Source organism: Urocitellus parryii, chromosome 2, assembly GCF_045843805.1.
Source record: "Urocitellus parryii isolate mUroPar1 chromosome 2, mUroPar1.hap1, whole genome shotgun sequence".
Lineage (NCBI taxonomy): Eukaryota > Metazoa > Chordata > Mammalia > Rodentia > Sciuridae > Urocitellus > Urocitellus parryii.
In genome coordinates, this window is record NC_135532.1 from 128,114,792 (window position 1) to 128,403,149 (window position 288,358).

The 288,358-nt window shown below is 35.5% G+C and overlaps 3 protein-coding genes across 4 annotated transcripts in view; 1 reads left to right on the forward strand and 2 right to left on the reverse strand.

Moving 5' to 3' along the window:
• Wdr49 (WD repeat domain 49) overlaps positions 1 to 82,709 on the reverse strand; it is a 142,019-nt gene extending 59,310 nt beyond the window's left edge. The window contains exons 1-9 of the mRNA XM_026403648.2: positions 82,545 to 82,709; positions 58,039 to 58,479; positions 50,174 to 50,347; positions 49,143 to 49,317; positions 35,955 to 36,122; positions 34,122 to 34,270; positions 17,742 to 17,975; positions 7,434 to 7,598; positions 3,799 to 3,914 (exon numbers count right to left, since the gene is read on the reverse strand). Coding sequence (XP_026259433.2) covers positions 3,799 to 3,914; positions 7,434 to 7,598; positions 17,742 to 17,975; positions 34,122 to 34,270; positions 35,955 to 36,122; positions 49,143 to 49,317; positions 50,174 to 50,347; positions 58,039 to 58,479; positions 82,545 to 82,709 — 1,787 coding nt within the window. The remainder of the gene's footprint in view (positions 1 to 3,798; positions 3,915 to 7,433; positions 7,599 to 17,741; positions 17,976 to 34,121; positions 34,271 to 35,954; positions 36,123 to 49,142; positions 49,318 to 50,173; positions 50,348 to 58,038; positions 58,480 to 82,544) is intronic.
• A 23,969-nt stretch (positions 82,710 to 106,678) lies between these two features.
• Pdcd10 (programmed cell death 10) lies at positions 106,679 to 150,400 on the reverse strand. Its single transcript, XM_026403650.2, has 8 exons — positions 150,284 to 150,400; positions 130,864 to 131,076; positions 122,529 to 122,582; positions 119,914 to 120,031; positions 118,450 to 118,576; positions 112,300 to 112,378; positions 111,959 to 112,041; positions 106,679 to 108,935 (listed from the first exon to the last, which is right to left on the reverse strand). Exons 2-8 carry the CDS (start codon positions 130,957 to 130,959, stop codon positions 108,854 to 108,856), a joined length of 639 nt encoding a protein of 212 aa, XP_026259435.1. The 5' UTR covers positions 130,960 to 131,076; positions 150,284 to 150,400; the 3' UTR covers positions 106,679 to 108,853.
• Positions 150,401 to 151,018: 618 nt separating this feature from the next.
• On the forward strand, positions 151,019 to 232,587 carry Serpini1 (serpin family I member 1). Of its 2 annotated transcripts, none has more exons than XM_026403653.2 (9): positions 151,019 to 151,296; positions 198,660 to 198,927; positions 200,102 to 200,332; positions 202,000 to 202,194; positions 203,897 to 204,101; positions 214,063 to 214,160; positions 228,879 to 228,965; positions 230,250 to 230,339; positions 230,592 to 232,587. In XM_026403653.2, the coding sequence occupies exons 2-9, from the start codon at positions 198,678 to 198,680 to the stop codon at positions 230,666 to 230,668; spliced, it is 1,233 nt and encodes a 410-aa protein (XP_026259438.1). In that variant the 5' UTR covers positions 151,019 to 151,296; positions 198,660 to 198,677; the 3' UTR covers positions 230,669 to 232,587. The 2 variants fall into 2 exon arrangements, with proteins under 2 accessions (XP_026259438.1, XP_026259437.1); XM_026403652.2 differs by having other exon boundaries at positions 151,021 to 151,307.
• Positions 232,588 to 288,358: the final 55,771 nt, after the last annotated feature.

Below are 288,358 nucleotides of genomic sequence, written 5' to 3' on the forward strand. Positions count from 1 at the left end.
TTTTCATTTAATGTTAACAACATAAATGTGGCCAAGGATTCAAGGAGATATCTTTAATTGACACTATATTGATTTACAACTTTTTCTCTAAGTATTTTTGCTTTAAAAATAGAAAATATATTTTTGGAAGTTCTGAATTTTGAGATTTTTTTTTGGACATATAAATTCTGATGACTATATTTCTAAATAAACAACATGGGCTCTAATTCATTTTTTCTTAGTACTATTTTACAATGACATTTAACATATCCTGCCTTGTACATGTTGATTCTCCAGAAAGTGATGCTCTTGACATCAGGAATCATGATTTTTCATATTCTGTATACTATAGTTCCTAACTCAGTGTCTTCCACCAGGATAAAGTTTTTTAAATATCTATTGGGGAAAAAATATACTAAGTGAAACATCTGAGATCTTGCTAAGCTGATAAACAACATTTTTTGTGTTTTTTCATATGCACAAATTGAATTGATAACCTTTGCTTGAAAAAAACGAACCTACTCAATCATTTGGGGTTTTTTTTTAATCATGTATAATTTATAATTTACCAATAAAAAACAAATAAAATTGTGTATCTAATAATATTTTTCCCTAAGTTAAATAGACACATAGAGGATATATTTTTATCTTGGACGTTAAAGGGAATATCCTGGTGGTGAAGGTATCTTAACACGCCTTGAAATAGGAATAAATGTCAGCCATATGAAAAAAAAAATGGAAGAGGAATTTCTTGATAAGGAGAAGAGATAAAGGCAGAGGGATGTGAAATGCGATACTTTGTATGGGAACAACCTGACCCGCAGGTTTTTATCTGATGAAGTTTAGAATAGACACAAGGATGTGTAAAAATGGAATTAGAGAATAAAGAATAAGTCCAGGCCAGACAGAGGTTAGATTTATTTTGTAGACATTCTGAAAAGTTTTAAACAAGGGAGTAGCATAGATAGAATTCATTGTAAAAGAAATCATTGTTGCCTAAATGTACCGAATCTCCTTAAGGAGTGAGAAGTGGATGTCACTGGAGGAAAGGACAAATTTTATAAAGCTGTACAAGCCATCCAAGTAGGAATGATGCTTTGAGTGGTACAGCTGTGGTACTCATGGGAGCAGTTAAAGAAACATTTAGTATGTAAGATAGGTAAGACTTGGGGTTGCAGCTGTGGCCCGGAGGTAGTGCACTTGCTTGGCATGTGTGAGGCACTGGGTTGGATTCTCAGCACCGCATACAAATAAATAAAATAAACATCTATCAACAACTAAAAAAAAATATTTAAAAAAATAGGCAAGACTTAGTGACTACTGTTTATGAGGTTAAGTTGAAAGGGAGAATAAGGCACAAGTCCAGATCCCTTTTCATTAACTGAAGCTCCAAATCTAAGACAAAAAAAGACACTTTAGATCATGTTGGATTTGAAGCCACAGTCAGACACATCCAGCAAGCAAATAAAAAAGGGAGCTTAGAGAAATAAGAGCTGAAGACAGATATTCAAGGTATCTATAGAATATCACCTACCTTCTAAAATAAAGATGAGGATTAAATTAGATAATGTGTATAAAGTGCTTACTGCTTCATGGCACTAAAAATAAATTAAATGGTATCTTTAGGTTCCTCACTCAATGAATGTAATTTCTTTTCCATCCTGGGCAAAATTATCAAACCAATCTCTGTATTTAGATAGAGTCTGAAGTTAAAGCTACAGCTTAACCTAAGGGGCTCTCCCTGGGCTTTACAGAAAGCTTAATAAGCTGACTGTCAATCTTCTAGTCATTTCTTTGCTAATCACTGTTAAGGAGCTGGATTAATAGTCCATATTTCCCCAACTATAACCAAACAGTGTTTGCCCTCTTGCTTCTTTTGTTAAGAGCCTCCTAGTAAAAAGGATCCTGTCATAGATCCTACAAAATCCATTCTAACATAACACCTCTGACTCAGGAAATATAAATTTTTAAGTCTACCAATATAAAAGTGAAATAATAAGAGTGATAATGTATTGATTCAATTTTTAATTCCAACAAAGGGTTCCAAAAGCTGACAACCTTAAGGAGGATGGAAAAGTTGGAAGACCATGGAGGAGTGACAAGTCTTTTTTATTCTCCTCCCCCTTCTTCCCAAATCTCCTCCCTAAGACCATAGTGATGACCCATTAACATGGATCAGAATACCAGATTTTTCTTTAAACCACCCTGGATAACCTCATATAATCTTTTAAATCTTCCCTTGTAATGAATTTTTTAAAGCTATTTGGTGCTAATTTCTAACTATGGCTAGCAACAAAAATAAAGAAAATGGTCTCTCAATGTATCAAAAAAAAATCATTGTAACAAGGAAATTGCATGGTATAAAAATAAATAAAATAAAATAAAAACACTTTAAAAGAACAAAAAAAATTAAATAGCATCTCTTAGTTTTGATTTACACTGATTAGGGTTTTAAATGTCCTTTTGTTATGTTCAAAATTTAAATTGGGTCAGCTTGATACCACCAAATATCCTGCTGTGGTGTTAGAGAATTAAACTTATTCATTGCCTCGGCCTAATTACAGAGGTCTTTAGGCCATAGACTGTTGGAGTGGTTGATAATGGATCATGGTTGCTCCCAGGGATGTGTAGAAGCCTGTCCTTCAAAGGTAAGGATTATTAAACTAGTTCTTAATATCAAGTAGAATAATCTGTACTATACTTTCTTTTCTTATTATCCAAATACCCTGAAAATGAAGCCATGTGTGAGACTATGTTTGCTACTCAAGTGTTTGCTCATTTGCCCTAGAAAAAAATATACACTGCTGGTTTTCTAGGTATAAAATCTGACTTACTCCTAGATTCAGACCATTAACAACATAATTCTACAATGAATAACATTGGGCAAATTGCCTGTTAGAGCAATATTTTGTGAACTATTGAATTTATGGACAATATCTTTTCAAAACATATCACACTTTAATTTTCCTAGTGCTTATACAATGGCATAGAAAAAGGCCTGTTTATGATCTTTTTGTTCTCTCAGGGGAAAAAAAAAGGAAATAAAAGTAATTTTCCTTGTAATGAAATGGAAGAAATATTCCACAAGAAGAGTAAGTGGGCCATGCAAGGCCCTGTTCTGCAGTGATATGAACCAGGCCAACACAGAAGTCTCTGGGCTAAGTCTGTCCTGCCCTGCAACTCAACACAGGTAACTAGAGAAGGAAGAAGGAGTGCCCTTTACAGTTAGAATAATGTAACGCATACATTATTTATTGACTTTAGCAATGTATGACTATGTGACAACAAATCTCACCATTATGTATAATTTTTTTTTAATTTTTTTAGTTGTAGATGGACACAATACCTTTATTTTATTTATTACTTTTTTATATGGTGCTGAGGATTGAATCCAGTGCCTCACACACGATAGGCGAGCGCTCTACCACTGAGCTACCACCCTAGCCCCATTATGTGTAATTATAATGCAACAATAAAAACTATGGGAAAAAATAATTTATTAACTTTAAAATTTGGAAAACTTTTGGAGCTCATGAAGCACTAGTACATTCATATCTGGAATTTTTAAAGAAAACGTCAAAATCCTGAAGCCAGAAGAAAGCCCTGTAACACTTATCATTACTACTCAACCTATATGAACTTAGTATATTTTATTTACCAAATGCTCAGTCAATTCCAATGAATTTCAGTCACCTGGGTCACCATCACATCAATGACTTAAAATTAGTCAAGATTTCTATGTTGTTCTCCTTTTAGATTTGATTAAAATATAAACATTCCCATCTACCTTCCTACAGAGCTGCACGAAGCATACCATACCTTTCCCAGCCTGTTATCAGTATTGTCTTCTTAAGAACCAGGATCTGTGAAATATCCACAGCTCCATCTTTCCCAACATTTAGAGTGTGGTGACAATAGCCATTGAAGTCCCATACCTTCAAAGAAAAATCAAAACCACCTTTTAGGCAGGAAATGAAATTATCTTCAATAACTAAAACAACACAGTATAATAGAATTATTTTAAATCTTCATATTCACATTCTGAACTAGAGTTGTAAGGCTATGTAATAATTAAAGAAAATCCTCTAATTTTATTTAACCATTCTATTTATCACTTTTATGACCTTGGGAAATATATGTGTGTGTATACATATTTATTTGTGAAATCTAATGTCTATGTAATATATACTATCTCATATATGCTATATCATATTATATATTCACTCATTCTGGCCTTCCCAGATCTTCCTCCCTAAGACTATATAAAGTGATGACCTACCAACACAGATCACAATATAAGATATATAGTCTTCTATACCTTCTTTGGTTAAAAAAATAATAAAATAAAATAAAAACTTTGAGATCTCAGAGTGACAGGAGTGTCTGTAGCATGCTAACAAAATGACCAGAGATTGGGTTCCCTGCATAGCATTTGGAAGCTGGTCATAGGAAAGACAAAAACATTAGAGGGTCTGGACTCAAAGCCCCAAATACTTCTTAGGGAGAGGGACTGAAAACTCAGTAGATTGTAATGTAACTGATCATGCCCACATAATAAAAAGTCCAAGGGCAAGGATCAGGGAGTTTCTATGGCAGATAGCTGAGCATGCAGATGTGCCCAGAGCACCACACACTCAGAGGTGGGTATCATGGATCCTCCATACCCCTTCTTGTATCCCTAGCCTTTTGCATCTTTTTTAACCAGCTTTTCTTCTATATTAGGTTAATAAAATAAAGTGTTTCCCTGGGTTCTGTACTAGCAATTAAGCAAGAGATCAAGTTGACAGTATGTCTCAAAATTAAAATGCATATATGCTTTAATTAAAAATTTTAACTTCTAAGAAATCATCCCACAGATACAGTAATTGGTGTGGGATGACATATTTTCAAACCTGTCTTGCAGCATTGTTTACAAAATCTAAAAATTTGAATCAACCTAATTGCTCATTAGTGACTAAATGATCAGAATATGGAATATCTATGTACTGGCATACATTGTAACCATTAAGAAGGATGATTGAGGTTGGGGGTATAGCTCAGTGGTAGAGCTCATGTGCAAGGCCCATCCCCAGCATCAAAAAAGGAAGGAAGGAAGAAAAGAAGGATAAAAAGGAATTGTTTCCTTGCTTCTAGACTCTTCCAAAACTCAGTCAGTTATGGTGCCTTGAGTAAGTTGCTTTATATCTTGGAGCTCTAGTTTCTTCATCTGTAAAATTTGGATAATAACAATGATTTCTAATATATCAGTGATTACATTACTAAATTCACATTAACCTCTAAGATGTCAATAACAATAACAATTAAGTTGTGTGTGTGTGCTTATGAAATGCTTGCAACCATGCCTCATTCATAGTAAGCATACAGTGAAAATCAGTTAACATTATTATTCTACACATTTATATTATCAAGTGTCCAAGACAGAAAAATGCAAAAATGCAGAACAGTGTGCATTGTAGGTTATCATTAAGAAACAAACAGTGCTCATAGGCTAGAAAAATGCACAAGAAACCAATAACAGTGGTAGCCTCAGGAAAGGAGCTGGGAATAGGAAGGAGAAAAAAGACTTTCTTTCCACTACACATCTCTTCTATATTTCAAAAAAAATATTGTACATACATTTAATTAATGACTTAACATATTAATTAACTTAAAAAACAGTTCCTTCAAAACTATGATATATAGGACATTAATTTTATATCTTTGATTACATAGGTATGAGTTTATATTCTAAATTAAAAATAGGATTGGAAAATGTCATTGACTCTTGTTTCTTCATAGAATTCGGCCAGACCAGCTTAACCCTGATTTTTATGACCCATGCAGAGATAGCCAGATTTAAGAACTCTGTTTTGCTATGGTGATAAAGATAAATGCACCTTCAAAAGCAGTGATTATATTACTAAATTCACATTAATCTCTAAGATGTCAAGGCTTCTGCAGAGAATTGAGAGGCATACCTACTCTTTACCCATGTTATTCTCTTTTTCTCTAAACATGACTAAAATAATTCACACAAGTAAATATTGCAAAGATCTGTATGTCCCAAGTCCTACTAATTATCTGGGATAATTTTATCTGCATCTACAAGTTCTGCCTTACCCTAGACAATAGTCAGTTACTTTCCAAGATAAAGTTATATGGGACCTATTCTACTTGCATCCTTATTGAGTTCAATCTCATACCACAGGACTGGAAAATGAGAAATTGCTGAGTCCATTTTGCCTACACCACAACCTAACACTCCAGTTCCATTTATTTCTGTTTTATTTCACCTAAGTTATTGGGATTGGGATTGTTTGGTACCATTGTACATCTTACCATCTCCTGCAATCTTGTTGTCTTTCCTTAAACCCAAGTTCCTAGTTCATGCTTATTCCTTTATCCTTTCCAGAACCAAGTTCTGCTGATTTTCTAGAGATTCTCCCCCTGAAGCCACCATAGCAACTCCCTCATAGTAACGGTTGCCAGCCTGGAATCCCCATGAGTACTCATCCCCTATTCCCGGGATATTCTAGCTACATATCCAACAAGCTCTAGTGACCCTGCCCAACAGCTTATCTGGATGTGCCACACACCTATCACAGCATCCCTTTCATAGACTGCCATGGGAGGTGGTCTACAATCTTTCTGACCCCAATTATTCTGGTTTGAGGACCATTCAGTATTTATTCAAGAAACTGCCTTCTGTTTCCTCTAAGTATGACAAGCCATTTCCACTCACACCAGCATGATTCTCTGTGCTGAAGGAAGCAGAGAAGAGTCACTGATGGGCATGATTTCACATAGCAAGCATCTAGCTTTGCACAAAAATAAGATCATTTTGCAAAGTAATATATCACCTTCCTCCCAAAATAAATGAATAGCAGTTACAAATAAGAAAATTGTAAGCAATAAGATAGTGTCAGTTTAGGATGGATACTAAATGAGATGACGATTTTTTTTCTACTATCCTTTTCTACTCTCCTTTTTTTTTATAAAACAAAAATGTAAATTATTAAGTAGAATCACTTTATATATTTATTTTCTGAAAAAAATCTGCATCTGTGCCATTTTTAAAAGTTTACTTAAGTTGCCCTAATTTCTTATTTTATAAACTTAGGAAAAAGAAGCCTAGAGACATTAGCTGAAGCATGTGAAAATTATTCAGGTCTCTTATTCCCCAAAGTAGTCCCTTATCCAGTACACTGAAAAAGGCTTTCTGAAATAAGCAAGCCAAGTTGTGTCTTTATTCTAAATAATTTATTCAGAAAAGTCATTTATTCATTTTTCCACAGAGGTTTATTTTCCTAGCAGCTTTTCTGTGAGATAGTTTAAGTTATTTAGCTCTCATCTTGTCCCATGGTTCTCCTTGCAGGGCCAAAAAGGCAAAAACGAGTGAATCTGTAGCTGCATCTCCTCTCACAGAATTTTAGCCTTCTCATATCTGGATAGAAAAAGCATCCTTGGGTTCGCACCTTTACAGTACCATCTGTGCTGCCAGTCAAAAGCCGTGTCTCATTTGCATCGAGGGCCATAGTGCTGATTTCTGCATTGCCATGGCAACCAGTAAACTGTTTGATTTTCTGCCCAGTGTCTATCATCCAGAAGGAAACAGTAGATCCCGCATCAGAGCTGATTACCTAAGAGAAAATAACATTGTATGGGCATTAAATATAGACCCAGGGCCAACCATATTTTATCTCAATAAAAAATATCTAGCCAATGCATTTCCACTACCAAGATCCCCCAACAGTTAGAGACATTTTTGTAATGCATTTTCTTTCTTTATGTTAAGCTGATAACATTTCAATTTCTAAGCCACTACTGAGGTAATGAAGTCATGATCCTTTTTATCGGAGAAGATAGGAATCTGCTTCCTTTACCCACGACTCAGCGTAGTGTCTAGAGGCCATCCAGAAATCAAACCCTACCACAAATAAACTTATAAATCTTTTACATTTAGATAAGAAAGCTGATTTTACCAGTTATGGTGCACTGACACTATTTACTACGTGAAAGGAAACATTTTATTAAGTATCAGCTTCCATTTAGCATTCTGAATAGTACTTCCAGCTATTCTGGGAAAAAGTTAATTTCAACAAATTACAAGAGCTATTGCTTTTTATGCCATGAGTCCCTTGATTTTTTTTTCTCAAGGCAGTATAATATACATATATTTATGGCTAAACACAATTATTGTTGTTTACTAAAAATAAACATCACAAGTTAAATATAAATCTGCATATATATTTCAAAAGGAGTGCAAAACAGGATTATATACAGTAGTCCAAAATAAGACATTTTATAGTAGCAAGCAGATGGCTAATTTCAGGTCTAAGTATTTAGGCACCTTTTTAAGTAGATTTATTAGTTAAAACCACCTAGCTAATATAGCTTTTGAAACCCAAATAATAAAAAGAAAAAATAACAAACACATAAATGAGTAGGTAGGAAGTTGTCTAAAGCAATAGCTAGACTTAGAGAAAACAAAAAAAATTTTTTTCTGCTTAAGTCTTGATTAACATTGCAACCATTTATTTTTTAGCACTCCCTGGGTTATTTCAATGTGCAGGCTGAGATCATAACTACTGATCTAGATGGAGACACAAGCAAGAAACATGTCAATTCCAAGCAATGCTGCAAGTGTAAAGGTATCCACCCTTGGGTGCTGCAGGTACACAGAAAAGAAAACCCAAAAGTACATTTACTGTAGTGGGAGATGGGGATGTAGGAAGTGGAGGTGAGAGGGGTATGTCAGGATTCACACAGAAGGTTATAATTGATGTGGAATTGAGTAAGACATATATATTTATTGAGTAACATCCCTTTACATTGGTCATTTTTAAATTTTACAAAAAAAATTTTCACCAAAAACTCTGCAAAATAATATTATGATTGTCATTTTACCAATGTTGACGTTGAGATTGCAGTCAGCTAAGTAGTGCTTCTGAGCTTCAATAACCAGGTTTGACAGCCTGAGCAAGTACCATGTCATAAAATCTATCTTTATTCCAGCTTAGAATCTATCCCAGGTTATTAAGAGACTGTTTGAAAGAGAAGGGGGCTTAAAAAATATTCCAAGCATGAGAAACAATGAAAAGTTCAATGAAGCACAAGCACAAAACATTTGGAGTAATAAATACAGTGGGATAGCAGAGAAGGAGGCAAGCTGGAGATCAGATTTTAGAAATCCCTAATAAGAAGTTCCAGGAAATAGAGAGTAATGTATAAAGTTGACTTTATTTGGCAAGGGTCTGTACCTTTCCTTGATTATCAGTGAGGTCTATAATTAACCTAAAAGATTAAAAGCAATTTTAGTGAAGTATGGTACAGAATATTTTTTGTTGGTTTCTTTGTGAAGATAAACAGTAGTTTGGAGAAATCGGATTTTCAGAAAGACCATTTGGAGTCTCTGTCATAATTCAGGTAAAAGATTCTCACCTAACCCACTAGTTCCAGAGGTAGAAAAGAGAGGAGAGATTGAAAAATGGGGTCACCATTTATCAATGTTTATGCCAAAAAAAAGAAATGATCATCAGTGTATGATCTCTACTGGACCTTTTTTTTCTGAAATTACAACTCTGATGAGACAATTTCTTAAATTATTTAAAATTATATTGTTGCTACACATTATCTCTCAGAAAAATCAAAAGTACATGAAATACTTAATTGCCATTACTATGGTATAATTTCTAGGATGGACAACCTGGATCTTTCCAAAAAAAAAAAAAAAAAGTGTCCTAACACCTTAATTATCATTCCCAATAGCTAATTGTGTTCCGGTTTGACTTGGTCTGTGCAATACGTTCAGTAGGTAAGAGTACAGGGATGTTCTTCCAGGATGTCTAGGTCTGACAGTTAGTGGTCTCACCAACTACTGGTCAACCTTGAGATTAAGGTCAAGCACAAGGTCTCAGTGTCCTCATCTGTAAGCCAGTGATAATCATGGCAACCAGTTCAAAACATTATTTTGAAGTTTAAATAAACTAAGACCTATAAATCACTGAACATAATGTATGGCACGTCTGTCAATCAGCCATAAAATTTGGCTAGTATTACTATTCTATCTAAGTTTTATTTGTCTGACCTCTTATTTAGGTTCATATCACTTTGCATATCCAAATCAATTGAAGAAAAAATATCTTGCCTTTTCTAACCATGACAGTGAATGTGGACAATTAAAACTTTGGAAACCAGATTTTAGATATACATTGAAATTTCAAATTATATTGTACTTATGAATTTATCACATAATTGATTAGGAATTTAGATTATATATATTAAAGACAAATCCATGAAAACATAATTTTCTAAGCATAAGAGAAAATTTTTAATAAGTGTCTTTAAAAAAAACATTTAAAGTTTGCAAAGAACCTTATTTCTATCCAAAAAGCATTGTTTTTTAATAAGGTAGACATTTCAGCACTAAAAGATGGAGATCTCCTAAAAGAAACAAAGAGACCAAAATAACATTTTTTTAAAAAGCCATTTTCTGAGGAAAGACTTGCTTACTTGTTGACAGTCTGACCTCATCCACATTACAAACCATCAAATCATACGCCGCACCACTCTTCCCTAATGTAGACATTTGATCAGAAATTAGTAATGTTCACTTTTGCTCCTTTGCACTCTCTCTCCTGCCCACCTGGCTGAGCCCCAGCACACCATTCATCATTTTCCATCACCTTTCCCTGCTCATTTAACAATTTCTCATGAAATCAGAATCAACAGTGACAACACCGCACAGCTAGTCTGATTTCATTTTATGGCAATCTGCCTTCCAGTGCTGTCTGCAGGAAAACAGTATGTCGAAAATGACTGTGTCACAAACATACGACTAGCATTAACCAGAATCTACTCTAACTATGACAATACTGGAATATAAGAATAACAATGATGGTGAAAAAGCTTTCAAAGTTTATCGAGAGAGGAGTACATCAATTGTCACTTGGCAGATGAAGAATGTGGTTTGACTCTAGAATGGTAAGGATTTTTTTTTTTTTAGCAAACCGTTTTTATTAAGGAACTAATATTGGCAACACACTTACATACCACCTTTTGATAATACCAGATCTCTGTGGGTGTACAGTTCGTTCTTGGATGTCTCTTATCAGACTAAACCTCAGACAGTGAGGATGGGACCCTGACAATCAACAGAGCAGAAGTGGCAGTGCAAATGAGTGTCATGAGCAGATCGTTGCTCTGATGGGAATACACCTGACTGAATAGCTGTTTAGGAATTCCAGAGTCCTTTCTGTCTCTCTCACTGAAGCTGTCACAGCTAATCAGACAATTTCAAGCGATATGAAGCTGTATCTGTGTCACCTAATTGTCTTCTTATAAATCCAAAAACAATGGGCATGTTAGTTGTCTTTTACATGCATCTCAAGTCCTAGGTCTAAGAAAGAGCAGGAATCAAAAATTTCAGCAGCTGAAGCTATTGACTATCAGGTGATAGGGATGTTTGATTTAATTTTTGTTTATAATCTTATTATTTTACTCAGTGCTATTTACAGTCTCATCACATAAAGCAGGCGACTTCTTGTATTTCCATTTCATATCAAATCCAGAAGTTCAATCTCAGTGAGTAAGGAGAAGAGAACAAGAATAATATCTCAGAGTATTGACACAAAGAATTCAAATATATTAAGGCAGTCATTCTCCATTTATGAATCTTGTTATTAGACTTTACATCTTCCTCAATTAACTTGTAATTTTCTCTTTCAAATTCATTCCTTGGATTTATTGAACAGTTGTAATGTTCAAGGTTCTGATCCACTGGGGATCCAGCCATGAACTATTCTGCCCTTTTATTTTGTGGAGAGAGAGAGAAGAGATGCAGCCAGATAAGAAAAAAATGGAAAGAAAAAGAAAAAAAAATAGCACATATTAAAATATGAAGTTCGGTGGTGAAAAATGTTACAGAGAAAAATACAGCACAAGAGAAAGAAGAGAGCATTGTGGGTAAGTGCAAAATTAGGGGCTCGGTGAAGGCCTCCCTGAGGAATCATTGGAGGAAAGATAACTAAGATGAAGGAATGAGCCATGAAGATAGATACCACAGTAAAAGAGCTCCAGGTGAAGGGAACAGCAATGCAAAGCCCTGTGTGGGTGTCCTTAGCATGTCCACAGAGCAGAGCAGCAAGGAGGTCCAAAGGCCTAGGCAGAGAAGGGGATTGAGGAGCCACTGACTGTAACCACCTATGGTCAAAGTACAGGAATTCAAAACACAAAGCACTAGGATACATTTGTGTAAAAAGGCTTTAAATGATATATATTAAATATTAAGAATTGTTGAGTATTATATAGACATTCAAAATAATATGTATAAAAGAATATATATGTTCACTTTTATAGGAATGGAATCGCCCTTGAAAGTCGTTCATGGAACTCATAAAACTGGATGCTTGCAGGGAAAGAAATGAGTAGGTAGATACAGGGGGATAAAGAGACATCTTCACCATAAATCTTTTGTCCTTTTGAATATTCTAACATGTAAATGCCTGATACTTCCAAATTAATTACATTAAATAAATGAACAAACAAATGTGTGTGTGTGTATGTGTGTGTACATACATGTGTGTGTATTTTAGTGTAATCAACAAAATTAGTGTATTTCTTATGCTTCCATCAAGTGATCAGAGCACATAGCCTCAGGATTGATAGGGAACCAGTTAGAGCTTTAATCTGGCCAATGGCAAAAAAGCTATATTAACTGCAGTAATGTCACTCCAGCCCAGCAATAAGTCAGGAAAGGAGGAAATTTTCCTTAGTGTTCATCCAGTTCTGTGCAAAAGAGAAATTTATTGACTTTGCCTTAAATACAAGTACTAAGCAGATATACTTCGTTATAAGTAGAGGTAAATTTCTCTCAAGGATAGCCTCATCCCTTTCCTAAGATTTTATGATTCCCAAGGGAACTAGCAATTGAATTATCTGGATCATCAAATACCTCAATTTCCCATAAAGAACAAAGGACATGGGTCCCCTCTTTAAAGAATGATTCAGCCTCAGGTTTCCTGTGACAGGGAGAGAGTCAATCCTCAAAACAACAGCACTACTCTGGACAAAATGAAGAGGTTCTAGTTTTCAAATCTGCAAACATTCCATGCTAGATTATGGGAACCCCATCAAGGATCTCAGGAATTCTGCTGAAAGAAGCCACCTGGCCACAATCTGACAAGTCTCTTTAAAAGGTAACCATATGGGGCTGGGGCTATAGATCAGTGGAGTACTGGCCTTGCATTGCAAGACACTGGGTTCGATCCTCAGCACCACAGAAAAATAAATAAATAAAAATATAACAACAACAGCAACAAAAAAGATGACTACATATACTCTTAGGAGTTGGATAACATGGTAAAATTCTGGAAGGCAGTTTGTATATCAAACTATCTAATAGGCACATCCTTTAATCTAGAAGTATATTCTAGGAATGTATGCTACAGAGATAAAGTCATGAGTGTGAATGTATGTATACAAAAACTTTCATAAGAAAAAAGTATTCATCAAAGGAAATGGGTCAGTAAATTATGACACAAAGAGATACTGTACTGCCTTTCAAAAATTATGAATTAGATCTATGTTTAAGCACAAGGAACTATAATATTCCAATATATTATTGAATAAAAAGTTACAGAACCATACTTATGTAAAAAAACGCCTATGCACAGAGATTTTAGAACTTGCTGATGAAACTTCAGCAATATTTAGTTCCTTATTTGAGCTTTGCTACATTGTTTTAATTTCTTACATGTATGTGTATATATAAATATATATATATACATAATATTATATATATATATAAAATGTTTAACATATAATGTGAAGCTTATTTATTTTTCACAGAAATAGTAAATACAATTTCTGCTAAGATTTGGTAACACTTAAATATCTAGCTTGACTACGTATGTGCCCAAGATGCAAAACAAACTGAAACATTACCTGTTTTATAAACGCATGTAAATCTACATCATTAGAATGAAGAACTTAGTCATAACACAGAAAGTTTACCTATTCCACTTTAGGTGATATATAGAATTACATTTCATGAATTTTCTTAATATTTATGGATTTTAATAAAACCTTCATTTAAGAAATCACTGTTAAGATGGTTCATTAGAATGGCCTCCAAGATTAATTCCTTCAAAAAAGTCCATTCCAGGGACTCCTTATCTAGTCCCAATTTGTTCTGCTGGTAGCTGAGAGGGCTACAAGCCACAAGCAGTTCCATTTAAAAGGGTTTGTGTGGCTTAACACACTTGCTTAGGTTAGGAGGTGAGGAAACCAAAAGGCAAGAAGATAAAGAGAAGTCACAGGAATGTGCCAAGCCGCTTTCACAGAAGGATTACTTGAGCTCCCCCACTGAAGTCCAAATGTAATGAAATGATAATGAAATGTGGGCAACATGTTGAAATGACAGCAGAAGAGAAGGTTTTCATTAAATTCAGACAAAAGGGAAAGCTTTCAATAATGATGCCAAACCAGATATCCAAAGAGCAGGAGCCAGGACTGAAAAACCACAAGTGCCTGGTAAACGTGCAATGTGAAATTGCAATAATCAACCAAATCTAGCCATTGAGCATCTATTTTGTACTCAGAACAGTGTTAGGAGATGTAAGAAAATAAGTGGAAGTGGAAAAAGTGGAAGACAAGTTCTTTTCCTTATGCCACAAACATGGGAAGAGACAAAAATAAAAGATTAAGTGAGGAAACAACTAGATAGATACATGACTAATGCTCAAAAAGCAAGGAGGCAAGAATGACTGGGGATGTCTCTGGAGAAGACCAAAGCTCATCTTTGCAACTGCATGTCCACAAGAAGCAACTGCAATGGCCAAGAAGAGAAGGTCTCACCTCAAGGAACATTCCTGAGAGAAGCAGAGCTAGGACCCACACAACACATGATTAAAACAAATATTAAAAAATCCCAACAAGTTAAGAAGAAAAAAAGATGTGTGGTGAAACAGCAAAATTCACCCTACTATGATCAAAGGAGCTGGTATAACCAGGGCCAGGACAGTTTCCAAATGACCAGTGGCCAGCCCTAGCAAGGCGATGCCGGAAAGGCACATTGCCATTATTATTCCCACACTCATAGAAGAAGATATTTTTAAAAGCCAGTACAATGAAGATCAGTCAGATTAAGGGGTCTGCCCAGAACTCCAACTCCCACCTCTCTAGCTTAGCAATGCTCTAAACTTTTAGTCTTAGGTTCACTTTGCATTCTCAAAAATTACTAAAGAATTCAAAATTGAATATATGTATATATGTGTATATATGTAAATATAGTCTATAGGTGTACATATATAATAGACAATGCATATGCACATATGGATATATTCATCACATTACAAATTTGAACTGATTGTGAAAACACAAGAATACAAAAACACATATTCCCTAAGCCGTCAGAGGAATGATGTGATCATGTATCATGCAGCCTCTAGAAAGCTCCACTGTATACTCCTACGAAAACAAGAGAATCCCTATTATGATGAAAATGTTTTGACCTCTCAGATTCTCCCAGAGGATCTGAGTGTCCCAAGGGTCCACAGTCATAGGGTGAGAATTGTTATCTAAATCTCAAGTCTATGCTTAATTTTCGGAGACCAGATGGTGGTTTGTCCAGTGAAGGACCTTCACAACCTGGCCCTGATCTCCCTTGACTGCCTCAACTCCAACAACCTTTGCTGTAAACTCCCCCGATAGCCAAGACAACCTCAGTAAAGGCACTGTGAGGACTCATATCTCTTTGCAGGCACTCCTGTTGTGCCTTCTGCCTGGGATGACTTTCTTCTCCTCCTAGAGACTCCCACTCCAGCTCTCAGGACTGAAATGTCATCCACCGCCCGGCAGCTCAAGGAGAAGTGATCATTTTTTGCCAACAGCACTTTGCTTTTACCTGTGCTTCATTTCACCACCTTCAGTTGTTTCCTGGTCAGTCCATAGTATGTCTGTCTCTCTTTCTTAATGAGCACCTGCCCAGCAGTGAGCCCGGGGGGGGGGGGGGGGGGGGGATCTGGACCTGCCCTTAAAAAGCTGAGTCTCCCTGAGGTACTGGGGCAAAGAAATGAGGTTTATTAATATTTAATTCTTCATGCCTAGCACCTGAGAGTGGTTCAAAACTACTTATTTGCTTTGTCTTATGCCTTTAAAATGGGTTATTATTGGTGATAGGACTGTGGGTGGTACTCTATTCTGCATTACATTCTTTTAAATATAATAATGTTAAAGCATTGATAGCTTAGCCACATGTAGAAAACACTGGTATGTGTGGTATACAGCTGTATGTGTTCTATATACACATCAAGGCTTTCAGTTATTTAAGCCATTAACAGCAACAAGTAGAGCTATCCTCAAATGTACAGTGATACTTTCTACATCATCTGCCATATGCACATTTTTTTTTTTTTTGGTCACCTGTAACTCACATATATTTGTATTACTTTGGTTCTATCTTCCTTCGCTTCCCTGGTGAAAGATTTCAGATCTTCTTTGTGTCCCATTTCCTGACTTCCTCATGGAACATTTCTCATTTTATGGCCATGCAACTTAGGGTGTTAACATTATAAGCAAGCCTAGCTTTTTAACTTTGAAGATCTCAATTAACAGAATATTCTCTTGGAAACAAACACATCTCTCGCTCTCTCTCTCGCTCTCTCTCAGCGGCCACCAGGGAGCCAAATTAGCTGGTTGCCTTCATAAAGTTCAGCAAAACATTTGCAGGGGAATGTTTCCCTGCAGATGGAATTCAAAATGGATAGTTCTGTAAAGGATTTTTATCTCCTAGAAGAACCAGAAAAACAGAACATTTGAAGTAGTGACATGACACAGTAGTCATTACAAACAAAGGGCTTTCCACCCCTTGTGCAAAATCTGAACTACTCATTTCTGTGTGAACACAGAAGCTTCCACAGAAGGGAAAAGAAAGAATGGGTTGAACTTATTGTTTAATTGGCCGCAAGCTGGAGACTTGCTTTTCTGCTTGGCTCATGCTGTGCTATTACCATCAGCCCGAGGTAATCATTTCAGCAGACTAACCTCCACCGGTTGCTGCCCCCTCCACAAGACCCACAGGCTGTCCCCTACCCATCTCTGCAGGCTTCCCAGCTGGACCTCCCCTGTCCTCTAAGAAGGGCTATGGTCTGAGTGGCATCTCTGCTCCGGGGGAGCCAGGCTTCTTCATTGAGATGCAGGTAGCGCTCCCCATAAGCAAGGGCTGCAGAGCATCATTAAAGTGGTGGGGAGACAAACAACACTCGTGCTGCATACCAAGTGCCATCCCATTTAACTGAATCATTTTATTATGAATACATTCTGGGCTGCCACTGTGAGCCACTGGTGTAAAATACGCTGGCAAAATGGATCTTTGCTAATTACGTTTCATGCATATTTCAGAACTTTGCACTGGGATACAGGAGGATGGTACTCATAAAAGGGAATTTTACAAGCAGGTTCACTTGCATTTGGCTCAAGATTCAAACTAACTGGTAACAAAGATAAGTTCAATTACTTTACACATTGTGTTTGTTTTAGCTGGAATGTTATCATTCCTTGTAACTCTGTCAGTGCTGCTGTAGTCACTGGCGGAAAATGAAATCCCTCTTCTAATTCACCTGGGCACACATTATAACAGAAGAGTACATGATCGCTAAATCATTTCCTCTCCACATTTGTTTTTGCTAGATTTGTCTTCAGTGTGAGGTTAGGATGAATTAAGGAAATGAGTGGCTGGTCTTGGAGAGGTGCTAGGAGAGAGACAGAGCAGGAAGCATGGTTACCTGCTTCAGGAGCGAATTATAAAGAATGCAAGTGACTGGTTTCTGGTGGCTTCTCACTCTGTTGTTGGCTTCACTCTCCATGGCCAGCAATGCTAGCTGGTTATTAAATGAGATGAAAAGTCGTCCATGGGCTTCATCAAAGTGGAAGAGGCATCTGAAGTCCTGACTTTTGGGGAAAGAACAGGCTATTCTCTGGATGGACAGTTGGTGCTGAGTATCCCAGAGTCTCAAAACCTGGATGAAAAGGGATAAGATCCTATGAATAGGCCAAAGATAATTCTAATTTTTTTAACCAATTTCTTTTTAGCTCACTCTAGACCCGAGGCATACAGTTATTTCCTCCACAGTACCATAATTGGTTCCTACTTCTGTCACAGCACATATTATTCTGTGCTTCAGTTGCCTGTTGAAATATCTACTAAACAGTAAACTCCTCTAAGGAAGGGATTGTTTTATCCCAGTCCCTGAAACATGGCTTGGCCTGGAGCATTGCTTATAGGAGGTAAAATAGTGCTCTCCTAAAGAGGTCTGTGTCCTAACTTCCAGAATATATGAATATGTTATTTTATAAAGCAAAAATAATATTACAGATGTGATTAGATCAATAACTTTGAGGTGAGGAGATTATCCTGGATTATTTGGGTGAATCCAATGTAATCAAAGGTCTTTAAATGTGTAAGAGAGAGGCAGAAAAAGAGATCAGCATGATACAGCACAAGGACTCTGCCTAGATTTGTTGGCTATGAAGATGGAGAATGGGAGCCATGATCCAAGAAAGCTATTAAAGCATGAAAGTAGATTCTCCCTGCAGCCTCCAGAAAAGATCACAGTTCTGCTGACACCTTGATTTTAGCCCAGCAAGAGCCATGTCAGAAATCTAACCTAAATAATACAAAAATACTATAAATTAATGTTGTTTCAAGACAATGAATTTATAGTCAATTGTATTCATGGAAAATGAATATAATTATTTCTCTCTCTGTGTATTTAGATATCCATGCATTTTTTTGGTGAAATATAATAAATGGCATTAAATGAAATCAAATTCAAATAAACCAGATATTAGAGTCTTATACAAACATGATCAATGGATCAATGGATAGTAGAGGACAGACACTGAATGCCTGCTCAGGAGAAAGGCTGCTTTAAATTCAACAGATGCTAAATAACCATTTTTCCTATATTTTGAGTCTCTTAAAGTTCCCTTTATTCCCTGAAGGTAAGTTACACTAAGTTTATCACAGAAGAAAACTAAAGGAGCAGGTTTGGGGCACTAGTATGAGGTTATAAGTAATGGTGCCAAATTAGCATAGGCTAAAGAAGGGGAAAGAGTCAAAATAAATAGTAAAAAAATCCCTCCAAAAGGGGTTAGCAGGCAAGTTTTAGGGTCAGACTTGTGGTTTTAACCTTACTACTGGTCCCTTACTTTAGGGTGACCTCTAGCAAGGTTTTTTTTTTTTGTTTTTACTCTCTGAGTTTTTAGTGCAGTGCTATAAGAATTGAATGGGAGCCCATGTTCATGTTTTAGCATGAAAACTATACTGTAATAACTGTTTAATGGTGCTTTTTATTGTTATACTTATTTTATTATTATTTTTTCATCATACAAATATTTGAACCAAAGAGCAGAAAAGATTTATTCAAATAAACTATACTACCCAATGTGAGAATTATTTTTGAACAGAAAGATAGCTTCTGTTTAAATGAATATTATTTCATAAAACAGGCAACTAACAAGAGTTTTTAATCTATTTCAAATCATACACTACTTTGGAAAAAAAATCTGTTGAAAATGATAGCTCTATCCCCCTGACTGAATACTGATACCCAGGTTAACGTTATTTTCTATACAACTTCTTTGAGTACACAACCACACCCCTCACCTACATATCGGTAGGTCCTGGGATTCAAGATAGCAGCTCCCACAGTAATTGTTTTAGCCTGTTTTGCATTGCTGTGACCAAGAAACCTGAGTAGAACAACTTAGAAGAAGAAAATTTATTGGGGGCTCACAAATTCAGAGGTCTCAATTCATAGAAGGTCAACTCCATTGATCTGAGCCCAAGATGAGGCAGAACATCATGGGGGGAAAGGACACAGTAGAGGAGAGCTGTTTAGATCATGGCTGGAGCTCAAGATCATAGTGAGGTCAGGGAGCAGAGGATGTGGGGAAGGGTCCTGTGGAGAAAATACAGGGAATGCCAACTCTGATCCACCTCCTCCAGCCACACCACACCTGCCTGGAGTAGTTACTACCCAGACATTTAGTTTCAATATTTCAAATAGTTTCAGTATTTCCCAAAAGTTCAGTCCAAGTTTCATCTGAGACTCAGAGCAAACTCTTTGCTGTGAGTTCCTATAAAATCAAAAGCAAGTTACAAATATTCAACATACAGTGGCACCAAGTAAACATTCCCATTCCGAAAAGGAAGGAAAAGGGAGGGCACAGAAAGAAAGGATGGGACCTACCAAAACCAAGCTAGTCAAAGATGTCCCAGAACTCTTTCTGTAACTCCACATACAGTGTCTAAGACAAATGGCTATGAGAAGTTATTTCCAAAGGGTTTAGACAGACCCACTCCACTTTAATGTTTATAACACACGTGTGCTTTCTTTTAGCTTGGCTATCTTCACAGCCAGCAGCTTGTCTTAGCAGACAGTCCAAATTGCCAGTATCTTTTAATTCCTGGGGTCTCCATTTCAACTTGGGCTTCACCCTCACAATGTCACACAGGGCCCTCTCAGAAGCAACCTGGATTTTGACCCCTGCTCTCCCAAGCTTTCCTTTGAAATTCAGGTGGAAGCCTTCATGATCCCTTAAATTTGGTATCCTGTATTCCTGCAGAATCAGCACCATGTGGATTATGCCATTAAGGTCTGCTGCCAGCTCACATGATACCTGGGCTCCCTGGAATCATGGCTGCAGGGGCCCCTGAGTGACTGCATGGATCAATGTGGTGAAACAACTTCCTAGACCGCTCCCCACCATGTGAGTAAGGCATCCCCAATATGTCTTCTCAAAAGGAATTTTCCTTCTACATCCTTGAGTTCTCATAAGTGTGGTCTTACAAATTCCTAAGATACCCTCAAGGCATCTTTCCTTTTATCTCTGTGTAAAGTACTTAGCATTTCTTTAGGGACTGTAATCTCTTCAATAAGCACAGCTTTATTGGCCCCAACTTTACATGCACTATTCCAGTCAAACTGAAAATTTTGAAAATCCTTTAGCTCTGCTTTCTTCTCCCAATTCTCACAAGAAACTAGCTTAAAGCTGCCAAAAATCTGCAGGCCACTGACTAAACACTATGATGCCTTGAAATTCTCTCCACCTGATCAATGACTCCATCACTTTTAAATTCAGTCTCACATAGTCTCAGGACATGGGCAAAATGTAACCAGCTTCTTTGTCAGAATACAGCATGAGTGGCCTCTAGATCAATTCCCAAGAGAGTCCTCATTTCTCTCTGAAACAAGAGCACAGCCCCCAGTCCAACCAGCATTCTAGTTTTCTGAGCTCCCCCTAGAATCACCCATTAAACTCTGCTTTACAACAGTCTGAAATCTGCATTTCCAGAGTTTCCCAAATACTCCCACAAACCATTTCCAAAGGATTCTGAAACACATGGTCAGGTGAGTCACAGCAACTACCCCACTTCTACAGAACCAATTTCTGTTTTAGTGAGTTTCCGCATCACTGACCAAAATACCCACAAGAACAATTTTGAGGAGAAAAAGTTAATATGGGGATCAGTTTTTCAGAGGTCTTAGTCCAATAAGACTGAAATGGATGGCCAACTCCATTGCTCTAGACCCAAGGTAAGGCAGCACAACATAGAAGAAGAGCCCAGCCCAGTTGCTCAGCTCATGGTGGTGTCAGGAAGCAGAGAGAGAGAGAAAGAGAGGGAGGGACCACAGGAAAGATGCACCCTTTCAGGGCATGCCCCCAGTGACCCCTCTCCTCCAGTCATAACTCCCTGCCTATAGTTACCACCAAATAGGATGGACAGATTAAGTTACAGCTTTCATAAATCTAATTCCTTAACCTCTAAATATTCCTGCATGAACAGGAACTTTTGAGAGACATCTCATATCCAAACCATAATAGTAATTTGTAAATATAGTCATCCAAGGAATCTCTCCTACCTTTTGATTTTATTCTATCTTTTTTTCACCTCAACTTAACTCTCCTCTTAAACCTCTTCTCCAGAATAAATGACCCCAGTCTCTTCAGCCATCTTAATATCAGTTTACAGATTTCACATCTTCCATCATGGTAGCCTCTAGATTCTCTCTGGCTTCATTTTTGTTCCCACTTTCTCCGCAGGGAAGAGTAGTGATGCAGACTTGTTTACTTTTAAAATCCATGGTAAGGATGTGTTCTTTGTATAAAATCAAATAGCACCAGAGGGCTTTTAACCCAACCTTATCTCTACCCTAAGTCTCACTTCTTGGAGACAGTCTTCTTTAACTCTTCCAAGGTTATGATTTTCTCCATAATAACACTAACAAATATCATCGTGTATGTATGTATAGGAGGTGTGTGTGTGTGTGTGTGTGTGTGTGTGTGTGTTGTCCTTAGAGAAACAGTTATACTCTTTTTCTGCTTTTCATATCCCTCCTTTCCCAAGCTGAATATTTTAAGATTATAATTGGTTATTATAATTTTAAATAAAGTACTTAAAATTGTTGCACCACTAATTTAAGACATTATCTCTGAGTACCTTAGGGATCTCAAGGATCTTTTTTTTTTTTTTTTAAGAAAATTGCCCAGAACTGAGCCAATATTTCAAGTGAGTTTTTTGTTTGTTTGTGAGTAGGGGTATACCAGGGATGGGACTCAGAGGCACTTGACCACTGAGACACATCCCCAGCCCTATTTTGTATTTTATTTAGAGACATAGTCTCATTGAGTTGCTTAGCACCTCACTGTTGCTGAAGCTGGCTTTGACCTCACTATCCTCCTGTCTCAGCCTCCTGAGCTGCTGGGATTACAGTTATGCACCAAAACCCTCTGTTCAAGGGAGGTTTAACCATTACAGAGCCTATGACTTTTTCAAAGCACCATAATTTTGCATTGGCTAATAAGCTACTTCATCCTGCTTTCCAATTGCCATGAGATTCTGATTGGCCAAAGCTCTAGATTTTATTCTCATGAACAAATAAGCTAGCCAGATATCTAACTTCCTGCCTTTAAAATCAGTATGAAGGTTTCTGAAAGACTAGGAATGAAACAATTATATGACCCAGTTATACTACTCCTTGGTGTTTCTCAAGTGTTAAAGTCAGCATGCCCATAGGGTCATACACATACCCATGTTTTTAGCAGTGAAATTTATAATACTGAAGTTAAGAAACCATCCTAGCTGTCCATGCATGAATGAATTCATAAAGAAAATATGGTATGTATATGTGTATATATATATATATATATATATATATATATATATATATATATATATATATATAATGGAATTGTATTTACTCATAAAGAAAAACAAAAGTATGTCCTTTGCAGGAAAATGGGTGGAAGTAGAGAACATCATGTTAAGTGAAAAAAGCCAGATTCAGAAAGTCAAAAGTTATGTGTTTTCTTTCACATGTGGAAGCTAGAGACAAAAGGAATGAGCCAGGTTGGGGAGGTGAGAGAGGGGTTGCTCCTTTCTATAAAGGAAACCAAAGAATAGAGAAAGGGCACCAGAGGGAGAAAAGAAAGGAGGGAAAAGGGAGAAACTGGGGAATAAAGTTGACCAAATTATGTTATGTACATGTACAAATATATCACAATGAATTTCATTATTAGGTAAACTTATAATGTGCCACTAACTCTTATTTTTTGAAATAAGATTAAGAATTTTCCTAGTTTTAATCCAGGATTGCAATATGAACAAAATCATTTTGAATCAAATTCAATTATATTGACAATTCTTGCTTGGTTTTTCCAAATATACCACAGGACACAGCAAATGCTGAATAATTACTTTTTAATTTGTTAAAATTATGGCTTACCAAGTCACTATTTTTTTTTACTCAGTTTATTGATGTAAAGGTTAGTTAGGATAGATCCAAGAATGTAGCACTAAAAACAAAACAAAAAAAATTGGCCTTATTTCACATAGTTTTTCAACCAGTTCAAGATCTCATATAATCCACAATGAAATTTTATGGGGTGTTATGGTTTGGATGTGAGGTGTCCCCCAAAAGTCCACATGAGATCATGCAAGAAGATTTGGAGGAGAAATGATTGGGTTATTACCTTAACCAAAGCAGTGAATTGATCCCTGATGGGATTAACTGAGTGGTAACTGGAGGCAGATGGGGTGTGGCTAGAGGAAGTGGTTCGTTGGGGGCATGGCTTTGGGGCATATATTTGTATCTGGCAAGTGGAGACCTCTCTCTTTCCTTCCTTCTCTTTCATCATCATGTGAGCCACGTTCCTCTGCCATGATGTTCAGCCTCACCTTGAGAGACCTGAGGAATGGACTCTGCTATCTACCAATTGAGCCCTCTAAAACCATGAGCCCTTAAATAAACTTTTCCTCCTCTACAGTTGTTTGCTCAGGTCCTTTTAGTCATAGTGACAAAAATGCTGACTATAACATGGGGCTTCTTCAAATATCTTACAGAAATATTGTGCTTCCTATATAGAATAATCCCTTTCTCTACCAGCCCTTATCCAATGAGGTTTGGCCTGATTCCTGTACGACAAACAGGATTACCAGTGCCTCTAATGCCAAAAATATATATTTATAAAGAAAAATTGGCTTCCTTGGCACAAATATTTTATTAAAGAACTTGTCCTGTTTTTTTTTTCATTGCTTAAAAAAATTGTTTTAATTTAAATTGTTCTGGCAGCACCCCAAGAAATCTTTATCTCAAAAATATAAATTCTATAAGAACAAAGACTTATAAATAAATATACTTCAAGGTACTCTAAATATAAGTAGAATTACTAAACTGTTCTTCTGAATGCTATATCCATAAGATTAGAAGATTCTATATCAGTCTCAATTACTTATGTTCTTAACAATATTATTCAAAATTCTGTCTTGTTTGGTATGGGACCCCTCCTAAGAAATAGAAACTAACTTCATGTCAGCATAATAATCTGGGGTATAGATGAGTATAGTTTAAGAGTAGCTCAACAGTATCAGTAGACTATAATTTTACCAGAATCAACTTCCATTTTATTTTCAAGTAATTGAGTATTTAAAGTATTGGCTTTAACATTTCATTGACATTTAGTCACGTAAATTAAACTAAAAATTAAGAATATATGAACTGTGACCTCTCTGTTCTACAACAGGTAACTTCTTGCTATTAGCAATTAAAACTAGAACTATTTTCATTGGAATGTGTAAATTAATTAATTTTCCTTAAAATTAATTCATATCATTCTTCTGTGACATCCTAAAGTCTCTCCATTACTAATCCCATTAAGTCAACCTTCCATCATTAATTCAAAAGTTTTGTCTCTTCTGAGAGTCAAACAACAAGTTTGATATGATGGCATCAATGCTTAAAACAATATTCCAAGGCTGAGAATGTAGCTCTGTGGTAGAGTGCTTGCCTAAGGTCAGTCCCCATTACTGAAAAAAAAAAAAATAGCATACTTTTAGCAATTATGTGATCATGTGTGATCTACTATACATTTTTCGGTTTTCCAAATACTACCATATTCTATACCAGTGGTTCTTAAACTTGATATTAGAAATAATCTACAATGCTTTAGAAAACACCTATGCTTGGGCCCCCATCCCAGACCAATTAAATTAGAGTCTCTGAGGATGGGGCTCAGACATTAGTATTTTTAAAATACTTTCCCCTGGTCTTTCCTTTGTATTAAACATTTAACTGCTCTACTTGGTTTTAAGGTCAATGCTAATCTCCTTGTGTAAGAAATCTTTCTCTCAGCTTAATTTGTAAAATCACATGCCTTGGCTTTAAACCAGATAACTCTACTCCTCTTTCCTAATCAGTCTATATCCTTTTAATCACACAAAAGAACTCATATTACTTCAGTTTTATTAATCAAGCCCTTTGACAAAATGTCACTTAGACATCTAGTTATTATTTGAGAATCATGGGTTCTACCCAACTTTCACAAGTTCGGAAAGGACCATATTTAATATCAATTTTCATTCTAAATCTTCTAGATGTGTTTTTTTTTAATTCTTAGTAGGAAAAAGAGATTGACAAACTCCTAAGGTTAAAAACTACAATTGAATAATGGTGTTTTTTTTTTAATTTTTATTTTCCACAAATCTTCTCTAAACTGTGGTGCATCTACTTACATCAGGATCTTGCGATGTCTATTAAAACTCAGACTTACCAAGTCAGGTCCTTGAAAGGACATATTTAGGGGTTCTCCATTTTAGGCCCTCTTTTACATTATCAGAATAGATTCCTATGCTCATGGTTTTATATTAAGGCAAAATTTAGATTTTTCAACTAATAATGACATTTTTCTGCATAATCTTTATCCTATTTCAATATTAACCTTTTAATGATGAAGAATTATAAGCAAATACTATATTATTTACACAACAAGAACTAGAAACTAATGTCCTGAGGCTGCATGTACCTGGATGCCATTTTAATCCTGCTGAGGTTTGTAAGCTTAGGTATGTGATTTTGCCGTCCATTTCTTTACCTTTCTGATAAAGAGACCCTGCCAGCTCTGAGATTCTGTCAATTCTGTCTGGAATGTAGTGAAATTGCTCAATCCATTATCTAAATATTTCAAAATAACAACAATTCAAACAAATTCAGAAGGGTGTGTTGTGAAGATTGAATTTTAGAGATGTAGGACAGCAGCATGTTTGCAGTGTAGCTCTGCTGCAGAATCCTCTGCTCCCTCCAGAGACAGAATCTCCATTATTCACCCAGGCATCATAAAATTATAAGAAATAAATAAAATAACATTAATTTGGGGTTACAAATATTACATTTATAAAAGGGTAACTTAATAGATAAGTAGGGGCATGAATAGATGTAAGTACAGATAGAGAATCTGTTTTCAGTGCACTTTTAAAAACAAAATCCTGTCTGGAGATGCGGCTCAGTGATAAAGGACTTGCCTAGCATGCATGATGCCCTAGGTTCCATCCCCAGGACCTCACACATAAATCAACATTATTTACAGACTGACAACATATCAAGTTTAATCAAAAGTAGTTAGAATACAAAAAAAAAAGATTCATAGTTTCTTAATAATAATGACATAAACGTGAAGGAGAAGCAGGAAATAGATTCACTGGCTCTATTGACAGGAGACTTGCTTGGTTTCATCAAACATTTACTAACTCCTGCCATTCTGTAAGAGACAAATATAAAATGATGATAAGAAAAAAGAGAAAGAGACAGAAGGGTGTGCGTGAATTGCAAGAGGATTTTGAGAACAGCAGTTCAGCAACCCAGCTCTCCAGGAGTAATCCACAGAACTGGATCACCCACTTGCAGATAATAGGATAACTGGAACTGAAGGCACTGGCTGTCCTCAATACACTGTTATGTATTAACAAATCTATTTATTCAGAATTTAAGCCTTTCGGTAATCCACAAAAACATAATCAGTAAATACTTAAAGGCAATTTTGTTTGACTTGATCTATATTAGCAGAATTCTTCTACTACATAGCTCAACTAATATTTTTACCTCAAGTCACAGAACAGTTCTTCCTTTAAATTATGTCCCAAGTTTTCAATTTTGTAAATATTTCAATAAAATTAACAAAGGCATATTAAAATGGGTGAGAAATCATAATCTAGAGTTGAGATATCTTTTATTATTATTAAGAATGAAAATTCAGATTGCCCTATAAATAGGATACAAGGACAATATCTTTTATGTTTATAAAAGTATCTTTTATATATAAAGTCATCCTATAAATAGGATATTGGGCAAGTACAATATCTGGGAAAATGGGATAAAAAGGATTGAGAAAAATTTTTATGACTCCCCCACCCCAAGGAATGTCATCAAATTTAGAGTACTAGTCTGAAATTAAAATCTTCTCCTCTGCTATTTATATTTAAACATTACCATGATATTATGTTTTCTTTATTTTCTTTGGACTTCTTTTCTCACTCAGATCAAGAAATGAGAGCTGTATATCTCTAAGACTCAATTTATATTATGTCTGTTGTGTATTCTACCACTGAACTGGAAGAAGTCAAAATATTTCCTAAAGCTATGAATTGTTCAACAGAAATCACATTGATTTCTCAGTTCCAATTTGACAATAAATTTAATAATGCCAACATTTCATTTCAGGGTATTTTGTTTCTCATAAATTAAATTGATTCTTTGCCATTATAATTATTCATATGACATCTAAAATTGTAGCAGAAATGATCCCATTTTTTAAGATTCTTCAACTTTTTCTTTTCAAAATCACAGTTCCATTTTTAAATTTTAAGTTCTTTCTTTTTACTCCCTTAATATCTATTCTAACAACCTTGAAAGAAAAAAAGTCAATAGTTTGAACTAGGAACTTTTATTCAATTATCATTGAAAACTAGATATTTGTAAAGTGCCTTTCCACCTCAAAGAAACACAGCTCTGAATAAAACATAATATCTGCTTCCTTGTTAGGCCTTCAGGGAGAGGAGACCATCTCCATGAGTCCAAAAGAAGAAAGAAAAAAGCAACAAACTTAAAATGGGAACAGTGAAGAGTAGGCTTAAAGGAAGGACCTTTAACCAGTAGCCAAGCCTGCATGGGATTGGCAGGATGTGGGCCCGCAAGTAGGGATAACTGGGCAGGAGATAATGAAGCCAGGAGTAGCGGTTTCCCATGTTTACACTGAGTAGAAACAAACATACATCTATCTGTGAAACAGGCATATAATTTGGTTTTCAAAATGCCTACCCATCAACAATAATAAAAAGTAAGGTAACAATAAAAGATAACCAAGTCTCCAAGAGGGAGAATTGCCAGAACAGCAGACATCAAATTTAGATATCAAGGACTCCAGGTATAAGAATTATTAGTAAAAAAGTATAATTAAGTTTAAAGGTAAAGAGCTAAAAGTCAGAGTCCTCAAAATGAATGAACAGCAAAAGACTATCCAAATTTATCATATAGCTCTAAATAAACCTAGTAGAGGAAAAATTTAGTAAAAATTAAGAATGAGGGACTGGGGTTATGGTTCAGCAGTAGAGAGCTTGCCTAACACATGGGAGGTCTTGGGTTTGATCCTCAGCACCACACAAAAATAAATAAATAAATAAATAAAATAAAGGTATTCTGTCCCTCAATAACTATAAAATATACATTTTTTAAAAAATTAAGAATGAGAGGTATGAGTTATGTGCAGTGTGGACACACCGCCTTTAGAAACACCTCACTCAGGTCAAGAATATAAGAACACCTCCTAAAATATAAACAAAAATCTGAACAAAGAAATGGGTGGGAAAACACAATGTTTTCAGAGAGATAGCAAATAAATAAATAAATGGGAAAATACTGGATGTGCTTTCTCACTATTTTAAAGCTGTCAAATATCACCAAACTCAATGAAATTTCAGTCTGAATACTAATAGTATTTTTCATGGAACATAAATATTGATCCTAAAATTTACTTGAAAGAATAAAATGCTAGAGGATAAAGTTGAAAAAGAAGAACACTAAGTAGAAATTGACCTACCAGGTATCAGAATATTGAGTTAAATTATAGTAGTTAAACTGTAGGATGTGTATTGTGTGTGAAAAAAATAAGTTGGTAAATGTAAAGAATAAAGTATATAAAACAAATTCATGTACATAGAGTAATTCAGATGATAACAATGCCAATTTAAAACAGTAGAAAAGACAGACTGTTCATAAATTATCTTGGATAGCCATTTACAGAAGAAAAAAAAATCTTTACACAAAAATAAATTGCCAAGTTAAATTTTTAAAACATTACTGGTATAAAGTGTTAACAGAAAATAAAGAAGGACACTCTTACAAATGGAAGCATTATGGAAGACATTCCAAAGATAGACACAAAATCCAGATCCACAAAGAAAACCATTTCTGACTCAATTTCACAAAAATTAAAAACTTTTGAATGAACAAAGTCACATAAAGTTTTAAAATGTATGCTTGAAAGAGGTAAAATATTCTAATAAAAGCTGATCAAAAATTTTTCAAGCTACTACAAATCAGTAGGAAGATAGTCAAATTTATTAAAATAAGATAAAGTTCACGATCAATTAATGCATTAAAATCAGGAAATATAAATTAATATTTGAAAAACAAATTCATGCTAATATTTTGCCCTTCAGATTTATAATAAATAAATAAATCAACACTGATGGTTTCCGTTCTTGAAAAGAACATGGGGAAACAGGCACTTTTAAACACCTCTGACAAGTATGTCAGTTGGTCAACACTTCTACACTGAATAGGCAATATATAAGAAAATCCTATAAAAGAAGTCACATGCCTATTGATCCAATCGCATCACTTCTAGAAATTTATCACAAAGAAATTAATTTATGAGGTCTTAAAATGTGTAAATGTCTGTGTGTGAATGTGTGTGTGTGTGTGTGTGTGTGTGTGTGTGTATGAGAGAGAATCACTAAAGACTTAGGAACTATATATTTTAATCCATAGATGATTGAATAATTGAACCATGGCCATCCATATTATAAAATACTATGTAGTTTAAAAAAAAGGTTTATGTATATTCACACAGAATGTTATCCAAGAGATGTTACTTAGGAGAAAGTAATTGAAGAAAAGTATATTTCATGTGATTCCATTTACATAAAAAACTAATAAATACTTTTCTTTTGTACGCACACAAAGGACAATGTATATAACAATGCATTAAGTATTCAGTAACAATGTGAGAAGATGTACATCAACTATCAATTATTTCTTGAGAGAGAAATTGACTTGAAGGGGAAATGAAAAAGAAAAATATTCACTTTTTGCACTATATGCGTCCTCATCATTATAATCTTTAGAGGTGGGCTGGGGATATAGCTTAGTCAGTGGTATAGCATCTGCCTAGCATGTGTGAGTCACTGGGTTTAATCCTAGTACTGCAAAAATAAAATAAAATAAAAAGAATGTAACATTTATGGGGGAGAATCAATCCCTTTATTCATGCAATTTAAACAAGATGAAAATACTTAGCTTCTGGATGGGTGATAGAAATTGGGGTAGAGGGCTGTGTGGAGGGAAGAAGACAAATAGGTACAATGCAATCACCAACACCAAAGTCTGGCTTTGTATTTTCTTTGCCAACCACAGTTCTACAATATAGACACCAGGCTTTGGAAAAAATCAGAACCTCAAACAAAGGATTATGTTACAAACTGATCTGATTCTGGTGGCCAAATCAGGATTAGTAGCCCAGGAGTTAGGAGTAATAGAAAAGCTGACTTCAGCTCATTGATTGGAATGTTAGACTCCAGCAGAGCGATTCCTCTTGGGCCTTGAAAATGCTTTCAGTCCCCTGATGGTTCCTCCTTCAATTGGCCACATTACTGACTCCCAGCAGGGCCTTGCCACCAGTGACTGCCATTAAGAGAATCTGCTTAGGATTCCAAAATATAGTGCAACTGGGCTGTTATTCATGACACCAAGTTCTTTAGAAATAAACATTATTTAATCATCACTGGGAAGTGGCGATAGAACAATCTTCCAAAAAAAGATCTAAAGTCTCAGATCATTTTTGGAAGAAATTATTTTAGATCCAAATTTCTTTGGTCTACAAATCCTCTAATTGAGCAACTTTTCAACCAAAACCTGATTCAATCAAAGGCTGTTTGAAAAAGAATGCTTTTTCATTTTCCCTGTTCTCTCACTTACCTCTAGTCCTATTAAAAAAAATTAATTTATAGCAATAAAGCAGAGGTTTAACCGGGCAGCAGAAAGCTCTGTGCTTCGTTGTAAAGACATAAGAACTGAGATTATCATGCATTTATCAAAGTGTAATGGATTCAGACTAATGTGAATGACAGCATGACAAGCTTTATTATGATGTAATGGTTCATAAGTCAAACCAAAAACAGAAGGACAGAACTACTTTCAAAAGAGGCTAGGTGGTCTTAAAATTGATGTCAGCTGTTCACAATCAATTTTGACTCTAAGGACATTGTTTTCACTTGCTTTTAAAGTTATAAAACCTTTCTTCGGGGAACTCTTAATGGTAAAATATCTGGTATTTGTTTCATTTTTATGTTTGATAATGATTCATCCACTTAATTATGATTTATTGAGGACCTTGTATGCATATGACGCAATCCAAGTAAAACAGAGTTCCTAATTTCATGAATCCTATCATTTTGTTAACAGTACATTAGTTCATATATTATATTCAACATGTGTTTAACACACTAATACTCGCTAGATCCTGGGAAACACAAAAATAAATTCAACAAATGATCCTTGCCTTCAAGCAATCAAAATCTAATGAAAGGTACAATGTACATACACAATGCTCCAGTATACAAGTTAGATGGCAAATTCAATAATGAAAGTTAAGACAATTGTGCTGACAGGTTTTAAATTAAAAGGCACAAGTAGATTTAACTAGGATATCATAAAAAGTTTTCACTTTGAGTTTCTTCACTACTATTGTTCACTGTAATGTGCCTTCACTTCAAGTGGTCAACAAATAATCACCGAATAAACACTACAGGTGTTCAGCACAGTGAGACACCAAGAATACAAGCCAAAAAGATCCTGACCCTGGTTAAGGAAGCACTCTACCACTTTAAGCACAGCATCACAAACGCTCCAAGGACACATGCAGCAGAGTGCATGGAGAGAAAGTCTCCAGGAGAGACTCCAAAATGCCCGAAGCCTGGAGGATAGATGGCACATGTCAGTTAATGGAAGAGAGGGGACTAAAGACAGAAGAGCATGTTGCTAAGCCAAGAAAGTGCATGGCAGGAACAGCTGTTTGATGGAGTTCTACAGCACTAAATAAATGAAAGAGAAAAGCAGGAAGTGAAATAGGACTGGAAAACAGGAGGAGAGCTTTTTATGAAAGTTTAAGAATTTTAGAGTTGATACATGGAGGATAGATATAAGAGCATGAAAACTTTTGTCTTGCAAACTACTATTAGAACTGAGGACAGACTGGAGTCAACCCAGTCTTAAAGTCAGCAGACATTTTAGTAATACTGCAGTGTTTTGCAGGAAACAAGTCAAGATTTATAATAAGAGCAATGGCAGCTGAGATGGAGATGGGAGACTGACAAATGTGTCTTGTTGGTAGAATCAGCAGGAATTGAAGATTTATTGGTAAAATGGAAGGGAAAGGGAAAAGGTTTATATGATAAGTAACAGAGTGAAACAGTAAGTTTAGTAGGACTTTTGGCTTAGGTGTGGCTAAGGAGTTGAAGGTGAATTTCCATATAAATATGTATATATAATTTACACATATTTGTATATTTAAACATTAATTTACACGTATTAAATTTATACTATATATGTGTATGCACATGTATATGTTCATATATGTGTGTGTTTATATGCTTGTGTGTGTACCCTTTAGCATAGAACAAAAATCCAGAGTCTCAGGGACTTTCCCCACTAAACTTATCACCCCCTTTTCTTACCATAAACAAGTATCTTGAAATCTATCACATTTTTAACTGGATCCTTAAGTCAAGAATTATACAAAATGGAAATTTTATAGAAGCATTAAAGATAATATTTTTAGAGATTAAAAAATTGACTTAAGTGGATACATACAGCAAAATAGTGTGCCCAGAATTCAACTTGGACTATACAGCTCTGGTGCCATACTTTTTCCACAATATTTAAAATATCCTTTCAAGGGCTTAGGGTACAGTTTAGTGGTACAGCATGTGCTTAGGATGGGCAAGGCCATGGGCTTAATTCCCAGCACCCAGAAATACAAATAAAAACATCCCATCAAAACCATCAAATAGAAAAGAATTGTTGAGTATAATTGAAATGTGTTTCATATTCTCCAGATTAGCATTAATTTCTATTTTATTAAATCACTTCTGTATCAAAGCAACAATAGCCACTGGCTATACCTATTTAACTGTACTATCTAACAACATTTCAATAAGACAAAAATTGTCCCCATTTTTTTTTCTTTGAATTAGTGAGAAATTTGAAAACTCTTAAAATGTGACATATTGAGAGTCCAACAAAAGGGATTAAATCCATGAGTCAGTTCTTGGTTTGAACAAGATTTTAATGAAATACTTGTGTAGTTACCAAAGAACTATTTTTAAATAACCATCAATCAACACTTTTTTAAAATATAGATTTCCAAAGACATAGTAGTTAGTCAATGTATTTTAAAAATTAACATCAGCTCTCAGAGAAATTCAGGCCCCTTGAGAGTTTTCAGTAGGCATTGGGAAGGCAGAACTAAATTAATTGTACAATATTACTTACTTTATCTCTGGAGAAGCTGAAAAGTTGTTTTCTTTCAGCAAAGAACTGGACAGCTATTACACTGGCTGAGTGACCCCAAAGGACACCAACTGGTTTAGAAACAACATAGGGATTCCAAAGGCAAACTTTATTGTTAATGCCAGCAGTTGCTAATCAGAATTAAAAAGAAAAAAAAAAGTAAAAAAAAAAATAGCATGAATAACCTTTCTTTTTTTGAATGAGTTTACACATATCTATGTTAGTAACTGCCTTCTAATGAACACCAAAGCACCCTTCCTTGTCTTGAAGGAAGGAAAGTCTTGCCATTGCCTAACTAAAATAGGCAACTAGACCAAGCTATGAGCCCTGGCAATAAAAATGGTTGAAATGGAGGAGCAGGAGAAAAAGGGTTTGCCTAGCAGAAAGGGATGTGCATGAGCCGAAAGGGAAAATATGGTACAACTTAGGAGCCAACCAGCAGCCTTCCCCAGCAGCGGACAGAATCCTTCCTAATCCTGAAGTTCCCTCTCTTCAAACTGGGCTGCCTAGGAGTGTAGACAGTGTTGGAGCTATCCAGGAGCAAGAACAGACTAGGGCAACATTGGAAGTTCACAAATTAATAAAATAGAAGGAAGAAATTATTTTCACAACTAATGAAATAATCAAGAATATATAAGAAAACTAGCATCACAAATGTATGTTTGTCCTATTTTCTTGGTAAAATAAAGTATTTGTGAATATGAGTTGGTTATATTCGGGGAGCAGTTCAAGATCAAGAGGTATAATACTTATTCAGGTGGGTGGAAACAATGTAACACTCTCTTTTGTTTCCCACTTTAGGATCAGCTGTGGAGCTGAGCTTATTCACCTTTATTTTTCCAGCACTGTGGCAAGTGAAAATAGTGATCAAATATACAGGAAAATGAATAACTAATCAGCTAATAAGTTAAATGGTTGATATTTGAATCCTTGCAAATCGATTCATCAACCACCCCCCTCAGCCCTCTATAATATATCTATAATACTCCTTTTAGATTTTGTGTTGACATTCATGGTACTTTTTATCATGATTGTCAGCTAGTATTGTTGGGAATTTTAGGAATCCAATAGCTAATGTCAATGTTTTTTTTGATGAATGATACCTAATGAATGAGGACTAATATAACCTCTAGGCCATGAACATTCTTAATAACTAATTTGTCAATTTTTAAACAATACATATTCACCTCACATTTTTATAATGTTTGAACATTAACATATATCAAATATCAACTTCAGAATGTCTAGGTATTTTATTTAAATAGTTAATATCTGAAAGCCTTCATATTTCCTAAAATATACTATTTATGTCAAAAGAACTCTTCCTTAGTAAACTAAAGCTAAGCTCAATTTTTCAAAAATTGTATTCCCAAACGGCAAGCGAAAAACATTCTGCATTTTGCAGTTCTCTATTTAGCAGTGTGTGTGTGTGTGTGTGTGTGTGTGTGTGTGTGTTGTGCAATGAAACTGATGTATTTGGGTGCAACATTTGGTGGTGTTAGAAGGATAGCAGAATGGCAGATGTTGCACAAATTGTCTTCTTTGTCTATATCATTATGCACCCCCCACCAATTCTAATAAAAAACACTCATTAAAGCGTTGGGGTACTTTTTCATATTTTCACCCCAATGTAGTTTATATACACCACACATAATAATGCATCATTATCAGACATTCTCAGGCAATAAAATATGAGCTGTTCAAGTTGGTCTCTCTGGCAATAAAAGCAACAAGGTAGAGAGGCTCCGTGCATACAAATATGCATTCTAGACTATTTATGAGGCCCTCATAGTTATCATGATTTATTTTACATACCAATTAAATTGAGCCGAGAGTGGTAATCAAAAGCATGAACGCCCTGGGCAATGTCGAAGGATGTAATTTTAAGATGCTTTTTTGATTTCTCTCTCCAAGCCAGCACCACAGTATTTGTATTGCTGGTTGTACTGGAAATGATAGCATCCAAAGATGCATTATAAGTCACTGAAAAAAAAATTAAAAAGAGGAAAGCAATCTTTAGCTGATTTTTTTATAAGATATTAGGAAAATAGAACAGTTTAGGTTAAAAATTAAACTCACACTATAATGATGCAGCTCAACACTTAGAAAACATCTCTTTAACCTTTTCCCCACCTCCCATCAAAGAATTCACAGTGAGAAGTTGCAGCAAATTCTGCATTCAGAATTTCTTCCCTCTCTAGGGACAACTTAAAATATTTTATGGAATACATGGAAGGAAACAATATTAATCACAGTAATCATATGGGATGCTGGAGATGTAAATGAGTATTGACCAAATTCCCATGTTCTTCCTTCTGGGCCTGGAACAGGCAAATAAGAGATTACCAACCATCTGCTGCTCCCCAAAGGTCCAGCTCATGCTCAAACAATGGTTTATTTAGATTTTACTGGTCTAGCATATCTGAGTGTCAATGGCCAGGACTCAACTCCCTGTCCAGATTCACAAACACAACAAGAGGCTCAGGACAAAACGGCTGTCCCTATGTTCCCAATGAATCCGTGCCAGGTGTTACAAAGCAAAGTCTTACCCTCCAAACAAGGATAATGGCCCTGATGACTGTTGCCACCAGGACCTTTCCATTCCTGTCAGACGCACAAGCTCCAGGAAGCAAATAGTCACACAGCTGCTCAAACCACTGTGCCCTTCCCAGTTAGGTGGAAGTTCTTTTTTCTTTTTCTTTCTTTCTTTCTTTTCTTTTTTTATTTTGTTCAATCATTGTGCCCAATGTTGAAAAATTTCTGATTTGACCTTAGGATCAAATTCCTGCCTCACATAGAGAAGGATTTTGTCACTTTGCGTCACTTAAGGAAAGCCACTTTAATAGAATGATTCGGAAATTATTTCTAAACTACTTCTTATTTAGAATCATACATGAGTTTTGTGGAAGATAACTGTCCATGATGGCTTGCATTTCAGTTCTTCTTATGAAACTAAGCACTCACTGCCCTTTATTTTAGATCATGTTTTCAAAGATGCTTGTATTGCAAACAGTCTTGGAATGTAGAGATAGTTGTGTTCCTTTGGAGCAAGGGTCAGGCATACTTATTACCCAACATAATAAAGACAGTGTCTTTCTCTGGAGTAGGAGGAAGCATATATCCCATAAACTGTAAAAGACTCAGATGCCCTAAATTTGGGGGTTCTTCTCCTGTAATGCATGTGTTGCCTGTGGAGACCCTCTTAATTTCCATTATGGACATGTGGCCAGAAGAACAGAACCAGGTATGCTAATGCTTATGCTACTTGCTCTCCTGAGAATAAAAAAGAACTTTTTCTCAGACATAGGAGTCTCATGTCCATTGTCACTGTAAGATCTTTTTTCTTTTTAATTACTCACTCAAAGTGAGAACTTTATTTGTAGCTGACTCTACTGGAAATGGCAAGCTGAACTGCAAACAGCTAGCTTGAACACAGCATAAAAACTTAGACCCCTCACAGTTCTTAGCCGGCAGTGCTATGATCCAATTTTGTTCCTCCCAATTTTCTAGGTAGAAATCTTGATCTTCAAGTTGATGGAATTAGGAGGTGAGGCCTTTATGAGATGATGAGGTCGTGAGGGCAGAGCCTCATGACTGGACAAGTCCTGGTAAAAGAGGTCTGAGAGAGCTCTTTTGTTCCTTTCTGCACATGAAGCAATGGCTGAAAGGCACCATGCATGAATCAGGAAGTAGCCCTCACTAGACACCAAATATGCTACTGCCTTAACCTTGGACTTTCCAGCCTCCAAGACTGTGAAAATAGATTTCTGTTGTTTATCAGCCACCTAGTTTGAAGTATTTTATTAGAGCAGCTGAACAGAATGAAACAGAAATTTTTGTACAAAAAAAAATATGTGCAATTTTATATCAGGAATAGCATCCCTCATTAAAGAGTTAAAGAGACCATCAAGTTTTACTATTTTGGTGAAAGAATTTAATTTGTTTTATATGAATGGTGCATGTATATATTTATACATATGTACATGTGCTTATATGCACATATATCAATATTGTATATATGAGTTTCCAAATAATTACCAAAGGCAAGGAAATTCTGAAATGCATAAGGTAGCTCAATACATTCATTTTCCTTTGACCTATTCAACTGGATTAATTGCTTCTAAAAGCAACTAGAATTTATTCATTCTGGAGCTGTTATTGATATGTGAATAGCTTAAGTTAACATATTTCATACCTATCTCCCCAGGAAATAAATGGCTTAACATGAACAATTCGTAACTAAGTTAATGAGATTGATCCTATTCAGTGTGTCTTCTGTAGATAACCTTTCTCAAAACATGGCATCCAATCTTCAATGATTTATTGGGCATCTACTATACACTTTGTGTGATGACAAGGATAATAAGAGAAGAAATAGATAAAGCCTGAACCTTTATCATATGTCTCCAAGCTTGGAAATAAAGATATGTATATCAAACAGTTAGAATTATAGCCCATAGTAAAGTGATAAATTGAACAGTCCAAAACTATAATAGGAGCTGAATAAAGAAATAAAACAGTGTGGGTTTCTGGGTTTGGGGAACATTTAATAAACCTTGACAAAAAGATAGCATATCAGTAGATGAGAGGTCATGGCAAAAACATCTGTGTGGGAAACAAATGGTAAACTCCAGAATTCAGAGCATAAAGAAAACCTTTTTTATCTTACAGATGAAGAAACTGACTTGCCCACATAAGTTTAGTGATCTGGCCAAAGTCATTATTGTCTGATTATTGTCTAACTCAGGCCTGCAGTCCTGAGATAAATTCTAAAGGTTTTGCAGTTGAATGTTACATACATGCAAGGTTATATATCCAAGCTCAGTACATTAGAATTTGACAGAACCAGAGGACAAATTCAGAAGATAGAGCCTGATCCCTTCATAGCTGCAGTAGTACTTTTCTCAAATTTTAACATGTACGTGAATCACCCGAAAATCAGTGTTCAAAGCCAGCTTCTCTTTCAGTAAACCTGAGATTGTGCATTTCTCACACATTCCTGGAATTGCTGCTGATACTCCCTGAGGACTATGCTTAAAGTAACAAGGCTCTCAAGTATGCTCTTGAAAGTGCTGACATCATTTTATACTCTAGAGAAGCAATCCATACTTCTGAAAATTTGTGAGGCCAAACACTACTTTGGCAATCTAACAAAAGTCATAGACCCTCTCCACCAGAAAGATGTGTGCACACACACACAAAAGTTTGTGTAAAATATCAGGAATTTAAGAATCTTCCCATCGATGTTCATAAATCCCAACAGTGAACCATCTGAGAAATGTAGGGCATGAGCCTCTGGTTGCAAGGCAATTTTGGATGAGTAATTCTCCACCTGCTTCTCAGGTAATTCTTAAAATTTGTTACTAATAATATATGCCATCTGTGTTTGTGCACATCCACTTTAGTTTTCTATGTTTAGCTTCAACTTCTTTAATGTATATGAGTTTAAATGACTTTTGATGGTGGGGTTCTCTTAATGTCAGAACACAATTTCAGGAGGAAGAAAAGAGACTGGAAAGTAAAGGAGAGTTTCAGAAAAGGCACCAGAGCAGAGCTACCTCACAGAGCACAGAATCATTCACTGTGAAGTGTGTCGTGAAACAGAAGGGGAGTTGGGGGGTGGTAAGAGTGTCTATTTCTCCAATCTGCCTAGAATTCACATGGATGGTGTGTTTTTTGCTCATCCCCCCCTTATGTAATTTCCCTTTGACCAATGGATTACTTTTTATAATTATGATAATTTATTGAATCTCTCACATGTACCAGGCAGCATGTCTGGTGCTCTTACCCTGTTAAAATCTTCAGTGGGTAAATTATCCCAAGTTTACTAATGAGGGATAGAAATTCTGAAAGTAAGTTTGCCCATGGGCATGACACTAATTACAGGTGGAGATGAGATTGAACCCATCTATCTGGCTGTGAACTTTTCTTTTCTGTACTATTGCAGCCTCCTTCTTCTAGTAAACCATACTGCCATGCTCATGCCAGGACTAGATCCGGAATTCTTTCTTTTCTTCCTACCCTCCTTCCTTCCTTTCTTCTTCTTTCTTTGTTCCTTCCTTCCTTTCTTCCCTCCCCACCTGCCCCTTTCTCTTTCCTTCCATACATGGTACTTAGGATTGAACATGGGCTTTGCTAAGCAGCTTAGGCTAGCTTCCAATTTGAAATCATTCTTGCCTCTGTCTCCCAAATAGCTGGGATTTCAGGAGTACTGTCTTTCAAGGAAGGAAAGAAGGGAGAAAGGGAGGGAGAGATGAAGGATGGGAAGGAAGGAAGGAAAGAAGGAGAAAGGAACTCTACAAATTAATAACATGTTTCTTATAAAGAGGGGTGTCTTCAGCTTCATTAAGGAGCAATTAATTCCAGAGGCATAAGGACCCCTAATTGCTTGCTTCATTACTAAGTCTTTATTGGAGGGACCAACAGTGTAAAACCTGATGTATTGGTATATATTATCAATTAGGAAGCAGCCTCACTGACAATATCCCTTTTGTTTACTGAAAAATGTTAAGGATTATTATAACTTGACACTCAGTAAATCAATATTATAAGATCTAAAGTACACAATATTACACTAATATTACCTTCTAATCCATGGAAATTCCACAATATAATTATAGTACATCAAAATAAAATATTTCAGCTGGGTGCCGTGGTACACTCATGTAATACCAGCGGCTCAAGAGGCTGAGGCAGGAGGATCACAATTCAAAGTCAGCCTCAGCAAAAGAGAGGCACTAAGCAACTTAGTGAGATCCTGTCTCTAAATAAAAATACAAAATAGGTCTGGGGATGTGACTCAGTGGTCAAGTGCCTCTGAGTTCAATCCCTGGTACCAAAAAATAAAATAAAATATTTCTATTCAGAAGATTACTTTTGTCATATGTTCCCACATTATATCCAAGAATCATCCTTAGTTTTGAAGCCATCAAGAAAGATATAAAGAAGTGCATTCTGTTCTGGTGTTCACAGTACTGCTTTAAGATTTGAATCTGTGAGTTGCCATGTGACATTTATGGGACTGCACTGTTACATACTGGAAGCTCAACAATTCATACTTTACTTCTAAAGCAAGATACAACTTGTTTCTGATTAAATTGTAGAACTGAAGAACTCCTGAGAATGCTTGAGTAAAAGGTGAGAGAAAAGCCATTTCCTTAAAATCAAATTATCTGATAAATAAAAATGTTTTCCTCACTTCTTTAGTTGAGGTAAGAAAATGATAGGTCATGATAGACACGTTTTTTAAAATATCAAGCTAGGCAATGGGATGAGCTGGTTAAAAAAATTACTTGTTTTTAAAATTCTCAGCAAGTTTAGGGATTAAAAGAGGAAAATACTTTAAAATTACTTTTATATATCACTTTGAGAGGAAAAAAAACAATAGCTTGAATATATTTGTCCATTAAGATGCTAACTTTTGGGGCTGGGGTTGTGGCTCAGCGGTAGAGTGCTCACCTAGCACGTGCAAGGGGCTGGGTTCAATCCTCAGCACCACATATAAATAAATAAATAGATAGATAGATAGATAGATAAATAAATAAATATTGTGTCCAACTACAACTAAAAAAAAAATTTAAAAGATTTTTTTAAAAAAGATGCTAACTTTCAACTCTTCTGCTCTCTCTCCACACAGTCACACACACACACACACACACACACACAAAAAGGCATTAAGGGAACCTACTATTGATCCTTATCCCCATATGTGCTGTCAAAATGACCCTGAGTAATAGTAATTAGTTAATGTGGGAAAATGATTTGAAAATGAAAAGTGATACCTAACGTCTAAGTAAGTAATGCTATTAAGTGCACTTAGAATAAGATAGCATAAGTCCCTCTAAAGCATTTGCCAACAGATAGAGGCTGTATCAGGGTAGAAAACTGGGCCATTTATAACAAGGAATTCTTATTATCAATGTTCAGGCTTTTATAAGTCATGTGAGTTAGGATGACAGCTTATTTTGAACATTCTTTGATACTGTTTTGTTTGAAGAAAGGTTATTTTCAGTTTTATTTCTTATCTTACTTTTAAATTAGAGTCCCATTCCCTGAGAACACCATGGATCTCTGTAAATACTAAGCAACCGCCATTTGTTTCAAAGAGGAAAGACAAGAAAGAATAACTGTATCTATATTCTCTTTAAAAATCCAATGCATTTTTTAAAAACCCAAATGAAGCACTGCTAAGAATATTTATAAACAGTAATAAAATTAATTTCACGACTTTTCAAAACAGAAAGTTGATACCCATTTGGGATACAAACCGATCTTCCACTTCCACCATGCCCTTGAACAATCTGCAGGAAGACAGCCTTTTCTCCAAGCTCAGGCCACCAACTTGCAGCTGATTTCAACTACATTAAACACAGTGAGGGAACTGGGAGGATAGACAAGGTGCTTTCGCCACTGAGTGGTTCATGCCTGTCGAGAGCCATTCATAGACTACAGAGGCACCACAGCCTAGTGAATAGGAGAATCTGGTGTCAGGGAAATTCCAGTGGAAATTTCCTCTAAGACTGCCCAGACATATTGTGAGCCCTTTGCAAGCTATGACCCAGGTCCCACACAGCTTCGGAGATGGAGATGGGGAGACCTAGTGCAGCCACATAGCCTCTCAGAGATGGGTATGACCTGCCAAGATGCCAATCAACCTGCTGACTGCAAGACATCAGGAAGCAAGACTCCACCCCTGAAACCTTATCCCTGCCTTTGATGTACCCCCTTAAATAAACCACGAAAGCCATTTTCTAGTTATTCAGCTCCAACTCCTGTGAAGGTTGAACCTATCAGCTGCTCCATCCTTTGAAACTAATTCTGACCCTGTGTCTTTGTTCTTCACTAATTATTCTACACTTTAATTTCTTAGGTGTCTTACATCCCCCTAAGCAGGAAGAAGAATCCCCTTACGAGGTGCTGGATGCCCCCCCACACACACACAGAACCATTTTTATGAAGACTGATTCAGATTCAGGGAATTAGAGCAACATCCAAGCAAGGCACTAAATCTGGCTTCTCTTCCAAACTTATGTCTGCTCTCTGAGTAGACACTGGTGTCTATATTTTAAATCCTTTGACACTTGCTCCATTAAATAGTGCAGCAATTAATGATTTTGTTATTAATTCCAAAAGTTTTGTATCTCCTTCTAGACCTGATGGGAAAACACCTATCAACATGATTTTTTTTTTTTAAATCAATGGCTTTTCTTTGGGCAATGATCATTCTTTCAGTAGCTATACTCCCAGTCTATTGTGTCTGAGATTCCCAATGGTACTGCCTATATGAGAAGACAATCACTAAAAAGGAAAATTTTCTGAATTTGAAGATATTTATGTCTCACCGTGTTCCCCCAAATCTCTACATTTACTTTACAAGCATTTCAGAATGTAATTACTATTTTTATTAAAATATGGCACAGAACCATTCCATACAATGAAAACATTTTCTCCCTCAAAGTTTTAAGTAAGAAGTCTGAACGTTCTCTTAAAGCAGTGTGCTAATAATACTCTTGTGTCTGAAACGGAGCTTTTCCTTTCACATTTCAGCCATGCAGACATTTTATCCTTAGCTCTGGTAAAAGCTTACTCCTGTACTTGCTCAAGTATTTCTTTCTATCCTCAATTGTATATTCCCTCCTCACACTGAGAAGAAAATCACCAAAAATATTTCTTAGGAGTTCTAAGAATATCAATTTATGTTGCTGGAGTTAAAAATCATATCAAATTAGAGCAGACCTAGGTTACTTGTTGCTGACAGAATAGGTCTTGCAGGCCAAAGGAGCATAATCCATGATCACTATGAATCCCACTGTGCTATATTTGACTCTAACCTCTCTTCTCTTTCTACGTCCTTCTTCATTCCAGTATTTCTCCTTCTCTTGATTTTGAATTAACTGAGCTTCAAATAACAACAAACAGGCATATTTAAACTTCTTATCTCTATTGCTATATCTAAGAATAGTTCCTCATTTGCTGGTCAAGACTGAAGTAGGTTCCCCTTTCAGAAGCATTTGAGCTTCAAAAGTAAAACTTGATTGATTATTTATTTATTGGTACTGGGGATTGAACTCAGGGGTGCTTAAGCACTGCACCACATCCCCAGTCTTTCTATTAACTTAGAGACAGGGTTTCGCTGAGTTGCTTAGGGCCTTGTGCTAAGTTGCTGAAGCTGACTTTGAACTCACGATCCTCCTGCCTCAGCCTCCCAAGCCACTGGATTACAGATGACCATTATTGAGCCTAATCCACAACTTGAAAGAAGATTAAAAAAACCTTACATAGATAACTCATTTCCTTTACTCTTTTACTTTCTTCTTTTTGAATAATCTTCTCTTCTGCCTTTTTCTCAACATATAATCATATAGTATGTAACTATGATTTTTAATTGTTTTTCTTATATCAATCATTTTCTTTACTATAAATAAGTCCTTATTTTATAATAAAAAAAATTCTACAAATATCAAGCATAATTTCTTTTGATATCTCTCTCTACTTGTTATAATATTTTTCAATAATATTCATTCAATAATTTATCCAAGACCTTTGACAACCAAATTGCAAAATGACTTTTTTTTACATAATCAAATAAGCTTTCACAAAGTAAATTAATGTGATTATGAATTAGTCACATAAATAAAATATTTTAAAAAGAGAAAGAAAAAGAAACATTAATGAAATTCTTTCTTATGAGTTCAGGTAGTTTGGCATTTCCCTATGTCAAATCACAGTCTAGTTTCTCCTCCATGAAATTGATAAACTGCCAATTGTTTTCCACCCTGAACCAAGCTCAGAGGGACATTCATTCACCTAGCATCCTTTGGCAAGTAAGTTGCCCATTGTTCTCTACCGCAATTATCACAGAGAACACGGTATACAATGCTCTGTGCATATGGACACTCAGTAGGTGTTACTGAGAGGCTGCTGGGTTTTGAACACTTCCAAATGATCATAATAATAAATAAATCTTGAAATAATTATCTTAAAATTCTCCTTAGTGAGCATATTGGAAGGTCAGTTGCTTAGGACTGAGCCAGACATTACAGTCCATTGAACTTATCAGTGCTTTGCACTGTGCCCGTTACACAGTAGCTACTTAACAAGTGTTGTAGGGCAAAGTGCACTTAAAGGCTCCCATATGCAGGGTAGGTAAAGGGCTGTTAAAGGGACTGAAAGATTTCAGGGAAGAAACTAAATTATCGACAAATATTTGTTGCATACTCAGTATTAAAAAAACATCCTGTTTAATTTTCTCTTCTAACCATGATGGAGTAATAAGAACTAAATTTAATTCCCCCTATAAACAACTAGAAAACTGCACAAACAGTGTTTTTTCAGGCATTTGACAACAGGTAACAAAGAAGTATAAAGCTTAAGAGAAGGGAAACAAATGAGGTGAGCCCTGCAATCATCCCCAGCTTCCTTGGAAGAAGTTTCAAACATGGGTACACAAAGAGGGACACCGTACAGAGTTCAGAAACCTCCTGAGATGAAGAGCTGAAGACTGGAGTTTGAAGAGGGTGAAGCAGCCAGAAGTTGGAAAATTTAAGGAAAGGTAGATAACTAGGAGCCTAGGAAAAAATGGGCCGGAGAGAGAAAACTTTGAAAACAATAACAGAAAAAATTTCAAGTTAAACTAGACATAGATTCATATATCCAAGAGTCTCAATGAATTCTAAGCAACACACACATACACCAAGAAAAACAAAGGCATATGATAATTAAATTAAAAATAAATATTATAAAATATTTCATTATCAATATTTCTTTTACTCTCCACAGACACAAAGGAGAATAAAAGAAATACTGCCTTCATACTTAAGGATATTTTTTATTTTCTATTTTTATATAAGTGTAACTGGCATGTGAGGCATTGGATTTTTTTTTCCTAGAGTAGAGAGGGTAATGAATGTAAGGACTCAAATTCTACCATGGGTACCAAAGTCCATATGATTGGTTCACAGTTTGAACAGCATCAAAGAGAATTGTTTTAAAGAAGAATCCAGGAGCAAAGCAGAAATTGATGTTCTTGCATATCACTCAGTGAAAAGTCTGTTTCCATAGATGGGTCATGAACAAAAGTAGCAAAGGTAAAGAAAGTTTCAAGAATTATTCTGGTAAAAATTTTAAAAAGCTTTTCTTTGACAACAGGATCTGGACTATCTCAGAATGAAGAAATCTGCAGAAGTGATCAAAGTTGAGAAGATAATCTGGGAAAAGTCTGAGTATTTGGCTCAGGTGAGGATCTATGACCTGCAAATAGATAATTCTCTACCAGGTGAAATTTCTTAACAGTCTAAAGTGGCTCATCATTCTGCAGTTTCAGACTTGAAATCCAGAAGATTCTTGGTTCAGAAGATAGCTTGCTTCTGTCTTTGCTCTATAATTTCCATTTTCTCAGGATCAAAAACCTTCTAACGAGCCAGTCTGATTGTGGTTTTTGTTTTTTGTGAGTTCTTTTTTCCTCCAACCTGTGCTGCATAGAACTACAAAAGACACCTTCCCTAAATGCTGTCTGCATCAGATCTGTCTAAATTTCCTCAAAAACCTTCAATGCCTTGCTATTTCATTCTGTACCAAATAGGAACTCGGCCTGATTGCTAAGATCTTACCACATATGTCCCCGTTTGATCTATCTATTCACTTTTATTTCCTCAGTACTCAGTCTGTTCTATTCATGTCCAATCCTCTCTCTGCCAAGTATGTCTCCTTGTCTTCCTTTACTCAAGTTCATCATGTTCTCTATTTTTTCCACCATCTCCCCATCCTTTAAGTTCTTGTCTAAGTTGTATCTCTGAAGCTTTTCCTCATAGCTGTTCCTTCTTTTTTAATTTTTATTTTTGTTGTTGTGTTTTGTTTTCTTTATAAATCTCTGCTCATCTTGTTGCTCTAGAAAGCTTTTCAAGAAGAATCCAGGAGCAAAGCCAAAATTGATGTTCTTAACAAGTGTTGTCTGGGCAAAGTGCACTTAAAGGCTCCCTTAAGTGCAGTAGTTTTTTTCTTAAGAACTACTGTAAATCAAAATTTTGTTTAAATTTTTTAGTAAATATTTATTTCCCTATACAATGACTTAATGAATGAAATATTTTATATTAGTGTTAATTTTATGTCAGATATTAATCTTATTGAGAATTAATCCCATAATTAGTCTTTCTTCTACATTCTCAAATGCCTAAGATAGTTTTTTAAGAGCACATAGAATATCAATAGATAATTTCTGATTGATTGGTATTTCAATTCCATAATTCAAATAAACTGGCTAAAATAAGTATGCACACATGTTTATTCTTACAAATATATATTGTTACATAAATATATTTCAGCTATTTTCCCAGAAGATTATTTACTTGATTAAAATGCAATTTGATTCAAAGAGGTAGTAAATATGCAATCCAGGTAAGACAGCAAAGATTTTAATAATGTATATTTAATTGCACATGTATGTATAGTAGACATCTGTAGCTATTTCCTAATATGCAATGATTTAGGGACCAGACTCACATTGGATTCCTTAGATTATAAATATAATCTCTGCTTCAACTAAGCTATATTCCTGCATTCTTTATCAACAGATAAAGAAACCAAAGATCAGAACAAGATGATGGAAACCTAGTAAGTAGCAAATTCACATTGACCTAGAGAACAATTATTGTTCTGCATCTTAAAAGACAAATGTTCACTGACGATTTCAAAGCTTAATCCTCAACCTTCTCAAAAGCATCAAATGGGCTACTTCTCTTTATTTATCCACATTAATTTAAGATCATGGAACTCAAATAATACACTCAACTTCAAAGAATCCACTATAAGAACCCCTGCTTTACTATTATAGTCTCGTTTGGGGTTTATGTGTCAAATGTAATGTTTTTTGGAAGCAGCTGCAATACCTCTATTTAGTTATTTCTAGTACTAATTCTTATTTCAGAAGATTCAACACATCATTTGTGCCTGTCACACTTAGCAAGTGACCAAAACACATCATCTTTTGTATTTCCCCCAAGTACTATCATGTCAAAGTTAAAGGATAGATGGATGGAAGTTATAAAAAAAAAAAAAACGTGATGTAAGTTTTGTGGAAGAAAAATGCAAAAAAGTCTAATTCCTCACGTAGGATATGATCTTTGTGGGCATACATTAGAGAATTAGTTCCAAGTTCCTAAAACCCAAAGAAGGTAAAACTAACAAAAACCAACAGCTGCATTCACTTGAACTGCCTCTTCTTCAAACTACGTCAGGAACAGACCAATAACATTAATCTCATTAAAGTTCTTTTTAGTGAGTATTTCTTACTGTAGCAAATTAGAAGTGAAAAAATTAACATAATCCTTATATCTGTACCAATCCTTAGTATCTGTACCAAGATATCAGTACATATAGTGCACATGTGATTCTTAGAACATCAGATACAAATTTTTTGAAATTAAAATATATTATGAAACTAATTCACTCATTGGTGACTCAGCTCTAAAGAAGTTGTGGTATGCTACAGATGCTAATTTATAAAATAATCTTATTCCATGACAGAATTACTGCTAAAGTACTCTAGATGAAAGAAATTCATGTCACTATATATCAAAAAATGGAAAAAAAAAGAAAATTAAGGCAATTTCATTATGAAAGCAGTGAAGCTAATATACTTCCCATAAGAACATAAAGAAAACCAAAGTGTGACTGTAAGGGGCCGTGTTAAATTCTTTTATTTAGCAGCCCTGAATGATCAGAGTCAGGTTGAAGCTAAATGGATTCTATGACAATTTCCTTTCTTCTCTTGGGGTTTCTTTAGTTCACAGTTCACCTGAATTAATTGTATGAAGCATAAATTTTAGAAGGAAAGAAGTGATTTCTGCTAGTGTTCAGAGAATAGCAGAGAGTCCAGACCAAATCCTCCAGAGAACCAATTATTGGGCTTCTAAACTTAAACATTCTGTGTGAAACATTTTCATCAAAGAATATAAATGTAGAAGTCAAAGGTGACTGTTTTCTTTCATTACTGTTCAAACTTAGTACCTTGTCTAACCCAATCTCCACGGTGAAGTTTATGTCCTAGAATATGGCAACATCTGTGACATCCAGAAAGCAGCTCTGCCCAGTTAATGGTCATGGTGGCCTCTTTGTCATCACATGCACTAGCAGGCCGTTCAAACAGGGAGATCAAGGCTGCCGTGAAAACAATTGCTTGGACCTTAAGTCATTGAAAGAAAAACAAACATAGGCAGGGTGATTGCTGCAAGAAGATTCTGCGTTCTTTATGATTAATAAGGAACAGATAATGAATTAATAAGAAGGTCTTCAATAATATTAAAAGAATACAGGCAAGTGTAGTAAAAGACCGAACAATTATGAGACTGGCAAAGCAATTTCCAAGAATAGTTTATTATTGCTTTTAAGTACTCTTGTCTTTTAAAACAGCAAGAATGAAAAGCTTTCAAAATTAGGAAAGGAAATTGTTCAAATTAAGCTACTTGAGAGGTCCCTGGCATATTCTAGTGTCATTCAGTAAATAAGAATTTCTCACTTGTTACATGGAATTTGATAAGAAGCAAGACATCATTGAATCCAGTGTCTTGATTTCAGTGTTACCCCTCTATGCATCTCTCCCTTAATTGCATGATATAAAAAATGAGCAATCCCTAGTTGACTGGCCCTGAGAATCTCAAAATCTTATGAATGAAAATCAGAACAGTTCATTTGAAAGACTTATGATAGATAAGTTTAGAGATTTCATATTAAACATTCATTAAAATTGGGATCTGTTAGATTAAGTATTCTATGGTATATACTTAGTGAGATTTTTTTTTAAAGAATGAGTGAAATGCAGTGATACACAGACTAAAAAAAAAACACAGTAAAGATTTGATTGTATAGGCAAGAAGATAAATTATAATCTAATACATCTCTTTATGTCCAAATGTGTGACTTTATAATTGATAATGTAGTTCAATCAGGAGATCACACTGATGCCATTTTAATTGATAGCATGAGCTACAGTTTGGTGATTACATTCCCATACTGTTCAGTCTCATCCCTCCCTCTCTTACCTTTCCAGTTATGTCCCCAAAAGAAAGAATTGATTCATTGGCATCAAGAGGATCGCACCAATAATCCATGCAAATTGGTGTTCCTTTCAGGCCTTGGAGTTTATATTGACAAGGAAATTCTTTGGACAGTAGATCATAGAAACAAATCTCTTTACTTGTAAAAGCCACTGCAATCTAAAGTAGCAGAATAAAAAATTAGCAAGTCTTTCTGATGGATTTAGTGAAATCAATATGCAAAGCAGATATACAAATCTGATCTCCAAATCAGACATCGTTCCTGAAAGTCTTTAACAGCATTATGAAAATGTAGCACAGTGGCACACATGAACTTTATTCCAACTTTGGACTGTAGCCCAAAAAGAATTTTTTTTTCCATTAAAGACATTTGAACAAACTTTCTTTCCTATTTCTACTCCACACAACCACTGACATCTCTGTCCATGGGAGGCTAGATAGCCCTTCACATGGGAAAGACAATACAGAGAGCTATAGCATCCCACAATCGTACCCAAAACTTTACTAACCATGTTTTATGAAGTAAACAGAGATGCTCACAGAAATCAATTAATAAAACTGCAAGAAGTTTTATTCTTAGTCATATAAAATCCTGAAGACCATTTTTAAAAGGCAAATTATTAACTTAAAAATCAGTCAATAGAAATGATCCCTATAGAAGGCCACATGTTGGATTTATTAGGCAAATATTTTAACTCAAATATTATAAATATTTTAAAGCAATAAAGAAACCAGGCTTGGTGGCAAATATGTATAATCCCAGCTACTCAGGAGGCTAAGGCAAGTTGAAGCCTAACCTTGGCAACTTAATGAGACGTTGTCTAAAATTTGGGCTGGGATGTAGCTCAGTGACAAAGCACCTGCCTTGCATACAGGAAGCCCTGAGTTGGATCCCCAGTTCCGGGATAAAAAAAAAAAAAAAATTAAAAGACAATAAATTAAATTTAATACAAATTTTTAAAAGAGCCAAAACAACTAAAGGAAACAATATCTAAAGAACTAAATTTATGAGACAGATATCTCATCAAAGAGAGAATATCAATAAACATGTATAAATTATTAAAGTAAAGAATCATATCATTTGATTGATTTAGACTTAATATAATTACTGACAAGGTAGAATTTACATTTGCATTTTTCTAACAACAGAGTCCCAAAATTCATGGAGCAAAAACTAAAAGAGCTGGAAAGAGAAATCAGCATTTCAACAATTTCCCCACTTTCAATAATGAAGAGAACAAATGGACTGAGATCAACAAGAAAATAGGAAACAAAAAATGAAAGAAAACAAAAACACAATTGTAATTACTTCTGAAATCCAGTAACAACTGTGCCTAGATTGAAATTTGTAGTTGTAAACACCAGAATAAATAAAGATATCAAATCAGTAATCTAACTTCTCAGATAAGAAATGATAAAAGAGGTAAAAACTAAACAAAAAGTTCAATGTTTTCTCTGGTATGCAGCTGCTAACTCATAAAAAGGGTGGGGAAGTGGATAGAGAAGAATAAAAGTACTTTGGTTTAGAAAAACCAGAATGAAGGGAAGGGTATGGGAATTGGAAGGACAGCAGAATGAATTACTATCCTATGTGCATATATGCTTATACAACCAATGTACAACCAAATGAACAAGAAGTTATACTCCATATATATATATATATATATATATATATATATTATGTAAAATACATTCTATCATGTATACCTAATAATAACAAATAACAAATATATATGTATACATATATATTTATCAAGAGGCAGAATGAGGCATCCCTTTAATTAGCTCCATCAACTGATAGAACATGTAGCAATCAAGAGTATATATGAACTACATTTCCAAAAGGTAGAAGGAAGCTGACCCAAAACCCTAGAGTCATCCTTGGAAGACAGATGGCAGATGTATTCAGGTGACATAGAAAAGGACATTTTAACCACATCAAAAGATAAACAAAGGTCATAGTGTTTTAACTATGTATAAGGTTCAAAATTGTTCTTGTGTGTATATTCTATGTGTGTTGTTTTCATGTATTCTTTAATGGAACTATTAATTCTACTATTTAAAGATAGTATGTTAAATATCATAATATTATTTGTGAAAGGATAATTGGATAGAAAAATGTGATTATATTCTGCTCTTCACTGTACCAAAACCATCACATAAGCCACATGAAAACCAATAGGGTATTGTTGCTCACATAATGCTGGTCTGTCCCAAGATCAGGCAAAAAAGAGGACAGTACCAGCTGCTGACAAATGCATGTTAAACATGTATCTTCAATCAACAGTGTCAGTGTGGTTTGATTTTGCACTATTAATGCAGTTTGTGAACTGAAAATGATTTTCGTTTCCTGCTTCACCATATGCCCAAATAATCAATAGCTTGAGAGAACAAAATAAAGCCAATGATTGCTGGCATTTATTAAATTAAAAATAAAACCTAAACATAAATTAAGAAAAAGGAAAAAATAATAAAAATTAGTTTAAAATATTTTTAAAATAGAGAATAGGAAGGCAATAGAGAAAATCAACAAAACCAGACTTGGTTCTTGAACAGATCAAAAATATTTTCCAACTTTTAGTTAGACCAACCAAAACACAGAGAAAAAGAGAAAGAACTATAACAAACAAGATTGAATCAGAATATACAAAGTTCCCACAAAGAATATTGCAGTGAAGATTACTCCACTGATAAATTCTTCCAAATGTTTAAAGAATGATTAATGCCAATTCTTCTCAGATTCTTCCTATGAAATCGCCTTGTCAGGTCAGTATTATCCTATTACTAAAACCAAAGACACCAAAAGAGAAAACTAAAGACCAATATCCCTTGTGAATGTAGATGTAAAAATACCCAACTAAATACTAGCGAAGAGAATATAGCAAAACACACCAAGACATTACATAGTATGAGCAAGAGATATTTATCCTAATAATGTAAGGTTTTTCAACATACAAAATTCAATCTAGGGGGGTAGAGGAAGATGGCAGAATAGAGATGGTCCATTCCTAGATATTCTGTGGCCTGAAACCAAGAAAGCAGTTTCGCAGTTTCTCAACAAGGTGGGTGAAAGGAAAAAAGGGGGGGGGACTTTACTGGGAATTAATACTGGACAGTCAAAGCAGAATGGGGACTCAGGAGTTTGGATAAAGTAAAATAAGGAAGAAATCCTCCTTGCCACCACCACTGTTGCTGCTGCCTATATCAGCCAGAGTGGTTCCCCGGAAACTAAGTGGAGGGATGAGGGAATTAAAGGAACCTGCATTTTTAGCAGGCCTGTGGCATATCTGGGTATGAAGAGATCAAAGATTGAAGACACTTCTGGACTAAACTGAATGATGTGATGCAAACTATGCTTGTGCGAGAAAGAAGCTCATCTTTCTCAGTTGCCTGCAGAGCACAGAGGAAGGAGCCACTTTGCAGCCACACTGTGGGGGCAAAAGAACTAAACAGATACTTTTCAAAAGAAAAAATATGAACAGTCAACAAATGTTGGCCAGGATGTGGGGGAAATGGTATGCTCATATTGCTGGTGGGACTTCAAATTAGTACAACCACTCTGGAAAGCAGTATGGAGATTCCTCAAACCATCAAGAATGGAACCACCATCTGACCTAGTTGTCCCAGTCCTCGTTCTATATTTAAGGGAGTTAAAATCAGCATACCATAGTGACACCACATCAATGTTTATAGCAGCTCAATTCACACTAGCTAAGCTATCACACCAACCTAGGTGTCCTTGAACAGATGAATGGACAAAGAAAATGTGGTGTATATACACAATGGAATATTACTCAGCCATAAAATAGAATGACTTTATGACTTTTTCCAGAAAATGGATGGATCTGGACACTATCATGCAAAATGAAGTAAGCCAATCCCCAAAAACAAAAGCTTGAATAGTTCCTCTGATATGTGGATGCTAACACACAACAGAGGAACAGGAGGAATAGAAGTTCAGTGGATTAGACAAAGGGAAATGAAGAGGGTGAATGGGAGATAGGAATAGAAAAGACAGAGGAGTGAATTATACATAACTTTCCTATGTTCACATATGAATACACCATAGTGAAATGCCACATTACAGCGTGCAACGCAAGAATGGAATCCTAATTAGAATAAGTTATACTCCATGTGTATATAATATGTCAAAATATATTTGCTGTCATGTATATCTAAAAAGAACAAATAAAAAATCAATCTAAGAAACCATTTTAATAGACTAAAGTATGAAAACTATATTATCACAGAAATAGCAAAAGTTGAATTTAACAAAATTCAACATATTTTCATAAGAAAAAAAAAAGCCAATAAGCCAGGAATCAAAGGGAACTTACTTCTGGTAAAGACCATGTACAATTTAAAAAAAAAAAATTCCAGCTGTTATCATACTTAATGGTGGAAAACTGGATGCATTACCCCTAAATTCAGGAACAAGACTAGAATGTGTACTCTCATCACCTCTATTCAGCATGGTTCCAGAGGTTCTGCCCACAGACATTGGACAAGGAAAAGAAAATATATCTAGTTTGGAAAGAAAAGATTTAAATTATTTCATTTATGGATGACATAATCTTACAGAAAAACCACAAAAATCTAAAGACCAAAGAAATAAGTTCAGCAAGATTGCAGGATATATATTTGGTTTGTGTTTGTTTTTGTTTTTGTTTTTTAAAATCTGTTGTATTTCATTCAATGAACAACCTGAAAAAGAAATAACCAAAGGCAGTATTAGGAGAATAAAAAGACAAAACACAGATTGGATGAGATATTGTAAAGTCTACATCTGATGAATCTATACACCCAAAATATATGAATAACACCAAACACTCAACAATAAGAAAATAAATCTGGGCTGAGGCTGTAGTTCAGTGGCAGAGCACCACTTGCCTTGCATATTTGAGGCACTGGGTTCGATCCTCAGCAGCACATAAAAATAAATAAGTGAAATAAAGGCATGCTGTCCATCTACAACTACTATATATATATATATATATATATATATATATATAGAGAGAGAGAGAGAGAGAGAGAGAGAGAGAGAGAGAGAGAGCGCACTGGATTTATTTTAAGGCAAGAAAAGAAATCCAATAAAAATGGGCAAAAATATTTAAACAGAAACTTAACCAAAGTAGATATATAGGTAGCAATAAGCATATGAAAATTACATGGTTCGTAATTATAAAAGTTTATTAAAACCACAATATTCCAATATAAACATTTTTTAAATGGCTAAAATTAAGAAAGAACAATATCTGATCTTATCTAGTGTTGATAAGGAGTTGCTATATATCTACATGACAGAAAGATGAAGAGTAATTAAAAAAATAAATTATGGTTTCACCTAACAACACAAAAAATCTCAGAATAATTATGTCAAATTTAAAAATCCAGGCCAAAAAAAATTAAAAAGGAGTACATCCAGTAAGACAATTATATAATACTCTAGAAGATGCAAACTGATCTATAATGACAGAATACAGATCAGTGCTTGCCTGACAAGTAGAGATGGGGTGGGAGGCTTACCAAAGGGTGCCAGGAAACTTTTGAAAGTGATGGATATGCTCATTATCTTTGTCATGCTGTTAGTTTTTCTTGGGTACATACATATATTAACAACTATCAACTTGGGGCACTTTTAATATTGGTAGCATCGTTTGTTACTTATGCCTCAATGAAACTGTTCAACAGAAAGGCAATATGAAGATTCTATGTAGAGTGACTACAAAGGACAGGCTAAGATTTAGTTATCAGTCCTAAGAAGAAGAAACCCTGCAAGACGAATATCATATGATGATAACAGAATGCTGCACACAAATGTAATCTAGACTAGAACTGCGTTTTAATCTTTTAAACTGTCTTTTAATCCCTTTAAGTTTTAGCACTAAATCCTTAGCAAAGAAATGGATACAATACCAGCAGCCACTGTGCAGGCAGTGAAGACACTAAGGCACAGGCTCTGAACACCAGTTGTCTCGGTGTACAAGTTGTGGCAACACTATTTGCATCCCATGGTCCCAAAAAAGATTAACAACTTCTTGCTCACTCTCTCATCCTTAAAGTGGGACTATTAGGAACTTGGTGGTGATCTTGAAAGGAGTAGAAAATCAGGGCATGTTCCATAGGAAGCTAGTGACACTGATTTTTTATGGTTCCAGGCAGTGGTGCATACACTTCCTACTAAAAAGAACCTGACTTTTCAGAGAAATGGCTGATTCTAGGTCTGGCACAGGAAATATACAAGACAATCCTGGAACATCTTGTCGTACCAGGAAGCAATGAAACTTTCAAAGACTGTTATAGTTATAAAAAGACTCAGAAGATAACTTGTGTTAGTTCCTACTGTGTAAAGATGGTACGGTTTTTGCAGGAGATAATAATTCAGTGGATTTTAAAATCAACTTTTTAAACCTATGAATTTTCAAATTTATCAGTAACAATAATGATATTAGCACTCTTTGTTCATCTTTTAGATGCACAGATCCTTCGGATCCTTTTAGAGGATATCAAAACAGCTTATTATTTTGAAAACTGGTAAATAAAAGTAAAGAACGGGGCATTTGTCCTGTCTTGTTCGATTTGTCCTGCATGATAACTAAGTCATTCATGAGAGAAGTTTCTTTCTATACAGAAATTCCATATTATAAAGGGAGAAGAAATGATGATGTTAGAATATCATCATCTGGCAACCTCTAATATGTGGATGAGTCTAGAAAGAATTGGCTTTAAATGTTAACATTCCCAAACAACAACAAAAAAAAGCAGGCATTTGTACCTCCTGAATGAAATGAAGCAAACAAATCTGAAACTGGTTGACTACTGATTTGCTGGATATAGGAAACTCTCAAAGACAAATATCAAGTTTCTTTAACACAAGTGCAGTTGAAATAGCAAAAAAATCCAAGAAAGAAAAAGAGATGAAGGAAAATGCATAGATCAAAAGAGACATATCCCGGTAAGGATGTATGTAGCTCAGTGCCTGCTTAGCATGCCCAAGGCCCCGGTTCATCCCCAATACTGCAAATAAATAAATAAAGTAACAGAGAGAGAAGGAGAAAGGGGTGATGGGAGGGTGGGGAAAGATAGATGAACGATTCACAATATGTAGACCTTAGATCTTGATTCAAACAAAATATTTAAAAATCATAAGACAATTAGGGGAATATAATATTTATAGATGAAGTGATTTGGTACTTTGGATCTTAACCAGGAAGGCATATATGAAACAAGATTAGCCATGACTTTAAGATGGTTATAAGGGTGGATCCAGAATACATCAATAGATCCTTAATGCTATTCTCTCTGCTTGTGTGTGCATTTAAAATTGTTCATAGTAAAATTTACTATTTGCTGTTTAATACATTAAGAATGCAGAGATATTTGGACTGAGTAGGCCCTACCTATTAGAATTAAGAAACTGACTAGTACAGTGGTCAAACTCAGATAACCATTTCCCCTTAATTGCATTAAACTGTGCCACATATTATAATTGCCTGCATGTGGATCCATGATTCTGCTGCAAACTGGGAAAGGAGTGGTAGTCTTTAAGCTAATAACAGCATGGCCACATGTGGGAGAGATCCAGAGCCTGAGTCCTTATCAGTGGTGTCATTTTAAGGTATCCAAGAGAACAGTCTAGGAACTGGAGCAGCTTACTTCGCTTTACTTGTATTTCCTCCAAGTCAGATGAAAGGCACCAAGAGTAATGCAGCTCTCTGTCACTGCTGCGGTTACACTTGATATTGATCAGAAGCCCTGTTCCCTCATTTTCCCCCTCCGTCCATCCTCAGCACTGCAAATAAATAAATGATATAAAACAACAGAGAGATTTACTTGTAAAGACTTTGTACCTTGTTTACATTTTCCAGAGAAACCAGACACGTCACCCACAGGTGTTTCAGTTTGGTGGCATCTGAAGTGATAGGAAGTGTTTCTTGTAGCTTTAAATTTTCTCCCCAGATTCCTAATAAGCCTTCTTTACTGATAGTCAGATAATGACCTGAACTTTTTAAGAAAATTATCTTTTGAATGGTGTCCTTGTGTTTTCCTGGGAGGAATTCAAGGTCCTTCCACTGGGGAACCACAGTTGCCTTTGTCCGTGCATCTTTCTCATAAAGTGATAACAGGATAAATGAAGTCAGCTTGTTCCAGTTAATGAAGCCCTCCCGGGCCACATCCACTTTGTCAAAGAGCTCTCCATATTCTTCTGCTGGGCCCCAACCAACAGTCTCGGTCATCTTATGCATGAATTCTTCTCTGGACATACAAATGGTTTCCCTTGGGTCTGGAGACTAAAAATGGAAAAAAAAAAAAAAAAGACCATAGTGAAAGCATCCACAGGTACAAGAGCATCATGCTACCCCCAGAACTGGCTTTAATTAACAGTTCTTCCAAGATGCAAAGAAAAATGTCTTTTACTTTATAGTGATATCATATTTAAGTGAATTTGGGTGACAGGAAAAATTATTTCCAGGGCTAGAAGCTGATATCTTCAATTATAAACATCTTTATAACTGGAAGAGGAGAGCAGGAGAGTCAGAGAAGGTGTGCCAGTGGAAGAAGAGGAGGGGATACTAGCTAAGGACTGCAGACAGCCTTTAGAACCTAGAAAATGAGAGGAAAGGATTCCCTGCTGGAGCCCTCCTGCAACCCAGACACTATCTGGATTTTAGCCTTGTGAAACCCATTTTGGACTTCTGACTTCCAGCAAATTAAGAAATTTTCATTTTGAAGCTACCAAATTTGTGATAATTTGTTAGAGCAGCATTAACAACTTAATATAGTGCTTCACAGAAAATGAGTGAATCTCCCAAGAGGCTTTAGCTCAGTCAGTGAAATTATACTGTGGTGAAACTTTAATCCAAGTGCAATAAGTCCACTTCTGTAAACAAACCATTACAGAAACAATGAAACCACAGACCGCTGAGAATTGCTGTTCATGCTAATGTTCTATAGAGTATAAGTTAGCAGATACTGAAGTACTGTTTTTCAGGGGGGAACACAGGATCAGGTTTCTGCAGCTCTCTGGTCACCCCATTTTCATAAGCAGCTGAATGCATAATTTTTTTATGTGTATTTTAATTTAAAGATTCTTTCTTTAATATTATGGTAAATTCATCACAATTGAACTCATAGGCAACACCATTGTAACTCTTGCCTGAATGAAGCTAACTCACTGATTTTCTCAGTAAGGCACTTCACAGCCTTCTTGCGCTTTGAAATGCTAAAAAGCACTTTGCCACTACACCTGGGGGTCCTTTAAAATAGCAAAATCATCAACAAAAAGCACAGAAATGAAAAAAGATGGCACTAGGTAGATGGAGAAAGGATGCTTATTCACAGTGTGAAAGCTGGAACAAAGAGGCAGAGGGTCGCCTTACTTGACCTCAGATTGAAACGTGTGCATTCGGATACTCAAATTTTTCCCTAGTCTTCACATGATGGCAAAGGACCATGAAAATACTATGTGTACTGATTTTGGGTTATAAACATATTTTTAGAAGTAGATAAATTCACAAAGAGGAATCCATGAATAATGATGATTATATTTTGAATAAATATATTGCTTAATATTGATAAGCTTTTCGCTGCAATTTGCAATGAGTCAATCAACTTTTCCTACTACCCTGGAGCAAAGGGTCAAGATTGACAGCCCAGGAGGCAGCACATTACCCAGCTGGTGAAACAGATGTAGGTTTTATCCTGATTCTTCCAGTATTTTAAAATCTACCAGCAAGCTACTTCATTTCTGAGCCTTAATCCCTACATCTGTACAATGGGTATCACAGTATCAGTCATGATAAAATTGTTGTAAGGATTAATTGAGGTATCATGTGTGCAAGAACTGGGTAATCAGATGTTTAATAAAGCTTAGTCCAGGCTTTTAATTAACTAAATTAATTTTCTAAGAAATAATTAGCATCAGGCCATTTGAACTAATCAGAAATGTAGCAATCTTGCCCAGTTCAATGGTGCATGCCTATGATCCCAGTGGCTTGGGAGGCTGAGGCAGGAGGACTGTTAGTTCAAACCCAGCCTCAGCAATTTAGCAGGCACTAAGCAACTCAGTGAGACCCTGTCTCTTAATAAAAGGGCTTGGGATCCTGCTCAGTAGTTGAACCTCTGAGTTCAATTCTTTGTACCCCCAAAAAAAAAAAAAAGGAACAGTAGTCTATCATTCTTATCCTTATTAAATTATCTTTTAGTCTAGAAAGTTTAGATTGATGATAATTTTTCAGTGACCCAGATTTTAGTGCAGAGAAAGATTTAGCACAGAGAAAGAAATCTGGGCCTAAAATCACTCCATCTGAACCCAAACTGCAAACTGTTTTTGAAAACTAAGTCAATGTTGATCATTATTTTAAACTATTACATAATGGCATCAATCAATCTCACATATATTATGATCTCATTAATAAAACAACATTTTAAAGCAGAATCTCAGTGCATTTTCTTCCTATGGGCTAGTAACTTCTTTTTATTTCTAAGAATATTCTGACAGACATTGAAACAATTTTTTTTATATTCAAGAATATGGTATTGTGAATATACATCAGCAACAGATTTTCTTCCCCCCAATACCATAAGTAATTAAGGACATAGTTTTCTGCACATTAATAATGCCAGTATACACTGGTAAAGAGAGAAAAATATTCTCAATTTATGAAATTGATTAAAAACTAAAGTCCAATTGTTTCTTTGCTCTCCATGACAATTTCATTACTATTGTTCACCCATTACTTTTTTTTTAAATTTGGAAATAAAACCATATTTTTACCATATTTTTGGTTAAAACTTTCACAGTTTGTTATTACTAAAAAATTCTATCTTATTTCAAGAGGCATTATGTCTCAACGAATATGTGGCTTGTGTTTATTCTATTACATGCTAGCTTGAATAAATTACTTACATGTACTGTTAAAATTCTTGTTATGGTTTGGATATGAAGTTTCCCCCAAAGACTCGTATATTAAAGGGCTGGTCTCGGATGCAGCAATGTTTAGAAATGGAAATTTTGTGAAGTGATTGGATCCTGAGGACTGCAACCTCATGGGTGGATAAATCCATTGAGAGATTGGATGAACTATTGAGAGGTGATGGAAAATGTAGGAGGTGGAACTAGTTGGAAGGAGTAGATCTTCAGGGGTATGCCCTTGGCAATCATATCACTTGTGGCTTCCTTTCTTCTGAGTTTCCCAGCTGCAATAGGTGAGCAGCTCTGCTCCGCCATACCCTGTCTGCCCGGCTGCTCTTGTCTCACCACAGGCCCATAGCAATGGAACCAGCCAGTTATGAACTAAAACCTCTAAAATCAGGAGCCAAAATAAATCTTTCTTGCTCTAAGTTGTTTTGTTTCTCTCAGGTATTTTGTCACAGTGACAAAATACTAACTAACACAGTATTTGAATTTTTATATAAGCTGAAAAGCACAAAGGATTTGCATTAACTGCACAATTTATATTGATTTTATCACTGGTTCCCACTTTGCCCTCTGGGACTAGACTTAATTCACTTATTCCATCTTACCATACATATTCACTCTGTTGTAGAGAGATTGTGTGGTAGTATAACTGAACTATAAGCCCCAGCCATAGTTAATGCACCTCTAAATATAAATAATGATAACTAACTTAGTGCTATTCTTAGGATTAATGGATAATTTCAGGTATATATACCACATGAAATAATTGAATGTGTTGATAGTACACTTATACTCCATAAATGTTAATTCCTTGCTAAAGGGTCTAAAGAATATTAAGAACTATAAATCAAGTCATCAATAACTACTGGCTGAGAATTTACCTCAACTCATCTGTGTAAAACTGAGGTGTCAATCTTTAATTTTACTATACTATCTTCTCTATCAAGAATGGCTTGTTGCAAATTGAGTGATTCTGAGATTTCTTGTTGGGATGAAAAATATGTAGAGGAGACTCCACCAACAGGATAATCTGAGGCTGTCTGTTCTATGACCATGGCTCTCATGGCTGTAGAGATTGGTTTTGAGATTAAAATGAGATAACTGTACACACTCTTCCAGATGCTCTTCAAAAGCAAAAACTGTCCTAAGTGAGCCTTGTGAAAGCAAAATTCACCTTTTCCCAGAAACCTCAGTTATTTCACGTCCTCATGATCAACATTCCATCTTGCCATGTGCCATTGGAGTCCACTGTGATGTGAGGTGAGCTGAGGTCCCACATTGGAATTCTTGGAAAGAGGCAACCCCGTGGAAAAGAACCTAAGAGACCCTTCAATCTAAAAATGAACTTGCATATACCATGATTTAATTGTCAAAAACTCTGAGTTTATATTAATTTCATATTAGTTTGATTTTATATTATTTTGTTCCTTATAATAATTTATTTTTTGTATCACTGATATACGAACAAAAACATACGCACATTTGTTAAAATTAATATTAATTTAGTTAGCATCTGGATTTTATGCCTGAATTTGCACACAATATTTGTGTAACCTTGAGGCAGTCATAACCTCTCTCAGGGTTTATATGAGGCTCCAATAAGAAAATTCATATAAAGGACCATCTTTACATTAAACAGCTATATTCAAATATATTGTGGTTGAAGACCTTTCCATATCCAGCTAAATTCACAAGCATATATTTAGTATAGACAAGGAACTATTAGGAACTTACAAAATTTGATTTCATTACAAAACATAGTGCATCAAATAATTAATTCTCATTCCTTTCAATTGAAAGTTTAATTACTGTGGCATTAATAAAACCTTCTTCCCAACAGAAAAATGCATTTCAAAATGAATGTCAGCCTTTCAGATAAAAACTACCTGAGAGTATTTTCAAAGAAATATCTTTTCACTCCTGTTAATCAATATTCTGGCTGACCTTTATGAATTAGAAATTGGTATTCTTGCCCCTCTTAAAATAATACTTCCGGGGCTTCAGTTGTAGCTCAGTGGTAGCACACTTGCCTGGCATGTGCGAGGCACTGGGTTTGATCCTCACCACCACATAAAAATAAAAAAATAAAAGAAAGACATAAAAAAATACAATAACATAAAAATATAAATAAAAAAAACAACAATTCCAATGAAAGTGAAAAGTATCTGAGCAATTAGAAAACATATTCTTATTCAGCACTTCCCAAGATAGCATTGTAAATTTATTTTGCTGTATCTATTTAACTATTGAAAAAGAAAATAACCAGATATTGTCTCTAACAGTTCTTATAAGAACCAGAAGACTAATATACTCAAAAAGGTCTGGCTGATTGTCCCACTAGGCACAACTTTATACCTTTAGGAAATCTTTCTGTCTTCCTGAATCTCTTTCAAAGAACATTATAAAAATCATTTCCTTTTGAAAGCATTTTCTGCAACTATAGTCCGTGCTAGCAAGCTGTGTGTGAATGTGTGTGAGTGTGTGTGTTCTAAAGCATGAATTCTGTAAAATTCTCTTCAGCTTCTGAGCATTGTTAGATTTAGATTTCATTGTAACTTACATGAAAACTGAGCTTTAAATCTAAGTGTAAAACTCCTAAAATACATCTTATGTAAGAAACTTGACAGCTGTTTTTTTGTCATTAAGAAGAGATGCTGTGTTTTGAATTGGTAACATGTGAGGGTACCAATATGCTTCAAATATTGTTGATTTTTTGCACAAATAACCCATGCTTACTACAAAAAAATACAGATTAAGCTAAATATTAAAATTCACCATACTGTTAAGCCTTCCAGACAGTTTTTCTAGGAAGAAATAGAAATGACGGCTTTTACAGAATAATGCAATGATATATATGCTGTTTTTCTTCCATCATACCACAAAACTGTGCCTCTTGCAATATATATTGGTCTTTATCATCATGAGATCTATGGCAGGGACATTCAATTATTTATGGCCTCTATTATTAAACATTTCAACTATTCCTAATGTATTGCAATGTAAACAACACTGCAACAAATATCCCTGCACATATATCTTTACTCAGTTGTGCAATTAATTTCTGAGAAAAATTCCCTTGAAGCAGAAATGCTGAGACAAAACATTTGCACATTCTTAAAATTTTTGATGTCTTGCCAAGTCTTTCTCAAAATGCTTGAAAAAATTTACATTCCCATCAACAAAGTATAAGGTTGCTTATACCAAAGAGCCTCACCAAGCTTGGGTATTTGTAAGGCTTGTCAACTCTTTTTTTTTCTAATTTTTTTTTTGTAGTTGTAGATGGACAGAATACCTTTATTTTTTGTTTATTTTTATGTGGTGTTGAGGATTGAACCCAGTGCCTCACGTATGCTAGGAAAGCACTCTACCACTGAGCCCCAGCCCCAGCCCCAAGACTTGCCAACTATTGCTACAAAATAATTTTGCTAAGCCTAAACTTTTACACACTTTCTGGCACAAAAGAGCAATACGTTCCCAAAGCAGACACTTAACTCTGTCTTTCAAAATCTGCCAAGTCTTGAAAATGTCATTTATGTATTTTTTTCCTATTCCTTTCTTATAATGATATTTACTGATTAAATGAAGAAAGAAAAGATTCTTTATTTTCTCCTACTTTATAAGTAAGGACTTGCACAAGACAATAATACAAGTCCAAGATTACAACTATGGAAAGAGCATAATTCAACTCCATAAGAAATCTGAATATTCTCTCCTCTGTCACAGCCTGGCAGTGGGTTAGCATGTCACAGACCTAAGGACCACTGACCTCATTCATTGTATTTGCTTCCAGGTCATGGAAATTAAAGTGAAATGGTGAACTTCATTATTTTCATCCATGCATCTATCTATCCATCTACTGATCTATTCATTAGTAAATGCATGGTAAGTATGTATATAATAAAAGGCAGCATGAAGTAGGTTTACCTTTGTACTTATTCATGCAATGATTAGTTATTGAGTGCCTGACCCATGTCAAATGCTATTCTAAACACTGAGCATTAACTCTGTACAAGACAGACAAGGTCAACGCTTCAAATACTTGAACTTCAGTGGAGATACTAGGTGTGTCAGTACCACTGACTGGCACGTGGTTCTAGGTTATCAAAAAGAATAAGGTCACAAGCATTACCATAACTATTATTTCTCCTAATTTTAAACTGAATGCCTCTCCTAAACATGATGAAACATTCTATAAACAGAAATCTTATAGGGATTAGAAACTTTTCCTTAGTTGGTAAGTTTTTTGCTTTTATTTCAGAACACTGGAATTCATCAATGCTTCTTTTTCCTCTACATGAAAAATAGCTTAGAATATGATCTCAGAATCTTGTTTTCTCCAGTACCTGCTAGTTTTAGCAACCACTTTACCCAAATTAATATTTCTTTTGTCATTCAGCATGATTTTTGGGTAATGTTCCATGACAGCTGAACGAGTATACACTATCAAAATACATTCTTTTCTCCTCTCTTTGTAATTAAATTTAAAATTAACATGCTGCTTTCTCATGCTTCATTCTGTTGCACTTGCCTCAATTTCCCTTGGTTACAAAGCATATTGGTTATGAATATGTATTAGGATTCGCTGTCAAACCCCGTGAACATCTTCTGGAGCCGAAGATTAGATGTTATTTCAAACCAGATGCAGCAGTTTAAATCATCCCCTGCAATTTTCACCTACAATGAACATTCGTGAGAGACTGAGCAAAAGAACAGGAGAGGCTATCTGCTAGCTAAGGTTCATAGCACTGTTTCTTCCTGCTTCCATGAACTTAGTAGGTTTTAATTATCATTTATGCTGTGATATTAATGACTCAAGAGCTCACCAATTCGAATGAAATTAGAGTACTCTGAGTAACAAAGACACAGGCTTTGAAATCCAGGTATTGAATTTAAGGTTTACAATCAAACTCTCCCAAACCAAAAATCTAACAATTAGGTTTCTTACCCAGCTGGCGAATTAGAAGTGATTTGGAGCTATAGGGGAAAGCAAAATCAATAAATCCATCTTCCTCTTTTAAATAAAGATGATCATGATCCCTGAGAAATCTAATTGTTTTATTTTTCTCTAAGTCTATGGAAGTTTTCAATTCTCTGTTCTATGTATAAGTTGGTGCTCATCATTAACATCTGGGTTTTTTTTGCCTAAACTAGAAACTTAGGTGGGGGTAGAAATCTGACCAATGGACTGGCATAACCAACAGATAATTCACCTCCATGGATATTCACTTGGAAATCTAATAATCTCAGCCTAAATATAAATTTTTAAAACGATTTTTCTTTATTGTCAAAAAATGTGGCAAAGAATTTCACACATCCATAAGATTATGAATTGATAGCATATTGCAGCTGAAGGAAGTTTAGAGAATCTATACCAAACCCTTCATTTAAAAAGAAGAAACTGAGGCCCAGGAAACTAAAAAGACCAACATAGATGAGATCACATAGTTCACTAGTGACAGAAACAGGCCTAAAACTAAGGATTTCCAATTTCTTACCACTTTAACCACACTGTAAATACACTGATTTCAATAAAACCTGATTCTCTCCAGAATAACACAGAAAAATATGAAGTTAGAATGTATATACCACAATTAACTCATACATTTTGTTAAGTTATATATTAGAAGTCTAAAGTTTTATATAGTGATACACTTAAATTTTACTTACAAAGTTTCAAATCAGTTAAGAGTGAAATGATGGGCTGGGGATTTGGGTCAGTGGTATAGCACTTACTTAGCAGGTGCAAGGCCCTAGGTCAATCCCCAGCACTGCAAAAAAAATTATATATATATATATATATATATATATATATATATATATATATATATAGAGAGAGAGAGAGAGAGAGAGAGAGAGAGAGAGAGAGAATGAAATGATGAAAAGTCTGAACTAGGGTCTAAGACTCTAAGAGAAACTTTTCTATGAAATTTTAACTCTTTCCTTTTATTGCAACCTTCTTAAACCAAAGATTCAACATTTCCACCATTCTCTAGTCATTATTCCCATTCTTTTGATCTGCTATCTGTCAATTATTAAGCAACATATCAGTCCTAGAAAAGCATCTTCTCCAGGCCTATACCCAGGATACTGAAAAACTGATGGATAAAGATCACACAAATGGTCGACCAATGGTACAAAATAGAGGACACATAGACTAACCCACAAAATTACAATTATCTTATATTAGACAAAGGTGCCAAAAACATGCATCTTTAACAAATGGTACTGGGAAAGCTGGAAATCCATATGCAACCAAATGAAATTAAACCCCTATCTCTCACCATGCACAAAACTTAACTCAAAATGGATAAAGGACTTAGGAATTAAACCAGAGACTCTGTGTCTAATAGAAGAAAAAGTAGGCCCTAATATTCATCATGTGGGATTAGGCCCCAACTTCCTTAATAAGACTCCTATAGCACAAGAATTAAAATCAAGAATCAATAAATGGGATGGAATCAAACTCAAAAGTTTCTTCTCAGCAAAAGAAACAATCTGTGAGGTGAACAGGAAGTTTACATCCTGAGAGCAAATTTTTACCCCTCACACATCAGACAGAGCACTAATCTCTAAGGTATACAAAGAACTCAAAGAGCTAAACATCCAAAAAAAAAAAAAAAACCCAAATAACCCAATCAACGAATGGGCCAAGGACCTGAATAGATACTGCTCAGATGAGGATATACAATCAATCAACAAATATATGAAAAAATACTCATCATCTCTAGCAATCAGAGAAATGCAAATCAAAACTACTTTAAGATATCATCTCGCTCCAGTCAGAATGGCAGCTATTATGAAGACAAACAACTATGAGTATTGGGGAGGATGTGGGGAAAAAGGTACACCCATACATTGCGGGTGGGACAGCAAATTGGTGCAGCCAATATGGAAAGCAATATGGAGATTCCTTGGAAATCTGGGAATGGAACCACCATTTGACCCAGCTATTCCTCTTCTCCAGACTATACCCAAAAGACTTAAAAACAGCATACTACAGGGACACAGCCACATCAATGTTTATAGCAGCACAATTCACAATAGCTAAACTGTGGAGCCAACCTAGATGTCCTTCAGTGGATGAATGGATTAAAAAATTTTGCATATATACACATTGGAATTTTACTCAGCATTAAAAAAGAACAAAATTATGGCATTTGCAGTTAATCTAATAATCATGAACAACTTGGTGGTGTTTAATTGGAATTCACCAGCTATATTAAATATCCATGCTGATAAATTGTGACACAATAAAACACAATTACTTTAAATATATATATATATAAAAGATCACACAAATGGGCAAAAGTTGTCACTAAACAAAACATATGATCTCCAACTAAAATGGTCTCTCTGTATTATTAGGGTTCTTTCCAAGTTTCTTTGTTGAACTTTTAGATTCATTCCACACTTTCTTCAAATTCCTAGTTTATATCACTTCCTTGTTCATTCTTAATAGAGAAATTTGATTCCTAATTCTTACAGGAATAAAGGAGCAGGATAAAGAGAATGAAAAGAAGCAGGAATCAGGGGCTGGGGTTGTGGCTCAACAGTAGAACTTTCACCTAGCACATGTGAAGCCCTGGGTTCAATCCTCAGCACTACATATAAATAAATAAAACAAAGGTATTGTGTCCAACTACAACTAAAAATAAATATTTAAAAAAAAGAAGCAGCAGGAATCATCAATCAGATGGAAACTTCTGTTTTTAAACCCTGAATACAGATTTTCCTGTGTATGCAGCCCTCTTCTTCCTGTGACGACAGAACCTCTCCTATGTTCTGGACGTGTACTTCTCCCCCACCTCAGAGAATCCCTTCTTCCATCATCCTTATGTTCCCTATTGACTCCTTTTCACCAGCACTTTAACATGGTCAAGTTACTGAGTCACTGAACAGTGAACATATTCTCGTGACACCACCATCTGTTTTTAACTAGTTTCACACCCTTCATCTCCTTTCCTACTCTGTACTTGAAGGAATGATGCTCACCTCCAACTTACTAAACCTATTACAATCCAGTTTCTTTTCCTTGCCCCTTTGAAGCTGCTTTTACTAAGAAGACTAAAAATCTTGTGACAAAATCTTTCAATGGGCTTTTTTCAGTTCTTATATAATAAAAGGAAATTGTACCAAGGTGATGTTAAGTGCCAGAATATCTTTGTTTGAGAAAAAAACCTTGAGATTCCCACTTAATGGGAAAATGAAAGCTGCAAGACACCAATCAATAAAAAAGGGTCAAGCTACTCTAAAACAGAAAGAACTTGGTACTTTTATTTTATTGATAATTTTATTATTTGATCAGACAGGGATAGAAGAAAACAGTGACATAAAGAAGAAGCAGAGAGAATGGGAGACAATAAGATGACAGAGGTGGCCTGTCAATCAGCAACCATCAAGAAAGCCCCATAGCCAACACGTTTAAGATGACCCTTAATAATGGAAGTGCCTGTGTTCTGTGACACTGTGAATCTTTCTCAATTTTAGTATCAGAAAGAATAATGATGGTAATAGCTAATAACACATTGAATAGAATAAATGAATCCATGAATCTGTAGCAACACTCAAAACAGAGAGAAAGGGAAAGTGAGAGGGACAAAGAAAAGAAGATAAGAAAGAAGTCTTTCATACAAAAAAAGCCACATTGACAATAAATAAGGATCAATAAAATATAAAAATCACCATTTTCTATTAACCTAAACACACTCTTTTCAACAAAGAATATCAGTTGATGCTCAAGTCAATGGATAAAAATATGCTGAAGACTATTCATAATATCTAAGTATGACTCCACAGGTACTTTTATAGTGGATAACTGTAGGGGACCCATTTCAATAAAAGGATCAAACTACAGAATCACCAATACTTGGACAAGTTACCATGATGTAATTTCTGATACCATGCAAGAGGTAGACATAACATCTTCTATGCTATTCCCTTGCCAAAATGTAGTGAGCCTGAATCTGACAGTGAAGAAGCAATAAGAAAATCCAGATTGTAGGATATTCTAAACAAATGGCAGGAATTCCTCAAAATGTCCACATCAGGAAATAAGAGAAAAAGTGGCCAAAATTGAAGACAATTAAAGAAAAACATCACCGAAAGTAAAGGTATAATCCCGATTAGGCCTGTGATTTTTTAATGCCGAATATTTTCTCTGATATAAGTATGCTTATTCATAATAGAGTTGGGGTGGGGAGCTTGGGAGGATTAGATGAACTCTAGAAAGGGCAAAGGGGAAAGGATGGTAAATGGGGGTAGGAAAGACGATGGAATGAGATGGACATCATTACCCTAAGTATATGCATGAAGATATAAATGGTGTGACTCTACTTTGTGTACAACCAGAGACATAACAAAATGTTCTCTATATGTATAATATATATGTAACAAAATTAGAATACATAAATTAAAAATTAGAATAAAAATGAGAATAAATAAATTTTTAAAAAATTTTTTAAAGCAGAGCATAAGACATGTGTAATAAGTATGACAATAATGTGCATATGTATTGTCTCTTCCCATAATTCTGAAGGTCATAAGTGAATTTTTGAAGGTTATATGTGAATTCACAGAACTTAGACAACAATTCTCATTAGATGTAACTTCTTAAAAATAATTCAGTTTCCATTTATGTAAGAAATACCTACATGCCTCCAGCATACACAAACACTTTCTTGTTTTAGCCAGATTACCAAAATGACTTTAAATAAGTCTCCATGGATTACAATTCAATTGTGTTTTACAAAGTGAATGAATAAAGGTAAACAGAAATTGGAAAAAACAGAAAGCCTATAAAAAACATTGTTGAAGGGCTGGGGTTGTGGTTCAGCGGTAGAGCGCTTGCCTCACACGTGCGAGACCCTGGGTTCGATCTTTGGCACCACATACAAAAATAAACAAGTGAAGGCTGGGGATGTGGCTCAAGTAGTGCGCTCGCCTGGCATGTGTGCGGCCCGGGTTGGATCCTCATCACCACATACAAACAAAGATGCTGTGTCCACTGAAAACTAAAAAATAAACAAATAAATATTAAAAATTCTCTCTCTCTCTCTTTAAAAAAAATTAATTTATTAAAAAAATAAATAAATAAACAAGTGAAATAAAGGTGTTGTGTTCAACTACAACTAAAAAATAAATAATAATAAAAAAAATTTACTGGGACAACTGAAGATGTTTTGATATGAAATTTTTTCGTAAGTAATGTATGAAGTTAAACTTTTTGAATGTAATAGTGACATTATAGTTGGTTATCAAGGAGAATGTGCTTCTTCCTGGTGAGGATGCCTGAAACTCACTTTTAAATAAATAATAGATATAAAATTTTGTATTTCTGTAGCCATCTATACATCTATCTATCTATCTGGATGTAGAAATATAAATATAGCAAAATTTGACAACTGCTGAATCCAGATGAAAGATGAGTCATTGTACTCGTATTTCCCCTTTTCTGTAGGTTTGAGATTTACAAAAACAATTTGGGGGCAGTAAACAAATTCCTCTTTCTGTGTTTTCAACTTTATATATGTTGGTACCTTACTCAACATACCCCATCAATCAACAAGTTCTGCTCTTTATAGCTCCTGAATAGCATTTGACTTTCACATCAGACTCTTCTGCACTGGCAGATCATTGCACCAGCCTTCCAATTGTATTCTATTCCTGTTTCCAACCTCACCCACCTCTACTTCCAAACCATCCTCAAAAAGTACAAACATAGGGGCTGGGATTGTGGCTCAGCGGTAGAGCACTCACCTAACTAGTGTGAGGCGCTGGGTTCTGTCCTTAGCACTACATAAAAATAAATAAAATAAAGGTATTGTGCCCCACTACAACTAAATAAATAAGTAAATAAAAAGTACAAACATAAAGGTCATTTTCAAAATACCAATCGTATCATGTCATGTCTGTGATTGAAACATGCAATGACTCTCTCCAGCCCTCAAAACAAATGTCAAGACTATAACCTGACTTCCTAATCCCCTCCTGATATGGTTCAGGCTTTAGTGATCCAGAGTCACCTTTTATTATTCCTTTTCCCCTTTGCAGAAGAAGTCTCTGTCTTACTATAAATTAATATCTTAGTGCACCATACATACTATTTTTGTACAAACTTTGCATTTTGTATTCTCTTTCAAGAAATTTACTTTCCTAGCCCCCATTCCACCTACCAGAGTGATGCCCTTCCCTCAGATAGTAACCTAGATGTTATTTCCTACAAAAAACCCTCCAGGAGACCAGTCCCAAGCATGAGATATGTGCTCCCTCCACACTCTTCTCTTCCTCTCAAAGCACTGAGCAATTACAAAGTAATGAAGTTTACTTTGAGTATGCACCTCTGGTAGGGAAAGCCTGAATATAAGTGGTTTTCAATTTCCACAGGATGGACATCCGATAAATTTTTGTTGTAAGAAAGAGCAAATTAATAAATGTATTGAAAGTATTATTTTCAATATAAATGCAAATTTTCTTTTAACTATTTATTTTTTAGTTGTAGTTGGACACAATACCTTTATTTTATTTATTTTTATGTGGTGCTGAAGATCGAACCCAGGGCCTCGCACATGCTAGACAAGTGTTCCACTTCTGAGCCACAACCCCAGCCCCATGAGTGTAAATTTTCTACATTGCAGAAGAGATGTTTATCGATTTTTCTGATAATAGCAAGTTTGTGAGGATCTGAGTACAGAATGATGACCAAGGGCATAAAATAATAGTGTGTAAAATAACTTCGGAAAATTAGAGAGAAAAGTTTGAATAGAGATTGGCTTAGAGTTGTTTACTAAGAGAAAAGAGAGAAAAACTGGCTATCATACTATGTTGGGCAATGTTCCAGCTCTGCCAATAGTTCAAAGGGAGAATGACAAATCCTTTATTCTGGATGTTTGTTTCATCATATGTAAAATGAAGACACTGCAATAGTCCACTGCAGTCTCTCTCTTAATGTGAAAACTCCAAGGACTCCAATGAAGAAACACTACTTAGTAGAAGGACAAAGTATCTACAACCCAGTACTATTTGAATTCAGCATTGTGAGGCATACATTTAGAAGTAGTACCACAGATGCTTTGTTATTATGGTACATTGACATTTTAGTAACATTTATCTTTGCATTGAATTATGGCATAAAGTGTCCACAAAGCCATTTGCTGTGACTTCCCCCGCTACAAACACAGTTCAATTTTTCCATTCTTGAGACCTATACACACACCCACACAAATATACACATTTTTTATTTCAGCATGTATTATGCAATATTCTATAATTTTCTTATTTTTGCTGAGCAGTAAATCTTGGCAATCTTGTAAAAGTCTTCCTTTTTCTTTTTAACAGATGAGTTGTACAAGTACACCATAATTTATTTATCCATTTACTGCTCATGAATATTTTTTTTTAATTTTTAATATTTATTTTTTAGTTCTCAGCAGACACAACATCTTTGTTGGTATGTGGTGCTGAGGATCAAACCTGGGCCGCACGCATGCCAGGCGAGCGCGCTACTGCTTGAGCCACATCCCCAGCCCTCATGAATATTTTTTTAATATTCCAGTTTATAGACAAAGGTATAATAATATCCTTGTGCGTGGATCTTTCTCTGAACACATCAGAATTTATTCAGTGTAATTTGTAGAAATCGAATTGCTAGCTCAAAAAACAAACTTGATATTTATGTTTGAAATATAATAGCTAATTGCCTTCCCCAATAAGTTTTGCCAACTGACAGTCTTAGCAGTTGTGCCTATTTTCCTGATTACTTGCCAACAGTGAATATTATTGATCTTTTTAATCTTTGACATTTTGACAATTGAAATAAGGAAGTTTTGTTTTTTAATTAGAGTTTTAAATCAAATTCCTAAGGAAGTTAAGTAACTTTTCACATGATTCAAAGCTATTTGTTTGGCACTTTCCCTAGAAGGCATAGACTATAGTGTAGTTAAGTAGATTCTATGCAAAATAAAGCTACATATGATACATATAGGTATGTACATATATATATAAGTGCATAAAATGCACTGAAAAGATACAGCATTAAAAATAATTATTGGGAAGAATGTCATGGATATAGGTAAGCCATGGCAAGAGGGGAATTTCAGGCTTAATTTGGACTTCTTACATTGGGAATAAAATATTCTAATTTTTCAATGATGAAGGTATTATTAAATAGGAATCATAAAAATAAATGTAATTATATATGACCTACTCCTTTTTTATTTGTTTGTTGGCTCTCCTTTTACTTCCAGGAAATAATCCTATTTGGTATTTTTTTCTTGTACCAATTAGAGTTGTTTCTCACTGCCTTGAAGGATTTCCCTGGGGTCCAGTGTTAGACACCCTGCTCTCTCCTCCAGAAAGCTCATCTCACTTGCACCTGTGTTCTTCCCTTCAGTATCTAAGTTGAGATCCTCTCACACTGACTTCTGTCTCATAGCTTCTCTGGCTCTTCTAATCATTTTTAAACAATGCCATTGTACTTAACAGATCCTTTGTGATAAGAATAAAAAAAAGGAATGTATAGGAAACTATGCTAAAAGAGGATCTTATTAAAGTGCTGAACCAGCAGACTGAGGCAGTGATATTTAATCACGGATATGAGTGAAGTTAGCTGGGAAGTTGTTGGAGAATGGGAGAGAAATACTCCAATGAGAATATGTTCAAGTAAATAGAATACTGTTGGTATGACAGTAATGCTCCAGTGTCAGATGATTTTTGTGACTGACTTGCCATAAATCCAAACCAAACACCTGTGTGTGTTGGGAGTTGGGGAGCAGGGGTGTAGATTGGAAGAAGGAGTCCCCAAAAAGAGAATTTCCATTTTTCGCAGTCTTAGAAAAGAAACACAGAAAATCAGTTCTTAGTCTAGAGTAAAGGAAAATATTTTAGCTATCTCTGGGGCCAAAAATCAATTTGACCTATAGACTCTAAGGAATGGGTAATCTGATGCATTTCCAGGATATTGAAGAGCTAAGAGCTGCTCCATGGCCACATAAATGTGGCCCAAAGTGAGGAAATAGAACAAGTTAGCAGAAAATTTGAAGAAGGGTCTGAAGTAGCACTGTCTAATAGAACTTTCTATAATATTCTGTCATCTCTGCAGTCTAGTGTCAGAGTGACCAGCCTAATGTGGACATAGAGTACTTGAAATACAGCTCGTACTTATGAGGAACTGATTTTTTAAATTATTTTATTAAGTTCCCATTTTATTTAATTTTTAAAACCACATGTAGCTTGGGGCCAGTGGGCAATACAGTTCTGCAGCAAAACTAGTATGACAACCAGCCTCAGGTGGATTTAGAGAAGTAGAGAAAGATACAAACACACACGAGAGGTAGAGAAGTAGGGAAAACCAGCAGCCCCTGTCGTCCTCAGCAAAGAATGTCAGCACCCAGAAAATTCAGATTCCATCCAAGTATATCCAAAAATGGTGGTGAGATGTGATGGGGGGAGAAGAGACTCTAGGATCTAATCCTAAACACATATGAGCTACAGCCTTGGGAAAAGGTCAGAAATCATCATCGAAGTTGGTGGTGACTTGATTGGATATTGGTACAATATGACAAATGTGAGATCCAAATGGCTCAAATCACAGTTCTTACATTGTCCATTTTCTTGTCTAATCTTCAAGAAATTTGAAAAAGCAGCTGTACCATGGTCCACAGGTCCGGCTAAATTGCACTACTGGTGATTAGCAATGGACATCTCTGCCTTCCTTTCTCCTTCCTTTATAGCAAGCTTCTTAGTTGCCTTTTCTGTTCTAGTCCTGGCCAAAGCTCAAAGTTAAAACATTTGCTCCCCCAAATCTCTCTTTATCACCTCCTCTGATCCAGATTCATTTTTATTTATAAGCATCCATTACAAAAGTACACAGAGAAATTGGAAAAGGCGTGAAGCTATTAGAACTTGCCACAAAGTTCAGCATAAAGGCTGCAGCATTTGGGAAGACACGTTTTTTTATCTGTACTGACACGGTTTCACTTCCTTGATTTTTGGTTATGATGCCGTTTGCAGTCCATCACCCATGAATTTTAACAAGAGAAGCAAAATCACCAAAGAATTCCTCTGCCATCTTCTATTGTGCCAGCTTTAGTGAAATTGGATTTGTCCTCATGCTATCACCTTAATGCTAAGGAAGGAGACCTGCAGAGCTTCACTGATTTTCTGCTGCCACCAAAAATAGGTGTTTTGATTCCACTAAGGGAGCTGGGTGAGGAGCACTCTGACCTGCTGCCTTTGTTCAGCAGGTGATGAATTGACTGAGGCTACTGAATGCACTCTTCACTGTATAATAGAGTTATTGATTAAGCTTTACCTGTTTACTTTCTCACAAGTCTCCATCGAGATGCCTTTAGAAAGAAACCAGAATTAAAAAAGCAATGGGATATTCTTATTTTTGCCTTTCATTCTTCAACCCTTCTTTGCATTGATTTTTCTGTAGGCATTGTTGATTATCTGCTGATTATGCATCAACTCCAAGTTAGCAGAGCCTCGACCTGTACACTATTGACTTAACATGCTTGTTTTGTTAATGAAGTCTTTATCCTATTTGATTCTTGTTCCTTAAAGGAGTATCATCCCAAAGGAAGTCTGCGGTCAGTAGAAGTCACACAAGAGCATGCACTGAAAATGGACAATCTGCCTCTGAGTCCTGGCTCTGACCCATGGGGGAATTCAATTAAATATTTTTGAGTCTCTATTTCCTTATGTACAACCGGGAAATAAAAATGTCTGCCTTGATTAGGTTTCAGACTGGTGAGAGGATCAAATAACATCATGCTCACAGAAGTGCTTTATAATAATCTTTCCCCAGATGAAAGGTAATACGTTTTTATTCATCACTTTCACCTTCACTGATTTCCAGAATTTTAGTTCAGTTACAACAAAAGTTACAGGTGATAAAAAAAAACATTATGGCAAAGATAAAAGAACAAGAGTCATATAATAGAAATAATGAATAATTGTTTCAGAAGATCTAAGACTAGTTGTATGGATTGAACAATAAGCTTAGTTTTAAACTAAGTCAAAACACAGAATATAATCAGGCACACGGCTCTCCTAACATTACAAATGAAGTATGCTGATTTGTTAGGAGAGATGGGAGGTATTACCCCTAAACTCTAAGAGGATCATTGGTGAGATTTTTTTTCTGAGAATACACCTTTCTATACTTCCCTTGCAATTAGGTGTGGCATCTGACTGAGCTCTAGCCAATGAGATGATCTCTACAAGCTCCCCTTTGCTTTCCCATATTTTCTAGCTTGGAGCATGACAATCTGGGAAAGCAGAAGAGGGAAGAAGCTTAGGTAGGACCTGAATCCCTAGTTAGAGCTGTTTACAAATTAGAAATATCTGCTTTCTACTTTACATGAGAAAGAAAGAAATCTCTATCATGTTAGACTGTTATTTATAGCATTGGTTTATTGTGACAAAATACCTGAGGCATCTTATTTAAGAAGTATATAGAGTTTTATTTTTTATTCTCAGGTCTGAAGGTTCTAGTCCATGATTGGATGGCCCCATTGGTTTGGGCCTCTGGTGATGGTAGCATATTATGATGAAAGTGTGCAGCCAAGCAAACTACTCAGGCACAGAGACAGGAAAAAGTGAGACTGAAAGATGGGGGTCCCACAGTCCCCTTTGAATGCACCCTCAATGACCTAAGGACCTCCTACCAGGCACTACTTCTTAAAGGTTAATAGTATCTCCTCTTATCACCCGTCTGGGTTCCAAGTCTTTAACACACAGACATTTGGGAGAACATATCCATATTGAAACTATGGTGACATCTGTGTACAACATAATGACATTTTGGTCAAGAATGGACCACATATATGAAGGTGGTCTCATGAACTTCTACCGCTCAATGATGTTGTCGCCATCTTGGTCTGTGTAAGTATACACCAGGATGTTCACACAATAATTAATTGCCTAACAGCGCATTTCTCAGAATAAGTGCTGGAACTAGGTGATGCATGATAGTATTTAGTACAATTTGCAAACCCAAAAAGACCAAAGATTTTCTAATTTGAAACCTTATTGAATAATACTGTCTTAATTTTATATTTTAACTATCCGTCTTATCTAAGAAAAATTTTTAAATGGTCTTCATGGACTATCCCACTTTTTATCAGAGACAACAAAAGCTAAATGTTTTGAGAGAAGGGACTAAAACCAATTGAGTAATTTTATTTACATGTTTGAGATTGTGGTGTCTGGGGTGGCAAGAAAAGAAGCAAATGATGAGAATAGTCCACAACATGAGGCACACCCCATAGGTCCTGTTCTTTTGGATACCTTACTAGTGAACATACAGAAACATACAAAGAGAAGCCCTAGAGATTTCTGGGCCCTTTATAAATTGAAAGGAAGCTTGACAGTTTAGAAAGAAGGACAAATCGTGGGAAGGTAAAAAAAGAGGCAAATCTGACTTTCCATATTCCCTTCAAACTTAGCTTGCCTGGCAGGGTACCAGAATCCTCATCTTTTCTTGTTAAAGCAAAGAATACAGTTCACAGGCCCTGCTATAGGATCTGTCTACAGGAATGGTGGGAATTTTATAAAGATAATCAAGAATGAAGGTACCATAAAATCTATAAATGTAATTATTTTATTACTTTTCAAACACTTGCCAATTTTGTCTCCTGAACTTTTCTGGTCTTTAGAGATTAAAGTATCACCAGAACATTATGTTTAGATTCCATCTACTCCAAAGACATGTTTGTTCCAAGAATTCTCACTGGATGGTCTCTAGGGACTTCCTGCTAGGATTGTAGCCATGTTGTTCTCACACTGAACTATTCTGAGCCTTTCTACTTTGAGCATGAATACCTCCTGTGTTCCATGAGGCTTAGGAGTTTTTGTTTCTACAGAAAGTGGGCTTGGGGAAGTGGTAGCATACAGTAGATAATGCGGGGCCAGTCCCTGCCTCTGTACCTATAGCCTGGCCAGAACAGATATGCCAAGAAGAACCCAGTAGTGAAAAGCAAACTATGCTCCCAGATCAAACAGGCAACAGAGAATCCAGGATCACAGACAGAACATCCTGGCACTGAAGTCAACAACAGAAAATAAAAGTAAGGAAACTTTGGATGACTACATAACCAAATGCCCAGAAGAAACTTAATACATATATACATATATATACATAGCCCCAGTGCGGCCTTCCAAAAATCTCATTTCCCTTACGCCATAATTTTTACTTCTCACCATTCCTATAAAATCATCAACCACACTCAGTCTGTCTCATACAATAGCTGGCGTTTGAAGTTTCTAAGAAAATGTGAAATACGGTTGACATCAAAAATAATATGAACATCCAGAGACCATGTCATTTCTCTAAGCCTTGCAAGTTCTACAAGAAAGTTTGGGTAACAACCATTTTATAATTCTATGAATAATACAAGTTTCACTCCCTTCAGGATGATATATGGCCTTTTGACACCACCACTTGAAAGAAAATTAAGTTCACAAGCTACTGTTCTCATCCTTCTCTCCATGTAACTTCTTTTTTCCAAAGAACAGAACCAAGACATTAATTAGAATCTTTTGCCCACTAATAAAATATGAAATGGGAAATGGAAAATTATGTGGGGTTTTTTTTCCATGTCTATGTAACTATTTGCCTTTTCAACACTTATTGCTAACCATTTCCTACCACACACACACACACAAAAAAAAAATAACAACAACAACAAAAAAAAAAAAAACAGTAGCAAGTATCATTGGAAGCTTAATTTTCTTTAGGAAATAAATAAATTTGAATCAAGATAATGTTAGTGGGCTGGGATTGTAGCTCAGTGGCAGAGCACTTGCCTCCCAAGTATGAGACACTGGGTTCAATCCTCAGCACCACATGAAAATAAATAAAATAAAGATATTGTGTCCATCTATAACTAAAAATTATATATTTTTTAAAAAAGATAATGTTAGAGGTCACGGAGTTCAACTTCTACTGGCTGAATATACAACATCTAATGTTAATTGAGAACTTACCCTGTGTGGCAAGCACTCTTTCAAGAGCTTTCCAAATATTACCTCACTTAATCCTCACACACACACACACACACACAAAAAAAAAAAAAAAAAAAAAAAAAACCTGTTATTCCCAGTTAGAAATAAAGGAAACAGATCCAGAGATGTTGATGTGCACAAGGTCACATTGTAAGTGGCAAAGCTGTGATTCTGACTCATTTGTACCATTATACAGTGAACATAATAATTTGTTTTATTCCTAAATGTTAATACTAGGATTAATTTGGTTTGGGACATTTTATTTAGAGATATATGGAAAACATTCACTGTACAATTCAAAGACCAAACTTCCTGTCTTTCATTAAGCCTTGCCCCTGCTATTTAAGGAGATGGACTTCAGCTAACATCTGACAACACTTCAGTCCCAAATAAGCAAGTTGTGTAAAAGCAAAACAAACAAAACAAAATAAGAGATAAAGGAATCTGGTGCCAGAATCATGGGATTTCTAAGAGTGTGTCTTTAACTCTTGGAGCACAAACCAGTGTCTCTGGAGCTTCAGCTGCTGAGGACATGCTTTCCTTCGGCCGCAGTTTTCCCCTGTGGCCTGTGGACCTCACACTTGTGACAGATGGCTGCATTTCACAGGAATCATCCAGCATATCATCTTCCCGAGGTGTCCATGCTGTGTTTGGAATTCACATTTACTCAAGGGTCTCACTCTTAGTATTGGCTATACACTTGTCACTAGATTGTTCCTGTCTATCTCTGTTGAATGGTTTAAAAATGGATGAGCTTCATCGTTTTTTGAAAGTGCACCTGCAAAGCTCGGTTGGGAAAAAAAAAAAATTGTCATAGACTCTTTGTTCACAGAAGCTCTGAATTGCAGTTTTTTCTTCCTTTGTGTCCATCAGCATCTGCTTTTCCAACTGGTAATTTCAAAATTAGTGGTCCAACTTTGATAGGTTGAATCTGTAGCTTGAAAAGACACCCACTCCCAACCCTCTGCTGTAGTTCCAATAACACATCAATGTTATGATGTTAACTCTCCTAAAAGATTCTAACATTCAAATTCTTTGTGTTCTTAACAGAAGAACAAAACTGCCATATATCTTTCTGAAGTTAAAGTCATCCTAATCCATTGTTACATTTTTCTGATTGTTTTCAAGCTGTCAAAATGCTGGCTATGTCTATCAAAACATGCCAAATTCATTTGAGGGCATTGGGTATGGAGCAGCACTGAAATCTTTCAGACAAAATGCAGTTAGAAAAATAGCAAATACATAAAGGTTAAAATGAGAAAAAGTATAAGACGGAGGATATCTTTGCTCCTAAATATGATAGATTCTATTATAAAGAAGTGATCTATATTATTGGGACATCAATTTATTAATGAAGAATCTAAGTTGTTATATACAAAAATGGGGTATAGCAGAATTTTAATGGTTAGCAACTCTTTTTGGTTTTTGTTATTTCTTCTTTCTTTCTTTCTTTTTCTTTTTTTTTTTTTTTGATAGCTTAAAGACTAAACTGCCAGTTACAGGTTAATATAATTATTAACATTTCATGTTTTATAAATTTCAAGGTTGTATCGCAAAATATTATATGTCTATTTCAAACTAATATGGATATTCCAAGCACCCCTTTGGGGACTTTATGAAGCCCTGAGATCATATTTTAGTGAACATAATGAAACAGAAAGGATGGAGGCTCAGGTCTACCTAAATTGCACAGTACAGAGGGCATTTCTTCCTATCCACATTTGAAACTAAAACCACTTTGATACATGCTGTTCATTATGCATAGCTGCAGAATTTCAAATTAATTAACTAAGATAGGGAAAAGGAAATTATTCATTTGTAGTTAAGTTCCGATGGTTTATTTTCTATGTGGAATTAAAATGAAAACTTCTAATTTTATTTTATGGGCATTGCTCCAGGATTTACAAGAAGCATGAAAGGCAGGTCCCTCGTATGGGATCTTGGGGACAACAAAATGCCAAAATCAGCTTTGAAAAAGAGTTGTGCCACTCCAGGTGAGGCAGGAGAGAGTTTCTGTAAACCAGATGTTCAAATTTGTATTTATTTAGTTTTATGTACATACCAAATACAAGAATAGTTACTGGGGGTTACCTCAGTAATCTGGCTTTTCTCATTTATAACCAAAATTTTTGGTTTCCCCAAAATATGTTGATTTCAAAAACAAATGTTGCCCAAGAATAAATTGTCCTTCCTTGACAGTAATAAAATTCATGTGCAGCAATTTCAAACTAAGTATTATTATTCATCCCAGAGAACTGAGGGATAAAGTTAACAAGTACATGATGTTAAAGCTGGGTCTCATTATTTTCAATTCCCTGCTGTAATCATTAAATATATTAAAAATACTTTTTAAAAGAAGCCTCTTTCTGATTCATCCTAGTGTCCTTAGTGAACCACTCAAACTCTCTGGTCTACAAGCATGACGCTTACCTCGAAGGCCCTCTGTATCTTCACAAAGTCATCCACGCTGAGCTGGTTTTCAAGCAGGCCTGTGCCATAGTCTCTCTCTACAGTCACACTTTCTGTCCTCTCTGGGCTCTTTGGCTCAGGCTGGGAGCCAGTGCTTAAATCAAGTGCAGCATTTTGGTAACTCATCATAGCTTCATCTCTTTGGGGGCCTTCAATTCTTTCTGAGGCTTTTTTCTCCCCCATTTCAACAGGTGCCTTTGAAAAGAAACTCAATTTAGCAATAGCATCCCACAAAAAGGGCTGGGGATATAGCTCAGTTGGTAGAGTGCTTGTCCCCAGCACCAAAACAAACAAACAAACAAGCAAAAATTCCAAAAGAGCTGGGCATGGTGGCACACACCTGTGATCCCAGCGGTTTGGGAGGCTGAGGCAAAAGGATCGTGAGTTCAAAGCCAGCCTCAGCAAAAGTGAGGCACTAAGTGAGACCCTGTCTCTAAATAAAATATAAAATAGGGCTGGGGATGTGACTCAGTGGTCGAATGGCCCTGAGTTCAATCCCTGGTCACCACCACCACCCCATAAAAAAGCACCACCCTTTCAAGGCATATCATTAGAAGGCAAAATGTCTAAGCCAAGGTAGGAAATGAAAATCCTCGATCCCCTCCCACTTTGAGTTCCATAGTTTAAAACCCATAGTCCCCTTTTTTTACTGTTTGATTAAAAATGTGTAAAGCTTCCCATAATTACAGCCACTGACACTGAAACACCTTCAGATCCTCATTTAAATGCATTAGAAAAGTAACTACTCAAGATCTCTGTGGCTAACCTTGCTTACATTAATAAGTTGTGGTTTTCGACTCCATTTTCTTGTCTGGGGACATTAGAGGACGAAGCTGCAAAGTTCCCCCACTGGTGAAGTGCCTGCCCCCGAAGGCCACCTTCCCAGCAATGTGGAGTTGTTTTGTTTCATCTGTTTCTGAGGCCTTTGTATGTTTCCTGGCAACCAGCATCAAACCAGCCCCAACTTTTCCTCCCCAACTAATGAGTGAACTGAAGGTTTGAATGCACAATCTGCATGCTGAGTTATTTTTTTAAAGGAACAGGTCAGCAAACTCATATTTGTATAAAACTGCATCCTGTATGATTGGAAGACAATTTTTACAAACCTATTTTCTAGGAAGCATATCAGGAAACAATGTGATTAGCCCAGGAAGGAAGCATGGCATGAGATTCTGGAATTTTATGTTTTTTGCACAGAAAGTGTTTTCTTCTCATCTATTACAAATTTATTCCTTATATCCTCTTTGTCTTTTCGATTTATATATAACAAGGATGGCTCAAAAAAGCTTTCAACTCATTGAAAAATGAGTTGGAAAAAAATGAAGTATAATGTAACATGATAAACCTGACAATAAAACTACTTGTAATAAATCACTGGTTCAGCTAATACAAATAAAAAGGAACTGGGCACAGCGATGCACCCTGCAATCCCAGTTACTCGACTCAAAAGGCTGAGGCAGGAGGATTGTAAATTCAAGGTCAGCCTCAGCAACTTAGTGAGACCCTGTCTCAAAATAAAAAATGAAAAGGGCTGGGGATGTAACTCAGTGGCAGAGCACCACTAGATTCAATACCAAGAACTGCAGAAATAAAAAAGAAAGAAAAAAGGAGATGAAAAAAAGGAGAAAAACTAACTTTTTTTGAATACTTACCATGTTCCAGCCACTATACTATTCACTTTGTACCCCTTATCTCTTATCTCGTTTAAAATTTACAAAACTATACAAGGCAGATATAATCATTCTCCCCCATTTTATGGATGAAATTGCAAAGAAAATGACGGAGGCCACACAGGGACATTAGTCAGATGTGGAATGCAGCAGAATGCCTCCCACGCCTGAGAGCCTGCATTATAGCTGAATGTCCTTTTTGCACCCTCTTTTCATTTTTGTAAATTGAAAAGTTGGCCATGGATACTCTCTTGGGTTACTTCCAGCTAAAGGTCTATGAGCTGGTGTCCACTAGGTATGTGGACATACACAGTGCATTTCCTAGGAAGGAGATGGAGGAATCCTGCAAGCATTCCTGTAGAATGAAAAAAAAAAATAGAAAAAGTAAAATTCACTCTGCATCCATTAACACATTCATATATGTTCCCATTGTTTGTTCAATCATTCATTAAGAACTATCCAGTCAGGTGCTATGGCACATGCCTATAATCCCAGAGGATCAGGGGGAGGTTGAGACAGGAGGATTACAAATTCAAAGCCAGCTTCAGCAAAACTGAGGAACTAAGCAACTCAGTGAGACTCTGTCTCTAAATATAATACAAATTAGGGCTCAGGATGTGGTTTAGTGGTCGAGTGCCCCTGAGTTCAAATCCTGGTTCACTACCCCCAACCCTGAAAAAACAAACAAACAAACAAACAAAAAAACAAGCCATTGAGTTAGTTTCTTCTCTTAAAGAGATTATAGTCTGGTAGGAACAATTACCTGCTTAATTCATCCTCCAGGCCAGTTCCAACCTCTTACTGTTTATAATGCTGTGTTGAGAAGGATTGTGAAGTCATAGATAGTCTAAGAGCAAAGGACAGTATTACAGATTATAGACATGTATCATGGACAAAGAAAGATGGTGGGGGAGCATATTTACCCAAATTTGCCTTTCCTGGCTTAACATCCCATGTAAGTTAGGAAAACATTTTTAAGACCTAATAATATAAATTCCCCCTAAGTTATCTCATATGGTAACAAAATTTTTCTTTCTACCAACCTAATGAGTAAATGAATAAGAGTTTGATTCAGCTGGATCATCCTCATAAATGTTTATAATATATTTTTATAGTGAGATTGTGCAGAGTTGGGCTTAGTTCAGTAACAGACACTAATGAGGGAAAGAAGAGGAAATAGAAAGAAAAAAAAATTCTATGAAGCTTCACCAGGAGAGGCAGGCATCCCACTGGCTGATAATGCAAAATTTTCTAATTATTCTAAGACCGGCAAGCTGCCTGTCCTAGTTAGCTTCCATAAAGATGCAGCTCTAAACGTTTTCATTAGTCAAGATAGGAAACTATAATGAGCAGCTAACAAATTACAGTAGAAGTTAATCAATTGACACAGTTTTCTTTCTGTAAAATTATGGCATTAGAAATAATTCTTGATGGTAAACTCTTCAATGATCTAACCTTTGTCTGTATCTGTGTGGCTAATTTTCAGGTTAAATTTCTGCAACTCTGTAAAATTCATAACATGACTGCAGAAATTCACGTCCTTGCTCACTGGGAATCAATTAGGACTTGGTGAAAGGCTGCCCCATGACCAGTCCACTACTAGGCTCTACAGGGAATGTCACAGGGCTGAAGCAGTCTGGGCTGTCAAATGTTGATAGTTTAGTCTCAGGAGAGAGGGAACAAGTTGACACTGGCTCCCTTCTCCTGTAGGGACAGGCTAATGCTTGTTAGATCTGTGAGCACCAAGCACCCAAGTGTGCCAAGTTAGCTGGTTCATCCACTGGCCTTTGTTTTCTTTGAAACCAAGGAACTGAATAATTCTCCCACTGAGCTCACACCAGGTCTGGGTCCTTCTGCTAACTCCCCACTCCATCCCCAAATCCCTGCCTTCTGCTCACATAATTGATCCCTGCTAACATCAATACAGGTCTCCCCTTTCCTCTAATGGGGGGGATGCCCATCCATGTCGTAGCTTCTTCTTACTAAAATTCCTTACCTTTGCCTAGAATTCTCTATCTCCTTCTTTGAACTGACACCTGTTTCCTCTTACTAACCCCATTTCCCATCATGGTAAGTTGAGTTTCTTGCCTTATTTTCTCTCTCTCTCTCTGGGCTGGAAGAAGGCTATCTTCCCACAGTCTTCTTGCCTCTTGAACCCAGGCCTTCCCCCACAGGGTCCCAGTGACCAAAATCTGCAATTGAAAGGCAACCTCCTCCCAGAGCCCAGCATGAAGCGCCAGCCCACCTGGGGCACCTCCTGAACCCTTAATAAATATTAGTTTCTTTGCTTCCTTGTTCCTAATCTTCCCAGTGAGAATTAATTACTCCTTCCTCTCTGCAACCACAGCATTTTTTTTTTAATCCTTTAACCACAGCACTTTTTCTTTCTGCCTTGTAATACAATTAGTTGTCTGTGTATCCCTCTCTCCCACCAGATTAACTCCCTAGGAACAGCAATGATAGCCCACTAATGCCTGTAGCCTCATGCTGCCCAACACAGAGCTTTGCCAAAACTGTACAGCAGTACGGTGATGTAATGCTCATTTGTATGAAAGCATAGGCAGAAGCAGCCTTCACTGCAACCCCAAGTTACCCAACAGTGAGGGGTCCTGAAAGTAGGTGGCACCAAGGCATGATTCTTTGAAAACAGAAAAACATGAAGAGAAACTAAGATGGGGTTTTTCTTTTTTATGATAGTACTCCCCTAAGATTTTATTTTTAATTAATTAATTTATTTTTTTAGTTACATACAACCACAGGATACAACCTGACATAATCACAAAGGTGTGGGACTCAACCTGCTCCACTTCAATCCCCAGCACTTCCCTCCAGCCTCCCTCCCATCTCCTACCCCCACACCCCTCCCTCCACTACACCCATCCACAGTAAACTCATAAAAAAAAAAAAGTAAACTGCAAATGGATTGAAGAGATTGGGTTTTTAAGCCATTTCAAGTATTCAAGCACTTTTGAAGTCTTTATTTTTATACATACAGATCTGGTATAAAATGCAAATAAGGGTTGAGGCTCTGCTCTGTTTCTGACCCTGCCCTAAGCACCAGAAAAGCAAAGGTAAGTGACATCCATCTCTGGGCCCACCATTGTTCATGTAACAGTAAATGTTGGGTTTAGATTAATCCTGTCTTTTGAGCAACCTTAGAAAGCGGGTTCCTTGTTAACCATAGGCACATACACGTTAGCCTTTTTGACCTACTGAGAAATTTTTAGAGTAACAAGATTATATTTTTATAGCAGCAATCCTCAGACTTTTCGAGGATTTGAAGACAGAATTCATGAAATATTTATATCCCCAAATAACTGTATACATAATTTCACAATAAATTATATACCATCATATGTAAAACTCTAGTCCAAGCAAATAGTAGTAGTTAAACACATATTTACATATTCATATAGCCATATAGGGAAGCAAAATGTAAAATAAGAGAAAATCTTAATTATTGACTTCACTATTTTTACTTATTTGAAAAAAGGTCCCTGTGACTATTATGGTTTGGATATGAGGTGTCCCCCCAAAACTCCTGTGTTAATGCAGAAATGTCCACAGATGAAATAATTGCATGGAGTAACTGGGCTGTAACCTACGCTGGTGGAGTGTGCCTGGAAGATGCTGGCCACTGGCAGCATGCCTTGGAGGACTTAACCTTTCCTGCAGCCCCTTCCCCTTCTCTCTCTTTGCTTCCAGGCCACCAGAAGATCAGCGGCTCTCCTTTGGCACAGTCTTTTGCTATGACGTGATGTTCTGCCTTACCTAAGGACCAGAGCAATGGACTTGGCCCACCACAGACTGAATCTCTGAATCCATGATCCAAAATAAACTTTTCCTCCTCTAGGTTGTTCTTATCAGGTATTTTTTTTTTTTCATAGCAACACAAAGCTGACTAACAGTGATTTTATCAGTAGGCACCTAGGATCCACTGAATTTAATATTGAGAACTAGTGCTTAGAAATATTCTTAGGTTCAGTCTGTTTGTGAGAGTTCTCATGGGCATCCCCAATCACAAATCACTTTGAGATGCTCTTTAACACGCGCTTCTCTTTGAAATCAATGTCTTTGTTCCCAGTGCTGTGTGGTTCTTTGGGTCAACAGCAGGGTTTTCACTAGGGGGCCACTTACTGGGCAATTACTGTGAACTAGGTTACCAATTTTTTCTTACGTTCCCTTGCTGAGAGAACACTGCATTCTATTCTACTTGGAGCTTTCGAACAGTTTGTCAAAATCACTTTGATATTGAACACTTGCATCCATGTATAGAACCACTAAAAAATAGTCATAAAATCATTGCCTGAAAGGAGTCAATGAGAATCCAGTGAGCGTGTATGGATTGCCTTGTTGAAACGACCGAAATATGTAGATTGGTAATGAACAATTATTGAGTTTCTTGTATATGTCAAACACTGTGGTAAGGACTTTCACAAATGTTATTTTATTTAAATCTCATGATATCCCTAAAAGATACTATTTTCTTTCTTTTTTTAAATTGACGAGAGAACTAAAGAAAATTAAGTATCTCATCCAATTTTCATACAACTTGCAAATTGTGTAATGCAATAATACCAGTGGAATGATGCTAGTTCTTCTGCAAATAATTTTTACATGTATTATTTCAATCAATTCTCCTGAAGACTCCATGCTAAGGGCACTTTTTTTTTTTTTTTTTAAATAAAGAAACTGAAGCCTAGCCAGGTTGCATAACTTGTCCAGGATCACCCAGCAAAGTAAAACAAAACAAAGCTGGAATTCAAACTCCAGATATGTCCATGCACTTCATAATATTAAGCTCTGTGTAGCATAATCTGTGCTGAATACCAAGAAGTGCCAAAAGTAATCAAGTCAAAGTGTTTCAGAATTTGGAATCAGAATTCCAAATTCAAGTTTGGGTTCTCTCCTTTTCATTCCTATAATCTTGCATCAGATCGAGTCAATTCCCAAAGTGAAGATTGAAATATTGTTTCTCTCCTAGAATGGTTTTGAGGGCAAAATTACCTAAGAAAGATAAATTTCTTGCAACCTCAGGGAGCTCAGGTGGGGCTTCTCAGAGGGATTGGAATACGGCAATCATGAAACAGAATAAAGCCAGGTTAACCCACATTATGGCATTTCCCACTGAAGCTAAGATTCTGTAATCATTTTCATTGTTTCTAGGAAGGTCTTATGTCTGAATGCATCCCAGAGAGCAATGCTATATCAATATTTCAAGATTATGCAAAGATTGTGTGTGTGTGGTGGAGGTGGGGAAGGGGTGGTTATTACTTTGCAAAAACATTTTCTGCCTAAGGGTTAGTCGTCAGAGTTAATGAAAATACAGAAGTCTTCCCTAAGAAGACCTGTTTTGCTTGGCACTGTATCAATCTATTTTTAATAACAGCAGAAATGATACCAAATATAGTGTAACTACTCTCTGTTATAATATGTGTCTGAATCCCTTGAATCAGATATTTTGTTTATATAGTATTAAAAACTCTATTCTAGGAGAGAAGTGAACTTTAATTCGATATGGACTTACTTTTAACTTAGTCCCAAAGGAAGATCTATAGACATTTGCATGTCTTATGGATGCACACATACAAGCACAGAAAGACAGGGAGAATGAGAGGTGGAGGGAGAGAGAGAAAAAAACTTGCAAGAGCGTAAAACTGGGAATTTCTCAGGCAGGTGGCCTCACAAAGGGGGATTATGGGAAGTTACAGAGCTTCAAGTGAGTACTGGCCACTGACTAGAGTGGTAGAAGGATAAAATGGAGATTCAAATATTTCTGAAATGGACAAAAGATAATAGGACAATAGTTTTCACTTTAGAGTCAGGAGACCCGATTTTGGTATGACTCTGGAGGCCTACCATCTTTGGCTTCAGTTTCCAAGGTTATAAATGGAAATAATTATTCATTCATTCATATTTCAAGTAATCACTTTGAAGCTCAAATGTGATCAGTCTGTGCAAATATATGCTAACCAGAAAGGGCTATGTAAATATTTATATAGTGGTTGATTGTTTCATTCATTTAATAATAGTTTTTATGTTACTTAACATGTGGGGCATCACTCTGGTAACACCAATAGCTATCAGCAATGAGTCCTAACATTAGGGAGAATAAAGTCTACAGAACACCTTAAATGATACAGTTGAAATACTACATGATTTTATTTAAGATAAACATTACTTAACTACAGTTGAGAGGCTTGGTGGATGGAGCCAAGGTGGTTTTGGAAGAGATCACTTTGGAGTTTGTGTTGTGGCCAAAATTTTGAATTCTCAAAATGCATAAGTTGATGTCCTGAGCCCCAGTATCTCAGAACATGACCTTTTTTTGGAGAGTGATTGCAGATATAATTATATTAAGGAGGTCCCTCTGGACTAGGGTCTCTGACACAATATGAGCAATGTCCATATAGAAAGGGGACATTCATATGTAAATACATACACTGTAGTTCCATTGCTCTAAATCAAGGAACTAACAGAAGCTGAGAGCAGCCAGAAGCAGATCCTTTCCTAGTGCCTTGAAGGGCATGTGGTCCTGCTGATAATGCCAGTTATCTGTGTCCTGCTTCCCCACCTGTTGAAGTCTGAACACTAGAGAAGCATGAAGAGGAAAGCATAAAAGCAGGGTTTATTTAAAAAGGGGTAATATAGACTTCTCCCTCGAGGGAGAAGGGGGCCATAGCTGGTATCCTGGTATCCCAAGAAGGGAGGTGTTCTGCCCTTTTTATATGTCCTAGGCTTTCTTTGTTCTCCTGCCCTCTTCCCCTTATCTTTCGAGTAGTTGACTGGGCCCAGGAATGCTGATGGGAGGGCCAAAAGGTGGGAAACAGGTGGGCTGAAGAGGGAAGGGCAGGATGGAGCAGACAAAGCCACAAACATCCTTATAGCTCCCTGTAGGGAGGGGCAATTCCTGGGACAGGTTACCTTGGCAACAGGTTGGAGCTGGGGCAGGTTCTTGATAAGGGTGGAGGAAAGGCTCTGAAGGAATTAACATTTCAATCCCTCAGGGGACAGTCTCCTACTTGCCAGACTCACTCAAAATTGGCCTCCTTGATCCCACCTGACTTGAGTATACTGACTGCCTGTCTAATTCTGGCTTCACTGCTAAGGCCTGATGATGAACTTCTACCTCCACAACCAAGACACAATGAATTTTTGTTGTTCAAGCCATTGACTTTGTGGTACATGATTGTGACAGCCCTTGTAAATGAATTTTGTTGGTTATATGGAAATACAAGAAAAACAGTTGATGGGTAGAAATGTGTGGTGCTATCAGTATTATTAAACTTACATCAAATATTAATATACACAATTATTTTAATACAATGATATAATATTAAGGACCTAGAACAGTGTATGGCACATAGTAGGCACCAAATACATATTTATTGAATGAATGCTTTAAAAAACAAAAAGGAGTTCACAGAATAAGGAATGAATTGGCATCAAATATAGTTTTAAAATCTATTTCTTACTTGTTTCATACTCTTAATTTTTCTTTTTTCTGGGTCAATCCGCTACTTCCTAAAAACAGGGAGGGAAAAAAATCAGAAAAGTCCACACTTCTGTGAAAAATGCTGCCACTTCACCTTTGTTTACTCTAAGAAATTCCGTGTAGGAAAGCAGAGAAATAAAGGGGAAAAGGTAATAAAAAGGAATTCAAAACTTGTAAAACTCAAAGTTCTGAACAAACGGCACTTTAAAAGATTGAAAACCGTGGTCCCAAGAGAGAACACACCACGATAAATATTTCTCACAGAACATAGTGCTCCTAACATGGCGCTTCTGATTAAATGCCCTGAAACTAAGGGCCTCCATTTCTCCACAGCAGGAGGAGCGATTGTCAAATTAATATCGGAATACATTCCTAAATCAAGTTGCTGTGCGTGTTCTCCCAGAGAAAGCATCTTACAAAATGCAGATGGAGCTTTTGCAATCATTGCCTAGGCCCAAATGCTGTCAGAGAAAATGAATCTCAATTTGCTTAACACGTTTTGGTTTTGTAATTTTCAAAATTAACTCTCGCCACTGTCGGAAGAAATAAGAGATTCTTTAAGGGCAAGCTTTAAAAAGGCACTCTTGAATTAGTTAGAGAGTTATGCATGTTCCAAGCAGATGATAGGAGCACTAATTATTGTGTTCATGTCCACTACAGATGCAGGAGGCGGGCAGTTAGCTCAGGAGAAGGGCTCATCTACATCCTGGGAAAATACAGTAGTGGCAATAGTAGGGCTTACAGCTTTACCAAGTGGGATACTAAATTTAGGGAAGTGAGTCAAATTTTCAATTAAGGGGAAAATGATACAGATCTATGACAATAACCAGCTGTTTGACTCTGGCGAATGCGTTAGTCAGCTTTGCATCACTGGGACCAAAATACCAGTTAAAAACAACTTATAGCAGGAAATGTTTATTTTGGGCTCAGAGTTTCAGAGGTAAAGTACATGGTTGGCCCACTCCGTTGCTCAGGTTTGAGGTGAGGTAGAACATCATGGTGGAAGAGGGAGGCAGAGGGGGGCTGCTCAGCTCATGGCAGCCAGGAATCACAGAAAGAGAAAGGAAGGGGCCAGGGACACGTATAGACCCAGACATGCCCTCAGTGACCTACTTCCTTCAGCTATGCTCCACCTGCCTATAGTTACTACCCAGTCGTCCTTTCAAATTATTGACCCTTCAAATAGATTAATTTATTGATGAGATTATACGTTTCATAATCTAATATCTTTACCCTGACATTGCTATATTGCTTAATACATGGACTTTGGGGGACATTAAATATTCACATCATAATAGTAAAGTTCCTTAACTTCTCTAGTATCAGAATTTTCATCTGTGAGATTAAAGGATTAAAGCACAGGTCTTCAAATGTCCTTAGGGGAAAAAAAATGAAAGTAGTAAAGTTCCTTAACTTCTCTAGTATCAGAATTTTCATCTGTGAGATTAAAGGATTAAAGCACAGGTCTTCAAATGTCCTTAGGGGGAAAAAAATGAGGGAAGAGAATTGGGGAAATGGGCAAGGTTTGAATGTGGAATGGTATTAGAATACTAGTATTGAACCAATATGAAATAGTCTGAATTTAATTATTGCTCTGTGGTTACGTAAAAGAATGTATTTATTCATAAGGCATAAATGGTAAAATACTTAGGATAAGGGTCATTATGCCTGCAACATTTGCAACCGGTTCAGCAATAATGATAAGATATACTGTATAACGATGATAAATATACATGCACACTCATATGTGTATTACACTATTTTTTGAAGCTCTCCTGTAACTCCAGTTATCCTTTTCTTTATACAATGTTAGGAATTGTTCTTTTATAAATTAGAAAGAAAACTTTGCCTCCTGTACTCCTTGAAATTCTGATTAGCCAGGAAAGTTCTGTAGTTGATAAATGTGAAGATTAGCAGAAAAGCAGCGCATGATGGTACTGGCAACCTTTCCTTTCTCCCTCCTCCAGCATTTTAGTGGTAAATCTGAAAACAAAACAAAACAAAACAAAACAGGTGAGTGGGGTAAATGAGGAAATTAAGAGGATACCTGAGGTATTTTGGCATCAGGAAAACAAATAGGGGTACCTAAATATTGATACTTTCAGAGACCTACCCATACACAATCATTAGGCAACATAGGTCAGGCTATTTCAGTGTTAAAAAAAACAGGTTCACTCAAGTAGCCAAGTAATGGGGACTTTTTGTATACTGGCCAAGTGTCATTAAAAAAAGAGAGTGGGAGTGAAAGAAAGAGAGGTGGAAACAGAAAGTGAAAGTTCAGAGACAAAAAGTATTATAGCACAGCTGAGTTTGAAACCTTTTGGAACTGGGAGGTCATTCTGCAACCAAACCAGAGCTGGGGATTATTTTATGTCAGCAGCAGTCAGCTGAATTTTCATCTAAATGAAATTTGAGCAGTTCTTCAGCTGCTTCTTTTTGATTACTTACCCTCTGATCAATTTCTTCACCTCATCCTTACTGGTGGTTTCTGCTTCTTCCTCTTGTGTGCCCACTTTTGCTTTGAGCCTGGTGGTATTCTTTTGGTTTCCTCTCCCATGGTGAACCTATTCTTTGAATTGCCCAATTTAGGGTTTGGACCAAGAATTTGAAAAGACACAGCTCATCATGGTTAATAGAGCTGTACTATAGACACACTATCTTAAAGTCCATGGTCAGCAACATTTGCCCTTGAATAAGGTTTCTGTCCTTGATCTAATCATTGTAGATGGAAGAAATCACATAGGAAGAGGCCAGATATCTTTTCTTCAGCAATGGATGGGGTAGCAAGCAGGAGTGAGGCAGTTTCATTTAGAAGTGGGGTTTGGAGGAAACGAAGGTGATTCCTCTGGCATTTGTGAGTACTGTTGAAAAAAGAAAGTTAAGAAAGACACTAGTGAGTATACTACACAGAATAACTTCCCATCCATACTTGAAAAGCCAGACACATAGGATAACAATAGAAGAAAATGTAATATTCAACAAGTTTGTGAATTGTTGATTTGATTTAGAAAGATGACTGCTCTTTCCCTGTGGTGGTATCAAATGACTGTGTTTATTTTCTCCAAGACCTTAGTAACACATGCTTGAAAGAACTTAACACTTTTGCTTGGACTATAAATGTCAAACTGTCAAAATCATAAAAAACTCTCTAAAACAATTTTTGGAAAAAAGCTTAATAGAAAAGAGGAATGCATAAACATGATAAAGAGGTCAAATACAAATGCCAATCAAATGGCATAGATCAATGGTGAAACAGATCTGCATTCAGCCACTTTTTTCCCCCAAGTTATCTTGATTCTATTTTTGAGTTTAATCTATGCAATTTTTGCTTTCTAAATTGCATTTAGAGCAAGGTTCTATTGACAATCTGCAGCTTTTAAAGCAAAGTACCTAGATGAAAAGCCATCTTTTCTGAATGACTGTTTGCTCTTTAATTTGTCATGGTTACAAAAATTTCTCCCAAGCATCTTAATTTTGTTTTATCATCAGTGAAACATCTCAGTACATTTATAAGGTGATCTTATTTAAAATAGTTCCAGGACATTTTCCTTATTCCCTCAATTTCTTCTTTTTATGAATCTTATAACTGAAAGGCACAGTATACACATTTATTTTTGTGTTCTTGTGTGTATTTCTCGTGGGATTCTTTGCCCTTTTCATTGCTATTAACTTTAGCAAGTGAAACCATCTATCTCAGGTATTCTTTAAAATATGTGAAAGCTCATCAATTTTTTCCCCCTAGCATTCTCTTCCCTGATTATTCTTTTCTCTGTTGTTCTTCAAGGGGAAAAACAAACAAACAAAAATCTTCATTTAACACCTTCAATTATCTCTTAATCTCTACAGACTTTCTGAACATAATATACATTTAATAGTAATGATTCTAGAGAAGCCTGATGGATCATTCCCTCAATATTTATGAAGTGCCTACTAACTTAAGCATGGTGCTGGATGCCTGGCTACATAATAAGCTGCCTTTTATCTTCTAGACTCTCAATGTTTTGTCTAGGTTTTAGGAAGAGGATAGAACTCTGTAACATTGTAATATCAATAGAATAATTTAGCAAATTATATTTACTAGTTTATCTTTCTTTAAGCCTATTTGTTGGTAAGCCTAATTTGGCTTCCATGGAGATATATGGAGGCTGAGGGAGAGTCCGAATATACCAATGATATGCCAAATTTAAAAATAAAGGTCATTTTATATCAGAACCAAAATCACTGTAATGACTAACCTTATTGATGACATTACAGTCACATTTTTCAAAGACAATGAAATATTTCACGATTTAAAGTCTAAATTCAGAAACATTTATTCGTCAGTTCTAGATTGTTCTGCTTATTTCCTCTATAGCTATTCTCACAAACAGATCAAGATTCCCTCTTTGCAGTCTGTGATGGTTGTTTTTATTTTATTTTTTCACACCAGGGATTCAACCCAGGGGTGCTTAACCACTGAGCCACATCTCCAGCCCTTTTTATTTTGTATTTAGAGACAGGGTCTCACTGAGTTGCTTAGCACCTCACTTTTGCTGAGGCTGACTTTGAACCTGTGATCCCCCTGTCTCAGATTCCCAAGATGCTGGGATTACAGGCAGTATGATGATAAATTTTATGTGTTAACTTGACAAGGAAGCAGGGTGCCCAGATAATTGGTCAAACATGATTCTGAGTGTTTCTCTGAGAGTGTTTACATGAGATCAATATTTCAATCAGTAGATTGAGGAAAGCGGGTTGCATCCATAATGAGGGAGGACCTCATTAATCAGTTGAAGGTTTGAGTAGAACAAAAAGCTGACCCTCCCATGAGGAAGAGTGAATTCTTCCTTCCTGAAAGCTTTTGAACTGGAACACTGACTTTCTTCATGCCTTCAGACTAGAACTGAAACATTGGGTTTTCCTGGCTCTTACGGCCAATTGTCTTTGGATAAAAATTACATCACTGGGTCTCCTGATTCTTTGGCCTTTGTTCTTGGACTGAACTAATTCTGCATCTCCAGCTTGCCAGCTCACCCTGCAGACCTTCAGGCTTGTCAAATTCCATAACATGAACCAATTCCTTACAATAAATCTTATTTATATATAGGACATCCATATCCTATTAGTTCTGTTTCTCAGAATCCCCTGTCCATCTTCCCTCCCACTTCTACTGGAGACAGAATATAGTGGATTAGTCCTTTGGTGAATTAAATGGACTAACTGGACAGCTGTAGGCTTGTGGGATGTGACTACAGAAAGTAGTTAATTGGGGCATGGCTTTGAAGTTTATATCTTAACTTGGCTCCTCCTGCTCTCTCTCTGCTTCCCAGATGCCATGAATTGAGCAGCTTTCCTCCACCATGGCCTTCCACCAACATATTCTGCCTCACCTTGGGCCCAGAGCAATGTATTCTGCTTCTTATTGACTGAAACCAGGAGCTAACATGATTTTTCCTTGTCTAAATTGCTGTCAGGTATTTTGGTCAAGCGGTGAAGACCCAATTAACAGAATGAACTTTAATATGGACTTATTCACCACGAATCTGGCTGGTACCTCCTGTGCTCTTTAAATCTTTCTCAATTCTTTGAGGACTAGTCTCCATTTGATCACCTGATAATAATCTAACATTATCTATAATACACTTACTTTTGTTGTTTTCAAGAATACCACCTTTTCCCTATAATAATCCTTAATTCTTTAGTCCAGGCAGGCAGTATTAGAATGGTGATATTTATAGACTAAACTATATCCTAAATTGTGTCAAATTTGTACATGGAAGACCTAATCCTCAATATGACGGGTGGAGGTGGGGTTCTGAGGAGATAATTAGATTTAGAAGTCATGAGGATGGGGCCTTCATAATGCCATTAGTGCCCTTATTAGAAGGAGGATCAGAAAATGCTTTTTCACTTTGTATCCCAAATGCCTATGTATTAGTTTGGTTCTCAGGCTGGCACTATTTGGAGATGATAGAAACTAAGAGATGGGACCTAGTGGAAGGTCTTCCAGTTATTACAGATGTGCCCTTAAAGAGAATAGTGGGATTGAATCTTTTCCTCTCTCTCTCTCTCTCTCTCTTGCTTCCTGACATGAGGAGACCAGCTTTGCTCTGCTATGTACTCCTTTCATGATGAAGCACTACAGATCCAGAGCAATAGGGTCAATTGGTCATAGATTAAACTCTAAAACCATGAGTCAAAATAAACATTTTATATTTATAATTGATTTTCTCAGTTATTTGTTACAGTACAGAAAAGCTTACTAATACTCTTTCTCTTGTTTCCATCATATTAAGACCCAGTAAGAAGGTGGCTGCTGGCATGTCAGAGAGCCATCACCAGAACCCAGCCATGTTAGCATTCTAATCTCAGACTCCCAGCTGTCAGAACTGTGAGAAAATAAGTTTGGTTGTTTAAGCCACTCAGACCATTATAATTTGTTATTTCATTCCAGTCTAATAGTAAGTTTAGCCACCATTAAAAACACTGAGTTTCGGTAGAATGAGACAGACATTATTATCCTATATATGTGTGTGATTATACTACTGGTTTGACTCTGCACCATGTATAGCCAGAGGAAAGAAAAGTTATGCTCCATTTGTGTACAATGTATCAAAATGTACTCTACTGTTATGTATAATTAATTAGAAAAAATTTAAAAATTAAAAAACAAAACACCAAGTTTTACTCAAAAGCATACTTTTATCCAATTTATCACAGTTGGTTTGCAAATTCATTAGATGACTGGAAATAATCATTGGACTTAATAGTCATATTTTTTTCTTTTTATTGAAAGCCCACAATTCCGCATTCTAGTCAACATGAAATGCTATTCAGAATTTCCTCAAGCTAACCTTTATATTAACATCAAATACATCATGACTAGGGAAAAGAGTAATGCAACTCACAATGTTGTCCTTGGGAGAAAGGGACAGGAAGAAGTAAGAAGGCCAACAGCTTTCTACTAAAACTTTCCTTCCAACAGCAAAGGGTTATAATTTATCTCTAAATTTCAGTTTCCTAGTACAGTTTTCAGGAATTTGGGATTTCTTTTTTATTAAATTATTTATTTATTCTAATTTGTTATATATGACAGCAGAATGCAATTCATTTCATATTACACATAGAGCACAATTTTTCAAGTCACTGGTTGTACACAAAGTATTTTCACACCATTTATGTCTTCATACGTGTACTTAGGGTAATGATGTCTAACTCATTCCACCATTTTTTCTACCCTCATGTTCTCTCCTTTCCCCTCCCTCCACTTTGCCCTATCTAAAGTTCCTCCATTCCTTCCATACCCCCCTCCCCAACCCATCACCATTATGAGTTACCATCCTCATATCAAAGAAAACATTTGGCCTTTGGTTTCTTGGGATTGTTTTACTTCACTTAGCATTATATTCTCCAATTCGGTCCATTTAACTGCAAACGCCATGATTTTATTGTCTTTTAATGATGAGTAATATTCCATTGTGTATATATACCAAAATTTCCTTTTTGTCTACTGAAGGGCATCTGGGTTGATTCCACAATTTAGCTATTGCAAATTGTGCTGCTATAAACATTGATGTGGCTGTGTCCCTGTAGTATGCTGGTTTTAAGTCTTTTGGGTATAGACCGAGGAGAGGGATAGCTGTTTCAAATGGTGGTTCCATTCCAAGTTTTCCAAGGAATTTCCATACTGCTTTCCAGATTGGTTGCACCAATTTGCAGTCCCACCAGAAATGTGTGAGTGTGCCTTTCCCCCCACATCCTCGCCAATACTTATTGTTGTTTGTATTCTTAATAGCTGCCATTCTAACTGGAGTGAGATTTGTTGATTGATTGTATATCCTCTTCTGAGAAGTGTCTGTTCAGTTCCTAAGCCCATTTACAGACAAAAGAAATTAAAGGAATACGAATTGGAAAAGAACTAAAATAATCACTATTTGCTGATGATATGATTCTACACCCAGAAGACCCGAAAAATTCCACCAGAAATATTCTAGAATAAATGAATTCAGCAAAGTAGCAGGATATAAAATAAACACCCATAAATCAAAGTCATTTCTGTACATCAATGACAAATCCTCAGAAAGAGAAACTAGGAAAACCACCCCATTACAATAGCCTCAAGAAAAATAAAAATAAAATACTTGGGAATCAATTTAATGAAAGAGTTCATGAAAGACCTCTACAATGAAAACTACAGAATGCTAAAGAAAGAAATTAAAGAAGACAGAAGATGGAAAGATCTACCTTGTTCTTGGATAGGCAGAATTAATATTGTCAAAATGACCATACTATCAAAAGCACTATACAGATTCAATGCAATCCCAATCAAAATCCCAATGACATTCTTCATAAAAATAGAAAAAGCAATCATAAAATTTCATCTGGAAAAATAAGAGACTCAGAATATCCAAAGCAATTCTTAGCAAGAAGAGTGAAGCTGGTGGCATTACTGTTCCAGAACTTTTAAACTATACTACAGAGCAATAATAACAAAAACAGCATGGTATTGGCATCAAAAAATGGACCTGTAGACCAATGGTACAGAATAGGGAACAGAGACAAATCCACATAATTACAGTAATCTCATATTAGACAAGGTTTCCAAAAACATATATTGGAGAAAAGATAGCCTCTTCAACAAATGGTGATGGGAAAACTGGAAATGTACATGTAACAAAATGAAATTAAACTTCTCTCACTATGAACAAAACTCAACTCAAAGTGGATCAAGGACCCTAGGAATTAAACCTGAGACCTTGTGCCTAAGAAAAAGTAGACCCAAATCTCCATCATGTTGGATTAGGCCTTAACTTCATTAATAAGACTCCTATAGCACAAGAATTAAAACCAAGAGTCAATAAATGGGATGAATTCAAACTAAAAAGCTTCTTCTCAGCAAAAGAAACAATCAGTGAAGCGAATAGACAGCCTACAGAATGGGAGCAAATCTAATCTTTACCCCTCATACATCAGGTAGAGCACTAATTTCTAGGATATATAAAGCACTCAAAAACCTTAACACACACACAAAAATAAATAAATAAATGATCTAATCAATAAATGGGCCAAAGAATTTGGGATTTCATAGCACCATAAAATTATTTTAAAAATTGAAAAAGTAAGTTCCAGGTTTGGAAAACTATGGTGGCTGATTCTGAATTCCCCTCACTTCCTCCTAAGAAAATTGGTAAATCAACATTCAGAGTAAATTAAACTTCAGATGACATATGCCTTCAGTATTAATAGGAGGCAGAGAGCATTGCCTATATATTTACCTACAATAAAGAAAACAATTCCAAGGGAGCTTCCACTGCTCCCTGGCTGTACAAACTTGTGAGTGCAAATGTATGTCAGGGGACATTTAAAAGTCTGTGGAAAGGAGTGCAAGGGAACAGAGGACATAGACAAAGCAAAAGCGAAGTTTTGTCCTAGAAAGAAGAAAGTGCAACATCAAAGACCAAATGAACATAGGTGTGTACTTGACAGATCATATTACTAATATAGAGAGGCAATTTTGGTGAAGCATTGCTTCTAGGGAAGAATGAAGCAGTCAAAGAAAAATGAAAATATAAAGGGGAAACTCAGCACATGGGGTTTTAAAAAACAAACAAACAACAACAAAAACCCAAAGGTGATGTTGACCCTCATCTCTCCCCAACATCATCAACACAATTCACTTCTGCTGATGATACCTCCTTCATCCAAAACAAAAACAAGGAGCTAAAGAAAACTGCACCAGCACATTCCAACTAAATTAAATAGCTTCAAACAAGCAAATGGTGTATGAAAAACTAGACTGAATCAGAAGTACAAGTATTGAGAAGAGAAAGGCTCAAGAATAGAAAGAAATAAAATGGGAGTTGATTGACTGCAGGAGAGAAATTAAAAGGTAAAATAATACTAGAAATATAGATATTTAACTTGTAAATTATAATTGTATAAGATACCCAAAGGTAAGCAGATTTGGATCAAAATTTAATATGGAGTCCTGACAAATGGCAAGAAAACAATCAAGAGAATAAAAGTAAAAGCAAGAAGTAACAAAGTTCAGAGAAAAAGTAAGCGGGTCTAACATACGTTTACATGATGCCCCAGAAGGGCAAAAAACAATGGAATAAAAAGTTAAGACCACTTTTCCAAAAATAAAATATCTCCATAAACACACAGAACGTGTCTGCATTTTCTAAAAATAAGGAAAATTGAATGTTTCCTGAAATAGTCCATTATGACATTATATGCTTAAAGAAAAAGCCTTGAGGGATTCCAAGCAAAGGGATGAAATAATTTAAAGGCAAGAAAATTAGATAAGAGACCTCAAAAACAACACACAAAGTGGGGCAACAGTGAAACTTCATTTCAAGAAATTTTTTTAGGAGAGTGAAATGTGAACTAAGGATATTATAACCAACCAGGGTATCAAATATCAAGACTCTAGGAAAATAATGTTGAATAGGCAAGAACTTGGAGAATACTGTTTTAGATGTGCTCTTCCTGAAGAATCTTCTAAAGGACCAACTTCATCCAACTGATAAATGATTGGGAAAATTTGACAAAGGTAATAATAGTAAGTATTCTGTGTATTTTATTGTAGAGATTAGACCAAAATAAAAATGGAAATACTAGTAAAAAATTATGTATAAACAATCATGGAAGAATTTTATGTTTTGATAAGGCAGAAAAAATGTAATTACAAGTGAGAGAAGAGAGAAAAGAAAAAAGAAAAAAGGAACAGTGACTGTCATAAATAATAGGTGAGAGCTAAAGGATATGTTTAAAACTGACATATAGTAGTAAAATTTTAATAACAAAAAGGGATTCAAATACCATAAAATACTAATACAAAGAAAACACAAGGAAAAAATTTTAACCTACCTCAATAACAAAAGAAATATTTCTAAAAGCAAAATAGAAACACCGAATAGAGAAAGATGTATAGTAACTAAACATGATAGGCACAGCAATTATAGCAAATAACATAATAGAATTAAAGCTCAAACATAATGGTCACACCAATAAATATGAATATGGTTAACTCAAAGTCAAAAGACAAATTTCAAGAGTCATTAAACAAGGCAGAGAAAGATAATTTATAATACTAAAATCCACATTTCACTTTTGATGTAGAAAGAATTTCTATAACAAATAGCATCAACGACCTATATAAAACAAGAAGTAGAAACACACCACTAAAAGAACACCTTAACATTTAGATGTCCCAAATGAACAATAACCAAAAAAAAAAAAAAAAAAAAAACACCCAAAACAAGGACATCTACTAAACAATATAATAAGGTAGACTTTATTGAAGTCTATATGTTGAATATTACACTCCACTAACAGTGAATGTACCATTTTCTCAAGTATTCATGAGACAGTCACATGTGTATTAAAAAAAAATGACCATATGTTAGGGAACAAAGAAAACATCACCAGGTAACAAGAAGCAAAATTAATACAAGCAAGAAAAACAGAAATTAAGAAGGTCATACTGGATGGAAATTAAAGTTATTAAACCTAACTCTCCTACAAAATAGAAAATGCAAACAAAAATTATAGAATTTCTGAAAAATAATGGTAACAAATATATCACTGGGATACGTTCTAAAGCAGTAATCAGGAAAAATTTCACAGTACTAAATAACTGTACAATTTAAAAAATGAATTCCCACTGAAAGAGTCGGAACAATAATCAAATAAAGTTCACAGAAGAAAATAATAAACAGAATAGAAATGAAGAAGTACAGAATAGAAAAACAGCAGGCCAAATTAATAAGTAAAATCCTGGAAAACCCAAAAGACTGTAACAATTTACTCTGCTAGTTTATTATAGAAAAAAAGAAAGTGCAAATATACAGAATAATAAATAATAAGGGGAAAAGCTGTTGATAGAGAAAAAATTTTAAGAAATGAAATTACTTTGGTGGAAATACATTTAAAAATGGAAAGGGGTAATTTTTTAAAACACACACATACAGACTCAGTGTAACCAACCTATAGAAACAACTTAAACCAATTTTCATAAAAGAAATAAAGTCATCAAGCAACTACTTCCCAAGAAAGCACCAAGCCCAGATGCTTTCATAAGATGGTTGATAAAAAAAAATAGCATGGGGAGAAAGACTCCCCATCATAAACCACCAAAATCACAAATATAAAAATATTCCTTCCTTAAAAGATGTTAACTTTACTTGTAGTAAGCAGAATGCAAATTAAAGCCATGAGATAACATTTCTTATTCATCAGATTGGTAAAATTTCAAAAGCTTGATGATCTATTAGTGATTCTATGGGGAATGACCTTATATATTGCTGGTAAATGTGAAATGCCATCTTTATGGAAAGGAAATCGGTAGTAACAAAATTTTATGTATATACACCTTTTGTTTCAGTAGCATTATTTGTATTTTTGCAAAGCACTTAAAACTACCTAAATGTCCATGTGTCAATGTGTATCAATCAGATAAACTATTGTACACCATGGAATTCTATAAGAGAATGAGAAAGGTCTATGTGAACTAGTTAATAAACCCATGAGAAGCTCAATATTATTGTCATTAGAAAAATTAAAAAAACAATTTCACATTTAGTAGAATGTTGATAAGAAACACCCTTTAACAAATGTAGAAAAATGAGGAAACTCCAATACATTGCTAGTGAGGATTTAAAATGGTACAGCCATTTGGAAAACAATGGTAGCTTCTTTAAAAGTTTAATATAAAGATACCCAGCAATTCCACTCCTAGATCTCTACCCCCAAATAAAAATCCATGTTCACAAAGACTTCCATGTGAAGTTCATAGTGACTTGAATGTGTATTATAGAAAAAAAATTAAAATGTTCACCAACTCTTAAATTAATAAATATATGGCATATAATTATATTCAGCAATAAAAGAATCGAGAGGACTGCTAATATATGCTATGATATGGATAAACCTCAACAACAGACTAGAAAGACAATTATTTCATTATTTATGATATCCCCAGAAAAGGAAGATCTATGGAAACAGAAAGTAGCTAGTAGTGCCCAGAACTGGGAATATGAAGGAGTAATTATAATTGGGCACGAGGGAGTCTTACAGGTATGATGAGACTTATTCCAAAACTGAATCATGGCTAGGTTGTACAACTCTGTCAATATTTTTAAAAAAATCTCTGAATGGTACAATTAAAATGGGTGAATTTTGTAGCACTAAATTGTACTTCAGTGTAATTTTTTTTTTTTTGAAGATCAGGTATGTGAATAACATGGTTACAATATGCATCAATACAACATTTTTTGAAAGACATTAGGATAACTGGTATGGTTTGAATATGATTTTTCTCCAAATTTCACAGTGGAGTTTAATTTTCATTGTAAGATATTGAGAGACTGCACACTTAATAACCATGTTTCGAGGTGGCGCCTTTGGGAGGTGATAAGTGTAAGATGAGATCATCAGGATGAAGCCTCAGGATTGAATGCAAGTGGCTTTTTAAGAGGAAGATACCAGAAGCTCTGCACGTGGGTCCATCTCTTGCATATGATGCCCTGCACAGCCTCAGGACAGCCAGCAGGGCCATCAACCAGATACAGGCCCCCCAACCTTGGACCAGACCTGTGAACTAAAATAAATCTTTCTTCTAACTTATGCAATCTGCCATTTTATAAGTACCAGGAAATGGACTAATACAGTAGTACATCATCCATCCAGGTTTGCCCGATTTTTCCAGTTTTAGCTCTAATGGTATTGTGTTCCAAGAAGTCCTTCACTCCTAGGCAAACTGGGATGCTTGTCTTTCTACGTGTATGCCAGGGAAGGGGTTGGAAAGGGGAAAAGGAAAACAGGTTTATTGTTCTTCAAAAAAGAAAACTACAGGGGAAAACAAAAAAGTAAAGGTGGGTACCTCTGAGGGATATGAAAAGAAACTACACTTTTTACATGCTTTGGAATAGTTCTGACTTCTACAAGCATGTTAAGTGCTATATATTTAAAAAATAAGAACAAATCAACAAGGATGGGTAGGGGTTGCAGAGAGGACCTTAAACCTTCAAGTAAACTGAAAAAATAATTGGATTATATTTCAACGAATAACAATTACAGTGGAGGGATAAAAGAACCAAAATTTATGAACAAACAGCATTATAACTATCCTTAATCTTGGATAGGATACACAAATGGAGGGAACTGCAAACATACATTTTTTATAATGATATTGACAGAAGCAATTCTGTAACTATTTTAGATGTTACAGGGGTGAGCAAGTGAATGTTACTGGAACCAGGGTTTTGAGGAAAAAGATAGAAACACAGAATGGGGAAGGCAAGGATGCACCCTGAGAGGATGCCTGGGATTTGGAAGTGTTGGTGTGAACTCACGATTTCTGAAATCATGTTTATGGTACATAAGCACATCAAAATGTGTCCATGAATATTTGTACATACATCATTTCCTAGTTCCGTCTGTTGTATGGTCTAGAGCATATACTCATTAGCAATGAATACACCTCAGGTCTGGATCCAAGTATCTAATAACTTGCCCTAGGGTTCTATGGAGAAACTGCTGATATAGATCCCCAATATCTTATGTAAGTAGAGAAGGACTCTTGCCAAATCTAAGGCAATTTCAGCACCAAAGTAAGTGCATTAATGACTTATACACCACTGGGGGGGGGGAGGGTTAGTGAAAAAATACTAGAAAACTGAATCTATAGCTGTAACAGAGTTTAGGTAGATATAGATGGATGGATAGAAGCATGGATTGGGGACAGTGCTGCTTTCAGTAGAATGTTGAGTGCTAACTGCAACATGTGGAAGGAATGCTGGAGTTGCAAAATCATCACAGAAACTCCCAAAATATAATCTGAAGGATCATCAATGGATTTTAAATGCTGGGAGAAAATGTTAATGTAGACTTCTTGTTTCACAGAGACTGTTTATTAATTTCAGGGTAAAAACTAGTAACTATACATCGAAGAAACAGAACTGCACCATGACCAGGTGATCAAAATTCATATCACCAACGAGGAGATAAGATATTGTATGTTCCTAGATGTCATGTCCTGATGACACAGTCACCAAGAAAGTATTCTGACCAAAAATGCACAACTTGGATTTAATCACATGGAAACCCCAAATAAGAAACATTATATTAAAAGAGAAGAACAAGGGGAAAGATAATTTTCTCTTCAAACACCTGTCAATGCCTTTTAAGTCAAAGGCAGCCCAAATGAGGGATAATTAAGGCAGGACAACAACAACAACAACAAAACACACAAATGATTAAAAAAAAAAAAAAAGGAGGTAAAATTCTAACAGGCTAATCTGGGTTAAAGGTATATGGATGTTCTTTGTAATATTCTTCTTTTTGGAAGTTTTCTGTAAATTGGAAATTATTTCCATAAATAGTTAAAAAAATTATAAAGGGCTTACATTAGTTTGCCAGCCACATGTCCTGATTATTATTAATATATAATCTTAAAAAACTAAACAAAAAAACAAACTCATGTTCTTAAGTATTGGGAAGGAGTATTTTAAACATCCCAAACAGCAAAATCTCCAAATAAAGACGTTCTGAAAATTAGCCCCCTTTCTGGGGGCATAGTTCATGAAAACAGAAGGCCAGAGATGGTCGGCAATAAAAGAGAAAGAGTGCTTATAAAACAAGTGATTTGGGACATGCCTGGTAACTGCCAAGTTCTGTTAAGAAAATAAAACAGGAGGAATGACAGTATTTGGTTTATGTAAGAAAAGCATGTTCCAAATAAAACTCTTCTTTCTTCATATATTCACAAGTCTGTTCTGCAAATAATCATTTATTTTTTTTCTAAGAGTGAATGATACTTTATGCCCAAAATAAATAGTAAAGTCACCAATTCTATTTGTCTTACTGGCGATGTATCCTTGAAGAAAAATCAAGTAAAATGTTCATAAATTATGATATCTCATCCAATATCTATCGAGGTTTTTGCTTCTTCCCACATATTTCTTGTTTCTATTTAACAAGATGATTTACTTTTATGTGGTCAATGATAATAAGTCTTTAAAAATCCATTTTGAAAAAATGGAGCAAAAAATAACAACTGCATTATAGCAAAAAATTATATTGTCAACAGGAATTTAGTTTAATATCTTTATAAAAGATAAACAAATTCTGATTTTTTCCTTTATTTTATAATTGAAAAATGAAATCACGTAACATGAATACTTAATACATAATTTCCTTAAAACTTCTCTATGGTGAAACAAAATTGTACATATTTAAAGAGTGTATATAATAGTAACACTCAAGACAATTTCAAACCAACTATTGGTATAACTTTAAATTACTATTAATTGTGGCTATTTTTGAAAAAGAGATGTGCAAAGCTTACTAGGGCCCAGCATACCAGAAATACTTAATTTCTCAGAGTAAAATCTACAATGTTACATGGTTCCAAAAGTGGCATTATAGTGTGAAGACACTATAAACTGCTCTCTCTTTCTCAGAAGTCTCTTAAAACAGACTGGAAATAATGGAAAAATATTCAGTACCCCCTATGTAATAACAAAAATATTTCTGTTGACTACTTTTTGCCCAAAGTGATTAAGGACAAAAAATAGGAATTCTTGTTGCTTTACTATTTGATAAACTGCTAGTAAGTTCCCATTAGAAGTTCTTTAGATATTATACCAAGTTGTCTTGGTCTTCTGATCATATATATACACACACATATATATATGCATCTTTTTTCAAGTAAAGAAATGTTTAACAGATGTAAACTATTTATTGAATATTTGCCACCAAATATTGTTAAATACATTATCTTGCAGCATATCGCTTTCAAGTTAAAATGTCAGAAACAAACACCAATATTTACAATTCTTTTAAGGAATGTTATATAATGACACATTAAGGCGTAAATTCTTTTGGCTTATAATTCTTAAAAGAATGATAATAGCAAAAGTGATGCAAAATCTTCAGTGTGAGATTATGATTAAGCTACATTTTACAAAAATATGGTGTAAGATGGCAATAATCCCATTCAACATCCTGGATTAGATCCCTTCAGGAGGGACTGATAATTTATACAGTCAAACTTTAAAATTTACAGATAAAGGCAGTTTAATACTGCCACTGAGAAATACATCTCTTAACATATACAACTTTCAGGCCACAGTTTTGAAGGTCTGAAGTATCAAGTTGGTTTGATGAATTAGTCGGTTGGCACTTATGAACACATTTATTGCCCTGTTTAAAAAGAAAAAGAACATGCATTAATTTCACCCCCCAAATTCACCCTTTCAAAATAGTTATCCTTAATGACATGTATCAGTAGCAACAAAATCATTTGGGAAAATAAAAACATTAGTAGTGAGTATTAAAAACTTTCATTCTAGTTTGGGATTTAATGGTGTTGTAGCATTTCAAACTATAGGGTCTAGGAATTACTGCCCCCTGGTGGTTCTGGCTGGCAAGAAGGTGTTGGAGGGTTGTTAATGATAAGAGTCAGTCCCTCAATAATCAAGAAAAGTTCATTCACAGGTCAAATAACAAGTCAAATAACTAGCCAAAGGAGGATTCAGATGTGATCTCTTGCTGTGGTTTCAGAGAAGTCAACAAAATCTGGACAAGTATTATACTCACTCTCAAGGTCTGAAATTCAAAAGAGCCTGATAAATATTTAAGAAAAATTACTTCTAATCTGATTTATACCAACTTTCTCTTCTTTCAAATTACAATTAATACACTTATTTGAAATAAAATAAGCATGTGGTTTCAACATCTAGGACCTGACAATGTACAATAATATACTCCTTAAAAATGTTTTATGCTCCACGATATTCTTTTTTAAATATTTTTCAGTTGTAGTTGGACAAAATACATTTTATTTATATATTTATTTAATGTGGTGCTAAGGATCGAACCCAGGACCTTGCAAGTGCTAGGTGAGCGCTCTACCACTGAGCCACAACCCCAGCCCCCCCACCATATTGTCTTAATGGTCCATCATTATGTAAACTGGAACACAAAACTGATGCCCTAGTCCTACAGTGCAGCTTTACTGATTTCTTAGCAAAGTCAAGATTTGTATTTTTATCCCAGACATTTCTCAAAAAAGAAGCAGAAATTGATTAGATCAATCAAAGCAAATTCACCCCTACTATTAAAAAATGACTTAAGAATAGTTTTCCATTTTCAGAAAACAGGTACAAAACTTATAGCATGTTATCCATACATAAAAAACTGAAATTTAAAGAAGCTGCTCAATTGAAAAAAAAGTATCAGCAAGAAGCTGAATAATACATGACACAGTAAATAAATTCAGATTATTGAAATGTAGGTTCTAGGGGGCTGGGGATGTGGCTCAAGCAGTAGTGTGCTCGCCTGGCATGTGTGCGGCCCAAGTTCGATCCTCAGCACCACATACAAACAAAGATGTTGTGTCCGCCGAGAACTAAAAAATAAAATACTAAAAATTCTCTCTCTTAAAAAAAAAAAAAAAAGTAGGTTCTAAATTTCTACCTTTCAATGTGCTTATTCCGTAATTCTTATTAACTAATTAGAATAAGAAATAATGATGCCATTGTGAAAATTAATCTTTTAATGTTTTTGGTTATTTGAACTTTGCACAGGAGATGAAAGAAAAAGATAAGTTTATTTTCAGATTAAATCTAGTTTATAAAATGAAGTCATTAAGAAGCATTTCCTGGGGCTGGGGTTGTGGCTCAACAGTAGAGCGCTCGCCTAGCCATGTGGAGGCCCTGGGTTCGATCTTCAACACCACATAAAAATAAAATAGAGGTATTGTGTCCAACTACAACTAAATAAACAAAATATATATTTTTTTAAAAAGAAGCATTTCTCAGAATTATGGAATAAAATCCATATAAGTAAAATCACTAATATGATATAATGTATAAGATAAATGTAAATATTTCAACCTGTTTGAACTGTTAAAACTGACTGAAAATTAGAATTACAGTGCATTTCCTTATTTTAAAATATTACTACAACAATATCATAATGGTCTGGTATGTACATAGGGATCTTAAAGCTCCAATAAATCAAAAAGAATAGGTGTTTGAGACCTTAAACACTGTTAGAAAACAGGCTTGTTCACAAAACTCCTAGCATTTTACTTCAAATACAAAGAACTATCCATATGAAAGAAAGCTACAGAAAACATGTCTTGCCCTCTGAACCAGTTTATACATTATATGTAAATATGTGTATATATGTAAAAACACAAAACCTTCTAGGTTTTCTATAGTTCTCTATGATCAATCCAATGTAAACTTAAAAACCACTCCAAATTTACATATACATCTTACATAAAAGAATGATACCATAAAATCCAATGTAAGCCTCCTTTCCAGGACTGGATCCTAACCCTTGCAGTGCTTTTTTTTTTTTTTTTTAGCTACAGATGGACACGATACCAATACCTTTATTCTATTTATTTATATAAATATTTTTGTGGTGCTAGGGATCAAACCCAGTGCCTCAGACATGCTAGGCAAGCACTCTACCACTGAGCTACAACCCCAGCGCCCTTGAGGTGTTCTAAAATCACCTGGAATGCTCTCTCACCAAATATCTAGACCCTGGACCCACATTGGGATAAATGAGTCAGAATTTCTGAAACTGGAGTCCAGGAAAAGGGATTTTAAAAAAATGAACCCCAAGTGATTCTAAAATGCAAACAGGATAGCATACTGAATCTCCAGGAGCTTCATTATCACCTGAAAACTTCTTAGAAATGCAAATTCTTGTCCCCTACCCCCACACCAGATCTACAGAATCAGAACTACTGAAGTTTTAGAACCATTGCTTCAGGAATTGGTAAAAATGCTTTTATATTTCTAAAGGGTTAAAGATAAAAACAAAAGAATTACATTATGTGATAGGTGAAAATTACACAAAATTAAATTTCAGTGTCTATAAACATTTATTAGAATACAACTATATCCACTAGTTATATTACCTATGGCTGCTTTTGTGTCACAACAGCAGAGGTGAGATGGGCAATTGCCACAGACTCAGAATCTAAAATATTCACTATCTGACCCTTTCCTGAAAAATTCTAACAACTCCTGCTACTAATAGCTGGGTTAGCAGCCATTCATTTTCTAATAATCTCTGCCTTTGTCACTAACTGCTCTGAGCATTACGAATATTTTAATAAAAGGGCTTAATTTACATGGTTTTAATATCATATAAACAACATTATCTATTCAATTTTAAAAGAAAAGGAAAACAACATTACTTACTTGCCATCTTTAAAATATGTTTTCAGAGTATCACTGAAACTTTTCGAGTACTTTACAAATTCTTTCTTTTGGTGTTCAAGTGCCTACATTATGAATAGCAAGAAAAAATAATAAATAATAAAGTCAAAGATTAGAGTTTACACAGAATATGGCATATATGTTTCAGAGCATCATTTTTAGCAATATCTATTTAAACACATGTAACAGCATATTTAAATTGAGTACAAACCTAATGGTTAATAACATAATTTTCAATAATCAAATCCTCTTACTATTTAATTCAATAATATAACCAAGTGTAAACAATATTTCGGGTGGCAAGGAGCAAGGTTTCTACTTACCCTGCGGTTCTGGTATTGATATTTCTTGAAGACATTATTCACTGTATCAAGAAGTTCTTTTATTGCACTAGCTATATCCCTGTTAAGAAAGGAAACAATCTTCAAAATCAACTATATTTGAAAGCAAAATGTGCATGCACGTTTAACTACTAATAGCAGACTCAGGATTATCATATGTACACTTTTACCATGGGCCAATGTTTGATTAGCTGGTTAGAGTGGGAGTTTAGTTTCAAAAATTTTTCTAAGATTCTAATTGTCTTCCTAAATCAACATGATTTCATTATCACTTATCAATTTTAAAAGAAAGTATTCCTATCCCTATGTCTTTCTTTATCAATTTTTGATTTACTTTCCAAATGCCAATGTATTGAATTAACAAATTCACATATAATAAATTCAAGCTACCATACTATACACTTCGGTTATTTTATAAATGATTTTATAAAATTTTACATTTCATGTAACTAATTTCTGCATTAACCAACATTTCACCTTATATACTATTCTTTTTTTGTGTGTGTGTGGTGCTAGGGATTGAATCCATGGCCTTGCATGCATGCAAGGGAAGCACTCCACCAACAGAGCTATATCCCCAGCCCACCGATCAGTTTTAATGTTAAAACACTTCTTCAATGGGCGCCTGTAATCCCAGTGGCTCTGGAAGCTGAGACAGGAGGATCACAAGTTCAAAGCCAGCTTCAGCAATTTAGTGAGGTCCTGAGCAACTCAGTGAGACCCTGTCTCTAAATAAAATACAAAATAGGGCTGGGGATGTGGCTCAGTGGTCAAGTGCCCCAGTGTTCAAGCCCTAGTACAAAACAAAACAAACAAACAAAAAGGCACTTCCTCCTGAGAGGAGGCCTCTTCTCTCTTAATGACATTTTAACTTCCACCTACCAACTAAATATCTTTCAAACCTTGCTATTTCTTTTGGAAAATATACTTAAAGTAATGGGAGAGACAAGATCCAAATACCCTACCTTAACTTTTCCAGCAATCATCCTTTGACTATACATGCATCATCATATTCCTACTCTTTGTGAGAGAAAAGAGATCAATAACTCTCATTTGAATTGATTATCCTTCCTTCCTAATCATGTAACATTTTTCTGAACCATTCTTGTCTTTTATATCTATGCCCTTTTGAATTTCCACATTCTAACTTCATAGCAATTTTTTTTCTGTCAATCTGAACTCTACATAACTGCATTCTCAAAAAGTCTCACATTCTCTAAGGGTGGACTTCTATTTTTTACATCCATTCTCTTAGCTGTTAAAGATTTTGCTGTTCAAATGTAACATGAACTTGAAGATATGAATTAAGACATAGATGCATACCATCTAAAACAATAAATATTACTAATTTTTTAATCACATGTCATTTTTTAGTTATTCATACCTAAAAAAAACAAAAAAACAAAAAACAAATCTCAGCTTCACTCTTTGTGGGAAGAAAAAAATGGTCAGTGTCCAGGATTCTGTGAGCATGTGCATGTTTGTCAGCATAGTCTTCAGTAAATAAGCATGTGGAAATTCAAATAATTATAGGCATATAGAATGTGTATTTAATAAAAGCATTTTAAACTATTATAAAATAGTTAAATTTTTAAATAAATACTTATTCATCCTGTATGTCAAACATTGGTATTAGGCAAAAACATTAAAACATTACATATTCGAATAGGACAATGAATATCACATAGAAATGCCATCTATTCACTTTTTTTTGGTCTACAGTTCAGTAACAGCACTTCACCAAGGGCTAATGTTTGACTATATATAACAGCTCTTTTCATTTTCAACCAAATTTGATCTTTCTACATCGCTGTGATGTACAAAAATCCATCACTATTTAATAAAATGGTGCCATATGACCATCCTATTTTCCAAGAAAAACTACAATATCCAGAAATAATGTTAAATCTACTCAGAGAGCAAGGTTCATCAAATTCACAATACAACTATCTAGGAATAAAATATATAGTGATAAGAATTTACATAAAATCCCATTGTGTATTATATTTAATGGTCTGCAAAAACAGGATCATAAAAATGTGCTTCCAGGGTCAATCAATAAGACGAACATATTCTTTCTCTATATAGGATACAGGTCAAAAGAGTGGTTCTGAAATAGGGTATTTAACATATGAAAAGAGAGGGAAAAGAAAAGGCAGGGAGAGAAGGGAGAGATTTGATAGACCCCCACCTCACATCTGCTTTTAAGAATTTGGAATCTGAAAAATAAGGAAAAAAATGAAACAAAAACCAAAAATTTAAAAAGAAATTATTCATATATATGTGTTTTATACGGGAGAATCTGTCTCTACTTTTAAAACAGGGAAAGGAAAGTCACTTACCAAAAAATAAAAAAAAACAAAAAAAAAACCCTGCTAGATGACTGCTAGTAAGCCACATCTGAAAATTATTGTTTGGGACAAGGAGCTAACAAGATTTGATGCCTTATTGGCACAGAACTTTCATAAAGGACTCTATTGGCAACCCAGGTAGTATATACCTATAATCTAAACTTGGGAGCTGAGGCAGGGAAACTGTGTTCAAAGTAAGAACAAAGCACTAAGCAATTCAGCAAGACACTGTCTCAAAATAAAATGTAAAAAAGGGCTGGGGATATGATTCAGTGGTTAAGAATACCTGGATTCAATCCCTGGTATCGAAAAAAAGAAAAAGATTCTATTGACCAAGTCTGTTTATCTTTAAGCTTGGCCTTCAACTTGGATATTAGGCGAGATACTGCTAATGGCTTACCAAATGCTGAAAAATGTGCTCTATAAACAATATAAAATAATTTATGTCAAATAATATGTTTCCTTATGTACACAGAAAATAATTTTTGTTTATGACGCCAAGGCTTGTTTTAGGGAAGCAAATCATATTAGTAATTACCTGAGAGTTTGTTTCCTACATGAGAAAACAAAAGCACAAAAAAATACTTGATACAGAACTCGAGTAAAATAAAACTATCCTATAATGATGTAGTTTGGAGCAGATGGATTCTGTGATGAGGGACAGATAGTGTAAGTGAAACGAGAAGAAATTTAGCAATTTGAGCTATTTAGTAGTAGGGCAACTTTTGGGAAACATATACATTTTCTGAAAGACAACAAGTATCAGATGAAATGTAACATATTTTATAAAAAACAGATGGAAGCCAGCATGATTGAGCATGCCTGTAATCCCATCAGCTGGAGAGGCTGAGGCAGGAGGATCATGATTCAAAGACAGCCTCAGCAACTGACTCAGGCCCTAAATAACTCAGGGAGACCCTGTCTCTAATAAAATACAAAAAGAGGCTGAGGATGTAGCTTAGTGGTTAAGTGCCCCTGGGTTCAATTGCTAGCACCCCCCCCCCCAAAAAAAACATGGAAAAGTAAATCATGCCACCCCAATCCAAATGATATATACTTATACCAACACCCTGAAGGAAGAAACCCCAGTACTAGACAACTCTAAAAAAACTACTCTGAAGCCATTGTGAAACTGACTGGAATATACACACATAGACCACAAAGAGTAAACAAATGAATGCATGCTTTTTTTTTTCTTTTAAAGACAGAGAGAGAGAGAGAGAGAGAGAGAGTTTTTAATATTTATTTTTTAGTTTTCGGCAGACACAACATCTTTGTTTGTATGTGGTGCTGAGGATCGAACCTGGGCCGCACGCATGCCAGGCGAGTGCGCTACCGCTTGAGCCACATCCCCAGCCCAAAATGCATGTTTTTTTGATCTAGTAAATCAAGTTTCAACTAGTAAACTATTAATCTGAATGCATCAGACTTGAAATCTACAGCTGTGTACAGTGATGAATGTCAGTAATCCCAGAGGCTTAGGAGGGTGAGGAAGGAGGATGATGACAAGTTTAAAGCTAGCCTCAGCAACTTAAAGAGACCCTGTTTCAATGGGGGGAGGGGGGAGTCTGGGGATGTGGCTCAGTGGTTAAGTGCCCCTGAATTCAATTTCTGGTACCCCAAAACAAATCTACAAATTAATTCTATAAAATATCTGCATAAGTTCAAATGTAGTCAAACAGAGGCATTGATTAATCAAAAGAAGTTTGAAAATATTTACCAGATCATTTTTTTTTCTCATCAACTTTGGGAATTTTTTTTTGTTTTGTTTTGTGTGTGGTGCTGGATATCACTCAGTTTGATCCACATGCTAGGCAAGCACTCTACCACTGAGTTTCAGATACAGAACTGGGGGTAAAATAAAACTATCCTTTTTTTCACAATGCTAGCACATGCTGTGATTAGATACTAGAGTATATACTACATAAGACTTTATGTACACAATTTCTTTCAATTCTCACAAATACCACCCTCATTTTAAGAGGTGGAAATAAAAATGACAGAAGATAAGCAACTTATAAGAGCACAGAACCACGAGTTGGAGGAATGGAGACTTAAATCTAAGTCTGTTAATACATTAAAAAAAAAAAAGCACAGTTACTAGTTGTCAGGAATCATTTTACTATTTGAATACAACCTATAGCATCACCTTTAATACATAGTATAGCAGTTCTCTGACACATGCTTAATGAAAAATGTTGCTAAGATAAATGGTTGAGTAGGATAAATACCTTGAATATGAAAATAAAATATTTTAAAGATAAAATAGTAACTGCACAATGTGTTGTGCTTGAATGATGCAACATTTTTTATTCTGGTGGGATTTTATCCACTATTAGTCCAACAATTAACAGTGGAAATGACATGTATCAAAATGTACCAGAATATATCACATTGATACAAATAATTAGATCTTAGCAATCTATGCTATTCATACATGGCTGAGTTTAACACTTAGAAATAACATACATATCCAAAAACATACCAGGGCAAACTATTCTTCCTAAAATGATTAGGAAATAAATTTACATTGCCATTACTCTTAATTCAGTTATGCAACTATACTCTAGAAGATAGAACTATTACTATTTCCCCATAAATGAGACAAAGTCCCAATAAAACATCTATTAATAATAAATGGGACAAAGAGTGTTCTATGGAGAACACTCTTCAGTTCCTGAGTTCAACTTCCTCAAGACTAAAATGTAGCTATTATTAATGTGGTTTTCAAATTGTATCTCCCTAGTGTCAAAAGCTTTACCAGATCTGCCCCAGGGGTTCCCCGCTGGAAAAAGGGGATGTCAAAGAAAAAAGGATGAGAGTTCTAGGCCTATTATTTCTATCAAAATACTGTTATCTCTCTTACATACTGGCATTCTACATAAAACATTCTTTATTATACTTCTTTCAAATAATAAAAACCTTTGACAACTGCCAGATTAGATCAACATCGTGATTAGAAAGCAGCAGAGAAGACCTTGGTATAAGACCTTGGGAATAATACCTAATTCCTGTGCTTCAATTTCCCCTTCTTTTACAGAAATTGCAATAAGTTAACTTAGGTAAAGTGTTTAAAATAGGGCTTGAAACAAAATGGTTTCTATATAGGTATTTACCGTTATTAAGATGGCATTGATCCTATAACCCCTATTTCAATGACCTGAAGCAAAATCTGATGAAAATATTATTTAAATGTCAAACCTTCATAGATATGTAGCACGGCTTATCACTAAAGATACAATTATTAAAAAAAAAAAAGTGCCCAGGTCTGAGCACATTTGTGTTATAATTACCCTTCTTGCTGCTGTTCTGCAGCCAGCCTGCACTATAGTCTCTTGGTAGATTCTATTTTACTTAACTTGTATACTACCAGCAAGAATTTGGAGGTTCATACTTTGGTCAATATGATTCTATTTGTGTTCATGACATGCCACAAAACAATAAAAATCATTAACAAAATTGGTATCTTATTACTATTCTTTCAATTTATCTAATTTCTCTATTCATTTTAATCTGACATTTATACTTTTCCACTAGTTATACAGTTCAAATTACACTGTTGTGCACATTTTAGTCACTGTTGTTTTTAAATTAAACCTTCTGAAAATATTAAACTCTTAGGCCAGTTTTGAAATAAACAAAAACGCAACATTTACAATTTTCAAATTTCATTTAAAATTAATATTTCAACTTAATATCATGTTAAAATTAAAAAAAATCTAGAATATACAGTTCCTTTGAAATGCTATTAAGGGAAGAACCAAAACAAAAAATCACTTACTTGATTGTCTGCAGAAACCTCACTCTGTCATTGATCTCATCTGGGATTTTACTGAGAATCTGTTTAAGTGCTCGTGCCTTTTCATTTAGGTCCTGGAATTCTGGCTCTGGTCGTTCAATCATATACTCTGATAGGACAAGCACAAAATAAAAGACATCATGTAACTAATTCCCTGACAAATTCAGGTCAAAGAATTTCCAATTATGGTCAAAGGGAGTGGGGGAAGAGAAAGGTCAGATAGTTAGAAAAGACAAGGTTGCAAAGAAGATTCATTAGAGTTTAATTTAGTCCAGAAATAACAGTTGGGTTTCTACTTTGTAAAAAAATTAGAGGATGAAAAATTAAGCATTCCCAAGTTAGGGTAAACAGAAATACCTTAAAGTGTTCAGAAAAACAAAACAAAACAAAACAAAACAAAATTAATGGGAAAGTTGAGTTTAATAATTTTAAACACCCATACTAAAAATAATTACAGTTCATTATGTCAAATCCCCAAAACCTACTAAAATTTTCAACATATTCTTGAAATCTCACTGAACAACACAATACCACAAATCCAACACAAGGGCTGGGGTCACAGAATAGCAATTTTGAAAAGAGGTTCAACCAGTCTTTGGCATAGGGGAAATAAGCCTATCACCAGGTTCAATGTGGATCTAGAAGCAATGCAACTCTATCAATTCAATCTAATATAAGCTGCAAATGCTTGTCTAAACAATGATGAAAGTTTTACTATAAATCACAGAATCAGTTAAAACATCTCCTATTTGTTTTCTCTTAATAAACATGTAAAATTATACCTTTTTATTTTCTAAATTACTGAGAAAATGGCTACTAATATTAAATAAAACCCATTTCTAATTGTTATTTTTTTTTAATATTTACTTTTTAGTTGTAGTTGGACACAGCACCTTTATTTATTTATTTATTTTTATGTGGTGCTGAGGATTGAACCCAGGGCCACGCATGTGCTAGGTGAGCACTTACCGCTGAGCCACAACCCCAGCCCTCTAATCATTTTTTAAAAGCAAAAAACAAAACTACAAAAAAAAAAAAAAAAAAGAAAGAGAAAAGAAGTCCCAAATATTTGCTTGAAAAAAGAAATGCCGTACTAAAAGTTTAAAATGACAAACAAAATGCTCATCACTTTCAAACTCAATAGAAAATAAAGTAACCATCCCAGAGAGCTTATAGTGAAACTGGAACTTGCTATATATGTTACTAATGGGGAAAAAATTAAAGCATGCATTATCAGCAAATACTGATTCATACCATTAAATTTTACAAATGTTAGATAAAAAAAAGAAGAGCTGCTTTTCTATTTTATATAGATTGCTTCTACTATCATTACAATAAGAAGAGTAAAGGGAGAGGAGGGAAGGAAGAACCTTTTGTCAAGTGACAATGATCTGGAGAAGTACTTTCAACAACTATAAAACTGAACAAGGCTCTTCTTTCTGATACCTTCTACATCATCAGCTGCCATTCGAAGAAGGGACTCCGTGAAATTAACTTCTACACTTTTTTTCTCTAAAATTTTCATAATGATGTCTTGTGTGAGACCTGGATTTTCTTTTTCAGCCTATAAGAAAAAAATGCCAGTTTTGAAACAGAGACATGGAAACAGCATTTTAAAGTTCACTGATGAGAATTTGTTGTGAATGTCGTAGACAGATTACTTATAAAACCAGAAGTCTTTGTGAAGCAAGTATGCTTTATTAGAGCTTGTATATTAGTAACTTCTACTATATCCAAAGTTCCCAGTTTCCATTTGAACATAAACTAGTTAATATTTAATTATCCATTATATTCTCTCACAATAAAACTAATAACAAATAAACAGCAATCATATATATTTTGGTAATCCATAAAATTACTCTTTTAAAATACATTGAGGATTTTTAGTTTAACATTGCAACTTGAGGATCAAACAGTAACTCATTTCACTGGTATTGGGCAAATCCTTTGCATTTACATTTTAAAAAATGTCAGGAAAACCAAAAATAAAACAAAAACTAGAATTTCTTCTATAGTTTTTTTGAAGCTATATAATTTTCCATAATAATTTTAATATCCTGTTTAATTTCTGTGGCATAAATATTCACTAGCTTTCAGAACAACATCTACTATCTTTTGTGTTTATTGCACTAGTGAATTTGCATTGGTTCTATTACCTAGACTCCCTAAGAATTAATATCTTCTAGCCATATGAAGACTGAATATAGAGAGTTCTGAGTTTAATGGGGCGAATTTTCAAATTTTTGTTTTTCCTAGTAATCTGGGCACATTTATTTAATTTTTTTAAAATCATATTCAAAGTTTGTTTCCTTTAGGATGCCTGCCAATTTAAATCTTTATTGTTGATGATTGTTTTACCCTAATATTGAAAGCAAATAGAAATACAATTTATGATCCTAATCAGATGGCAATCTTTTTGCTTCCTTATGTGTCAAGTACACTTAACCTCTGCCTCTTCAATTCCACTCTGATATCACTGCAGTTACAGCTTTCTTCTGTTCCTATTGCTCTTTCCATTATAACATCTTGTTTCTTATTAGATCTCAAATATCAAAAACTGAAAGGTCGTGGAATGAAATGGGAAAAGAGAATATATACATTTATCTCAATCCTACTATCATTTCAACTGCTGTTGAACACTATTCACTTTGATAGATTAATAACAATAAAGTGTGTACAAATGAATTTCATTTCTTTTATAGCTTATGTTGGTTTTTCTGCCATGGATATATTTAAGATAGAAACAAACAAACAAAAAGTTGCCTTTAAAAGAAAAGTTATCCAAATATGGCTTAAGATATATTATTATAGGATTAACTAGGTGAAGTGTGAAAAAATTATATTTAATGCAGTATTTGGTAGCAGTGCTTTACCTTCCCTCTCAAAACATTATTAAATCTACCTCCATAATAATTAACTTGTGTGGTAAGGCAGGGGAACTTCTCAATGTGCTTCAGGAAATGTCAGCAGAAAAATTATATTAAGGAATAAAAGAATTAAGTGCAGTATGTCTGAACACAAAAGTTTTAAAGACTAAATTGATTTGCCTTCCCCCACTCAATGGCAAATCTGGAGTATTATAAGTCTTACAGAGGTCTTTAACTTTCTGAGTTTACAACGCCATTAATGTCAAAAGACATATCTGATTATGCTGTTTATTAAGTAGTTAGGTTCAAATAACATAATAAATACTATGTCCTAAGCACTTAGTAACCTTAGTAAATAATAGATACACAATGAAAAAAAGTATTTACTTCATTCCTGAATACTTATTAATATAAGATGTTGCATGTATCAGGCACTAAGCAATTTCTCAGAAACTAGATTCAGATTGAACCTGCAACCTCCATTTCCTCTATTGCATAGATTATTTTGTGGTGCTTACTTTTTATCTGAGCAGAGACCAACAGTCCACCTTCACAAAGATATACCATTTAAAGGAACACAAACCAATGTAATAATATGTTGAAATTGACAACTACTTTAAGATATAGTTCAGGCAGTATCAAAAAGATGTTGAATATCACATTTTGCTTTCAAAAAAATATTTCACGGCACCTTTCTGAATTTGCTGTGAGGCCCCAGGATGCCTGGGCACATAGTTTGGCAATAATAGTTATGTGTCTTCTTGCTAAAGTCCTATTTAAGCAAACTGCTTCTCAGTTTAAAAACTTAAATTTACAGAATGTCTCTGATTGACAAACAAGTAGATGATCTACCTGCACTTGCAAGTTTCTCCTCAGAATTCAATCTTGAACTCCAAGGGTATCCAATCTTTAATAAAGAAGCCAGTATGTGAGACAAATATACTAAAAGGAAAAATGTACACTCTTATGGCTCAGTGATTCTCAACCTGAGAGACAGGACAACCTATAAAGAGCCCAGAGGGTATGGGGGTAGGTGATAAAGTAAAATATATATCTTACAGCATCTGCTCTAGTCCACCCCGTGGATGCCTAAAAAGTTTTTCTCTAAAAGCAAATAAACTGACAACTATCAAACAGTATTTAGACTTACACATATTTTACATATATTTTAATCGTGAATTATTTGTATCTTACCTTAATGAAAGCAGCTCTCAGTGTCTGAGCTGCAGACAAATTTACTCTTTCTAGCTGCAATAAAAATTTTAAATCATTATTAGTATCAATTTCTTGGGAAAAGCACATTTCTGATATTCCATTCCCTTATAATCATATCACTATATCCACTGTTCAATTAACAAAAGTACCTGTTAATGATTATAAATCATTTTAATCCTTCAAATAGGTTATCTAAAATTTTCATCAAAAACCTTTGAATAATTATGTTTTTAGTTATTTCTTTTTAAGTACAAAAGCAAAGTAACAATAACAGTCAGTCCTTATAGAAAAAAATAAACAAATTTACTTGAATTACAGAAAACATGGAGGCTTAAGGGTGAACTCTTAATGCTGCATTGCCACAGCTGTAGTCTTGCTAGGCAAATATATTCCAATGTGTCTATGTGTGATGAATATAAAATGACCAATAAACGGAAAACATTCTTTTTACCACCTTATTTCTTTTTAGTTATTTTTCAACCCCTCAACCAGAGATTAAATGGATATTCTCATTTTATTGATTAGCAAGTTGTGATGAGGAAAGATCTATTTGATACTCAGAAGACCGAATGGTATGGATTTCAGAGAGTCTTACCACCTATATTCTACTGTACCAGTATTAAGAAATGATCATCTAAAATAGTGATTAAACTTTCATGTGAACACATGTGAACATACCACAGTGAATTTCACCTTTATATATTTCCATAATGTACTAATTTAAAAAGAAAAACTATAAACTATAAATAAAGATGACTAGGGTAGAGGAAAGGGAATGGGGAGGGAGGCAGGCAGGGAAAGGGGAAGTAAAGGGAACTGAATTGGAGCAAATTATATTCTAGGATTGTGTAATTATGTCAAAATGAGCCCCAGTATTTTATTTATTTATATATATATACATATATACACACACAACTATTTATATAATGAACTAATAAAGTTCAATTCAAACAGCATTAATTTTATGTCAAATGTATAGTTTTATTAATTATAAAAGATAAATGTCTTTATTATATACATCACATTATATATTAAATAAGTTGATAATTATTAAATAATAGTATAATATTGATATTACTTCATTTTCTAGTGAACCAAAGAAGGCACAGAATTTCATAAAAATACTTTTCTGTTGAAGAGTTAATTGCCAAGCTTAAAAAAACTAACTTCAGTTAAATTCAGAATTTGTTAGTCCCTAAGATTGGGTTAATTAATATAACCCAAATGCATATATTTTTTATTTGGGACAATATTAAATGATAGAAAACAATTTAACCTTTATAGATTTTAATGCAGGTGAATATTTCTACAAAATCTTCAAGAATATGTCATATTATGTTATAAATAATTCTTCCAATCCCATAGGTCAATGAAAGTATGTTTTCTTTTATAAATGACATATCAAAATAAACAAATCACATCTGTCTATATCCACATGTAGGGGATCAAGTACTTTATATCAATTTATTTTCTAAATAAAACAGAATGCCATGAATCCAATCTGCCTACAAATTATTTACCTTAAGTGTTAAGCAAAATCTCCCAAAATAAGTAATTTGTTTCTCAAAAAAATAAATAAATAAATAAAAAGAGCCATTTAGCTTAGTACTAATTTGGCTTCTACAAAGCTTATAAAATCTAATATTGTAATAAGTATGTAAAAGGGAAGATAGTAGGGACCTAGTAAGCAAATATAGAAAAAGAATTTATTACAAAAGTAGTTTATATAATTAGCAAAGTATGTTTCCAAAAATGAAATAGCTTTTCTACTTCCATACAATTCAGGTAATTATAATGAATATTACTTAAGTAATTAAAATAACAATACAGTTGAGCAGACTATAAGTTGTTGTGCAAGGGAAGATAGGGGTGGCAGACAGGATGAATGTTTCCCTCCTGATTAAAAACCCATTTCCTTATTTGGGTTTACACCACAGTGACCTCTTTCAGCAAGTCAAAGGTCTGAGTCAGACATGTGCCTTCAAGTATAAGCAACATTAACTCATTCTCTATTGCCCTAACTGGTATATGAAAGGATCAAGGAAGTAAAAGGTCCAGAAAAGCTAGAGAAGACCTAGTAAAATTATCCAAAATAGAAATCAACATCTCCAGATTTCTAGTTTACATATTTATCTTACAAAAAAAGGGAAGTCACAGGAAAGTCAGACACATTTTACTAGATCAATAGTCTGAGCTGTGAAATACCTCAGCAGAACTCTCCTGGGAGTCATTCTGGGGTATACTATACACCTACATGCTTTGCAATAAATTCAACAGGCTTTTTGACTCCATGTCCAAGGGCAGTACCAGGCACACACCTATCATTTGAACTGAAGTAATATTAATCCATAAATTTATCTAAACTGTTCTTAAATCTATAATTTCAGCCCATAAAACTTAGGTACCAAAATATGTTAACTCCTTTATTAAAAAGTGCTTTTCTTTTAACCCACTTGTGATATGATTTAACCAAAATATTTCATTTCATCTTACTAGTGCCTCTCTTGATGGTAGTAAGTTTTGATAATATTCTAATAAGAGTTACTATTTATTAAATACCTATTTTGGATTTTTCTAGTGTATCTTCCTATAGAGTATCTATATTTTCACAATAAATTAAGTTACAGATATTAGCATATTTATCCATCTTCTAGAGACAAAAATTCAGTTTGTATTAATTTTTAAATGTTAAACATCTAATAGAGATGATATTCATATGAGATCTGTCTAGCTACAAAATTTGCACAAGTCACTATTGCTACCTGACTCCTCTTACTCACTTTCCAGAATGAAGTTTATCCTATCATCAACTCTGTAACTCTGTTCTATAAGAACTAACACACACTTCAATTTCAATCATGTACAAGAAGTTAATGAAATAGCAAGAAACATGCCACTGTCCTTTACCTCCAGAGAGCAATTTAGGTAAGTAGTTACATAAAAAGCTGTGGGATTATCAGCTGAAGTTGAAAGGAAAGTCTTTATAAAGATGGCATTTGAACTGATTAAAGTGGCCTGGCCTCTTAAAATCATCTTTTTTAGAAGATCTCCCACTTAGGGATTTCTTCAGGTAACATATGAGGATGTGAAGATTTTTATTGAAGTCTAGAACAGCAAAAAATTTCCATTTTTTCAATATTTCCACTGAGTCCAACATTTTGTAAGCTGTTGGAATAATCATCTTTGAATATTTACAGAACCCAAGTTTATTTACAGAATCCTAACTTATTTGAAGAATGTTGGCACATATTTTTGGTCCAATGGAGGAGGAACATTACAACTGCATCTTGCATTAATGGATATCTGAACAAAGAAAGGCACTCCTTGGGCCTCAGTCATACAGAACTTCCATATAAAAGAATGAGAAAAAAAGGATACATAATACTCCATTTCACCTAAAAGAGAAGAAAAAGTGACTGCTGAAGCACATTTGGAAGAAATGGACAAGTTTGAGAGCTCAACATCAGGTCTTATCTCAATCCTACATTCTGCCTACTCAACCTTCTAAAGCTTAGTCTTGACAGCTTTTGAGAGCACTTAGTATCAACTGCAAACTTGTCAAATTTACACTCTTTGGTGCATTTACAAAAATATTTTAAAAGCTTACCTATAATTTTGATTCTACAGAAAGCTCATTTATTACACTGCTCCTTCTAGAAATATCAATTCACTTCTACACTTTTCCAAAATCAAGCTAGTTTCCTAAAGCCATAATTAAAAAAAAAAAATCCAATTAGCCCTTTGGTGCTCAAGTGTTCAAAAGCCTTGCATAAAATCTTATGCAAGCTATTTTTTTTTTAAAGGTCAAAATAATTAGGTTAATTGGTTCTGAACTGCCTACAAATCTACTTGCTTCCTCAAAATCAGGCAAGATTTGATTTTCCCATGTTGACACTCCTTCCCCTACACGCCTGCCCCCAAAATTATTGATCCTATTTCTTAAAAAGAATTTAAACTGGGCCAACTCATAAGGTTAAAAACTCCAGGTACACCTCTTATGATTCAAATTAGAATGAAGTGAGACAGGTCAAAAAATAAGGATGCCAGAAGAACAGAAACAAAAATGCCACAAATATGCAATCAGCTATTTTACTCATATTAAATTCTCCATATGTTTCTACAAGAATCAGTTACTGGGGTTGCCAAACTATCTAGTAAAAAAGCAGAGTCATCAAATGAGTACAAAAATAATTCCATTAAAATTTTAATTGGCAAGTATACAAAATTGTGCCTGAACATAATATTGTCAGAAAACAAATGTGAAAGAATCCTAATACTTACTGTATGCCTGGTAGTATTCTAAGTATGTTATATTATACAACATCAGCACTTTTATTACAAGAGTTATGTCAACTAAGTGTACTACTATTTATGTGGCAGAGCAGTATTTAAAAAAAAAAGTCGGGGGGAGGGGGAAATAAAAAGTAGATAGGTCAAGTTGCAGAAGCATTCCCAGGATTCAGGATTCATCTGCTTACTAGAAAAAATTAGGAGTTCCATATCTGCCAAAAGTTGGCAGAAATAGCTGATTCAGAGGCTTCTGAATGGAATGATATTTATTTTATAAGTATATTTTTGTGTTTTATTAATAAACATTAAACCTTTGGTAATCTAACATTCATATTTTCTTAAATGTGACATGTATTGCTTCAGATATTGCATTTCTTTTCAGAATAATAATTATAAAAGGTCATAGGAAAAGGAGACACATAATTTATTGTTTCCTGGAATGAAGAAGTGAGTGGCATTTCTTTCCTCCTCCATACACAAAGAAGTGGTACGGAATGAAACAGTTACATGAGAACCTGATCTAAAGACTTGGCATGAGATTTTTGGAAACCAACATTAGGAAACCAATCATTATCAAACCTTTATGCTATAAGGAGACCTAATTCACTGTACATTTAGAACACATGCAATACACGTGACAGCAGCTAATCAAACAAGTGCAATCCTTTTCTGTTGTCTTAGAATAACTTCATTAACTTCTAAGATTCAAGTTCTCAGAATACCATCAATAACTTTGACTTGTAAGCAGAGTAATAGTACTAAAATTTCCCCCAGATGTTAGTATATCCCAGTATATAATCTTTTAAAAGATGATTTTCTTGACTACCACTGTAGCTATTATGTATCAAAATGTTAAGGTGAGAATGAATAAGCTTTTTCACTCGTAATACACTGTGGATAAGATTTAGTGCACCATTTATCTGAGTAAAATATTTATGCTTACTGTGGTACTATTTTCCGGAAGGCTAATTTGAAACCATTTTTATCTTTAAAACTGCATAGTACAGAAAAACAGAGCCATGCTAAACTATAATTTCCCCATTAGCAGACTTATAGAAGAATTTATGGTTGAACTACCGTTAAATATTAATGTTTAATTCATTAGGTATCTTATTTTGATATTACATTAACACACTGGAATGCCAGAGAATAATGCTAGTATTGGCTTAAATATGCTTTTTTTTTTTTTTTTTCCTGGTACTAAGGATTGAACTCAGGGGCACTCAACCACTGAGTCACATACCCAGCCCTATTTTGTATTTCATTTAGAGCAAGGTCTCACTGCGTTGCTTAGTGCCTCACTTTTGCTGATCAAGATCTTCTTGTCTTAGCCTCCAGAGCTTTGCAATTACAGGTGTACACCACTGTGCCTGGCTGGCTAAAATACTTTTTAACCAAACACTTCACATCTGAAGGCACAATAATTATTTTATTCCATTCTGATAAAAGCCCAAGATTTCAACTCTGTCAAAGAGAAAAGCTAGAAACTACCTTCACTATTCCTAAAACCCCTCAGAGTTTTAAACATGCTTTTTAATACATTACAGAAATAACTTTTTTAGAAACTTGGTACTATTATGTTAGATAAGCATATTCAATTTGTGAATTAGACTATGACAATCTGCTGCGTACCTCTCAGTCTGCCACATTTGACCATTTCATTTTCAAACTTTACTTGCAACAATTTGTTCATGGACCAACTATGAGTAATTTGGCAATGTATTCTATGCCCAGTAAACCCACATGTTAGCCAATCTCATCTGGAGAAAAATCACTACCTTTATTTATGGAAGAGATTTTACCAGTTCATTCATAGTCACTTCTTTCAAATTAATTTCTTTTATAAATCAATAAGAAAAACTTAATCAATATTAATCCCAATGGTTCATTTTATCAGAGCCCTACATTCTATATAACTTGACTTTTTAAGTCAGGATTCAAATAGCCATTTTCCATGTGTAGAAAAAAAGACCACATAGCTAGAACAAAAGCTTTTTTCCATTTCTCTCCCTTAACTAGATTATTAAACTAAAGCTCTATGATATAAATTTTTCTCTCCTCAAGGAGAGACTTAAATAGATAAATACAACAATCCTATCAAGTTAGATAAACAGACATGAAAAAATGGGATACAAACCTCTGGAAAGGATTGTGACAATGGTTCTCAGATTATCCAAGAAGTTCAAATTATAATTGTTATCAACACAAGGTTACTTATTAGCTTTCAGTCACTGTCTCCACACCTCATTCCTGATACAAGGATAATGAAGCAATTTATTTGCTTAAATATCTCTGTTCCTTAGTAGATTCTAGAGAACAGGTTATGTTGTGTTCTTTTTCATACCTCCAGATTCCAGCAGAATACTCAGAAAATAAATGGCTGGCATGGAGTATTTCCCAAACAGCACTTGTTTCTAAAAATTACTACTTACAATGAATGAATAAAGTATCACAACATCAAAACAGCAGAATTTTTGTTGTGTTGGTAATAGCTGCCATTTATGGACAGAGTGCCTCTGATGCTATCACGGTAGTGCTTTAACAGGGATAAGCTCTTGTACAGCTAAGTTTGGTCACGATATCAAGTTCTTACAAATGTGATGTACATGGAAGTCTTGAGCAGAACTTTCAAAAGGGCTACTTAAAGGAAGGAGACTCAGCTGGAAGCAGAATGTCACATGATGACACTTGTGCCCCTTCCAGACAACTCTGGACATAATGGATGGAGCTTGGGCAGCTAGCTGTCCTGCATGCTGAGATCTTGCTAATAGATGGTGAAGCAAAAGACCAGAACTTGAGTTTCTAATCACAATGAGTCATGATAATACAAGACTTGGACCACTTGCCTCCAGAATCTTTTCTATAACAGGGAGATAAAAACTTTTCATAGTCCTCATTTTGAATCTTCTTTTATAGTCACAGAACCTGATACTATTTGGTAAATAATGTTTGGAATTCCAATATGTACATCTGATTTTGCAATTAAACCTGGAGTTTTCTTATTCAAAGTATTTATGTATTACCCTCCATTGCCTCCCCAAGACTTCAGATCATAAAATATATCAACTACACTCTAACCCAGTAATCTGGGAAAATATAGATTTAAAACCCAGAATTTTACTCTAATAAAAATACTTTACACAGCCAGGGCTACAGATCCATGGGAAAGTGCATGTATGAGAGCCTACATTCATTCCCCAGTATCAAAGAAAACAGATGAAAAATCATGGAAATGGTGAAAATTTCCAGCTGAGCTAGCAACAAGGCTAATTTAGGTTTATGAAAGATAATTTGACTAATACCAAAAAAGTATTAAAAAAAAAAGCTGAGCCACTGAGTTTAGAGTCAGATCACCTAGATTTGATTTTAGTCCAAGGTAATTTTAGGAAAATAATTTTATATTTCAGGGTTTCAGTTCACCAGAACAGGATTAATTCAATAATATTTTTTAAAACTTTCAGCTCTAAAATTCTCTTATGTATATTGTTCTATTAATTTAAAAGAAAACCAAAAATGTATTGATATTAAATCCAAGAAAATTCCTCCAGTAAAAAACAAGCATGTATTTTCCAGATACAAATGCAGTGGGATCTTCCAAATATCAATTTTGAATAAGTACTTTATCATCGATGACTTATCAGGATCTCTTGTCCCTGTACCTAAAATGTACTTATATTCAACTGTAATTCTTATTTATCTCTTTCAGACCCTAGCATGTGTCTTTTTCAGTGAGCCCTGTCCCTAAAATAGGTCCCACATACCATTTTTCCTTAATACATTTTTTTCTTACTTCATTTCACTTATTATGATTCTTTATTTACATAATTGTGTTCTTTATGCTCTCCCACTACAGCACAAGATCTAGAGGGAGGTGGCATATCCGTGTGGTTTTGTTTTTACTACTTTATGGGCCGACACATGCCTAACACATAGATGGAGTTCATCTACAGAAGTATTTGTTATATGAAAGAACAAACACGAATGTATGAAAGCAGTGATCACCAGAAAATGTTTACCTACTTACCTCATTGAACACAGGATACATAACTGCGTAGAGGGGCATAGAAACCATAGAAGTGGTCTCAGCTTCATTCTTCATCTCTTCCATTGTCATCCTCATTCAAAAACCAACTACAGTAGAAAAAGCAATGCTAAAATGCAGAGGAATCTTCATTCACTGCAAATTTCTTCTCTTTTTGTGTGTTATAAAACAGCTGGGCACAAAACATACACAGACCTGGTAAAAGAGAAAAGGAGCAACACAAATTCATTCTGAAGGGAAACAACAAATACTAATAATTTTCTTCTCCAAATTATAGAGCTCACCTCCCACCCACTTTTGGTACTGGGGATTTAACCCAGGGGTGTTTAACAACTGAGACACATTCCGAGCCCTTTTTATTTTTGAGACAGGGTCTTGTTAAGTTACTAAGGCTGCTTCAAACTTTCAATCCTCCTGCCTCAACCTCCCAAGCCGCTGGGATTACAGGCATGCATCTGTATCCCATCTTATAAAAAGCTGATCTGTTACTTGTGAAAGCCATGGTCAGCACGACATCTCTTTTTTTTCTTGGCAGACTCAAGAACTTCCTTTTCCTAAATCTAACATCCCTAGCAAGGTACTAGTTTACAAAACAGTGATTCAAAAACTGGCTTCACTGGAACACAGTGATTGCTCCATGAAGAACCATGATAAAAATGACATATATAATTGCATCATACACAGTCTGAGAAAAGATATCAGCAACATGCACAGTTACAGCATTTATAGGTAATATAAAATTAAAAATGCAAAATATAAAATATGTGATCATATGTAGAGACAAGTGAAATAATTAAAAATTAATAAAGAATTAAGTTGTTGAATATCATCATTAAACTTTTTTTGCCAATGGTTAGTTGACTTAATCACCTTAAAATTACCGCAAAAATGTAGTAAACACCAGATTTAAGAAAAATCTTAAAACTGGGAATTTTTGCAAATGTGATCCACTTAGAAAAATATATGTCACTTAGTTTTGCCAGTGGTACTTTTTGGTAATTAGAACAACTCTAGGAATCTCTGCCCAAATCTGAAACAAAACTGAAAGAAGAAAAACCCAGAAATGCTTGTAGTTTGAAATTAAAATAATGAATTCAACAATAAAAGAAATTTTGCTTTGAAGAGCTGGGAAGGTTATTACTTCTTAAAAGAAAACGATTATTTATTTCTTCTGCTAAACTAAAAAATGATCCTAATTATAAGGTGAAAGAGTAATAGTAGTAATATACCGACATTAAATAAGAATAAACAAGAAATCATTTATTTTGAAAAATTTCTACTATTTGTAAAGCGCTTGGCATTCTAAAACATTTTTGCCATGCATTTAATCCTCAGGATTACTTCACAATAACTATCATTTTAATTTTACAGATGCAAAAGTACACTGAGAGATGACAAATAACTTGCTCCAAGGTCACTCAGGCAGAATCCCAAGATTTGAAACCAGCACTGTGAATTTAGATCTAATATTCTCACATCACAAAACCAATTCTGAGGCTGGGGATATAGTTAAGTGGCAGGGCACTTAACAAACCAAGTTTGAAGTAAAAATAAAGAACATTCTCTCCACTCAAATGTACTCAAAGTACCCAGGTATTACTCATTTACTTAACAAATATATGTTTAGCACATTCCAGAACATAGTTCTTGGTCATTAAAAATTTATCTGTGTTGGGCAGTTCTAAGACTTAAGCAGTCTGAAAGATGCAATCAAATGCCTAGAGTGCTGTTTCAAAAAGCTCCAACAACCTGTTAAATTTGAGAGCTTAGTGTTTTATCATGTTCCTACTAATGAAGAGGAACTTAGCACCTACTGACACCATTTAGTTCTTTTCTAATAGCTGTAAACATGTATAAAATTTTCATATTTTGGAGATGAAATTTGTTCCCTAGCTTTATAAAACAACAAAAAGCCAACTCTGGCATGTTGGCACAGGCCTGTAATCCCAGCTACTCAGGAGGCTTTGGCAGACTGATCACAAGTTCAAAGCCAACCTCAGCAACTCAGCAAGGACCTATGCAACTCAGGGAGACCTTGTCTTTCAGTGGTTAAAGCTCCCCTGGGTTAAATCCCCAGTACCAAAAAGGAAATAAAGAAAGAAAGCCAACCAGCCAATTCTTATATTTTATTCTACAGGGCAAGAGAAAACCATTATCTAATCCTATAGTTGATTTAAGTAGATGGCTTTGGTCACAGCATAAAGGGGAGAATGAAGGAACAGAAGGTGAAGGCAATGAAAATTTAAGAGACCTAGTACATCAATGTAAGAAATGAATAAGACCAGGACACTAAGCAAGAGCAAGTAGGTAAATACCAATTTTGGTCTTAACGTTCCTATGTAATTACTTAATAAGTAACAATAGCGGTAACTCCAGCCCTCTCAATTTATTTCACTTAGAAATAAATTGAGAGGGCTGGAGTTGTAGTTCAGTTGGCAGAGTGCTTGCCTAGCATGTGTGAGGCACTGGGTTCCATCCTCAGCACCACATAAAAATAAATAAACAAAGGTATTGTATCTGTCTGCAACTAAAAAAACGTTTTTTAAAAAAAGTAAATTGGGAATACTTCTTCATAATAAATAAACTGGGAATAAAGAAGGGAAGCTGAAATGTTAGTGAAAATAAAAAGAATGAAATGAACTCAGAGTACAAACAGCAGCAGAAGGAAGGTATGGTACCAATGAAAAAGCAAGAGAAATGGTGAAACAGGACCAATGACAGAAACTGAAGAGCTCCCTCAGTGACAGAAAAAAAAAAATCAATTAAAGAAAAAACACCCATTTCTTGATGATGTGAAGGGGCAACCTTCAAAGAGTAGTTTACTTACATAATGGGAGTGGAAATTCTCTACAGGAGCAAAGAGACTGAGCTGGTGAGAGAGGAGTCTGAGTTTCCAAGACCTCAGTAAAAAGGAGATAAAATAGTAGCAGAGAGAACAGATGTAATGGAACCATTTTTGTGTTTCACTCTTGTGAACACACGCATATCACTATAAACATAAAGGGTGACAGACGTCAAAGGATCAGATTCCATGGTTAGAACCATGGAATTCCTAACAATACATTTTTACTTATGTACCACAAAAAAACTGCTCAAATATTTAATTTTTACCTTTTGTAAATACTGGCATTGAATTAAAAAAAAGTGTTCAACAGTCTTTAAAATTAATTGTATAGCACTATCAGCTCTCATTTGTCACCAAAAAGAACAATATTTCAGCACCATTATGTGCTCAACAGGTAGCTAGCCTCTATCATACGTCACCATGTTTTAATACTGTTCATGTGGACAATGCTCCAAAAAACAATTTACAACCAAACTTTTCAGAATACACATCCACAAACTGGAGCCACTTAGTTTTATTGGTATTTACATGAAATTAAAAATCAATGATTTGTAAGGATTTATAAAACCTGAATTATCCTCCATTTTTTAATTCAAATTAAAATACGCTTCTGTCACTCCTTTCACGTTTCTTCATTTGAAATGGTTCAATGGACAATCTGTAATTATTCCAAGTCAACAGAGCCTGTTATGGGAAAAGCAAGATGTTGACCCTTTCACAAAGTTCCTTGGTTTCAGTATGGGCGTTACCATGTCCTCCCAGTTGAGCAGCACATTAACAAAAGTTTCAACCCTCTAAGGAGTATTGGTTTCTGGGGTGAATGCTGATAGCACTCCTATAGAGAACTAAAGATGGCAGATTTTAAATCTCAGATTCTGGAAAGGCCTTAAAAGTGATCATATTGAGTAGAAACCTACAGTAGGAACAAAGTCTAAAAAGGGTATATTGACTAATCTATAGTCACAATTAGTATATAGAGAACTAAAGATGGCAGATTCTAAATCCCAGATTCTGGAAAAGCCTTAAAAGTGATTATACTGAGTAGAAACCTACAGTAGGAACAAAGTCTAAAAAGGGTATATTGACTAATCTATAGTCACAATTAGTAGTTAATAATAAAATAAATAATAAACAAAAACCAGAACCATAAAACGGTAAATGATGATAACCTAGACCAAAGGCATATTTCTTAACAATTTTTTTCTTGAAAAAAGAAAACCTCTTTATAAGAAGGTTGCAAACAGAATATAAGCAATCTTTTCCTTTATACTTCCCCTTATTTCCTTAAATATTCACAATACAACTAACATCTAACACAAGATGAATCAGCTCGAAATATCTTTCTGGCTTAAAACAATAATCACTTGTTTAGAATGAGGATACCAAAAAAAAAAAAAAAAAAAAATAGATTCTTGGTCACTTCACTACCAAACTCTTAAGTCTTTAGGGTTTCTGTCCTTCCCAGCCAACACCGGCATGGTCACTTACAGAACTACATTTACTGTATCTCTAGGCTCAGAATCAGCGTTTCCTGAAATCGACTCCCTTTATTCCATCTGGGGTATGAGATAACGCTACAGCCAAAGTCCTCAGTACTGGTGTATGCAGTTCTTGAACATAAAAATACTTCCTAAGTAAATTCTTCACATGATACATTCATGAAACATTTGTAGGCAGATTCTGCTTTATTTTTTTTAAGTTAAATTTAGTATTCAGCTTTTTTACCTGGTCCTGTAAACTGTTATTCCTATAATCCCTCCCCTGCAAAAAGGGAATGATTGATTAATGTTGAAGCTTCAACAAAATGTTCATGCCTATTTAGTTTAAAAAGTTGAATCATTCTAGCATTTAGCAGAATGTATGTGTTTATGTTCAGATTCATGTGTATTTCTATTTCCCACAGAGACATTACAGGCAGCACAGCAGACAATTAATGTTTGATGAAGGGGCAAATGAAACTTACATGAAAATAAAACTACATGTAAAACAGTCATATATTCTAATGTCTCTTTTTCATTGGGACTACCTGGGTGTCTTTTAGATACCAGAAACATACTGATGTAAATTTAATGGTTAAAGATTCTCAAAGTACAAGAATTTCCAACATTAAGTTAATCTTGCTTTGTACATAAGCAATATCCAAAACATAATTCAGCGTTTAGCATAAAGTAAATCTTTCTCTAGGAAGAAGTGTACAAGTGCATTAGTTCCTAGGTGTCTGAAGACTTAAGCCATCACAATTACTTTGGTGCTTATTAAAAATACTATCCCCAAGACTACTTACTCAAAACCTCCAAGGAGTGAATGGTTCAGGAATCTATTTTTAGTGGATAACCCAGATGATTCTCAAGAAAAACACAGGCTGAGAGCCACTACTCTAGAAAAAACAAGTCACTGGACAGTCAGAAAAGCTGGCTATTAAGGCCAGCCTCAGGGATACAGGTAAAATTAAGTTTCACAAAGCACCTGGAGAGGAGTTTATGGTTCTGACTTTGTGGAAGTTTCATTTAATTACTGATCTCATTTTTCCATCATAAATAAAAAGGGGGTGAAATTATATCACCTGGAAGGCCTTGGTACTCTAAAATTCAGTGAATCTATTATTTCATTATTGGTATCTACTATAGGTTCAAAAGTAGTTTCCTGAGAAGTTAAAAAGATTAAACTATTACATCATAAAAACTATTAACAAATTCTAGTAAAGAGGTCCTTCTCAAGAGTTGGTTCCTTCCTCCTTGATTTTTTCTCAAGAATCACCCACCAGATCCTAGAGAAACTGGATTTTTTCCAAGACTGTATAGATCACAGTATAGCTATTTTATATAGCTGGAAAGGCTGTTATTTATCTTTATACCTTTTAGGGCTTTCTCATGCCAGAATGTTATAGCCATTTCCAAATAAAAAATAAAATTTGGAAGAGAAAAGCTAGGAAAAATGGAGACAGAAGAATAGGGTTTAAGTAGATGATCCTACCTACTTAGACCCAAATAAGCTTGAAGTCTTCAGGATATACTAACATCACTATCTTTTTCTACAAACCATATTTTCTGTAATTCACAGTCTTCCTCCAGTTTTCTTTTTCAATAGGTTATGTGAAATTCAACCTCCCCAAAATATGCACTACTATGATTTCAGTGGTTATAGAATTTTGCATCTGGGGATATCTAGAAATAATGTCTTGTTAGTAGTTAATATAAAGCACTATGGTACTCTATTGTCTGTATATGTGTGTGTTCAATAATTTTTTCTAGGCTTTTAAAAAATATCAATGGACAATTTGTGCATAAAAATGTGGGGAAAAAAAGCCTAAGAATTCAGGTTTGAGAACACAGGCTCAAATTCTGGTCCCATCATTTATGAACCACCTTGTCTCTAAGCAAGTAATTTACCTCTCTCTGATTGAAATAAATGGAAGACAACTAAGCTACACACTTAAAAAAAAAGATGTAGTTAAAAAATGAGACAAGGCAATTTCTAAACCAAGCCATAAAGTCTCTGTATTAAATTTTAAGTTACCAATCATTGGATCTGGGCTGTTTTAAACTACAATTCAAAGAAAGTACAGTGTTCAATAATGGATTCTCACTTCACTGGAAAGTTTAACCTATTTCATTAAACATGGAAAGACACTCCCCTTTGCCCAGTTACATTTTTCAGGTATCTGATAACCACTAACTGGTTCAAGCACTCTAGCTATGCTTTTTCTTTTACATATAAGAAAGATATTAACTTCAACATCTTTGTAAATATGAATGATAAAGCAAGTGTGTACTAAGTTATTAGGTAAGTTCTAAATAAAACATCATTTTCTTAAATTGTCTTTGTAAATAAACATTAGCTAATTAAAGCCACAGTATCTCACGATGGAAGAATACCTACCTGTAAAAGTGTCCAGTACTTAACTCTATTTACTTTATCACTCATGGTTAGTTTCAGTATGTTTCAATACATTATGATAAACTTGCATCTGAGCATACTTATAAACAGTCATTTCAAACTTAAAATATTTTTTTTCTAGAGGTGCTATAGTTTGAATTATGAATGTTCCCCAAAAACCATTTAATTAAAAGCCTTGATCCCCAGGGTGATGTATTGGAAAATGATGAAACTTAAAAGATGTAGAGCCTAACGGGCGATCCTTAGATCCCTGGTGGCATGCTCTTGAAGTGGACCATGAGTTCCCTGGTCACTTGCTCTTTCCCTTTGCTTCCTGGATCATGCAAGCAGCTTTATTCCACCGTGTACTCCTGCCATGACGTGCTACCCCATCACAGGTTTAAAGACGCAGATCCAATCAAGGGCTAGAACCTCCAAAACTATGAGCCGAAATAAGCGTTTTCTTTTCTTTAGAAGTGGATTATCTCAACTATTACACAACAGTAACAGAAAATTGGTACCAAAGTAAAGTTATTAATTATAGCTATACTGAAGGATGTGGAGGAGCCTTTGGAATTGGTTTGCAGTAGTCTGGAAAAGTTTGGAGGAGCAGGCTACAGAAAGCCAAGAATGCTGTAAATGGAGTTTAACAGGTGATGCAGATGGACACTCAAAACAATGCTGACAGGAACACCAATAGTAAAGGCCAGGTTAATGAGGTTTCAGATGGAAATGAGGACTGGCAATTGGACTAGACGTTATCCTTGTTATACCATGGCAAAAAGATTTGGCCACATTTTGTTCATTCTCTGATACTTTATGGGAAGACCATAATAAAAGGTGATGAACTAGTTTATCTGGCAGAGTAAATTTCAAGATAGTAAAGAATACTGGCTGCTTTTAGCCAAACTTGACATGAGAATCTGAAACAATGAGCAGCAGAGAAAAAAAGGTTAAAAACTTCCAAAGAAAAAAAGAACAACAACAACATGGAAAAAGGTGGAGATACTAACATAGATAAAAAGACAAAGTTTTGCACCAGGGCAATGTGAAGGATTGAGGACATCTCAGGAACTGCAAGACCATTCCACTCATCATAGGCTCAAACACTTAGAAATATAAATTTGTAAACACTTTCTAGGGCAGATTCTTTTGAGCCTGGGATACACTGCCCAAGAGAACCACTTAGGTACATGTTTCCCTGGGATTCATTTCCTATATTCAGAGGCCACTGTAGCTACAGTTCAAGTGGATCATCAGGCAGGTCCAAGTATAGGTCAAGTTAGTGGCCAACCATGGCATCATCCATGTGACACTGATTTTGCAGTCATGCAAAATGCAGAAATTATGGAGTCAACACAGTTTGCATGGGGATTTCAAAGGAAAGTCCTGGATGTCAGGCAATGATAGATTGTGAGGTCTGAGTTCCTCCAAGCATCCCCTGACAGGGGAATGAGAGGAACTCAGGCTGAGGCTGAAGCCACAATGGGAGATTCCAGGAAGATAGCAGTATCATCAAGTTGCAACATTTGTTAGGGAAAGGTATAGCAGCCAGCAAGAATCAGCCCAAGAGAGTTGTGGGCTACAATCAACAAGGTCAAAGGATTTAATGATCATCCTGCTGGATTTCACTAATATCTTAGACTGATTTCTCCTTTCTATTATCCTAGATTTCACTTTGGAATGGGAATATATACCAGTTTCTGACCCATCAGTGTATCTTGTAAGTATTTAACCTTCTTTTTTGACTTTTTTACAGGGTTCCTAGCTGAGTATGTCTTGAGTCTTGCAGGAAACTATATTTGGACTCCTGAGCAATGCTAAACAGTTAAGACTTTAGGACTCTTATTAGAGACAGACTGAATACATTTTGTTCTGTGACATAAGCATAAACCTTTAAAAGCCAGGAATCAAATACTGCAGTTTGGATCTTGAAGACTTGATCCCCAGGTTGGCAACATTAGGAGGCAGTGGTAAATAAGAGATGGGCTCCTTAGGTCACTGGGGGCATGCCCTCAAATGAATGTGGGCATTCAATTTGAGAAATTCCCCTCTTTACTCTGTTCTCCCTGGCTTGTGAGGTTGGCAGTTTTGCCCTACCATGCACTCCTGCCATGATATGCTATGTCACCATGAACCCAAGGCAACATGGCAAACAGAACATGAACTGAAGCTTCCAAACTATGAGCTAAAATAATCTTTTCTTTTCAAAAGTTGGTTATCTCATATATTTTGTTTTAGTTATGGAAAGCCAACACAAGTATAGTGAGATCTCAAGAAACTTAAATCACAACATTACATAAAGGAAAATAGAAATAGGAGGATTTCAATTATATCAAATGACATTAAGAGCACTGTTACTACAAAGGTGAGTATAATTTTCTCATCCATGAGATGGTAATAACAACTATCTCTTAAGGTTGTTGTTAAGATTTAATATATTATTACAGACAAAACAGTGCATGGCACATAGTAATTATTTAATATTAGCTATTATGATTAAATAGAGAAAATACATATGCAATCTAATCTAGAATGACAAGTGAGATCTCTCTAGAAATCAGGCCTCCATAATCCCCCCAGTCAGGGCTATCAGGATTCTTCAAAGGCAGAAGAACTGATACATGATATTAAACCTTTTTAAGAGTCTTTTTTCAAGCAAAATCTCTTCTCTAAACCACAAATTGAAATTTGCTCTGGAACAATCACTACTCAAGAATTATGAACAAAATATTATGAAAAACAAGGTGAGTGGCCCTCCTAGTAAGGTTAGGGACAGAACCTTACTGGAAGCTGGAAGAACCATTATATTTTTCCATACCTCAGTTCCAGATTTCAGTCTTTAACCAGTAAATTTATCCTTATCCTCACCACACATGATAAAAATAGTAATATCCTAAAATTTAGTGTAATGTTCAACTTTCACAATTCGGAAATACAAGTGTTTTAGTCAGCTTTGTGTTATTATAACCAAAATATCTGACATGAACAGCTAAGAGGAGAGAAAGTTTATTATGGTTTCAGAGGTCTCAGTCCATAGAGGGCAGAGTCTGTTGCTCTGGGCCAAAGATAAGGCATCCTGTCATGACAGAGGGTGCTGTGTAAGAAAGCAGCTCACTTCAGGGGCTGGCAAGCAGAATTGAGAGGGAAAGGGCCTTGGGGTAGATATATATATTCCTTCAGGGCATGCCACCCTTAGTAACCCACCTCCTACAGTCACACCACCTGCCTAGAGTAACCACTCACTCCTTTCAAACTAGGATGGACTGATTAAGTTTCAGCTCTCACAATCAATTCACCTCTGAGCATTCCAGCATTAACAAAGAGGCTTGGGGGTGGGGGTGGGGGGCAACACCTCATACCCAAACCATAACAAAAGACAACAGAAAGTTTCCTAAAAAAAAACTAACCACAACGGTGACAGATAAATTTAACTAAATACATTACAATGCTACTGTAGTCTATTGTGTTGGGATTTGTGAAGTAGTCAGCCAAACTGAACTACTCTAAATGAACCGGTTCCTTGGCTCAATTAACATATAGCCAAGACTCCAAACTTCATGACTAGAGACTAACTCAAGAATGTGGTTAATTCAACCATCACTCTCAGGTACTTAGCTGCAGAAGTTTGTGGATCTTTAACTTGCTACAGCTTAAATCTCTGATGCTCCTTAAAAATTAACTGCATCACCAGTCAGAACAGCAATTATCAAGAATACAAACAACAGTAAATGTTGGCAAGGATGTTAGGGAAAAGGTACACTCATACATTGCTGGTGGGAATGCAAACTGGTGCAACCATATGGAAAGCAGTATGGAGAGTCCTCAGAAAACTCGGAATGGAACCACCATTTGACCCAGCTATGTCACTTCTCGGTTTATACCCAAAGTACTTAAAATCAGCATATGATAGTCATACAGTCACATCAATGTTTACAGCAGCTCAATTCACAATAGCTAAGCTATGGAACCAACCTAGGTGCCCTTCAACAGATATATGGATAAAAAAATATGTGGTGGAATACTACTCAGCCTTAAAGAATGAAACCATGGCATATGCTGGTAAATGGATGGAGGAGGAGAATATCATGCCAAGGAAATGGGCCAATCCCCAGAAAACAAAAGCCAAATGTTTTCTCTAATATTCTAATGCTAATTCACAATGGTGAAAGGGGGCGGAGCTAGGGAAGAATAGAGTTACTTTAGGTAAAGGGGAGTGAAGGGAGGAATATGTGGTAGGAAGGGTAGTAGAATGAATCAAACATTATTACCCTATATACATATATAACTATATGACTGGTGTGATTCTACATTATGTACAACCTGAAGAATGAAAGATTATACTCCATTATATATGATGTCTCAAAGTGCATTCTACTGTCAGGTATAACTAATTAAAACAAATTAAAAAAATTTTTTAAAGTTAACTGCATCATGTCAAGTGCACTTACATATTTTGAGAAGTACCATTCCTTAATACATACAGTTATAGACTGGGCAAGAAGTAACTAAGCTTTTCTTTACATGGATAGCACAAAACAGGAGATAAGTGTTTAGATTTAAAACAGAACGGCCTGAGTTTGAATTCTTGTGTGATATCACTTAAGTTATTTAGTAACTCTTTCTAAACACAGTGAGAAATTCAAAACTCTTTAAGACAACAGAACTTTTTTCAAGGAAAATCTTCTATCTCCCTATACACAAAACATACTAACCTGCTTATTCATCCAATAAATGTATTAAATACGTATTCTTTACTAGTCCCTCACTCTCACGGGAGCTCTTACCCACCTGTCCCTCCTCCATAAATTAAAATTTGTAATACTGATACTAAGTATCCACTTTACAGGGTTGTTAAGAGTACTAAGTGTACTTAAAATACTAAATACAGTGGCTGACACCCAATAAACATTCAGTTCATGCTGGTACTGATATTATATCCAAAGTTCTACAAACCTGACGTGGTATCAGGGCTGCAACTGGGGTGAGGTAAACCAGATGCCCAGAGTACAAACTCTGACTTGCATGACATAGAGTCAGGACCTCCTTTAATTTTGTAATCTAGATGCTTCTATTGCCTCACCTTTAGTCTACCCCCTGCACAGCATACACAATGATATTCTAATATTGGTATCAAAATATCATAGCACTTACACAGCATATTTTCAAAACCTTTTCTCCCCCATCTACCAAATTGGAGGAATAATAAATTTGGGCCCCCAGAAGAAATTTACATATCACTAAAAGCAAATTACTGAATTTTAGGATATTAAAAGAATCTGATCCTCTGATAATCTTTAAAACTATTTACCACAATGGTGTTAAAAATCATCCTTTATTCACTCAATGTACAAAAGTCAACTTCACAAAGGAAGTTGTGACCTAGAAGCAGGCTGGTTAGTTCAGTAAAAATCAAGATATGATCAAAGATCTTCTGCAGATAATTCTTTAAAAGGGGGATAATTTCATTCAGGCTAATCAAAAGTTGACAACAGAATCAAAGAGTTCATTAGTTTTGAACTGGCTGATGGAAAATAGAAACAAAAACAGAAATAGGAACAAATTGCTTCTTAGATACTTAGAAACAACTGGCTCAGGGAGAAAAATATAAATTTCCTTAGTTATGTCAATCTCACCCCCTGCCCCATTCCAGTGTCTAAACTTTTGTTAAATTCTGACTTGATCAAAATTTAAGTGAAAACACTTAACAAAAGCATTAAACAAAATTTCTGCTTGAACATTTTCATCTTTGCCCATAAAATTCTTGAGTAGACACTTAGGAATTGTTTAACTGAACAAGTATTTCACTGAGGCATGGTAGCTTTCTATTTTCCTTTTCATTAGTGTTTGTGATCTCTGAATCTCTCCATTATAATGTTAAGGATTTCCTTTAAAAGCATTTAAAAATTCAAATCAACTTAAGCTCTCAGGAGTATTCTTATGTTCTTACTGTTTACTTAAAAGTGCATGTCCATTTAAGGATTCTGTGTCACTCTGGGTCTTGCTTACTTGCTCTGTTATCACTTATAATCTTAGATGGAATGGGCAAGATAGTGCAAACCTGTGATCCCAGTGGCTCCAAAGGCTGAGGCAGAAGGATCAGGAGTTCAAAACCAGCCTCCCCAACTTGGTGAGGCCCTAAGCAACTCAGTGAGACCCTGTCTCTAAATAATATACAAAAACAGGTTGAGAATGTGGTTCAGTGATTGAGTACCCTTAGGTTCAATTCCTACTACAAAAAACAAAAACCAAAAAAACTTAGATGCCTCTTTCACTAATGATTCCTAATTGCCTAAGGTCTTCTAAAAGATACAACCTGCATTTTTTGTATCTTATAATATTTCTTTGCACCACATGTTAATAAAATCTTTACCCCCAAATAACTAATTATCCCTGGCTCAACTGATTAACACTAGGTACTAAGGAGGCAAAGGCTCTACGGAACATCAACTTCTGTTCCCAAACTCATCTAAAATACAAATGCTATTAGTCACAAGAACTTGAAGGCAACAGAATGGTAATTTCTAATACTGCATTGACAGTTCCTCCTGGAATTTTCACTTTGCAAAAGTATAATTCATTTTCTAAGAAAGAACACCAAAGTTAAGGAAGAACCTTGGAAATTGCTCAAGGTTTGACAAGTATTACCAAAATACCAAATTTAATATGGGTAAAGGCATCCATAAAGTATAAATAATTATGAAAACAAGAGCTTAACATTATCCAAAATCCTTTAGAATTAAATTCAGAAAGCTTTGAAACAATCTGAATTAGTATAGGGAGCAGGTGCCGCCTAGAGGCCAGGGCTGACTCATTTAACATTCTCAAAAGGCTTTTGGTCATATACCTTGGTACAACCTTGCATAACCTTGGTATAACCTTGCATATAACCTCCTGTAAGTATGAAAAGACAGCAGAGGTGTAACATCTTATGGTTTTGTCATTACTTGACTCCAATCTTAGCAGGATTCCTGGCCATCCTGAGGAAAGACAGGGTGGGCTGATATAACACTCTAGGGAGCACACCTGCATCATTATATACCTACCCCCCAAAAAGTTCAATGGACCCTCTTAACTTTTTTTTTTTTTTTTTAGGAAAAAACAGAAAAAGAAAATTGGCTACTGAAATGTGTAGGTGATAAAAATTTCATTCCATGTGCATAAGCCCCAGAATGAGAGAGGTAAGAGACATGGTCTGCTACTCCCTATGTCAGACTTATGGGTCACAATCACAAGGCCTCTCACAGTGAGCAGCTTGCCACATGATTTTTATAATATAACATACATATTTATTTTCCAATAGTTTTTATATATAAAAAATCAGATACTTCAGTAATCTATTCCAATGCTACAGAAAAACTGAATGTATTGAAATTGTTAGATTCTATATTAAGTTCCTAATACATTTTTTAAAAGTAAGTATGAGTATTAAGTAATTCATGCCAGCCACACTGACCTTAGAAACTAAGATAACTTCTCTGCAACTGTAACTCCAATGTTAACTGGTTTTCCAATGGACTTTAATCATGAACATATTTACTGGAATGATTACAAACCTGGTCTACTGAATCAGCCAGCTAGGGAATTCAAATCCTAGTTCCAAGCAATTACAGGTCCTGTGACCGTGGGCAAACTCTTCAACCTCTCTTAACTTTAGTTTCCTCACTTCTAAATTGAGGATAATAGTACCTTTACTTCTAGCACTGTTGTAAGGATTACATAGAGATCATTTAAAATGCTTACTATTAGGCCTGGCAATTAGTTAAGGCTCAATGAATGTTAGCTATTATATTAGATTCCAGCTCATTCCAAAGTAGATTTAAGGCAATTTCACATGTAATGTAAATTCAATAAAGATATATGTGAATGACCCAAAGGATCATTACTATGCAATTTAGACTTACCTTTGGCAAATTTCTTTTCAAGGGACTGGCCTAACAGAGTAAATGATAATAACTTAGTATTTTCAATTGCTATTACCCAATAATTCATAAACTTACTAAAGACGATATTTCTTTTTTTTTCCCCTTTTCTTTCTGTTTTAATCATTTACCCCATAGGAAACACCTGATTCTAGGCAACTGTAGAAGACTGATTAAATTCATTCAAATCACTTTTGAGCAATTAAAAAACAAAACAAAAACAGGTCCCCCGTAACCAAAATTTAAGTGTGACCTTGAGAAACAGAATTGTGATATTATGATATATCTAAGATACATTTAAATTTTGCAGCTTAAATGAAAAAAAAATCCATCTTCATACAAAGTGACCCATCAAACCATACTGTTTAACTTTCAGTAAATAAACTACTTCTAATTACTAAAATAAAAGTGCTTTAATTTTTTACATTATGTGTACATGTGTGTATATCCATCCCATAAGTCTCTGAGAATGCCAACTTATTATATTTCAAAAATTACAAAATCACACTAACTTCTACATCACTTTTATACTTTACAGAAAAAAATCATTTTCTGGATTAAAATTCTTAATTAAATGACTTATCATAATAACTTTAATAATACAAAAACATATAAGAGGCAGTACCTCAGTTTTATCTTCCATATTCTGGTTATGCTACATAAATATGAAATTGTTATCCTTATTCAAATAACATTAGGTCTGACTTTAAAAAGTAAGTTTAGGACTTAGCAAAGCCTTACATTTAATAAGGAAAACTAGCAGCACTATCAAATTTTAAAGCCAAGTATCAGCAGTCACTTTCTGACAATATCTTGTGGGAGACTGTATTGGTAAATCCATGAAAGCAATATCAGACTACAGCAACTCAGAGCTCTTGGGTATATTTTTGATTCCATTAGTGTGGTGCTGCAAAAGATTACAAAATTTGTTTCTAAGACCAAAACATAACACAATTTATCCATGAAATTTTATTTCCATGTTTTAAAATGATAATCGTTTTACTCTTGTAAGTCTCTAGGTTTAAAGCAAGTATTACTTTGAGACCCACTGAAGTATTATGAAAATTCTCAAGAAGCTCAAAATATAAGATTATCTGAGACAAGAATTACTCAATTTTCCAAAGTCACCCTGTCTGAAGCAAGTGATATTAAAGGTGAAATTCACAGGAAAATAGCACTGTTAAAAACAAACAAAAACAAAGAAAATGGAAAAAGCAGAGACAGATCAATTTAAACCATGGCTCTGGCATCTTCTGCTGAAAATTCCAGTAATTTAATTTTTCTGTGTTTAGTTAGTAAATTTACTTATATCTTTGGTGTCCTTAGCTAAAAAGTGTCAATAGTACCTAAATAATTGTTTTGAGGACAAAAATGAGATAACATTAGGGAAGAAGAAAGTCCATTGAAAAGTCTGTTCTACACCTATAATTTATAAACAATGTTATCTGTAAAACAAACAAACAAACAACAATAAAAACTAGAACAGGAATAAAGTCTCCAAAATACTGTCATTAAACAGAAATTTTTCTGTAAATGAAAATGACTCCTTTGTCATTTCCACATAGAAAACTACCTATCTGGAGTTTCGAGATCTCCAAGAAAAAACAAACACCTTTCTACAATTTATATTCCAAATTTCAGGCAATAAATCCTTTCCATCTAACCTAAATTTCCTATGTTTTAGTTCATTTGAAAATTCTTATCTTTCAATTCTCCTTAGGTGGGAAACATATCTGTTTTAGTCTTTTCTGTATTTCTGTCCCTAGCAGAGTTCTGGAGACACTTTGCATGAATATATTCATTCATTCATTCAGCAAATATTTATTCAACAGTTACTTTGTGCCAGGTACTGTAAGTAGTAGAGCAAGACCCATAAATGAGAAGGCTTTGCTCAGGTAACTTACAGTTTAGTGAATAAGGTAAATATTTGTCAAATAGGTACAGAAGTAAATAAGTTTCTAATGTGGATGGCAGAAAGGTGCAGAGATGGTGAAGATCACAGTTTTGGGATGAAGACAGTCAAAGGTCAGGAATAGCTCCCCTGGGGTACAAGGTTTAAACTGAGACTTGAAAATTGACTGAAAGTTGGCCAGATTTTGTAAAGTAAGGGAATACAGACCAGGCAGGGAGATGAAACATATTAAAAAGCCCCCAAGTCAGGAAGGTAAATGAGAATGGTTGGGGATAAGAATGGAGTGCTACATAAAGGACAGAAGATAAATTGCCAGTACTAATGAAAGTAAAAGGATTCATAGCATTAAATATTTAAGCCATGTTGTATTTTTCTCAAATAAAATAAATAATCTAAGGGAACTGAGTTTTTATTGCACAATATTAAAGTTCTATATTAGGTTATGACTTTGTCTCACCAATCACTGGACACATGACCTTGGACAAGACATTTGACCAACTTGAGCCTCTTCTATTCTCTGTAAATCGGTATCCAATTATTCTACCTACTGAGATTACAATAATAAACAACATATAGCCCCGGTTCTTACAGACTTTACATCCCTGAGAGAGAGGTGTATATGAAAGACAACCTAAGTCCTATAGGAGATGATATCCAAAAAAAAAAAAAGACACAAAAGTCTCCTGAAAGGTATCCACAAATGTGGACACTGGTGGGCTGTAAACCACAATAAAAACACAAGTTACACATCTTTCTGTGAACTCTAGCATGTGACTGAGGATGATATATACAACAGAAACATTACTCTGTCATCCCCAAACAAGCGAAATAGCAAAACTATAATGAACCTCAGAGATAAAGAGAACTCAGTGGTAGCACTGAATTAAAGATTAAAATTAATGTACTCAGAACAAGTATTTTATATCAATTTTTCTTATTTCCAAATTTTCCTCTTAGTTCAAAAACTTGTTCCATCATCACATAACTACATGCCAAACTCATCTTATGCCTTTCCCAACAAAAGGCAATGTCCACATTGCCATCTAGAAAATACAATGATATTCTTGCTTTACCACCACTTACTCATGTCCAGTTTACAGTCTACCTAAACTACCACACCCTTTTTTCATCTAGGACAAAACTAGTTATCCCCACATTATTTTCCATTTGTTTAGCTGGCTCTTCCTTACTATGTACTATGTTACTTACGATGCTACATTTTTCCTGATTTTATTTCATTCTGTAGTATCATACCTCTCCTTGTATTTTAAGTCATATTAAAATCAAACCATATTCACAGCAGAATACCTGATCCTAGAAAATGTTTTTTTTTTTCATTTTTAAGACAAATTGTTGATGATCTTAATAACTGAAGAGTACATTCAAAATACAACTTATAAAACAATACACCATAATTGATTTTCTGGTAACTATAATTTTATGCCTTTGTGTATATAAACTTATCACGAATAAGTCTTGAGGTCAATGAATACATGCCTACAATTCTATTTAAAAACTATCTAATAACACATTCAAGAGCTATAAAAATTCTAGAGAATAAGTCTAGAAAAAGTGCACTGCTTTGCTCAATAAAAAATATAAACATCATTGCTGTCTCTCTCACACATTCTGAAGTCAAGAAAATGAGGGAAAAATAGAATTCTGAAACAAAAAAATTTACCTCAATGTAATGCAACATGTCTTTTCTAATAATGGCACTATAAACTCTTCTTGATGTTGCATTGTTTGAAAACAAAATGTGTAAAATAACTTCTGTTAAGGAATTCCAACCCAACTGCTCTCGGTTTTACAAAATGAGTAAGGTAGGAAGAAAAAGGAGTATTATTTTAACTGCTAAACATTACCCACCCTTAAAAATGGTCTGTGGAAGTAGGCTCTCTAAGAAAAAAAATCTCAAATTCACTGATCCTTTCTTTTTATTTTTCTAAAAGGTTAGAATCCTTTAATGAGGAGGGAGTTTCACCTCACTTTTTTTAAAAAAAAACTCTTCACCTTACAAATGGCTTCTTAGAAATACATAAAATACTATTACTTTGCAACTTCCCCCACTCCTTCCAAAGAACACACTTTTTTTCTCAGACAGCAGTTCTGGTTCAGAACCTGCACTCTGACTAGATTCAGAAGATCTGTCTCTGTGTGTGTGACCTTGGACACGTCATTTATTCCCTCAGTTTCCTCATCAGCATCCCAAAGTGAAAGCGTGGTGAATACAGTTCAGGACTAAATATATCTTAGGTATTACACCTAAGAGGGTCAAGCTTTTCTGCTTAGGGACAGATTACCTCCTCAAAGGGGCCACATCTTAAAACTGGAACTAAATCCGTAGATTTGTCAACATTTGATTCTTCCTTCTTCAGCGCTCTTCTCCCCTCAAAGGGCATAACACTGATCACCCCAAGAGCAGACTCCCAAGCACCCTTTCCTTCCTCCAGTCTTCCCTAGCCTGCTTATAAAGCAAGGGGGGGAAACAGCAGCCTCACCTCTCTTCCCCCAAGCCACACCTTTAGGGGACCCCACCCCGGGCACATCGCCCTCTCCACGCTCCCTGGGCCAGAGAGACCAACCTCGCCCTTCCCCTCCGCCCCCACCTAGAGGAGACTTCCTGGAGGCGTTCAGGCCCCAGCGGGGCAGGCGGCATTTACAAACCCGCTTTACGCCACTCGCGTAGGGTAACCTCACTTACGCCCATAGGGCCCCGCTCCCAGCCCCGTCCGCTCCGCCTTCCAGAGCCAAGCCTGAGTGTTTCAGCCACGGTCCCCGAGTGACCTGACCCTTTTTTACTCGGTGCGGAGCTACGGTGATTAGGACAGAACAGTCACACCTTACCGGCAAATGAGGCACTGACTTCACTTCCCACCTTTGGAGCCCTCTTCAACTCCCGGATCAATTCACTCCGGCGACGCCGGAAGGACCCGAGAGGAACCAGGCGTTGTCCGGAATCCTGCCCAGCCGGAGTCGCGCAGCGCTCTATGGGGACTCGTAGTCCCGTTCGCAGGCGTTACTAGCAATTCCTGCACTCGAAAGACTACATTTCCCGGCAAACCAAGCGCTGGAGCCCAAGGCGATGGGTGGGGACACTGCTAGCCAATAGTAAGAGAGTTCCCTGCCTTTGCGGGAGGAGGTGAGATGAAGAGAGAGGGTGCACAGAAAAGAGGGGAAGGGCGGGGCCTGCTCTCACCTGCGCCAATCGGGGCGCACTGTCAGCCCCGCAGGCGCCTCACCCATGGAGGGGCTGGGCTAGCGGAGCAGAGGAAGGAAGAGGGTGGGGGGCCCGACGCGGGGAACGTGGGGCAGCTGGGTTGAGTGAGCAACGCGGGCGGAGGGGAAGCCTCAAGGAACTCGCTGGTGTGCTGGGAGGGTGTGGTGTGGGGACGCGCCCCAACCGAAAGAGCAGCTTCCTACGAGCAGCAAAGCCCCGGGCACACCAAGCAACCAGACCCACGGACTGGGGAGGGATAGGCTGAACCTGGACTCCCTGCAGGGGCACCTAGAAGGGGCGGCCAACTCCAGGTGTGAGGCCACTGAGTGTGGGGAGAGGGGGCCCGCTGAGAAAGGGAAGAGGCAGAGCTGCTGCACAAGTGCAGGGAGCGGGAAGCTACACCGGCCATCGGCTGCCGCTTCCCGCCGCCTTCAGCATCGGCAGCAGCAGGAACAGCAGGGGGAGGAGCAACAGCTGCCAAATTCGCCAACTGGAAGAGGGGGAGGCGGAGCTTGAGTCCCAGTAGAAGCTGAAGCACAGCCTGGACTGTAGTTTCCCGGGAGAGACCAGAGCAGGAACAAGAGCTGAGTGGAGTGCAGTCTTCCGAGCATCAGCTCCCGCATCCCGCCAGGGGTTGAAGGTGTGTGGGAGGTAAGCGTGGGTGCTTCTTCCCGGCGTCCGCACACTGCCCGGGAGAAAGCACCTAATAGGAATTGTATCAAGGCACAGCTAAAACAGTCTGCGTTGGGTTAGAAAACCGGTACAGTCCCCTTCAGGTGAACGATGTACATTTTTGGACTTTGGGCTGCCGGGGGTGGGGTGTGCAAAAGGTATCTTGACCCTGAGTATAAAGGGCGTGGCTAGTGTTTTTGGTTTGAGTTGCACCATTAAAACTGTCTGGGAGATCTCAAGATTGAAGGAAATCCTGCTAATTGAGGACAAGGTGGATGGTATCTGGATAGGTGCGTAGCTGTTAAAAAGCAAGAATTGTGTCTTTGATATAAAATTACTTAAGAACTATTTCAAAATAACTTTGCATTCTTCTTCTTCGGTGTCTATTCTTCACATTGATTTTAAAGATTATTCTGCTTCCGACCTGTTATCCAGGGTGGTTGTATTGCAGGTCCATAGAATTGCAAGAGATCAGGATTAAAGAAGCAAATGTAAGCAGGAATAGGATAGGATGGATTCTGACTGAACCTATCATAAGTATAACTTTTGCCAGCAAAAACGTGAAAATATATTTTAATGGATAGATACTTAGCTTTCTTTCTAGTGGCTCTGGGATATTGAAACAAAGACCTGGACTCAGCCTACAGTGGGAACATATGGTGTACTTCATTGCTGCTCCTTATTCTCTCATTTCTGTCCGGTAACATTTGTACATTTTTAAAAACATGAGTATAAGGAAAGCTGTGTGAGGATCTTTCCTCTGTTTAGACAGTATATGTTAAATGATTACTCTTAGTATGTGTTATAATGGGCTCCAATTTTAAATAAAGATAGCGTCATAAAATAATACTCTTCGTATTAAACCATGTGTGTATTCCTTTGGATGTAATTATGGTACCTATCTTATGGTACCTATCAATGGAAATGTTAGGTCAACATGAAAGTCTCTCCAGCCTTTGTTTCACTATGTCAGGATTACAGCGTTTTCTTATTAGAAACTTGGTAAGAATCCATTTGTCTACTTTATTTTAGTTTTCTGTTTGTTACAGAGTTCCCTAGATTATGGGGCTTTTAATCATAGCATATTGCTGCATATTTTTGTTTTGAAATGCCTTCATTGTGACAATTGAATATTTCAGAGTCTGAATACTTTAATTTTGATTTTTTTTACTAGATTCAATAAGATAGTCATTACCTTCTGTATTAATGCATTCTTGATTAGGATTTTGGATTTTACTTTTGTATATACACATAATTCCTTTTTGAAAAGAAATGGCTCAAAGGTATTCTCATAGCTTAAAGTTTAGTTCCACCGAGAGCTACTGTGAATAAGTTTAAGTAATGTATCAGTGTACATTCCTCCTCTCCCATGTTCTTAAACACCAGAGGAATACACAGATAGACAAATCTTAGAAAAACTGCTACTTTTAGATTGTCTTCAAGCAGATCAGGTGAGTATTAAAAGCTGTAAAGAGGTTAAAAGAAAGAAAAAGCAACAGTAGCCACTAAACTTAGCAGCCAAGGCAAGGATCACATTGTATCTTTGCTACATCACTAGAGAATATATTAATCCAAGTAGCTGATGTGACCTTGTGAAAATGATTTGGGGAGAAAAACCACTAGGGCTTTGGTGAAGCTTGGGAAATTGTGTATGCTCTTATTTATGATGAAGTGTATTGTCCTGAATCAGAGTCTTAGATTCTCCGGCTTTAGAAATGGAATACTTGCTGTCACTAGGTTATATCCCTCCCCATGTAATAATAACAGTTAATTTTACAGTACTAGCAATAAGTCTTGTTGAATCAATTAATAAACAAGCAAATGGGTAGAAGATGATTTGTAACAAAACAATTGAAATTCAGATATACTTTGAATCTGAGCTTTGTTTGTAGGTCTTCTGCTCTAAGGTATCATAAGACTAGAATCTCATTAGGAATGAATGAGTTTGTGGTATGAAAGTGCCAAGTTTTCTTGTTTTCAAGATTTAGATTCTTTCAAGTGTGTCAATGAAAGAGACTGGGTTTCTGTATCATTAAGGAGTTAGAAGACCCTGTTTTTTTGTGGGAGAAAATCGTTGGCTGTTTGTTACCTGGATTCTTTTCACTCATTTAAATTGGTGTTCACATTCAATCTCAGATAATCTGAAGACTTTTCTTGATTGGTGTTGAGAAACCACATTAATTTTATGCATAATACTCCCTGTTTGAAAATCATATTATTTATTGGGCTCTTAAGTTTTACTACAGATGTAAGGCTGTCAGTGAATATGATGAGAAAGAAGCAACACAGTGCAGAATATTTCTCTTGAATGGAAATTGCTCTGGAGATGATTGTTCTCTAACCAAAAGACTTGGTAATTTCAAATTACATATTTTGGACTTTTCTATAAATTTAAAATTCTACTTTAAAGCCTATTGAGTAAAAAATAATCGATAGCATGGATTTTTAACAGAATGATTCACTGATGCATGTGACACAAAAGAGCAATTCTTAAAGGTTCAAGACCGAATGATTTTGGTGCAGTGAAAGACGGGGATAGATATGAAGAAAACTACCTTTAAAAAGTACCCTTAACCAGAGAGGAAAAAGTTTTTGCTATTTTTTTTTTGTTAAATACTTATAAGTGATAATATGATCTTTCCCTCTCTATCATTAATTTCTGTATCCATAGTGCAGATGTTACTTTTCTCCAGTTAAATACACTGAAGTCAAGACATTAGTTCATTAGAATTTGAGGACACATGTATTATTAAAGTATAAAAGATTATGTACATTGACAACTATCCTTTGGACAAAATTTTAAAAAGAAGCAAAAACTTAAATGTTGTTTTATCCTTTAATAAAAGTTACTTGAACTAGCCAATAAAGATGAATAAAAATCTGTTTATTTACTTATTTATGCAAATTCCTAAGGTTAAATCCTGCTGAGCAGATTTCTGTTGTTATATTCAAATAAGAGTTTTGCTTTGTTTTTCAGTCTTACCTCTAAGGTTTCTAGAATTTAGTTCTTAAAGTTTGGTATTTGTGTTTTAGGTGACATGATTATTAGTGCCTGAAGACCATGTACTTCTTTTCTGTCTCCCATTGATCCTTAGCCTTATATCATGCTCAGCATTAAGAATTTGCTTTGTAAGAATAATGCTTAATGAATTAGCATTATTGGCCAATACTTTTTAATGTGCACATTAAATACTTTGATACACAAGATTCAGTGTACCTCAAAGAATGATTATTGGATATTAACTCTTCTGAGAATGTCATTGTTTTAATTAGCTTTGCAGAAATGTTATTTAAGCCCAGTTTGATTTAGACTATATGGGCTGCAAAGATTTATCTACAACTTTGAGTGTCAGGGTTTCTAAATTCATCCCAGAGGTAAGGAATGTGGGTGAGGAGAAAGGGCCTTCCTATCAGAGACCCCTAAGTTCTTCACTTTATAGCTAGGGAAGCCCATGGCTCACCTCTGTTTAACCTTACATCCCTGGAGACATACCTTTGTTGATGTTTATCTTTAAAAAATTATTTTATTATGAAATCTGAATTCTTGTTTTTCTAACCACTGCCCCCCCCACCGATTAAAAAAAAAGAAGAAAAGAAGTCACGCGAATTTTGTTTAAAATGCATAGAGTTGGGCATTTATTGGTTTTGATTTCACATTCCAGAAACAAATTAATCTGATTAGTGTTAAAATTAAAAATTCAGTATGAATTTTCTTTTATTACTTAACACCTGGACAATTCTAATTAGTTCTAAGTAGTTGTTAGTAATAAAATTAATTATAGCAGGAATTTAACTGCCTTTTGCTTTGCTTTTTAATATTTTTACTAACATACAGATAGATGTGACTTATCTTAGATCTAATGATTACTCTTCTTTGTCTTCCTGTTCCTTTGGCATTATTCTTAATGGTTAGCACTATGCTTTGTGTCTTAGCTGAGTTCATAATTATCTTCCTGGTGTGTGTGTGTGTGTGTGTGTGTGTGTGTGTGTATAAATATATAAATATATATATATATATCTTATAAAAGTTTCCCTGACTTTATATGTTGAGAGCCTTATACAAAATCTGAACTTGGTAGATGGTAACTATTTGTTCAGCTATTTGGCAAGCTATAATGAAGAATCATTTTACAAACAAGTATAACCATAAAAAATGAATTTTTCTTAGACAAATGTTTTATATTACCAGATTCAGCCCTCTGCCCACAACAGTTGCATATTGAATATATAAATATTGTTCTCTGTTGTTGGATTCTGAATGAGTAGAGCAAATATTGTCATTAACTATAACCTTGCATGTGTGTTTTAAATGTGAATTTATTCATTGACTACCTTTTGCATTATGTGTGGTTCATTTTCTCTCCTTGCTTGTAGAATTCTGCTGTTTTAAAAATGTTCTTCTAAGTAACACTTCCCCCTCACAGACACTCTTTCTATGACTTTTTTTTTCTAACATATAGAAATAGAGGACTTCCAGAAAAATAGATAAATGTAACATGAGGCTTTATCTTAATTACTATTTAACTCGTCTTCAGTGTTCTACTTTTAGTGACATTCTTGCTTTTGGGGTCTTATTAAGGCTTATTAAACCTGAATTACATCGTACTTGTTATCTTTGAGCCCTGTCAGGGAAAGAATATGTTTAACTGTGTCCAGTGCTGTGTTCTGTACTATTTAACTACTGAAGCTTGCCTGGCTCCTAAGGCTGCAGCCTCTGCTTTGGGGCCCCCTTCTGGTTTAGCCTGGGAAAGGAGCTTCTGAGCATCTTAGAGCTCTTAATTTAGTGTGGCAAGGCAGGAGGTTGAAACTCACTTTCATTTAATAAACTTATTTTCCTAAGTGTATTATTTTCCCCAGGTAACATTTAGTTCTAGAGTTACCAGTAACAGGAGCTCAAATATCACAACATGATTTCTAAAGCACAGTCTGACAATTCAATGAGTAACTATCAGCTCCCCTAACATCTTGGGTTTGTTTGTTAATTAATTTACTTATTTTTAAAATGGAACTCAAAGACCTCATTGGAAAACTTCTGATGTTTTACCCACTTGTTATTTCTTTTGTAATTTTCTTGATAATCTAAATTTTGTTATTCTATTTGAGGGGTTTTTTTAACTCTTGTAATTTGAAGAGCTAGTTAATTTTATTGTTTTTTTTCACCTCTTGATAGAATGCTATAGATAGTATGTTATGAAATGTAATTTTTGCCATTCTCTTGAGTTAAGGCATTGGAGCATTTACTTGTGTACTTGACAAAGCAATTTAAAATTATTGAAGCAATTAATGTTTTAAGGTATGTTCAGCCTTGCAGTTAAGAAACCTCTACATAGTATCCTAAATTGCTTACAGATATTAAATCACTTGTTCTATGTTTAAGGCAATTTAAATAGTATCTTACATCATAAATTCTTCTACATTTAATACCAGCTGAAATTTGTACAAAGCCTTTATTCTTACAGCTACATACAAAACGGTTTAATATTTGCTTGGGGTAATTCAGAAAACATTGTTTTTTTTGAAATATGAGGTCTTGGACACAAGATACATAAATTAACCCTGTCATAAAATGTTTTTCCCCCTGTATTTTAAAATTTCTGTTCTTTAACAAAGGCACAACTTAAAGTTACAAAGGCCTAATAGCTACTCATGTTTTTTTAAAATATAACAGATTAGTTGACATTTGTAACATAAAATCAATATTTTGAAAGAGATGGAAAAGAATCTTATCTAGAATTATCTTCAAAGCAAATTTTTATTCATGTTATATGGCCCCAAATGATTATCAATTTAAAAATTAGCTTTAAAATATGCATCAATTACAAGTGTTTTCAGTTTCAATGTTTAGGCCCAATCATATAAAACAATAGACATTTGTTTTTCTAGAACAAGCAATCTAGAGAACAGTAGTCATATGCTTTTTGGTTTGAGGCTCAACATTGTCAGGGTGTTGTCCTCAAGATTTCTGTCAAGTTTGCTATAAGACAGATGCTTCTGCTGATCAGGTATCACAGTCCAGCCTAGGAAGGAAGAATGGATGACAGCTGTGCCTGTTGAGTATTCTCTTTTAACCAGAAAATATAAACTTTCCCAAAGACTTCTTGAAAGTGTCCTCTGTGCATTGATTGGCTTATGTCATATGTTATTCCCTAACTCTAAGAGATGTTCTGATAGCAAGAACTTCTACCTCTGGTGAATGAAGCAGGGGAAAAAAAAAGTTTGAAACAGTTTTCTGGATAACTGTCAATAATTTCAGCTATACTATGATGAAATTATAGTAAAATTAACCAGATTAATTTAAAATTTTATTCCTTCTTATTCTTACCAATTTGTTCCCCCGCCCCCAGCTTTCATGGTATATTTTCTTGGTATATTAGCATAACCTTCCCACATCAAGTTTTCACTTACGATGGTTATAAGATTTCAAGTACCTAGGTAATGCCTGTCCTCAAAGACAGATGGTATGTCTAGTTTAAAAGCTATCTACCAATAACTATATCTACTACTTTTCCTACAATTTTCATATGAACATTTTCAGTAAAACTTGATAAATCTATTATAAATCTGCCTTAAATCTTAAAGAATTCAAGACTCTCTTTTAATAGACTGTATTTAAGAATATGGGTGTAGCCAGGCACAGTGGTGCACATCTGTAATCTTACTGACTCAGGAGGCTGAGGCAGGAAGACCACAAATTTGAGGCCAGCCTCAGCAACTTAGCAGGATGCTGTCTCAAAATTAAAAAAAAAAAAAGGGGGGGGGCTGGGATATAGCTTGGTGGTAAAGGGTCTCTGGATTCAACCCCCTGTGTGTGTACACACACACAGACACACACACTCACACTTTCACACTCAAAGATATAGATTTAATACAAATGAGAGAAAAACTGAGAATTATGATTCCTTTTAAGATGATTTGCTTAGCTATCTGACAGAGCAAAATTAGCTCTTGTTCTCTAGTGGTAACCTCACTCTAAAAATTTGTCACCCTAGTAAATGGTTTTGTTATCTATTTCTAAAATGTGGAAAATATTATCAACATCTATATAGTGATTACTACCTAAATTATGGCTCATTCCATACATTGTCACATCTTGGAAATACAGTTTTAATGAATTATGATTCCTTGAGAGAAGGAAGCTGGAAAAGAATGTCGAAGTGGAGAAAATAGCAACAAGTAATTCTGATTTTCTTCCTTCATTAAAACGTAAACAAAAAACTCTCATTATGAAAGATGTTGACCAAAGAACTTTGGCTATATTACAGTTTTCTTTGCATTTCCATAACAACATCTTTCTTGCCTGATTTCTAGTTTTCTACCATATTTTCTTAATTGAGTGACTTTACTGGGAAGTTCTTCTACAGTCAATCTGTAGCATGGGGTTGGGTGCTGTAGGGAGACATAACAAAATATGTAAAGTCACTTACTGCCTGGCAAATCTTTTGTCAGTACAGTTAAAAAAGATATTATAAAGAAATTTATGTAAGAATGAGACATGTGACTTATAACTATGATATTATAATAGTTACTTTGTTAGAAGCCCAGAAGCAGAAGAAATTGAACTTTGTGGTAATGAAGAACATCTGTGAGGAAGGCGGCATGGTTATGTTGGTTAATTGCAGGCAATGGCAAGCTATGGTTTGTGAGCACACAATCTTCTTTTTTGTAAATAAAGTTTCATTGAAACATGACTATGTCCATTGATTTATATATTGTTTGCTTTCTTATGACAACAGCGGAGTTGAGTCAAACAGCAACACAGTTCAGCCAATGGGATAGAGAATGGATGACCCAACCCTAAAATATTTTCTCTCTGGCTATTTGTAAAGAAATTGATCTATCACTGGTTCAGAGTATCAGTTCCACAGTCAGACAAAACTGGGTTTGGATTTTTGTTCTGTCACTATTAGCTATATAATATTGGGTATGTTTCTTAAGCTTTCTAAATCTTGGTTTTGTGATATACAACTTAACTCAAAGGCTGTATATGTTGATATAATTAGATTACACACAGCATACAATACCCAGTACCTGGCAGTAATTAATGCTCATTAAATGCTATTTTATTAGATGTTTGATTTCATTTTATTATGATTTATTATTTTAAGTGACCTATAACTTCTGGTTAAATGGAAATTTGAAGTTCTAAATTAAACTTCCCCTGTCTTCATTCTCCTGAAATAAATGTACAGAAAACTAGATCGTGTATCATACAATTCTAAGAAATTTTCAAAAGTTGCATAAAATATTCTACGGGAATAAAGAGATTCATATAAGAGCCAAGCAACCTAAGTGTAGGAAAAGTAAACCTATACTTTAAAATATAGTTAATTAACCCTGAACAATATATTGAGTATTATAGGAAATTATGCCGGTCAATTAAAACAATAAAGGTAAGTTACTTCTTAGGACTTAGAGGAAATTCACACTTAAAAATTGAATCATATTACTACTAATATTACAGAAATAAAAATGATTACTAGGGAATACTATGAATATATGGTAACAAATCACCTAGATGAAATGGACAAATTTGAGAAATAGAAAATTTGAATACAAACCCAAGAATGTTCAACAAAATACTAGTACACCAAATTTAGCAATAATATACCATGACTGAGGAGGATTTATTCCAGGAAAGTCATGTTGATTTAACATGAAGTTTAATCAGTGCACTGTACCATATCAGTATAATAAAAGACACATTTTCGGGCTGGGGCTGTAGCTCAGTGATAGAGTGCTTGCCTCATATGCGTGAGGCCCTGGGTTCGATCCTCAGCACCACATAAAAATAAAAAAATAAAGATTAAAAAAAAAAGACACATGATCATGTCAATAGATTAAAAAATACCTGACAACATTCAACATGCTTTTTTGATTGAAACATTTATTTAGCAAACTAGGAATAAAAAGGAACTTCCTCCAACTATGAAAGGACATCTACCAAAAGCTCTGCTAATATCATATTTAAAGGGAAAGGCTAAATATTTCCCTTGCGGATCAAGAGTAACTGAAGGACGTCCGTGCTCACAGTTCTACTTAATGTTTTTTTTTACCAGAGGTTCTGGCCAAGGCAATTAGACAAGAAAAAGAAATTATCCAGATTGGAAATTATTAATAAATCTGTATTCACAGATGAAATGATCTCATATATAGAAAATCCTAAGGAATACACACATGCCGAATGACCAGCACGCTAGCTTCATACTAGAGGTTCGAAACAAAGAAGTTAACTAGTGAGATCAAAATAAAGACACATAAAACTCAATTTACCTTTTTCTTGCCCAGCTCAGAGAAGGCTTCTCCCGGAGCCACCTGGCGGTAGCGAGGTTCACACAAGAGACCAGCAGGAGAGAGGAAGAAGCACATAAAAAGATTTACTGCCAGAGAGTGGGCTTTTATTGGGGAACAAAAAATTCAAGGGAAAATCCCATCCAATGAAGGCGGAGGGAGATAGCATTCCAAAGTCAGGATCAGTGATTAGTTTCCTGGTCAATGGTCAGCCACACCCTGACACGGACAAGCTCTGAACCTGGAAAGGGTGGGGAAAGCTCTGACGCAGCTGGTCTGAGCGCCTTACACCCAGTCAGGGAGGTATCTCAGTCACGTGTGAGAATGGCTTCACACACACACACACACACACACACACACCAAAAAAAACCCAAAAAACTATTAGAGCTAATAAACAAGTATAACAAAGTTGCAGAATACAACATGGATATAAAGAAATCTTTTATATTTATATTAGCATTTTTAAACACTAGCAGGGAACATTCAAAAATAAAAATTTTGTAATAACCATTTAAATATCACTAAAAGAACAAAATACTTAAGAACAAATTTAGCTTGTATACTCAAATCATCAAATGATGTACAAAACTTCACTGAACGAAATAAGACCTAAAAATTTGAAGACATCTCCTGTTTAGAGATTGGAATACTTACTATTGTGAAGATGGCAGTATTCTTCAAATTAATCTATAGATTCAGTGTATCAAAATATCAGTTACCCTTTTTTCAGAAATTGACAAATCTTAAAAGTTATGTAGAACTGTAGGTAACTGTACTAGGGGAACAGAATTGAGAGTCCTAAGAAATTACCTTGGATTAGGCAATGGTTTCTAAGTTATCATACCAAAGCACAGGTGACAAAATATAAATTGTAAACTAGTACAGCGACTTTGGAAAGCAGTATAGAGGTCCCTCAAAAGACAAGTGATGATCCAGCTATACCACTCCTTAGTACTTATTCTAAAGAATTAAAGTCAGCATACTATATAGAGAAGCATGCATTCCCAAGTTTATAGCAGCACAGTTCATAATAGCCAACTTATGGAATCAACCTAGGCTGTCTCTTAACAGATGAATTAATAAAGAAAATGTGTTATATATACATGATAGAGTTTTATTCAGCCATAAAGAAGAATGAAATTATATCAGTTGCAGGAAAATGCATGGTTATTGAGAGAATTGTGTTAAGCAAAATAAGTCAAACTCAGAAAAAGGGTTATAAGTTTTGTTTTATATGTAGAATATATTAAAAAAAAAGATGGAATGGGATCTCATTGAAATACAAGGGAGACCATTAGAATAGAGGAAGGGTACCAGGGTGAAGGAAAGGGGAGGTACTAGGGGACAAAATTGACCAAATTATGTTTCTTGGAGCTGGGGATGTAGTGCAGTGGTAGAGTTCACGCTTAGCATGTGCAAGGCCCTGTGTTCAAACCCCTAGCACCACAAAAAAATTTAAAAAAATAAAGGCTTTAAAAAGTAAAAATTAAATTGTGTTTCTTACAAATAGCCAAAAATAAATAAATGGATTTTATGAAATTTAAAACTTTCCTGTTTCAAAGGACAAAATCAAGGCAGAAAAGAGAAAAGTATTTGCAAATCAAATATTTGAGAAGAGACTTTATCCAAAATATATACATAACTCTCACAACTCAAGGAAACAAATAACCCAATTAAAAATAGGCAAAGAAATTGAACAGAATTTTTTCTCCAAACAAGATGTTAAAAATAGCCCAATAAACACAAAAAGATTCACTGCATCATTAGTCACAAAACAACACTACACTGAGAAATTTCTTCACATCCACTAAGATGACTAAAGTAAAAATGTCAGCAAATATTGGCAAGAATTTGGAAACATTGAAATCCTCATAAATTCTTGGTGGGATTATAAAGTGATGCAGCCATCTTGGAAAATTTTGCCCATTCCTCAAAATGTTAATCACAGAGTTTGCATATGAGCCAGCAATTCCTCTACACACACATATACATATATACACACACAGAAGAGAAATTGAAAAAAAAATCTATTTAAAAACTTGTACATGAATGTTCATAGCAGCATTACTCATAATAACCAAAAGGAAGAAGCAACCCAATGTCCATCAGCTGATAAATGGAAAATCAAAATGTTATATATCCATACAATGAAATATTATTTGACCATTAAAAGGAATGAGATATTGATTAATACCACAAGAATTACCATTGACAACATGCTAAGCAAAATTATCCAATACAGCACTCATACTTTATAGGAAATGTCCAGAATAGGCAAATCCATAGTCAAAGTAGTTTAGGGCTAAAGAATGGATGAGAGTGGGAAATGACTGCTACCATTTATGGGGTTTCTTTCCTGTATGATGAAATAGTCTAAAATTGGGGATGATTGCACAGCTTTATGAACATTTTTAAAAAACGACTGGATTGCATATTTCAAAAGTATGCAATTTTATGGTGGGTGAATTATATTACAATAAAGGTGTTACTTTTTAAATGAATATAATAAAAAAGATAACAAAAGGACAAGTTATAGAAGATTTAGTTATAAAGAACCTTGACTAGACAACAAAAATAATACAGAAGAAACCCTTCATTTGACATCATTTGGCCTCATAAAACACTAGGCAAAATTAATGAAAAGAGAATGAAAGATCTAGCCACACATAAATTTTTTTTGTAGAATTTTAAAATGAAGAAGGAAGAGACCCCTAAACTCCAAGTGGATTAAAAACAAAGGGAATAGAAATATGACCTGTCCTAAGACTTTCCTTGTATAGCACTTACTGATAGAAGGGTAATGGAACAATATGTACAGAATTACAGTGGAGTAAGTTTATGATTCAAAATTCTCTATCGAGCTGAACTATATTCAGCATGTGCAAGGACAAAAGAAAAATCTTCTCAGTCATAAAAGAGCAGACACCATTACCAACAAAAACAATAATGAATACATATTTTGCTGGCCAAATCAAGAATTTAAGATGGGATGATAAAGTGATAGAACAAGATTTAAATAATTGCTGCTATTTTGTATTAAGATGATTCAGATGTTAAAAATAATTCTTATAAGAAGCCTTATAGCAGGAAAAATTAATAATAATATCCTGGATCAAATATCCCAGATCATTTGAAAGCCAGGAGAATGTATAAGAAAACGTTAAATTTCTCATTTTGCAAATGATGGAGTCAGTAGACGGTATAGTCTTCATATTCACAGAAAATATTTAAGAACAAAAGAAATGTCATCAAAGCAAAAACTAAAAATGAAAACTTTAAAATGACAACATACTAAACAAAAAGATTGTAGTTATCAACGGTTATATTTCCTTATTGAAAAATAAAAACTGACATACTGTTGAAAAGAGAAAAATACTTAATCTGAACAATACCTGTGTAAAGGAAAAGGGATTACAAAGGAATAATTTCCCAAGGTAAATTATGGTGGCCATATTTGTATAAGACAAGACAAACTTCAAGACAAAAATCTTTAATCTGATGTAATGGCAAAGGTATAATCTATAGTGAAGATTTAATAGACCTGAGCCTATTTGTATGGCTCATGTAAAATAAAAACAATCTGAAAGAGAAGTATGAACATGATTCTTCGTGTCAGGTATAGATTCAGGGGGAAAAAGTAAAGGAACATGAAAAGTTAAGAATAATAAAGAATAAAAATGGAACCTATGAGGAAGTACAGGAGATGACAGTGGCCCTGAGGTAACAGCAATAATGAAGCAGGTTCAAGGGAAATTGCTGCAGGTCCAAAGTCAGTCCACAGATAAAAGCAATTGTGTGTGTGTGCTGATTCCACACAATCACCACCATTCTCTTTTGTGTTATATTTAGCTAGTTTGGTCCTTTGCCTCCCTGGCCTCCCTGCCTCTGTAAGCTTTTGAATTTGTTACCCCGGGATTAAGTAAAGGAAGGAGTGCTGAAGGAATGAGAAAGTTATGAGTCTGATCAATAAGAAAGTAAAAAATAATTTTAGTAATTTAAAAACTACCAATTGTATACACTTAAAGGTTAAAATGGCTAATTTTGTGTTGTATGATTTTGCCAAAATACAAAAAAAGTTTTGAAACCTATAAAAATATTAATTGTAAATCAACTAAAAAATCAGGCATTGAGCATTGAGATGTATTTGTCTTAAAAGGATTGTATTCATTCATCTGTATTTGGTCATTTAGTTTGCTTCAGATAATACAAAAATGGATTCTAAGACATTGATTGACCATTATTTTAATATTCTCCCTTTGCTTTTAGATTAAGGAAGTCAATTTACATTAAAGTACAATCTTATTTTCTCTCTTTCCAGTCTTAATGTTTTATTTGTTTTTGTTTGTGTATTTGTTGCTCTAGTATGGTTATTTAGCACCTTCCTTTTGTGTTACCCTAACTAAAAGATTTTATATGTTGGTTTAACTCTTATGTCTTCTCTGCCACAAAACATATTAAGACATCTATGCATTTTACTATCATAAAAACACAGGATGCAGATAGCTCACTAGCATGAATTATCCATCACTGAGAACCATTAATCATATGTGACATGGTATAGTAATTGCTGTCTTTAATAAGAGTCATGTGACTACAAAGGTTGATGAACACTGTTAACCTAGTTTCATTTTAAATATAATAGTGTACCAGTTGATATTTTAAATAATGTTTTCCTTTTCCTCTCCTTTAGAATGACTTATAACAGGAAGATCTCATTAATCAAATGGATCTGGAATTCCCAGTAACACACCCTAGAACACAGGAAGTAGGCTTCTAAATCCAGACAACTTTCTGCCTGAAAAATTCATTTTATTCATCAGTTAACCCCTTAAATTTTTATACAGAACCTGATTATTTTTAATAACTTTTAATTTTTCAGTTTAATGCTATTTAATTGGTACATTCAGACAAATTAACAATAATTCAGTGATAGAAAACACAGATGAAAAGAGGGAAGAAGAAATCTATGAAACGAAGAAAGCACAGTTACTAAAGGGGGCATGTTCTGGTAGAGAAGTCCAGAGAAACATGTACCATGGGACAATAGGTGGTGTTCACAATGTATTAGCTGGATGATTGAGGAACAGGGCTAGTAAGTTCAGAACGGTGAACTTCAGACCTGACAGAGAACGAATTGTTATATTTTCAGTTTTATGGGGAAAATAATGGGTCACACATTTTCTTAAAGTTTCCTGCCAATCATTCAAATATAAAGAAATCTTGGTGGTTAACAAGTAAATTCATAGTTATTGGTAAAAACTCAGTGAGGATGACTTATTCAGAGAAATTGGGAAACTAAAGCTTTACTTTTCCTATGTGTAACTACATGTGTATTTTATCCAAATATCTAAAAACCAGTTAATGTTGAAATGTTTGTTTTCCTGTGAATATGAAATGATTCAGTACACATTACATAACGTTTCTCTTTTCCAAGTTGAATTCAGGCAGTTGAATGGGAAGTGTTATTTCAGCTATGCAGTTTGGCATGGGAAAATAAGAACAAGATGCCTGCACCAAAGATTAATGAAAGAGAAAAAAACAGCCCTGAGCAATAGGGGTTTGCAATCATGTATTCCTGACACTTGTTTGTGAAGATAATTATTAGTATGTGAAGAGAGAAAAGGTTTTAAGAAGGTAGTGGGTGCTGTGGAGAGGAAGAGTCTGAATAACTCACTGTTTTATTTCAAGACTGGATTTTTACTATGACCTGAGCACTGTGCTGGTTACCTTTACATGCATATATTTGTCTAACAACTCTATGAGGTAAGTACTCTTGTAAATCCCCAGTACACCGATGATAAAAATGAGAAATTGAAATTTATATTGGTCACCCCATGTATTACTCCATAGTTCTAAGTTTACATTTATTTCTAGCAAAACATGGTTCTGTGATATAATTATACTTCAAAGCTAACCAAAATTCTTTATATATTTCTAAAAAGTGGTTCCAGTTACTCTAAGGTGTTCCTATATCACAGCTTTCATTCTGTTTTGATGAATTCTCTTGCATTCTTAAAATTAGGATAGTTACAATGATAAATATGACCCCTTAAAAATAACAAAATCAATAAATAAAAATTCTAATTTTAGGTTAAGCATACTGGTAGGTGCCTGCAATCCCAATGACTCAGTAGGCTGAGGCAAAAAGATTGCAAATTCTAAGCCAGCCTAGGAAATTTAAGGAGACCCTGTCTCTTTAAAAAAAAAAAAAAATGAAAAGAGTTAGGGATAAAGCTCAGTCACTGTAGAGTGAACCTCATTTCAACTGGTTTCAATCCCTTGTATGGGGGAAAAATAAATTTCTAATTTCAGATAAAACTAGAGGATGTCCAGTGATGATACAAATGAAAAAAAAAATGCACTGTGAGGTTATTTTAAGTTAGATGTCTTAAACTGACAACTTAGTAGCTCAAAATCCTTCTACCTCACCTTGTCACAACTGAATTGTGTTTGGCAAAGTTTATATTTTAAAAAATTATATTTTTTAAACATATAGGCTTTTACATAGAATGGCCATAGATTGGTACTCCTACTCTCGCCCAATTCACGTATTTCATTTTATCTGCTAAGAGACTTCAAGAGTTCGTCAGAACTTTAGATTGTAAGCCTCTTGGTAAATTTAATATATACTATTGAATTATTTATATAACTCTTGGAATATGGCTATTTGGTAAAATGAAATTGGCAAAATAATTATACAAAGTAACTCAAACTGTATTAGAAGAGTTTTTTAAAGCCTAGTTTTCACAAGTTTAGATTAAATAATGAAGCAATTAATTATCTCTATTAATTTCCTTTAAATATATGTATATATATTTTTCCCTGTAGAAAGAAGTAGGAAATTAAACATTTTTCTTAAGCCAGATGAAGAATTAGAGATGTGTAAAATTGCAAGTGCATACTGTGTCAAGTATGTAGATTTATTTTCAGGGAATAATATTAAGGGTTCAGCAGTCAGAACATGGTGATGGAGTGTCAATGGCATTCTCAGGCTGTCAGCTCCATTGTCAGGGTAAGACTAATTGGCAAGTGGTAATGCAGCATCCTGTATGATTTGTTCTAATATCTTTTTCAGTACATAAGGCAGAAAGAAGTTTCTAATACCAGCAAAATGATTGCCCCTCATGTATTTAAGGACAACATTTTAAAACTGTATACTCCCCTATAATCAGAATAAATTTTGTTCCAATTGTGTTATATAAGTTTGAATGTTATAAAATTGACAATATTTGACTGCTTTGGAACTACAAAGAAAAAAACAAAAGGCAGTTCATATGGTTCATGCTAGCCCCTTAACTATTCTAATCTGGATAGTATTGTTCCAAATTGGAAATGGAAGATCATTTTTCTCTTCATCCTACTAAATCTCATTGGAATTTCCCAGAGCTTCACTATATGCCTTCTCTTTTGTTACATTCCCCAGAAAATCTTATCCATCTGATAGCTCAGTATGCTCACACTTCCCTAAAGTATCTATACCAAGATGTGTACTCTGGCCTCTAATCTCATTTATCCAATTACTTCCTTAGTTATCTAAGTAGGTATTTCATAGGATCTTGGATTTATCTGTCTGAAACAAAATTTGTGATCCTTGTCTGCTCTCAAACTAACCTCCATCTTAATGTAAGTTCACCTCCACCCATTCATTTGCTCCAAGAGAAACCTGGGAGCTATATTGGCTCACCCTTCCTGTCTGTTATGTATGTCCCTTCCAGTCTATCTCTCAAGTAAATACACCCAGAATTATCTCTATTGCAGCCTTGTTGGTCCCTATCTCAATTTATTTTTTGCAGAAACCACTCAATTTGTTCTTAGGCTTCCACTCTAGACTTTCTAGTTTCTGCCCTATAAATGTAAGTTTCTTATATTGCACTGCATTTAGAAGAAAAAAACAACATCCTTTCTGTGTAGAGTGCCCTATATGTCCTGGCCCCTGTATACTTCAACTGTTTCTGTTTTGTTCACTAAAGTCTGTCAATTTTTCATAGAAATCACAAGTTCTTTCCTATCCTCTCGCCTTCATATTGTTACTTTTTTCTGGAATACTGCTTTTCTTATTAAACTTCAGCTCTCAGCTTCAATGACACTTTCTCAGAGAGGCCTTCCCTGATCCCCTTCTCATCCTAAAATAGGACTCTGTTATCCCTTCAAGTACACATTATTTTTTCTTCATTATACTTGACACAGTTTGCACTTACTCAGATGTGTATTCATTATATAATTTGTAAGCTCCAAGCAAGGCCCTCGTCTGCACTGTCCACCACTGTGTCCAGTGTACAGTATATGCTGACTGCTTGAATTGGATCTTGGTGCTTGAGGATAACCTGATTGTTCACAAAAGGAGGTGATAAAGAGGGGCCTCTGGAAGTGTGATATGTTATGTGAACATAGGGTTGGATTCAAATCACATCTTCATTTTGGATGATTTAACTTTTTGAGCACCTAGTCTGTAAGCTTTTTGAAGGAAGATGCTTTGTCTGTTTTGTTCACTTCTTTGTATCACTGAGGATTAAATTCAGGCCTTGCACGTGCTAGGCAAACACTCTACCACTTAGCTATATCCCTATTTCCTTTTACTTATCCCCTCACAGTGTCAAGAGAAAGTTACTTTGCAAAAGAGAAAATAAATCAATTCATTCAACAAATATTTATTAAGTATGTGCTATTTTACCAAGCACTGGGAATACAGCAGTGAACAAAATAGACAAAAAATTTGAAGTGCCAGGTATATAGTAGATATTCAATGAATGTCAGAATCCTTTTTTAAAAACACAGTTCTCACATTTAAAAAAAAATTTAAGTTCTTGATGGACCTTTACTTTATTTGCTTATTTATATGTGGTGCTGGGAATCGAACCCAGTGCCTCACATAGGAGGCAAGTGCACTACCGAGGCAAGTGCTCTACTGCTGAGCTACAGCTCCAGCCCCCAGTTCTCACATTTTTTACAACAGTGGTTTTCAAAAGCTCTGGGACCTCATGAAGATTAGAGATGGTATAGAGGGACAGAGAAATGGGTACATTAGAATAATCTTTGTGGCCTTTATATGATGACTGCGTACTATAAACTGGATATTTTTGATGAGGAATATATCTTATTCTTCATTTGTACTGAGGCAGAGATTGAGAAACACATATCCACATCTTACCTAGAACCAATGTTACTAGAATAATAGCTAATAAATGGACTGTGTATAAGAAGATGTCAATGATAGAAGGCTAAAGCATATGTATTTTACATATACTTTCTAAACATTTTAGAAAACTTGTGAATATATATACATATACATATATACACTTTAAAAACCATATATGAAATATATATGATATGTGTGAGAAATATGATATAAATATATATGGTAAAATAAATAAAATATAAAATATGTATGAGAAATCAATCTATGATATATAAATATATAAGAAATATAATGTGTGTATATGTATAAATGATAAACTGTGAAATAATTCCATGCTGATACCACTGTCTTCTGATAAGAAATATCAGAATGAATGTTTGATTGAATGTACTTCCAGGTTTATTACTTTGTATTTAATTCTAAGGACATTCGCTAGCCTGTAAGTTTTAAAAAGGGAAGAGAATAAATTTCTTACTCCCCAAAATTATACATTAATGTTAGTTCAATCTCCTTTTTCAAGGGAAATATTTATATTCTCAATGACTGCAGTTGGAAGAAACTGTTATGCCACATTTACCTTTGTTTCATCCAGTTTAAGAATTTGTGAGCTCTGCAATCATTTTTATATCAGTTAATTGGGCATGAAATCCAGGAGGGAGAAAGGAATGAGGATTGGAATCACCACAGGATGTAACAAGTCCCAGAAATGGGTGAAGTGAGAATTCATCAACCAATTGAACCACACGCTACAGCAAGACCTTGGGCTACAGAGACACAACTTCAGCCATTGGAAAAGATGAAAGTGCCTTTTAAAGCCCTCTGGTCTATAATTGTAAAATGTTTACAAGCATTTTGATTGTTTTTGCAATTAAAATATTTAAGCAGGTGTTAGTATCCTAATTGCTTCTATGAGGCATATATTTTCTTAAGTTACAGATTCCAGCATAAAGCTATGCTTTCTAAAGTATATAGAGGCTGTTCAAATTTGAATATTTTAAATGTCAACATAGAATATCATTAAGATTTATGACTTAGCTTTAAAGAAATCCACAGTGCAAAATCTGAATTTACACATCTTTGGAACATACCGAGTATCACTAATCAGATAAATCTATTAGAAGAAAGACAATTTCCTGTAGAGCTATATTCAAGAAGGAAAGTTCATTGAACACACCCTCATTTTTTGTTTAATTACAGCATAACTCATTTTCAGGCTGCTACTCTCTGTAGGGCTCCCAGCTAAGTAAATCCTTTTGTTTCCTTCCACTTCATGATTTCTCATCTTGGCTGATCTGCATGCCTCCCATGGAGTTCAGGAATAAACTACTTGTTTGCCTTCTCCAACCCATAGTAGCTCTTTGCTTCCTAGATTCCTACCAGCACTTTTTCTGTTATCTGATCTTCTAGTTGGATTCCCCAGGTTACTTCTTTTCTTCCTTCCCTACTGTTCACAAATATCTTTGATAACTCTTTCTTGCAGCCTGAGGCAGTTGAGACATTCTGTTGTCTGATCTGATACTTTCACAACATACTCATTCAACAAAGCCTATTTCTTCTTGACCTTTATTCTAGTCTCTCAACAGTCCTAATAGGTTACTGGGTCATATCTGTACTGTAAACATTAACCCATAATTTCATGTCTTTATTTCATGCATTTATCTGTATAGAAAAAAATAATGCATTTTAATTCATTATGTCAGGATGATGGTTTGAGAGTATTTCCTAATTAAGAAAACATGAAAAAAGCACATGTCATTGTGATGATCACTCTAACTTAACCTCCTTTTAGAGTAATTTCATATATATATATATATATATATATATATATATATATATATATATTCTGCAGCATATCTTTACCGCTGATTTGGAAGAGGCAAAATGATCAAAGATACTGGTAGGCTCAATATATTATAATTAAATTGCAAGTGAAAATTTGTGTTAAAAGAAAACAAGAATCCTGACTACTTCAAAAAGTCCATTTTGACAAAGCTATACTGGAAGGACAGCAGAATAAAATAGACATTATTATTGCTGTGGGTATATATGTGACTTCATGACCAATGTAATTCTGCAACCTGTACACTCAGAAAAATGAGAAATTGTATCCAATCTGATTCAAATGCATTATATGTCAAGATCAATGTACTGTCATGTGTAACTAATTAAAACAAATTAAAAAAAGAAAAAAAAGAAGAAAGAAAGAAAAAAGAAAAAGATTGTTTTAGGTTTAGAGACTGGGAGCTAGCAAATCAGGAGAAGTCTGTGTTTGGTAATGGAACCTTGTGCAGACTAATGTCACCGACTATTCACATTTGGATTACAGTATATGTAAGGTATGAATTTGATAAATAGCTTGTCATAGTCTTTCTAAAATAAAATATCTTGGCATAGTTTGTTGGTTTTTTTAAATTTTGGTTTTCATTCTGCTTTTTACTTTCTTCACAGTCTCTGAGATTCTTATACTACTGAAGTAGTTTGATGTTAGGTATAAAAACAGGTAGATACTGCTGATTTTCCAAAATTATTTTCTTAATTAAACTTCCAAATAAATATATGTGGTCATCAGTCCTGAAATGAGGCATCTTTTTTGTTTTGGAAGACATAGATAAGCATGTGCCATGAAAGTACTTTCTAATCCACCATGATTATTTAGATTAGTTATTTCATTGCCATGGATGAAAAGAAGACCAAAAAGCTGAGTGGAAGCTACAGTATGTAACCAACTTTATTCCTCAGAATTTAAAAATAATGTATTCTGAGTCTCAGCTGACTCTTGATTATGTTACAAGTCTTAGCCACAGTGTGAAAAATAGAGTTGGTAGCTATATGTAAATGAGGTTTTCTATCCATAGAGAGTCAGCTCTGTGAGAGTCAGTGAGTATTCTAACAGCTACAAAAGATTTATTAAAGAAAGAAAAGTATATCTATTACTGACTAGGATATTTTGAGAGAAAGACACATTGAACAGCAACCTTTATATAATCAGGTTAGTTAATCATAGTATCAAATGACTTAGTACTGGAAAGAATTTTAAAGATCAAAGACAAACCCTCTCATTTTCACTGGTAAAACTCAAAGTTTTTTTCAAAGACCAGCCTTTTGATGGGACCTTAGTTCCACTGAACAGCAAGGTCACTGAAGAGTGTTTAATTGTTGTTTTTATACATGATGTTTTCACAGGGCTTGGGACATATTAAACATTCAAAATATAAGTCAGTGTGATGAATTAATAAATGAATCGATGAACAAATGCATAGAGGAAAGAATGTGATCTGTCTTATGTATGGTGGTTATGTTGTAGAAATCAAACTGAAGGTTGACTTTTACCTATATTCCAAAAGTTCTGTCATTTTTTGGATGTAGCCTAGGTTGGTGATACCTCTCTCTCTCTCTCTCTCTCTCTCTCTCTCTAAGATGGCCATTGAACTTGAACTTGTAATCATACATTGTACTCTTCTCTGTACATTCAGATGAACATTTAGGGACATAAGTGTCCCTAAATGCTCTTCTTGCTAAATGCCCGATGGCCACATATCCAGCCATATTATAAATGTCAGGGTTACTCAGCATTCCTAATTTTCTGTATCCTTGTGAGTCTTTAGTCTTCACTCTTGGATCTGCAGGTGTCTAGATCCAGTGCACCATGTCCTCTGGTATCCCACACATTTTCTTCTTCTTTAATCGTACATTTTCAATTTTTTTTCTTTTATGCCACATCTTCAAAAAGATGTTTCTTTGGATGGATTGATTTTTAGCAAGGCATTTATCTATAGGAGTTGAACCATCTGAAAAAAGACATAATAAGTTTCGGACAGTTTGAAAAATAATGAGAAAAATGTGTTACACCCCATATAATGAAATAAATACCTATGAGTCCAGACTGACACACATAAATCATTTGAATACATAAATAAATGGGAAAAAAGGGACAGCTATTCCTTACAGTAGAATTATAATTGATGGGCATGGGAAAAATGATGGAAGTAGAAAAAATCACAGTTTGACAAATATTATGTTAATCATTGTTGCAGACAAGAATCATAAATGAATATTTAAATTAGTGGTAAAAATTGTTATGAGAAAAAGGATATTTACATAATCCTAAACTCTACCCCTTAAGATAGTTTTTCTCAGACTGGAAGAGACTAACAACACATTGACAACTAAATGCAATATGGGATCCTAGATAGAATCCAGGACCAAAAGAAGGATATTAGTGTAATAACTTGCAAAACTTGCATCAATGATATAGGTTAATTAATAGTATTGCATCAGTGTTGATTTCCTGGTTTGAATAATTGTGCATTAGTTAAAATAAATGCTACTATTTGGAGAAGCTGAGTGAAGGATACATGGGCACTCTACTTTTTTTAACATCTTTGTAAGTCAAGTTGTTTTTAAATCAAAATTTAAATGTTTCTAAATAAATTAGAAAAACTATAACATTTTCTTACATTTGAATGGCTTTTTATAAAATAAATTTAAAGAGAGGGATGTGGGGCTGGGGTGGTGGTAGAGCGCTTGCCTAGCAAGCCCAAGGTGCTGGGTTCAATCTTCACCACCAAGAAAAAAAAATTACAGAAGGATGCTTTTATGATCTAGACTTGACACAGGAAGTAAATGCCAACATTTTAGTGACTTGCCTAAGGCTACCCATTAAATCCCATTTTCCTTGCTGTAGAAGTCTAGGCTTCACTATTTCATTCTCATAACTATAAAGAAGATGGAGAAGATATTGTTAATCCCATTTTATGGCTTTTTAAACTGAGTTATGGCAAAAGTAAAAGATTTGACATGAGTAACACAGGTTATTGAATGGTGGAGTTAGAGGTCAAGTCCAAGTGTTCTCACTTTTAATCCAGTTTTCTTATTCTTAGTCAAAAACTGTAGCTGTTTCTCTCTCTTATTTGTTTAGAACTTATGAATCAAATTTTGTATTGAATCTACAAGTCAAAACACTCTACTAGCCAGGCAAGGTGGCACACGCCTGTAATCCCAGAGGTTTGGAGGCTGAGGCAGTAGGATTGCAAGTTCCAATCCAGCCTCAGCAAAAGTGAGGCACTAAGCAACTCAATGAGACCCTGTCTCTAAATAAAATGCAAAATCGGGCAGGGGATGTGGCTCAGTGGTTGAGTGCCCCTGAGTTCAGTCCACATTACCCCCTCACCCCCCCAAAAAAATGTACTGGCCACTGTTGGTATGAAAAAGGATATGACTAGTTTTGTGTCATCTTCAAAGAGGTGAGTTGTAAAAGAAAAAGTAGAAATTGGTCAGGGATGGTGCTCACTGAGCCTCCAAAGAAGGCAGCAAAAGTACTTCAGAATTGGCCTTGAAGCACAGTGTCCTCTAAGTCTCTTTTATTACTTATCTGTAAACATTTAGTGTCCTTCCACCAGTGAAGGGCCACTTAGAGACTACTGATGGAAAGTAAACTTTATTTTCCTCACATTAACTTTGCTCTTGGGATTACTTTAGAATCTATTTAAAATTCTGCCTCACTCACAGCTGAAATGAGTCTCACGCCCTGTGTTTCTGGTCCAGCTGGCTGACCTCATGAGTTTCTCTGTGTGATCGTACCAAAGTGGCAGAGGTTTGGGTAGTAGAAGGGCCTACCACCAGTTGGATAGCTTATGTTAAGGGGAAATAAGATTGTGAGGCTTTGAAACTCTTAGTATATCACACTACTGTTCTGTCACCAGGGCAGAGGAAGGCTACTCACCAGAGAATATGGCCTCCAATCCTCTGATATGCTAACTGACTCTGGGTTGAACATGCTGCCTCAGCTTAAATTCAAGAGTTTTCACAATTCTGGGAGAATGGCTCCAGCTCCAAAGTGTGTGTGTGTGTGTGTGTGTGTGCGTGTGCACGCGCACACACACATGTTTTAGTCAGCTTTTTCTCCACTGTGACTAAAAGAACCAACCAGAAAATGTAAAGGAAGAAAGATATATTAGAGGTCTTAGTCCATAGACAGCAGGCTCCACTCCTCAGGGCTCAAGGTGAGGCAAGACATCATGGTAGAAGAGCATGGCAGAGGGAAGCAGTTAACGTGACCAGGAAGCATTAAGAGAGGTCTCCACTGGCCAGATATAAATATGTATCCCCAAGCCACACCCTACCACTTCAGTTAACATTCAGTTAATCCTATCAGGGCATTGATTCACTGATTGGGTTAAGACTCTCACAACTCAATCATTTCTCCTCTGAATCTTCTTGCATTGTCTCACATGTGAGTTTTTGGGGGACACCTCACATCTAAACCCATAACAGTACATGTGTGTCTCAATTACTTTCACAACATTTAACCTGTTGAAACTCTATGGATCATCTAAGTGGACCATCTCTCTTAAATTTATCTAATTAAACCCAAGATTGTCTTTTCTTCATTGGTTTCACGTGTGCGTTCAGAGTAGCCTGTGAGGAGGGTGAGGTCAACATCATGGAGATTTAAGGCATTAATATTTAAGATCCACTCATCACCACAATCCTGAAAATTATAGTATGGCCAAGGTCGGAAAGAGTAAAACCAGATGATTTTATTCTCTGCAGGGCAGGTGGTTTGGGATCAGCTTTGGAATGTCCTTGTTTTGTTGGCAGGCATATGGAAAAAAATACACAGACATATTTGAATATGATTCAACATTGATAAAACAGCTTCTCCTGATGCGCAATTAGGGCAGGTAAGTTCTTTGTTGAAGAACCTTCTTCAAGCTAACTTGGAGGGGGAGTGCCTCATATCTCATTTACTCTGGTGTGATCTTTTACTCTGAACCTGTTTTCAGATATTTGAATGATAGACTTGATACATTTGAGATACCCATTTTTGTTTTGTTTCTCTGTGGCAAGACTAGACACAGTGTTGCAAAACTTTTGAGAATTGAAGAGTCCAAATAATAAGCAGAAAGTTTAATGATGCAATTTCAATTGGTTGAGGGGGGTGTTCACTGGATTGGACGGGATGGGATAAGGTGGGGGATAGGGGAGGGAAGGGGGATGGGAATGGAAAAGATAGTAGAATGAATCAGACATAACTTTCTTATGTTCATATATGAATACACAACCAGTGTAACTCCATATCACATACAACCACTATAATGGTATATATGATATGTATATATGATATGTCAAAATACATTGTACTGTCATGTATAACTAAAAACAACAAACATATGTAGAGAAAAATTATAGGTTTATATTTAATAGCTGATGCCCTTATATAGTTTCTCTGTTAATAAAACTAAATGCCCAGTTGTATTAGTTTCCAATTGTATCACCAAACATATTAATGCAAAAACTTTAAACCATGTTAGACTTAAAGTATTGACTGATGACTGGTGAGAAGGACCTTTATTACTTTATAGTATGTTACCTTTCAACCATGATTACTCACTCTACATTAACCCTCTAATGCTTGTATACTCTACTGATGCGCTAATTTCATAAGACATTAGAGTGATTTCTGTTGCATAAATGATAGGTTTCATTGCTTATAAAATGTGCTTCAACCCACTCAATAATGTCTTTTTCAAACTTCTATTGCATTGATTACATCTGGCAGTCCCATATGGTGAAACATCGTTACGACCTTTCCAATTAAATTACGGTTGGAAACCCACTTCTGGGGTACAGCTCAGCAATCTACTAAATTTCTAAGTGACATTCAGAACATGAAATAATTTTGAGAGAATAAATTTGCAATACAAGTGGGAACAGAGGAGAAGGCTTTCAATCTGTATTAATTTATTTTTCAAAATCCATTACTTGTGCAATGTGTTTTCTAAGCTAATTCTAACCAAGGATGAGAAACACAGCCTTAGCAAGAGTCTGTGTTTAAGATATTTTCATATGTCTAAGCAGAATGGCATAATATGGTTCTTATATGTGAGTAGAAAAATATTCTAAATGCAGATTCTCCATACTTCTCCCAGGATTGGCCTGGGCTAAGGACCTACATCCTATTTCACAGAGAAAAAGGGACCTATCTGTCAATTTATATAGTTTCCCACGATGCCATCTACCCACCTCAAAGCCTTAGGAGCCTTGTATTTTATCTTTTTTCCTGTTTCTGTAGATATATTGTCTGTGCCTCTGTCTAAGGCCAATCACTCATCTGGTATCCTCCATCTCCTCTCCTCTCTACTCGTGATTCCTCTCCTGCAATGCCCCTCTCCTAAATAATCAGTTTTCCCCTTTGCTAGAGCATTACTATGAGGAAAGAAATATGCTGTTTTTCCCCCATTTTAAACTAACAAATAAAATCCTCTCTTGACTGCTCCCTTTTTATCAGGCTCCTGCCTTGTTTCTTTGTTCTTCAAAACAGCTGCCTTGGCTCAGTTTCTATGTCTCTCTCCCTCATTCTTTCTGAGTTTGCTCTAATCAGGCTTTCACTTGCTTTCTTCTGACCTTCTCCATTCCAGCGGTTCTGGCTTCTTGCTGCCCTTTGGAATGACCAGACACACTGCTTCTTTAGGATTTATACTTGCTAATCCTGGGCCTGGAATCCCAAGCATGTAGGGCTTGCTTCCTCATCTTACTCCTAGAAGCCTCCTTTCAGAACTCACCAATTCAATGTCTTTTTCCTGGTTTTAGTATTTAAAAGTCCAGTGCTTCTTCTCACTCCCTCACTCTCTTATTTCCCTTGACTGAGTACCAGCCCTAGAATATTGACCAAATTCTACTATTCTATGTAAGTTATTTTTTTTAATGAGTTCCATTATAAAGGTTTGGAAGTTTAACAGACAAAATAGAAGTCTCCCTTTACAAACCAATTGAATGTCCATGACAAGAAGGGGTTATTGAAGGGAAGGAGCCTGACCAGTCCTGATCAACTTTGTCCACTATCTGTGCACTGTGTACTCCTAGCCAGTCTAACCAAAGTCTCTGAGTCTCAGCTGACTCAGGAGTTAAGATAGTAAATGATGCCTAAATCATTCACTCAGCAAATATTGAGCACAGACTAAGAAGTGGGTGAGGCCCAGATACTTCTGAATGAGGAAGATATGGTACCTGTCCTCATGGAGCTTCAGTCTAAAAAGAGAATAGATATTAAACAATAATTCTGGACACAGATGTAAAAGTCATAGCCGCTAGATTGTAAAGAAATAGAGGAGCTGGCTTATCTAGCACCTTACTTGTAATGAATGCTCAGATATTTATTCCTCCTTCCCTATTCTCAGACCACCTCTACCTTGTTTCAACCAGTTTTACTAAGTTGATATCCTACCAACATGTTGGAAAGTTACCTGGTATACCCCTTAAAAATGTAGCCAAATGAGATCAATATCTGGAATTTCTGATTTAAGAGTTTGTTGATGTTGCCCCTAAACTGTACTCTACCCATCTGCTCGGAAATTCTTATGCAGAATTCACCAGACCAAACACTGAAAAGTGCTGATTTAGAGAAATACTTTTATTATCTCCCTTTTTAATAACGGGTTATAAAAACATTTTAAAGCCATGTCATTCTGAATAAATTATGCTCTCCCAGAAGCCATTTAATCTAGGACTTTTGCCTCACATTAATGATATTAATGATCCATAGAGATCACACACTCACTATCTAATCATACTAGGTTCTAAATCTTAAAATAACTTGCCTCCCCCGAGGACCCCTTTTGTTGTCTGTAGCTTTATTACAAAAAACACTTGAAGAGTTTTAAAATGTCATCAATTTTAATGGCTAAAAAGTAAGGAACAGCAAAGAGAGCCATGACCAGAAAGAAAATTGACCTCAGACAGCCTTTCTGCCACAGGCACTGAGGACGGTGATCAACAGATGGTGCTGATGGCTGCAATTATTAAGCCATGCGGATTCAAATATGAACATAATTTCACTCTCTTAACATAATTATGTTAAGTCAAAGAATTTTAAAACTTGGCATGTGGCCATGTTCTACAATAAGGTCATAAACCCACAAAGTATTCCTGTGTGAGTAGTCATAAGGTAAGTTAGATATTACTCAATCCAGAATTATCAAAGAATAGAAAATCTGACTTGAGGGGTGAAAAACAAAAGCACACCAACGGCAATGTGTAATTGCCTTTTTTTTTTTAAAGAGAAAGAGAGAGAGAGAATTTTTTTTAGTATTTATTTTTTAGTTTTCAGCGGACACAACATCTTTGTTTGTATGTGGTGCTGAGGATCGAACCCGGGCCGCACGCATGCCAGGTGAGCGAGCTACCGCTTGAGCCACATCCCCAGGCCCCCTTTAATTGCCTTTTAACTGCAGTAATATACTAGATAAATCCAAGAAGAATCTTGTTTGAAATTTCTAAATAACTGAATCATATCCCACTAAACACTCAGTATTTTGCTTCAGATGGCTCCCAGAATTAATCTGACAATATATTATGCTCTCAGTCTACTGAGTAGAGTAAGTTAATATGTTTAAAATAGTTCAAGGGCATCATCATGAATATCCAGACCTGGTACTGCAATAAAACCATGATTATCAGAGGAAACTTTCTGTCAGGTCTACATGGTTTTTCTTTTGTTGCACACCAACATTTTTTTATGCCTTCTTCTTGAAGTCATTGTGCCTGTCTCCTGGAGCCTCGACCCTAACTTTTGTTTTTAATTGCTAAAAATAGGAAACCAAAAAAAAAAAAAAAGCATATTTACTAAGATTGTACTAACAATGAAAGTATATATTCTGAGTTAGGAAATAAGACCTGCCCCTCCGAATTAACTATACAAGGTTCAATACAAGATTTGTATCTTTATGAATTTTTATTTTTGACTGTTCAAATATCTTCAAGTTCTTGATTATTCTGATTCTTCACTTGTGTTCTTGTTAAAAGGAATCATCTGATATTTTGATCTTTGTATAACTGAGATATAACCATAACACCCAGACAATAGAGATTCTAGGTATGTACTATAGCTTTTGAGAAATGACTCCCTTTTTGCCACCATCTATTTTTCCTACAGGTCAAATACCCTTTGGTTATTCTCTAATATTAAGAGTTTAAGTCTTTTTTTTTTAATATTTATTTTTTGGAGTTGCAGTTAAACACAATAACTTTATTTTATTTATTTATATGTGATGGTGAGGATCGAACCCAGGGCCTTGCACATGAGAGGCGAGTGTACTACTGCTGAGCCAAAACCCCAGCCCCAAGAGTTTAAGTCTTAAGATTGCATTTTACCAGTCTTATATGTGACTAATAGTTATCAATCTGATAAATGACTAGAGTTACTTCAGTGGAGTTTTATTTTTCTAATAATTATAGATTTTCTATCTTTAGCAATTAAAAACAAAACTTTTTTATATGTTCAAGAGCCATTTATGATGCCTTTTTGGTGAAGTATCTGTTCATATTCTTTGTCCACTTCTCTATATTATTCTTGTTGGTTTTATTGATTTATACAGGTCCTTTGTTGACCTTTATCCTTTTGTAATAGAAGATTGATTTTTGTCACTCGTATTTTGACTTACATGTTTTCTGCCATACATATTTTTTATATTAGGACAATTGTATTTATTAATGTTTCCTTTAATGGAGGCTAGGACTTTGCCACCTTTAGGCCTCCTCCATTTCAACACTGTATGTATGTACGTTTGTATATATAAAAAGCACATATATATCATATCTATATATGAAAAATATATGTAATATGTATGTGTGTATATTTATATAAATATATAATACTATGTATTATTTAATTTAATAAACATGTTATTATCACATAATTATATATTACTATGCATATATTATAAGCATATATTTTTAAATTCCCATGATTTCCCCCTAGAATTTAAAAATTTTATATTTTACTTTTAAAATCTATCCATTTGCAATTTATTTTGAGATATAAAGTATGCACCTTCTTAAATTTGTAAATACATGGATTTCCTGTTTTCTCAGTACCAGTTTTTACAAAATATGTGTCTTAACCCCCTCGTTTGAAATGCTACATTCTATATACTTAATTGTATTTGACCCATTCTATTTTAATTATTATAACTTTTTAATGGATTTTACCTTCATATCATTATTCTTTTCCCCAGAATTTTCTTTGCTATTCTTGTAGCTTAACTTATACTATATGACATTTAGAGTTAGCTTGTATAATTTTTAAAATGTTACTATTTTTTAAACAGTTTATTTTTATTTATTTTTTTATGTAGTGCTGAGGATCGAACCCAGTGCCTCACGAATATGAGGCAAGTGCTCAACCACTGAGCTACAACCCCAACCCATAAAATGTTACTATTTTTATTGAAATTATATTAACTTTATAGAGTAGTATAGTGAGAACTGACATCTGTACAATATTGAATATGACTGTGTAAGAATGAAGCATCAATTTTCATTTATCCTAAGTTTTCCCTCAATTGTCTCTTAATTGCTGTAAATTATCTTTTATGGTTTGTTTCAACCAGGATTCAAATAATGTTTAGGTATTTCAATTGATTGATGTCACCCTAATCTCTTATAAGTCATATCTCCCTGCTTCCCCAACTGTCACAGCTCTTTCTTACCAGATTTTGCTAAAATTGTACCAATTGTCTTGTGAATTTTCCTATTTTTTGGATCTTCCTGATGGTACCCCTATATCCAATATGTTCATTTGTCCTTATTTTAGCAAGAACACTACATAGGAGATGAAGTATGCTGATCTTTTTTGTGCCTATTCTTCAGAATCATTTTAATTTTTCTTTCAGATAACTCTTCCTTATTTGAGTGTATTCCTAGGGTTTTAATGATCTTACCTCTGTGGAGGGCAATTTGGCAGTATTTGCAAAAATTATAAGTACTTGTGTCTTTTGACCTAGTAATTTAACTTTTAGGAATTTATCCTGCAGAGATAATTGCACACCTGCGAAATGATATGTTTCTGAAGTTACTCATTGCAACATTATTTGTAATATTAAAAGACTGTCATTGTTTAAATAGGAGGCTAATTACATAAATCATGGCACATCTATATAGCGAAATGCTATCAAGCTGATAGCAAATTGGTGCAACCACTATGGAAAGCAGTATGGAGAAAGCTATTTATAGGAAATAGTCTCAGCTTATATTGTTTATAAGACAAAAGAGCATGCATAGAATATACATTACATTATTTTTACTGTAAGAAAAGGGGTAATACAGATGCTGTATATGCATACAATATCGCTAAAAGATAAAATTGATTGGTTTCACCTGGAGAAATTGACTGACAAGGGACAAGGGAGTCTGAGAAAGAGAACCTTTACTGTATGCACACTTTTGTTGTTGTTGTTATTGTTTTGGGTACTGGGGATTGGACTCAGGGAACTTGAACACCAAGCCACATCCCCAGCCCAACTTTGTATTTTATTCAGAGACAGGGTCTCACTGAGTTGCTTAGCTTTTGTTGAGGCTGGCTTTGAATGGGCAATCCTCCTGTCTTAGCCTCCCAAGCTGCTGGGATTACAGGCATGTACCACTGTGCCCAGCTACACTTTTTTATACCCCTTGAATTTGGTACTCCGAATGTTTTACCTATTTAATTGATTTTAATTTTAAAAATATAAGTACTGTAATAAATCAGAAGATAGATAGATATTAATTAATATATTCTATATTTAAACTTGTAGCATTATTTGCCATAAGTAGGATCAGTGTGTTAAAGGAAGTGAGATTTCATCCCAATATTAGGAGTTACCTCATCACTAGTGAGTCAAAGCTGAGAGGAACAGCTGTGCATATGTCTGTGTGCACACACATGGAATTCCCCAGAGTCAGTCTGGCATAGAAAATTCCGCATTAAAGTAACAGAAGTGGAGGGATGATTTCTAAATCTCATATCCAATGGGACCAGCAGGGCCTAGTGAAGTAGAATGGGATTTGAAGGCTTCAGACAAAAGTTCAGATACCCTAAATTGACTTGATTTTGATTTATTAATTTACAAAGCAGGGTTATGTCCATCTACCTGTAGGCCTGTTATAAGAATTAACAATGATTTGCATTTTGTCTACAGAGATGCATGATCCATTATATTATTTTTCCAGTTCTAGAATTCCTTAAAGTAATTTGTTCCTGAGGGAAAAACTGAAGTCAAAGAATGTATTTTATGGGAAGAACTTCTCTTTTCAGTTTGAAACACATACCTTCCTAGAATTTTATTAGCAGTTCTTTAGATAGTCTAGCTCCCAGCTACTCACATGTAGACTCCATAAATGAGAACATGACAGGGGACCCCTCGCCCCTGCATTGGGGTAGCTTTTCTTGCACTTGAATTGAGCTTGACTTTCATTTTTTTTCTTAGTAGGATGATAAAGCTGTCTGATTCAGTGTAAACTCCATGATGCTCATGGCAGTCTGATAGCCATCATTCAGTTATTTTCTGCAGGACTAATTTTCTGTATTTTTAAAAAAGGTTAAGTCAAGAGAACTATTCAATTGTATTCCAGTTTACTTTGAATTCGAATCTATATCTACATGATAGTCTCTGACACATATCCTTGGGTCATTAAAATAGTCTCTGAAATGTCTCTGACACAGCTAGATTTAAATTCTGAGAATGATTAAGATACATAAGAAGCAAACCAAAAGTTAAGAAAAAGAAAAACTGGGGCTGGGGATGTGGCTCAAGCGGTAACGTGCTCGCCTGGCATTCAAGGGGCGCTGGGTTGTGTCCATCGAAATCTAAAAAATAAGTATTAAAAAAATTCTCTCTTCTCTCTCTCTCTCTCTCTCTCTCTCTCTCTCTCTCTCTCTCTCTCTCTCTCTCTCTCTCCCTTTGAAAAAGAAAAAGAAAAACCTTTGCCTGCATTTCATTGTGACTCTTTTGAGATCTTCCAGTGGTTAACTAAGAGGGAGAGCAGTGAATCCTAATAGTATGTCAAGGACCCTGGATGCTGGGTGCTTACAATATAAGACCCATAAACTATGCCTTCCATTCCACCTGTCCAATAATGGGGAAAGCTTTCTACTGGTGTATGAGCTCCGTAAAGGATAGTTTCCTGCCAATGAGGACTGTTAAACTTGAATTAGATTCAGAAGAAAATAATTAAATCCATTTCACTCCTGATCTCTGAAAATAAAGGTGGTCAATTACCATTTTAAGTGCCTCATGGAGAAGTGCAATTCTTCCCCAACTTTTTTTTCCCTCCTCCCCAGCATTAACACTGGCTGACTTCCTTGACACATCTTTCTACACACTTCCTAAAGCTGTTACTCTATTGTAAAAATGCTGTTCTGAAAATTACAGGGAAATATAACCAGAACACTTCCTCAGAACCTTATTATATCAACTTATGTTCCACTTGTTTGCCCATACTCAGAAATAAAAATTACAAGTTGCCTTTTCACAGCAAGGAACAGGATGAGGAAACCAGTTTCTTTTAGAAATTCTCCTATTACAACATTTATAAATAGCATTACCAGGCAGGTATTTTCAGGTAGCATTAGCACAACACTACTCAATGTCAGGGAAATTTCTTATTTTAAATTTATGAGAGATTTTAAAAAGCAAAGGAGTCAAATTATTTTTGACATATTCTTACTTTCATTTTTGCCACAGCCTGTAGTCCTAAAAAAAGAATATTTATAAAACAATGCACGTCACTTAATTTCCTCAGGGTAAAACAGTGTGAGCCATGAGTGTTTTTATGGTTAAGGAAGAGGCATTTCATTTAGATTGGTAGTCTGTATTAGAGAGTCCTTTCTCTTAATGGCTAACACTTCTAGTACAAGGTGAGAAAAAGAATTCTGGAGAAAATCATAATAAGGAATTTTTTTCTGGATTTCTAAGTTAGCATGCATTTTTTAAAAAAAAACATCAAAACAACTGTGTGGAATATAAAATAGTAAAAGAGCATCTGAAAGTTTTAGTCTTCAAAAACTAGCGATAGGACCATCCTATGACCCAGCTATATTATTATATAATCATTTTATATCCAAAAGAATTAGAGTCAGCATGGGATGGGGAGATGGGCAGCCCATGTTTATAACAGTGCAGTTAATAATAGCCAAGATATGGAACCAGCCTAGGTGTCCATCAACAGATGAATGCATAGAGACAATGTGGCATATATTCACAATGGAGTTTTATTCATCCATAAAGAAGAATGAAATTATATCATTTGCAGGAAAAAGGAACAGAACTTGAGAGCATTATAATAAGCAAAAATGAGCCAGACTCAGAAAGTCAAGGGTCATATTTTTCTTTCATATGTGAAAGCTGGAGAGCAAAAAGCAAAAAGCAAAAAAAAAAAAAAAAAAAAAAAAAAACAGGCAGGGGGAATCTCATGAAAATGAAAGGGAAATCAGTGAAGTAGAGGAAAGGGCATGGGGGAAGGAGGAGGTAAGGGAAGGTACAGAGGAACGAAATTGACCAAATTATATCATGTGAATGTAAGAATACATAACAGTGCATCCCACTATTATGTGTAATTACAATGCACCACAAAAACTAATTTTTTGAAAAATTTCTACTCTTCAACTTTGCATACAACAAATGCCCAGTAGGTAGCATGTGACATTGCTGATATTTGACCACTTTGACTTAAAAAAACAACTGTTTCACAAGATTCAAGCTGATCTTAACATCCTTCCATATTTAGTTAATGTCATATTCCCGTTAATCTAAGCCATCATACTGAAAGAGTGCTCATCTTGGGAACATTATGGTCATTAGCCAAAATAAGAAAGTAGTTTTGCATGGCCTCCATAGAAACTGAAGCCAACTGAACCTAAGCATTTCATCTCAGTAGAGTTAAGGAAATGTCCTGAAACCCTCACATGTGATTTTATAATGTAAGGTCACAGGTTACAGACAAGGGAGCAAAATAACAATAGCTGAGGCTAATATTGTGGTGGGGAGAGACAGAGAATTCAAAACAGGATAAGGAAGAGGAAGAGGAGAAAGTAAAAGGGGGAAAGGAAGTAGGGGCAAAAAGCTAGGGGCCTTTATAAATGGAGAAGAAGAAAGATCCTTTATATATGGCCCTGTATACTGCTTTCCTCTACTGGGATGTTATTGTGTTAAAATAGCATATTTGTGGTTCTGAATGTACATTTACAAGACAAACTTAAAACTGACTTGGAAAGCTATGAAAGCCTTTGTGTAAAGATTTTTTTTCTTTTGCTTTGTGCATTAAAATAACCTCTCTGAAAATTTTACTTCATTCCCCAGTCCTCAGGACATACTGACATGTCATATGAATACATGAATGACTGAAGGTAAGTCAGACGACAGCTTCCTCCATTGGCAATATAATTGAGAAGTAACCTTACATCTCGGGATGTATTTTTAGGTTTTCAGAAACAGGGCCAACTTTTTAAAATGTTTTTATATAAGTAACATTTTAATAAAGAACGTTTAGTAAATCTAATTTTTAAAAACTCGGACTGAAAATCTGAATATCTATTTGAAAAACATAGACCTAATACACAAAAGAAAATGCCACAGAGGCAGGATGCTTTTGTCATCCTAGGCACTGGGATGCCTAGTACCTAGCACAGGGACTGGCACATAGTTGGCAAGGATTAGTATTTACTGCATGAGTGAATGGAGTAAATGAAATCCTAGGTCTTGCATGCACATTTGAGTATTTCTCTAATCCATTAAATATCCTTTGTGCGTGAGAAGCTGTTCCACAAAAATCACCCAGTTTCTTACCTACAAAATTAGGAGCTAAACAAGGTGTTTCCCGCATTAACATTCATTTTCTTGTAAACAACCAGGCCAGACAGTGTCTGGGGAAGAGAGCAAAGGGTAGGGATCTCTTAAAACATTAATGGGTAAATTAAGACCATTAATGCCTGGCTTGGTTCCCAAATGGCCTTGGAGGACATGTGACTTTGATTGATGACCTTCACCCATCTTTCTGAAACTACTTCCCGAATTTGGCTTAGGGCTCCTATGTCACTTTTTTTTAGCTCTTCTGACACAAATCCAAAGGAAGTCATTCATTGGCCAAATACTTATTCTCTTCAATTGTGCCAAAGAGAATTATTCATTACCATTTTATGGAAAGCCTAAATCACATTTCCAGGACAATTGGGAACCTGCCAGTTCACTGTGCTTTGTTGACATTGATTTTATTTTCCCCAGTAATCACCTGCTTTAACCAAAGATTCTGAAATTCCAAAGGAGGCACTTTATTATTTGTGATCTCCTGAGAAAAGGGAGTTTGCTTTTTAAATGAAAATATCTTAGGTATAGAAACATAGTTTGTAGGGTTCATGCTACTTATTTTTTTGTTTTTGTCTTAAATACTTGTACTACGGACTATTTGGTTAAGAAACAGTGTTATGAAACGTTGATCTGTTTAGCCTACTTCTAGTTCTGCCTTGTCTAATGCATTAGGTAACCATTAAACATTTATTTAAATTTAAACTAAATTTAAGTTTAAAAAATTTAGTTCCCTAGGAGCACTAGCTAGAATTCAAGTACCTGACAGCCACAAGTAGCTGGTGGCTACATCACTGGACAAACATGTACATGTAACATTTCTGTCATTGCAGAAAGTTTTATTGGGCAGCAAAGATAAGGATTCCTTGACTGAATGTGAGTCATGCTCCTTTGAGCCCTGATTTTGACCTCTGCCCTGGGTCTTCTTATTCAGTTTTCAGTAAGAACACTGCAGGGTCATCTTAGCAAGGCTCTCCCACCCTTGATATCTGATTCCCCATCTTTTTTATCACCCTGGCCTTCCTCCAGCAAGATTCCGGTCAAGTCTGTTTGTACAGAACTCCCCTTGCTACTTAAGTCTCTTTTTAGTCATTTTCCATCCACTGATCTCCATACTTTTCCTTGGCTGGAAATTCCCACTCGTTCTTGTATTTAAAGCTACACCTGACCTCTCCCCAACTGCATGAAATATCCACTGCAGTAGTCCCTCTTGAGTACACTCTTCCGGACCATCTTTAACAAGTGTCGTGAATACTTTTTTCTTTAACAGTGTTGGTCTAATTTTTAAAGGACACAAAGTAACCAAGTACTTTTTATAAATATGTTTTTAGTTGTGGATGGACACAATACCTTTATTTTATTTATTTTTTGTATGTGGTGCTGAGGATCGAACCCACATGTACTAGGTGAGCATTCTACTACTGACGCACAACCCCAGCCACAGTAATCAAGTGTTTTAGGACTGGGGTTGTGGCTCAGTGGTAGAGCAATCGCCTAGCACATGTAAGGTACTGGGTTTGATCCTCAGCACCACATAAAGATAAACAAATAAAGATATTGTGTCCAACTATCACTAAAAAATAAATAATTTTTTAAAAAAGATAAATAAATAAAGGTATTGTGTCCATCTACAAATAAAAATGTTTTTTTTAAGAAGTATTTTAGCTTTTAATTTTAGAAATTACTTATGGCCTAAAGTGAGAAAAGGATTGACCAGATATTTACTAGTCAACCTCCACTTACTAGATTAAAACAATTTTCCATGAAATTATGATCATTATGAAATGTTTTTTGGAGGTTCAGATCCCCTATCCCTAATGGAAAGGTAATGTTACCACCTAGGGAGACTTCCAGGAAAACTCAAAGCTTCTTGGAAGCTTCAGACATTGCCAAGGAAGGCAGACTTTTCTTCTAAGTCACAGTTCATCTTCATTCCAATAACCTTTCTGTCAGTGTTGAGGAATCCAGACTTAATATATTAAACTTCTAACAAAGCACTTTAGAAATTCTGGGGAATTTTGCCACAACAAAATTTTCCTTGGTTGTGCTCCAATATTTCCAGGACTAGATTTGTCGGTCCCTAAATGAGCAGGCCATCAGGCCCAACTTTCCTCTTGGATGCATGCAAAAATACTCAAGAAATTTAGATCTGTAGCACAGCCAGGTCAGTGCAAGTGGCCATATGACTAGTAACTCCCAGCTACAGTTTACCCAAATAACTTTGAGGTATCAGTGGTACACTAGTAATTCAACCAATAATCAAGGAGTAGTTAGTGAATAAGAAAAGGCTAGTTTTTGAGTTCTTTCTTACTCTGACCCTTGGATTATCTCATTAAAAATAATATTTTTCAAAGAAAAATGTCTAGCTTTAAGGATTTAAAAAATCAGATGAAGGATAATTTTTTTTTAAGGTTACAATCTTGACTTTCATACAAATATAAAATGACTACATGTTAAAATTTCATTTAGCTCATTAATTGAGCATTAATTAATGAGAGAACCTGCAAGATATTATGACCAATTTGGGAGATAATTCACAAAGCAGACCCATATACATTAGGAATACCAAAATACATTTGCTGAGTAGATGCAAAACTGGTCAGTACCCAGAGAGAAATAATCAGTTACATGCTACTCCATCATGCATATATGCTGTGTATTTTTATGCTCAAGAGACATTTACATCACTGTCAGTCTTCTACAACTTAGAGTTGTCCAAAATTCCAAGAAACGTCCAAAGCAACAGAGTCAGATAGCCTGGAAATGTATGTTTTAGATTATGTAACATTTTCCCTACAAGACATCTACTTATCGTCTTGGACTCTTTCTTTATATATATATTTTTTTTCTGGCAAATGAACTTTCTGTAAGTTCTGTAAGTTTGTCCATGATTCTGTCCTTTTGATTTATCTGACATTTTCCCAAGTTGACCTTGTTTGAGAGATACCTGAAGAGCTCCCCTCTTCTCCATTCAATAGTATAGGAAAAAGAGCATAGGCATGTATCTACTGAAAACTACAAATCATGAAAAGGGTCACAGTGACCTTGCTGGGTGGGCAGAGAGAGACAAAAGAAAAGGAAGCTAGGTTTAAACTTTGTACCATAGAGAGATTCAGACTTTACCTCTGAGGGTTTGATAATTGAGTCTGATAACAGACAAACAATAGATTAACAGGAGAAAGCCCTTAACAAAATTTGTAAATGTGAATAAGCATGATTGAGCTTAACCCTAACCCTAAACGTAATCTTAAATCTCTTTGTAAGGAAGAGAGAATTGGGGAATGTAGGCTGTTTAGAGGAGTCATACATGATCTTGGGAGAAATGCATCGACCTGAGAAATAGCAATTAGCTTGTCAGTGATTCCTTTTGGGATTTGAAAGAGACTGAGAGATAATATGTTATGATAAAGTCTGTCCAGATATGGTTACATTCCTCAGCCTTCTTTCCTGAGACTCTGAAATTTCAGAGAGAAAGTGTTTAGGGCAGATGTGGGAACCTAAGAATAAAGCCTGTTCCAGCAACAGTGCCCTCCAAGGACATTTAAATTAAAATAAACAGCAGGACTGGGATTGTGGCTCAGCAGGAGAGCGCTCACCTGGCTGGACAGTTTGATCCTCGGCACCACATTAAAAATAAATAAATAAATAAATAAATAAATAAATAAAGGCATTGTCTTGTGCCCATCTACACCTAAAAAATAAATATTAAAATAATAATAATTAAAATAAAATAAAATAAACACCATAACAGGGTACCATATTCTGGGTATTGTTTTCTAAGATATTAACAATCACAGAATTAAGCCCTTTTTGTAATTCCTTATTTCCTTGGTTCTGGTTTTAACAGATATCTCTATTTAATAACAGCTTTTGGGGGGAGAAAGAAAATTTTAAAGGGAAAAAAATGTACATTTCTTTAAAAAAAATAATAGTGGACTGTATTTATTCATACCATGGCATATTGCCCTTACAGTAAGTAAAGATTTAAATCTAAGCCTTCACATTCCTCTGAATCACTTCTGATCATCACTTATCATGCATATCACAGGATCATTTTACAATGCAGGTTTTGATTGAAACCTTTTTAGTGCTTTTTGATGGAAAGAATCATACATAACGCATTTCAAAGAATTTTGGAATTCTCTACATTTCCACTTGATTATTTGAGTAGTCTATCCCCACATTCCTACCCTGCACATACACTCCAGCTTAATTATATACCTAAAATTTTACAGGTAATTTTGAAACTTAGGAAGTTTTCAACAATTTTTCACCTACTGAAGTCTGTAGCATAGCATACACACATATCTTTCCTGCCTTTGAAAGCAACAGGATTTATTCTGAGAGATTTGGCAAATCTCTCTGCTTTTAGCTGTACTGCTTGGTATCCAACAAACAGTTCTTTTGTATATCCCAAGGACAAAAGATTTATCTACTTGAACAGATTTATCTGTTTGCACATGTCTTCTATTCTTGGGTCTTTTGTAAAGCATTTGGTTGTTGTTTTGAAGAAAATTGGTTTGTTCGTTCTATGAGTGATGGATATTTTCTTCACTTACAGTACATTTATATCCTCCAGTGCCCTTTCTGTTCTTGTCTACATACCCAGAATGCCCTATTGAGGACAATTCCAGATTCAAGTTTAAGGAAAAACTCAGCTATGAGAGGCAGCACCCGTGGTAGAAATAAGTCCACTGAGGGAACAAAAATTAATAAGTAACTTCAAGTTCACACTTGCCCCAGCTGTGACACCTGCATAAGAAATGACAGCTGTGTCACAGCTTGGCTCTCTGCCTGAGGACTGGCTGCTTTCTTTGGATAATGATTATAAGATTTATTCCAGTTTCAAAATAGTTAAAATTGAGGTAGACAAAGAACACAATACATGTTTCATGAAAAATTGCTAAATTACAGATTACTAAAATACAGATTCTTTTTTTTTTTTTCATAAGATAGTGCCTTTTCTGTTTTTGGACAATTTTTTTCCTCAAATTTCCAGCTTTATTGCTGTTGATCTAATTTAAGTCTTTCTCTTAGAAAGTCAGGAAACAAAGGCTTAGAGATTTCAACTTCTTGCAAATGTTCCTGTGAAGCTAATACTAAGCAGAATTAGAACAGTGTTTCCCAAAAACTCAGTTTCCCAAACACTCAGTAAAATTTTTACCAATCTGTGGCAAAGTGTGGGAGGGGGGAAAGAATAGTGAAATTAATTAATTTAAATATATTAGTTTTAAAGGAATGTCATTTTCGTTTTGAAATGTTTATTCTTTCATGTGATTGTAAGAGACTTGTTGTTGTTGTTGTTGAGGTTTTGCTATGGCTATTGTTGGTTTGTTTTTGCCCCCACTCCAGTGTGTTCATAATCAATAGAAATTTAGCAACCTGTGTTGCTTTCCCTCAATATTTTTAAGATATTAAAAATAATTACTAATCCTCTCCATGCAAAAGTCTGAAAATTAACAGACGAAAGGACTTACTTCTAAGACAGGGTTCTCTGTGTTAAGCTCTCATTCTTGTATTTTCCCCCCAAAGGAAGGGACATTTTTCAGCCAGTTTCTCAGCTGTTGGGAGCACCTCCACCTTTTCTTCAACTTACAACTATGACAACATTTTTTTAAATTTGAAAGAATTGAATTATTAAAAAATCAATAAGATGCATTTATGAATAAATGGGTTTTTTTTTTCTTTGCAGTACTGAGAATCAAACCTAGGACCTTGTGCATGCAAGGCAAGTGTTCTACCATGGAGTTTCATCCCCAGCATCAATCTCCTTATAAATAAAATTAATTCCCAAAGATATTTTTTTGAAGTATCTTTTTTATTATGCTGGTTTTAGTCTTGTGATTTCTTGTACTTCGATATTACAAGAAGATTTATTTCCCTGGTTTAGTGAAGTGTTTTCTAAAATAATATACACTTACACACATGCACACAATCAACCCCTACCACTGGCATCAGGGAGGAAAAATGCAAGAATTAGTGGTAGTTTATTCATAGCTCAATTACTTTTTCCTTTTTCTTCTACTGCAGCACGATCTTACTCCTATTCTAGTGCTGCAGTCCCTTGTGATTTTTATAAAAAGGCATTTTATTCACTTGCTTGAAAATAACAAATCTCCAGCGTAAGTCTCCATGTGAGAGAAGCTCATTTGAGAATGTATTGATTATTATGATTAATCGTGAGGCCCTGGCATTTTGTAGATTGATGTTAATACAGTAATGTTTGAGTGCCACTTTTGTGACTGTTCAAGGTGGTGTACCTGTTGTTAATCATCAAATGTTCAGCCATTGTTTTGTGCCAGTGCTGGTGACAATACCACTTTGTCCAGTGGGAAAGTTGGCCTCACACTCAATGAGGAAACACTTTATCAAAGGGGAAAAAAATGGAAATGAGCCACTACCTATGGCTTCAGATTAAATTAACCTCAAGAACTCAGAAGCTTCAGTGACTCCTATGCAGCATCTTGTGCTTTAATATCTGTGCTGTATTAATGCAAAAAATATTGATTTGGCACCTACTATGTATAATGCAGTATGTCCTTATTCCGATTAACCTAAGATATAAAAGATGAATACCTTCTATTTTTTGCCCTCAATAAACCTAGGAAAGGAGATGATGCATATATAGAATTATCTTTAACAGCAGGAAGCAGTGGTGTATGCTGTTGCAGACATAGAGATTAAAAAAAAATGTGGTGAGATATCAGAGGAAGGGGAAGTTGCAGTTTTACCTGAAGGGCCAGGAGAGTATTCATGAAGGAGGTAAAATTGGAATAGAATCTCGAGGAATGTTTAGGATTTGAACATATGGAACTGGGTTGGGGTAATTTTAGGGAGGAAAAAAAAGCCTACATAAACCAGCAACAAGAGAGAGAAATACTGAGATATGTTTTGCACAGAGGGGTCTCACTAGAGTTGCAGGATCCATGAACAAGAGTCGTGGGTAGAAAGTTATGGTGGGTCACAGTGCAAAGGAGGCTCAAGACTGAGAGAGATTGTGAGGTTTGGTAAATAAGGTAATAAGCTGGCCATAGGGCATCGAGACAGTTTGATCTGAAGGCAATTGATACGTTGGAGTGAAGAGGATAGTAAGCAAGGATTCAAAGAATGACTGGGAACCAGTAGCATAGTCTTTGAGAATGCATTGGGAACAAGAATCACTGTTTTGGCCATGGGCTGAATAGGGAGAGACACCAGGGATGCAGTATGGAATAAATGTTCACAATCCACTGAACACGAGGGGGAAAGAGACGCAGAAGAGTCAAAGACTGATATTGTAAGGAAATAGGTGAGTTTGATTAATAAGATAAGGGGTCCTGTGTAAGCTATCTTGTATGCAAAGAATCCACAAGAGTTGAAGAATAAATAGCCCATGAACAATTAGCAATGTACATCAGAAATAAATATAAAAATAAAACCAGAAATGGAATTTTACTTTTTGGGGGGAGGCAGATAATCTGAATGGATATCATAGTTGAAGTATCTTTGTTTTCGGTGGTTTATTACTTTCCATGGCTTACTACTGAGAAGAGAAGAAATCAAGGCCAGAGTTAGATTCATGGGAACGTCTACACTAACAAGGGAGAGCATGGAAAGGAAACCCCACCCCTCACCAAAAAAAGACCTCCAAGCAATCAGGAGTAATCACAGGCAACAGAGGTGCAGAGAGCCAGCAACCAGGTGTGGGTAGGTAGGCTCAGAAGGGCTGTGCCCGGCTAGCAGAGGTAATTTTGCTGAAATCTACAAATTTGGCCTTTAATGGAGGAAGGCTTACTTAACTATGGCCAAAAACATACATTTCCAAAGCTGAGTTCTTTCAATATTTACCAAAATGTTCCCTGGCATGAACTGCTACTGCTATTTCACAGCCACAGGCTCCAAATACCCTAGCAGAACATGTTGTCAGTGGACACTGCTGCTTACTGCCCTGGAAGAGCCCTCGCTCACAAACATAATGGGTGCTTTTCCTAGGAGTTCTCTAGAAGCCCAAAGACACTTTAGGGGTTTGGGCTTCACTATCCTCCCCGCCCTGCTAAAGGAAAAACTGCACGGCCGCAGGTCCAGCAAACACTGCTTCTTTTTGCATCTGGACCATCTGCTGTAGACCAAGGGTTCTTCATCTGAGGCCATTGAATATCCTGGCCAGATATAATTTTCAGTTATCCATGTGTATGCATGTTTCTGAAAGGTTGATTTACCCTTCTCCTAGTTCTTAAAAGACTTATTTTCTTAAAAAGGTAAGAACCAGTATAATACATTTTATACTTGGGCACAATGATGTGAGTTTCCTGAGGACAAAAGCCTGTTTCTATGTATTTTCATATGTTGGTGTTACCTCTGTGATCTTGGCTGAATTCATAGATAATGGTGCTATATTAGATGGGCCAACAGCAATGATAAAATACTCATCTTAGTTCTATAGCCTCCTTTTTGACTTGGCAACTATGCCTACAAAATGTATTTTCTCATAATAATGTTCACCATTAGTAAAACTTGTAGCTTAAAATCAGTAGTTCACACATTTTTTTGTAAAATAGTTTTGTGAGGTAGGGACTTTCCAAGTTTTTAGAGAATGCACATGACTTGTTGAAGGCTATGCAGCATGATATCAGACCTGGGACTTAAATCCAAGTCTTGTTCTCCAAGTTGCATATCTTTCTGTTTATCCAAACACTGGAGAAGGAGTTTACTTTAGTGGTTGAGGCACTGTCAAGTGATTTAAGCTCTAGTCCTGGCTCTCCAACTTCATATGACATTGCCAAGTTCCTAACATCTCTAAGATTGCATTTCCATTTATAAAATAGGGGCAGTAAGAATTCCTTCTTAAAGGGCAATTATAAAGTTTAAATAAGATATATTCTGTAAGTATGTGGAAAATGTTAGCTATGATTATCTCATGATGTTTCATTTGTAAATAAAAATGCCTATAAACATATGATAGGCCTACCTTTGTTTTCTGGCATGTATTAATTGGTCATTGATTGGGATATTTTTGGTTTTTATGAAGAAAATATTTTTAATAGCCTGAAATATGAGCTGTCCTAACAGTAGTAGTTTCTAAATAGCTGTATTATTGACTAACAGAAACAACTGTCATATAATGAATTTAGTTTCTTTGTTTTGTACTAGATAATGAGTAGTGTTAAATGAGTAATGAGGCCTAGGTTTGGCCTTTCAGCAAAGATGGTATAGTGTAGTGATTAAGATGATGGGCTTTTGAATCTGACTGGATTTGAATTCTTCTAAGTAGCATTACAATCTATGCACTAAATACTAGATATGTCTTAAGTCCTTTTATAACTTACAGGAGGACTTGTCAAATTTCCTCCTGAACCTATTCTATTTCTATCTGGTCCTGGAATTTTCTGGAGCACAAAAAGAAGTGAGAATGCTCCAGCAGCTGCAGCCTTCCAATGGTGGTAGGCTCTTAAGACCTGGCTTCTGTCCCAGGGCTGCATGAGCTACATAGCTTGCCTTGCCCCAGTAGCAGCCACTCCATTAGCAGCAGGGGTTGTAAGAGTCCATATTGACTCATGCCTTCATATACAAGCCAGAATTATTCAAATCTAAATACAAAAGCAGGAAGGGAAGGGTTAGGGGAGAGGACCTTGGAAAAAATAAATAAATAGATGCTTCTAACTCGAAAATATGAAGAACTTATAAATTGACCAGGCAGTTCTCTGAAATTAGAATTTCAAACATTATAGGACTAATTGGGATCTTCTGACGCAAAACCCTGTTGGAAATTAACTATTCTTCAGTTAAATGTGTATGGACTCTCTTATTTGATTAATGGAGGAGACTGTTAATGCCGAGTCCTAATTAAAATGCAGTTTTCCTAATGTGTTTATTCAGTGGCAGTTTATGTGTTATTTTAATGATGAGTTTCAAAATTGAACAAGAGTAAATAAGTTACTTAATTATTTGAATAAACAGTTTTGCTTTCCAGATGCCTGCAGTGACCGAGTGGGAGAATACAAGGAAAAGGGGGGATCCTGTCCCCAGTGTGTACTGGTCAGGCTATTGGTGGAGAGACAGGGCTGCTAGAATACTGGCATGTTGAGAGGCAAAAATGAAACTCAGAAGGATCGGGGAATGATGTTTTCTTTTCCCAAGGGAAAATGGGACCTTGATGCCCTTCTGTTTGGTTCTAGAATTGTCTAATCCTGATAGTTAGAAATGCTCATTTCAAAAACAACCACCAATTGGTTAGTATAAGCTGAAATGGTAACATAAGCCTGAGTATAAAAGGACCATTTTGTAGCAAGAATTCAACTTCATTCTCAACTTTGGCTAGAGGTTCCTCCCTGCCCAAAGATTGTCACTGAAAACAGTAACCTCATAGGGAACCAGCATGTGAGGAACAATTCACAGGCTTGTGTTGAGCAACCTGGGCAGAATAAACTGAGACTTGTGGCATGGGTGTGTCTAACCTCTTTTTATCAACTGATAACATAGTTGTAAGGTGTATTAATTTAATAAATTGTAATAAATGGGTAAAGCAACATTTTCAAATGCCTAATTTCACTAGTTCATCTCAAGCCCTGTAAACATCTTTGGAATTTCATTACCCTTGTGGTAGAACTATGTACCTTATTAGAAGCTAGGGTAAGTTGGTTCAAAATCATGATCAAAATATGTGGTGAGGCTATGAAGTTATTTTATTTATTTATTTATTTTTTAAAGAGAGAGTGAGAGAGGAGAGAGAGAGAATTTTTAATACTTATTTTTAGTTCTCAGCAGACACAACATCTTTGTTGGTATGTGGTGCTGAGGATTGAACCCGGGCAGTACGCATACCAGGCGAGTGCGCTACCGCTTGAGCCACATCTCCAGCCCGCTATGAAGTTATTAAACTAGCCTCACCAAGCATGACTTTAGAATTACTTGTATATGTATTTTTACTTACTCTAAACTTCATGAAGGTGAGAATCATGGTTATCTTGTTCCTGAAAAAATCCTCAGAACTTAGCAATGTTATTTGTTTATTTGAATATTAATTGAATCATTAGAGGTAGGACTTTTGAGGTTGGGGGATTAACTTGGTGGTGGAGCGTGTTGCTTGGCATGCATGAGGTCCTGGATTCAATTTCCAGCACCAAAAAAAGAATAAAGAAAAAGGAGGACTTTCCCACACATCCTTAATTTGTTTTAGAGTATTAATATTATGTATGTTTAGAAATGTTTGGTTCACTTCACAAATTTTCCAAGAAATAATCTCTTATATATTTACTTTATACTCTATAGCTTTGAGATAACTGGCAATTAATATGCAAATTATTGGTTTTTTAGGCTTGAACCTATTCCAGTATGGCTTTCCTTGGACTATTCTCTTTGCTGGTTCTATACAGTATGGTGGTAGGGGCCACTTTCTCTGAAGATACCATTGCTGAGTTGTCAGTGAATATGTATAACCATCTTCGAGTCACTGGGGAAGATGAAAATATTCTCTTCTCTCCATTGAGTATTGCTCTTGCCATGGGAATGATGGAACTTGGCGCTCAGGGGTCCACTCTAAAGGAAATCCGCCATTCAATGGGATATGACAACCTGAAAAATGGTAAGTGTGCTTGAGTTTGACTTCTCAGGATGGTTTGGCTTTAACTTTGAACTCAGTTATGTTGTCCTATGTCAGAGGCAGCAATGTTTACTCAGGGCAAGAAATGATCTTATGAGATGACATGGCCAACTTGAAGGATTAAGAAGAGAGAAAGGTTAATTTGCTAATTCCTGACTCCATCTTGGCTGAGTGAATCTAGGGAAATTATTTCTTTTCAAAATGATTATCATTTCAAAAAACCTCAAAGTGATATAAACAAAAACAAAAAATAATTCTGGAGTTTCCTATCTAAAAAGGCCTGTATTTACAATTATGATACAAATGAATGCAAAATGACAACTGTAATAAGTGCGATGAAGGCAACTTGGTTTTCTGAGAATATCAGAAATTTTTGCTTAAAATCAACTTTATACTTACTGTATAAATAACAATATTTTTTTGAAATACTCTACTATTATTAAACATATATGTATTAGAGAAAATTTCTAGCCAAAAGATATTTTATAGTCATTTTGATATGATGTATGATGTCTACTGTAAGTTTTCTAGTGTATATATGAATTAATTCATTAAAAAGTTAAGAACGAGGGGCTGGGGTTGTAGTTCAGTGGTAGAGCGCTTGCCTAGCACTGGTGAGGCACTGTGTTTGATCCTCAGCACCACATAAAAATAAATAAAATAAAGGTTTTTTTTTTTTTTTTTTAAAGAAAGTTAAGAACTAAAACAATTTCTAATGGATTTTCTAGTTACAAGATTTAAAAAGTCCTATGAGAGTAAAATTTAAAGGAATATCATGAATTTTAAACTAGATAATTAAACTTAGTGCTTCCTGATAATTTCAAAATAAAATAAGACTCATTTAATGAGAGTAACCTGAGTACTTTGAGACAGAACTTAAAAAAAAAACAACACTCTTACTTTGTAGATTCTAGCAAGATAATGAAATATAAAATAATATCAGTTGAGAATAGTAAGCTGCAAAAAGTTAATTTGAACATCCAGAACTGCCATAAGCATTGGAACTACTTTACCATTGCCAATGTAGAGAGTATCCTGTTTTTTCCTTGGGTCCCTGTTCTCCTAATGTCCTTTGCTGGGTTGTAATGTTCTTTCACTATCCTTGATCTTTTGCCATGTTTGTTCCACTAACAAATTTGTCTTTGTCATCTTGCAGGAGATGAACTTTCTTTTTTAAAGGATTTTTCAAACATGGTAGCTGCTGAAGAGAGCCAATATGTGATGAAAATTGCCAATTCCCTCTTTGTGCAAAATGGATTTCATATCAATGATGAGTTTTTGCAAATGGTGAAAAAATACTTTAAGGCAGAAGTAAATCATGTGGATTTCAGTCAAAATGTAGCTGTGGCCAACCACATCAATAAGTGGGTGGAAAATAACACAAATAGTATGTTCTTTCTTTCTTTAATAGCTTAGTTTTAAGCATCTTTTATTTCTGAAATTATCTGTCCCCTCACTCCTTTCACATTTTGAATGTTAGATAGCATTGAGTTGGTTCTGCAATGACAATTTTGTGTAGGCTACAGTCCATTTTAGAGATATTGCTTATGAATGAACACTAAGGAAGAAGTTAGATCTTTAGGCATTGGAAAGGATTTGGGGCACTAATCACTTGAAATCTGGGCTCTTAATGATAGGTTTCTGAATAGTAATGGTAAGTACTATATGGAATGTTGCTTGAGCTGACTGATAAATTATTATTAGATAGAATGGCAGAGGTTACTCTTAGCAATATGATTAAAATAGAATTAGTTAAAATCAGAATTTAAAGATATTTACTGGCTTTTGAAACACAAAAATTGATTGATTATAAAACAATTTGAGTAGGATTTATTTTTTTAAAAGCGGCCCAATTTTAGCTGGAAATTAGAAAAAGATATATTTTATTTTAAATTTCATTTCTTATATGTATTTAAGATTTCCATGTTTCATATTTTAAGCATTTTATTTTCCAGTTTTACCCACAAAAATAAATGAAATTAAAATCTAAAAAGTCTAATTAAAGGTAGATTAGCTGTTCATTACATCAATTCCCCAAATAATGGTAATCTAAAATTTTAAGTTGGAACCAAAAAAAAAAAATCCTAATCAGATACACTGAACACTATAATTCATAAAATGCTGAGACATCCTGTACCTTAAGAATTGCTATGGCCAGGGGCTGGGGTTGTAGCTCAGAGGTAGAGCACTTGCTTAGCATGAATGAGGCACTGGGTTTGATCTGCAGCACCACATAAAAAAAATAAAATAAAGATATTAAAAAAAAAAGAATTGCTATGACCAAGATAATGAGAGACTACAGAGCAAGTTCCAGTCCTGTTTTTCAAATAGAGATTAAAATGTAGAATAGAAGATATGCATTTTAGTGGTTTTCTTTTTCTTTTTTTTGGCATTCAGATATTAAAATCAAGAATAATAACCTACCTGAAAAAGGTTAAATTATTAAAATCTGTCAGTTTTCAAACTCTTTTAGACACATTTTGTAAATAGTAAAGACCCAATATCTTTCAAAATCGATTTGAGCATTTCAAAAGATAGAAAACAATGCATCATGAGTTCCATTTGCTTTAGCTCATTTGATGTCACCTCGTCATGTGCAGTTAGTTGTTGCATTGGCAGGAAGATGTCCAGTATTCTCAGGGGGAAAGTTTGGATTGTATAGCATTTAATCAGCTGTTCACCCATACATTTAGAAACATTTGAGTGCTTACTTTGTGTCAGGAGTGTCATATGCACTATTGCAACTAGATAGCAGTGAAGGCTAAGATTCTATCATATGTGTCTCTGTAGTTTGGGTGTCAAAAAAAAAAAGATGATGTTAAGTTGATGTTAGTATTATGTTAGGTAGCATTGTTGTTTTGATACCCTTAATTGTCTTTTCTATAATCACATACATGTGTAACATTTTTCCTTTGAAAGATAATTTTTATTTTTTATTTTAAATTTAGTGTATAATTTTTATGGACCACTCTGTTAGTGGATTGATAATCTTTTGATTTCCCCTTCAATTTCCAATTTAACTGAATTTTCATGTGTTTATGTTTCTCCAAATAGATCTGCTAAAAGATTTGGTGTCCCCAAGGGATTTTGATGCTGCCACTCATCTGGCCCTCATCAATGCTGTCTATTTCAAGGGGAACTGGAAGTCACAGTTTAGACCTGAAAATACTAGAACCTTTTCCTTCACTAAAGATGATGAAAGTGAAGTACAGATTCCAATGATGTATCAACAAGGAGAATTTTATTATGGTAAAACATTTTTTTCTTTCCTCTTGTAGCATATTGACAGATTTCTAAGAAATAACATGAAATATTCACTACTCACACTCTTTGTTGATCTAATTTGGGCTACAATTCAGTTTCCTTGGCTGCATTTTCAAAGACTTGTAATTAGATATTGAGTGAATATCATATACATTGACAGTTTTCCAATATGTTTCTTAAATTTATAAAGCTGATCCCACCTGCTGAGTGGGCTTTATTCATCCAAAAAAATCTGGCATTGTGCAAAAATGTTCTGATTTATTCTCTAAATTACTGACTTTGGGATGTTTTTAGTGTACTATGTGATTCACTAAAAGATTTGATTTGAGTTTCTTATCACCTTTTGATTTATAAGCGTTCTTACACAAGAAACTTTTCTATTTCTTTAAAATTTTGATAGATATCAAGGGGGTGTGTGTGTGTGTGTGTGTGTGTGTGTGTGTCCAGAAATCATTGTTCCTTCACAGTTTCAATTATTGAGAGTCTACAGTTTGTGGTCAAATATATTATTCAATCTCTTTGGCATTACTTTCAAAGATGTTTTATGGCACCCTTTAGAAGGTTCTTCCTATATACAAAATTGAATTGTAATAATTTGTTAAGTCATAAGAAGAAATGTATTTTAAGCCAAATATATGTTAGAATATTCTATTTCAGAGTATGTTTAATGTTGAAAGAGTATAATTCCTATTAATCAAGTTAATAGTCAAAATATGAAAGAAAAATACCCACTTATATGAAAATCAAAATGTTTAGTTTGATGTCTAAAAAAACCTGTGTCCGCTATAGGAAAATATTCATAACAAAAGCATTACACTTATTTTTGAAAATGGAGAAAATTTAAAGCAGTGGGACATAAGTTTTATTTTTGTTGCTGTTTTTAAAAAGACGTTTTAAAGCCCAAATAATTTGGCTAAGTTCATATAATACAAAGCCAATTTACCGTGTTTACCTAATTACCTGATTTGGAGATCTTATTCATCATAAATATACTAGACAACTCTTGAAGGAGGCTTAGATTTCATTTCAGCTGTCTACCCTTGGCCTTACAATTTATAGTTGTGGTGATATCAGAGTACCAAGTATTTCAAAGTCAGGTTTCCCATTCTTTGAAAATAGGCAGAGGCTGGCTCAGTGGCACATGCCTGTAATCCTAGCAGCTCTTGAAGCAGAGGCAGGAGGATTGGGAGTTCAAAGCCAGCCTCAGCAATTTAACTAGGCACTAAGCAATTCAGTGAGACCCTGTCTCTAAATAAAATACAAATAGGGCTAGGGATGTGACTCAGTGGTCAAGTGCCCCTGAGTTCAATCCCCAGTACCCCCACCCCCACCAAAAAGGGCAGATAATGATAAATGTGCTTTCTGTCCAACTTGAAGCCAGGGCTTTGTTGTTCTAACCAGAGTTTTTCATTGTTGCTAATGATACTCTTTAAATATATTGAAAAATCTCATTAAAAAAATAAGTTTAGAGAATAGGTTATAACTATGTGAAATAATTCTGAGGATTTTAAAATTAAATAAATTTTATAGGACTGAAGAATCATTTAAATTTCAGGGTGTATTTTCAAATGAACTCCTTTTTTCAGATGACAGAATTTCTTATTTCACACATACTAGAACAAGAAAGTTATAACAAATTTATTTTTTTTTAAATGGGTCTTTTATGATACTTCTTTCCTTTTTTTAGGGGAATTTAGTGATGGATCCAATGAAGCTGGTGGTATCTACCAAGTCCTAGAAATACCATATGAGGGAGATGAGATAAGCATGATGCTGGTACTATCCAGACAGGAAGTTCCACTGGCCACTCTGGAACCATTGGTCAAAGCACAGCTGATTGAAGAATGGGCCAACTCTGTGAAGAAGCAAAAAGTGGAAGTATACCTGCCCAGGTGAGGGGTCCTGTGTGATCCCTCCCACAGCATGAGGGGATGGGTTGACTCAGAAAGATTCTTGCAATTGTTTTTAAATTTTTAAGTGTCCTCCTCTGTCTTCTCCCCCGCCTCTTTCTTCTTTTCCTTTTTCTGCTCTTTCAGATTCTTTCATACTCAAATGGTCCTGCTCAGAGACATACATTCATTTATTGATTCATTCAGTACAGTATACAAGACCCATGTTCAGATATGATTCAATATCCTTAGCTTCATTCTATAAGATTTTTTTTCAACCAAATGTCTCCAAATTTCATTTGCTTTGACAGTCTTTTGTAAATCGTTATGAAAGTTGATTACAGCTCAAGAGAAAACCATCTCTGTCATTAAGAACTGCAAGAAAGTCACTTTGCTAGGTGCTGAGATATAACCATAAATAAGCAAGAAGACGCAACTGTTCTCAAAATGAATAAGATCTGTGCTACCAGAATGTCCTGACCACCATTCACTCCATCTGCCTCACCTCTGGCCACTCATCACATCAACATTTGGTAGCATGTTCCATCCATGTGCTTGTAGTATTGCCACATGCACCATGTTCTTTTCATGTCTGGGTCTCCATTTATTTGCATTTACCAAAATGTCCTCCTCACATTTTGTTGCCCCAAATTGTTTATTTAGGCTTCAGGATCAGCTTGGACACAGTTCTTCTAGAAATTCCTCCATGAAGTGCCTGTTGGAGCATGTGACCCTCCCTCTTGGTTGCTTTTGCACCTCCATGTTATTACCTGTTACCATCCCACAATAACGTTACCATTTGTGAGTTTTGCTTTCCTTCTGTGATTTAAGAATAGCGCCACTTTTCTGTCCCATCAGAGGGACACGGTAAGTGAAAATATTTATTCTATCTATGAATACCTTAAAACCTAGTAGGAAAGCTACATCAGTTACCACATATAACCTGTCTATCGACTTAATGTGTGTATTTCAACTAGAAAACAAGACATATCAGTATATAACAGATCATCTATGTGTATATGTGGCAGCACAGTTTTAACACTTATTAAGAAAATGTGTTTGTATATGAATATTGAAAGTTGGTAAATAGGACAATGATTTTAAGCTGAATTATTAAAACTCATTCATATTTATTCTGATTTAGGAATTTTTATTTAAATGTTATTTATGTCTTATGTAAATGCCTATTTTTCAAAAAACACTTAGTTGATTTTGTTGTGTATGTTAAGGAGATCTATTAGAAACTGCAGATATTTTTGGCTAGAAAATTATGTTATATATTCATAATCTACCCAAACATAATATATAACCACACATACCATTATCTGCTTATAAAAAAGGTAATAACAACCCAAATTGCTTGATTATTTTAGTTTTGGCTAGGAGATTAATATGTATCATTTTCCTTGACAGTAATTTTCTTTTTTAAATTAAAGCTTTATAGTTATACATAGTAGCAGGGTTCATCCTGACAAACATACATCATGCAAATTGATTTCAGTTCATGATCCCCACCCTTTTCTCCTCCCATCTGCCTTCCCCTGCCATGTTCTCTTTCCTCCACTCTACTAGGCTTTCTTTCACTCATCTGTTTGTTTGTATTTGATTGCTTTTTTCTCCCTGTGCATAAAAGTGAAGTTCCTTGTGGTATATTTATATATGCACATATATGAGTTTTAAAGAATTCATTCTGCATTGCCTCCCCTTACCTATTACTCTATATTCTACTCTGTCTCTTGATTACTTTCTTCTACATTACTGATTTTCCCTTTATGTTATCCTATCCATCCCTCCACTTTTTCTTTATTTTATTGTAGCTTCTGCATATGAGAGAGCATTTAACCTTTGAGTTTCTGAGTTTGCCTTCCTTTACTTAGCATGACAGTCTCCCTTTCCATCTATTTACTGGCAAATGCCATAATTTATTCTTTTATTATGGCTGAGTAGAACTCCATTTTGAGTAGAATATATATATATATATATATATATATATATATATATATATACACACACACATATATATATAGAGAGAGAGAACTCCATATATATATATATATATATATATATATATATATATATATATATATATAATATCACAATTTCTTAATCCATTCATCTACTGATGGGTACCTAGGTTAATTCTGTATTTTAGTTGTTGTGAATTGTGCTTCCATAAACATTAAGGTGGCTGTATCACTGTATATAGCCATCTTAATGTTTATATACCAATCTTAGGTCTTTTAGGAAAATACCAGGGAGTGAGATAGCAAGGTCATTTGGTGGTTCTATCCTTGGTTTTCTGAGTAATCTCCATACTACTTTGCAGAGTGGTTATACTAGTCTTCACTCTCACCAAAAATGTACAAGTGTAACTTGTCCCCCACAACCTCACCAGCATTTATTATTATTTGTATTCTTGATCATTCCTGCCTTTCTGACTCACATGAGATGAAATCTTAGTATAATTTTGATTTGGATTTCCCTGATTGCTAAAGTTGTTGAACAAACTTGGTTTTTAGACATTTGTGGTTTTTCTTTTTAGGAAGTTTCTGCTTAGTTCTTTGCCCATTTATTGACTGGGTTATTTTGGGGTGTTTTTTTGTTGTTGTTTGTTTGTCTGTTTGTTCATTTTTTTGGTGTTAAGTTTTTTGAGTCATTTGTTTATTAATCTATTATTGGAGGAGTGGCTGACCAAAAATTTCTCCTATTCTTTGGCTCTCTCTTCATGCTCTTCCTCATTTCCTTTGCTGTGCAGAAGCTTTTTGGCTTGTTAGCATCCCACTTATTGATTCTTGGTTTTATTACTTGTGCTTTGGGGGTCTTGTTAAAGAAGTTGGTGCCAGCACCTATGTGATGGAATGTTGACCATTTTCTTCTAGAGATTGTAAGGTTTCTGGTCTAATTCCTAAGTCTTCAATCTATTTCAATTTGAGGTTTTTTTGTAGGGTGAAAGATAGGTTTCCAGTTTCATTTTTCTACATATCCAGTTTTCCCAGCATCATTTGTTTAAAAGGCTGTCTTTTCTCCACAATTTATTTTTGGCACCTTTGTCAAATATCAGTTCTCTGTAGGTATATGGATTTATCTCTGCATATTGTATTCTGTTCCATTGATCTTCCTGTCTATTTTGATGCTAATACCATGCTGTTTTTGTTACTACAGCTCTGTAATATAATTTCAAATCAGGTATTGTGATGCCTCCTGCTTTGCTTTTCTTGCTTAGTATTTCTTTGGCTGTTCTGGTTCTCTTATTCTTCCAAATGCATTTAAGGATTATTTTTTCTAATTCTGTGAATAATGTTATCGGTATTTTGATGGGGACTGCATTAAATCTGTATATTGCTATTGATAGTATGACCATTTAAATAATATTTATTCTGCCTGTTCAAGAACGTGGGATCTTTCCATCTTCTAAGGTTTTCTTTAATTTCTTTCTTTAATGTTCTCTGATTTTCATCATAGAGCTCTTGTATTTCCTTGGTTAGATTAATTCCCAAGATTTTCTTTTCTTTTGAGATTATTGTAATTAGTGTGATTTTTCTGATTTCTTCCTTGGTTGAAACACTGTTGTAGTATAGGAAAGCTATTTACTTTGGGGAATTGATCTTGTATTTCCTACTTTGCTAAATTCATTTATAAGGTCTAGAAGTCTTCTGGCCGAGTTTTCTTTTTTGGGGCGTGGGGGTCTTCTAAATACAGGATCATGTCATCAACAAAGAGAGACAGTTTGACTTCTCTCTTCTTATTTGTAGCCCTTTAATTTCCTATTCTTGTCTGATTGTTCTGGCTAATGTTTCAAGGATTGTATTGAATAGGAGTAGTAAGAGTGCATTGTCTTGTTCCTATTTTAGAGGAAATGCTTTTAGTTTTTCTCTATTTAGTATGATCTTGGCTTTGGGTTCCATTGTAAGTGGCCTTTACAATGTTGAGGTAAATTCTAAATGGGTGCTGGATTTTATCAAAAGCGTTTTCTGCATCTATTGAGATGATAATTTGATTCTTGTCCTTAATTCTAAGTGGTGAATTAAATTTATTGATTTGCCTATGTTGAACCAAAATTGCCTCCCTGGAATGAAACCTACTTGATCATGGTATATTAGTTTTTTGATGTTTCTCAATGCAGTTTGCTAATATTTTATTACAGGTTTTTGCCCCTATATTCACTGGGGATATTGGTCTGTAGTTTTCTTTCCCTGGTGCATCTTTCCTTTTGGTATAAGGGTTATACTGGCTTTGTGGCATGTATTTGGGAGTGTTCCTTCGCTTTCAATTTTATGGAAAATTTTGAGAAAGACTGGTGTTAGTTCTTCTGTAAAGGTCTGGAAGAACTCAGCTGAGAATTCATATGGCCTTGTGCTTTTATTTTGGAAGATTTTAATTGCTGTTTCAATTTCATTACTTGATATTGGTTTCTTTAGGTTTTCTATATCTTCCTGATTCAGTTTATGCAAGTCACATATGTCTAGAAATTTGTCAATATAACATTAGATTTATATAGAAAGATGTCACTGTGATTCTATTTTCAAGGAGAAGTAGTCAGTGAATATCTAACAAAGCCAATTTTGAAAATATATAATTGACTTTAACATACTCAATATATAAACAATGTATCTTAACTCCAAAGAACAATATTCTTTTAAACAGTAGTGATTCAATTTAAATTATTATCTAAGTTAGGTCTGAAAGGAAAGTGAGGAACCAGGAGATGAGCGAGTGAGAAATGAAAGATGGAGACCAGGCAGAGATACAAAGGAGAGTTTATTTGTCATAGATGGAGAGAGGCAACACAGGCTTGAATTCTGGGACTTTTATGGGACAGGCTCAGAGATTAGAGCTGGGCGGAGTGTTAAAGGTGGGGTTGGTATGAGGGAGTGGTGAGCCTTTCTCAGAAAGGCCCTGAAACTTTTTCTTAAAAATGACAGCTGTCACTTAAGATGGCTGTCTAGATGTTTAGCAAGGATCTTTCAAGGTCTAACCTTGCAAACCGTTTAGTCTATGTTAACCATCATTTAGTAAAATTTTATTATTATTTTTGTATTTTCCCTTGAATTTTATAGAAAATTTCTTTTGATAATATGAGAAATTCAATGCAGTACTAATGCTTCCCTTATTAAATTCCATAAGTTAAGTATACTCTCTGCAAAAGCTTCAATTCTGTGAAGATATAGTCATTTTGGAGTATTTTAACAGAATGCTAAATGAATACTTAATAAGTATTATATATTCTAATTCGACCATGTTCATAAGAAAATGTGGCCTTCGGGTGCTGTCCACTGAGAAATTGAATGTGGCAGCAGAAGAAAATTAAATTTTCATTTTCTAAGAAATACTCTTCAATTATGAAATAGTTTAGCTCACTTGCTCATGTTAATGCCTGTTACTAAACCAGGCACAGCTAATACCATCTATCCATTTTTCCAGGAGTTCTACAAACTTTCCTTCTGCATGGCTAATGCACAGATAAGAAGGCTAACTAAATAGTTAAATAAAATAAAATTTTTTTCCCTTTTTAACAGATTGACAGTTTTAAAATACTTGCATGTTCTAGTAACCAATGGGAAACTGTCCATTCCCTCCATTTTATAGCATTAGGATCCACTAAATGTTCAAAGAAGGTAATGATTTGTGTGACCCAGTTTCAGCAAAGGTAAAAATATTTCTAATAGCTGTGTTCTAGGTTTACTCTGTATCAAATTATTTGTATAGTTTTATTCATGTAGAGTTATTATTCTGAAAATGCAAACTTGCATTTCTGTAATTTGACCATGTTCTTGTCCTGCTTGAGAGGGCAAATTGCATTTCTGTAATTTGACCTGCTTGAAAGAACAAACTTGGGTTTCTATAATTTGACCAGATTCTTTTCCTGCTTGAAAGATACTTTTGCTTTCTACCAGACTGGATCTTATACAAACATATTCTAAACAATCTCCTTAACAAGGATAGGGTATTTGGCAGGTGGAGTGGAGAAGGAGCAATTACTTTTGTACTCTTCTGATTTTTTCCCCCTGAACAATAAATTCCACAAGAACTAGATGCTGAATTGAAATTGAACTTTTATTCAAAATACAAAAATGTATGTAAGATGCTATACCTCCTTGTTATATTATCAAACCCAGTGAAATACCACAATGTTTATACACAGTTGTACATCTTTGAGATTTAAAGAAGATTGCCAGATCTTCTTCCAATTTTTTCACTACAGCAACAAAAACAAAAAAACAATTGTCTAATATATAAAATATATGTGTATATATCTAAAAAGTACTTTGGAATAATACCTAACAAAGAGTAAGCATCATATGGTTATTCTATTAATGTTTATTGGCTAAGTGTTCATTTTAAGTCCTAGTACTTATTTTGTGTTAATTTTATAGGCAACTTTACATATACTTTTATCTGAACAGATAAAAAAAAAAGCACTCTTCTCTCTTGAATTTTGCTCTCTCCATTGTGTGCCCTTCCTTGACAGTCTTTACTTAGGTGTGAGAGTATCTTTCTAGAATCAACATCAAATATCATAATACTTATTATGGAAATGCACCTTGCTGTGCTCTCATTCATTCTGATTTTTGTAGTCTCAGATTTCTCACTTTTGATCAGAGTACTGGAAATCAAAAGATGTGAAGTACTGCTCCATTTTGTAACCACCAACCATCCTGCTGCTTTGAAACTATTATCTATTAATAAAGCATTTTAGTTTCTTGTGTTTAAAAGACAAATATCATAAGCCATATGATTTTGTTCTTTAAAATGAATGCTCTCTTTTGGGTTTTTTTTACAAAAGGTTTGATTATTTCTCGACTGCTTACAGATTTTATAATCTTCTACATGGGATATATACATTTTTTCTAACACTTGTTTCACATTTCTCCTCAGCTTTCATGCTTCTTCCCTCTACATGACTCTTGAACTTATTCAAATAGAAAGTTTCAAGTGTATGATGATATTATTTGTCTTTGTTAAAATAGGTATTCCTTTTGTCTTTAAAAATAGTGATGGGGCTGGGAAGTAGCTCAGTGATAGAGCTCAGTGATAGCTTGCATGAGGACTGGGATTTGATCCCCAGTACCTCAAAAAAGTAAATAAAAAATAAGAAGTAGTGTTGTGGCTTTTTATTTTAAGAAGTGAAAAGTACAATCTCCCTGTAATGCTTTTTTTATTTTTTGAAATTATAGTGATTGGTGAAAGACCTTAGTTCATATCCTCATATTCTACCACCTGTTACCTGTGTACTTAGGTCAAGTTGCACAACTTTTCTAAACTTCTATTTGTTCTACATCTTAGAGAAAAATAATACCTATCATTGTGCTTTTTGAGATCATGATGGAAGGGATTAAATGGGATACTACATGCATAGTGAGTTTCATAGTGCTTGGGACATAGGAGGCATTCAAAGTAGAGAGATGACAAAGATTATTTATATTAATAATTAGTCTATATTAAGAGGAAAGATATAATAATTGAATTATAACTATTTTCAATGGGTTAGCAAGAAAAATAGGTAAGACATGGATAAATGGAGATTATTTACATCTTTCTTTAACTTTGAACAAAACATCTTATGAACTCCAAGATTTTATTTCATTTTGATCTATATGGTTTGTCCTATGCAAGATATTATAAATACTGAAATGAACAAATACTAGATTTAACTAATTTATGATTAAAGTAGCAGGGACTAATCTAGTTATTTAACCAAATTATTCCAAATACTACTAGTATGCAAACATAGAGTACCTATGATTACATGACATATAATATGATATGCAGTGTTGATAGTTTCTGCCCTACACTGCATGTCCACCCATGCCATCCCCATCTGAAGATTATTAGAGGCTTTGTTTATCTTTTTAACAATATTTTGAAGTACATATTATAATTGCCATTTTCCACATGCAAAATTGAGGGTCAACAATTAAGGAACTCGCTCAAGTTCACCTGGATAAATTTCTCATCTTTGCCTGACCGGCCAGCCAGAGTATGAAACAAATCAAGTTGCTTTTAAGAAGTATAAAGAACCCACTACTGGTATTTTCTTTTACTTTCCTATTTTAAATGAATCAGTATATTATATAATTCTACTTGAATCTAGATTCCACCTCTGCCACTTAATAGCTGAATGACCTTGGTCAAGTTATTTAACCTTCTGCCACTTAGTTTCTTTTTTTCTATTACCTGAGAATAATACTAATAATACCTGCTAAGTGGTGTGACATTTAAATTAATGTGGTGTTTAAACTTTTGGGACAGTTTTTGATGTATAGGAAGCTCCTTATAAGTGCTCAAAAATAAACACACACACACACACACATATACACCCTGAGCCACTGGGTGTGTTCTCTGAGACACTGGATTTTCTTACCGGTTCCTTTTGTGAGCTGTGTACCCTAGAACAATTCTATTTTTATGATCAGTGTTTACTTTTGGTATAAAACAAAATAAATAATATTAAATCCAAGTTAAAGTATAAAATGTGGTAGAATTCAATATTTACATCAATATGTTTGATATTGCATATTACCTTTCTGTTGAACTTATTTTTCCATAAGCATAAACCTGCTAAAACTGATTTTCCATGATCAATCCTCTTCATATCTGGGCTTGTTTATAAAAATTATTTCCTTATACATCTTAAGACATCAGAAATATTGCTGATATAATTTTAGTGACTGTCATAGATATAACTCATTTAAAGGCATAATCTATTGCCTAAAAATTTATATTGATAAGCTGTATTTATCAAAAGGCAACATCTTAGAAAAAGGAAAATGTTTACTTCTGACCAGTATTTATGATTTCTTAAAAATTAATAAACATCTTTCCTTTTTAAAAGTGTATGTGTTAATATAGGCATGTTGGTCCATAATTGTCACTACAAAGATTGGTGATACAATTCATTGGTTTGGGGGAGATTCCATATTAACCAATATGGCTCTAGTGTGGAAACCATTTTTAAAGTTAATATTCTGTTTATTATCACTACATTCAATGTTGTTTTTCTTTTTACAAAATTGGTGCACATTTATTCATTAAGTCCACAAAATAAAAAAATAAAAAGCCACTTTTATTTTGTTTAAAAAAACTCTTCATTATAAATGCCTATAGTTTTTAGAATGTGATATTTTACTCAGTTTCACTGAATAGTGATGATATTTTGATAACACCCTTATTTATGTTCTCAAAGTTAGTTTAACTATGAAGATGCATTTTTAATGTGATAGTTGTTGTGGAGTTGAAATGCTGAATGCATTAATTTTATAGCAGAACTTGTCTCTTATTTAATCCTGTCCATGGTAGAGGATGGATGAGCAGCATATATTGACCAAAATACTAAGTAAAAAATAAAATACATTGGATAAATTTATGATTATTACCAGCTTGAAAAATCAAACATAGTAGATACTAGGTCAAAATATTTTGAAAGATGCTTGTTTATAAGACCTACATAGTAGTTAATGATTTTTTATTTCAAAATTCATTTATTCGACTGTATATTGCAGTTTTGTCTGTATCATATTTTTTCTAACTCATGAAATTAAATCTTATTCTGTTACATCATTGTCTTTGATGCCCCCTGTTTCTAAAAGAACAATCAAACGCTTCTTGCAATCAAAAGCCAAGTTTAGCAGTGCATGGTGGTGCTGCATACACTTGTAATCCTAGCTGCTCAGAAGGCCGAGATAGGATGGTTGCAAGTTCAAAGCCAGCCCCAGCAATGGCAAGATGCTAAGCAATTCAGTGAGAGCCTGTCTCTAAACAAAATACAAAATAGGGCAAGGGATGTGGCTCAGTGTTTAAGTGTCCCTGAGTTCAATCCCCACTACCCACCTCTGAAAAAAACCAAGTTTTAACATAATCTACCCTCTACAAAATAGAGTTTTTGAATCAACGTATTTAACAGTTAATTCTTGTCCAAAGTAACAAGATTCTGTAACTAAATACTTTACCTCTATATGTTTTTCAGGTTCACAGTTGAACAGGAAATTGACTTAAAAGACATTTTGAAGGGTCTTGGAATAACTGAAATTTTCATCAAAGATGCAAATTTGACAGCCCTGTCTGGTAAGAAATGAATACCAATTTTTAAGAAACATTATTCTTTACAGAATAAAATAATGCTTTTAAAAACAGGAATATTAAATTTTCTATTTACCATGGAATTCAGAAGTAAAGTTCAGCTATCACTTGCCAAGTAAATCTAGCAAGAAGTATATTTAACTTCTTCAAGTAAAACTATGAATACAGTTATAACATTAAGTTTGTATTATGTGGTGTATGTCTTGTCTTTGATAGTAGATCATATTCTCCAGGAGATCATCCCTTCTGACACAATGCCTTGTAGAATCAATAAGTGTGTTGATTGAATATCTCAATATGTTCCAGTGTAATGAATAATAGTAAAGAGAAGAAGAGAAGATAAATGAGTGCCCCCTGCTGTAAGGACTAGACCAAAGATTCTTTTTAAAGAATAAAGAATACCCAGCGAGATGATGTAAACCTTTTTCTAAGTCTTCAATAAAAAACAGTGTTTTTGAAGAAGTAACTTCAAAGTACATAGGCTCATTGAGGTGTTGAGTAATTTATTCTAAATACCCCAAGGAAAAATCAAGTTGAATTACTGGATTCAGAACCTTAACTTGTTCGGAGTAAAAACTCATGAAATGTTGGTAACATTAAAGCATTTATAATGTGTAATTAAAATAATTTTGGATGTGTTTTTAAGTGGCTAACCCCAAGGAGCTTATCATTGGAAAAAAAGCAATAGTGAGTTTAAGGCTTATATTATTTTATATCATGTCTTTGAAAGGCAGGGAAAATAGAATCTGGTTTCTGATCATATAAGGATAGTTATATAGTAAGATCAAGCAACTCAACTTGCATGTTCCCTTTATATGCAATTTAATTGAACCCTCTTCTTCAATTAGAGAGCATGCAGGTAATAGAAGGGTTTTTTTTTTTTTTTTTTTTTAAGCAGTTCCCATGTTACAAGGAAGAATTTAGGTTTCCTCTCCTGAATCGGCAGCCTATAAACAATTAAGTTCACCAAACTATAGCTTCTAAACCTCGACTGAATTCAATGAAAACAGATGCCCCCACTTCTGAAATTGCTTAGGGGGCACGTATGTGTGTGTGTGTGTGTGCGCGTGCATGTGCACACACTTTTGTTAGCATGCGTGCATATGAGAGAGAGACAGAGAAGGGGGTCATAGCTTTTAAAAAATGCTCAAGGAGTATGTGATCACATAATCCCTTATCCTCCCGGATTTTGTATTGTGTAGATTGTTTTCTAAGCAGCATGCAGCTTTTGGCAGTGAGTTGATACTGATGTATTTGGTACCACAACTTCTACCTTTCATTCAGAGAGCTTACAGCCCTAAGCACTAATGGAGCTTTTCTAAATGTCTATGATATAAATGTTCCTGTCTACAAAAGAGAAGTGAGTTTTCCCTGAGTAAAGTTTTCATGACTCATATCCAAGTTCTTAGGGCTTGGAACTCCTCATTGGGGTTGCCAAGAAGGTAGGACTGGTGGAGATTCAAAAGATCATATGGTGTCTCTTAGCTGAGTCAGAAATACATTAATAGTTGAAGCACAGCACAACTTAAAGTTGGAATGCTCTCTTCCTCGGGAATGAAGAGAATCTGTCTTACAATACTGGCCAAATTCCAACTGGATAATTATATTCTCCTTTCTCAACATTCTCTCTATTCAGTTTGATTAGTGATTCCTCACTGTCTCACCCAAACATTCAGGAAGTTATTTTACACAAATACAATATCTGCTGCCTCTCTGTCCTGAGGGAGTAGCACTGCAGAGGCAAATCAATTATTGTGGTCAGTGTACCTTATAATTTCCGACATATTTGGAAGGTTTATAAGGTAATATTTAATTGCCTTTACTATGTACAGAGACAATGGACCATAAATATGCAGTATGAATGCAGATGGTTTGGAGATTCGAAATGACACTAGAATCGCTTAGAGAATTCATATATTCTCTATGCAAAAAAAAAAAAATCTGTTTATTTGATCAAATCTCCATGAGGATCAAATCCTGCCCAGTGTCCTGTTCACAGATCCTGTTCTGGTACCTGGCACAGGGCTGACACACACATGGCACACAGCAATGTTTACAGAAGGATAAAATGGATGGAGGGAAAAGTTTTCTTTGCATACATCTTAAGCATTACATTTCTTAGAATATTTGTCTTCTTATAATAGCACTTAGAAATCTAGCATTTGCTATTCTTAAGCACCATCCAGTTCAGGTCTTCAGGATCACTTGAAAGAACAAAAGCCAACCTCTCAAAATTTCAGCAGGAATTATTTGATTTGTATGTTATTAGCTTTATCAGAATGTTGGTAGCTCTAGCAGTGATGATCATTCCAACTAATACATGTAGCTTTTCTTTTCTGTCCCTTTCTTCCTCTCTTGCTCTTTCTTTCTAATTAATTTTTGAGTAGTTCACTCAAAAACTATCTACTGTCCCAAGTATAAAATTCCCCTCTCTACTTCCTCTAAATTTGATAGCATTTATCTCTGCATCATTTATTTGGACACCAAATGCTCTGCCTGTGCTAGTTAGTATTCTAACTAGTACATAGCTCAATTGTTGCCTCTCCAAATAGCATGAAAACTAAGTAACATGAAAACTTATAATTCTAATATAACCTACCAAACTACCCAGGAAAATGATTTGCATGCATTTGGTTACTATTTTTTTTTTTAGAGAGGATTTGATAGTGATGAGGATATGTAACATTAATTGCCTTCCATGCCGTTTATTCCTTTCATTAAACAACTGCTAGAGAGGCAGGTAGATGAGAAAAGTGCTATATCAGGAAAAAGAAAAAAGAAATGATTGTGATGTCATGCCTGACATAAAAGGTTTGAAGGACTTATGGTATAAAGACATAACAGCTGGGTTTAATAAAATTAAGACTGATACACATGTTTTACCAAAACAGTGGTTCTTAACAAGGATGATTTTTTTTTTTTCCCTGCTCCACACACCCAGGAAACATTTGACCTTTTTGGCTATTACAATTGGGGGATTTGTCTACCTACTGGACACATTGCTCTAAACTTCTGCAATGCTTGGGACAGGTTCCTTAAAACAAAAAATTTCCAATACAAAATGTCAATAGTGAAGAGGTTAAGAAGCCTTCCGTGAGAGCATGCATAATGGAAGCAGAAAAGAAGAAAATTAAGTAGCAAATGGGAGCTTTTGAATCAAAGGCAGAGGAGAGTATGTGTATGCATGTGTATTGATTTTTGAATGCAGAGGACATTTTCAAAATGCATTTCAAAAAGTGATAACAGTAGTTGCCTCTAGAACAGGAGCTTGTTAGATGAGAGCATTTTCATTTCATACATCACTCTTCACTGGAATTTTGCCTTGTGTATTACTTTTTCAATTAAAATTCTTAGCTAAAAATTAGAAAAGGTGTTTTAAAATTATATTAATGGAATTAATATAATTGGTATACTTGAAAGCACCCACTGAACAATTCAGTCCTACCATGACATTGATACATTCTTCAATTATATAATGAAAATTTTATCTTTCTTCCAAAGTAGCAAATGTGATTTAGAAAATAGAGAACAAAAACTGCTTCACCTTCTCTTGCTTCCTGAAAAACGGAATGATTTGAGTTCCTTTGCTAAGACTTCTGGGATCCACTCTATCAAGAAATTGCATTCTATTGCATCCACTCTTATTTCAGACTCTCATTACCCCTGCCCTGGACTATTTCAATAGTCTTCTAATAGTTTCCAATCTCTCTCCAGTCTAATCTATCTCATCTACCACTACTGAGAAAATTCACCTTAAGACCTACTCTCAGATCATTCCGAGTCTTGTTCAAAGCCTGCTTTGGTCTGCAGTGCCATCCACTGCTCCACAGGGCCGGAGACCTCATCTCCCTCCAGCCTTTTTTTCTGGCTGATTCTTCACACACTACTTGTGTTCCAGCTCTGTGTCTCATCTCCCCAGCTCCATACGGTTATGAAATCTCCCCTATCTGAAATACTTTTTTTTTTCTTCCTTTCTTTGTACCAAGGGTTGAACTTAGGGGTACTCTACCATTGAGCTACATCCCTGGCCCTTTTTACTTTTCATTTTGACACAGGCTCTCACTAAGTTGCTGAGGCCGGCACAGAACTTGTGATCCTCCTGCCTCAGCCTCCTGAGTCATTGAGGTTACTGATATATGCCATCCTGCCCAGCTCTGAAACACCATCTGAACAGTCTCAGCTGAAGTATCATAACTTCAAAATCAAGCTATCATAATTATACCAACCAGAAGTAATCACTCATTAAATTCCTGATATTTTGTACTTTTCTTTATGGCGCATATCACATCTTATCTCATATTATTGTTACTTTTGTGTTTAACATTCCCTGATAGAATTTAGACAATCCAAAGATAGATTCTTATGCATGCTTCCTTCTTAGTTCTCACTGAATGGAGAAAAGAATAAGATGAGATGCCTCATATTTTTTTATGTTTATTTCTTCATTTCAATTCGATATACATTGCTTTTGATGCTAAATTCCATTAACATAAAACACAGTAAATACCCATACAGTAAACAGAGAGAGAGTGCTGAGAATCATTTTCTTCTCAGGCTACATTTAAAATGCTCATCTAGTTGCGGTGAGGATCCTGCTATAGAATGGGGCTATTTTTGTAATGGAAATGAATGACTGTCAGCATTTGGATTAATAGGTAATCCTCTTGGAAGGTGTAAGGGGAAAGAGAAAGTGAGTACTAAATCCTTCAGCATGAAGTATGAGCTTTAATAAAGAAGCCAATAAAATAAAGGAATTAAGAAGACAAAGAGAAAGCCACATTCAGGTCAGACTTAAGTGCTGTGGATTTACGCTGGACCAGCTCCTACATCCTGCCCTTGTTTGTTCTCTTTCTCCTTGCACCTGTAAGCCAGAGGGTTCCTTTCTCTTTCATGCTACAATTCCAGTTCTGCTTCTGCCTTCTTGCCTGAGCTAGTGCAACAGCTAACTTGATCTTGCCCTGAGCTATCTGCTCATTCAATTCACCTTTCACAGCTACTACCACAGGTGTCTTCTAAAATTATAACAGGTGTGTCCCATTATTTCTGGACAAAACTCAGGCTCTAACCTTATAGTCAAAGCTCCTAAAATTATGTTTGTCACCTGCCCACTCCTCCACTTTCTCATAGCCCAGGTTCCAAATGGGACTTTCATGTCATCCCCTTTGTTCTTTTCACTTTGTTTTTGTTCTTTTCACTTTTTTTTTTTTTTGCTTATCTATGCCCTCTTCTCTGACTTTCACTCTTCTACTTCAAGAACCAGCCCAAATGTCACCCTCTTTGAGAAGTTTCCCCCTGACACTCCTCCTCCTTCCTAGGTGGTTTACTATTCTTCATCTGGAACCTAGTAGCACTTTGCACCTACCTGTGTTATTGCTTATCTTGCCTTTTCCTTGGACAGTTTGTACACATTCTCATCTTTAAGCTCAGAGCTTTTCAAAAGCAGGGACTGAGCTTAGAGTTTGTCATCTCCCCAGAGTCCAGGATGGTGTTGGAAGGGCAGGATTGATGCTGAATGGGAAAGTGAGTAATGGCACTGGTCGATACCTGGCCACAAGTGAGAGCTCTTCTGTTCTGCCCTCCTTGCCACATGGGGCCCCCAGTGGGTCCCGGATCAGGGCTGACTTGTATCCACCTCTGCATTAATCTTCATCTCCACCTGAAATGCAACTCTGCCTTCAGGTCTTTCCACAGCCGGCTCCTTTTTATTCCTTTGGTCTCAGCTGACATTGACCTCCTCAGACACGCTTTCCTCGTGTTCTTTGTCAAACACCAGCTCCTCCATGGCTCTAATCACTCACCTACACATCACTTTATCTTGTTTTCTTGGTTATTCTTACCATATCCTGAAATTGATTTGCTTTCCTTTACTGTCCTTCTATTTATATCTATTTTCTTCTTATTATCAGTTCCTCATGGTAGATCCAGTGCATCAATAGTGTCTGACACATAGTAGGTGCACAGTACATAAATGAATGAACAAGTAAATAAATATTTGCTGTCTCTGAAACAAAAATCTATCCAGAAGGACAAACAACAAATGCTATTCTCCCTTTGAAGAAATATTGTAGAAAATTTTCTGAATTTCATGGATGGGGCAGAAGCTAAAAATATTTTAGTGACTAAAGCATAGAGACACTTTGGGTATCTAAGGTTCTATTATGATATTCTCTTCATTTTGCTATTTTAAGCATGCAGAAATTTGTTTAAATTGGCTGTGTTTAGTAACAGTGCCACAAAGGAAGTAGTGGCCTAGGCTTGCATGAAGGCCACCCTGCCAGCGTTATATTAATCTCAAATATTTAGAGCCTTGGCATCCTGCACAATATCTCATATGGAGAGGGTACTCAATAAATATTTGCTCAGTGACTGAATGAATGCCTTAATATTTTGTCCTGATTTCTTCATAAGAGTTTGAATTTTTGCCCAGCTCTTCTCTGGGAAACCTAGGGTTCATTGGCCCTGTTCCCATTTTATCCATTGTAAAGAGCCTGGTTCCACGCTGCCTGGAGGAAACTAAGACCAGTTTATTTGGCAGCAGAATTTGCCTTGGCCAGAAGAAAAGAGGAGGCTGGTTAGGGCCTGTGTACAGATTTTTTTTCTTTCTTTTTTTCTTTTTTCTTTTTTGCTTATGGGGGCTGGGGGTATAGCTTATGGTAGAGTGCTTGCCTAGCATGTGTGAGGCCCTGGGTTCAATCCCCAGTACCACTACCACCAAAAAAGAGTTTAAATGGATTTGCCTTTGATTTATTCATTGAGAAATTAACTAACTTTTCTCTAACCAGTAAGAAGAAGCCATCAGTGTAAGTTTCCTTAACAGTCCTCACATTCTGATTCAATCAAATACCTGAGTACATACCTAGTACGTGACATTATGCAGAATGTTATGGATGAGGTGTATAAAACAGGCTAGGTGCAGGCCCTGGAGGAGCGCAAAGCCAGCCTAGCAGGACAGATGGTTTGGATTGACATTAATTACACAGAATGAGCAACATAGGAGGGCAGGTGTAAGGAACAATGACCTTGCCTAGATTCCTGCAGGACTTGATCTCTTTCTAAGATTGGGTGGCCCCAAACATATGCTTAATTAAACAACTTTTAGCTACAATTTATTGTAATTTAATGTGGCTGCTTGAAGATTTTCTAAGGTAGGGGGGAAAGCTTTATTTTCTTTTATTCTTCAGTATCTGCGATATGATTTCTTACTTGTCACATTGTTTTCATGTTTATCAAAGGATGGAGTTTTTCTGACAGTTAAGCATCCTGAAGTCTTGTTTATATCTGTGTAGATTCACTCACCTTAATTTAGCAGTTAGTCGTGCTGTGGGAATTGAACATTAAGATTCAATCTTTGTTTCCCTGTCTTTGCAACAGACGGTAATACTGACTGTTGGATCCTATTCCCTTTACACTTCTACTTGATCAGATATTTAAGTTTTTAGCCTGTGTGTGGGTTTTATACCTTTTCCCTCTGTTGCTGCTCTGAATTTTGGAGAACAAACTTTATAGCCACAATTGTGAACTGAATTGTGGTCATGGTGCCCAGAGAACCAACTAAGGACGTTTTACAGTATGAAATAGCTATTCCTTTCATTCTGAAATTGCTGAAACTCTCTTTCTCATAGTGTTTTAAGTTAAATACAAGAAAACTGCACTTACCAGGAAACTCCCTCTGCTTTGATCAGCTCATTTTTTAGGCCCACGTATAGCCAGAAACTAGGGATAATAAGACCTTGCTTAAGGAAGTTGACAGTCCAGGAAGAGAGAGTTATTAATGCAGATGTGATATATGATGAAGGCTTCATTAAAATTAGTTTTTGGCTTCAGTAGGAAAGAGTGGTCAGATCCACTTTAAAGATATAGGGATCAGAGGAGAGCAGAAGAAAAGTCTGGGGCTAGAAGCTGGGCCTCAGAAGGTGACGGGTGTTTCACTGTACAGCAGGGGTTGAGGGAGGGTCTGCAGAAACAAAACACGGTAAAATTCGAGCTATTTCAGTTCAAATAATCTGAAGCACAGTGCATGGGGGTGACAGATGGTGAATGTGTGAAGCAGAGGCAACCCCTTAGCTTGCATGTCAAGCAGGCCTGCATCAAGGTGGAGACAGAGGAAGCAGGAGAGGGGACAAAGGGTGTTAAGATCATCCAAGGGAAGCGTCAGTGTGACCTGGAGGCAGTTGGCGGTACAGTTATGCACTGCTGTGTCATGGTACATTCAGGCATCTATTGAAACTCATTGTATATGTTTCTGAGCTTAATTTTCTGAATTTTTTTAAAATTTATTTTTTAGCCAACACAGAAAACTTATCTACAATACCTATATTCACCCTACTATGCAATAGCACACCAGAACTTCTTGCTTCCATTGAACTGTAGCTTAATACCCACTCCCAACCTTTCCTTTTCTCTTCCTTTCTTCCCTCTTCCTCTTCCTAGTCGATGATAACTTCATTTCTACTCTCAATTTCTATAAGATCTACTTTTTTAGATTCCACATATAAGTAAGATCACGTATCTTTGTGTGCCTGGCTTATTTCACTTAACATAATGGTCTCCGTTTCCATTCATGTTTTCACAAATGGCAGGTTGTCACTCTTTTTTAAGAATGAAAAGTATTACACTGTGTATATTTACCACATTTTCTTGGTCTGTTCCTCAGTTGATAGACACTGAGGTTGTTTCCATTTCTTAGCTATTTTGAACAGTGCTACAATAAACAGGGGCATGCAGATGTCTCTTTGACATACTGGTATCATTTCCTTTGGATATGTACCCAGGAGTGGGATTGCTAGATTACATGGTTGTTCTACTTAAAATTTTTTGAGGAAACTGCATATTATTTTCCATAATGGCTGAACTAATTTGCATTTGCAAAAACAGTGTGCAAAAATATCCTTTTCTCCACATCCTTGCCAGCATTTGTTATCTTTAGTGTATTAGATAGAAGTCATTCTTACTAAATAGAGGTGATAGCTCATTGTGGTTTGCATTTCCCTGATGATTAGTGATGTTGAACATTTTTTTTCATCTACCTGCTGACCATTTTTATGTCTTCTTTGGAGAAATGTCTGTTTAGGTTTATTTTCCACTTGTTAATCTGTTTCTTTGTTTATTTTGCCATTGATGTTTTTTTTTTAAGTTTTTCATGTATTCTAGATATCAACTCTTTTCAAATGAATAGTTTGCAAATATCTTCTCCGCTCTATGGTATTTTCTTCCATTCTGTTGATTGTCTCCATTGCTGTTCAGAGACTTTTCAGTTTTATGTAGTTCAATTTGTATATTCTTGTTTTTGTTTCCTGTGCTTTTGGGGTCATGTGCAAAAAAACCTTTGCCCATTCCCCTATGAAGAGGAAACATTTCCCTATGTTTTCTCCTAATAGTTTCATGGTTACGGGTCTTATTAAATCTTTACTTTTAGTTGATTTTTGTGTTTGATGAGAGATAGTGATCTAATTTCATTATTCTGCATGTGAATATCCAAATTTCCTATCATCATTTATTGAAAAGACTTCTTTCTCCAGTGCTTGTTCTTAGCACCTTTGTCAAACATCAGCTCTGAACTTTGTCCCATTTAATTCTGTTTATTTTTATGCCAATACCATGAGGGGTTTGATTACTGTATGTTTTAAAGTAAAGTACTCTAATGCCTTCTGGTTTTGTTCTTTTTTGCTAACATGACTTTGGCTCTTCATTATTCTTTGTACTTCCATAGAAATTTTAGGACTTCTTTGGTAAGTTTTGTAGAGAATGTCAATTGACATTTTGGGGGGGATTATACTGAATCTTCAGGTTGTTTTGGGTAGTATAGACACTTTAATCATATTGATTCTTCTAATTCATGAAAATAAAATAGCTTTCTACTTTTTGGTGAGCTCTTCAATTTTTCTCATTAGTATTTTATAATTTTTATTGTGGAGATCTTTCATCACTTCGGTTAACTTATTCTTAAGTACTTTTTCATAGCTATTGTAATTGGATTGCTTTTTTGATTTCTATTTCAGATAAACCTCTATTGTCATATAGCACTGCTACTGATTTTTGTATGTTCATTTCTTTTATCTTACAACACTGCCAAATCTGTTTATTAGTATTAATACTTTTTCATGGAGTTTTGTGAGTTTTCCATATGTAAGATCATGTCATCTACAACAGTAACAATTTAAAGTATTTTATTTATTTATTTGTTCTAATTAGTTATTCATGAGAGCAGAATGCGTTTTGATTCATTGTATACAAAGGGAGTACAGCATTTCATTTCTCTAGTAGTATACAATGTAGAGTTATAATTTGAATTCTTTACCAATTTGTATAGCATTACGTTTTTTCTCTTGCCTGATTACTCTAGCAGCTCCAGCCTATGTTGAATAAAAGTGGTAAAAGTAGGCATCCTTGTCTTGTTCCAGATGTTAGAACACTTTCAGCTTTTCTCTATTCACTGTAATGTTAGCTGTTGTGGCCTTTATTGTATTGAGGTATTCTTTCTGTATGTAACTGTTCAGTGTTTTTATCATGAAGGGATTTTGAATTTTATCAAATGCTTGTTTTTGCATGTTTTGAGATAATTTTATGGTTTTCATTCTTTATTCCATTGATGTGATATATCCTATTTACTGATTTGCTTATATTGAATCATCCTTGCATTCCTGGCATAAATCCCACTTGATCATTGTGAATAATCTTCTTAAAGTGCTATTGAATTTGGTTTGCTAATATTTAGCTGGGAATTTTTGTATCTGCATTAATAAAGGTATTTACCTATCGGGTTTCATTTGCTTGTTTGATTTTTACTGGGGTTGTGTTCTTATCTGGTTTTGGAATCAGGATAATGCTGTTCTTGTAGAGTGTGTTGGAAAGATTTCCTTCCACTTCTGTTTCCTGGAATAACTTAAGGGGAACTGTTGTTAATGCTTCCTTAGATGTTTTGTAGAACTTAGCAGTGAAGTCATCTGGTCCTGGGTTTTTGTTCAGTAGAAAAGTTTTGTTGTTGTTATTGTTTGCAGTGCCATTCAAGACTATACACGAGCTACACTCCAAACCCAGATTCAATATCGTTCTCACTACTTGTTATTGGTCTTTTCAGGTTTTTCATTTCTTCATAATTCAATTTGGTACACTTTATGTATCTAAGAGTATGCCCATTTCTTCTAGTTTATCAAGTTTTTTGGCATATAGTTGTTTGTAATCATGTCTAATCATCCTTCATATTTCTGTGATGTTGGTTATAGTGACTTGCTGATTTTCTGGGTTTTTTATATTTTATTTTTTATATTCTGATTTTTTAGAGAATTTTTATATTGATGTTGACAACTAAATTTAGTTTATGGTTTTCTTTTCTTATAGTGTCCTTGTTCAATGTTGGCAGCAATGTAAGACAACCCACAGATGAGTTACATAGCTTTTATTTTCTTTCTAGAATCTAGAGTGGTTTTTATAACAGATAATCCTACCTGTTCTTTTAAGATTTGGACATGATTGCCTAGAAAACCATTTAGGCTTTTTTCTTCACAAATCTTGTTAAAAGGCTTGTCCATTTTATTACCTTCTAAATAATTAGCTCTCAGAGAATTATCCTTTGCCTTTTTGGTCCTTCTGCCACAAGTATTTCTTGTAGTATTTCTGTCACCAACACCACCATTTTACGTGGGTAAATGGGAACACACAAGAGGTTATTTGACTACAGAAGGTTACAACATTTGGAGCAGAGGCCAGAAATGAATGTTTTTTCCTGTTTCAGTGAGTCCAGTGCACCTAGTATGTCAGGCCTAGTCACTATTGGAAGTTTTCTTCTGTGCAAATTGATTAGTTGAAATATCATTCAGTGTCTTTGAGAACTCCTGTCCAAGTATTTGAGGAGGACTTAACTGGCAACGTGGGTGTTCATTACCCTTTAGGACCTGGACCCTGTCATTTTGTAGTCAGAGCCATAGTGCTGGTTCTTGAGACATGACCTTTCCTTAACTGACAAACTGATGAAAATTGGCAGCAATATCTGAAAACAGAATGGCATCATTTGCCTGCTAAATATTTAGTACATTTTACTGTCTTGGATTCATATGCTAGTTTTCCCAACTACATACATTTGATTATTTAACACAATTTATACTTTTTCTCTTGTTAAATAAAACAAAACATAACTACTCTTGGATTTGAGAGAGCTAATTATACTTAATTGTTAAATGTAAAAAGCTTGACTACTTTTTATTTTTTCTAATAATTGAATGTATTTCATAAAAAAGTATTATAATTATGAGATTGACTAATGATGCAGTGCTTATATCTTTATATCAAATATGATCTGAGGAAATAATATTTCTATTAAAAGTATATTCAGGAATGCCCATTATTAGTTGTCTTGGTGTTTATTCAGGATAATCAGGTACATGCAACAAGTGGATCAAAAATGTTGACAGGGCTGGGAATGTGGCTCAGGCGGTAGCACGCTTGTCTGGCATGTGTGCGGCCCGGGGTTCGATCCTCAGCACTACATACCAACAAAGATGTTGTGTCCGCCAAGAACTAAAAAATAAAATGTTAAAAATTCTCTCTCTCTCTCTCCTCACTCACTCTTTCTAAAAAAAAAAAAAAAGAAAAAAAAATGTTGACAAACATCATCCCCTCTGCATGTAGAATAATTAGGTATTTTTGAAAACTTTAACGGAAAATGTATGTTGTGGGTAGAACTTGGTTTCTAACAAAGTCTTACTAAGGTGTCTAATGGGAAATCTGTTGTGTTTGTATGGAATAGTGCTAGACATCAGCAACAAATTTATGTTGTGGGTAGAACTTGGTTTCTAACAAAGTCTTACTAAGGTGTCTAATGGGAAATCTGTTGTGTTTGTATGGAATAGTGCTAGACATCAGCAACAAATTTATTTAACTGGAGTTTGGCTTAAACCACTTGGAATTTTAAAAAAAAATAGAGTGGCATAAACTAGAATAATCCTTACCCTGCTACTTGTGCATCTTTAAAAAAATGTATTTGGAGTATCTATTTTGTCATTGTTTTGTTGTAACAGTTGGAAACTAAAGACAAAAAATCATTTTGTGGTTTGCTAAGCCTGCCATAACAAAGTACCACAGATTTAGTGGTTTAAAAAAGCAGAAATATATTTTCTCACAGTTCTAGAGGCCAGAAGTCTGAGATAAAAGTGTCAACAGGGTTGAATCTTACAAGACCCTCCTTTTTGGCTTATAGATGGCATCTTTTCCTTCAATCTAAAAAATGGTTTATTAGTCAAGATTCTCCAGAATCAACAGGATGTGTGCATGTGGTGTTGGCCATGGGGTATATATATATATATATATACCCCATGGCCAACACCACATGCACACATCCTGTTGATTATATATATATATATGAGGAGGGAAGGAGAGAATGACAGGCAGACTTATTTTAATGATTGGTTCACAGGATTATAGAGGCTCTGAAAGTCCAAAATCTGTAGGATAGAGACTCCAGGAAGAATTGTAGCTGAGTCCAAAAGAAGGCTGCTGGTGGACTTTCTCCTTTGATAGGAGGAAGTGAGCCTTTGTTCAGGCCTTCAGCTGACTGCAGGAGGCTTACTCACATTGTGAGGATGATCTACTTTACCCAAAGTCTACCGATTTTTTAAAAATTTTTTTTTAGTTGTCAACAGGCCTTTATTTTTTATTTATTTATATGTGGTACTGAGAATTGAACCCAGTGCCTCACACATGCTAGGCAAGCACTGTGCCACTGAGCCACAACACCAGCCCAAGTCTACTGATTTAAATGTTGATTTTATCCAAAAACATCTTCAGGAAAACATCCAGAATAATATTTGACCAATTATCCGGGCATCAAAGCCTATGTAATTTGCTACATTAAATTAATTTTCACCTATCTGTACCTTTCCATGTCCAAATTCCCCCTTCTTATAAGAACACTAGTCATCGTGGGTTAGAACACTCCCTAATTGCCTCATTTTAATTTCAGATCATATTTCTAAATATAGTCACATTTTGAAGTACTGGGAGTTAGAACTTCAACAAATGAATTTGAGGGGACAATTCTAACCATTATGACCACTAATTTAAAAGTAAGCATAAATAGAAGGCAATTTAAAGGAAAAAATAATCTTCCTATTATTGGATGTTAAACATATCTTTATGAATCCTCAGATAAACCAGTTAACTAGAATGGAAGCAATTTTTTTTAAAACATCTATTCACATTTCTATAAACTTGAAGTCAATTTTATTTTTCTTTGCAAAGGATATCTACATTATCCTACTAATTAGAGATTAGGTTTAGAAAAAGAACATTTTTTTTTATTCTGGTTATTTCTGGATTTTTACCAGCTTTCAGTTTGTACTTTTTATTTCAAATTAGAATGCACTATATACAATGTTTTTATCTTGAGTTATGAACTAATTTGAAGTCACTGCTAAAAACAGATTTTCTGCATTTTTTTACAATGTAAGAAATAAACAATGGAAAATTTCCAGTGAAAATGAAGGGTAAAATTAACAAGAGAATAGACAATGAGGGCAAATTAGAAACTACATCATCATGGTTCTCTCCTATTATAAGTGAAATCTTGTAACTTTATCACTTGTCTTTTTTTTTTTTTTTTTTAATCAGTATCTTAGTCTTACATCTCCAAAACCCATTTAACAAAAGGGTCAAATGTCTCTGTATCCCTGATGCTGAATAAAACCCTTCTGCTTTATTCTTGTCTTGCAGATAACAAAGAGCTATTCCTTTCCAAAGCAATTCACAAGTCTTTCATAGAGGTTAATGAAGAAGGCTCAGAAGCTGCCGCTGCCTCAGGTACAAAGCTGTTTTCCAAAATCTTCTTGCCTTCCCTAGATTCATATATTTAAAATAATCTTGGATGGGGGTGGGGATCATTTTCAGAACCTAGCCAAAAAAACTGATTTTTGTCCCAAGTTAGGAGACAAGCAAATGCTGAACCAGCCAGAATTTTCTAAATAGGATGTAAAGCAAGTTCTCAGTCCACTGGCCCTTTGCACTATAAATCCATCTTTGTGTTTTTCCTAATGAAACTCAGGACACCTGGCAGCTCTGGTAGAATGATTTTCCTACAGTTCTGCCTTTTAAAATATTTAAAATATTTTCCTGATGCCTATTTAAACATTTTTCTTCCTTCCTAATTACTTTTGAAACTTCACTATTAATTTTGTCAGTGAAAAGTTTGGATTTTTTAGAAGCACATTCATTTGCAAGAGTATACCAGAGATGTAATAAATAATTTTAAGTGCTATTAACTAATAATACTAATAACACAATAGCTTCCAATAAATAATTTTTTAATCAACATAAATAACATCCAAATTACAATGGTAAATGTCATTGATCATTTTGATGGTTCTAACTTTCCTAGTTAACTAAGAACTTTTCACTCCTGGTTGTATGTTTGTTTTGTAGCACATTATTTCTAACTTCACCAGTCATAACAGTGTTTTAAAGAGGATGTAGAAACACTAGTCTTGGGCATCAGAAATCTTACATAATCTAACTTTCTTTTTTTTTCTGATAACTAACCACAGTGCAGCAACCATCCTAGAAGGAAGGGGAATTCAGCATCCCACCTTAGAAAGCACCATTGCTTGTTTTGCTGCTGCACTTTCTCCTTAATCTCTGACAGCCCTCCCTCCTACTAGGACTCAAGAGATTTGCTCTGTCAATAGACCCAATTCAAACAGAAGAAAGTGACTGGAAAACATAAACTGTCTTTGTTTTTTGTCACAAGGATTTTTCTTTCTTCTCCCCCTTCCCTAACTGAAAGGATGTTTTGATAAAAGCACAAATATTTATCTTAGGCTGAGAATAGAACTTTTGTAACAGGCAGAATAACTAGTCCTATTATTTTTGATGGGGTGGAAGGAGGGAATCGTGTGATTTGTTTTGTTTTGTTTTAATCAAGTAGAAATGTTAATACTTTTATAATTTTTCTCTCTTAAAGTCTTTAAAATCTTGTTTTCTGTAAATTGTTGCCTTTGCATTAGATGGATAGACATAGATGGTTTTGAGAAATTATTCATGAATCTCTGCACATCTATGGACATTAATTAATTTCTTTCTTCGATGTAGGAATGATTGCAATTAGTAGGATGGCGGTGCTGTATCCTCAAGTTATTGTGGACCATCCATTTTTCTTTCTTATCAGAAACAGGAGAACTGGTAAGTCTGTTATGAGAAGACAACTTTATCCAATAGGGCACAAAGAAACTTTCTTTTTTAAGTGGAAGGCTGCCCCTTCCATCCACAGTAGAATTTATTAGATAATGTCTAATGGTCAAATGATTTTTCAAAAAGCGAAAATAATTTGTATTTATATTTCTTGAAACATTGATAATTGTAAGCAAGAAGGAAAATAGCACATTCTTCTATTCACCCTTTTTTGTGTTGTTGTTCACTTCCAAATGAACACAGGTACAATCTTATTCATGGGACGAGTCCTGCATCCTGAAACAATGAACCCAAGTGCACACGATTTTGAGGAACTTTAAATGACTTCATTTGAGTAACAAGGAAAACTGCAACAAAGCACATTATGTTTGCAACTGATCTATATTTAGGATTTGTGTTTTACAGTGTATCTTAAGATAATGTTAAAAATAGCTCCAGATAGAAACAGTATATGTGAATTACAGGTCAACCTGTCAAGGATATTATCAGTATTAAGGTAGTGGTCCTATTATGTCATTGTGTTTGCTATGCTGTTGTTTAAAATAAAAGTACATATTGAACATGTAAACAGCTGTTTTTCATTTTAAAAGTAGCAGTACTAGTATACATATACCTGTCAGTTAAATTTGGAAATAATGATATTTCAGTAGAAATTGGAGTATGCAGATACAAATATGAGAATTTGGAAATAGTTATGTTTTGGGGCTTCCTAAGCCTTTCATAATCATGCAGAATCAAAGCACCAAGGTAAATTAGCATTGCAGTGTAGAGGGCAGGACAAGGAAATGCAAGCTGAATATCTGTAAGGCTCCATAACAAAACCTGTTAGAAAAAAATAGGACTATGCAAACCCTATAGACATTACTGGTTTGTGTATTAACAATGGTATGATGCTTTTTTATCATTATTTTAGAGTGTGCCCCTTCCATTTATTAAAAATAAAAAAGGTTTACTGTAAAACAACATGTCATGTGATGCCAGTAGTAATCTCATACATTTTGTGCTTACCCAATCTCTTAACTGCATCAAGAGGCTACATCAAGTGATTGACTGCACCATCTAGATTTGTGTAAGTACACTTTCTGATGTTCACACAAAGATGAAGTACCTCAGGGCTCAGTTCTCAGAACATACCCCTGATGTTAAGTGACATGACTACACTAGTGATTTAGATATGGTTAACTTATAGAAAATTAACTCAGTCCGTGAAGTATATTAAATCAGCACTTCTCAAACATCAGTGTGTAATGTAGTCAACTGGGGATCTTCTTACAAATGCAGATTCTCATTCAGTTATTGTGGGGTGGGGACTGATTGCATACTTCTAACAGATTCCCAAGTGAAGTCTTTACTGTTTGTCCATGGACTTTACTGTTTTTCACTTCCATAACAGAACTCTACTTAACATAAGGTTTGCATGTTTAATATTTTCATACATGGAAACAGAAAGACTACAATTTCATAGAGCTTGGAAATATTCAGGGAGGGGTGGAGTGGTAATCTGCATTAATAATGTAATACATTTGTCCAAGGAAAGGAAAAATGGTTTTTACTCTAAAGTGTCTTTTCTATTACATGCTATGAACAAAAGCAAAATTCCTCTGCATATTAGAACACTTGAAATATGTTCTTTAAAAATATGGAGACATTTATAGGTAATACCCATGAAAGAATTTATGAATACCCAAGGACATAACACTTAACACTGAATCTTTTACAGCTTATATTTTGAGAGGACTTATAGTTTATTCATAAATCTTCAGTTATTGTAGAATAGTTGCTCTTGTTTTCATTTATAATTTATGCAGCCTGGCCTAACTGATGTTGATTCAGTATTGGAATTCTGAGTTTGTAACATTCTTCACTACCATATTGCTACTTGTTAATCATTGTGTACCTTACTGTATCTGTTCATCAGTCAACTAAATGCATTACCTGTAAAGGAAGAATAAACATCATTAGACACTGTGTATTTCATAAAGCCCAAATGGGGTTTTTTGTTAGCTGGTATAAGATTAAGTTCTCCCATTCAGAATGTTTGTTTTTAAATATTTTAATACAATTTAGGTGTCATTTAAATGAAAATAGATTCTCCCTTGTTTTGAGCTTGCTTATGGAATGCAATAATATCTGACAATACAACATTTTCCTTTGTCTTTATTTTTTTAAAAATAATTTCAACATTGTCCTTTCCCTGGAAAAAGTAGCACTGTATAGTTCCATTTCCTTTAAAAGGAATAAATTACTACATAAACATACACACAGAACATGCACCAAAGCTTTTTGCTCCTTGAACCAATTTTTTGGAGGAAATCAACAATAATTATGTTTTTAACTTTTATTTGAAATCCTGATTTTACTTGTTTTTAATCTATGCGATAGTGTGGACTGAATAATTATATAGAGTGTAATCTATAAATCTTTATACCACCACCAGAAACAAATAATGGTTAGCGTCACTTTTACAGAAATATTTATTTAAGCATAAGAAAAACAAAGTTGCTTCATAAAAATAAAGAAAATATGGTAAATAACTTATTTCATCTCATTAAATATGTATATTTTACATAATTCACTGATTTACTATATAATCAACTTCTTAAATGTGTAATGATATCTATTTTTGTTATTTGAGTAACTTTTTTTTTTTTTAAGATAGAATAGCCTAGGGTATTTTGCTTATCGGCCACGCGCAACTTGAAATGTATCTTGGTGAAATGGGGGTCTTTATTGTAATCTTGAGAAAATAAGATGGATGACTATTTGTAATACACAAAATGGTTGGTGAAAAATCTGTAACTTTGCCATCCACACTCTCACAGCCTCCCTACATCACTGTCCATTATGGGGGGAATCTGTTTAAAGACAGGGCACATGGTTCTTCAGTTGAATGACTTCATTTTAAGACCACCGAAAGCATGGAATCAATAAAGAATATTCCAACAAGGTTCCAATGTTGCTGTTTCCTTCCAGGAAGCCTAGACTGCCTATTAGTATTTTAATACTTAAAAAAATTCACTGGATTAAATTAAAAGCAAAATTTTGAATTTTGACCAAAGCCCATCATTAAAAAGAAATCCTAGACCCAGATGAGCAGAAACCTAAAATAGTTCTAATTCAGTCATTGTTCCATTGGAAATGGTGTAATAATAGGGGTAGAGGGAGTACTAAGTGTGATGTGGTATCAGGGTGGAGAAAGCAAGGCAGACACAGAAGCAAGGGTAGTGTGGGCAAATCCAAAACCAGCATCCTACAGATTCTCACCATTTGATATGTGGGCCCAGATGAGAAGGAGCCACTTCTCACCCACCTCCAAATGACATATCTTTAAGAGGATTTAGTTATTGTTCTGCCTAGAAACTGAACTAGAAAACCCTCCGCTGCATTCTTATCAGGTTATGTATTAGCATGTGTGTTTTATGTCTGCCTTTTTCTTTCCTTTTCTTTTTAATGCTTGTTCTATCTATTTTTTATTCATTCTTTTTAATTATACATGACAGTAGATTCTACTTGACATATTTAGATAAGCATGGAATATATGTTATTCTAGTTAGGATCAATGCTTGTTTTAATAACTTAATGTCTGCATTAATAAATTTTCTCCTGTGTCAAGAAGTGAGGAAAGTCCTTCCAAGTCCATTTTTATTTACTAGGGAGCAATTTACTCTTCCTCATTATGCTTGATGGTATTTATTCCGAAGCTTGAAAAAGCACTCTCCCTTTTTTTCTTGTAGTACTAGGAATTGAACCCAAGATTGCAGCTGCAGCTGGCCTAGACTTTACCGTTTTCCTGCTGGGATTACAGACAAGCTCCTTAAGTCCAGGCAGGAAGAGGCAGCAGATTGATTTTTTTTTTCAACCAGCCTTGCATTCCTTTATTTATGAATGTTCAACCAGGCTTGCATTCCCAGAGACACCACTTTTATGATGTTATTTTTTCTCTCTAGAGAAAAAAATAATTTTCATATATCGGTGGATTTAGTGTTTGCTGAGAATTTATACATTTATGTTCAAGGTGGATATCGGTCCCTAGTTTTCTTCTATCTTCATTTGATTTTGGAATAGAGTGAAACTAGTCTCATAGAATGAGTTAGGAAGTGTTTCTTTCTCTTTTATGTTTTTAGATATAATATAGAATGAGTTATATTTCTTTCTTAAATGTTGGCAGAATTTATCAGTGAACCTGGCTGGGCATGGACTTGTATTTTTAGAACATGTTTAATACTAATTCAATTTCTTGTAATAGTTATAAGTCTACTGAAATTTTATTTCTTCTTGAGTTTGAATAATTTGTGTTCCATCAGTAATTAATTCATTTCATCTAAAATTGTTTGATTTAGACATGTAGAATTGCTCTGAATATTTCCTCATATCCTCCAATGCCACCAAGATCATCAATGATGTCCCCTTTATTCAGTCCTGACCCAATGTTGTAATGTATATCTACCTCTTCTCCTCCTTGGTCAGTCTGATTGGAGGTATATTGGTTTTATTGATCTTTATAACTATAAGTTTTAGATTTCATTACGTTCAACTCCGTTCTGCATTCATCTTTTGTTTTTCTGAGTGTTTAGTTTGCTCTGGTTTTTCTGATACATTAAGATGGAAGTTTATATTAATAAGTTGAGGCCTTTGTTCTTTTTAAATACAAGTTTGTAATCCTACAAAATTTCTCTCAAAGTACTTCACCTACATACCTCAACCTTTGATTGTTAGGTTTTCATTTTCTTTCATTTAGAAATATTTTCTAATTTATTTCAGAATTCCTTTTTGACTATGAATGTTTAAAGAAGTATACTGTTTAATTTTCAACTACCTGAGGATTTTCATCTAATTGATTTTTAGCTTAATTACATTTTAGTCAGAGAAAACAATTTGTATGGTATTAATTTATTAAATTAAATTTATTAAATTAGATTTATTAAATTAAATTTATTAAAACCCCAGACTATGTTGTATCTTTGTGAATATTTCATGCCCACTTGAAAAGAGTGTGTATTCTCCTGCTGTTGGGGGCGTGGGGGATGTTCTATAAACGATCATTAGGTCAAATTGGTTGATTATATCATTCTGCCATATCTTTACTGATTTTCTATCTGCTTTATCAGTTACTGAGGAAGAAAGGAGTGTTAAGGGTCCAGCTGTAATTATATTATTTACTATTTTTCCTTTTAGTTCTATCTATTTTTGTATTGTGTAATTTGAAGCTATGATAGGTGTATATGCATTTAGAATTGTTAGGTCTTCCTGGAAAATTAACTCTTTCATTGTTATATTTTTGTTGTTCTTATTCCTGAAATATTTTCCTTACTTCAATTCTAGTTTGATATCAAATAGCATCTTCAGCTTTCCTTTGATTGGCATTTGCATGGTGTAACTTCTTCCATCCTTTTACTTTTAACCTATCCATGTTATTATATTTAAAGTGTGTTTCTTTAGATAACATTTAGTTTACTCTTGTTCTTTTTATCCAGTACAAGGATCTTTATCTTTAATTGCTACATTTAGGTCATTTAATAGAATTACTGATATGGTTGGATTCAGGTCTATCATGTTATTACTCATTTTCGGTGTGCCCAGTTTCTTTTTCATTCTTCTACTTTCTCGCTCCTGCCTTTTTGGGGAATATTTGGATTTTTTTCCTACTACTCTATTTCAACATACCTATTTTGACTTTTCACTATTTTTTTCTATAGTTTTTAGTAGTTGCTCCAGGAATTACAATTTTCATTTTCATTTAATTCTAATTAAAATTTCCACCTAGAATTGATATTTTAATACTACATACAGAATGTAGAAACCTTAAAATAATGTTGATTCCCTCACATCCCCACTTGTGCTATAGTTCTTGTCTGTATTACATGTATGTGAATTGGAGAAATCCTATCATCAGACAATAGTTATAATTCTTGCTTTCAATTGTCATACACATTTCAAAATACTTAAAAGGAGAGACAGTTTGTTACATTTACCCAAATGTTAACCCTTTGGGTTGCTTTTCCTTTCTTTGTGAAGTTTTCAGTTTCCATCTGGTATCATTTCCCTTTACCCTGAAGAACTTTCTTTACTGTCTGTCCTGACCCAGAACTATTACTGAAAATATCTTTTACTCTATTTTTCATCTGAAAATTCTATTTCACTTTTATTCATGAATGATATTTTCAGTGAACACAGAATTCTGAATTGACTGTTCTTTGTCCTCAGAAACTTAAAACTGTTGTTATATTGTCCTGTATCTTCCAGGGTTCCTGGTGAGAATTCAACAGTTATTTAAATTAGTGTTCTCTGTATATGAGGTGTCATTTGTGTCTAGTTGCTTTCAAGACTTTTTTTTTTTTCTCTATCTTTGGTTTTCAATACTTTGATTGCCTTGTAGCTGGACGTGGTTTACTTTGAGTTTATCCTCAAAATTAAAGTTTCATAAATCTGTAAATTTGTGTCTGTCAAAAAGTTTAGGAAGTTTTTGCTACTTTTTTTTTCCAAAATAGTTTCTGTCTTGATATCTATGTCCTCTCCTGTAGGACTGAAATGACATATAATTAGATCTTTTGGTATTGTCTTACAGGTCACTGAGGCTTGTTTATTTTTAAAAACATTTTTTTTTGTTTCTGTTGTTCAGATTCCTTAATTACTATTAATTTATGTTCATTCACTGATTTCTTTCCTGTTATCCCCTTTGTACAATTGAACCCATCTAGTGAATTATTTCAGTAGTATTTCTGAGTGATAAAACTTTCACCTGATTCTTTTTTTTAATATTTTTAGTTGTAGATGGACACATACCTTTATTTTGTTATTTAGTTGTTTTATGTGATGCTGGGGATCAAACCCATTGTCTCATACATGATAGGCAAATGCTCCACAACTGAGCCACAACCCCAGCTCTTTTTACTTGATTCTTTTAAAATAACTTTTTTTCCACTCTCCTGAGTAGTTTCAGCTTCACTGTACTTTAATTTCAAAGTGTTTGCCCTTACTTCACTGAGCACAGTTATAACTATTTTAAAGAGTTTGATAAATTCTAATATTTTGACTATTTTGTGGTTTACTTCTATTAACTTTCTTTTTCCCTTGTGAGTTCTTAAGAGTTTTCTGAGTTTCTGTATGCTAAGTAATACTGGATTGTATTGTAGTTATGTTGAGTCTCCTATTTAAATTTATTGGAGAACGTTTATTTTTGTTGTTGTTTGCTTTAGTAGATAATTGACCCAGTTGGGTTCAGGATGCTTATCCTGATTTGCTTTCCAATGGCAGTCCAGTTCTTAAAGACTTTGCTATGTCATTTGGTAGCCAGCATTAGGATACCATGTTCTACACCATTGTTGAGATGTCAAAGTATTTAGTATCCTTATTAAATTCAGTTCCTCATGAAGCAGTTTAGGGATTGTCCAATACTTTATACTCTGTGAATTCCATTTCTTAATTTATTTTTAAAAATCCTCTAAATCACTGCTTCTCAAACTTTAGATTTCATAAGAACAATATGGAAATCTTGGTAAAATTCAGATTCTGATTCAATAGGTCTGAAGGCCAATACTAGAATTTTGTATTTCTAATAAGTTCTCAGATGATGATGATTCTACTGGTCCAGGTCCACTCTTTGAGGAAAAAGAATCTAAGTTACTGATATAAACCTGAATAAATATATCTCATCCTTTTATCTTAACATGTTTAAAGAAAATACAAGTTCAGCATTTCTTGATGGAAATCATAATCCATCACTAGGATTTCAAAGGTAAATTATATCCTTTTTAAAGCTTTACTTCAATCATTCTCTAAATGTCTTAAAGTTGTTCTTACACATTTAAAATTTTTTTCTGAACAGAATAGCCATTTCAGTAATTCCATGTTAACATTATGAGCATCTCTTATTGTACCTTCTGTCATGTGAAGGTACACACATAATTACTGAGATGTTTAATGCTATTTGTTCAGAATGGTGAAAGGTCAATGGTTTGTTACATATGTCTATAGATGTATGCATGCATGTTTTTCCTTCTTTGGTTATATTTGCTTGTTTCTTTTCTCTAAATTATTCCTGCTTGTTTATGAAATGTATCTCTCTGCGTATTTGAATATTTTTTTCTTTTTTCTTTTTCTTTTTCTTTTTAGTTATACATGATGCTAACTCACAACAAGAGAGGGGGGAGAATAGAAATTCAGTGGGTTAGTAAAAGGGGAATGAGGGGCTGGGGTTGTGGCTCAGTGGTAGAGCACTTGCCTAGCATGCATGAGGCAATGAATTCAATCCCCAGTGCCACAATTAAATAAAAACAAATAAAATATACTGTGTCCATCTACAACTAACAAAATATATTTAAAAGGTGGCGGGGGGGGGGGCAAATAAAGGGAAGGGAAGAAGGATAGGAACAGAAATGACAGTGGAATGAATCTGGCATGTTTGAGTTTGCTTCTTCGTATCCATGGCCAGAAACTCATACTCTGTATTAGAATGCAAAGAAAAGGAAAAGCAATTAATTAGGCCAAAATACTATGTATTTTTTTTTTTTACAAAATTACATGAACTTTAATGCTCAGATTTTCTGACCTTTTGTTTATTCAACTTTATTTTATACTTTTACCTTAATGTTCACATAGCTATAATTATTCTAGATACATTCTGTCTTGTATATACTATGTCATAAAATTTGTTCTTGGGAAGAATTTTAGAAAAATGTTAAAACTCTGTTCTTTGGTTTATAGTAATATCGGCACTCCAAAATATAAGAACAAAATTCAAAGATTTAAAGAGCTCCATTCTCAAAAATCTCCAATTTATGAATAATTATTTACTTACTTTCTCAACTATATAGACATTTGTACTATGAGATGAAAACGTTTTTGCAAGAAATAAAATTTTTAAATTATTTGTAGCTATTTCAATCTTCATACAAATTTTGAAAGTTTTACAGAACTGTGAAAACTAAAACCATTTATTTCCTTTAAAGGAAAAAGTGCTTGATGGTTTACATTTTTTTTCTTTCATTTATGAAAACACAAAGGATAGGAAGTTTATAACAGCCACTTCATTTCATGTCTGCCAACAAAGTTATTCTTGAGGGAATTTGGAAACCTAAGCGCATAAAAATAGCTTGTAAAAAAAAAAGGGGTCTGTCTTCTGAGGAGATTTCAACAGAAGAATTAGAGTATTTTTATTAATTGGTTCAAAGTAAAGAAAATAATTTAACATTAATAAGCTAAAAGCTAGAGGTAGATCATGTTCATATTCACTTCTGGTTTTGGTGAGACAAAGATGTGTGAAAAGAATGCTAACTTAGAATAAAACTATACCAAATGAAACACAGACTGTCTTTTGTCCAAATTCACACTGTATTATACAGTAATTTTAGGTGCATTTTTCCTCTCTTTGAAATTTGCAGAATTTTGTGTTCCCTGAGGAAAAATAAAGTGGTTATTTGTGACACATAGCATTTCCGGAAGATGTTTCCTCTTCAGTCGTCACAGCTTCTAGCTGATGCAGAATTTTTTTCTCCTTCTCAAATAAGAGACAATGTTTCATCTCTCTGCTCTTCTGATAGTTTTGTCCTAATTCCTGAATATATAAATCCAACACTTGTTCACACCATTGTTCTTTACTCTGTTATTCAAGGAAAGTTGCCCATGAGAGGACAATCATTTTCCATACAACCGAATGATCCCTTTTTCTGATATTTTTTGCCTAAATATTTATTACCAGCCAGGTGCCATAGCACATGCCTATAATCTCAGCTACTTGGGAGGTGGAGGTAAAAGGATCTCATATTTGAGGCCAGCCTCAACATTTAGCAAAGACCTAAACAATTTAGCAAAACTCCTGTCTCAAAATGAAAAAAATAAAAATGGCTGGGAATGTAGCTCAGTGTTAAAGCACGCCTGGGTTCAATATCCAGAATAAATAAATAAATAAACAGAGGCCTATGGGGAAAAATATGCATTTCAAAATGACAGAATAGATTTTAAACCTCAATTATTTCCACTTATCAAATGTCTGTCAGTGGAGCAATTTGTTTAACTTCCATCTATTTACTCAAATAATAATGTTTACTTCATAGGGTTATACTAAAGATTAAAATCTATAATGTGTATGAAGAATATAAGCACTCAGTCCTTGGCATCAGGAAAGACTATCTATTAGCATTAACACAACCATATTCATCTATTCTCAAGGACATCATTTTTCACATTTTCACATTCATGAAAATGGAGTGAGGAATGGCGTTTTGCGGTCACCAGTGATCAGGTAGCAGCCACAATTTAAAGGCCACTGTCTGTGACCATGGTAATCTTGTTGCATGACTGTTGTCCCTTAGGGTCTCAGTCAGCAAACCACTTGGAAAGAATGGTAATGACCATTTAGGGAAGCATCATAAATCTTGGTTATTGTGTAACACCTTTCATTGATTTTTCTGTAAGATAAACTGCCAGTTTCAAAACCTGAAGAATAGGTGTCAACATCTTGGAAGTAAGTCCTGGAGGCAAAACTTGGAGCACTCAGTGATGGCTGCTGACTCACCAGTGCTCTTGGCACAAGGAAAGCAATGGTGGAGGCAAATACAGATGGCAGTCGCTGCAACGGTGGTGGTGATTTGGAGCCAGACCTTGTGATTTAGAAACATTATATATATTTTTATTTTCATTTTAAAATATGGGTATGATATATAATAACATCTATTTAAATGAGTCAAAACACATTTAATGAGTTTTGAATGAATTTAAAAATAAATATTCTAAACCAGGCACAGTGGCACAGCCTGTAATCCCAGCGGCTCAGGAGGCTGAGTTAGGAGAATCACGAGTTCAAAGCCAGCCTCAGCAATGGTGAGACACTAAGCAACTCAGTGAGACCCTGTCTCTAAATAAAATAGAAAATAGGTCTTGGATGTGGCTCAGTGGTTGAGTGCCCCTGAGTTCAATTCCCAGTACCTAAATAAATAAATAAATATTCTAGGCAATGTGTCATAGAATACCTGTCATTGATATATTTTTTTTATATTAGCACATTTTAAAAAAGTCTCTCAGGGCTGGGAATATAGCTCAGTTGGTAGAGTGCTTGCCTCGCATGAACAAGGCCCTGGGTTCAATCCCCAGCACTCCCCCCCCCAAAAAAAAGGGTCTTACAGTTGACATCTTGAATCACACAAAATAGCATATTATATATACCAAGACTTATAAGGAACTTGCTTATTAAGGTACATAAAAGGGGAAACCTTGTCACTTCTAATTCCTTGTAAGTGCAGTTCCAAAGGGATTGCTTTATAGGCTAACAGAAGGGTTATTTAGAAGTTCAAAATTAAAAGGAGAGGGAGTAAGGAGGGGAAGAAGATAACAAGAGAAAAGCAAATATCTACATTGCTATTTGCTGCCTACCTGCAAATAAATAGCAATGGTTTTCAGCAGAAGGACTTTACATTACCTGAAGTGGACTAAGCTTGCTCATTATTAATCTATGATGTGATTCGGGCAGAGTGGAAGGGTGGGGGTATTGATTCTAGTTCAGCTGTCTTTAAAAAAAAAAAAGGTCTATTCTCTTAATGTAGCTTAGTCATAGTCTTACTTTACACACCACACTTGCTAATTAGTAGTCCTTTAGGAAGCTGGTAATTATCAGCTCTAAATAGCAAAGGTTTAACTTTGTTTGAAAAAAATCCTTTCTTCTAATTAAAAAAAAATATCTTTCCTCTGATGAGATTATCTTAATTGCCTGGATTTTGATCACATGCTACTGGTTTTGATCACATGCTACTTTCTTTGCAGCAGACTTCTAATTTTGAATTTGTCTTTATGTGAATCAAATTTTAACTAATAGGACTTTTCCTAAGTCATAAAGATGCTGATAAAAGAAATTTTAAAGTAAATGGTAAATTTTAAAATATCTTTAAAAAACAATGTTTCTCATTTAAGTTATTCAGAAATATCTACTTGAACCAAATAAAGTGGAATGATTGTGTTCATTGGGTTACCACTTCAATTAATCATTTCTGAGTTTTTTAGTTAGCATATATGAATAAACCTAAGGGGTAGTTTTTTTGTTTTTGTTTTTGTTTTTTAACTAGGCAACAGTTTTTAAAGGAAGAATGATATGCCACAAGATGTCACTGTAATCCTAATACACTGATAAGGGTAGTATCTAATTTTTTTGAACATTTAAAGTTAGATGGACAAAAAAAAAAAACTCACAACAGGCACAAAAGCACCTGGCAATGTTAGTCTAACTCTCCTGATCTACACAAAACTACAAAAAGAACACCCTAGAATGAGCCTCTAACATTCAATGGTAAGTTTCAGAGAATAGAATAAGAAGCTTTCACTCTTTTGAAGTAACATAATCTTCATTTTCATGACACAGTTCTATCTTCCCTATTTCTGACTCGGATTTGAAGTGGAATAATACGTTTGACTCATTGGAAATAAAAAGTCAAGGTTAAAGAGCCAGCTCTTGATGCCCATTTTCTCGTGTCTTTGATGCCCATGAAAGATTTCATTGTCAGCCAGAATGGAGATAAAATTGTAAGAAAAACATAGCTTGGGTTATCAAAAAGAAAGAACAAAAAATTCTCTCTTGGTAATGTACTCCAAGAGACATTCAGCAAATGAACTCACTGTTCTTGTTAAGTTTCCTGGTGAAGTCTCCTTCTGATTCACATCCTGCAGTTAACACTAGCTGATTAAAGGAAAATCTAAAAACCTTTTTCAACTATAGTGACAAACTCACGGGGAAAGTGAATCTAACTGGTTCTTCCGTGGTGGCTTTTACCTTTTACTAAAAGAGATAACACATAATTTATTACAAAAAGTTCTTCTATTTCTTTGATTATGTAAAATAATATTATATTCACAGTGTCCTTAGGTTTTAATTTGAAGGGGCTGAGTGGTTTGCCATAAATGGATTTGAAGACTTTTTTTTTAACATTGTCCCTAACTTTTTAAATAAGAAGGGCTTAGTAAACATTTTCAGAAGCATATCCTTTTAACTAAGTACATGAAAGCTTTTGCCACCAATAACTTCGGTGATCACTTTTCCTTTTACTGACATTTTCCCCATACTTATTCATTTAACGATTATGGATATTTCATGCACTAGTGATACATATATAAGTTAGACAAAGAGTTTCCTTACTCTTTAGGCTCATGAACTGTAATTGAAAGAGATGACTGTATAAGTAGATGACTTCAGGAAAGAAGCTGATATTTGGTGCAGCTGGAGCTGAGAAGAAATGGTGAGTTCCTTGGGAGGCTAGTTAGGCAGCTCCAGTGTCACAGAAATCCCAAATATATAACAAAGACCTTTAGGAGATTGATTTTCCCTTGTTATGCTGACTTATTTCTCTCTGCACTCGAAGAAAACCTGCCCACATGCATTATCCCAGTTTTCAGTTTGATAAATTGACTTAAATAAGAACAGTAATTTTTAATTTAGATGTTTAAAATAATTTTTTACTTTAATTTCTAATTTGCATGACATGAATTCCTAATTTACATAATGAAAGAGAGGTAAGAAACTATTTACTTGGAGAAAGAAAATCTTTCTAAAGAAATAGTCTCTAAAGTAATACTCATGTGGCTGCATAATTATATTGAAGTCTATATTTATTTGCTTCTGCACAAAACTTATTGCAAAAAGATGCTTATCCATTGATCCACCAGTATGCTAAACTGGAAAAGGTAAACAAAAAATCACTTTAATGGACAATAAAGGTGCAGCAAAGACTACTGCTCATAATTCAAGCTAGTTCTTCCCACATTGTTAGAGCATTTTCAGATCCTCAAACCTAGTCCCCCAAACTAGGAAAACAGCTTCTCACCTATGGTAGGTCATATCTTGACTGCCTTGTGTAAAATCTCATGGAGATTTCTCCAGTCTTGGAACAGAAGGAATTTTAAGGCCAGAACATAATATTTATCCACAGAGACAAGAGTTCCTGAGTAGTAGGGTTTTTGGAGAACTGGTGTGGTTGAGGTAGACGGGAACAAGCTCCCTGTCCTTATAATCCTCCAGCTTCAGGGAAATCTTTATGTGAATGCTACCAGGCCACCAACCCTTAAGCAAGCTCTAGGAGGAGCCACTGAAATGCTGTATTTACCTAGCCACACCTGGTCTTTTTTTTATCCTTTGCACTTCTTTGATGTTTGGGGAATACACCTAAATACTGACACCCTAAGTTAGATCCAAGTCACATGCATACTTGTTCTGCAACTCTGACCAGTTTCTTGGGTCTAGCATCAGACCTGTCATGGTTTCCTCTTAATGTCAAAATTCCAGAAATTTTGTCTTCAAAGAATTAGATTTTTTTTAAGAGAGAGAGAGAGAGAGAGAGAGAGAGAGAGAGAGAGAGAGAGAGAGAGAATGATAATTTCAATATTTATTTTTCAGTTTTTGGTGGATACAACATCTTTGTTTGTATGTGGTGCTGAGGATCGAACCCGGGCAGCACGCATGCCAGGCGAGCGTGCTAATGCTTGAGCCACATCCCCAGCCCATAGAATTAGATTTTTAAAATTTAAATATAATTATAAGAAAATAAAAAAGAACTTGACAGTTTATAGGAAAGGAAAAGGCAGAACAACAACAACAACAACAACAACAACAACAACAACAAAAAAAACCGGCTACCTTTTCACCATGTGTTCCTTTTCCTCCTGGTCATGCAGTGACTATATACTCCAGCTTGTCTTGCAGTTGGAGGCAATCAGGTAACCCAATTCTAGCCAAAGGTGTGTGTGAATCCAAATATAAATGCACTTGATTATCCTCCAACTCCTTCTCTCCCCTTACCTGCTGGTGGCGTATAGCATGTCCAGGGAAAGCTGTTAGGAATCTGGTTCCCTGAGGTGTCACTTACAGGAGAGACACCCACTAGAGCCATGGGACCTGAAAAGTCCACTTGGCCTGTGCATGAGCAAAAACTAAAGCTCATATAGTTAAGCAGCTAAATTTGAGACTGTTTGTTTACCATAGCAGTTAGCCTTCTGTGATTTTTGTAGGCATGCATATGACTAATTATTCTTATAAACATGCCTTACACCTTTCTTCCTATTTTTCTTTTCTTTGACATTTTATCAAAATAATACACTATGCAATATACTTACCCAAGGCAACAATGTAGTCTCCAATCAGAAAGACAAATCTATTTTAAATTAATCCTTGGTCTTTGTGAGGTTGCTCTCACTAAAAATTATTGAATAATGCAGGATGAGTTGTCTGCTACCATTAGCTACCCCTTTGCACACACCCAGTGAGTCAACTGACATGTGTTGATTAGAATTTTATCTGCTCCTCTGGATCTGCGAACCAAATACTGTACTTGAAAATAGTCTTCTGTTTGCCCCCAGAATTCTGTATCTTTTGCCTAATGGCCACTCTCTGAGCAGGTTGGAACTGTAGTTAAAAGGCCTAAATGATTGCTCTCCAACAATTTCAGGCTGACACTGTTACAGGTGTGGACAACCTTTAACCTAATCATCAATTCCCTGGTCTGAACCTCTAAGCACCCAGGTGGTATAATGGGATACCAAATAATGAATGCGTACTCATTTGTTAAGCTAGTCACCATTTATTGAGCAGCCACTAGGCTCGGTAAGAGCATAGACAGGCAAGGGAAACTGACTCATCCCCCACCCTCAGAGAGTTCACTCTAGTGGAAAAAAGTGGGAAGGAGAGACAGACATATATGTAGGCAGTTAGGATGTTATGCAAGGTGTGAGGCAGAGGGATGCTCAGGGTGAATAATTGTCAAAATTAATTGAGCTGTGCAAGCTGAGGTTTTGTGCATTTTACAGTATGCAACAGAACATTTTTTTAAGTACTGTTAAAAAAGAATCTGTTAAAGTCTGTTTTTAATTTTTTTTAATGGCATTCATTGTCAGCCTTCCCTTCTTCTGCTGCAGGGAGCACCTCCTTTTTGTTTTCATAGAGCATTTATTAAAATACATTTCCCTGTCATTTTTGATTTTTAGTTTGGGCCTTTATTTTCTCTGGAAAGCCAAGATGTTTACTGATCCTTTATAAACTAACCTACTTTGGGAATATTTACGGCATCCTCATTTCACAGGCACAACACGAATTAAAAAACAGTGCTAAAATACTTTGTAAATCTCCAGTGCCATGGAAGTTTTAAATTATAGCAGTGCAGGTGAGGGAAGAATTGAAGACAATTTAGCAGTTTGGCATGTGTTTTTCCCCCTGGGAGACAAAGAGTTCAAGCCATTATTACAAGAACTCAGCTCTGAGAGTAAGTTTCAAAATTTGAAACAAAATGGATGAAACTCTCAAACCCAAGGTGTCAGAAACAAACAGCAAAAAATGATGTTGAAAACCAAATAACCTGCTCTAAATATTATAATGGCAACAATGAAAATAAACAATTTTAATAAAAGTAAACACTATGGAAATAACCTGTGCACTTCTCAAGACCAGAATTGCTCTCTCTGTGTATTTGCACTTTTGACTAGACCCTAATGACTTTCCAGCATGATTAATTGACTGTAAGGTGATGCGGGTAACAAATGTTTTCTGCTAGAAGTCCTCATTGCTTCCAGGTAATCATGAATTTACATTTAAAGAGAACCTAGTTCAACCTTCCATTTTACAGTTGGGGGAAACGAAGACCCAGTGAGGGGCAACTCTAACCCAGTATAACTGTTATCAACTTTGTCACAGTGACACTGCACTTTCTATGTGATGGCCAATTGCTTTGTACCACATCATCATCTTAACCTATGTGCTATTTTATCCCCATTTATTAATGAGGAAACTAAGGCTGAAAGCAGTTGTACACTGAGCTCAGAATCACAAAACTAAAGTTTAAGTACTGGTGGTCATTCTTCAGAACTAATATTCTTTTCTTTCTTTCTTCTTTTTTTTAAAATCAGAACTCTATAGTTAACATAGTAGTTGGATTCATCCCAACAAATGCATACATGCACGGAATTTGATTTCAGTTTATTTATTCCCTCCCTTTCCCCTCCCATGCTCTCTCCCAAATTCTAACAAAACCATGCACATATACAGTTATATCACAGGAATTTCACCTTTATGTATAAGTAAAAGAAGAAATCAAATATAAATAAATGGATGAATGAAAGGAAGTCTACTGGAGGAAGAACTAATATTCTTTTTTTTTTTTTAAGAGAGAGTGAGAGAGGAGAGAGAGAGAGAGAGAGAGAATTTATTTTTTTTTTTAATATTTATTTTTTAGTTCTCGGCGGACACAACATCTTTGTTGGTATGTGGTGCTGAGGATCGAACCCGGGCCGCACGCATGCCAGGCGAGCGCGCTACCGCTTGAGCCACATCCCCAGCCCCCAAGAACTAATATTCTTAACCATTACACTAAACTGCACATTCGTTGTGCTGCCATAGTTAGAACGCAGGGCTGACTATTACCAAGCAAAGCCAGCAATGGTATTACACGATTCATTTGTCACACAGGCACTTGCAAATTTTGTTAAGCAAATAAATGAATTAAAATTAAATGCACAGAAGGTAACGCTATATCCTCACCAATAGGTGTGCAACAAATTTTCACCTACATGTTTCAAATAGTGGTTATAACCATCTAGTTCATTAGATATCACTTTCATTTCCCTTCTAAATCACGGTATCAGTTTCCCAGCACTGTGACAAAAATAACTGAGAAAACTATTTATAAAAAGGAAAGTTTTATTGTGTCTCACAGTTTTGAGACAAAACTGTGATCCGTTGATGATCAATTTGCCTCTTTTGGGCCTGTGGCAAGGCACTGTGTTATGGTGGACCAGAAGAAATTGCTTATCTCATGACAGGTGGAAGGAGAGAGAGAGCGACAGGAAAGCCCTGTGGTCCTGATGTGCCATTCAGAAGTACACTCCCAGTGACTTACCTTCCTTTGACTAAGCTCTACCACCTAAAGGTTCTACTACCTCCCAAGAACACTGCAGGGCAGAGACCAGACCTTCCACATGTGGGCCTTTCAGGGACATTTATGCACACCATAGAAATTATAGTACTATTTGAATCACTACCTTAACAAAAAATAAAATGTAAAACAGTTTTGAGAAGGAAAATGTGCATTATCCACAGAGTCTGAGACCTGCAAACAAGCTGAGTATCTCCATGTATATTCAAGGAAATAATAAGCAACAATTGATAAAAGGGAAGCCACAACATTTCTAATGAATATCAACTTTTAGAAATTCTACTAAAAATATCTATGGTATGTAGTTATACACATACATCACTAAGTGAGGATTGTGATTTCTGTGCCAGTACATTGCTGATATTTCTTTATTGAAGATTTAATCCCACCAAACATGTATTGAATAAAGAGACCCATCAAGGCAGACAAAACTCTATTGTAATTTACCATAACCACATTTCAAATATCCTAGGATATTATCAATTTAAAGTATGTATTCTTTCCATAAGAAAATAAAAGACTCAGATGTTTCTAACATCTCCACATTTTGACACTAACATGCTTCCTCTCAGATTTTCTCTTAAAGGTACAAATCAATACACACATCAATTTATTCAATAAATATTTACTGGACATCCATTATGTGTGGCCCCCCTGTGGTAGAGAAATGAGCCTTACTCCCACCTTTGGGTTCCAAAAAATAAGTAGCTCTATGTCAATTTGATGGTGAATTGCACATTAAAATTCAGTTGACCTTTAAAAAAGGCTAAAACTGTCTCTGTTTTGCTAGTTGTGGGATTACCTAGGAAACTTCCATTACAAAGTGGTAAAAACAGGTTTTGTTTTCTTTTTTAAATTCTTTTCAGTATTCCAGAAAGTAAAGGGTTTTTTAAAAATTAGACAGAATAATTTAAAATTATTATGAATTGTTAATAGAGTTCATCTATGTGAGGAGAACTCCTATGGATATTTGCATTGTCATAGTAAAATCAGATAATTCCTACAAGATATTCAGCCAAATGTATTATTTGAATCCCATCATCTAAATTTTTTACTACTGCTCAATAGTCTAATAACTTGTGATTTTGTAAAAGTAGTGTCTATTCCTTATATAAAATATGAACTAAATGTCCATCAAAACAGGAATGGATGAATAATTTATCACAGATTCTACAGGAGAATATTATGTATTAAAAAGAATAAGAGTTGCAGTGATTAGTAGGAAAATTCTCAAAATCATATTGAATAAAAATACATGTAGTATGATACCACTTCTATAAAATTTAAAGCCTACAAAATAATATAGTACTTTTATGGATCAAATACTTGTGTCCCTCCCAAATTTATATGCTGAAATCTTAATCCCCAATGTGATGGTATTAGGATGTGGAGACTCTGGGTTCCAATTAGGTCAGGAATGGTGGTGTCCTCATGAATGGGATTAGTGCCCTATTCAAAGTGGCCCCAAGAACTTTCATGCCCTTGTTCCACCACATAAAAATGCAAGAAGATGGCAAACTGCAGTCTGGAAAGAGGCTTGTTTATCTTTCCCTTCTTTTGCTTTTTCTCAGTCTCCACCCCTTGTCTTTATTTATTTTAAAAATATGTTTTTATGTTTAACTGACACAGAGATTTTGCGTATATTTATGGGGTGGAATGTGACACTTCGGTATACATGCAAAATGCTTAATCAGGGTAGTTGGTACATCTTTCATCAGACATTTGTCACTTTCTTGTGTTGGGAATATTTAAAATTCTCTGTACTAGCTACCTCTTTATTAGTTTCCTCTTGAGTTCAACCACTTCCATGGATTTATTTACCATCTTTGACCAACATTTAAATTCATGTTCTGCTCAGATTGTCACTGAGGAACATCAAACTCAATATATCTAAAACAAGAATACATTATTTTTCATACCCTCCCTCACCCCACTCTTCCTTCAGTTATCTCTAAAAATGACATACCCATCCAATTATTAATACCAGAAACAGCATTATGATCTTTGACAATTCTCTCTCCTACCATAAATTATCAAATTGTTCAGTGTAGTGTTAGCCTCCTTAACCTCAAATCTGTGTCTACTTTCATCTCCATTTTCAAATTGAAGAGCAGCATTGTCTAATTAAACATAATGCTTATCATACATATAATTTTAAAATTTCCAGTAGCCACATTAAAATTATTTTAAAATATAGGCAAAATGAAATATAAATATCTGATTTAACTTAATATACTCCAAATGTCATTTTAACAAGTAATCGATAGTAAAAATTAGTAATGAGATAACTTACTTTTTTCCTAAGTCTTTGGAATCTGATGTGTATTTTAAATTAAGGCCATCTTACTTTGGATAAGCAACATTTCAAAGGCTAATAGACACGTATGGCTACTGTCTACCATCTTGGACAGAGCACTTTTAGTCTAAGCTGTGACCACCTCTTTTTTTCATGTATTAATGGGTTTCTCACATGCTTTCTTGGTTTGCTTCATAGGCAACCAGAGTAATTTTTTTTTCAAGATAAATCTGCTCTAATGACTGCCAGCTAAAATCCTCAGTGACTTCCTACTTTTCTCTTTGGCTGAAGTATAAACTACCAACATAATCTATGAGACACCCTGTTATCTGGCCCTATTTATCTCTCTAATTTCTATAATTGACAAAGCCTCTCCCATCTCACAGACTTAATACAAGCTTAAAATAGGTTTGTTCCTTTCCATCCTTAATTCTTACCTTGAGTACCACTTACTCATAGAAATCTTCCTTGATATCCATCTCCACTTTCCTCCCCCAGATCAGGTTAGGATTCCAAACATTGTTTACTGCACACAGTCCTTTTTCTTCACAGTAGAAACCATTTGTGTTATTATTCAATAGGTAATTCTCCCATTGGAGACCATCAGTTGTGCTTGCTCATCTTTATATCCCTGCACCAAGATTGATGCTTACTACTGAATAAATATTTGTTGAATATATGAATTTGATTTTCTTATCATTATTCATATGAGAAAAAGCCAGGGTTCATATGCCTGGGCTAAAGGAAGGACTGTTTTCCTTGAGCACAAAGCTATTCCACTCTTGAACAAAATAAATGTTCTGTTATCAAGAAAGAAGAGGTATGTGGGGGGGGGGCAGTCTCTGTTGAGACAATGCCACCAGCATTGTCTACCAGAATCTCCAATTTATCATTGTGAAACTGCTCACCTACTTTGGCATACATCATTCCCAAGAAAGCAAGGCAGAGTCATCTGGCTAAAAATGTGTGGAGATAGAGGAATTTTGTTTTATTTTTAACTGTGTAAGTAAAGTAGAAGAAATTTATAAACACTTTCAAATTTATAAACCAAAATTTATAAACACTTTCCTGCATCACCTCAAATGGCCCTCCCAACACTTCTGGACACCCTTATTAAGCTGGTGTTATTATCACGCCTATTTTACAAAGAAGAAATCACAAATCAGAAAGGGTAAGCTTCTTTGTCCAAAGGCGCTCAGCAATTGGATGACTAGACAAGAATATATTATCTTTCATACCCTTTCTCTACTGATTCCCAAATCCGGACAGTTTTCTTTCCACCAGTGGATCTTAAGCACCAGTATCACCAGGGAACTAGGCCTTGCCAAGACCTACTGAATGAGCACTGGGAATGCAGCCCAGGAACCCATGTTCAAAAGTCCTCCAGATGATCCTGATTTCCTCTAAAGTTTGAGGACTGCTGCTCTATCCATCATTACCCACACTACTTTCTCCTAATGTCATTAATTTTTTTTTCCCTCTGGTTGCTACATGGTTTGGCAGAAATAGAAAAGCACTGCCTTTTCCTTTTCCTCGGGAGCTCCTTTTGTGCCATTCAGCTACATCATAAGAAGTCAGAATTGTCTCAGCCCTACTTCCAGATTCAAAGGGCTCTTGCAGTTAAGGATCCACTGGCTGGACTCCATTTCCAATGTCACATTCTTGAATCAACCCTCTACACAGCTGAAGTTATATTTCATGTGAGCTCACAAAGCAAGTTAGGGAAAGTCTGCTTTTCACAGAATTAATTTTCTTGTGCTTAATAATGAGTCACCTGAACTCTCTCTTTTTCCAAAATGAAAGCCCTTTGCCCTCTCTTTCCCATCTACTTTTATGACCCCAACTTTTGCAAAATTTTCTCCTCCCTGAAATGAAGAAATGGACAAAAATATCTCAGTGACTAATAATCATGCCTGATGAAAATACTCTAATTTTAGGACAAGATAAATTTGCCTTCTTCCAAATTCAATCCTTTTATTACATTATTGACACTACTGTAATTCTAAACCATAAATCATGGGCCTATTCCCTGTGTACTGTCTGTTCTCCATATATCTGACACATCCGTGAGCATAAAAGGAATACTAGTCTTGCAGCCAACTTCAGGCCCTGTTAACATGTTGGCAGTGTCTGTTTCTCCCAGTTTTGGAGCCCCAGTTTTCTCTATCAGTATTCACCTGGTTATCCACCGATTTTTGCCACTTCTTGGTTTTTCCCAGAGTCCCACACTGTCATCCTTTACCATATTGTCATCCTACAAGAGCACATCTTCCATCTAGCATATTGATTCCTATTAAAATCTGCCTCCACCCAGGGAGGAAGCATCAAGCTAACTTTGAAGTGAGGCCCAAAGCTAGATAGCTGGTGACCTTGAGCGAGCTCCTCACTTCTTCTCATATCCTTGTCTACAAACAGGGATGATGCACTGGCTCTCCAATGCTTGGACACATTAGAATTATATGATCTTATAAAAAGAACACATAGCTGGACGCAGGGGCACAGGCCTGTAATCCCAGCGGCTCGGGAAGCTGAGGCAGGAGGATCACGAGTTCAAAGCCAGCCTCAGCAACTTAGGTAGACTCTGTCTCTAATAGAAAATATTAAAAAGGTCGGGGGTGCTAAGGATGTGGCTCAGTGGTTAAGCGCCCTGGTTCAGTCCCTGCTATCAAATAATAACAATAATAATAAGTAATAATAATAATTAATGATAATAATTATTATTATAAAAATAAAAATAAACAAGGGGGAGAACACAAAGTACTGAGGCTTCCATTATTTTAGTAGGTACCCACCAAATATGTTTCTCATTCAGTGGGTCTGGAGGGGGACTCAATCATTTACATTTCTGAGGTATTCACTCATGCTGCTTGTCCACACATAGGCAATACTTAGAGAATCACTGATGTGATGTTATTAGGACAAGAAATACATTTAAGTTACTATTTAATGACTGTTAGACCCATTGTTGTCTTCCTCTGTTCCACATTTCATCAAAGAAAAGGAAATAGATGATAAAAATGAGTTAATGACATTGAATATAAGTGGAATTGATATAAATCCAGTAATCTTTGAGCAAGAATTTCTGGAAGCAAACCAAGGAGATATTTCTATGGAAATCTAATAAAGGAGTTTTTGTTTGTTCATTCCAGGGGTTGAACCTGGGGGTGCTTAACTACTCACCCACATCACCGCTTTTTATATTTTGAGACAGGTTCTTGCTAAGTTGCTTAGGATCTTGCAAGTTGCTGATTCTGGCTTTGAACTTGCTATCCTCCTGCCTCAGCCTCCCAAGATGCTGGGGTTTTAGGTGCGCTTTACCACCCCTGGCAAAGAAGATATTTCAAACAACTGAGCATTTAGAAGTTAATTATATGATTTGGCAAAGACACCAGGCAAGGGGCATCACTATCAGTGGAAAAATATATATAATTTTAGAGGGCAATTTTGGTAGTACCCACCAAAAAGTGAAAGATACATGTACTTTGCTCCAGCAATTTCAATTTCATAAATACATTCTTTGGAAATTCATATAAATGCACAGGAATGAAGTGCAATATATTTGCATAGCAGCTCCTAAACTCAAGAAAATAAGAAGTGTCTTTTTTTCCCCATAAGTCAACTTGATTTATATGTCAAGCCCATTATACCAGGTGGTAAAAATAAATCTCATTAATTTCAGGATTCATTTCTTGACATTTTTGTGGAGTTGCACTTGAGAACCAGGAAGAACATACAGACTTGTTGGGAGTGTGTGGAATACGTGGCCTTGTATCTAATCCATTGATGCTGTCATCTCCTGACTTGGCCATCCTTCTATTGGTACTTGAGAGATTTTAAATGCAGTCTGCTGCTACCACGTTGCCTGATTTTCTTCCCATGATTCCATTCTTTATGCTTCACCTTGGGCTCCAGCTGCTTCTGTTGTCCCCATGCCTTGCTGGACTGCCAGATACTGAAGGAGACTGGGACCTTGACACTCTTAATGCCACTTTAAATGCTTAGGATCATCCTAGCATTTCTGCATCCTGTAAATTCCTAGGACTAACCAACTATTTACCTTTCTTAATCTAGTTCTGTTACTGTAACAAATCAATAAAGTTCAGCGGCTGGCTTGAAAGTGTCAAAGATTGCCATTTGAAACCTTGGGCTATTTTAGTGTTTATCAAATACTAAAGAAAAGAAAATAATCATCCTGATGGGGGAAAAACTCTTGTTTTCAAGACAAGTCCCAGATGTAAGCCACTCCTTAATCAGTGACTCAGTGATTATAACTTAGCAACATGCAAGTCTGTGTTAACTATATATAGCTCTATTTTGTATGCATTAAAATAAGCCTCTGGTGGTCAAAATAGTTTTTTTTTTTCATTTTCAAATGATAGCAGCTGTTTTATCCTTAATTTTGAGAATAATTTGGTGAGCTTTGTACTTTACTTTCTGCCCCCAAAACAGAAATGACTTCATTGTTGAGATACAGAGAGAAATATGTGAAGTCATTCAACCAATGCTGCTTAGAATAGACCTCTTTAAAGCATATTTTGATTGTGTAACTGTTCTGAACTAAACTTGGCTTGCCAAGTCTCTAGATGTTATGTAACTTCATAGAAAATACAAAAATAAGAAATAAAGGCAGAATTAAATAAGGACAATAGGGTTTAGGCAATTCAGCATGCATTTTTAGGCACCCATAATATGCCAAATGTTGTAGACACAAAGATAGGATACTTCTCCTGTCATTGAAATATCAGATTAGGTGGGGGAGATAATCAAATAATAGACACAAAGTTCAACCAAATAATAAGTAGAAACTACAGAACCAGATAGCATTGATCCTATCTGAAGAAGTTTTCATAGTAGAAGTAGTGATTAAGCTGTGGATAAGAGAAAGAAATTTGCTAAGAGAAAGAAATGTTATTCATATTAAGTGTAAGTTCTTTATTGGAAGAAAGTCTATTTGATTGAGTTTGTATATCTTTAATGCCTAAGAGAGTGTCTGATGCATATGAGGAGATCAATATATATTGGTTGAATGAGTGCAAACATGATTTTAGGTAAAGGTGAGTGATTCCTAATCATGCAATCTGACTATTATACAGAAAGACTGGGGTTAACAGAAGGGAGAGGCTAGAAAGGTAGGGAAAGACCAAGTGCCACACTCCTATGATCCTCCAAGGAATTAAGATTTGTCTTGCCAACAGTGGGCAGCCATACACAGAATTCAAGCAGGACAGTAACAGAGGCGAGTGAGAAGTAGGATGTTATGTTTCTTTCCAGGCTCATGGAATGAGGGCTTACAGGTGAAACCAATGCTAAGCACATCATGTGATAAAGAGAACAATTATTCAAGCAAGCAATAGGCTTTACGTTGACCTCTCTGGAATATACGTGCATGTAAGCATACATACAAGCAGCAGCACTGTGGAAGAGGAAGTGAGAGAGTACAGCATTCTTGCTAAGAGGGAATGATCCCTCCCTTGGCCAACATGGCCAGACAACCCTCTAGCCTCATCACTTGGTTTGAGGATAGATTGAACATGAACACAGAGAGATAAGGGGAAAGTCTCTCTCTCTCTCTCTCTCTCTCTCTCTCTCTCTCTCCTCTTTTTCTCTCTCTCTCTAGCTCTCTCTCCCCTGGCAGACTGTATTCTTACCAAGAAATACATACTGGAATTACACATCACCCATTACAATTACCATATTAATAATGTTAACATGAGGAATCTTACTTTCTGAATATAAACTCCTATTGCTCCAAATGACTCAATTTTTATCTAGTGGATTCTTTTTTTTTTCAGTTTTAATTTGTTATATATGGAAAGTCTCTCTTCATAAACACTGACCTGGGGAGTGTATTGTCTGGTTGAAGTTGGGATATTAGGAGGAATAGTTCCCCATCACTTCATTTAAGAGGGAGCATAGTCCAATGACTAGCTACTTTCTTTAGAATGTGGGGTTAATAACTACTTCTTGTTCACATCTGTACATCCCAGAAGCCAATTTCAAGGCAACAGGGGAAACTACACCTGACATTCAATATTCAGCATTGATGTCTAATAAAAAATAGAATGTAAGCCACACAGGCAGTTGTCAACTTTCTAGTAGTCATATTTAAAAAAAACAGTAAAATGAAACAGGTGGAATTAATTTAAAACATCAGTCTGATATTGCTACATATATTTTAAGAAGTGAGTGATATAAACATTATCAGTGAGATAATATGTATTTCCAAGTCTTCAAAATCGAGTGTGTTTTATACCGGTAACACATATCAGTGTGGACTAGCCTCATTTCAAGTGCTCAGTGGCTGTTTTGGATTATGCAATTGCAGATTAACCTGTGACCAAAGCTGGTAATGGTTCTTTACTGCTTATAGGGGAGAGATCCAAAATCCTATTATAAGCATAGCTGTGTTTTACAAGGTTGTCTTCAAGGATGCTCGAGAGGGTACCTGATGCAGTTCTCTCTCCCCATCACAGGTTTGGGAAGACCAACCTGTCAATGCATCCTTGCTTTCTAATTGATGATTTAGAAACTCAGTTATTTTTAAAACTCTAAAAGGGATATTTTTTCCTGACTCAGGTTACTGCCTTCATTAAAGAGAGGTGAGTTTCTCGAATAACTTTTCTTTGAACTTTTAAAAAGCTTTTTAAAACTGATGAAATTTATTATCTCCTAACCACAAATCAAACTTTCCTTCCACAAAGGCAGTTCAATAGAGCACTTTACAGATGGATGGGTCTACTTTCAATGGCCTGGTAACTGAACACAGGCTGGATATGCCCCATCTGCTCTGTCTCAGATTTATTCCTTCAGACTGAGCAAGAAGGAATCAAGATAGAAAAAATAGAGCAAAATAGCAGTCATTACTTTTTAAATTTATTTTTTATTTTTCTGGTATGGCAAGTTCACCTCATTCTGCACAGGCTTTATGAGGTGCTTATGTCTTATTTTTTGAAGGTGAGAACTGTGATCTCATCTGTATTCCATGGGTTACTTACCACTCTGAGGATGCCTAATAAATATTAAACAGAAGATTTTATCCCACTATGAGATACCACACACTTCCTGGTTCATCCATCCTGCCAAATTCCAGGGAACAACTATTATGAACAGATGAGTGGCTGGAGAGATTAATAAGTGAATTTTCTTAGCAGTTTGCTGCCAAAATTTTGCTGCCTATAATTAAATCATATTCCTTGGTCTTCCCTATGAAACACAAAAAAGATTGTCTTTTATTAGTAAAAGCACAAGGAAAAACAGTAGTTTTTTTTTTCCACACAGTGGTGGTAACATAGTATTTCTTTATATCTGGATTTTTTTTTAACCTACTTTCACATATTTTTATTCATGTAAAACATACAGAGAGGGTGTATAGATCTGAAATGCATACCTCAATGACTGTTTTTTTTAATCTGGAAATTTTTAAGTAGATGCTAAAGCCCAATAAATTCCATTATCACATTCTATACAGGCAGAATGCCTAAAATAATCTATGGCACTTTAATAACCTATACCATTATTAGTAACATTACTTGAAGTTGAATCACATTCAGATCATTTTAGTGCTAAATGCCTTATTTCTTCAAAGCTATTCACTCATTAGAGCCTATCATTTTAAAGCATTTACAGAAAACCTTCTATGTTGCAGGCATTGTGCATGGCTCTAAAAAATAGATAAAAATTAATGGAGTGTACCTTCTATTGGAATATTTATTTCAATAGGTGTATAATTAAAACACCTAAAACAGTTAATTTAGCCCAATATTTCAATTTAGTTCAGACATCAACTGCTTTCAACTCAATTTCTATTTTTTAAAAAATGCACAAGCTGGGTGTTAGAACTAAGATGCCAACCCAAGTCTTTTGATTATAAAATTTATTTTCTTTTCAGAGCATTGTGACAAGTACTTGACTTTCTATTCCACTTGCTCAAGATTAGTCTAAGAAAGCTACAAGATGCCTTCCAACTGTCAGACATTCTTTTTCTTGTTCTGTAATAAAAAGTTCTAATCTAAAGATAATCCCTAGAAAATTGAGTTTCAATTTGAAAATGGAGGTAAGAAGGCGAAAGATAATACTGACAAAGTAACCCATTCCTAAAAAATTTTACAAGGAAGTCTTATAAAAAATTGAGAATAAAAATGCATGTAATCTTATCTTTATAGATTTGATTAAAATGACAAAAATCACATGGCCAGCTGAAAATGTTCCATTTTGTATTCAAATATATTAACTTCTTTATTTTATAAATGTTCTAAAATGTTGGTATAAAGGATAGTAGAGAGGGCAGGTTATGTGGGAGACAAGAAAGAGGCTGTGTGAGACAGTTACAAATAATTGGAGTCCCTCCAATTATTTAGAAAATCACTTGTTTTAAGGGAAAAAATATTTCTGCTGAATTGCTCTTTTTAAAATAAAGGCTAATTTATTTCATGTTAATTTTCTTTGAATTTTATGTCACAACTTCTAAAAAATTAAGTCAAGCTATTAGCTCTTAATCATCCAAGTGTGGCTGTCTGCTCCCCATTCAGAGTCCCAGACCTTCTATCCTCAGGTTCACTTCACCTTTGTAACTGCTTTGTAAATCCTGGCTTCTTAAAGAAGCTGCTAATATTACTGAATGGAAATTCTTTTCATGTCTCTTCCAGAACTCCGTCTCTCAGTTTCATCTGAGTTTCATACATTCCAATAAACTTCATTAAATAATTTTTGTGCCAAGTGCTATTTCTCCAGGATGCAAAAATGAGTATCATTCTACCTGTTCTCATTTTACTCCCCAAATAGGAAAGAAGAGTCATGAAAGAAAAACTACAGTTAATTATTGATATAGAGACATGCAGAGTCTAACAGAAGCATTAAAAATGTGTCTCCATCCCGGATGGAAACTCCAGGGTTTCCTGGTGAACATGATGCCCAAGAGAATCTGAAGGAGGTTGGGGATTCCTCAGGGAAGGTGTGTTATGAAAACAGATCACCTCTGTTCCTGTGTGGAATTCATATGCCTCATGAAGCTCATCATTAGTATCCATATGCTCCATATTTCCCATTCTAGAGAGGGAATTCTCTAAGTCAAAGCCCATGTTTGGCACACATTTGTCTCTTGCTCAGGACCTGGAAACTCTCAAACAGTCCTATTTTGTGACACACAGGTGATTTAAGATTAAGAGATGTCTAAGGGACCAAAATGAAACAGAAACACATTTTTTACCTTATGTCAGAAATACAACTTTGAAAAGCCCCAAGTTTTCTCATATTGAAGTAGATATAGACATTTGAAATCATTTAAGGAATAGCTGAGTAACTCTATTTTCATTTACTTACTAAAATCAAGGCTGTGGAACAGCACTAGGAGAATTATTTCCATTTTGTTCAGTGCATGCATTAGTCAAACCTACCACAGATCAATACTGAATGGTATTCACAAGGAATGGAAAACTTTTCACACCATACATCAAAATGATAGCATTGAAAAATTGAAACAAGACAAGTAATTTCAACCTAAAGAGGCTGATTAAATTGTAGCTTCCTGGGCTGGGGCTGGGACTCAGTGATAGAGCACTTGTCCAGCTTGTGTGAGGCACTTGGTTTGATCCTCAGCACCACATAAAAATAAATAAAATAAAGCTATTGTGTCCATCTTCAACTAAAAAAAAATTAAAGGAATAAATAAATAATTTGTAGCTTCCTTTATTTCTCCCCCCCTACCTCCACACTCAGTCTCCCCAAGAGCTTTCACAGTAGGAATTTTGAAACATGGATAATACCAGAAACACCTAGTAAGTATGTAAAAATACAGCTTTAGTGGTGTACATTGTTGCATATTTGAGGACAATATGAATGCTCTGTGCAACCCTAAAAGTATATACTTTTAACCCAGCAATACTACTTTTAAAAATTCATACAAATATTAAAATTTAGCATGCATATTTCAAGTACTGTTGTGACAATAAGCCCAGAGTAAATGATAATTTTTTAAAAAAATTTAAAATGTTATTTATTGATTGATTTGTGGTGCTGAGGATCAAACCCAGTGCCTCACACATGCCCTGCAAGCGCTCTGCCACTGAACCATGATCCCAGCCCTAAATGCGAATTTTTTAACGCTAAATTACACAGAGGATATAGAATGTGATCCTATTTTTGGTAATTAATAAAATGTAACAACACACATTTATATTTGAGTATAAACGCATGCATAAAATATAGTCCCAATTGGGGGCTGGGGCTGGGGCTCAGTGGTAGAGTACTCGCGTAGCACGTGGAAGGCACTGGGTTCGATCCTCAGCACCACATAAAAATAAATAAAATAAAGGTATTGTGCCCAACTACAACTAAAAAATATATTTAAAAATATATAGTCCTAAATGCTTATGAGAATCATCTCCAATTGGTCATATAAGAATAAGCACTGGGCTAGGGTTGGGGCTCAGTGGTAGAGGGCTTGCCCAGTATGTGTGAGGCACTGGATTCAATCCTCAGCATCATATTAAAAAAATAAACAAAATAAAGATATTGTGTCCATCTATAGCTATATATATATTTTTTTTCTTATATAAACATATATATATTTCTTCATTTTCTGTATTTTTTTGAGTAAATATACATGATATACATAATCAGAAGACCAGAAGACCGGGCAATCCCAGGTTTTCTCATTCTCTGTGTGCATGATGTGAGTCTTGGTATGCCCTGCACATTTCTCTCCATCCTCATAACCCATGATTTGGATCCTGGTCTCTAAATTGTGTTTATTATGAGCAGGACATTCTGATGACAAATTTAAAACTAGAAGAGAGGGAGGATATTTGAATTTTCAAACCTGGAAAAGGCATTTTGTAGTTTACCTGCATCCAAGTGCTGGATGGCACCTAATTGTTTTCTTATCACGCTCCCATTCCCTGTAATACCAGACTTTCTTTACAAGGAATGTCCTAATCACACCTTTATCATGATGGTTTCTCAGATACCCACAGCAAGCTAAGATTTCCTTCATCTTTGACCTTCAAGTTCAGCAGTACAACCATAATATAATATTCAATATTGTTCTGCCTTGAGGATGTTGATCTAGATTGTAAACTCTTTCAGAGAGGCCAGGTTTTTCATTTTTGTGTCCCCACTGGGATTAAACTACATCCAGTTAAACAAATCACTGTACTCACTCTCTCAGTTGCATGGTGAGACAGAAAGATGGGTGTGCTGAGGAATTTGAAAATACCGTATTAAAAAAATACTTTTGTTTTTTTTAAAGCATGTGTATATAATAGTGTTTGAAAAAATCTTCATAATAATGAATGAAATATCCATCAACCTATATTTCATTGTAAACAAAATGGTGATTAAAATCTTTGCAATTAAGTTGAAACCATGCCATACAAATGCAGTGGACTGTGTCTACATCAAGTAGGAACATATGAAAATAAAAGCAAAAATGCCCCTTCCTGAGCAGTTAATTTCAGCATTTTTGGTAAATCTTGGCTAACTTACAAGGGATCATTACCTTTAGAAGGAGGTAGGTAAATCCATGGTATATATCAGGATAGATCATAGCCTTGCAGGAACTAGAACTACTGAGTGTAAAGTGGTGCTTCCTAATAAATTTAAAATATGGGATCCACTCAGCTTACCACCTCACCCCAGCTCCTTGCACCCATTGCTTTGCTACCCGTCCTGTTGCTTGATGTTCTGCCACTGTGCTCAGGGATTCACCCTGGGAGGCCAGAATAGGCAGATCCGATAACAACAGAAGCAGTGGAGGATGAGCTTCCCTGTCCCCTGAGTGGAACCCTGGGGAGAATCCTGGAGTACAGTCTCCCAATGTAGATCAGCATCTATGGGGCTCTAGAGGTACATTGATTCAATACTGCCCGAAAATCCAATACACAATAAGGCACCTGAAACCTCACTAAACCTAAGCTCCAGACCCCAAAACTCCACCTGTGGGAACTCCTCTCACAGAACCCAATGGCAAACACCCCGGGAGTGGAGTCGACAGCTGTTCCCATCCCCACCCACTCTGCCAAAATGGGAGATTGAAAGTCTTAAACCCCAACTAGCAACCTGGTGAGTAGCACAATAAAAAGTAACTCAACAGCCCATGACCCATACTCCCATGCTCAGTTCATACCTCAAGAAGAAGTGAAAAGAAAATCAGGTGGACACAGACAGTGAGCATGTATTTTCATTGATTAATTGGTCCACAGTAATGAAAACTACTCCTTAATGTTTCATCAATATCTTTCTTTTTTTTTAAATTTAAATGTGTACTAGTTGATTCAAGGACATTTATACATATACATATTTGTTTCTGTCATCTCGTTTCTATCCCCCCCCCCTCTCTCTTTTTAAACAGTTTTCCTTGCTCTGGTTTTGAGGGTTAGGGTTTTTTGATTAGTATATTTCAATTTTATTTTTATTGTCTTTCCCACTAGTCTATTTCCCTTATTTACCTCTCTCTTTTTTTCTTATAATAACAGACAAATTCTTCTTTCAATCTTCCACTCTTTCATTAAATTTTTACTTCTATTATTTTCTCCTCCCTCTTCATAACCAACACATCCCATGTCACCACTCCATTTGCCCTATTCACCTTTTGAAATTACAAACATTTTTTTTTGCCCCTCTATTATGGTTTGGATGTCAGGAGTCCCCCAAAAGCTCATGTGTGGGATAATGTGAAAAGGTTCAGAGGAGAAATAACTGGATTTTAAGAGTCTTAATCCAATCAGTTATTTAATCTCCTGATAGGGTTTAATTGAGTGGTAACTGAAGTGGTAGAGTCTGGATGGAGGAGGTGGGAATTTGGGTCTAATTTTAGGTATATATTTGTATCTGGTGAGTGGAGTTTGCTGCTTTATCACCCTGCAATGTGTTGCCTACTTTGCCACACACTGCAATGATGCTCAGCCTCATCTCAAGCCCTAAGGAATGGAGCCGACCTTCTATGAACTAAGACCTCAGAAACAATAATCCCTCAAATAAATTTCCTCCTCTCTAGTTGTGTTCATCTGGTTCTTTAGCCGCAGCAGCAAAAAAGCTAAATAAAACTCCTTTTATCTCTTCTTCCCTCTTAACCAACTCTACCCTTAATACCTCTCAACACTAACTGGTTTATATAATGCCAGGCTCCACCACCAATGCTGCAGCAATAATTAGTATGATGGAAGTCATAGTCAAACCTATTGTTTGATTTTATACCAGACATAACTTATTATTTATTTACTGTTTTTATTGATAGAAATTGCCGATTCTACTATTTCTGCTCTCTGTGTCAATTAACATTCTAGACATCATAATAAGAATGAAGTACCTTGTCTTTTGCTATATATTCTTTGCATAGGTTATTGCTATTATTGGGTTCTCCCCTAATCTGTGATGTACTCGAATCATACAGGGACACTATAAGCTCACAGGGTAGAAATGCTGCAGCTTCAGATCCATCCAGATAGACAGGTAGACAAACAGTATGAAAAGGGAACAAACAATCCCAAACAACACTGAACACCTCAGCAACAGATTCCATGGACACCACAGTGGAGGAAATGTCAGAGAAAATTTTAGAAAGTTTATGATTGATCTGACTTTTGAGGTAAAAGATGACATATGGAGTAAAATCAGAGACAAAATACAAGAAGTAAAAAAATCACTTAAATAAGGAAATAGATATTTTACACAAGAATCAACTGAAAATCTTCAAAAATGAAGAAATCAATAAAACAAATTAAAAATTAAATGGAAAGCATCACCAACAGACTAAGCCACTTGAAAGAGAGCCTCAATCAACAAAGATAAAATATATAATCTTGAAAATAAAATTGACCATGGAGAAAAGATGTTAACAGACCATAAACAGAATGTTCAAGAAATGCGAGACAACATGAAAAGCCTAATTTAAGACTCACTGGGCTCTAAATTACAAACTAAAGCAATGCCATCTTCAATGAATAAAATCAGAAAATTTCCTAAACCTTAAGAATTAAATGGAAAATCAAATATGGAGGCATACAGGACTCCAAATATACAAAATTACAACAGACCCACTCCAAGATACACTATTATGAAAATGTCTAACATACAAAGAAGGATAGAATTTTAAAAATGACGAGAGAAAAGTGATTGATTACATTTAGAGGTAAACCAATTCAGATAGCAGATGATTTATCTATCAGCCCAGACCCTAAAAGCTAGGAGGTTGTAGAATAATATATACCAAACTCTGAAAGAAAATGGGTGCCAACCAAGAATAGGATATCCAGCAAAATTAAGCTTCAGATTTGAAGATGAAATAAAAACATTTCGTGATAAACAGAAGTTAAAAGATTCACAATTAGAAAGCAGGCACTAAAAACATACTTATTCAAAATGTCAGGAAATAAAAAGCATCTCTCAATAATAACATCGATGGTAAATTGCCTAAACTCATCAATAAAAAGATATAGACTTGCAGATTGGATTAAAAACAAAACCTGCCTCAGCAAAAGTGAGGTGCTAAGCAACTCAGTGAGACCCTCTCTCTAGATAAAATACAAAATAGGGCTGAGGGTGTGGCTCAGTGGCCAAGTGCCCCTGTGTTCAATCTCCAGTGTCAAAAAAGCCACCCAATATCTAACAATATGCTGTCGCCAGAGCTCCAGAGATTCATTTCATCAGTAAAGACATCCACATTCCGAAGGTGAAGTGCAGGGAAAAAGCAGGTCATTCACATGACTTTTACAAACAAGCAGGGCTTTCTATTCTCATATCAGATGAAATGGACTTCAAACCAAAGTTAATCAAAAGAGACAAAGAAGTCCATTTTCATAATGCTTAAGGGAATCATAACAACAAGAAATAATAGTCATAAATATTTATTTATGATGTACACAGATGCTCCCAAATAATGGAGCATCTGTGTACATCAAACCCTTCTTAATATCAAGAATCAAGTAAACCACAACACAATAATACTGAATGACTTTAACATGATTCTCTCAACACTACATAAGATCATCCAAAGAAAATTAAATTCAAAAAGCTATAGAATGAAAAGACACAATTAATATTCTAGACTTAATAGACATATATAGAATATTTCATCTATCAATACCTAAATACACTTTCTTCTCAGCAGCACATGAAACATTTTCTAAAAGAGATCATATTGTAGACCACAAAGCAGCTCTTAGCAAAGACAAAACAATAGAGATAATATTTTGCAGTCTATCAGACCATAATGGATTGAAATTAGAAATAAATGATAAGACAAAAAGCACAAATCAACACATAGAGACTAAATAATTCACTACTGAATGAAAGATGGATAGCAGAAGAAATAAACACAATAATTTTAAATAAATAAGAATAGCAATACAACATATCAAAATCTCTGGGACACCATGAAGGCAGTTCTAAGAGGAAAGTTCATAGCACTGAGCTCATTCATTAAAAGAATAGAAAGGTACAAAAAAAAAAAAGTCTAGCATTACATCTCAAGGGCCTAGGGAAAAAAGAGCAAATTAATACCACAATTAATAGAAGATATAAAATAATTAAAATCAAAGCCAAACTCAATGAAGTTGAGATTAAAAGAAATTGATGAAACAAAAAGTTGGTTCTGTGAAAGAATAAACAAAATTGATCAACCCTTAGCCAAGCTAAGTTTAGTTTTTTCTCTCTTTTAAGAAAGGAAAAATTCAAACTGTTAAAAATCTATGATGAAAAAGGAAATGTCATGATGGACACTACTGAAATACAGATAATAATCAGAAACTATTTTGAAAATATATATTTTCATAAAATAGAAAATTCTGATGGCACTGACAGATTTCTAGAGGCACATGACCTACCCAAACCGAATGAGAAGACATAAAAAAATTTAAACAGACCAATTTCAAGCAATGAAATTGAAAATGCCATCAAAAGCCTACAAGAAAAAAGAAAAGCCCAGGACCAGACAGATTCTCAAACCTTCAAAGAAGAACTAACACCAATCCTCCCCAAATTATCCTATAAAATAGAAAAGGCAGGAACCCTTTACGAGCTCATTCTATTAAGCTACTATCACCCTGATACAAAAACTATGCAAAGACACATCAAGGAAAGAAAAGTTCAAACCAATATCCTTGATAAACATAAATGCAATCCTTAGAAAAATATTGGTCAATCACATACAAAAACATATTAAAAAGGCAGTAAAGCATAAGGAAGTGGGTTTCATTGCAGGAATTCAGGATTGGTTCAACATATGGAAATCAATAAACATAATTCATCACATTAATAGAATTAAAGGTAAAAAATAAATGATTATCTCAATAGACACAGAAAAAGCATTTGAAAAAATTCAGCACCCATTCATGTTCAAAGCACTGGAAAAAACTAGGGATAGAAGGGACCTACCCCAACATTGTAAAAGCTATATATGCTAAAGCCAAGGCCAACAGGATTTTAAATGGAGAAAAATTAAAAGCATCCCCTCTAAAAGCTTAAACAAGGATGCCCTCTTTCACCACTTCTATTCACCATAGTCCTTGAAATTCTAGCAAGAGCAATTAGACAGAAGAAAGCAATTAAAGGAATAAGACAAAAATAGGGGAAAAAAAGAACTCAAACTATTCTTATTTGCTGATGACTTGATCTTACATTTAGAAGACTAAAAACATTGCCATCAGAAAATTTCTAGAACTCATTTTAAAAAACCCTCAAAAACCTAAGTACCAAAAAAAACAAATAACCCAATCAACAAATGGGCCAAGGACCTGAACAGACACTTCTCAGAAGAGGATGTACAATCAATCAACAAATATATGAAAACATGTTCATCATCTCTAGCCATTAGAGAAATGCAAATCAAAACTACTCTAAGATACCATCTCACTCCAGTCAGAATGGCAAACAACTTTTTTATGAAGACAAACAAACAACTTTTTTTCCCACATCCTCGCCAACAAGGATGAGGGAAAAAAAGGTACATTTATACATTGCTGCTGGGACTGCAAATTAGTGCAGCCAATATGGAAAGCAGTATGGAGATTCCTTGGAAATCTGGGAATGGAACCACCATTTGACCCAGCTATCCCTCTCCTCAGTCTATACCAAAAGGACTTAAAACATCATACTACAGGGACACAGCCACATCAATGTTTATAGCAGCACAATTCACAATAGCTAAACTATGGAGCCAACCCAGATGCCCTTCAGTGGATGAATGGATAAAAAAAAACGTGACATATATACACAATGGAATTTTACTCAGCAATAAAAGAGAATAAAATCATGGTATTTGCAGGTAAATGAATGGCGTTGGAGAAGATAATGCTAAGTGAAGTTAGCCAATCCCCCCCAAAAAAACAAAAGCTGAATGTTTTCTCTCATATAAGGAGGCTGACTCATAGTGGGGTAGGGAGGGGGAACATGAGAGGAATAGATAGGGAAGAAGGGTGGGAGGGAAAGCGAGGGGGCAGGGGATTAGCAAGGATGGTGAAAATGTGATAGGCATCATTATGCAAAGTACATGTATAAAGACACGAATTGGTGTCAACATACTTTATATACAACCAGAGATATGAAAAATTGTGCTGTATATATGTAATAAGAATTGTAATGCAGTCCACTATCATTTATTTTTTAAAAATCAATAAAAAAACTCATAAGTGAATTCAGCAAAGCAGATGGGTATAAAATTAATACCCATAAATGAATTGTGTTTCTATACATCAGTGATGAATTAACTAAAAAAGAAATTAGTAAAAATGTCCCATTAATGATAGCCTCAAAAAAAATTGAGAATCAATCTAACAAAAGAGGGGAAAGACCTCTACAATGAAAACTATAGGACACTAAAGAAAGAAATTGAAGAAGACCTTAGAGATTGAAAGATCTGCCTTGTGCTTGGATGGGCCAAATAAATATTATCAAAATGAGCATACAACCAAAAATACTCTTCAGACTTAATACAAATTCTATTAAAATTTCAATGATTCTCTTTACAGACACAGAAAAACCAATCATGAAATTCATTTGAAAAAGCAAGAGGCCCAGAATAGTCAAAGAAATTCTCGGTGAAAAAAGTGAAGCAAAAGGCATCACAATACCAGATTTTAAATTTCATACTAAACAAAGGCATCATAAACATGCCTTAGAAAAAAGATAGCCTATTTAATAAATGGTGCTAGGAAAACTTGAAGTCCATATGTAACAAAATAAAATCAAAACCCTATCTCTCAACCTGCGTGAAACTCAACTCAAAATGGATCAAGGACCTAGGCATTAGGCCAGAGACCCTGTGCCTTCTAGAAGAAAAAGTAGGCCCAAATCTCCATATTAGGGTGACTTAGGAACTGAAATTCTCAACCAGCTTCCTAACGTGCAAGAAGTAAAATCAAGAATCCATAAATGGGAAGGTATCAATCTAAGAAGTTTCTTCACAGCAAAGGAAAAAAATCAAGAATGTGAAAAGAGCCTACATAATGGGAAAAAAAAATCTTTGGCACCTACACCTCAGAGCATTCATCTCCAAGATATAAAAAGATTAAAAAAAATAACACCCCCCCAAAAAACTCAAATAACTCAGTCATTATTAAATGAGCTAAGGAAATGAACAGACACTTGACAGAATAAAAAATACAATTGGTCAACAAATGTATTAAAAAAGTTCAATATCTCTAGCAATTAGAGAAATGAAAATTAAAAGTACACTGAGATTTCATCTCACTCCAGTCAGAATGGCAATTATCAAGAATGCATACAACAATAAATGTTGGCGAGGATGTGGGGAAAGTACACTCATACATTGCTGCTGGGACTGCCCCTCCAGTCAGTCTTGTATCTTCCCCTTTCCTTTGCTTCCTTCCCTAGGTGCTTATCCTGAAATCATTCCCTGTGAAACATCCTGCATTTTGATCTCTAGAGTTTGTTTGTGGAGTTTTGGTTTCATTAATATATTGATTTTATATATAAATATATATATTTGTAGTTTTCAAATAAAAGGAGCTTTTGCATCCTTGGTTGTTATCATCTGCGTCTATAGGGTTACTAGAAAACACCATACAAGGACTGGTGGTGTAGGTCAGTGGTAAGGTTCTTGCCTAGCTCACATGAGGCAATGCCCTAGGTTGGATCCCCAGTACATTACACACAGACACACAAATACACACACTATGACACAAAATATTCACCAATGACTCACCTAAGAGTCTCCACTCAAACATCTTTTATTTAAAATTGGCATCTTGAGCCAGGCATGGTGGCTAGCCTATAATCCCAGCTACTGGAGGGATCACAAGTTTGAAGCCAGCCTGGACAGCATAGTGAAATCCCATCTCAAAAAAAAAAAAAAAAAAAAGAAAGAAAAAGAAAAAGAAAGAAAGAAAGAAAGCAAAGAGTTGGAATTGTAACTCAATTGTAGAGCACTTGCCTGGCAGGTGTGAGGCACTGGGTTTGACTCTCAGCACCACATAAAATAAATAGATAAATAAATAAATGAATAGATGTATTGTGTTCATCTACAATTAAAAATATATATTTAAAAAAATTTAAGGAAATGAAACAAAAGTAAAATAACCCAATCCCATAAAGCCAAAGACCAAATGTTCTCTTATATGCAGAGGTTAAAAAGAAATAAGGCAGGGAAGAAAGAATAGAAATTCATTAAATTAGAAAAATGCAAATGAAGGGAAGGGAGGTGTGATTGGAATAGAAAAGACATGGAAATAATTCAGACATAACTTTCCTATGTTCATGTATGAGCACACCACCAGTGAAACTCTACAAGAATGGGAAGTGATACTCCATGTATGTATAATATATCAAAATACACTCTACTGTCGTGTATATCTAAAATAAATAAATAAATAAAACATTAACAACAAAAGCAAAGCAAAACAATAACACACTAGAATCTTCCTTTCCCATCAATCTCAGCTGCAATGTAAAACATTTTTATAATGACAACTTATTACAAAGTGAAATTAAAATCCTTGCAAGAGGAAGTATTTCATGATGTCAATAGAACTTACAGTAGAATTCCACTTAAATTACTTAAAAGCCAACAATTAATAAGAATCTATCTAAAATAGCTAAAAATTGAAAAGGGGAAAATCATCAAGGTTGACAATTTAGTTGGCTCTGCTAAAGAAGATAATGGATTCACTGGCAAATTCTACCAAGTCTTTAAAGAATAAACACCACTCCTTGTACCAATAAACACCACAAACTCTACTAAGAAGCAGAAGAGGAAGGAACAAATCCTAACTCATACTAGAGGACCACTATTACCCTGATACCAAAGTCAGACAAAGATATCCCAAGAAAAACTAAGACTAATGCCCTTTATGAGTATACATGCAACTTAGTGGGTCAGTGGTGGAATCAGTAGCAGTGCTCAGTCAGTGGTGGCTGTGATTCCCTTTGTACTGGGGCCCCTCTGTGCTTCTCAACAGCAATACGAAGGAACACATTAGTGTTCAATTATGCCACTGGCAGCTCACCTCCAGGAAAACCACAACCCACTTCAGCTGACAGATGAAGAATAACCCTCTTGAGGGCAGGAAGATGGCGGAATAGAGGAAGTCCTGTTTCTGGCTGCTCTGTGACATGAAACCAAGAAAGCAGACAGGCAGCTTCTCTACAAGGTCTCACCTAGATGCAATACAACATCTCCGAGAGTGTGAGAGGACCCCTATACAGTGGATATTCACAGAAATAACCAGCGCTGCAACCACCTGTGCAGAAATCAGAGCCTCTGGGCTCCAGTTAGTCTCTGAACTCTGGACCCAAAACCCGAAGTTTTCTAGCTCACACACTGCTCACCAGCAGCTTAGCAGAAACACCTATCAGCACCTTTGCAGAACTTGACTGTGCTCGGTTCCACACAGGTCATTTGGCTGCTACCTATCCACAGCACAAGGCCATCGTCCAGCTCCCCCCACATCACCAGACACCCTGGCCAACTCCATCTTGGAAAACCTTCCTGGCCATTTTGTGGTGGGCATGGCTAACAGATCAGATTGCCATTTGAGTAGGTACCTGATTTCCAATTCCTCTCCCCTCGCCAACGGTGCTAACTTGGCACAATGGCCACCTAACACGAGAACAGCTCTCAGTTGGAAAGGAGTGCATGGTGAACAGGGAACCACCCACCTGGTGTAAGTCTAGGGGTGAGAGGTCCTGCAGTTGGGACCTGATAAGTAAGAGAGGGGAGGGGACTAAAGTCTAGAGCACAACACAGAGACCAGGATCTTGGAAATTTCCAGGCAAGAGAGGGAGACGATACCCAGGGCTCAAGTCAGACAAGTGGTCACAAAAAAAAAAAAAAAAAAAAAAAAAGACCCGTGAGGCACTATTTCCCGGCTGGGACTGGTGGGCGGTACTCCCCACTTCCAGATGCTCCACACCAGGTCCAGTCTTCAAACCCTGGTTACCTAGACACCTACTGGATGAGACAACCCCACCTACTGGATGAGAAGAGAAAGAAACAGATCTCTAAGAGTACATTTTCTCTCTCTTCTTCTTTCTCTTCTACTCTTCTATCCCTCTGGTCCTCATATCCCCAACATATGTAAAACCAAGAACTTTACTTGAAATAGGACTTTGAGGGCTGAGTCACCTGAATAATATAATATAGAGGAATTGCATAAGCCCCTCCTCTTTTTTCTTCTCTTTTTTCTTTCTTCTTTCTTTCATTTTTTTCTCTTTCTTATTTCTTCACCCTCCAAATTATACTATTTTAACATCCTGTATTTTTCTAATAACATATGTGTGTTTGTTTTATGTAGTCTACTGTCTTCCCACATAATTGTTTATCCCAAATTACCTCCTATCTATTCTTCTGCTACTAACCCTCTTCACTAGATTTCTCCTTCTCATTTCCTAAGATATATTAACTCTATTCCCTCACATCTTCTCCCCTCAACATATCATCCTACACCTGACCCCCAGTTCATTATTCACCATCAGAAACTGTAAACTTTTTATAAAATTACTGATTATATTTTAAATAATAATTGAATCCATCATTTCTGGACACTGAGACTAAACTATAAGTGTCTTAATAACAACAATTTGTTCATAGGTGATGTGTTGTTGATATAGGAATCTGTTAACATTGTCCTTCCCCACAAAGGAGAGATCTTGGAACCCTACAAGTGCACTACAAATCTATAGGGTAAAAACAATAATATACCAGATCCACAGAACTGGAAAGGAAGACATGTGAGCAACATGAAAAGACAAGGGAAGAAAGTACCACAAACAAATCAAGACAGCACATCATTAGAAGCATTGGCAGCTACAGCAGAAAAAAAGACAGAGAAAGATTTCAGGATATATAGGCTTAAAGTATTTGGTATCTCAAAGAAGACATAAGAGAACAAATACAAGCAGTGAAAAATCACTTCAACAATGAGCTACATAAACAAATACAAGAAGCAAAAGATAGTCTCAACAGTGAGATAGAGGTTCTAAAAAAAAAAGAAATACTTGAAATAAAAGAAACAATAAACCAAATTAAAAACTCAAATGAAAGCATCAACAACAGAGTAAACAACTTAGAAGACAGGACATCAGACAATGAAGATAAAATATATCATCTTGAAAAGAACATAGACCACACAGCAAAAATGATAAGAAACCATGAACAGAACATTCAAGAAATATGGGATAGCATAAAAAGACCAAATTAAGAGTTATTGGGATAAAGGAAGGAATGGAGGTCCAAACCAAAGTAATGAACAATCTATTCAATGTAACATGAAACCAAGAAAGCATACAGGCAGCTTCTCCACAAGGTCTCGCCTAGATGGAATACAACATCTCAGAGAGTGTGAGAAGACCCCTAATACAGTGGATTTTCACGGAAATCACCAGCGCTGCCACCACTGGTGCAGAAATCAGAGCCTCTGGGCTTGAGTAAGTCTCTGGACTCCAGACCCAAAGCCTACAGTTCTAGAGGACCATGTTTCCAAACATGAAGAATGAATTGAAAATCCAAATTCAAGAAGCCTACAGGATGCCGAATGTACAAAATCATAACAGACTCACACAAAGACACATTATAATGAAAATGCCCAACAGAATAAGGAAAGAATTTTAAAAGCCATAAGAGAAAGGAATCAGATTGCATATAAGGGAAAACCAATTAGGATAATGGCAGAATTTTCAACACAGATCCTGAAAGCTAGAAGATCCTGGAACAACATATATCAAGCTCTAAAAGATAATGGGTGCCAACCAAGAATTTTGTATCCAGTAAAATTAAGTTTTACATTTGAAGATTAAATGAAAACCTTCTACAAATAAACAAGAGTTAAAAGAATTTATAGCCAGAAAACCAGCACTACAAAACATCCTTGGCAAAATATTTCATGAAGAGAAAATTTAAAAAACAGCAATAAAAATCAGCAGAGGGAGGTAGAACACTAAAGGAAAAACTAATCAAAGAGGAAAACCAATTCAAGTAAAATAACAAAATTAAACAAATATGGCTGGAAATACAAACCATGTCTCAATAGTAACCCTAAATGTTAATGGCTTACACTCACCAATCAAGACATAGGCTAGCAGATTGGATTAAAAAAGACCAAACAACGTGCTGCCTCCAGGAGACTCATCTGATAGGAAAAGACATACACAGAATGAAAGTGAAAGGTTGTGAAAAATCATACCACTCACATGGACTGTGGAAGCCAGCAGAAGTTTCCACACTCATATCAAACATACTTCAAGCCAAGGTTAATCAAAAGGGATAACAATGAACATTACACACTGCTCAAGGGAACCATTATAATCTTGGGTGACTTTAAAACACCTCTCTCACCACTGGATATATATTCCCAACAAAAGTTGAATAAAGAAACTATAGAACTCAATAACACAATCAATAACTTAGACTTAACTGACATGTATAGAATATTTCAACCTGCATCAAGCGGATACACTTTCTTCTTAGCAGGACATGGCTCCTTCTCCAAAATAGATCATATACTATGCCACAAAACAACTCTTAGCAACTACAAAAAAGTAGAGATACTACCATGCATTTTATCTGATTATAATGGAATGAAATTGGAAATCAATGACAAAACAAAAAAATAAAAATTTCTCCATCACCTGGAGGCTAAACAATATGCTACAGAATGAAAGATGGGTCACAAAAGACATTAAGGAGGTGATTAAAAATTCTTAAAGGGAAATGAAAACATAGACACAACATATCGAAATCTCTGGGACACTATGAAAGCAGTACTAAGAGGAAAATTCATTGCATGGAGTTCATCCCTTAAAAAAAGAAAAAGTCAACAAATAAATGACCTCACACTACATCTCAAAGAACAAACCACAGCAAAGGCAGCAGAAGGCAAGAAACAATTAAAATTAGAGTTGAAATCAATGAAATCAAAACAAAAGAAACCAATTGAAAAAATTGACAAAACAAAAAGTTGGTTCTTTGAAAAAATAAATAAAATTGATGGACCCTTAGCCATGCTAATGAAGAGAAGGAGAGTGAGAACTCAAATTACTAGTATACATGATGAAAAAGGTAATATCACAACAGACACCACAGAAATAGAGAAAAATTAGAAATTATTTTGAAATTTTATACTCCAATAAAATAGTAGACATTGAAGGCATCTACAAATTTCTTAAGTTATACAATTTGCCCAGATTGAATCAGGAAGATATACATAATTTAAACAGACCAATATTAAGTGAGGAAATAGAAGTAGCCATCAAAAGCTTACCAACCAAGAGAAGCCTAGGACCAGATGAATACACAGCTGAGTTCTACAAGACCTTTAAGAAAGAAGAACTAATACCAATACTCTTCAATTTATTTCAAGAAATATGAAAAGAGGCAGTAATTCCAAACTCATTCTATGAGGTCAATGTCACCCTGATCTCAAAACCAGGCAAAGACACATCAAATAAAGAAAACTTCAGACCAATGAACATGGATGCAAAAATTCTCAATAAAATTCTAGCAAATCAAATACAGAAAAACATATCAAATAGATTGTGCACCATGATCAAGTAGGATTTATCCCAGGGATGCAAGGATGGTTCAACATATGGAAATTAATAAATGTAATTCATCACATCATCACATCAAGACTTAAAGATAAGAATCATATGTTCATTTCAATAGATGCAAAGAAAGCATTTGACAAAATACAGCATCTATTTATGTTCAAAACACTAGAAAAACTAGGGATAACAGAAACATCTTAACATCGTAAAGGCTATCTATGCTAAGCCTCAGGCCAACATCATTCTAAATGGAGAAAAATTGAAGGCATTCCCTCTAAAAACTGGAACAAGACAGGGATGCCCTTTTTTACCAATTCTATTCCACATAGTTCTTGAAACACTGGCCGGAGCAATTAGATGAAAGAAATCAAAGGGAAATGAATAGGAAAAGAAGAACTTAAATTAGCACTATTTGCTGACGATATGATTCTATACCTAGAATACCCAAAAAACTCCACCAGAAAACTTCTAGAACTAGTAAATGAACTCAACAAAGTATCAGGATAAAAAATCAATACCCATAAATCAAAGACATTTCTGTATATCAGTGACAAAGCCTCTGAGAAGGAAATGAGGAAAACTACCCCATTTTCACAATATCCTCAAAAAAAAATTAAGATACTTGGGAATCAACTTAATGAAATAAGTGAAAGATCTATACAAAGAAAACTACAGAACCCTAAAGAGAGAAATCAAGGAAGACCTTGAAAGATGGAAAGATCTACCTTGCTTTTGGATAGGCAGAATTTATATTATCAAAATGACCATACTACCAAAAGCACTATGCAGATTTAATGCAATTCCAATCAAAATCCCAATGGCCTTCCTCATAGAAATAGAAAAAGCAATCATGAAATTCATCTGGAAAAATAAGAGACCCAGAGTAGCTAAAGAAATCCTTAGCAGGAAGAGTGAAGCAGGGGCATCACTATACCAGACCTTAAACTAGACCAATGATACAGAATAGAGGACACAGAGACTAACCCACAAAAATAAAATTATCTTATATTAGACAAAGGTGCCCAAAACATGCACTAGAGAAAAGATAGCATCTTCAACAAATGGTGCTGGGAAAACTGGAAATCCGTATGCAATAAAATGAAATTATACCTCTATCTCTCACCATGCACAAAATTTAACTCAAAATGGATCAAGGATCTAAGAATTAAACAAGAGAATCTGTGTCTAATAGAAGAAAAAGTAGGCCCTAGGGCTGGGTTGTGGCCCAGAGGTAGAGCGCTTGCCTACCATGCATGAGGCACTGGGTTCAATCCTCAGCACCACATAAAAATAAAACATTGTGTCCACCTATAACTAAAAAAGAAATATTAAAAAAAGAAAAGAAAGAAAAAGAAGTAGGCCCTAATTTATTTTCATCATGTGGGATTAAGCCCCAACTTCCTTAATAATACTCCTATAGCACAATAAATAAAGCCAAGAATCAATAAATGGGATGGACTCAAACTAAAAGAGTTTTTTCTCAGCAAAAGAATATATATATATATATATATATATATATATATATATATATACACACACACACACACACACACACACACACACACACAATGGAATTTTGCTCAGCAATAAAAGAGAATAAAATCATGTCATTTGCAGGTAAATGGATGCTGTTGGAGAAGATAATGCTAAGTGAAGTTAGTCAATCCCAAAAAACAAATGCCAAATATTTTCTCTGATATAAGGTGACTGACTCATAGTGAGGTAGGGAGGGGGAGCATAGGAGGAATAGATGAATTCTAGATAGGAAAGAGGGGAGGGAGGAAAGGGAAGGAGGCAGAGGATTATCAAGGGTGGTGGAATGTGATGGGCATCATTATCCAAAGTACATGTATGAAGATACGAATTTGGTGTCAACCTACTTTATATACAAACAGAGATATGAAAAATTGTGGTATATACGTGTAACAAAAATTGTAATGCCAAAAAAACCCCACAAAGTACATGTATAAAGACATGAATTGAAGTGAACATACTTTATATACAAAGATATGAAAAATTGTGCTCTATATGTGTTAGAAGAATTATAATGCATTCCACTGTCATGTATCTTAAAAAATAAAATCAATAAAAAAGAGTATACATGCAAATATCCTTAAAAAAGAAAGAAAAAACCCTAGCAACCCAAATTAAGCAGCATATCAAAAATATTATATATCAATGCCACTGGGATTAAATCCAGGAATGCAAGAATGATTCAACATATAAAAATGAAGTATAGCTGGGCATGGAAATGCATGCCAATAATTCTAGCAACTCTGCAGGCTGAGACAGGAGGATTGCAAGTTGGAGGTAGACTCAACAACTTAGGTCCTTAGCATCTTCATGAGACCATGAATCAGTTAAAAATAAAAGGACTTGGAATGATACTCAGTGGTAAATCATCCTTGGGTTAAATCTCCCCTCATCCCCCTACCCCGGCAAAATGTCATGTAGTAGATAGTCTGAGACTTACCATCAAAATGGGAACTGGAGAGATGGCCAAGGCTGACTTCAATATCATGGAGGATCTCACCTTGGTGGGCACATGCTCCTGTAATGAATGCAAGATAATGTCAGACCACATCTCATCATATCATTGTAAGAATTGACAATACTGGTAATCACATCTGTGCTTGGAGAAAAACACTCCAGACCTCATAACTCAGGCCAGAGTGGAAGCGTTTGAAAACAGAAATAAGATATTCCCACACTAAAGAGTTGAAGGTTGCTAGAAGTTTACTCTGAAATCTAGAAAACTACTTTCCTAAGCTAAAAATGTTTTTTGGCAGCTAACTACTATGTGTAGAAAGGTTTATATTATAATGTACATTATTATCACATACTATATAGTTGGTATATAGAATGAGTTTTCCCTTAGATTTTTGAACATAGTATCTTCATGTCTTGGACATGATTAGTCATGCTATTAATTATTAAACACTGAATCTTGGAATAATGTTAATTATGTAGTACACCACATTAATAGAGAAGGAAAAAATCAACATGATCATTTGATGCAGAAGAAGCATTTGACAAAATCTAATAACCTTTCCATAATTAGAAAACACACACACCCACACACACACACTCTCTCACACACACACACAGATTAAAAAAAAAAAACTTCCTCAACACCTGGTAAAGAGTATTCATAAAAAATCTAACATTATATTTATTAAGAGTTACACACACAGAAATTAACCAAGAAAAAGATTTAAGTATCAATATGAGAAAGAGAGAAAAAATTATGTGCATATGGCAAGAAGTTGCATATAGAAAATCCTGAGCCGGTTATGGCAGTGAATTCCTGTAACAATTTGAGAGATTATGAGGGAGGCTGAGACAGGAGGATCCAAGTTGGAGGGCAGCCTGGTCAATTTAGTGAGAACATGTTTGAAAATAAAAATGGGCTGAGGATGTAGCTCAGTGGTAAAGTAGCTTGCCTCCCATGTATATGGGCTCTGGGTTTCCACACATGCGCTCTCTCTCTCTCTCTCTCTCTCTCTCTCTCTCTCTCTCTCTCTCTCTCTCTCATACACACACACACACACACACACACACACACACACACTCCCCCTTTCCTTCCTATTAATGAATACACGTATGTGTACATACAACTAGAACTTATAAAAATAAGTACTATTTCTATTTTGTGGAATAGTTTGAGGGGCACTTGGTATTATCCTGGCTGGTGGATTTTCTCTCCTCTCATCTCTAGCCCTTGCCAGAAATCCAGCAAGGTCAGTTGCTGGGAATATTACTGTTGCCACATTTTAAGGATGAAAGAAATGCTAAGTGTCTAAGAGGCAGACCTAGTTTTAAGTCCTGAGCTTGGGTCTCCAGAGAGCAATGCTCTTCCCTTCCAGGAGGCATTTGTTCACCCCCAAAGCCTCTCCCAACCATCAGGAAACACACTTCTCCAAACCTAGAATGAACAGGCAGGGCAGCCATAAAAATAAACAAAAAATATTTATAAGGATTAAACAATCGTGGGGGCATGGCACTCCCAACAGGGGAGTGAGGCTCAGGTCCAAAAGGCCTCCATGTAGGACTCACGTCCTGGCATCAGTGGGTGGGATGGGGCATCCTGCTGCAGCACTGGGCAGATGGGAAGATTAACACAGAGTCAGTGCATGGGGGCTCTCCCTGATCTCCACCCCAGAGCTCACAGTCAAGTCCCTGGGCCCCTGGAAGCAGAAAAAAAAATGAGAGGGCTGGCACTAGAAGTCACTAAAAAGGCCCTTGGGTGGCAGTGTGGGTTACCGACCCCACTAAACTCTTCATGAGTCACTCTGTAGGTTTCACATGGGACTTCAAGTAAAAAATTCCAATAAATAAAGATAATTTTCTTTAAAACATCATAGACTACTGGACTAGTCTCAATCCTCATAAATAGCTGAAAGAACTGTGGCCCAGGAAGATAAGGGACTGGCCCAAGGCCAACCAGCTAGTTAGCAGTGTAGTATTATTGTCTATTCAGGGACACCTGGGTGTGCTCTGAAGCCCTGTGACCTGGACTCTGCACCTTCCAGGTCCATAATCCTGCTTCTTAAGCTCCAAGTGCATCAGTTTCAGGGCCAGCCCCACCTTAGGGGCCTCCCCAACACATGTGCAATCCACAGACACCCCTCTTCCAATGCACACCTGCCAATCCTCACCTCCTGAAGAGAGCTTCATTCTTTCCACTACCTGGGGGGCCCTGCCCACCTGAATCAAAAGTAAGAGTTTCAGAGTTGGGCCCAGGGAGGTCTGTGGGATGGTGGGGTAGGGAGTACCTGGGCAGTAGCAGGGCTGCCATGGGTACCCCCTCCCTTTGGAGCCACACAGCTTCCTTCAAACCTGAGGAGTGACAGGCCAAATGCAAGGGTCAATACCCACCTTGGCCTGGTCTCCCTGACCACCCTCACACCTCAGCTTGGAAAGCACAGAGCCCAGCGTTCTCAGCCAGGAGCCTCATCCAGGCTACAGTTCCCCTCTACCACATTTCTTGGGGCAAGAACCTAGAAAGGCAAGAAGAGGCAAGAAGAAAGAACTTCTCAGAGGCTCCCAAGGTGTCCTGGAGAAAACCCCAAAGGAAAGAAACAGTGAGTGTCAGGCCTGGGAGCTGGGGTAAGGGACCAGGGAAGAAGACTCAGCTTCACCCCATTCTACCATCCCAGGGTCCACCACTTGAGCCTCTGGTTTACCAACTCACTTGGGTCCCAGGGGTGCACACAAGCTGATGTACAGTTCAGGAACAGCCATGGTTGAAGGGGTTGTCCCCTGAAGGAATTGTCCCTGGAGGGAGATGGGCATGGGAAGAGGAGCTCAGAACTAGCAGGACTGGGCAAGGCCATCTCCCAGTGACCCTCCCCTAAGTTGGTCAGCTAGGCTATGGCTCAACACAGGCCTGGAGCAAGACTCCAAGGCCAGGGAAGCCCAAGAGTGACTCAGGGTCTCCTTCCTTCCTGGACTTCTAGGAAGTGTGTCCTCCCCCAACCCCCTTGTGAGCAGCTGTCCCCAGACACTACTGACTCTGCACCCACCCCTCCTGCCTTCTCAGGGCTCCTCATCCCCTTGTGCCTCCCTGTGCAGCATCCTTGCTCTGTCTCCATTGGCCACACCTGTCCTCCCACCACGTCCTTCCAGATGCCTTATAAGCTCTTCCTTGTGCTCCTTCACAACTGCTTCAAAGACAGTGTCACCGCCCTGCTCCCACCTCACTTTCCCACCTCTCATTATTCCTAAACATTTGTCTTAATTGAATTTCACTATCTGGGAGAGAAGTGGCAGTGGGAATGCCCTGTCATATTTCCCTAGTAAAAAAACAAAAACAAACACAAAAACAAACAAACAACAACAACAAAAAACATGACCTAGGAAATGGGGGCTGAAGGCTTTCAGTACACAAAACTTTAAAGGTCAAGTTCAAAGGTCAAGTCCTCCCCTGGACACTGAATGGCTTCTTCTCTCCCTTATTCTACTTTCCCTTTCCCCAACTCCTTCCATCAGCCTCACCCATTACACCCCCCTCCCAAGACAAGATTGAGTCTCACCACAGCCTCTAGAGCTTTAGCAAGTGAATATCTTTCAAAATGGGAAGTGGCCCAGCAGCACCTCTCTCCACCCTAAACTCTCCCATAGCCCAAGCATGAAGACTTTGATCTTCAACACTATTCTCCACTAGAAGGAACTAGGATTCCACACCAGAACAGCTCTGGAATATCCCACCGTATCCAAAAAGCAACATGAATCATTGTGCTCTAAGAGGCTCTGCCTCCTTTAATGTGTTCATAGCACATAAGAAACTAGTATCCTGCCAGGTGCAGTGGTGCACTCCTGTAGTTCCAGTGACTTGGAGGCTGAGGCAAGAGGATTGCAAGTTCAAGGCCAGCCTCAGGAACTTAGCAAGGCCCTCAGCAACTTAGTGAGACCCTATATTAAAACAAAATGTAACAAGGCTTGGGGACATAGCTTCAGTGGTAAATCAGCCTTTTGTTCAATCCATACTACCAGAAAAAAAATATTTAGTTAACAGCAGAGTATAAAAAAAAAAAAACTTTCAGAATTTTTAAATTTGGAGAAAGAATTTTTGATTAGATGCTTATAAAATATAGAAAATGATGATTGTACATAATGTATAGAAAATCCTTAAAGGAATGATAGTTAATATTTTTTTAAGGACTGAGCAATAAATTTGAGTACCTTCCTCTGCCCACATGGACTCCTATCAGGCACGAATAGACTCCAACTGCTCTGAAGCATCCAGATCAGCTTCTCTCACAGGCTCCACTCCTGGGGCTCTTGCTCCAATTCTGTGTCTCAAATGCCCGCACACTTCACAGGACCTAAATCAAGTGGCATCTTTCTCTTGCTGCATCTTCTGCCCAAATTCCTGCTGACTCTCCTTCTTCCCCTTATCCCAGGGAGATCAGGGCACCAGGCTTCTCTGTTTCTTTCTCTTCTTTTTTTTCTACCCCCAAACATTGAATCTTTTGTTGTTTCATTTATTTATTCATATTCCTTTTCTTTATGTGCTGGGGATTGAAGAGTCCAGGGCTTTGTGCATGCTAAGCACATGCTCTACCACTCAGATATACTTGCAGCCAGAAATATTTCAGGGCATCAAAGATGCTTCAGTCAAATCAGGTATGGTGGTGCAAGCCTGAGATCCTAGCAACTTGGGAGGTTGAGGCAGCTGGATGGCAAGTTCAAAACCAGTCTCTATAACTTAGTGAGAATATGTTTCAAAATACAAAATAGTAGGAACTGGGGATTAGCTCAGAGCTAAAGTGCCCCTGTGTTCAATACCCAGTAGCAATAAATAAATAAATAAATAAATAAATAAAATAAAGTCCAGTCCCTGTTCTGGGGGCTAAAAGCACACTGCAAACAGCATGGCCAGCGTACTTCCAGGGTGGCAAGGGCGGCAGAAATACAAGGCCCTGATCTCTGTGGGGAGTGGCCAGGGTAGAGCAGAGAGAGGGTATCATGGGAGAAGAGTAGGCAACCCAGCCCACAGCACCCACGTACTTGCAGAGTAGAAGCCCAGAGAATTACACAATAAGATACAAAACAGGGCTATTTCAGGAACTTCCATTTTCAGAGGCTGTGTCCACTCCAGAAAGAGTAGTCTGAAGACTGTCTGCTGGCTTTGGCCATTGATGAGAGCATCATGGTGACAGCAAGAGCTGGGGCTGGGCCGATGTGGGCCAGGAAGTGAAGGGTGGAGCTAGTGAGCAGGATCAACTCTTTCATGGAATAAGGCACAGAGAGGGTACAACAGGGGAATGAAGGACTTTGACATTAAGGGTGGGGATTGCTTGGCTTTTAAGATGAAAGCAAACATTTGTAGATGACCATGAGAACCAATGCTAATAATACTAACAGAAGCACATAGGGCACTTTCTGGTACAAGCCACTGTTCTATGTGTTGTTTGTGAATTAACCCACTTTTCCCTCTTTTACAGAGAGGAAAACTGAGTGAGCAGGTGGCTAAGCAGCACACCCCAGGTCTCCCTGCTGGTATATGTTGTAGAGCTGTGATTTAGACTTCTGTGGTCTGGCTCCAGAGTCCTTGCTACCAACCACCCAAGCAAGTGGCTCCAGGAGGAGTTGCAGTCAGGGAACAGAGTAGGGAGGGAATGAAAGTGGGAACATGTAATCAGCACCTGAAGTGGGTGCTGCAATTAATTGAAAGGAGCCCTGCCTGGTGAATCCCAGAGGGCAGGCCACACTTAGGTTTCTTGAGACTGAGGATCCTGGAATTGGAGGGCTTAGTTCTGAGCAGAGGAGGAAGGACAATGGCCTATGGCCTGACCTGGGGCTGGAAGAACCACAGGATGGAGGAAGGGAAAAGGCTGCCAGGCAAACTCAATGGTGGAGTGAAGCTGGAGAGAGGAGAAGACAGGCAGACCACAGGGCTGAGGAATAAGGGCCAAGCAGAGGAGTCACAGGTGGGAGGGGGACCAGATATGGCAGTGGTGAGGTGGTGACTAAAGGATGGGAGGTGATGAGCAGAGAGGCTCCTCTGTCTGTTCAGCTGTCTCAGGGTCTGCAGCTTCCCCCTTCCCTATTGATGCTGCCCACCAGTCTTCCTGAAAGAGCCTGTAGTCAAGTGATTGTCATACTAAAGGAATCCCAGGGTAAAGACGCCTACTCCTATTATTCCTATTCAACACTAAGAAGAAAAAAAAAATAAAGGCACACAGACTGGAGAGAAGGTAATGAAATAGTTCTTCACAGAGGACATGATGTTCCTTGTAGAATGAACAATAACACTTGGTGGTAGAGCACTTATGATTCAATCACCATTGTTGGCAAACCAACACACTAAGAACTTCAGGTTTTTGGAAGATGCTAAGAAGAAAATGAAGTGACAAGCAACAGACTGCAAGAAAAATTTGCAAAGTATAGATCTGAATCCAGTACAGAGAAATTTAGAAACAACCCATTTTTGTAAATGGGCAAAAGATTGGAGCAAACACTTTACCAAAGACATACCAATGTCCAAGAAGATGTGAAAATATGCTCGATATCATTGCTCATTAGGGAAAAACAACCTGGACCCTTAATGAGATGCCACTACTCATGTATTAGGCTACAATGAAAAGACAAAATGAAATAACAACAAATGACAGTGTCAAATCTTGGTGAGGATGTGGAGCAACTGGAATTCTCATGCATTATTGGTAGAAATTAGGAATGATCCAGTGGTTTGGAAAACAAATTTGGCAATTTCCTATGAAGTTCAACACATGGTTACTTTATGGCTTAGTAATGCCAAGCCCAACAGAAATGGAAACTTATGCTCACATGCCTGTACACCAATGTTTGTAGCACCTTTATTTATAACTGTGAAAAACTTGTAGACACAATGGCTCACACCTGAATCCCAGTGGCTTGGGAGGTGGAGACTGTAGGACTGAAAGGTCAAAGCCAGCCTCAGCAGCTTAGTGAGATCCTGACTGAAAAAGAAAAAATAATTTAAAAAATATTTTTATGGACCTTTATTTTATTTATTTATATGCAGTGCTGAGAATCGAACCTAGTGCCTCATACATGCTAGACACAACAACCCCAGCCCGCAAGAAAAATAATTTTTTAAAGAAAAATAAACGGAGCAGGAGGGTGGGAGAGGTAGCTAAGCACCCTGAGAGTTCAATTCCTGGTACAAACAAAACAGAAACACTGAGGAAAAATGAGATACAATGTAAAAATCCTTTAATTGGTGAATGAGTAAATAATGTGTAGGGCATTCATATAATACCACATAGCAATAAAAGGAAATAAAGAACTGATCCGAGCAACACATGAATGGATCTCAGACACATTGTACTAAATGAATGAAGCCAGACTAAACAGGCAAAGACTCCATTTATACATGATTCTGGACAAACCAGAAGGAGCAGAAGGAGTCCTGTAATCCCAGTGACTCAGGAGGCTGAAGGTAGGAGGATCACAGTTGAAAGCCAGCCTCAGAAAAAACTAGGTGCTAAGTAACTCAGTGAGACCCTGTCTCTAAATAAGATACAAAATAGGACTGGGGATGTGGCTCAGTGGTGGGGTACCCTGGAGTCAAATCCCCAGTACCCGCCCCACCCCCACCCCCCAAAAAAAAGGAGGATGTAGGGAAAGAAACTGACAACAGAAGATGATAAAAGAATTTTCTAGGGTAATGAAATTGGGCTAACCTTGATAATGGTGGAGAGTGTAGGACGGTATGTATTTGTCTAAATTCTTGACCATAGACCCCAAAAGGTGTTTTTTATTGTGTATAATTATTCCTCAATAAATTAGTTTTTTAAAAAATCCCACCATGACTCCCAGGTTTTTACTTCATCCAAACTAAATTCCATGCTTGACTCTCTGGGCCTTGTTAATCTTGACCCCCACAGGGTCAACTTCATCGCCCATGCCACATTCTGCTTGAATTAAGAGCCTTATCCTCAAAGATCCCTTAACATCCTACTTTCAGGTTTCTGTGCCTTTTTGCACAGGCGTGCCCCTCACAGGCAATGCCCTCCTGCCCTCTGCCTCTTCACAATCTCACCTAGGACCCATAGAGTGGCATGTCCTACTCTACAGTGCAGCCCTCACCAAACTGTTTCACTTCTTAGGACTAACAACTTCACGTAGTCTTCCTGGGTGTCTGCTGGTGTTATTCTGATTGCAGGTTGCTTATCAACACAAGGGCAGGATGTACTTACTCATTTCTATACCCATCCTTCACATAACACACAGCCCAGCACACCTAGGCTCTGGAAGCAATGCATCCAAGCGAAAAAAATGACCAGCGAACTCCAGGGGGAGGAGAGATCTGAGCTGCATCTTAAGAGGTGGGTCTGGAAGGACTAATGAGGCACCATCAGAGCCAAGGTCAGTGGAGAAGGCACAGAAAGTGCCGGGTGGCAGAGGTGCAAGATGCCTCTGCACAGCCAGGTATCCCAGCACAGGCACTGGACCCCACTGACCCTCATAAGGGTGTGTGGTGGTGCTCACAGCTACAGCCTGGCTCAGCAGCCCCAAGATGAGTGGCAGTAGGGTGCCAGTGGCAGTGGCAGGGACCGCCACTATAAAGCTGTGAGTTGGCTAAGAAGTCAAGCCTTGGGACAGTTCCTCACCGGCCCTGCCCCTTGACCAGACTCCACTCTCACTAGACCTGCCCCCATATGGTCTCTCCCACCTACTCTTCCTACCTGTACAGGACTGTTGGTCCAGTACACCCAAGTGAAACCTCACTCTACCATGCTGTCTGTCTCCTCCTCCCTTTTCTACCTTCATTTCCCCTCTCTGTGGCCTGGCTAGATACTCCACAGTGTTTCCTACCCTTCCTATCTCCCTGAACACACTCACCTTGGAGGACATGTCCTTGACAGGTCCTTCCAAGGGGCTTTTACCTCTATCACTGCCCACAGCAACCCCAGCCTGAGATACCCTGCCCCTTGGCTCTCTGCCCCTTCCTCCCCACATCCCCTGCTGTTTCCATGTGGGCCCTTGGGACTGTGTGGATATGTCATGGCTTTGTCCAAGAAGAATGGCATCTCTCTGGTGCACACAAGGAAGATGATGCACTCCCCAGAACCGCATGCAGATATAGGTAAAGGAATCCGAGCAGCAGCAGGAACGATCGAATGTTATTGTGCCCCACACAGTTGTTCACCCACCTACAGTGATGGTCTCCCAGGGGAGAGGAGGCAGGCCTTGAAGGTCTATCTGGTCTGGGCTCCATCACCCCCAAATGCTCAGGCCTCCCACAAGTGGCCCTCTAGGCCTCCTGTTCTTGGCTCTGCACAAAGGCTCCCACCTCAGGGTGAAGCTGACATTTCCACTGTTAGAGCAAAATTAGGATTCCATGGCTCATCAGGTCACCTCATATGAACAAGGTCTTTAGGGACTAGACCCTCCTGGTGTCACTCAGAGCAGGATATAGAATCACTCTGGAACTCTATTTTCTCAGATACTGGATGAGGATGAAAAGATCTCCCTGGCCCAGCCAGCCTCCTGCACTTGGAAACCTGTGCAGGGTGTGCACATGAGAGAAGAGCACTCAGAACCCAGGACACCCTCCAACTTGGACACCCAGATTAAGACAGGTGAAGATCCCCAGAATGGGACAGCAGCTGGCCTAAGGGTCTGGGTACCTAGTACCAGCAAACCAGGGGATGGGACAGGTACTCTTTTCCTCCCCCTGACTCACCAGGCTCAGCACAGTTGTGATGCCCTTTGCATGTCAGCATCTGTGGAAACAGGGCCAGCCTCTCAGGCCAAGTGCAGACACAGAGGTGATTAAGAGACTTAAGTGACCAAGAGGGCTGGGAGCCACTTTCAGCAGTCTGGAAAGTTGGTCTCTTACCCACATCTGGCCCACTTATGCTGTGGGACTACTGGTGCTGCCAGGTGCCCAGTGATGGGTTGGTGAGTGGACAGGGAGGAGGAGTTCTCACCTCTACACAGATGTTACAGTATTCACAGTGGATGGTCCTGGGTAGATAGTGGAAAGAACAATGGGGATACCAGGGCATCTGAAATGCCCTTCTATACATATGAGAGATATATGCTGCCTCAGGGTCCTGGTTGAAGAAGCCTGGCATGGGAACAGGTTGAGGCAGTAGCCATCGTGTGGCTATTCAGGAAAGCCCCATAGCATCACTAGAAAACAAGAAGGGTGAGGAGGAGGTGGGCAGGCGAATCTCAGCACTTATTGAGCAAGCTGACCATGCTGGGCTGGCTGTCAAAGAGAAGGGGTTTCCAGCCACAGGAGCTCTCTATAGAGCTCGGCCCTTTGGAATACTGATCGGTGCTTGAAGTCACGTGCGACATGGGAAGGAGGAAGAGTGAGCTGTGGT

Bases quoted from the DNA above. Each gene is read 5' to 3' on its own strand.
- Serpini1 (XM_026403653.2), top strand. From the start codon at position 198,678: ATGGCTTTCCTTGGACTATTCTCTTTGCTGGTTCTATACAGTATGGTG. The intron at 214,161-228,878 runs GTAAGAAATGAA...CTTGTCTTGCAG, and splicing joins AAATTTGACAGCCCTGTCTG to ATAACAAAGAGCTATTCCTT. The intron at 228,966-230,249 runs GTACAAAGCTGT...TCTTCGATGTAG, and splicing joins AGAAGCTGCCGCTGCCTCAG to GAATGATTGCAATTAGTAGG.
- Pdcd10 (XM_026403650.2), bottom strand. From the start codon at position 130,959: ATGAGGATGACAATGGAAGAGATGAAGAATGAAGCTGAGACCACTTCT. The intron at 120,032-122,528 runs GTAAGATACAAA...TTTTTCTTATAG, and splicing joins TGAGAGCTGCTTTCATTAAG to GCTGAAAAAGAAAATCCAGG. The intron at 112,042-112,299 runs GTAAGTAGAAAC...TTCATAATGTAG, and splicing joins ATCAATACCAGAACCGCAGG to GCACTTGAACACCAAAAGAA.